General features: G+C 41.4%; 2 protein-coding genes and 1 pseudogene across 7 annotated transcripts in view; 1 reads left to right on the top strand and 2 right to left on the bottom strand.

Annotated features, from left to right (window-relative positions):
* STRA8 (stimulated by retinoic acid 8) overlaps positions 1-10,261 on the top strand; it is a 27,218-nt gene extending 16,957 nt beyond the window's left edge. Inside the window, exons 7-9 of the mRNA XM_010357993.2 lie at positions 3,408-3,481; positions 6,715-6,826; positions 10,016-10,261. Of these exons, the coding sequence (XP_010356295.1) occupies positions 3,408-3,481; positions 6,715-6,826; positions 10,016-10,090 (261 nt within the window). The 3' untranslated portion in view covers positions 10,091-10,261. The remainder of the gene's footprint in view (positions 1-3,407; positions 3,482-6,714; positions 6,827-10,015) is intronic.
* An 11,239-nt stretch (positions 10,262-21,500) lies between these two features.
* On the bottom strand, positions 21,501-63,362 carry LOC104658065 (annotated as a pseudogene).
* Positions 63,363-114,217: 50,855 nt separating this feature from the next.
* CNOT4 (CCR4-NOT transcription complex subunit 4) lies at positions 114,218-267,541 on the bottom strand. 6 transcript variants are annotated; one of them, XM_030932501.1, is made up of 12 exons: positions 267,269-267,541; positions 198,225-198,490; positions 181,722-181,919; positions 174,679-174,765; positions 173,852-173,953; positions 173,022-173,147; positions 170,057-170,190; positions 157,737-157,794; positions 155,222-155,471; positions 153,492-153,989; positions 116,289-116,501; positions 114,218-115,610 (listed from the first exon to the last, which is right to left on the bottom strand). In XM_030932501.1, exons 2-12 carry the CDS (start codon positions 198,396-198,398, stop codon positions 115,309-115,311), a joined length of 2,142 nt encoding a protein of 713 aa, XP_030788361.1. In that variant the 5' UTR covers positions 198,399-198,490; positions 267,269-267,541; the 3' UTR covers positions 114,218-115,308. The 6 variants fall into 6 exon arrangements, with proteins under 6 accessions (XP_030788361.1, XP_030788362.1, XP_030788363.1 ...); XM_030932502.1 differs by having other exon boundaries at positions 170,066-170,190; XM_030932503.1 differs by lacking the exon at positions 116,289-116,501 and having other exon boundaries at positions 115,304-115,610.
* Between the last annotated feature and the right edge of the window lie 20,817 nt (positions 267,542-288,358).

Here is a 288,358-nt window from a genome sequence, read left to right as displayed (position 1 = left end):
CCCGACCCCCAAGCATGGGTCCACCAGACTGTGGCTTCTGATCTGGTTTTCCTCTGAGGTTGGGTCCACCATGATGCGTTCTGTTCCGTGATGGCTCAAGAGAGCCAGATGACTAGGACCTGGTACCCAAGGCATGTATGAAAGGGCAGCCAAACAGATGTGTTTACACCCCCAAAGTGCCAAGCCCTGGTGTCTCACATGAAGAAGATGAAAGGAAAAGACAGTCATGGGCTACGTAAAGATGTTTTGGGCAACAACAGACCACATAGACAATGGTGGTCCCATAAGATGATCATGGAGCACATATGGAAACCTGATATACGGCACTTGATATTGGCGTTGCAGATCAAGTAGGGGAAATAATCGATCTTCAGTAATGGAACTTGGATTTTTGGTTTTCCATATAAATATATATATATATATATATATATATATATGGGCTGGGTGCGGTGACTCTAGTCTGTAATTCCAGCACTTTGGGAGGCCGAGGTGGGTGGATCATCTGAGGTCAGGAGTTCGAGACCAGCCTGGCCAACATGGTGAAACACCATCTTTACTAAAAATACAAAAATTAGCTGGACATGGTGGCGAGCACCTGTAATCCCAGCTACTTAGGAGGCTGAGGCAGGAGAATCACTTGAACCTGGGAGGTAGAGGTTGCAGTGAGCCGAGATCGCACCATTGCACTCCAGCCTGGGTGACAAGAGTAAAGCTCCATCTCAAAAAAAGAGATATATAAATGTTCACATGACAAAGTTGCCTAAGGACACATTTCTCAGAACTTATCCCCATCAGTAAGTGATGCGTGACAGTATCTACCAAATGCCTGAGCCATTCTGTCAAACTTGACTGTGCCAGCATGCCAACACATCCAAAGAGAAAACAATCAGAATCTAATGTCTCCAAATCATGGAAACAGCTTTTCTGGGTTTTTCAGGGAGGCCTATGGGCTGAGGTTTTTTGGGTATTAAGGGAAGCTGGCAGCAGATTCCCTCAGCTGTGGCCAGAAGCAGGGCTCTGCCTGCACTGCTGTGCCCAGGTTTAGGCCAGGCCAGGGCTGGGCGATAAGGTAGGCAGAACAGAGAACTCCCATGCCCGAGGCAGGGACAAAGCCACAATTACTCCTGCTGTGCAGTGACACCACTGCAGCCCCTAGTCCACCTGGAGAGGTTCTGCTGCACAACTGTTGTGTTAGAGGACAGCAGCAGGGTCAGATGGGCCCCGGAGGCCCTGGACTGCTCCATTTCAGTTCAGAGAGGAGCTGCCCTGTGAGTGTAGTGGCACTCTGGAAAGGCTGTGGAGGCTGGTGTGGGGTCCCCTCTCAGGCTGGCTTGTGAGGGAGATTTGCACAGGTGAGCACAATGTGTGGCCTGCAACTTTGGTGGGCTGATTGCTTAAGGACAGGAACTTCAGTTCTCGGTCCCTGTTTCAGGCCTGCCAGGGAGCAACATGGAGCTGATGGGCTTCAGAGCTGATGGACACTGGATCACAGGTCTTTCTGTGGCCCTTTTCCAGATCTTCTTCGAAATGACCACAGAGATATCACGTAGAAGGACTACAGAAAATGTTCGGAAAACTAAGAGAGGGGCCAGAGTCCCAAGGGATTCAGTTCCAGGAAGCAAATTGAAAGAAAGGGCAGACATCAATCCTCTTGAAAGAGCTGTGTGTTGCAGGGAGGGGAGAGGAGAGGAGAGACCCTGGTAGAACCCGCCAGTACCTGCCAGTGTAAAGGGGATGCCAGTTAAAGTAAAGCATGCCCAGTTAATTTTTTTTTTTTTTTTGAGACGGAGTCTTGCTCTGTCGCCCAGGCTGGAGTGCAGTGGCCAGATCTCGGCTCACTGCAAGCTCTGCCTCCCGGGTTTATGCCATTCTCCTGCCTCAGCCTCCTGAGTAGCTGGGACTACAGGCGCCCGCCACCGTGCCCGGCTAGTTTTTTGTTTTTTTGTTTTTTTTTTTTTTTTTTTTGAGACGGAGTCTCGCTCTGTCACCCAGGCTGGAGTGCTGTGGACAGATCTCAGCTCACTGCAAGCTCCGCCTCCCGGGTTCACGCCATTCTCCTGCCTCAGCCTCCCAAGTAGCTGGGACTACAGGTGCCGCCACCTCGCCCGGCTAGTTTTTTGTAGTTTTTTTAGTAGAGACGGGGTTTCACGGTGTTAGCCAGGATGGTCTCGATCTCCTGACCTCGTGATCTGCCCGTCTTGGCCTCCCAAAGTGCTGGGATTACAGGCTTGAGCCACCGCGCCCGGCCTGTATTTTTTTTAGTAGAGACGGGGTTTCACCGTGTTAGCCAGGATGGTCTCGATCTCCTGACCTCGTGATCCGCCCATCTTGGCCTCCCAAAGGTTCAGTTAAATTTTTAATACAAAAACGTCCCATGCATGATTTGGAGCATTCTTACACTAAAAATTATTCATTCTTTATCAGAAATTCAAAATGTAACTAGGCATCCCGTATTTGTATTTGCTAAATCTGACAGTCAAATAAGTGTAAATCATATTTCTGTAACATATTTAATATTCTCTAACACATTAGGGGGAAGCAGGATGAAAAACAGTCTAAATAGCAAGATTCCAAATTGGAAATATATATTATAGACCTGGGGGAAGTGACTGGAGAGAATTAGATCAATGTGTCAACAATGAACATCTGGGTGGGATTGTTTCTCAGTAATTCTTATTTTCTTGATCTGTTTCTATTTTCCAAAATTTCCACAATGAACATATGTGTCTCTTATTAAGCAGGTAATGTTCAATTATGTGTCAGGTATATCTGTTATAAAGTAGGTAATGTTCAAATGTAACCAGATACTTCACATACATTATCTTACTTAATTATTGGAATAGCCCTGTGAGTAGATATTGATGTGACTCCCATTTTATAGAGGAGGATTTGTGAGATGAAGTAACTTGTCCCAGGTCACACAGCACGCAAGGGGCAGGCCTGAGAGGTGGCCTGCCTGCAGCCTAACCCAGAGCCTTCCTGACCCTCTGGATTCAGCTGCCCTGGCATGAGACTGCTAGACTGAGGACCCTGGGCTCCAATAATCTGTCCACCTTGGAGGTTTTGATGAGCTTTTTCTCAGTGGTAAACTGAGGCTCTGGTAATTACATCTCACACCTGAGCTCCCACCTTCTTTGGCAAGAGGAGTCACAATCCCCATTTCTTCCTGTTCCTCACAGCCACCTCCAGGCTTGGCAGTTTGTCCCGGGCACTCTAGAGTCTAGCATTCACCCCCTAGGAAGAACACCAAGCAGAGTCCCTGGGTGTGGGCCCCCACTCTGGCATGCATGCCCTCTGGGATGTGGTGTAAAGACAGAGCCTTTCCACTCATCGCTCCCCGGCAGCCCAGAGCAAGCGTGAAATTGTCAAGTTATTTCCCACACATGAAGTGTTGTGCTTTCTTTCAGATCCTTTTTGAGGATGCCTTTGATGTGGCAAACTTCCTGGACAAAAGTGAGGTTCCAAGTACATCTAGCTCCAGGTGAGGAAGAGGGTATGAGATAGCATGTGCCCGTGTGTGGGCGGATGTGAGATTGTGTGTGTGCAGGTGTGTTTGTGTGAGTTTGCATGTGCATGAATGTGGTAAGTCAGAGAGAGAGGTGTGTGTGTGTGTGCATGCACACACCCCTGCTGGGGTGTTCAGGAGCCTCTCCTCTGCAGCCCCTAGATGGGTGTTGTATTAGTCCATTCTCACACTGCTACAAAGAACTACCCGAGACTGGGTAATTTATAAAGAAAAGAGGTTTAAGTGACTCACACTTCCACAGGCTATAAAAGAGGCATGCCTGGGGAGGCCTCAGAAAACTTACAATCATGGTGGAAGGCAAAGGGGAAACCTGTAAATCCTCACGTGGCAACAGGAGAGAGTGTGAAGGGGGAAGTGCTACACACTTTTCAAACAACCAGATCTTGTGAGACCTCTGTCATGAGAACAGCAAGGGGCACATCCACCCTCATGATTCAATCACCACCCCCACCAGGCCCCTCCTTCAACATGTGGGGATTATAATTCGACAGGAGATTTGGGTGGGGACACAGAGCCAAACCAGATCCGGAGCCTAATTCAGTGGGCATTCTTGGGGATCCACTTTTTTTCTGTGATTGGAAGTGAGCTGGTTCTAGGATTGTGTCATAAACCTGGGGATGACATTATCTGTGGTGTCTTTAGAGTAGAAAATTCTTCTATCCTGGTGCAGGGCTGGGACACACCAGGTTATCAGCTGTAGGTTGTGAAAAGTCATCTGTTCACTTTGCACCCTATTCCCAGTGTGTGTTAGTCCTGCTAACCTCTGCTGAGGGCTGCTATATCCCTGCCTTAAGTCCATTATATACTAAATGCCATAGACTGGATGGCTTATAAACAAAAGAAATGTATTTCTCACGGTTCTGGAGGCTGGGGAGTCTATGATCAAGGTGTAAGCAGAGTCAGAGCCTCGTTTTTTCACAGAGGGCACCTTCCGGATAAAACTTCACATGGTGAAGGGGCAAGAAATCTCTCTAGAACCTATTTCTTTTTATTATTATTATTTTTTTTAAGACAGAGTCTTACTCTGTCACCTAGGTTGGAGTGCAGTGGTGTGATCTTGGCTCACTGCAACCTCCACCTCCCAGGTTTAAGTGATTCTCCTGCCTCAGCCTCCCCAGCAGCTGGGATTACAGGTGCATGCCACTATGCTTGGCTAATTTTTGTATTTTTAGCAGAGACGGGGTTTTGCCGTGTTGACCAGGCTGGTCTCGAACCCCTGACCTCAGATGATCCACCCACCTCAGCTCCCAAAGTGCTAGGATTACAGGTGTGAGCCACAATGCCTGGCTCTGGGGCCTGTTTTATAAGGGCACTAATCCCATCATGAGGGGCCCACCTTCATGCCCTAATCTATGATCTCCCAGAGTCCCCCACCTCCTAACACCGTCACCTTGGGGGTTAGGCTTCAGCATATGAATTTTGGAAGAACAATCAGTCTGTAGCACCCAGGGCAGCTTGTGGGCAAGTTCTCCCAGCTGACCTGGAAGGAGAAGGTGGGAGGGGGCTCTGGGGCACAGAGAATAAGGGCCAACATGCAAACAGGCCTGGGCCCTGAGTTTAGGGGACTGTCTGAGTTCTGCAAAAGCCGGTTGCTGCTTTCCATGGTGCTGATGGAAATGGATATGGAAGGAGAGGAGAAAAGGATAGCTGACCCCATGAAGTGGGAAGACACAAAATAGGATGTGAAAAGATTTTAAAACAAGAAGCAGCTCGACTAACCATGTCCCGAAGGAGTGTTTTCTGAGCGAGAAATCATTTAGGACTGAAATTCCCTCGCTGCTTTGCTTGAAAAACCTGTGGTCTTAGGGCCTGAAGGCACAGGTTCTTCAGATACCTGTGCTGCTGTCATGGCTAAAAAGAATCCTGGATGCTTCATTTTTCTGCTTTGGGAGTGAGAGTGACATATCCTTGTGATCCCAATGAATATCTCCATTGTCCTCTCAAGGGGATCCTGGCCTATGGGTGCCTGTGAGGCCTTGGGGTCACAGCTGTCCCCTGTAACCCAGCTGGCCTTTCGGCAGAGCTTCGGGCAGGCCACACATCAGCATTTTCCCTCCATTCTCCCTGTCCCATCCAGGCCTAGATGGACTTGGGGAGAAGTGGGGTTGTCAGAGGAGGGCTTCGTCCTCTCCAAATCGACCTTACAGAGTGACTCAAGCACTTCTCAGCTGTGAGTTGAGTTTCATTTCGCTGCAATTGGCTGGAAGAGACATTCCTGTTTCTGTGCTGAGCTTGGGCTGCAAAGACAGCCATCAAGAAGCTGCCAGCCTGTCCTTGCCAAGCAATATTCAGAACTCCCTGCACTGCTGATGGAACAGAAAAACAATCTATTAAAAATATTCCACTTTCCCTAGAAAAGTCAGGGGTTGCTGCCAGAGGGTTCCTCAGCTGACTGTGGAGCCTCATCCTGGGAGGAAGTGAGGGCTGCCTACTGACTCACAATGAGTGAGTGCCAGCTGTCCTGCAGACACACAGCCTCTGTGCTCTAAGGAGCCCTTTGAAGCAGGGTCCACATTGCAGGGCCTGGCTCTTAGCGGGCATTCCTAAATGTTGCATGAGCCCCTGCCACCTTTCCTAAAGGCTGAGCTATCTCATCATCTTCTGAGGCCCCGCAATAACAGTTGCCGTTAGCTTTTGAAGGATTTTAATGTCTGCTTCCAAACTGTGCTGTTTATGGTGACATAAGCTTGAGTCACACAGGGCTTCTCCCCTTGTCCCAGACAGGCAGGAGGAAAAGAACCTGCACAACAGGACTCGTTTCTGCACCAGGGCTTGAGTTCCACGTTAGACCTGCTGAGCAGTGGCAACTCAGCGAACTGAACTCAAGACGTGCAGCGTGCTCTGGAGCTGCCTCAGCAGCCACGGTGGAACCAGAACCGTGGGGGCATTCTGCAGAAGATTGACTGAGGGATAGAGGAACTCTTGTTCCCTTGTTCCAGCAGCCACAGCTCAGAACACTAAATTAGGGCACAGGAGTCAGTCTCGCCACAGTCTCGATTTTCCAGGGGATTCCAGACATGATATGTGAGCAGAGGTAACACAGACCTTTCAAGGAGAGGTCTGGGCTGTCTGAGGATTTACAAGTGCTTGGTTCACACTGTAACCCAAATCTTTCAGGGGAGCGGGGAGCAGAGTTGAAAGATCAGAATCCTGAATATTTGTTGTCTCTTCTTCCTTTCTATTGTCAGTTCAATGCTTGCCAGCTGCAACCCAGAAAACCCAGAGGAGAAGTTTCAGCTCTATATGCAGATCATCGACTTTTTTAGAGGCCTCAGCTGTGCAAACACTCAAGTAAAGCAGGTAAGACAGAGTAGAGGGCCGTGGTACCTCCGCCCACCTCACTTAAATAGCAAAAAGGGCTCTTAAGGGCAGCCCTCACCAGACCTCACCCCAATCATACTATAAAGGGTCACTGGGCAGGGACACTCTTTCATTCTCTCTAGCTTGCTCCATGATGGTCACCTTCAGCCTGATGCATCCTGTAGAATGAATGGAAGATAGCCAGGGAAACAGGAAAGACAGAGAGGTGTCCTCTAAGGCAGGGGTCCCAAATCCCTAGACCACAGACCAGTACAGATCCATGGCCTGCTAGGAACAGAGATGCAGAGCAGAGGGTAAGCCTGACCACCTGAGCTCTGCCTCCTGTCAGATCAGCGGTGGCATTAGATTCTCATAGGAGCGCAGACCCTATTATGAACTGCTCATGCAAGGGGTCTAGGTTGCTCTCTCCTTATGAGAATCTAACTAATGCTTGATGATATGAGGTGGAACGGTTCCATCCTGAAACTACCCTTGCCTCCCAGGTCTGTGGAAGAATTGTCTTCCATGAAACTGGTCCCTGGTTCCATAGAGGTTGGGAACAACTGCTCTAAGGCAGACCTGGACTGGAGCCCTTTGAAGCAGGAACCCTATCCCAGGGGCCTGACTCTCAACAGGCATTCACAAATGTTGTGTGAACCCTTGACACCTTCCCAAAACACTGAGCTATTGCATCACCTTCTACAATTTTCATCATCTTCAGTAATATTTGCTGCCAGCTTTTGAAGGATAGTAATGTCTGCTTCCAAATTGTTCCACTTAGTGCTATGAGTAGCGGGACTCTTGATTAGGAGGGCCATTCCTGGAAACTTTTGTCAGGGAAGGGGGATTATGCCTGAGCCACCAAGGGGACAGGTCCTTTCAGATTCATAGCCATGGATTTTTCTTCACCAATTTAGCAATAATACAACTGCTTATTTAAAAGATAAGTTATAATAATAGCAAATGTTTGTTTAAAAATAGTCAGGACACCTGTTCAATAGGCTAAGGTATAACTTGTCCTTTTCCAACTCAGTCTTCATTTCCCTCTGCTGGGACCACGGCAAATCCTCACATGGAGCCCTCGCCTGCAGTCTGCTCTCCCCTTCCCACCAATCCTTGGGTGACTGTCCCCTGGACCAGTTGTCCCCTTTCTCTCTCAGATACAGTTAAATTAGCCCATTTTATCAAGACTGAGAATAGACAAAAGGACCATCTTTGCTTTCCCTCCTTCTCCACATGTGGCAGAAAAGATAACAAGCAGGGATTCTAGCGTCCATGCAAAGCAAAGGCGTGGACGGGCGTGGTGGCTCACACCTGGAATCCCAGCACTTTGGGAGGCTGAGGTGGGCAGATCACTTGAGCTCAGGATTTCAAGACCAGTCTGGACAATGTGACGAAACCTCATCACTACAAAAAATACAAAAATTAGCTTGGTGTGGTGGTGCATGCCTGTAGTCCCAGCTACTCAGGAGGCTGAGTTTGGAGGATCGTTTAGCCTACAAGGCAGAGGTTACAGTGAGCTGAGATCACGCCACTGTACTCCAGCCTGGGCAACAGAGTGAGACTCTCTCAAAACAACAACAACAACAAAACAAAGCAAAGATGCCAAACTTCAGCACTCCTAGATTCCCGATGCCTCGGTGTTGCAAGAGCAGGGCCCAGAAATCTGCATTTTGAATGAGCTGTCCAAGTGGCTCTGGGGCAGGAGGACTCAGGCTTTGATAGACTCTGGTGTAAACAGAAAAGTTTCATTCTCCTCTCAACCTCTGCCATTGTCTTCCCACTGAACAAGGGGCCCACATGATTTGCCTGGAGACTGTGGTCCCACCTCCCTGACACTGTGGATCCCTATTTCCCTGCCCCTATCAGGAGAGCACGGTGAATGGGAACTGCTTCTCCAGGGCAGGAGAGGCTCAGTTTGTGGAGGTTGTCCCCACTATCAGAATGTCACCCTTGGGACCAGGTCCCACATTCATTAGATGGTTGACTGGAGTCAGAGATGCCACCTGGGTCCATGGGGATCAACCCCGAACTGCAGGGCCGACAAGTTACAGGCGTCATTTTCTGCTGGGTTGGAGAGAGACAGAAGGAGCAAAACCTCAGGAACGTATTTTTAGGGGAAGAAGTCATGGAGAGTCCTGAGGGGTTGGCTGGGATCACTGTTTACAGTGTCCCTTTAGGGACTGAGAAACCCTTGCTAAGCAAACACTGCTGCTGCTTTTTTTTACTCAGGCTGGCATGCAATCATGGTGTGATCTTGGCTCACTGCAACCTCTGCCTCCCAGGTTCAAGAGATTCTTGTGCCATGGCCTCCCGAGTAGCTGGGATTACAGGTGCACACCACCACGCCCAGCTAATTATTTTGTATTTTTAGCAGAGACAGGGTTTCGCCACGTTGGCCAGGCTGGTCTCAAACTCTTAACCTCAGGTGATCTGCCTGCCATGGCCTCCCAAAGTGCTGGGATTACAGGGATTGAGCCACCATGACCAGCCACAGTACTGCTGCTTAAAAAAAAAAAAAAAATCCTAATAGGTAACTCATGTACATGGCATAAAATTTACAAGTTACCAAAAGGTATACAATGGACACTTACTTAGTCTCTCTCTCTCTCTTCCTTGCTTCCTACCCCATACCCTCCCCTAGAGGCAACTGCAGTGACCAGTTTCTTGTACACTCATCCAAAGATATTCTACAGATATTATATATTCTTTCAAACACAAATAGTAGTAGCCTACGCTACACATTGCTTTGCACTTTGCCCTTTGTAAATAGCGTATCCCACAGATAGAGCACTATCTCATTATTGTTGGAAATGAGCTGCATGGTGTTCCATTGGTGGGAGAACTGTGGTACAGTGTACCATCTTCTATTGGTGAGCATTTGGATAAAGCCTTATGAGGTCCTCTGTCTCTCTTGTGGGACCCTGGAAATCCCCAGGATAAAAAAGAAGCCAGTTCTGCTCTGTCCTTTCTGGAGGTCATAGAGTGCTGAGTTGAGTGAAATTGAAATGGGACCTTCCCCCTTAGAGCCCTTGCTTCCTGGCCCAAGCTGGAGGTGAAAATGCAGCTGAAGAGACATAGGATAGAGTCTGGGGACTGGGCACACCAGAGATGCAGGAGCCTTCCTATCTGCCTGGGGCCTGAGACCCACAGATAAAAAGTGAACCTCTTCCACTATGTGTCTTGCAGGAAGAATCCTTTCCTGTTGACGAAGAGATGATCATGTTGCAGTGCACAGAGACCTTTGATGATGAAGATCTGTAATGCAGAAGAGGGGCTGGGAGGGGAGGAACTCAATGAGGTGGGCAGTTCCCAAAGTTGAATGCTGGCAGCTAAGGTTGCACCTGCCTTGGCCTCCAGGACTCTTTGGAGTGGGTTGTTCCAGAAGAATTTTGATGATTTTAGTTTCTGATTATTATAAAGTATAAGAGAAGCATCGCCTCATGTTGGTCTTTTAGGGCTATTTGGCACAAAGGGCTGGCCTGCTGCTATTGTGCTCCTATTAAGGAGGTACAAAGTACAGCTGGGGCCCAGGCCACGGGCCTTTCAAGGAGGACAGGCAGGATCTGTCCTTGGAGGTGACATAACCCCAGGTACTTTCAGCATGTCCTGGGCACAGGGCATTGCCCTGATGTGTTCTACAGCGTTCCAGAGCCCATCTGCTCATCCTGCACACTCTGAGAGCCAGGGGAAGTGCTGACCTCAACCCTGTGCTACAGGACAGCTGGGTGGAACCAGATTCATCTGCTGCTACTGGTAATAAAGTCAGCTGAACAGGAGCTAGAGTGAGGTCCTGGGGTTCTGAGGGCTTTCTGGTGAGGCTTCTGGGCAAAGGATACATACATTTCCCTGGTCTTGGACGCTGGGGGTGAGGGTGAATTTTATGTGTCAACCTAGCTAGTCTGTGGTACCCAGGAATTTGGTCAAACGTTATTTTAGATGTTTCTGTGAAGGTATTGTTAATGAAATTAACATTTAAGTCAGGAGACTTCCAGTAAAGCAGATGATCCTCAGAATGCTTCCTATTGGTTGAAGGCCCGAATCAAAAGAGACTGACATCCCGGGAAAAAAAGGGAATCCTGCCAGCAGTCCGACTTTGGACTTGAACTGCAGCTCTTCCCAGCCTGCTGGCTCGCCTTGCAGATTTTAGACTTGCACCTCCACAACTGCATGGGCCCCTTTCTTAAAATAACTATTTCACCTCTCTCTTTCTCTGTATCTACATACATACACATCTTTTGGTTCTATTCCTCTGGAGAATCCAGACTAATTCAGGGTGTGCCGGGAGAATGGGCTTGCATGGCTCTTTACAGTTTTCAAGGCATCATAACAGCCCCTCCCCTCCATTGAAACCCTCCCAAAGGCTTGGACTGTGTTATCTTCTAGCAAGAGCCTGAAAAGCAGACTAAGACTTAGGACCCAGACCCAGTCCTGTGTGACTCCAAAGCGGTCCTGAGATGCATGAGCCCACACTCAAAGACCTCCCCCGGGGGTGCGCAGGCATAGGAGCTTCGCCAGCCCTTTACAACTTACAAATCACCGCACTGAGTGGGCAGATGGAGGCTCTCCAGGAGTTGGGCAGGAAGGGCCTTTGTGCTCAGGGGCAGCCTGAAATCCTGCTGGAAAGAGAGGATTACAGGAGCCGGGGCTGGCCACCCCCAGTGGCTCACCAAGCCAGCTGTGTGGGAAAGAAGAAATGCAGCTTTACAGAGGGGCCTGCACATAGTAGGTCCTCAAGCAATGTGTGCCAGTGCTAGCCAACCCCTCCCTCTTTGTACCAAGCTCCACCCTGATCCTATTTAGTCCAAGGCTGCAACTTCATTCCTTGATTCATACCTGCCAGAAGCCCCTAGTCAGAGAGGACCTCAGCAGGATGTGGAGGTGTCCCTTCCCCCCAAAACCGTGTGCTGGGTTGTGAGCCCAACAGCCCTCTGCTTCTCTCCTGCAGCCTTGGGTATTGACATAGCCTGGGATGGATTTATTGCATAAAACTACCTTAATGTGGTTCTCAATCTCCCTTCCTCCCTACCAAGGACTGTATCAGGAAGGTATCTTCCTACATCTATCAGTCAGTACTGTAGCAGTCAGAGTTCTGCAGAAAAACAGCACCAATAGGATATAGAGACACCGAGGTTTATTTTAAGAAATTGGTTTATCTGTTTGTGGGGACTATACATCTGCTTCCAAGGAGGCTGGAAACTGAGGCTGGGGTTGGCACTGCGGTCTTGAAACAATTTCTCCTCCCAGAAACCTCAGCTCTGTTCTCACGACCTTCAGCTAATTGATGGTGAGTCCCAATCACATCACCAAGGGCAGTCTTCTTAATTTAAAGTGAACTGGTTGTTGATGTTAAGCCACATCTATAAAATGCCTTCACAACACCCCCTAAAGAAGTGCCTGATTAGATAACTGGATACTATAGCTTGGCCAGCTTGACACATGAAACCAACAGCACAGGTACCCCTTGGGGATTTTTACGTTGTTGTTATAACAGCTCCCTATGGAGGTTGGGCTCTGTTATTACTGCCATTTGCCAGATGAAGAAATAATGATTTAACTGAAGCCCCCAAACCATTTAATAGAAGAATTGCAGATCACCTCACCTCTAACTCTGTCTTTTTATCCCCAGTAAGTTAATGAATGCAGAGCAATTTTGTTGTTTTAAGGATAAGGTCACAAAAAAGCTCTGCCGCTAAAGAATTAGGATGTAGGAATGTAGTTCACTCTGCTGGCCACGTGCATCACCTCTAGGTGGTGGCTGGGAGGGGGACCACGGAGGTCAAGTGGAGGCGGGAAGAAGCAAGATTGGCGGTGAAGGAGGGAAGCTGCGAGGCCCTGGCTCTAGGCACTGCATCTTCAGAACGGGAGATTCAGATTCTGACAGCGACCTTGGAATGTGCAGAAAAAGCTCCAACAGCTAAATGCTTATTGAGCGCAGATGGTGTGGGCGGGTGGTGGCTGGGCTGAGCTGACATCTAGTTTGGGTAACTCAGTTCCACCTCATGCTAATTGAATCAAGCTAATTACCCCATGCCCATCTCGTCAATTACTTCTTACCCACCAGCTACTTCTCCAACCTTGATTCTGAACAAAACAAGCCTTTGTGCTTTTATGGAAATGTCAGAAATCTGTATGCTTGAATCTTGCATATGCTTCTCTCAAAGTTGCTTTGTCCCTGAAGCTCTGAAACCACGTGTTCCGACAAAAAAAAAAAAAAAAAAGGACAGCTGAGGGAAGACCGGGAAGCTGTTCCAGGAGAGGGCCTGGTGCTCTTCTCCTGCTGTTCATCCTGCTTTGGCTGCCTGGGGACAGCATGATATGAAAATAAAGTACAGGAAAGCCCACTTGGAAAACCGAGCCTGGCTGCCTGGCAGCTGTTTGGTGAGAACATAGGGAACATTCTGAAGTCCTGGAGCTGTCAACTGAAGGAAAAGGAACAAACGGCAGAATCAGACAGGATTTGAAGGACTTTGGTGGGTAGAGAAGCAGCAGGAAGGAGGATGGGCCTGCTCTTGACTGGTGTGAGAGGCATCCAGGACTCCTGGAGCAGCTAAGCGCAGGTCCTCAACTCCTAGCACATTTATTATAGCATGTTAGATGGGCAGGACCCTGTTACTTTAAGCCTACCATGCAACACACTCACAAAAATCTTTTTTTTTTTAAGAAAAAAGTCTTTTTTTAAGATAGCAGAAATAACAGCAGGCATATATGCTGACATGCGTTACTGAAAGAAAGAGAAAACTTGATGCCAGACAGGAGAGTTGCCGCAGTGAAACCCTTGAGTAGGAATCAGGGAATGAGCTCTGGAGTACAAGGGGGAGGAACCAGCTTCAGGGAGGAGCCAGGCAGCTCATTCACCCAACAGGAGGGAGAGCCAAGGGCAGGGGCACCAGAGCTGGGAGTGGAGACATGCAGGTGTTTGCACAGTTTCTCATCTGATTACTTCTTTACAGATTTCTCTGAAATAAGAAGCTGAGGCTGGGTATGGTGGCTCATGTCTGTAATCCTAGCACTTTGGGAAGCCAAGGCCGGACGATTGCTTGAGCCCAGCAGTTCAAGACCAGCCTGGGCAACATGATGAGACTCTGTCTCCACAAAGTATTTTAAAAAATTAGCCGAGTATGGTGGCACGTGCCTGTAGCCCCAGCTACATAGGAGGCTGAGGCAGGAGGATCCCTTGAGCCCAGAGGTCAAGGCTGCAGTGATCTGTAATCGCACTACTACACTCCAACCTGAGTGACAGTGAGGCTCAGTCTCAAAAAAAAAAAAAAAAAAAAATTAAAAATTAAAAAAAATAAAAGCAGAGGTGGAAAGAGTTTTAGAAGAGCAGTGTGCTTGGGGAAGGTTTCTTGCCTGCCAGGCAGCACTGAGGGCCACGTAAAGTTCAGGGTCTGAATCTACAACCACAGAGTTCAAGTGTATGTTTTCCCCAGAGATGTTCAGTTGCACGAGTGCAGGTGCAGAGTGAAGAATTATTTCTCCTCCGTGTTAAGATTTTGCCAGGAGAGTGTAAAGAGAGCAGAACAAGGGCATTACAAATGTGAGAAGATGGTTATTATGACTGACTGTGGCATTGAGGCTGCTCAAGGAGGGAAGAGAGGACTAGAGGAAGGTGGAAGGATGGTAGATTTAGATCCTGGCTGATTAAAGAGTTATTGGACTTGGGGGATTAGAAGTAGTGAGCTAGAAAAATAGGAGACGGTGGTCAGAAAACTGCTTGAAACTGAGGATTGCAGGCACAGCTGCTGGAAACCCCAAAGGTTGGTCTGAGATGTGGCCACAGAATGAATAACTGAGATGAGCAAAGTCACATAGGATTCTTTCAGTGCCACTTCACCAGCCAGAAAATTCTGTGACCAGTGGTGCCTCTGACCAAGTTTTGCTGGCAACTGCTGGGCTGGCTCTGCCTACTCAGCCCGGCAGGCTGTCCTCAGCTTGCACTACTGGCCTAGATCCTGTGCCCGCCATGAGTGAGCCAGGCGCGGAGTAGTGGGAGGTGTGTGAGCAAGCATGGGGTCCAGCCACACCACAGAGCCAGGTGTGCCAGCTGCTGCGGAGGGGTGGGCAGCTCCAGGTGCCGGAACCATGTGAGGCTGTGGCTGGACCAGGCACGCCGCAAATGGCTTCCACCTTGGGCACCCGGTGAGGGGAACACCATGGTGCCTGAAAACTCAAAGACGCCAGCAACGGTGGAGCCCCAAGAGGGTGTTATAGCATGTCACAGCTCTGGCTTGGGGACCCCCAAGGTATGGGCCCCCAGAAGGGTCACAGCTCTTCTTTTGTAGTCTGACAGATGAGAGCATGTCACTGCCCACAGCTCGGCAGGCCGGCCAGGAACGTGTTTCAGCTTGTTCATGTTACAGCTCACTCAGTCCCAGTGTCCCATTCCAGCCCATGGCTCCTGGGCTGCTGGCCTGGCCGCACCACCACTTCCTGTCATGTGGGGCAGCCGCCCAGTACCAGTGGAGGGTGGGATGGATACAGTGCTACAGCTCCTTTCACACCAGTCCTTTGGTGGGCTCTGGGTTCTTGTTCCGTGTCCAAGAAAAATAAGTTTATGTGGACAGCCAGAGAGTGAGCAAGGCAGAGAAGAGTTTTATTGAGTGATAGTACAGCTCTTGCAGGAGAGAGGACCAAAAGTGGTAGCCCCTACCTAAAAGCAGGTAGTCCCAATGCACGGCTGAATCTGGGCTCAGAATGCGCTCAGAATGGGGGAATGTGTGCTGATTGGTGTATAGATGGGCGTGGAAAAAGCACCATTTGATTGACTAAAAGGTAAGGAGGGGCTAGGCATGGTGGCTTATGCCTGTAATCCCAGCACTTTGGGAGGCCGAGGCAGGCGGATCACCTGAGGTCAGGAGTTTGAGACCAACCTGGTCAACATAGTGAAACCCTGTCTCTACTAAAAATACAAAAATTAGCCGGGCATGGTGGCATGCACCTGTAGTCCCAGCTACTTGGGAGGCTGAGGGGAGAATCACTTGAATCCAGGAGGTGGAGATTGCAGTGAGCCGAGATCATGCCACTGCACTCCAGCCTGGACGACAGAGCAAGACTCTGTCTCAAAAAAAAAAAAAAAGTAACAAGGAAGTTCTCACTCCAGGTTGTGGACTTTACCTAGAACTGGCAGCCCAGTTTTCAGCCTTAAACAAGGAAGTTCTCACTCTGGCTCATAGACTCTACCTGGAACTGGAGGCCCAGTTTTCAGGCTTTAAGCTGTCTTTGGTTTGAAGGTCGGGCTTCCCCAGGGACCTGCCCTTGTCTGTCTAGGAATTTGCCTCCTGCTGCTATCAAAAGGGCCAGATCATGGAGCTCAAGGAACTAGAGGCCAAGGTGTGGGAAGGATGAGCTCTGTGGAGATGAAGCCCTCAATTATGAAGACAGTAATTTTGGAGACAGGAACCGTGACCAACACACTAACATCCTCAGAGAAGGAGGGTCGTCTGTAGATGCCAACAACAAACAGGTGCATAGGTAGAAAATCCAGTGGTGTGAGGTTCAAAGGAAAAGCACAGTAGAGATGTCCCGTAGGATCTGGAATTAAAGTTCTTCCCCATTCCTCACTATCCTGAAGTAAAGTACTAGCTTGGTTAGTCAGCTTCCAGTCGAGTTTTGCAAAGGTTACATTTCACATAAGTATGTTATCTAACTATATAACAAAAAGAAAAAATGTGTAGAGGAATGGCTGATCACAGATTACGTACAAATAATTGTCAATATTTCCATGGGATAAGACTGCAAAATGTCTCCTAGGAACAAATTGGATACATTATATAATCAACATAAAATATATTAGGGAAGAAAAACTGCTTCAAAAGAGCAGAGTTTGTTTAGAAACTTCACTAGCAAGCAGTGAAAAAAAAACACATGACTTTTCATCAACTAAGGGTATGCATAAGGAAGATATCTTCCATAAAAGCAAGAATACTGTGGACTCTGGGCAGTGTGTTTAAAAGTATGAAGTTAAAATTAAAAATAAAATTTTTTTTGAAGGCTGGGCACAGTGGTTCATGCCTGTAATCCCAACACTTTAGGAGGGGAAGGAGGGCAGCTTGAACCCAGGAGTTGGAGACCAGCCTGGGCAACATAGCAAGACCCCATCTCTCTATTAAAAAAATAAATTAATGAATAAAAGTTGAAAGTGACCATGTAACCAGGCTTCGATCTCTGTGCCCATCAATTTCCCAAAAAGCAGAAAATCTTCAGCCTTGTTTTCTTAAGGAAGAGCTGCCATACTATAAAGGAAATGCTATGATCTGAATATTTGTATCCACCCAAAATTTGTATGTTAAAATCCTAACTGTGATGGTATTAGGAGGTGGGGGTCTTTGAGAGGTGATTAGGTCATGGGCAGAGTCCATATGAATGGAATTACTGGCCTTACAATCAAGGCCCCAGAGAGATCCCCCTCTCCCTCACCTTGTGAGATTACAATGAGAAGGTGCCAATCTGTGAGGAAGCAGACTCTCACCAGATCTCTCAGTGCCTTCCTTGATCTTGGACTTCACAGCCTCAGAACCATAAGAAATACATTTCTGTTGTTTATAAGCCACTCAGTTTTTACTGTATTTTGTTATAGCAGCCCAAACAGACTAAGGCTGTAACCAATACAGTAGTTCCCCCTTATCCTTGGGAACTACATTCCAAGACCCCTAGCAGATGCCGGAGATCAAGGATAGTACCAAACCCCTATATGGACTATGTTTTTTCCTGTACATACATACCTATGACAAAGTTTATGAATTAGGCATCCCTAATAACAAAATACCTAATAATAAAATGCAACAATTATAACAATATCATAATATTTTCAAGTAAGGGTTACCTGAGGACAAGCACTGCAATGCCTCGATAGTCAATCTGATCACCAAGACAGCTACTAAGGGGGGCGGGTATCCTCCACAATGTAGAGAAGCTAGACCAAGGAATGATTCAAGCCTTGGGTGGGAAAGAGCAGGGTAGTGAGAGATTTCATCAGGCTACTCAATTTAAAACTTACGTATTATTTATTTCTGGCATTTTCTATTTAATATTTTTGGATCTCAGTTGACTGCAGGTAACTTAAACCAGGGAATGAGAAACCAAGGATAAGGGGAGGCTACTGTATAGGATTTTTTTTTTTTTTTTTTTTTTTTTTTTTGAGGAAGGTCTTGCTCTGTCACCCAGGCTGGAGTGCAGTGGTGTGACCATGACTCACTGCAGCCTGGACCTCCTGGGCTCAAGCAATCCTCCCACCTCAGTGTCCTGAGTAGCTGGGAGTACAAGTACACACCACTATGCCCGGCCAATTTTTGTATTCTTTGTAGAGATGACGTCTTGGTAGGTTGGCAGGACTGCTCTCCAACTTGTGAGCTCAAGCAATTCTCCTGCCATGGCCTCCCAAAGTCCTGAGATTACAGGTGTGAGCCACAGCGGCTGGCCCTGTATAAGATTTTTAATTAAGGACTGTAGTAGGCTGAATAATGGCCCCCCAGAGATATTTATGTCCTAAACACCAAAACCTGTGAACATCACCTTCTATGGCAAAAGTCCCTTCTATGGCAAAGGGACTTTTGCAGATATATTAATAACTACATTAAGGATCTCAATTGAGATGGGATGATTATCCTAAATTAACTGGGTAGGTTCTAAATGTAATCAAAGTATCCTTATAAAAGGGAGGGACACTGGTTAAAGGAAACAGAAGATGGGACAAAGGAAGCAGAGGTGGGAGTATTGTGCTTTTAAGATGGGGAAGGGACCACAAGCCAAGGAATGCAGGCCCCTTCTAGACGCTAGACACTGGAAAAGGCTGGAAAATGGATTGTCCCCTGGAACCTCCAGGAGGAAGCAGCCCTGCCCACACCTTGGTGTTGTCCCTGTAAGACTCACTTTAGACCTCTGAGCTGCATTTCTTCCAGGAATGTATACATTTGTATTCTTTCAAGACACGCAGTTTGTGGTCATTTGTTACAGCAGCCATAGGAAATGATGACAGGGGCAGGAAAGATAAAGTCTTCAAGCCCGGCACTTACAAAACTTCTTCACATAGGATACTCTGACCTACCATTGTCCTCCCTGGGATGTTTCTGGTAGACCCAGTGAAAGGCTGTGATTTTCTTCTGCCTTTGCAATGACAGTGGAAGGCTAGGAGGGCATCATCCTCAGCTGCAGCAGGAGAGGGATGAGGTCAGCAGGCAAGGAGAAGCAGCAAAGGGAGGTGGAGAGAGACAGGGAGGAGAGAAGCCTGGGTTCTCATCCTTTAGGCCCTGGTTCTTCTAGCTCTCCCAGTTTCCTTCCCTCCCCACTGCAAGAACCAATAAATCCCACCCACTTCCCATTTTTTTAGTTAAACTTTTCTCATTTGCAGCCAAAAGGACCCTGACTAATTACACAGAGATCTCATGTGTGGCTCAGCAGAGAATTTAGAGGCTGTGACCATCTCCTGATGGGGCAGAGTTGGGGGGTGCCACAGGCACAGCACTCTACAAGAGCCTGCCAGGTCACAGGGATGCCAGGCTTCAAAGACCTGCAAGATCCTCCCTTCCCTTTAGGATTCATCTGTGAGTCAGAAGCTTTTAAAGGTATTGTTGGCCTGGATCAACTTTGGGGATATTATCTGTCATGCTCCTGTTTCCTTTTATTTACTTCTCACTCAACTCCCAAGCACGTAGGCACGACTACTCCTGTAATATTCCAGGATCTAGGACTGGCTGGGCAAATTCACTCACTGGGCATCATTCAGGATTGTTCTTAGAAGTATTATATCACTCTGGTCCATTGGATTCTAGAATTCAGCTGTATTACACTCCTTCCCCTACTTCACTTCCCCGCCCCCTTAAAGACTGAAATTCTGCATGCTCAGTGACACTCCTCCTTCCTCCTGGGTCCACTGTCTCTGGAGGGATGGCAACTAGAATTGTCCCAGGAGACAGGGAACGTCTTCCCTTCTCACTGAGGTGCCTGACAGTCAGTGGTGGGGACATCAGGGCATTGGTCCAGTGCACCCCAGGACTGGTCTTCAGGGTTGGCCACTCTGAACCCATCACCCAACACAGAGGGTCGGAATAAACATCCCTGCATGTGTGTGCTTGAAACTGCACACGCTGAAGTCATCTCCCTCTTCCCTGTCAATTCCTCCCCATTGGCTCCTGTTACCACCACACTGCAGAACTGAAGGGAATCTGGGGTCAGGTGGATCTCACTGCACATTCCCAGTTCTGGCTCACAGTCTCAGGACGCCTCCCTTAAGAAATCCCACCAATTTACTTTCCCACCTGGAGAAATGCTTCCATAGCTATATCCCAAAGCCAGGTCGTAAGTCCCTCCTCCCCACCTGGTGACCCCTCCCATTTCCAAGGTCACTCGGAGATTAAAAGAAACCTGTGGCATGAAAGGCTGCTTGAAGGTTTTATTGAAGGAGCTCTGGGAGGGAAAGGAAGAAGTCTGAGACCATGGTGAGAGCATCTGTGCCCTTCACAGCCCTGCCTCCCCATACACACCCATCTCCACGGGGTCACCGCTCCTGATTGTTCCCTCCCTGAGAACAGGGATGCGTAGCTTTTAGACCCACTTAGGGCCCCCACTGCTAACACACAAGAATACACACACTTGCCCCTCTCCGAGCACACAAACCCTTCCCGCCCATTCTGATGGGAGACGGAAAATCACCAAGCCCTGGAAAGTAGGTTACAGGGACTGACTCCCCCCACCCAGTGCCAAGCAGTGATGGGTGGCCAGTACAGAGGGCAGAGGAGCCCGTGCTAAAAGGGGCTCCTGGAACAATCACAGATGTTCCCCCTTCCCCCATCCCTACAGCAACGTGTCTCCCCATCTTTCCCCCCGAGGAGAGGGTTTGGCCAAGCAAGGAGAGAGTTCTTGGTGGGAGAGGAGGTGTTGAAGGAGGGCATGGCTATTTTTTCTTGCTAGTAGGACCCAGAGTCCATCAAAAATTAGTCAGTGAGCCCAGGAGGCTGAGGCTGCAGTGAGCTGTGGTCATATCACTGCACTCCAGCCTGGGTGATAGAGTGAGACCCTGTCTCAAAAAAAAAAAAAAAAAAAAAAAAGAAAGAAAGAAAGAAAGAAAAAAGAAAAGAAAAAGAAAGCCAGATTAAGTCCCCTAGAGAAACAATGGAAGATTCCGGAGAAGCCCAAAGCAGCGGTGAGCTCAACTTCCCAGCAGCCTGCAGTCTACTCTGGTAGACAAGTAGTCTGGGGTCTGAGCAGGCCAGGTCCGGTCCTGCCACACCTGGACTTAGGTCCTTGGCCCGGTACCCCCTTCCCTACCTGGAAGGGCTCTTCAGTCCCCACCCCACAACTGCTGAAGGGGAGGCTGAAGAGCAGTGGGAAGGTGGGGCTATGGGGCATGTGTGCACAGAGCAGGGGACAGCAGTGTGTGGTAACACCACAGAGGACTGCTGGCTATGTATTCAGCTTTCCTCCTGCTTGGGTAGACAACACTGGGCCACGGTTCCCTGAGCTGGATGAGGCTGGAGTGGCAGGGATATAGAGGAGGGGCAGGAGGAGGGGGGTGCCCCTCATTGCTCCCAAACACCAGCCTGGTGGGGTGGGCCCAGAGAGGGAGGGGATGGAGAGGCCAGCAGGACCCTCTGCCTCTTTACAGAAGAAGAGAACCGATCCCGTCGCCTTAGAGCCAGCGGCCCCATGTGTACCCCTGCCCTACCTCAGGCCTGCCCTACTCTGCCCCGACCTCAGGAGCGAGGTGAGTTCTACCGGGGATGGTGTTGTCCAGAAGAAAACCCAGAAATCCACTGACGAACATGCTCATGGTCAGCAGCACCTGAGCGACCTGGTGCAGCTGGAGAATCCCTGGAGTGGAGACAAAGCAACACATCCATGGGGCCCGGGGGCCACGCTGGCTCTGCCCCTGGAGCAGTGACAGTCCAGAGGGCACGAAACAGTCACCTGTCTGGAGCATCTCGGGGTTCTTGCTCACCCAGTTGGGAATAGTGAGCCCACAGTAGATGGAGAAGCCAAAGGCACAGAGGCTCCTGGATGAGTTCATGTCCATGTACTGCGGGAGACAGGACCCAGAGGCAGGCAGGGTGGTCAGCACCTTTGCCGCTGGTTTGCAGAGGTCTGGATGCTTCTGGCTGTTTCTTTGCTCCATTTAGGGGCCAATGTGGTTTCTGGGACCCAGGACTCCCTTCTCCTCCTCCTCTGCCCCAGCCTCGTCCCATCCATCTCAATCCCACCGGCTCCTCTCAGGAGAGGCGCTGCTGCTGGCGTCCCAAGAGCACCTCGCTCACTTCACCTGCAGATTGGAGATCCCCATTGGTGATGACCCCAAACACGACCAGGGACATGCCTCCGATCACGGGGGTGGGATGGTGGCAAATGCAGCCCCGATCTTCCCAAACGCGCCCATCAGGTGCAGCACACAGCCCACGGTGACAATCACTGCCCGGCTCCCCACCTGCAGCAGCCAGGGACAGAACGTGAGGAGCACCAGCCAGGTCAGGTGCCCCCGAGGCCGCTGCCCACTGCAGGAGCAGCATCACCTCATCCCACACCACTCCCTCTGCTCCCAAATGGGGCTTGGGAAAGGATGAAGGTGTGAGCTGGGCACCCAGCCTGTGCTCTCGCCTCGCCACTCTGCTGCTCTCATGTCTTCAAGTCCTGGCTCTGATGCTTCTCCCCTAGGAAGCCTGGACAGCAAGGCGAGGGATCGCTCACCAAGGGAGAGTGGCCCAGCGCTTCAGAATGGAGGTTTGAAAGCGGATCCCAGCTCCGCCTCTAACTAGCTCTGCGACTTTGGGCACGTTACCTAATCTCTCGGAATGTCAGCCTCCATGTGAGCCACAGGGATTAGTAACACCTACTTCACAAAGCTAAGTCACCTCCTGTAGGTGAAGTGCTTACAGTAATAATAAGCATTGAGTATAGTCGGCGCTCAATAAAGGGCAGAGGTTTTTCGCAAGGGACAGAGGTGTAAAGTTCTCTTGTATGATGCTACATCTCTGCGGGTGGCTCATGCTGTTGTCCACTCAGACCATGTGTTTCTATTTCCCCACCAGATCTACTCCCCAAAGATAGGAATCTCGCTCATTTTACCTCCTACAGCCGCACCTTGACCACAACACTCCTGTGGCCATACAGCACCTGATATGCACACCTTTAATATATCCTAGAGGGCCAGGGCAGGAAGGAAACCTGGAGGGTGCCTTGTTCAAACCTCTCATTTTACAGAAGAGAAAATCAAAGCCCAAAGAGAGGGAGCAAGGGGCCCAAGGCCACAGGGTAGTCACATTTGCATAGCACCAGGTCTCCCGTGTCCAGCCTGGTAATTAGTACCCTGAGTTTATTTATTTATTTATTTGTTTGTTTTATTTTATTTTCCGTAGATAGAGTCTCGATCTGTCATCCAGGCTGGAGTGCAGTGGTGCCATCTTGGCTCACTGCAACCTCCACTTCCCAGGTTCAAGGGATACTCATGCCTCAGCCTTCCAGTTACCTGGGATTACAGTCACATGCCACTATGCCTGGCTAATTTTTGTATTTTTAGTAGAGATGCGGTTTCACCATGTTGGCCAGGTTGGTCTTGAACTCCTGGTCTCACGTGATCAGCCCACCTTAGCCTCCCAAAGTGCTGCGATTACAGGCATGAGCCACTGCACCCAGCCCCCTGGGTTTTGTAAACAGCATTATGAGTTCACCGACAGGGTGCTTGATTTACACCACATATATTCCATATCCATGTTGCCTGTGACTTTGTCAATGGAGCTACTATTATCTTCGGAAGAGACAGCGAACAGGCAGGCTAATAAAGAAGGAAGACAATTTCTGATAGCAATTGGTCTTCCACAATGAAGTCACAGGGCAGAGGGTGGCTGAGATGGGAGGCTCTTTGGAGGGCAGTCAGAAAAGGTCTGCCCAGGAGGTGAGAGCTTGGTTGAGACCCAAAGGAAGAGAAGGAGTCATGGACATGAAGATTAGTTAGAAGAGAATTCTAGAGAGGAAACAGCAAATGCAGACGCTGTGGTAGGAGGAGCTTGGGTGGGTTGAGAGCAAAAGGAAAATCATTGTGCCTGGGGCTCAGTGACACAGGGAGAGAGGGAGGAGATGGGATGTCCTGCAGGGCCTTGGGGGCCATGGAAAGGAGTCAGACTAAAACCCAAAGGTAAGGCATAAGCAAAACGTGGCATATTCCTACCATGGAATATTACTCAGCCTAGAAAAAAGAAGGAAATTCTGGTACACATTACAGCATGGATGAACCTTGAACACATTATGCTAAGTGAAATGAACCCATCACAAAAAGACAAATCCTTTATGGTTCTACTCATACGAGGTACCCAGAGTAGTCAAATTCACCAAAAGGAGAATGGTGGTTGCTAGAAGCCAGGGGAGGGAGAAATGGGAAGTTGTTGTTTAATGGGGACAGAGTCTTAATTTTTCAAGATGAAAAGAGGTTACAAGATATATGGTGATGATGGTTGCATAACAATGTACATGTACTTAACACTTCCCAACCGTACACTCAGACATGGTTAAGATGGTAAATTTCATGTTATGTGTATTAAAAATAAAAAATCCAAAGATGAGAGAAACCCTCGGTAGAGGGGTTTTAAGTAAGGTAGTGACATAATGAGATTTACATTTCTAAAGCTCCCTCTGTAAAATGTTTCATTATTATTATTTATTTATTTATTTTGAGACGGAGTCCCACTCTGTTGCCCAGGCTGGAGTGCAGTGGCTCTAAAAAATTTAAGTCTTAAAAAAAAGACTCCTGACTTTGAGGCACTTGGTATCATTCTCCAAAGTTAGGGCTGTTTGTAAATGTTCTTGTTTGAATATCTTATCATGACTCTATTGTTAATGGATGATTTTTTTTTTTTTTTAAGGCAAGGTCTCACTCTGTCATCCAGGCTGGAGTGCAGAGGCATGATCATGGCTCACTGTAGTCTCCACCTCCAGTGCTCAAGTGATCCTCCTGCCTAAGCCTCCTGAGTAGCTGGGACTACAGGCATGTGCCACCATGCCTAGCTAATTAAAAAAAAATTGTAGAGATAAGGTCCCATGCTGGTCTTGAACTGAGCTCAGCCTCAAGCAATCCTCCTGCCTCAGCCTCCCAAAGTGCTGGGATTACAGGTGTAAGTCACAGTGCCCAGCCACAGTAGATGATTTAGATAGTTCTTGAATCTATTTCTCATTCATTTGTGTCTACTCCCAGCATTTAAAACAGTGGTCCCCAACCTTTTTGGAGGGAAGACAATTTTTCCACAGACTGGTTGGGGTGGGGGATGGTTTCAGGATAAAACTGTTCCACCTCAGGATCATCAGACATTAGATTCTCATAAGGAGCGCATGACCTAGACCCCTTGCATGTGCAGTTCACAAAAGGGTTCATGCTCCTATGAGAATCAAATGCTGCTGCTGATCCGACAGGAGGTGGAGCTCAGGCGGTCATGCTCACTTACCCACAGCTCACCTTCTGCTGTGCAGCCCAGTTTCTAACAGGCCACAGACCAGTACTGCTCTGCAGTGTAGGAGTTGGGGAGCCCTGCAAAGACATTCTAATACAGTTCCAATTTTGTAAGATGAAAAAGTTCTGTTGTACAACAATGTGAACATACTTGACAGTACTGAGCTGTACATTTTAAAATGGTTATGATGGTAAATTTTATATTATATGTCTTTTATGGCAATTAAATTTAAAAAAAAAAGAACTCCAAGCCGGGCAAGGTGACTCATGCCTGTAATCCCAGCACTTTGGGAGGCCAAGGCAGGCAGATTGCCTGAGCTCAGGAGTTCAAGACCAGCCTGGCCAACACAGTGAAACCCCATCTCTACCAAAAATACAAAAATTACTTGGAGGCTGAGGCAGGAGAATTGCGTCAACCCGGGAGGCAGAGGTTGCAGTGAGCCGAGAGAGCGCCGCTGCACTCCCTCCTGGATGACAAAAGTGAGACTCCATCTCAAATTAAAAAAAAAAAAAGAAAAAAATTCTTACCACATCAAAAGAACATTTTGTTTTGTTTATAATCTTAACAATTAACTATGGGAACAATTTGTGAGGATCAACCACCGCCCTTTGGATCTGCTGATGGTCTCATAAAGATTGCAGTCACCCACCAATTCCACTTATCATGCAGTCCACTTATCGTGGCCTCAGAACTGATTGTTGGGCAGGGAGCTGTGCTACCCCAGAGAAGTAGCAGGAGATCTCTGGCCTTGGGCCTCAAGTCCCCCGACTCACGTGGAGAACCAAGCGGCCAGAGCTCATCATTGCAAAGATGCAACACAAAGCAATACCTTAAAAGGCCACGAGGGGGAGGTGTGAGTCCATAAATAAAGTGGTCTTTGCACGGGTGCCTCTTTCAGGGTTAATCTAAGCCTTCTAATTGATTTGTAGCCTGCTGTGTCCATGTATCTTTCTTTCCTCTCTTTTAAGGGCCTTATTTTAGAGATAATATATCAAATAAATGTTTGTTCTGTATATTGAATATAGTTTTATGTTCTGCATGAAATGCACTCCCTTTAGCAGAAAAGAAAATATTTGCTGCTTTATACTTACTTGTTCCTCTCCAGCTATGTTTTGGCATGGCTCAGTGGTCCTCCTGTGGAAAAATGTTCCCCTCGCCTGTGCCAAAGGCTTTGAAATCTTGGACAAATATCAAAGAGTCCATAGTGTCAAGAATATAGAATCTGCTTTTCGGGTAGATGCTGGCTCAGCTATTTGCTCACAGATACCACCTATAGCTGTGTGCCAGAGCCATGCAGGAGGACAGAGGTGGGCAGATCTGATGCTAGAAAGACACGATGCCACCAGGCTGCATGTCAGAACCACTGATGGAGCTATAAGAAAATGCAAGGGGGGGCATGGTGGCCTGTAATCCCAGCACTTTGGGAGGCCGAGGTGGGTGGATCACCTGAGGTCAGGAGTTCAAGACCAGCCTGGACAACAAGGTGAAACCCGGTCTCTACTAAAAACACAAAAATTATCCAGGCTTGGTGGCAGACGCCTGTAATCCCAGCTACTCAGGAGGCTGAGGCAGGAGAATCACTTGAATCTGGGAGGTGGAGGTTGCAGTAAGCCAGGATTGCGCCACTGCACTCCAGTCTGGGCGACATCTCAAAAAAAAGGAAAAAAAAAAAAAAAAAGAAGAAGAAGAAAAGAAAAAAGAAAATGCAAGGTGGAGTGTGGGCAGCAGGGAGGGTCTCTATTGTTCCAAAGCTCACAAGACTTGTGCTGGGAACTGCAGAGGTCCACTGAGATATGTGGAAAGCAATGTGATTAGACACTATCATTTCTGTGTCACCTTAGAAAGTTTCATCCTGAAGAATTCCTACTGATCTTATGGAGCTTTCCTGTGAAAAATGGAGAGCCATGAAGAGATTTTAAGCAGAGACTAATCTCATCAGAATTAGGTTCTAGAAAGATCTTTGGGTAGCCATGTGGTAGAATAACATGGGCAAGATCCTGGAAACAGAGAATGTAAGAGGTCATTGTGCATCCAAGTGTCATGATTAAGCCATGGGCCTGGAAATGGAGAAAAGAGGAGAGGAAGGAAGTGGGAGTGTTGAGAAAATAGAACCCGCTGGTGAGGGTGTGGGACAGCAAGAAGCTACGGATAACATGGGTGACTGGGTGGGCCCAGTAAGACAAGGATCACAGGAGAACTCAGGATGGGGGCACGGACTGAGCTTCACAGAGGCCACTGAGGGTGAGGTGCCTTTGGGACATCAGACAGGGCTGGTCAGGACACATGTGAATATTCAGGGTTGGAGCTCAGATGCGGGGCTGGGTCAGAGGTAATGAAACTCCCCACTACACTTCAGAAAGCCACCAAAGAGCTCTGCCAGGGCCAGTGTCGAATTTCTGCCTGTGGAATCGCCACAGGCAAAGAAGGCCAGATGTGGAAGACAAAATCATAGCCCCTTACAGAAGCCCATGGCCTTCTCCCCAAACCTGTTGTTGGGGTGATCAGACCCAACACCAAGTCGTGGGGGCAACAAAGTCTAGTGGAGTCAAAGGATTGAGAAAAGACAGTTTGAGAGAGACAAGTGGGACCAGGGGGCCATCGTGATTGTGGAAGCTGCGAAGGCCCCAAGCTCTGGAAGCCCATGCTATTTATTGGTAATCCAACAGAGAAATGGGTGGTGAGAATGTGGAGGTCAAAAGGGCACATTGCATTAAGCACATGATTTACAGCTGTGATCATTTAGCATTTGCTCTACTACTTGAGATAATGGAAAGCAGGTTCTTTTAACTCAAGATACAATTGATCCTGGGAGAGCAAGGAACCAGGGAGTCTAGACACGTTCCAGAGCCACAAGCCCTGGATTCTATCCAAGCCATGAGGGATTTTATGCCCTGGGCTTAGATTATGGTGCCTCAGGGTAGCCTTCCACCCTTTAGCACAGAGCTTGGTGTTCCAAAGGCCACAAGGGGTTTTAGACCCTGGACATGTTCCAAGACTCTTTTACATTATGTCAGACATGCAAGCCCTGCCTCAGCTTCTCCCAACCCTCAGCTTTTCCAACACCCGTGAATCTGTTTTCCTTTCTTTTCTTTTTCTTTTTTTTCTTCCTTTCTTTTCTTTTTTTTTTTTTTTTGTAACGGAGTTTTGTTCTTGTTGCCCAGGCTGGAGTGCAGTGGTGCAATCTTGGCTCACTGAAACCTCCACCTCATTGTGAATACAAATAGGATAATAATAATGAGCAGTGATGATGAATTATAGGTAACAACTTTGATGCTTTTTAAGGTTTGACAACATTCATGAAAGTCTTTGTAAACCACAAGAGTTTACCAATATCCAGGACCTCCATTATTCTTTCTGGGTGATTCTCCAACAAAGAGAACGTACATGGCACTTCCTCCCCAGGGAGCACTTACATGGCAGAAATCCCCCAATGGATCCTGGCATTATTGCCTGCAGAATCGAAGAGGGGCAGGGCCACCCAGGAGATAGTTGGAGCAATGGCCAAGGGGCCGATGAAACCCACGAGAAAGCCAATGAGGCCTGAGAAGCCCACCAGCATCTGGACACAGGAAGTGACCATGACGGCACCCTGCAACGTAAGGGGAGAAGTGTTCAGGACTGTGGGCTTCAGTGCAACCCAGACCACTGTAACAGTCCGGGATGTGCAGCCCCTCAGCGTGGCCCAGGTCACCATAACAGTCCGGGATGCTGCAGCCCATGGTGAAATATTGTGACCCCTAGGTGGTTCCTAGACAGTGCACGGGCAAAGCTGGACCCCAAAAGAACTGAGAGGACAGCTCTGATTTCACTCCTGTCTCCAGTCTGTATTTCCAACTGTGTGTTGGACTTTTTCGCTTAACAAAGCTTTTCAGGAAATAGGCTTCAAAATTAATTCTTGATTGTAGTCACAATGATGATGATGTTGATGACTCCCAACACTAGCACACTTGGTCGTGATTGAACATCTTGCTGCAGCATTTTTCTGTTTTCCTAGTTTCCATTGCAGAGGTAGGCAAACTTTATGTTTTTGGTTTTTGGGTGTTTTGTTTTGTTTTGTTTTGATGGAATCTCACTCTATCACCCATGCTGAAGTGCAGTGACACGATCTCAGCTCACTGCAACCTCCGCCTCCCTGGGTTCAAGAGATTCTCCTGCCTCAGCCCCCTGAGTAGCTGGAATTACAGGTGCGTGCCACCACGCCTGGCTAATTTTTTTGTATTTTTAGTACAGACAGGGTTTCACTATGTTGGTCAGAGTGGTCTTGAGCTCCTGGCCTCATGATCTGCCTGCCTCAGCCTCCCAAAGTGTTGGGATTACAGGCCTAAGCCACCATACCCGACTATGCAAACTTTTTCTGTAAAGGACCAAAAAAGTGAATATTTTCGGCTTTATGCTCATACGGGCGCTGTCACTTTTCCAGACAAGATGTGAAGAAATGAGTGTAGCTGTGTTCCAATAAAACTTCGCTTATAGACACTGACATTTGAATTTCAGATAATGCTGATGTGTCATGAAATGTTCTTCTTTTGATTTTTTTAACCACTTAAAATGTAAAACCATGCTTAGTCGTGGGCTGTCTGCTCTAAAGGAGGTGATGGGCCAGATCTGGCTCCTGGGCTGCAATTTGCCAACTTATCTGTGGATTAAGTTTGCTTTATTTCCCCTTTTTATTTTACTTGTTTGGATGTTCGATGTGTTATTTTATTCTTTTAGAAGTCGCTCACAACTTTTTAATGTGAATTCTTCACGTAATAATGTCCACAGGTAAATAAAATGTCAGTCTTCCATCAAATAGTACAATGACCTTAGAAAACTTGAACTTCTACCACCATTCTGCTGTTGTTGTCAAATATTTGTTTTGTTTCTACTGCCATTGCTCATTATTGTTTTTATTCCATTTTCCTACAATTAGTGCTTATTTAGATTTACCTAGTACTGTGAAGTAAACGTTTATGTTCCCTCAAAATTCATATGATGGTGTTTGAAGATGGAGGCTTTGGGAAGAAACTAGGTTTACATGAGGTCGTAAGGTGATATGGTTTGACTGTGTCCCCACCCAAATCTCATCTTGAATTTTAGCTCCTATAATTCTCACATGTTGTGGGGGACCCGATGGGAGAACTGAATCATGGGGTGGTTTCCCCCATACTGTTCTCATGGTAGTAAATAAGTCTCACAAGATCTGATGATTTTATAAGCGGTTTCCCCTTTCACTTAGCTCTTATTCTGTCTTGTCTGCCGCCATGTAAGATGTGCCTTTCACCTTCTGCCATGATTCTGAGGCTTCCCCAGCCACCTGGAACTGTGTGAGTCCCTTAAACTTCTTTTTCTTTATAAATTACCCAGTCTTGTGTATGTCTTTATTGGCAGCATGAAAACAGACTAATACATAAGGGAAAAGCCCCTTTGATGGGCTTAGTACCCTTATAAAGAGAAGAGATTTTTCTGTCTCTTCTCTCCTCTCTCTCTCTGCACGCACCAAGGAAAGTCTTTGTGAGGACACAGCTAGAAGGTGGCCAGCTGCAAGCCAGGAAAGGAGCATCCCTCAGAAGCTGACCATGCTGGCATCCAGATCTCAGACTTCCAGCCTCCAGTACTATGAAAAAATAAATTTCAGTTGTTCAAATCACCCAGTCTATGGTTGGTTTTTGTTTTTGTTTTGTAAAGGCAGGGTCTCACTATGTTGCCCAGGCTGGTCTTGAACTCCTGGACTCAAGCAGTCTTCCGGTTTTAGCCTACGAAGTAGCTGCGACTATAGACATATACAGGCACTGTACTCAGCTATAGTGTTTTGTTGTGGCACCCCAAGCTGACTAATCCACCTACATTTTCTACCCGTATGCTCCTCTGCTCACTTATAGCTTCTTTTCCACCACTCTTTCATTCAAGATTCCATTTCCTTTTTCCTGAAGTTTAGCTTTTAATAATTATTTCAATAAGGGTCTGTGACTGATAAATTCTTAGTCTTTGTTTACCTGAAAATGTCTTTATTTTGCTATCAGTGTTGCCTGATGTGGGATTCTACAGTGGGATAGAATTCTAGGATGATAATATTTTCTTTTAGCATTTTGAAAATATTCCATTTTCTTCCAGCCTTTACTGTTGGTAGTGAGAAGGCTGCTAAATGTCCAACTGCTATTCTTTTGTAGGTATTTTTTCTTTCTTACTTTTAAAATTTTTCTCTTTGTATTTGTATTGCAGTTTCATTTTGATACATCTAATTGTAGATTTAATTGTTTATTACACTTGAGACTACATGTGCTTTTTAAATCTGAATATTCATATTTTTCATCTGTTCTAAAATATTATTAGTCATTATATCTCTTCTAATACTATCACTTTTCCATTTTCTCATTATCACCTTCAGGAATTCCTACTAGAAACAAGCTGGACTTCTCAGTCTAGCTTCACATTTCTTAACTTCTGTTTCATATTTCCCATCCTCTTTTTCACATTTCCCATCTTTTTACCTCTCAGGGCTGCATTCTGGATTATTTCCTTAGATGATCCTTCAGTTCATGAATATATCTTTAGCTGTGTCTACATGCTATTTAAATCATTAAATGCATTTTTAAATTGCAGTGACTTTATTTGATTTTATTACTAAACTTCTGTTTGGCACTCTGCTCAAATTTCCTTGTTCTTGTTTCATTTTATCTTCTAGATTATGGTTTCTATTGCTTCTTTACTCTCTTTAATTATTTTAAACATATTGATTTAATATCATCTTTTAAATTGTTCTATTAGCTCTTGATTCTGCTGATTCTCTCTCATAATACATTATTACCTTGTGTGAAATGACAAAATTTATGTCTGTGAACTCATCTTCAGGGGAATTGTTTCTTCCCCCGTGTCTTATGTGCTTTAGAATGTCAAAATATCCCTAAAGAATAATTGCACATTTTCTTCTGTGAGAACCACAGGTATTTTATTGACAGGACCAGTTTTAGCTTTAATTTCTGAGCTGGCACATCTTTCCACCACACCCATATGTGTTCACACGTTGTAGAGTTGGAGTCCTTATTTTTCATACAACTCCATATTCTAACACTTCCCACAGATCCCTAGGAAGAATAAAACTTTCCTTGTTTATTTCCTGGGATGGTGGGATTATTATTTCACCCATTCACTGAAGCGGGTGCTCTTCCAGATCCCAGATGATCATTACAACCCAAGCTCCTAGCCTTTGGTGGTATATCTGGGTCTGATTCTTTACCCAACCATCATAAGCCCCATGATCCTGGCTATAATTGCCATCTTTGTTTCTAGAAAGTAATGTTTTCCCTTTGGTTTTGAACTTGATTCTGGATTTAATAACAGTTCATCCAGCATTTTCAGGTGTTGGTAATGTTTGTGGGTTCTACGTTAGCTCAAACTACCATGATACTGGAGAATGATGTTTAAATAGGTCTAAGGTGTTGAAAACTGAATTTGCCGTTTCTGCCCACGGTTTTCCACTTTTACTACAACCACCGTTCCCGCAAAACAGAATCATCATTCACTTTTCCCTCTCCACTACTTCTTGCATCCCAAATGAGTAATGATGTTCCTATTGGTTCCATATTGCTGACACTTTCATCTGTGGCTAGTATCGTGTTGTACAATTGGTTGGCTGACCGTCAGTGGTTTCAAGTCTTGAGATGTGTGTGGATCAGTATAACTTAGTGAAACATGGGAATCTGTCTTCCCTTCCAATAGGATGACTCGGTGAATGAAACCAATCAATCATCAATTAATAAGATGAAGTTGAAATTAGCAAGAACTTTCTCGCATTTACAGCACTGGTGAAAAACATTGGCCCAGCAGAGGGAGCTAAAATACCACAGATAAGACCCTAGGTTTGTGGCTCACTGTGTCAGACACTTGGGGGCAGTGTGGGTGAAGATGGCTCCCTTACACCTGGGCCCTGTGTTTCAGAGCAACAATTGGCAAACTTTTTCCATAAAAGGCCAGATAGTAAATATTTTAGAATTTATAGGCCACATATAGTTTCTGATGCGTGATCTTTTTGTAAAACAACCTTTAAAAACATTCTTAGTTCATGGGCCATAAAAATAAAAAAACAGGTCACAGGCTGGATTTGGTCCAAGAGCCATATTTTGCAAATTCCTGCTTTAGAGGACTCTACATATCACAAGCACAAAAGTAAACAACAAATGTATTAAAGAAAATAAGAATGCCTCTGTCACTTGGAATCTAGTCCTCAGTGCTGGCAGGGCATGACCCAAATCCCTAAACATCCACTCTCACTACTGATACTGTTCAGGCCCCAGGAACATTCTTTTCCATAACTATTGTCCACTATCCTCAAAACACAAGGCAACTGCTTCTAAATGCACTGTTTTTTGTTTTTGCATTTTTGGACAGTCTTGCTCTGTTGCCCAGGCTGGAGTGCAATGGCACAATCTCAGCTCACTGAAAACTTCGCCTCTCGGGTTCAAGTGATTCTTGTATCTCAGCCTCCCGAGTAGCTGGGACTCCCAAGTAGCTATGTGCCACCACACCTGGCTAATTTTTGTATTTTAGTATAGATGGGTTTCATCATGTTGGCCAGGCTGATCTCAAACTCCTGACCTCTGGTGATCTGCCCGCCTCAGCCTCCCAAAGTGCTGGGATTACAGGCATGAGCCACCACACCCAGCCATACTGAAGTTTTTTTAGTTGTTCCATTGCAGTGATAGAGGCAGACATTGCATTAAAACACAGGAAGGATTTGAGCAGCAGAAGGGCTTAACCAGGAGTAAAGATGAATTCACTTGTCAGATCTCATTTCTTGGGAAGTAGGGAGGCAACAGATTCTTACATAAGGAATCGTAGTTCTCAGCAGGGCTGAGTGTAGGGAAACCCTGCCCTGGAATCTAGCAGAGCAGATGCTCAGTTTTAATTTGAATTTACCAAAGCCAAGTATAGGCTCCCCAGGCGATAGCAAAAAGCAACAAAAACAAGAAACCCCACAAACTCACAAGCCGCATGTGTGCTGTGATTCATTCTATTGATGATACGATATGAATAGACTTCACTGAAGAACTTCCTGCTTTGGAAAAGGTAGTGCAGCACATACCACTCTGAGACTGGACAACTGGCCTGGCAAAACTCTAGGTCCCACCAGCTTGACAAGTGAAGGCCTTAAGTATATCTTGGTCTGGAGCTACATGGAGCAGTTCTTTAAAGCTTGAAATGCCTTGTTAACGCCAGGTCCACCCTGAGATAAAAAAGAAGGACAGGAATTTGATGAGGTGATTGAGTCTGCTTACATCTGGGTGTACTTTTGGACTATATGTCAGAGTACAGGCATATGCAAAAAGGCTGTTGCTGAAAGTAGCGAAGAGTAACAGAAGGTTCTAGCTGAAATTCACAAGTTAGGGCTCAGATTAGTCTATTGCATTCTCACAGGCACAGTGCTCCTGAGCTACGGGAAGTGTTGGTGATGGAGTCTACGCTGAGTGAGGACTGACCCTGCAAAAGACAGGTGTCCAGCACTGCCATGGGGCTTTTGGTGCAGATGTAGCCCAAAGCAGCTACTCAACCACTCTCCCTTTGAAAGACCATTACCAAGCAGTCCACCACTGGGCACTGTTTGGGATTAGACCACTAATGAATAAGCAAATAAGTCTGAGATCAGAGATGTCAGTTGTGTCTTGAGGGATGTCAGAAAGACATTCAAATAAGGACTAGCCTGATAAACAAAATGTATTGATTGCAGGGAAATAGTTATATTCAGGAAAAGAAAAGACAATTACCCAGGAAGGATACATAAGATCCACAAGCAAGTGATTTAGTCCCCATCTCCTAAGGCAGCCATAACCTCACAGTATAATCTAAATCCAGCAACAGAGACTTGGACCCCATTGTATAAATCTTTGAATTCAAAAGCATTAGTTGGCATCTTTTTGAAGGTGGAACTCAATTAACTGGGAAAGATTGGAACTAGAAGAATGCAACATTCTGTCCAGCCAACAGAAGACCCCTGATAGAAGTACAGGCAAGTCTAAGTCAGGCCAATGGACCAAGGTATGTGTGACGTGGTAACTGTGCACATGTAAATCCTACCAACAATTATACCATACGTAATTACATAGATTCCTGAGCCACAGTCAATAAACTAACTGATCTGGCAAGTGAATCACAGAAAACGCTATTTATATTTCTTCCCTTTCATGGGACAGGACTTCATGTTTAAATTTTAGAGACTGATTGTTCATGTTGATGCCCCTTAGTCTTAAAAAGAGGAGGGAAGTAGCTGGGTGTGGTGGCTCATGCCTGTAATCCCAGCACTTTGGGAGGCCGAGGCAGGCGGATCACGCAGTCAGGAGATCAAGACCATCCTGGCTAACAAGGTGAAACCCGGTCTCTACTAAAAAATACAAAAAATTAGGCAGGTGTGGTGGTGAGTGCCTATAGTCCCAGCTACTCAGGAGGCTGAGGCAGAAGAATGGCGTGAACCCAGGAGGTGGAGATTGCAGTGAGCTGAGATCGGGCCACTGTACTCCAGCCTGGGTGACAGAACAAGACTCTGTCTCAAACAAAAAAATAAGAGAAGGGAAGTATATCTTTGAAAGTAGTCACTAGAGTCCACAAGATGACACCTTGGGCCACAAGCCATGCACACACATGCTCACAAACAACATAATCCCCACCTCCATCTGTTGCCACTTGTGTCACCCAGGATGGTCCAGATTGTTAACAGCAATGGGCTCCTGTGCCTTTGGTGGGGAAATACACTTTGAGGGTTTATGGCCCATCACAGAGCTGGCAGGCTGCCTATCCTGGACATATCACAGAGCAAGGGAAATTTAAAGACTTTTTAAAAACTGGTATTGACAATGTTTCTGGTTTGAGCTTTGCCTATTCTGCAACTAAAGATCTGACCCAGAGTACTATAAAAAGACTGGCAGCCCAGATCATCCACCAACATGATATCAACTTACACATCAACAGCTCAAGGATCACTTTTCACAGCATGAACAGGGCAAGAGTAGACCAAGAAATACAATATCAAATGACCTCTTCATATTTCACATTACTTCTACAAAGCAGCACAATTTTGAAAAAATTGGAATGTGTGCTTGAAGCAACAAAATGTTGGTGACAAAGGCACAGAGGCCTGGCTTTCCAGGGTAGGAGGAGCACGAGAGCAAGTCAACAGTGGACCATTGTCTAAGGCATAGGTTAAGAAATGGAGAGATAAGGAAACCTTTCCAGGACTAGGGATTTGATTGTGTTCCCTAAAGTAGGAATAATATAAATTAATTTAATTTCACCTGTTGGAACCCTGAAGGCATTTATCAGCTGTATTGAAAAATCTGGTATTTTCAAGAGGCACCCTACCCAGTGGAGAGGACCCAGTTACAATATACTTATTAAGTCATTTGAAAGTATCTTGGGAAGGACACATGAAGTAGGTTTAACAGTGTTACTTTTGCTGCTCACTATTTGAAGGATAACAGAGAAGGAATCCAATACTCCTCCTTTAATAGGAGCAAGGGAATGGACTCAGGGATCCCAGTGGGGGGAAAAAAGATGGTAGCAGAAGGAACTGGAGTCACCAGAAATACTGCTGTACCAAATGATGCTACTTTTGCCCTTTATCTTTAAAATAAGTTGCTAGTAAAATTATTTCTTAGCAATATTTTTAGATATGTCTTCAGTCTTAGATGAGAGATGATGGCATCAGAGTTGATTCTACCAAACTGGAACACATTTAATGTTATTGTCTTGATGAAACTGGGCCCAGAGTACACTTGGCTGAGCTGGATAGGCAAGGAGGAGGGACCGTTGTGAATGAAGCCAATTCCTAACGTGATGCTGGCACATTAGGACATGGTCTGTTGCTTGAACTTTTATCTTAGATGAAGATTTGCATGATACTCAGTGAAATGAAAATCATGGAAGTGGTGATATCTGACAAAGTCTATATCAGGATATTTAACTCCAGTCACCAGTTAATGTGGTAAGCACAGGGAAAAAATGACCCAAGGAAGTCAAGCAGAACTACAAGTTGAAGAGGGACAATTATAGTTAACTCTAAAACATCCCAACAGCATCATAAAAAAGCTACAAATGTACCACCAGGATGGCTACAATAAAAAAGATAGAAAATGTTTGTGAGAATGTAAAGTAACTGGAGCTCACACACTGCTGGCAGGGAGTGGAAGTTGGAAGATCCGCTTTGGAGAGGTATCTAGTAGTGCTTACTAAAGGTGAACACATACGCATTCTATGACCCAAGCAATGCTAAGTACACGTTCAGGGGATGTACATATATATGTTCACTTAAGCACAAGTACACAAATGTTCATAGCAACACAATTTACAACAGCAAATAACTGGAAACCACCCTTAAACACATAATTTGGATAACACAGAATTGATAAACTGCTGTCTTTTTACATAATGGAACATTATATAATGAAACATTATTCGGCAATGAGTATGAATAATCTATCACCACACATAACAATATGGAAGAATCTTGCAAACATAATATTGAATGAATGAAGTCACACACAAATGAATATGTACTATGTGGTTCCACAACGTTCATAAACAAACAAAAATAATCTGTGGTATTAGAAGTTGGGATAGTGGTAACTGTCATGGGAGGGGTGACTGGAAGGAGGCATGATGGGGCTTAAGGGGTGTTGTTAATGCCTATTTCTTGAGCTAGGTTACATAGATCAGCTCAGCTTTGAAAATTTATTGTGTTCTTTGCTTTATGCTTGTAAGACTTAAATTAAAAGTTTATTTTATGGCTGGGTGCAATGGCTCACACCTGTAATCCTAGCACTTTGGGAGGCCGAGGCGGGCGGATCACCTGAGATCAGGAATTTGAGACCAGCCTGGCCAACATGGCGAAACCTCGTCTCTACTAAAGACAAAAAAAATTAGCTGGGCTTGGTGGCACATGCCTACAGTCCCAGCTACTTGGGAGGCTGAGGCAAGAAAATCGCTTGAACCTGGGAGGCAGAGGTTACAGTGAGCCGAGATGGTACCACTGCACTCTAGCCTGGGTGACAGAGCAAGACTCTGTGTCAAAAAAAAGAAAAAGTTTATTTTAAAGGGTACTAGTTCAAACTTTGGAAGGAAGGAGGGAAAAACCAAACTAGAGCAATATTATCAAGCACAGAGTAGCACTGTTAGGCACTGAGATGTTTTGTGGATTCTGTTCCTTCTTACTGGTCAAATACGGGTAGGAATAGGAATCTTACTATTGTTTCCCGTCTTCCATGTTTGTCCTTTGTATTTCCCATATGGGAGACTGGCAATTGTTGAAGCAATGAGGCTATGAGGACACTCAACATGGATCAAGGTGGGCTGTAGGATGGGCCCTGCCTGGTCTAAGGCTTCTTAGCTTGGCTCCCAGATATATCTAGGGAACCCACCCTGCTGTAGGTCCATAGCCCTAAGTTCTGGAACATCCTTGGTCCAGTCCCAGTGATACCGGGGAGTTGGTACAGAAGGTCATAAATGGGGGCCGTATTCATGCCTGAGCAAACTACATCGAACTGGGCCCCACCTTCATGCTGTGCTGTATAATGCTACCCTGGCTGCAGAGCAGGGGGTGCCGGGCACAGCTCCAGGCCAGCCCATGCACAGATGCCATGGCCCTAGGGGTTTCAGGTTGAGCTGGGAAGTAGATGGTTAAGGTTCCCTAAAGATCTCAAGTGACCTTCACTCTCTCACAGTGTACCACCTACAACTCCACCCCACCCACAGGCCACCCCTCCACCTGCCCACTTTGGGTGAGGTTGCTGGGGTCTGTCCCTAAGCCTGTGGTGATCTCTCTGCCAAGAATCCTGAGTGTGCTAACTTTCTTCTCGACCCTTTAGATAAGCCAACCTGGAACACTGCTGACTTTCAGAGCCCGCTCCAGGCCACCAGTTCCTCTCCCCAGATGATACAATTGAGTTTAGCAAGGGTCATGCTTCACGGTGGGATAAACACAGGGGCACAACTCTCCAAAATGGGCAAGCTAAGCTGTCAGTGCCCACTAACCAAGTGGTGCTGAGCCCTAGTCCGGCATGTTGGACCTCCCATTAATCTGAGCCCACTGCGGACATTTATCAATATGGCACTTGTGCATCTGTGAAAAACTTGTAGTAGAGTGCCTGGAAAACTCTAAGAGCTGAGTAACCACGATCTGTTGCTACCACCACTACCACCACCACCATCATCACCACTACCACCATGATGTGTCTCTCTCCTTATAGTCCCAACACAACGCTTGGAACCTGCCAGATGTTCAACTAATGATATTCAGTGAATAGCAACCTGCCAGATGTTCAACTAATGATGTTTAGTGAATTAATATAAAGCGGGAGTACTACTTGCTGCCCTCTCTACTTCCTGGGACTGGCTGGAGCAATGTTTGAGCTCTTCCTCCTTGATATATTCAGGAGTGTTTCCAAGAACACCTATTTTCACTCTCCATCCTTTCCATTGGGCAGCCCAGTGCCTCTCTTGCTCATCATTCTGTTTCATTTTCTTCATTGCACTTATAATTCGCTGAAATTTGCCTTTTCCATTTGCTTATTAGCGTCTTTCTCTCTCCACCCTACCTCACCACACATGTCCACTGGAACGTTAGTTCTGTGAGGGCAGAATCCTTCTCTGTCTCATCTACCGCAGTATCTTAAAGTCCAGGATCCTGCCTGGCAGAAAGTTGGATAAGGAATGTTGAACAAATGCATGCACTCAGGAGTCCCTGTTGCAGACACCTCTCCTGCTCCCAGCCATCCCCCTTGCTCTGCTGCCTCTCGGATCCTCTTCTGCCATTTCTCAGTGAATTTTGGAGAGTTGGTGTTCACCTGGCTGGCATTGAGTGTCCACTCAGGGCAATTCCAGGTGGGAAGGGAGAGCACAGCCAGAGAAGTCACCACAAAAGCAAATGCACCTCCCTGGAGCACGGGCAGCCTAGAGGGAGGGAAAGGATGCAGTTACCCATGAGGTCCTCTAGCACTGGCCTGTCACTGGCCCCAAGGAGGGCCTTCAATCCGAAGTCCTAGCCCAATTTATTTATTTGTTTTTTATGTATTTATTTTTTTTGAGATGGAGTTTTTCTCTTGCTGCCCAGGCTGGAGTCCAACGGCACAGTCTCGGCTCACTGCAACCTCCGCCTCCTGGGTTCAAGCAATTCTCGTGCCTCAACCTCCCAAGTACCTGGGATTACAAGTGCCCACCACCAGGCTCGGCTAATTTTTGTATTTATAGTAGAGACGGGGTTTCACCATGTTGGCCAGGCTGGTCTCGAACTCCTGACCTCAGGTGATCCACCCGCTTTGGCCTCCCAACGTGCTGGGATTACAGGCGTGAGCCACTATGCCCAGCCTAGCCCAGTTTAGAAGCAAACCATGACCCCTCTGTTCTCAGTTGCAGAGAGATCCTACCAAGCTTCAAGGCAGACCCATGAGCCCTGTCAAACTTTGGACAGGGAGGAGAGGGAGGCAGGGAGGCACCCAGACCCACACCTGGGCCTGGAGATGCAAACCCAGGAGGAAGGAGTCAGGCCCCGAGAAAGAATCTGGGGATGGCATGAAGCTCAGTGAACACACCTAGTGGGTGCCATTCTCTACCTCAGCCCCAGAGAACCCTCCCCAGGCCCCAGGCCCACAGCAGAGCTCCCATACCTGCAGTGCCCAGCAGTCGATTCTCCCACCATCAAGAGTTGCACAGCTTAAAATCTGGGTTGCCAGTTTTTTGTGTGTGTTTTCAGAAACCAAGAGCAAGCCAAGACCTTCAGGCTCCTTCTTTTCGCAGGGCAATAAGATATGTCCTTTGTCAGGGCATGTCCCCAGCCCAGCCCTCCTCACTCCTGCTGGGCTTCTTACTTTGGCCTCTGTGAGAACTTCTAGCAGTGCCTGCCCCACCTGCTTTCCTACTGAGGTGAAGGCAACCTGGTAAGTCAACCTCCAGCCACCCCTCTTACTAGAGGGTCAGAGGCTATCAAGGCTTCCCGAGCCTGCCAGCTTTGGATATTAGAATTTGAGGGTAGGAAGGTGGGACAGAGGGACCATGGCATCTTGACTGCATTTGTCACTTTGGTCCACCTAGTCCAGGTCCTTTTTCTGAATACTAGAAGGGTATTTTTGAATCAGTGTTTCATGAAGAAAGCATAAAGGATGATTCTTGAGAAGGAACACATCTTATGTGAAGAAAATATAGTTTATGAAAGAGTTTTGCTGCTGAAATGGACTTTGTGACCTGGTGAACATTAGGATGCGTGATTCCTGGGCATTGCCCAGGCAAGTCTGTGGGCTTGTCTGGGAATGGGCCCAGCATGGGGATTGCCTAAAGCTCCTCAGGTACATCTAACGTGTAGCCATCTGTGAGAACAGCTGGTCTGGAGTCACAAATCTAGACCCACAAAGCTCCACAAGAGAATGGAGCACAGTACATTGTGTACACGGGGTTGGAACACAATGGTGCCGCTACGTATATGTGTGTAAATATGTATATATGTGTGTATATTTTTTATTTTGAAATTATGAATCTATCTGCTGTCTGGGAGGTGTGCCCTACATTTCAGGTATAGGAGCAAAGTCAGACACAATCCCTGTGACAGAGCTTTCCTCTCTAGTGAGGAAGGACAAGTATGTCATAGCAAACGCTGATTAAGTGCTGTAAAAGGAAATTATACAGTGCTTTGCAAGCATGTAACAGAGAAGACTGTCCCAGTTTAGGATGATGGAGATAAGGAACTGATGGGGACAGGAGGCAGAGAAATTCTAGGCAGAAAAGGGCAGGTCCCTGGTAAAAATCCCACCCTCAAGCCCAAAAGCCTGAAACTGCTGTCCAAAGTGAGAACTTCTATCCCTGTTTTCCCACTTGAATGTTGCTTTTTCCTAAACTACCCATGGTCCCACCCTGCCCCATCCTGTGCCTATAAAAACCCCAGACTCAGTTGGAGAGGAGCAGAGACTGTAGCTGGATGTTGGAGAGAAACGGCTTGACTTCAGAGGGACAGCTTGATGGCATCACTTCAGGAAAGAATCCAGCCAGAGACAGCTGGACTTCAGAGGAGGATTACCTACCCCCACCCCCAGTCCCCTTTTCAGCTCCCCTTCCTGCTGAGAGCCATTTTCATCAGCAATAAAATCCCCCACATTTACCATCCTGAAACTCGTTCATGCGACCTCATTTTTCCTGGAAGCTGGACAAGAGCTCAGGAATCACAAGTGTGAATACAAAAGGCTGTCACACCAGTCCTTTGTCCTCACTGGTGGAGGGCAGCTGCCTCACACGAAAAGGCAGAGGATCCACTGAGCTGTTAACATTTAAGCTGTCTGTGAATGGCACAGCTAAAAGAGCACTGTACCACACTCTCTGGGACTTTGGGGGTCACAGGCACCCCCACCTGGATGCTGCTGCAGGGCCCACATGGAGTTTGTTCCTGCCGGTGCTGAAGCAGCCAGCTGGTTCCAACACTCATTACTCCAGTTCCCACCTCATTTGCTTGCATGCTGCCTCCCATGAGGAGTTGAAAGTGGTGGGCTGAGTAACTGAGGCACCCCTGCTGTGAGTCCTGCAAAGGGGTCAGGGAAATACCCTGCTTTAGAATATCCTGCTTCAGGCCTGAGAGGTCAAAGGGACCATGTCTGACTTTGCCCCTCAGTATCCATCGTGCCAGAAACATAGCAGGCATTCCGTAAATGTGAGCGTGACTGCCTCTGCTCTCAGTGGCTCTCCCCAACCCTGACCTCCACCTCCAGCTGGTTATCATTTGTCAAGTGCCACAGCCTTGCTGGCTTCCTAAGAAAGTTAAGTACTCCTTTCTCCTGCTACCACATCACTTAGAATGTAACAATATGACCACACTGGTTTTAATTATTTATTCACATCTCTAATTCCCTTTTTAAGACTCTCATCTCCTTGAAGGCAAGAACTATGGGGGAATCCCAGTGTCCACATGTGGCAGGCAATCTTGCGGCATGAGAGTAGAGGCTGCTAGTACCTCGATTTCAGGACTTACTAATGCTACAGCATTGAGGGTGGAGGTCGTGCCTACAGGAAACTGAAAGCATTCAAAGCCTTCCAGTTACAAAGATCCAGGGATTCGCAACCTACAAGGAGTCTTCTCCAAGGAGACAGATGCCCTGGGTTGCTCCCAGAATACGATACTAACATCCCCTCCATTTTCCAATACAGCAAAACTGCTCACCTCTGGGGGAGGTATAAGTCACTTAATGCTATGGACCAAATGTGTGTATCCCCCAAAATTCTTACATTGAAGCCTTAACCCCCAATATGATGCTATTTGGAAGTGGGGCCTTTGGGAACTATTTAGGTTTACATGAGGTCAGGATGGTGACGCCCTCGTGATGGGATCAGTGCTCTTATAAGAAGAGACTCTTTTCCCCTCCCTACCCCTGCCATGTAAGGACACAGCACAGAAGGTGGCTGTCTGCAAGCCAGTAGAGGGCCCTCACCAGAGCCCGACCATGCTAGCACCCTGATCTCAGACTTCCACCCACCAGAACTGTAATCACATTTCTGTTGTTTCAGCTACCCAGTCTACTGGCTTTTGAGCAGACTAAGACACTTAGCAAACAAGATGGAATGGGAAACAGGTGAGTCACTTAATCTGTCTATGCCTGAGTTTCTTCCTCTGTACAATAAGCCTAATAATCATACCTGCCTCAAATAGTGTAGTGAGCATTACATGTTTTGTAAGTCATACGGTGCTCATTCATGCATCACCCGTACTGTTATTATCTTACAGGAAGGGGGAACAGATGAGGTATTGGGCTGGGCCCCTGTGTTCAGGCTGCTGCCCCACCTCACTTAAAGTGAATCACGGAGTCGACCTGAGCTTTTCCTCATCACCGCTTTATCAGCAACAGTTTCCCCTTGTTTCTCCCCACTCTACAGGGATGAGATATGAGGAAATCAGCTGCAAATAAGCCCACTTAGATCTGGAGGGCCTCTGGGAGGACACAGAGCGAAGCCTATTCAACTGCCCTGTTTGGATCTGCAGGTCTCAAGGAGGTCACCAAGGCCTGATAAAGGACAGCAGGGATTGCAGTAACTGAAGGAGATGGGGTGCTCTCAGGGTAACTTGGAGAGTAACTAATCATGTCAGATATGCTTCTTCCAGATTTCATTAGAACACGTGGGGAATGCACAAAAATTTACAGCTGCACTCTTAGGCAAAAACCAAGGTTCAGGCATAATTGCTATTAATTACCTAATTGATGAGATTGATTGAGGAAAATATTCTTGATTACCTGCCACACACTTTACCCTCTAAACCAGAACTTGCCAGGTGACCTTATCAATTATTCATCCAAGTCCATGGCTACATTGCTGTGAAAATCAGTAGGCCATCATCCGACTCCCCACCTTCCCACTCTATTTTTGCCTCTCTTGATTCCCTAATATGAATGTGCATAAGAATTATCCAGGGATTCTGTTAAAATGTCCAGAACCCTGAGAGGTTCTGACTTTTTAGTAGACCTGGAAGAGGGCCCAGGAAAAATGCATTTTTGGCTTGGTTTTTGTTTTTGTTTTGGAGATAGGATTACATTCTGTCGCCCAAGCTGAAGTACAGTGGTATGATCATAGCTCACTACATCCTCGACTTCCTGAGCTCAAGCAATCCTCCTGCCTCAGCCTCCCGAGTAGCTGGGACTACAGGTGCAAACCACTATGCCCAGCTATTTTTTTTTTTTACTTTTATTTTTGTAGAGGTGGGATCTCACTATGTTGCTCAGGCTGGTCTTGAACTCCTGGGCTCAAGTGATCCTCCCACCTTGGCCTCCCAAAGTTCTAGAATTACAGGCGTGAGCCACCACAACTAGCCAAAAGCTATGTTTTTGTTTTTTGCTTTTATTTTGTAGTCAAGTGAAGCAGTGGGAGTAGAGAAGGAACAAAGAAATGTGTAACTGGTTGTGATTAGTTGTAAAGGTGTGTTTTTAACAAGCACTTCAGATGATGTTAATGCAGGTGGTCCAGGGTCCATACCAGGATACATTCTTTCAGAGATGACATTCTTGGCTTATAAGACAAGAAAAGGGGAGAATTCCAGAATTCTGAATTTTTTAGTCACTTAACAAGAAATATAAATGAGTGGAGAGCATAAAAGTGGTCAAAATTGTTCATGATGAAGGAAGTGAGTGGTCTTTACAAAATCAGACTGCCCAAAAAGGAACTGCAAATGACTCTTTTTTTTTTTTTTTTTTTTTAATGATTCTTAAGCATAGACTGAGATACCAGCAGTTGGAATAGGACATCAGCCAGCCTCAGGTCTGGCAACTAGAAGCATGGAAGCTAAGTATCCCAAACTAAGCTAGAGGTTGTATCCACAACCTTAGGTTGGTTTGAAAAAAAAGAAAAAGGCTGCCAGGACCCAAGTGTTCAGATGACTGGGGGACAAAGGACATTCGAGTCACCTTGTATGTTAGGCACCGTGACTAGATAGATCCCTCCTGGTTCTATGATAAATAAATGGAAAACCCTGAAGGACTGAGGCCTGTACAAAATCCTCCAACAAGAAGGCAAAGGTTTCCCTGCTCTGAAGACTTAGGGGAGGAATTTTCTGTAAGAAGCACATGAAAACTATTGAGTATGCTTATAAAACATTAATGAGGATACAGCTGCATTATAGATTAACTTAGGATAATTTTTTTTTACAAATTTGAATAGAAGACAAAATGGTAACTTGAATGAGACATATACCATGTTCTATGAAAGAGAAATTCAGTATTGTGAAGATGCCAATTATCCCAAGTTAATTTATAATTGTAATACAATTTCAATCAAAATCCCAATGAGATTATCTCATTTAATAAAATTCACTTCAAATTAATGTAGAAGAATAGAAAGTGAAAATAATTTAGAAAAATGTTAAAGGAAAAGATGAGGAAAATCATACCCAACCAGATGAAGTCCACTACAAAGTTATTAATTTTAAAACAGTGCAGTATTAATTGAAGACACAACAAACAGATTAATGGAAAAAATAGCAGCCCAGAAACAGATAAATCCCAGAGTATAAAAGAACTTAATACATGATGAATAAAGTCATGATTCTCAATGAGGAATGGATTTAGTCAACAAATGATGTTGAGGAAATTGGCTGTTAGGGAGAAAAAAATAAATTTAAAACCTAACTTTACAACATATACCCAAATAAATTCTAGGTGAATTCAATGCTTAAATTTTAAAAATCTAAATAACACAATATTTTTTAATAAGATGATTTTATCTTATTTATTAGCTACACAGTACTTTTTAATAAGGCAATATTCATCTTATTTATTAGATATAGGAAGAATTTCTAAGTCTAAAATTAGATTAAGTTTGAAAGAGCAGAAGTGATAAATTTACCATAGAAACATAAAACCTTTGGCATAGAAAAATACCTTAATTAAAATGAAAGACACACTAAAAATGTTTATGACAATAAAGACAAAGCTTTAATGTTATTTACACGCATTGAATTCCTTGTAAACTAAGAAAAACATTGACTTCTGGATAAAAATGTCAGATTGCAGTCTCCCTCCCTCTTAAAAATCCACTAAACTGACATTAAAATGTATTTTAGACGCATAAATCACAAGGATTAAGAGAATGGAGCAGGACACAATCACAGCAAAATTTTGTAAGTTGAAAAGCAGATATAGATTGGTAACTGATTAAACAGCCCTGGAGAAGCAGAATCTTATGCTAGCAATAGGTAGATGGCAATATTCTGAAAAACACACATTCCAAGGAATTGATTCTTAAAGTGGGATATATGTGAAGCTAAAACAAGTTCAAAGTCCTCTTTAAGCACCAGCCAGGTGACAGTCCTCCCATCTTGGCAGAAGACTAGGTGTTTATCCTCTAGAAAAGGCAAAATACAGGGTCTCTGGGCCACAAGAAAACAGGTAGATTTGGTTCATGTTAAAAACTCTCGATAAACTAGTTAGTGATGGAACATACCTCAAAATAATAAGAGCTATTAAATCCACAGCCAATATCATATTGAATGGGCAAAAGCTGGAAGCATTCCCTTTGAAAAGTGGCACAGGACAAGGATGCCCTCTCTCATCACTCCTATTTGATGTAGCATTGGAAGTTCTGGCCAGGGCAATCAGGCAAGAGAAAGAAATAAAGGATATTCATATAGGAAGAGAGGAAGTCAAATTGTCTCTGTTTGCAGATGACATGATTGTATATTTAGAAAACCCCATTGTCTCAGCCCCAAAACTCCTTAAGCTGACAAGCAACTTCAGTAAAGTCTCAGAATACAAAATCAATGTGTGAAAATCACAGACATTCCATACACCAACAATAGACAAGCAGAGAGCCAAATCATGAATGAACTTCCATTCACAATTGCTACAAAGAGAATAAAATACCTAAGAATACAACTTACAAAGGACGTGAAGGACCACTTCAAGGAGAACTACAAACCACTGCTCAAGGAAATAAAAGAGGACACAAACAAATGGAAAAGAATTCCATGTTCATGGATAGAAAAAAGTAATATCGTGAAAATGGCCACACTGCCCAAAATAATTTATAGATTCAATGCTATTCCCATTCAGCTACCATTGACTTTCTTTGCAGAATTAAAAAACGAAACAAAAAAAAAAAAACCAGTTTAAATTTCACATGGAACCAAAAAAGAACCCATATAGCCAAGACAATCCTAAGCAAAAAGAACAAACCTGGAAGCATCATACTACCTGACTTCAAACTATACTACAAGGCTACAGTAACCAAAACAGCATGTACCAAAATAGACATATAGACCAACGGAACAGAATAGAGACCTCAGAAATAACACCACACATATACAACCATCTGATCTTCGACAAACCTGACAAAAACAAGCAATGGGGAAAGGAATCCCTATTATAAATGGTGCTGGGAAAACTGGCTAGCCATATGCAGAAAACTGAAACTGGACCCCTTCCTTATGCCTTATACAAAAAGTAACTCAAGATGGATTTAAGACTTAAATGTAAAACCAAACACCATAAAACCCTAGAAGAAAGCCTAGGCAATACCATTTAGGACATAGGCATGGGCAAAGACTTCATGACTAAAACACCAAAAGCAATTACAACAAAAGCCAAAATTGACAAATAGGATCTAATTAAACTAAAGAGCTTCTGCACAGCAAAAGAAACTAGCATCAGAGTGAACAGGCAACCTACAGAATGGGAGAAACTTTTTGCAATCTACCCATCTAGCAAAGGTCTAATATCCAGAATCTACAAGGAACTTAAACAAATTTACAAGAAAAAAACAACCCTATCAAAAAGTAGTCAGAGGATATAAACAGACACTTTTCAGAAGAAGACATTTATGCAGCCAAGAAACACATGAAAAAAAGTTTATTATCACTGATCATTAGAGAAATGCAAATCAAAACCACGATGAGAAATCATCTCACGTGAGTCAGAATGGTGATTATTAAAAAGTCAGGAAACAATAGATGCTGATGAGGCAGTAGAGAAATGGGAACGCTTTTACACTGTTGGTGGGAGTGCAAATTAGTTCAACCGTTGTGGAAGATAGTGTGGCAATTCCTAATCAATCAATCAATCAATCAATCAGGTAGATTTGGAAGCAGGGATACCATACTGAATACTGGGGTATAATTTAATGTGTGCATTCTGAACACTAAAACCTCCAGCTCACTTTCTCACTCAGCTTCCAGAATATTTCCAACCAGGCCTTCACCCTCTAGGCAAGGGACTGGAAGATCCTTTTAGGGAGAATGTGACAAGATGTCAGGAAGAGCATAAAGATGGCTAAATTTAGGCCTCTCGAGCTAGATCATGGTGCCATTTAAAGATTACACTGTGAAATGTGTTTTCTGCAATTGGGTTTTGGGGCATTCCTGCATATCATATTACGGTGAGCCTAAAGAGAACAAGACCCACTCTCAGGCTCAGAACCTTCCAGTCAACATTTTAGGACTCCGCTCTTAAATATGTGCAGATATACGAGGATCCCCAACAACAAAGGGAATATGAGTAACAGAAACAGATGAAAGTAACTTCTTCTGCAAGGAGATGGTAACTTTAAAAAATCAATCTCATTTATGTCTTTGAGAGAGAAGAGAAGATTGTGTATTTCTAAAACATGAACAGGATGCATCAAGAGGAATATTCAGAAAACAAAAAGAGCTCTTAATTCAGAAGAAGAGTTAGAAGATAAAATTGATGTGATTTTCTCCCACCACAAAAACAAAAACCCAAAGAGATGTAAATAGGAAAGAAACAAAAAGAAAATTAGAGAACTAGTCCAGGAAGTTCAACATGTGAATAACAGGAGTTTCAGGCCAGGCACAGTGGCTCATGCCTATAATCCTAGCACTGTAGGAGGCTGAGATGGGAAGATTGCTTGAGCCCAGGAGTTCAAGACTTCACCCTATCTCTACAAGAAATGCAAAAATTAGCCAGGCATATTGGCGCATGCCTGTAATCCCAGCTACTTGAGAGGCTAAGGTGGGAGGATGGCTTGGGCCTAGGAGGTTGAGGCTGCAGTGAGCTGTGATTTTCAATCTTCTGAAAGAAAATTATTTTTAGCCTAAAATTCTATACCCAGCCAAGCTATCAATCAAATTTGAGAGGAGAATCAAGACATTTTCACACATGCTAAGTCTCACAAAATTTACCTCTCATGCATTCTCTCTCAGGGAGTTAATGGATTATGTGTTTCACCAAAAAAAAATTTTTTTAGAGAAAGACATGGGAACAAAAGATTCAGCAGAGAAAGGGAACTCCCAGGATAAGGGTGAAGGGGCATCTCTGGATGACAGCTGAGCACCAGAAGTAGACAGCAACTGTTCTAGATTGTAGTAAGTCAGAGAGCCCCAGGAGATCGTTCATCAAGAAGATGAAGTTCATTCTTCTAATATGAATAAAAATTTTAAGAAGATATTTAGACAACAGGCAGAGCATTTAGAATTGAATTAGAAATAAGTAGACAGAAAATTAAGTATCTCAAAAACAAGAAACATATTAACTCCAGGAAAAACAAAAAGTTGGGCAGGAAAAGAACTTCATGATTCAGCTCTGAAGAACATCATCATCATTCTAATATAAACACTGAATGTTGACCTGTACCGGGTGGGTGGGAAGATAGGAGGATGGGAAGTATGCTTGCATGTGGTGGGAGTGGGATAGTGAAAGAAAATGAAATTGTCATCATTTGTATTAGCACATCAATCAGTAATGGAAGTGTGTTATTTAGAGATACAGAAGAAAATATCTATATCACTGGCTAAGAAAGGTGCAAGTGCTTGCCTCTGCCTAGAAGAAAAGAAAAGGAAGATTCTGGTGGGGAGGGGAAGCCTTTCTTATCTGCTACCCGTAGTGTGCCCTGACACCCCAAACTGGCAACAGACTGGGGTCTTTGCTCCAGCCCTCTGTTCTGTTATGCTCCCAAACCAAGCATACCTGCCCCTTTTGTTGTTATGGCTTTAATGCTGATCATCACAGAGAAACAGACTGGCGAGACAAAGATTAAAAGCAGGTGAAACCACAAAGGTTGCAGAATCTCAGCACTTGTCTCGAGGCTGAGGCCTTGATCCACAGCTCCAGGCCCCCCTTCCAAGATAGTCACGAGCAGCCTCCTGGATTTTCACTCTTAGGCACAGATTCAAAGGGTACAGCTCGCAAAATATGCCCTGATACTATTCTAAAAAACACTTTGAATAGTTTTTATTTTCCCCAGTTATAAAACACATGCACTTTGAAGAAAAGCAAATAGCAAATCAAGAAAAAATTAAGAATAAATTTAAATTACTATAATTCTACAACTCAGAAATAACCATTAACAGTTTGTTCCAATATTCTTTTGATCTGTAACTAGATAAACTTTATAAGCACACGTAAACTATAATGCCTTTTAATATATGTACCACCCAGAAAAAAAAAATTAACATTTCTTCCAGTCTTTTTTTGATTTTTCACTAGATAAGTGTACATGAGCACATCCATAATGTATGTCTCTCATAATCAAGAGTTGCATTGGTCACAGTAATAATAGTGAAAACTTGAAGCAACTTAAATGTTCTTTAATAGGAAATGCTTAAATAAACCAAAACATATTTATTCTATGGAATACTAAATGACCAGTGTTTTACAAAGTGCTATTGCAGGAATGTGTTAATTGAAGTCGAAAGATATTTACAGTGTATTATATACGCTTTTAAAAAGATGGAGCTGTTTTTTTCTCCACAATTAAGAAAATTAAAAATTATTTTAAAGAGGGAGAAGATATAAAATTGTATATATAGTACAATCCTTTTTTTTAATGTGAAAAATAAATTTTCTGTGCCAGGAACTGAGTGAAGTACTTTATGTGCATTATCTAATTTAATTTTCAAGGTTTGGAAAAATACAAAGTAGCTTCTCCTAATGGGAACAGGAGGTCTCTGAGAGAATATAAATGGAGATGTTGCCAGGGGTAGGGAGGACAAGGAGCAAGATGAAGTCCCCACTAGGTGGGGCACTATGCCCTCTGTACCTAGGGACTTGGAGAGGATGAAGCCCCAACTAGGTTTAGGGTTGGGACGTTGACAGCAAGAGCACCGTCATCTCGGACAAACACCGCCACTTTCAGTTCCAGCTCCCTTTCTAGCCTCAAGCATTTCAAGCAAATCACTTCTCTTCTAACTACAAGGAGACAGTAAAATATAGATAAGACAGCTCAGACACAGAGGGAGGTGGGGGGAAAGTCTCTTGGGTAACTGTCAAACCTCACCCTCATACAATGTGCCCCAGTAAAACAGTGGGCCTTAATAAGCACATTCCTTTTCCTTCAGGTGCACTAAGATAGGAAAGTTAAAAGCAGACTTGGGGAATATGCCTGCAGCTGCAGAAAGATGTATGGGAACAGACATACAACTCTCCCTCCCAAATAAGCACAACAAAAAGACACAGAAGAAGTCCAAACCTCTGATAAACTCTCCCACCGTGAATCCTTAAAAATTCTTAGTCTGTAAAAGAGTGGGGCTCTAACCTAACTCAGCCAGCAGCCCCTCTCAGGTTTGTTTAAAATAAATCTGACTCTGTTAACTGTAAAGCCACCCTTTGTGTTTCTCTCCTCTTTCTTTAATTCTTACAGATAATGTGAAGTTTGACCAACTTGTGAGTAAATGAAAGAGATGTCACCAGCTGGGGATGGATGCCTCTGGAGCTCCAGTTGCTGGAATCCAACCTCTCCTGTCATCACCTCTGTGTTCCCTTCTTGGAGCCCATCCAGTGAGTGGGTAAAAAATGATGTCACAAGGACTTTTATTTGAAATAGGTCAGGGAGGCTGGGCACGGTGGCTCAAGCCTGTAATCCCAGCACTTTGGGAGGCCGAGATGGGCGGATCACGAGGTCAGGAGATCGAGACCATCCTGGCTAACACGGTGAAACCCCATCTCTACTAAAAAAAAATACAAAAAAACTAGCCGGGCGAGGTGGTGGGCGCCTGTAGTCCCAGCTACTCCGGAGGCTGAGGCGGGAGAATGGCGTAAACCCGGGAGGCGGAGCTTGCAGTGAGCTGAGATCGGACCACTGCACTCCAGCCCAGGCGACAGAGCAAGACTCCGTCTCAAAAAAAAAAAAAAAAAAAAAAAAAAAAAAAAAAAAGAAATAGGTCAGGGAGGGGAGGAGAGCCTCCAGAATGTGGAATGGGACTGATTATTTCTTCTTGAATTTAAAAGGGTCACTATGTTTTGAGAAATTCTGGGCACCTCACAGGACCCAACTTTGTTACTTTTTTCCCTGAGCTCCCTACATCAAGCAGGGAAGGACCTGCTAAATTGTGGAAGGGCTCCTCCCATGCCTTCCTTGTGATGACTACTCAACAGAAACCCAGGTTACTCCTCCAAACACATTAGTACCTCCAGCTTCTCTGACATGGCTGATCACCAGCTCACTCTCCTACCCCTCTGGCCAGAGCCCCAGGGTTGCATCTGGTAACCTACCTTTCAACAGGGGCAGGGGCAACATGGCTGCAGACCCCTGGTGGTTAGCATGATCTTTCTGCAGAACTGGAGGCAGGTACAGAGCTAGGGCAAGGTAGGGCTCAGCCAGCAGGGAAGATGGTAGATGAAAAGGACCCAGGCCAGGGCTGGCTCCAGCCAAACTGTATGCAAGTAAGCATGAGACTTTGGAATTGCTTTGTGGCAAGAGTTCTTGCTCCACATTTGAGATATTCCAAGGATAATAGAAAGGGAGACATATCGCCTGGGATCACTCCAGAAAACGAAATTACCAGAATTATGCAAAAATCATGAATAATTCCAGAGATTAGTTAAAATCTGGAGTTTCACACAGTCAATATTTTCTTCCTCTAGCGATTGCCTTTTAAACTTGATGTCTTCTTTTGAAATGAATGGTGATGCATTTCTTTACGTGAATTTCAGAAGTGAGCACTAAGTAAGGAAGACCTTTAGGGGATACACCCAAGACCTCTAAAGTCATACGAAGGAGGCAGCCATCCACACTGTTGAGAATTACAGCTGCTGCCAACCCTGGGTGAAATAACTGTTAGCTCTTATGCCCAAAGCAGTGGCTATTACCTTTTCCCTTCTGAGTGTTTAACTTAGGAAGTGCTAAGATCTTCTGAAGTCTTATTGCGACATCGGCATTCTTGTTTCTAACCTAGAAAAGCCCATCATTAAATACTGCTTAACCAACAATCAAATCTACTTGGCCTTTAGTTCATAAGCTATTAGTTAGGTTTTACAGCCTATCTGTCTCAGGTAGTTACTCATTAGGATCTGAGAGGGAAGCCCATTTGCAGGGGTGAAACAAAACTCAAGTTTATTTCTGCCCTCACCTTAGTCTAAAGACATGAGCATGATTTTATTTCTGAATTGTATTTCCCTCTTTTCTTTGCATGTTTAATTAGGGTATAAATTCCTTGAACCCTAACTTCTGATTAGTTTGTGCTTTTCACAGAACTTACCAGAAGGCTAGCCCCATAGGCCTTTTCAGTCCTGATTATTCAGTTGAAATAGGACACTTGGCCAGGCGGGGTGGCTCACGCCTGTAATCCCAGCACTTTGGGAGGCCAAGGTGGGCGGATTCTCTAAGGTCAGGAGTGTGAGACAAGCCTGGCCAAAAATGACAAAACCCTGTCTCTACTAAAAATACAAAAATTAGCTGGGCATGGTGGCACATACCTGTAATCCCAGCTACTAGGGAGGCTGAGGCAGGAGAATTGCTTGAACCCAGGGGGCAGAGGTTGCAGTGAGCTGAGATGGTGCCATTGCACTACAGCCTGGGTGACAGAGCAAGACTCTGTCTCAAAAAAAATGAAAAAGAAGGAAAGAAATAGGACACTTGGTCAATTATTTCTCTGTCAACATCAGAGGTGTCCACAATATTAGAGATGGAAGGGACTTTTTGATATTACCTAGTTCATCTTGTTTAATTTGCAGATGAGGAACTGGAAACTTAGAGAGGGTTTATGACTCATCCAAGTTCCCACAGCACAGAGCTGGAATTCAGCCCTCTAGTTTCCAAACGTGAAGCTTTTCCACAATCAAAATTAACATCACCTCAGGTTTGGGTGAGGGGCTGCCCCATTCATAATAGCTTTGTGTTTGTAATTCTTCATGGGGCGGGGGCTGGCGTGGGAGCTCCTGGGTATCTCCGCAGGGAGTTACAAGGCCTCTCTACTGCTACTGCAACATCTTACATTGTGGGGCTAATCCTGGAAGGGAGGGGTCTGGATTTTAGGGGCCTGAGAGAGAGACTAGAGTGAACCCTTGGAAGGCATCTTGGCTCACAGAGATAGAGACAAAGAAGGAAGAGGGGGAAGGGAAGTCACCTGTGCAAGAGGGAGGCACTGGCCTCCCATCCTCTACAGAACAAAGGGACAGCTTAAGCACTGTTAGGTCTCCTGGAAATGACTTGCAAAGGAAGTACTTTGGGAAGTACTTTTGATTTGATTTAGACAAAAAGACCATCCTAGGAATGAATATTTTCCTCCAGATGCTGCCTAGATTCCATCTACTTTGGAAATAACTAGCCAACCTCAGTCTACACTTGTGTAGCTTGGATTCAGATAATTAAGACTAATTGCGTATTCATTGTTCCTGCCGAGTCATTTTCTCTTAAGATAGGCAGAAGCACATTGTGGGGAATGTTTTCCATTTTCCTTTGCAACCCCAGAGCGGAGCACAGACTTGGAGCAGATCAGATAGAAAGTGGAATTACAGTGACGGGCCCCTCCCGTCACTGTGTAAAGTGGAATTACACCCGCTGGGCTAGTTCACCGGATGACATAACATGATGGTGCAGGACCAGAGGCCACTTCAGGATGTGAATATGTCCTCTAGCACCTGGCACTTGATGTATGTGGATAGTGGATGACAAACAAGGTTTGAAATGTGTGGAGCCAGAAGCTATCTGTAGAAAACTTGACAATCATCAGTTCCTTCCAAAGCCCAGATAGGAGTCTAGCAATGTGTTCACTAACCATATGCCTTTGTAAAACCTGTATAAGCAAAAGGTTATAGCCGCCATTGACTTCAACAGCTGTCCCTGTCCACTTTGATCTCCCTAACTCTAAACCATGGCTCAGATGGCATTTGAAAGGCCATGGGACTTGGCTAAGGGGGAGTCGAGTCAGGATAAATTTAGTTAGAATGTAGTGGGATATATTAATGCAGCTGCAGACCACTGACCCACCTATGTATAAGGAATTTATTGCTAGCCTTCTTGGTATAATCAGTTTCCAGCAATTCTCCTAACACCTGCTGGGCCAGTTCACCCAATGTCATGACATGATAGTGCAGGACCAGAGGCCACATTAGGATGTGAATATGTCCTCTAGCAACTGGCACTTGATGTATGCGGATAGTGGATGACCAACAAGGTTTGAAATGTATGGAGCCAGAAGCTATCTGTGGAAAACTTGACAATCATCAGATATGCAAAACTGCTAGAGAATTGGTTGTTATTGATGTCTAGGCAAAAGTGGACATTTTCTCCTATCAGGAATATACTTAGGAATGCAGAATATAAACTTATGAATTCACTATGCATTTAAACACTTTTTGATAGGAATCAGGTCCAATAAAGTTTATCAGAACTCCTGTGTTTGTAAGGCACAAATCTATAGCAGTACCACAGTCTGCATGGAAAGTCATAACGAGGCATCCCAGCTAGCAGTAATAACAAATAAACTTAGACTAACCCATCCTAGAGGAATGACTGAGTTATCTTTCCTTTTTTTCTGCAAAATGAGGTCATTGAAGAGATGAAACCATAAAATGTAGAGGGAGAAAGTATCATAGGTGACTGTCAGATGGTTAAATAATATGTCATGCTATTTTCTGAAATGTGTGACATTTGTAGTATTTATATGTTTTTTGACACCTGTAATTTATTGTAATTACTTTCTTAAATCTAAATAAATATTTTCTTTTGTGCACGCTTTTATATTTGTAATTTTCTGTTCTTTTTCTTAAAGGGGACACCAAAAACCATCTAAGCTTCAGGTTGCACAAAACTCACTCTCTCTTTGGACTGGATGCTAAATAACCATAAGGGAAGGAACACCGGACTAACAGGTTTGCAAGGAGGGAGGAGAATGAGAAAGATCTAGAGGACCTACAAAGAAATTTCCCAAGAAGGTGGTAACCCAAAAAAGCCATTGTGTGAGGTTCCAGGGAATCACAATGACGTAGGGAATGGTAATGGAGAGCGCGAAAAAAGAGGATGCGTGGAAATGAGGAAGGAATGGTCTCCAAAGACACATTTCCTGGCTTCACAATTTTGTCCAGGCCAGAGGAATAGAGCTCCATTTTACTCGGGCTAATTTTAGCAGCCCACATATGAACACGGGACTTGATTTTTTTATTTTAAAAAAGGGATTCCACTGATTATACCAAATGAGCATCTCAATGATACTGTAAGGGAGCAGAGGCACATATACTCATTAGCTGCATTGCACAGGTCCCAAACCACAGTGAATGTCTGCTGTCTTGTCTACCCAGAACAGAATTCCTCTACTCTGCTTTATTGGGAAATCTTCCCGAATGAGAGTTGCCATATTTGTTGCTCAGGCAGCTCCAGAGCCGGGCAACAGAGCTCTCCTGGAATTTTACAATGTGAGACTAGCCAGAGCAGCCCTCACTTGCTTTTGGGTGGTAAGTAGGAGGATGTCTAGGAGTGCTGCCTGCAGTCACGTTGTGATGGTTGAATTTATGGGTCAACTTCACCAGGCTAAGGGCTGCCCAGATGGCTGGTAACATATTGCAGGGTGTGTCTGTGAGGGTGTCTCTGGAAGAGATTATCATTTGAATTGGTGAAGTGAGTAAAGAAGATCACCAATGCGGTGGGAATCATCCAATCCACTGAGGACCCAAATAGAACAAAAGGCAGAGAAAGACTGGATTCTCTTGCTCCCTTCTTGAGCTGGGACAGCCATCTCCTCCTGCCCTCAGATACTAGTACTCCTGGTTCTCAGGCCTTCAGACTCAGACTGAAACTTATAATACTGGCCTACCCTACCCTGACCTCAACATTCAGTCCTTTGGACTCAGCCTGAACCACCAGCTTTCCTGGTTCTCCAGCTCGCAAGTAGCAGATCGCAAGTAGCAGGACTTTGGCCTCCATAACTGTGTGAGCCAATTCCTGTAATAAATCTCCTCTTCATATATCTCTATATATCCTATTGGCTCTGCTTCTCTGAGAACCCTAATGCACACGTGCAGGAAGGCTGTCTGCAAGTAAGAAGACCAGGCACCGGCAGAGTAATGAAGAGACGGTCCTGCCCTCCAGCCAGAAGAGAGCCTCCTGCACTTAGCCCAATGCCTTAAAGGGTCCACTCTAGCTTCTCAGGGAGGAGTCTGCAGGGCCAAGGGGATGTGCTAACCTGAGGTCTGTGTCCCTCTCCCCTTTGAGTCCCCGAAATTCTGTGCCCAAATGGCCCTGAGCCTCTTCCAGAGGCTGCTTGTGTGTCTTCTGTAGACACTGCTGAGGGCAGGCAATGATACAGGTGCACACACCCCAAAGATGGCCGTGGGCCAGCTGTTTGGGGGCAGCTATTTGGGGAGTCTGCTGTCATGGAGGCGAGAAAAGAAGTTGGATGTGCAGGTTGGGGTGTCCACATCCATACACAGGAGACCATTTGTGATTTGGAGTAAAGCTTGAAGTGGAGAGAGAACTGGGAGGCTGCAGGCTGAGGACTGGTCCCTGCCATGTTGCCAGGTTCCAAAGCAGAGATCCAACTGGGCAGAAGATTCTATGTTCAAACCTGGCCTTCCAGGCAGAATGATGAGAACATGTTTTATTTCAGAGTTTGTCAGCTTGGTTTATAACTTTCCAATATTTAGACACGGAGTATCTGGGTCTCCATCTGTACTCCTGCTGGGGGTCTTGTAAATATTAAGTGCAGACCTGAGCAGAGTCAAGAGACAGAGGATCCCAGCAGCATTTTAGTCCCTGCTTCATCGTGTTCCTGAGGCTTGGATGCACCTCTGCGTTTCTCTTGTTTCCACCTTATCCATTAATAAAGCATACATTTATGCCCAAGCTGATCTGGATTTGTGTTACTTCCCATCAAGGATCCTAGCCAATGTGGAGAGTAAGTGATGGAGCTGAAACTTGAACCCAGGCTCTGTCTCCTAACCCTGTGCACCCTCCCTTATGCCACACCAGCTTCCCAACCATCTCTCCAGCCATGAGCCAAGAAAGCCTTGCTGGCACCCTGGCAGGTAAAAGTCAGAACCTGTGGGGAACCATTTTACCTACCTGACCCCTAAAAACACTTGCAGGAGCATGCAGATGCTGGAGATGAAGAAAATGGTGCTGATGAGGTAGCCCTGTGTCAGGACATCGTGCTGTAGGCACACGACCTTGGCCAGGATGAGTGGCACTGCCACGAGGCCCCCCAGGGCTGTGAGGAAGTGCTGTGGGCAGAGAATGAGAGGAGCGGGCATGTGATGCTATGGCCTCCAGCTCCATTCTCATAATCCAAACCAGACAGTGCCCAACATTAACAGGGGTGCCTTTCCCACTGCTCTGAGAGTCACCTGGCCATGAGTGACAGGCAAAGACAAGGCAAGCAGGGGGAACGAGGAAGGCCTGGTGGTGAGAAGCAGGGACCCAGCCATAGGAACTGGCCTCGGGATCAGGGCCCTGGCTCCAGGAACTCATATCCTGGGGAGGAAACCAAGGCAGGGAGGCAAACATAGGAGGGCATAACAGGAACCAAGACAGGGCCTTAAGAGCAAGGCAAGAGGCTCATTATTAAACAAGGCCCACTGTGGCCATTATTTGGCCATTTTTAAACAAGGCCATTATTAAACAAGGCCCAAATCCCAGCACTTTGGGAGGCCGAGGCAGGCAGATCACCTGAGGTCAGGAGTTCAAGACCAGCCTGGCCAACATGGTGAAACCCCATCTATACTAAAAATGCAAAAATTAGCCAGGCGTGGTGGCAGGTGCCTGTAATCCCAGCTACTCAGGAGGCTGAGGCAGGAGAATTGCTTGAACCTGGGAGGCAGAGGTTGCAGTGAGCCAAGATTAAGCCACTACACTCCAGCCTGGGCCACAGAGTGAGACTTAATCAATCAATCAATGGCAGTCTCCCCTGGGCTTTTTACTCTCTGTTTTGCCTGCCACCATGTAAGACATGCCTGCCTTCTGCCATGATCGTAAGTTTCCCAAGGCCTCCCTAGCCATGAAGAACTATAAGTCAATTAAATTTCTTTGTTGTATAAATTACCCAGCCCCAGGTAGTATCTTTATAGCAGTGTGAAAATAGACTAATGCAGCCTCTATCTCACACACTGTAGCCCCAGAGCTGAAAGGTTGGCCGGGTCTAGGGGGGCATTTGTGGGCTGTTGTCAGTTTTGTTCTTAGCCATGCTAACTGGCCAATATATGGCTCCAGTCCCCACACTTTATCTGGCCACTGAGCCAAACATTCTGAGAACAGACATGTGAAGCCACCTGCTTCTCTCCACTTCGATGCAACTGGCTCTCTGATACCTGAGGCCAGCATTTCCACAGGGTCTTATTGTTCCTGGTGCTGGTAGAATCACTCTGATTTGGTATCTGCAGGAGCGGCCAATGTCCCACTGCATGTTTACCCAAGAGTATTGGCTCTCCACCTCATCCCCTAAGAATACAGCATAAATCAAGCCAGCAGATGTAGGCTTGGTTTATAAAAGTTAGGTGCTGGGTTAGTCAAGATAAAAAATGAAAGAAGAGAAGGAAGGACAGAAAGAAGGAAGAAAAGGAAGGAAGGAAGAAAAGGAGGGAGGGATAAAAAGAGAAAAGGAGAAGAAACAGGGAGAGAGGGAAAAATGGGAAAGAAAACAAAAGAAGTAAAGAGAGAGGAAGGGAGAGAAGGGAAGGAGGGAGGGAAGGAGATGGATGGAAGGAAGGAAGGAAGGAAGGAGATGGACAGAAGGAAGGAAGGAGATGGACAGAAGGAAGGAAGGAGAAGAAGGAGGAAGAAGGGAAGGGGAGGGAGGGAGGGAGGGAGGGTGGGAGGAAGGAAGGAAGAAGGAAGGAAGGAAGGAAGGAAGGAAGGAAGGAAGGAAGGAAGGAAGGAAGGAAGGAAGGAAGGAAGGAAGGAAGGAAGGGCTGGCTGTAAGGCATTGCTCTACACAGAGTTCCCATCCAGTGCTGTTAGGAGGAATTAGGCCCAGAACACCTGATCCTTGTCCCAACCACTCCTGTTCCACACAACACAGAGCAAAATATGCACACAAAGAAGGCAAAGCAAGGCAAATCAGGATGTTCTTATTTAGTTGGGGCTCTGATCCAAACCTCAGTGTGAGCTAAATTAGACCACAGGAAGGTTGATTTGTCTTTAAAAAATTAAACCTAAAAAATATCCATACATGGCACAGGCCTGCTTTTGCAATCCCCACTCACCCCCAAGCAAAGCTGAATCTCAAAATGTGGGATCCCAACAGGACCAAGGACCACACCCTCTCCTCCAAGCCAGAGGGAGAGAGCACATGAGTGTCTTGCCCACCGTCTATAGTGAGACAGGCCTGGGACCCCAGAAGAAACCTGGGCCAGTCCACATGGGAAGCACAAGCCCCATGTCTCTCCAGCCACATGGCTGGAAGGTGCCATAAAAGAAAAGCAAAAGAGGAATGGCCAGGCCTTCTTTAAGGGAGCAGTTCCAGCTCCTGTTACCACTTCAACTATCTCAGAGGCCATTTAACCAGTCATGGTTAATCCCCTGAAATAATCTGCCCGATGTGATCAGTGCTGCTCTTTGGCAGTAGAATAAGGGGATAGGATGCAATGTGTGTAGGAGGAAGGGGAGACCTTGAACTCACTAAAAGACCAAGTCCCCCACTTGCATTCTTTCTCTGGTTAACCCAGCAGATTCAGCAGACAAATTGTGGTCATCTAAAAATTGGCTGCCCCCTTGGGGAAGACGATAAGGGGGTGGGGGAGCTCAGAGAATAGGTGCCTACATGTTGTAGGGGCACTTTGACAATCCTTGCCATTGTTCCTACAGTCCTTCATAGTCTCTCATAGATGTTCTTGGACCTGCTACCCACTAATTCAATGCGGACCATAATATTCTCCAGGCCAAGAATCCACCAGTGTTAGATTGCCCATCTCATAGCCTGCCCAGAAGCACTAGCTATAACCACCCTTACAGACAGGGTCAACTACCCCTCATTAGCAAATAAATCTCTTGATCATACCGGCAATATTTTTCTTTTTTTTTTTTTTTTGAGACAGAGTCTCATTCTGTCACCCAGGCTGTAGTGCAATGGCAAGATCTTGGCTCACTGCAACCCCCACCTCCTAGGTTCAAGCAATTCCCCTGCCTTAACCTCCTGAGTAGCTGGGATTACAGGCACCCACCACCACACCTGGCTAATTTTTGTATTTTTAGTAGAGACGGGGTTTCACCATGTTGGTCAGGCTGGTCTCGAACTCCTGACCTCAAGTGATCCACCCACCTCAACCCCACAAAGTGCTGGGATTACAGGTATGAGCCACTGCGCCTGGCCTTTTATTTATTTATTATTTATTTATTGAGACAGTCTTACTCTGTTGCCCAGGCTGCAGTGCAGTAGCACAATTTTGGCTCACTGCAACCTCTGCCTCCCAGGTTCAAGCAATTCTCCTACTTTAGCCTCCTGAGTAGCTGGGATTACAGGCACAAGCCACCGCACCCAACTAATTTTTGTATTTTCACCATGTTGGCCAGGTTGGTCTCAAACTCCTGATCTCAAGTGATCTTCCTGCCTTGGCCTCCCAAAGTGCTAGGATTAAGGCATGAGCCACCTTGTCTGGCCACCAGGCATTTTCATGGAAGCTGAACTTGGAAGAGAAGTTATCATCCGCAGGGCTTTCTCTGAAGAAGGAGAACTGGCCTGGTACCTCTCACCTCCTCCAAGAGAACTGGGCCTTTAACCAGCCCAGTGAACCCACCTATGGAGAACAATGGCCCAGTCAGTCTTGGATATGGCCAGTCAATGCAGTAGGAGGGAAAATCCTCCTCTAATCCTCCACACCCCTCCCGACACCCATGGAGAGAGAGGCTGGAGGAGCTTTGAGTTCCTGCGAGAGGTCAACAACTTCATTTGACCTGACTATGTGTTGATGTGGTTTTTGAGGCAGAGCCTCTTCAGGAGGAATTTCCTGGATCCCCAAGAAGATACAGAGATAACATGGCAGGATGTCCAAGATGCCATAGACCAGGCGGCTGCTGCGGGACTCCTGGGCTGCCTATCTGTCCTCCTGCCTTGGCCACAGGTTGGGAGCTGAGCACAGCATCACCCCTCTGCTAGGAACAAGAAAAGGACACCTCTGGGCATTTCAAGAGTGATCAAGTGGACTTCCTGATCTCAACCGGACAGACGGCCTTCAAAACGCAAGAGGCAGTCGGATGGGGACAGCTGTGGGCCAGCTCGGGATTTTAGGTGCAGACTCAAAAGAGCAGTGGCTTCCTATGCTAGGATCTGCAGCAGGGCCTCTGTGTGACGTCCGGGGCCACACAAGGTGAGTGGGCGCCTCACCCGATGCTTTGGCAGAGAAGCAGCTTTGTGGGAGAGGAGATGGGGCCAACTCCAAGATCAGAAAATGGGTAGTTTTCCCACATGGACCAGTGTTTCCATCTGCCAAAGCCCTCCTCACAACATGTTTATCGTAATGGGTGGTTTCCTTACCCATCCCTTCTGCTGAAATGTCAGTTTCCAGCATGCATGGATTGTTTCTCTCTTCTCACTCACCCAGCTTCTAGTGAAGTCCCTGTGCTCAGTGTAGATGAAATGAATGAATGTAACACTGTAAATGAGTGCCACGCATACAGAATGATAGCCAACTTGCATTCCTCTTGGCTTAACCAAAATTAACTTTGAGTTATAGACCTTCCCTCCAACTTATTGGTGGGATAAATTACTAATCGGGCCCGTTCCTTATATTTCTGTCTCAGTTTTCTGATCTATATAAAAGAAATGTCAATAGCACCTACCTCATAGATGGACGAGAAAATCAAATTGGAGCATGAGCGCATAGCCTAGCGCCTGGCACAGTATAATCACCTCGTCAATATTATCTGGTCTAATTACTCTGAGCTTCCATATTTCCACATGTTCAAAGGGCCTTGCACATGCACTTAGGGCCACCATTTGAGCATCTGGTCATGAGTGAGAAGAACATGACAGCATTGTCTCTGGTGTGGCCAGAAGGTGGTAAGGCTGCCAATATGAAGATCAGGTCACTCTATGTGATGTGTTTCCACAGGGTGCTAGTCCCCAGCCAGATCACAGAGGGCAGGTCTCTACAACGACACAGCCTGAGGATAGTGCAGGCTTCTCATGGAGACAGTTCCAAAGAGAATGTCGAGGTCATCCACTCCAATGCCCAGCTCCCTGCCCACATACCCTTTACATCAGCCCAGCCTCAGAGAATCACTTCCGGGGCAGGGCCATGTTATGATGCTCACAGGCACTGAGCACTTGGACTCTGTGGGCCCCTTCCTCCATATAAAACATATTTAAAATTGTATTTGGAAGCTGGGCATGATGGCTCACTCCTGTAATCCCAGCACTTTGGGAGGCTGAGAAGGGCAGATCACTTGAGCTCAGGTGTTCGAGACCAGCCTGGGCAACACGGCAAGACCCCATCTCTACAAAATATATGAAAATTAGCCAGGTGTGGTGGTGCACACCAGTAGTCTCAGCTACTACTATTCTTAGAGGTAGGAGGATCACTTGAGCCCACGAGTTGAGGTTGCAGTATGCCATGACTGTGCCACTGTACTCTACTCCAACCTGGGCAACAGACCAAGACCTTGTCTCAAAAATACAATAAAATAAATTATATTTGGGGACTACATTGGTGTAAAGATGAATATGTGTGTGTGTGTGTGTGTGTGTGTGTGTGTGTAGTATTTTTAGTAGAGACGGGGGTTTCATCATGTTGGCCAGGCTGGTCTCGAACTCCTGACCTCAGGTGATCTGCCCACCTTGGCCTCCCAAAGTGGTGGGATTACAGGCATGAGCCACTGCGCCTGGCCTATATTAATATATTAAAACCTTTTCTTTGACCTTAAAGTGCATATTTTTCTTTCAGTTTTAAAAGAAATGAGGGCATTTTCATGGGTCCTGAGCACCGTGCTTCCTGCACCTAAATGGATCTGCAGCTCCGCTCTGCAGAAGCAGGAGCAGAAGATGAGATGGGGGTGGGGGTTACCACTAACTTTGATGTGGAAAGAGGCAAGCAAGCCACCAGAAGAACTGGGCAGTCATCCCCTACCATCTCCAGGAGAGCACTCTGCTAAGGAAACATTATATTCTAAGACAGAGTTTCTCAGCCTCTCGGCACTACTGACGTTTTGGACTGGACGATTCTTTGTTGTGTTGTGTGTGGTGGCATGGGCGCTGTCCTGTGGATGATATTATGCTAAGCAGCATCCTGGCCTTACCCATGAGATGCCAGTAGCACTCCCTCCCCCAACATCTGACAACCAAAAATGCCTCCAGACACTGCCAAATATCCCCTGCGGGTCAAACTGCCCCCACTTAAGAACCACTATTGTAAGAGTATTGGTCCCCCCAAGGAAGCCCTAACTTTGGGATGGTGCTGGGTGGAAAGGATGGGGAGGTGGGTGGAGTGGGCGGCACCCTGTCCTGTGTGGAGATAAAGGAAGCCAGTCCCTCTCCATGGGGGCCTAGCGCTGGCAAATGCTCATCCTAATTCCTTCCCAGTGTACTCCTGCGAAGTCCTATGGCAGGAATGGAGGAAGCCTGGCATTGCACACCAAGGAGAACCCAGGGCTAAGGTCCAGGATCCTGATACGGGGGTCTACTGACCTGGTTCTGGTTCAGCTCTGCAGGATCATTTGGTTCTCAGCACAAATCAGCATTTGCTCATTTATTTCCTAACTCTAGGTCCTAAAACATCTATGTAAGAGTTTTGCTTCAGCTCATCTGTTTAGTGACTGCTCACCTACTCCAGGAAGCCCTCCCTGACTCCACCGCAGCCAGCCTCAGACTAGAGAAGGTCTGCCCTTCCTCAGGGACTCCTACGGAATCATGAGCATGTTTACCACAGCCCCAAACACTCATATCATAATCCTATGATCCCTTACTCAAAAGACTGTGTAGTCCCATAACTTCTCTATCTCCATCCCTAGCACATAGTGCTCTTGGCACTGATGAAACGAATGAATAAATGTACAAACCAATGACTATGGAGAATTTTTCTAACTGATTTTTTAAAATAAATCTCTAACTTTAGCTGGTTGGAAATCTTTCAAAACATCATGCCTACTCTCTTTAGACTTCTAGGGAAAAAGGGATGTATTGAGGCTGCTTGGAACACAGGTTTTCCTAAAGTGGTCAAAGCTGAGCCAAAGGTAGACTGGAGAGAGCTCTGGGTCCTGAGTGCTTATGCTGAGGTTTCAGTGAATGTGTGGAGGGATCCACGAGGAACGGCGAGAAAATTCACTATTGAGGAAAGAGGAGGGGGAGAGGGAGATGGAGTGATTGACGGATGGATTCTGAACAGGCAAGTCACAGAAGAGCAGCAGCAGTTGGGCCAATGTGATTCTGTCACCCCCCGGCTCAGCAACCACAAGCACCTGACATCGCCTCTCCCAGCCTCTGTCTCCCCCTCTAGAATCTGGAGGGGTCATAACGATGCCCGCAGGCTAGCATGCGTGCAACATGTGTGCCATCCACTTGTGTGTACCCGTGAATGAGCTCACAGGGCCGTCGCCACTCCAGCTGTGTGTGTCCTGCCAGCAAGCTCACATCGCACCCTCTCCCAGGACCTCTGGGAATTCTCGGAAAGGTGAAGGCGAGGGAGACAGCGTAATGGGGAAAAAATGTGGGCTCTAACCTACTTGTCTTTTTTTTCCCAGCGGAGCAGGAGCCAGTGTCAAAGACTGTTCACAGTCTGATGATCTCTGAATCATCTAAGGTCTGTCTATATCAATGTGGACAATTGGAAGGTTGTGGAAGCCACTTCTGCATCTGCTTTAAAACAGTTTTCTTGGAAATGGATCCTGAGGGTCCACATGAAAAAAAAAAAAATTAGAACATAGAACCGGGAGAAACCTTGCCTTCCCTGAGAACAACTTGTCCTTCCCTTGTGAAGACAGTGTGACCAAGAAGCCCACTAGCCAGAACTGGTAGAAAGCTCAGAGCCTGGGAGAATACTTTGAGCTCAATAATCCCAGCTCTTCTCTGAACATACTCATTTTCTTCTTCTTTCTGTATGCTTGGTTGTTGATCTCTATGTTATTCACCTAATTGTTTATAAATACGCCTTTTGTTGTAAACTTCCTCAAGTCATCTAGGCAAAGAGGGGGACATAGAAATGAACAGCAGGGATACAGGATGCTAAGAGTCCTGTGTGTCGGTGAGGAAGGGCTTAAAGACATTCACAGAAACAAGGAACAGCCCAGAGATAGCTTAGAGGAGGAGATGCCTTACCTCAGAGCATATCAGAATATAGGTAGGTCAGGCACAGTGGCTCATACCTGTAATTTCAGTGCTTGGAAAGGCCAGGGTGGGAGATTCTCTTGAGCCCAGGAGTTGGAGGCCAGTCTGACATCATAGGGAAAATCTGTCTCTACCAGAAAAAAAAAAAAATCAAAATATACATATAAACACACATATATGTGTGTGTGTGTGTGTGTGTGTGTGTGTGTGTATATATATATATATATATATGAAGTACTTTTTAATCCCAGAGAATCCCTTGCTGGGAGAAGTCTGTGCCTGTGACTCATTCAGTGGCAGAAGCAAGCTTGAAAGCCCCTTTTTGGAGGAAGAATGAATTCTTCACAGAGCGCTCCCTGACATTGAGAATGGTATGAGAATATGAGCCACAACTTCCTCTTCTGGTTGGAGGAGTCTGTCAACTCAATGCATGGATTGTAAATTTCACCATAAGACTTGATCAAAAGAGGCATCCTGATTGAGGTTTGGCATTTTATAGTATTTTGCAGTTTACAAAGATTTTCCAACACATCTCGCTTAGGCTGGGCACAGTGGCTCACGCCTGTAATCCCAGCACTTTGGGAGGCCAAGGCAGGTGGATCATTTACGGTCAGGAGCTCGAGACCAGCCTGGCCAACATGGTGAAACCCCACCTCTACTAAAAATACAAAAATTAGCCTGGTGTGGTGGTGCGGGCCTGTAATCTCAGCTACTTGGGAGGCTGAGGCAGGAGAATCGCTTGAACCCTGGAGGCGGAGGTTGCAGTGAGCCAAGATTGCACCACTGCACTCCAGCCTGGGAGACAGAGCAAGACTCTGTCTCAGGGGAAAAAAAAAATCTCATTTAAGTCTCACCACCATCTCATTGCTTTCCTCTGACAGATGAGGAGATTGAGGCTCACTGAGGTTACAAGGCTTGTCTGAGGTCCACCAGAGGGGGAAGGTTCCACACAGAGACAAGTGGAGTCCAGGGCAGTCACCTGCAGGTGTGGCCCTGGGCATACAAGGACAGTCCTCCAGCTCCCAGGGACAGACTAGCAGAGCAGGAGGCAGCAGAGATGTGCGGAGAGCAGTAATAACAAGGTGGGGGAGGCCGGACGCGGTGGCTCAAGCCTGTAATCCCAGCACTTTGGGAGGCCGAGACGGGCGGATCACGAGGTCAGGAGATAGAGACCATCCTGGCTAACACAGTGAAACCCCGTCTCTACTAAAAAATACAAAAACAAAAAACAAAAACAAAAACAAAAAACAAAAAAAAACTAGCCGGGCGAGGTGGCGGGCGCCTGTAGTCCCAGCTACTCGGGAGGCTGAGGCAGGAGAATGGTGTAAACCCGGGAGGCGGAGCTTGTCGTGAGCTGGTATCTGGCCACTGCACTCCAGCCTGGGCCACAGAGCGAGACTCCGTCTCAAAAAAAATAAATAAATAAATAACAAGGCGGGGGATTCCTTGGGGGCAGGTGAATGCCTTTTCCCCTCTGACACCATCTATACCCCATACAGCCTTTCCTTCTTTCCAGATTCCAAGGCTCACCTGACCTGGGCTCGTTTCCTCATTTCCTAACACTCCCATTCACCTGGCTCTCGCCAGTGGGTTTGTTTGGGTTTCTCCGGGTGTGGCCTCCATGGTCCTGCCTCAGTGCCTTTGCTCACCCCGGGCCCCCTCCATCTCCATCACCTGCTTCTTGTACTCGCGGCCTCCTTGGAGGAGCTCAAATTCCTGCCCCATCACCTTTCCTGATTCCCCAACTGCCTGTGGCCTTTATCTCTGGTGCATCATGTGCCATTTTCTCCCTTGTATCAGAGATATGTTTTAGATGCTGCCTCTTCCTGCTTTTGCCTAGCTGGGTCATAAGCTTTCAGGGTCGGGAAGCTGCCTTCCCCCAGTTTGTAACTCTAGGAGGTTCCAGCAGAGCCATGTGCTCCCAAAAACCAGCAGCATCTCAGAACGGTGACTTTGTCATCTGGGTGCTGATCTGAGACTGTGAGAAAAACAGCAGGAAGAAAGGCCGCTGAGAAGGAGAGGGATAGGTGCCCAGAACCCCCACTCTCAAGTTTGCCTCAGGGAAGCCAAAAATGTGGGAACACACAACAGTCTCCAGAAAATGGAATCAACTCATTTCCCAAGTTTTCATGTCGTTGTTTAGGGGTTGTTTTTGGCTCCCGAGAGCTAGTGGCACCTCCGCTGAGTGACGTGAGTTCTTTGGTGCCTCCTACACTTTCTCAGAAGAGAATGTGTGTGGCTCTTTGCTGGAAGGCTGACCAGCAGCAGGCGGGGGCCGGCAGCCAGGCTTCAGGGAAGCCTGAGAGCCCAGCCCGGATGGTGGGTGGTCCCTGTCCCCAGACATCTGGACGGGGCCTGATTAGGGCTGCAGAACTGGCCCGTGCAGCAGGTATTGGCAAGAACAGAGGGTCTCCCCCTAGTCCACCCTGTTATGTTCAGGTGGCCAAAATAAGTTGGAGGGGGTGGTGGGCTCAGGGCCCAGCTAGAGAGACCATCAGATGTGTCACTGTGACTTGACTTCTCTGGGCCTCAGGTCTCTCATCTGTAAAACGGGAACAGAAGTGCCTGTTTCCATTGACTTGTTTGGAATAAAATAAAGTTCAGAAAGTGCTTAGGGCATACTGGCTGCTTGATAAAAGTGACTTCTTTCTCTCTCTCTCTTTGCTTCCGTTCAGAAAAAGCTTCCGAAAAGAGAAACTGAAATGCAACCTGGAAAACAGGCCTTCAGATTCAACAGATCCACCCCTTGCATTAGGATGTCGCAAACAGGATCAGCTGCCGGGATTGCCAGGAAATCCAATCTTCCAAATCTTCCCCCCTCCTTTGTAATTTACTGTTTATTTGGGGCAGATTCTGTGTCTGTTGTGATGGTAACCACAGGTGACACTAAGGGGCACTAAGGCTGGAGGTGGGGAGGGAGTGCTGCTCAGGTCTCATCTGATCTAAAGCATGAGGCTGGACCTCCCGCAGCCCTTCTTCCTGCTCCCCTGTTCAGGGCAGTAGGACCTCCCCGCAGCCCTTCTTCCTGTTCCCCTGTTCAAGGCAGTAGGACCTCCCCCCAGCCCTTCTTGCTGCTCCCCATCTTTCTCTCCCTCTATCTCCCACCGGGCCTCACCGAGGAAGTGGAGTGCTCAAGGCTGGTGACGGCAGAGTTCATGGCAACTGGGGTCTTCTCCTTCTGGCTTCCTCTGCGGAAGCAGGGCAGGAAACACACACAGACACACACACACAAGGTGAAGCTGCCGCAGGAGACGGAGATTAACTTCTCTAGGCACAACTCTGCACCGAGTGCGGGTCCTGGTACTGCCCAGGCAGCCCCCAGGAGGGAGGGGCCTTCAGCTCCTACCTGCCTGCTCATCTATAACAGGCTGCCGCTCCAGCCTGTCCTGCAGGGTACCAAGGTGCATTCGGTTGCAGGAAATGTTTCATAAGTTTTGGTAGCTGCAGAGGAGTTAATGATCCCCCACAGCACTCAGGAAACCAAGCGGAGGACAGCCCATCAGGGTGCGGCAGAAGAGCACTTTCTGGAAACCAGGTTCGAGGGGGCAGAAAAAGAGGGGCATGAGGGTGAGGCTCTGGCTGGAACATAGAGGCTTTTCCATTTTCTAAGCTGATTCCTTGTGACTGGTTGAGCTGAATGGAAATCATTGCAAAATAGCTGGAACAGCCTGACCCCTGCGATGCCTAATGAGATGATTAACAGGGAAGAAGATTACTCCTTGTCGGCCACAGCCGCTAAGGCTCATGGGTACGGCAAAGGCCTCACAAGGCTCAGGTGAGAGCCTGAGAGACAAATGCTTCCAACCCTTTGTGCTGATTTCCCAAAGACCCAGAAACACCTGATAATCTGCCTTCTAAAGAGAGAAGTCCAGGAAGGTGTAGTTTCGCTGATTCTGCACAGAACACTTAAAAGCCCCTCCTCAAAAGCTCTTGATCAAACCCCACTTCATGAAGTCCAAAGCAAGCAAATACCAGCTCCTCATGGTGGCAGAATGTTCTGGAAAGGGTGGCACTGGCTCCCAAGGCTCAGGAAGCACATGGCAGGATCCACATAAAAGTCAATGGGAGTTGGTCCAAAAGGAAGCCCCGAAGAACATGACGATGAGATTGTGGAAGGAAAAGAAATCTTGGGACCCCCAAATCACTAAGCCAAGGACAAAGTCAAGCTGGGCACTGCCTCGGGCAAACCTGCCTCCCATGTGTTTCCTAAATAAGATAGCTGCAAAGATAAAAACGCTGCATACCTCACTCACAATTTGCCTACAAGGAAACTCCTAGTGGACCTCCAGATCTTTACCCTAAAACAGCTCTGTGGAATTTCACCCTAGCAGTGTGAACTGATGGCTCATCTTCATAGATGTGGGACAGAAAGTCATCTCTCTGCTCACTGGAGACAAATGCATGTCTGATTGCTTCCTCTGCCCTATTGTTTATGTAAAAATGCAGATTCTGGCTGGGTTCACACCTGTAATCCCAACACTTTAGGAGGCCCAGTCTGGTGGATCACTTGAGGTCAGAAGTTCGAGACCAGCCTGGCCAACATAGCAAAACTCCATCTATACTAAAAATAAAAAATTAGTTGGATGTGGTAGCACACACCTGTAGTCCCAGCTACTTGGGAGGCTGAGGCAGGAGAATTGCTGGAACCCTGGAGGCGGAGACTGCAGTGAGCCGAGATTGTTCCACTGCACTCCAGCCTGGGCAACAGAGCAAAACTCTGTCTCAAAAAAGAAAAAAAATGCGGACTCACTGAGCCAAACCAAATTATGTATTCAGTGAAAGGCTGATCAAGGACTCAGAACAAAGCAACCTTTTGTCTCTTATCTACCCCCTTTGACCTGGAACCCCCCGCACCCCCCACCACATCTCCCTAAAATGTGTAAAACCACCTTGGGTACATGTCCTCAGGACCTCCTGAGGCTGCGTCACAGGCACATTCTTAACCTTGGCAAAATACACTTTTCAAGTTGATTGAGGATACCTGTCTTAGATGTTTTGAATTCAAAAGATGTTTGAAGAAGGAGAAGACAGATGAGGCTTGGGCTGTGACAGAAAAACCAAGATTGAAGAGACAGTCAAAAGCCGCTAAGCCACTGACTGTTACTGGACACTTGGCTTTGTACACTGTGCTCTGCCTTTATATGGACTGTCTTATTTCATCTTCGTGACACACCTGGCATTCACATCTTTATTTATAGATAAGAAATTCAGACAACCAGGCACAGTGGCTCACGTCTGTAATCCCAGCACTTTGGGAGGCCGAGGCAGATTGATCATTCGAGGCCAGGAGTTCAAGACCAGCCTGGCCAACATGGTGAAACCCTGTCTCTACTAAAAATACAAAAATTAGTCAGGCGTGGAGGTGCACGCCTGTAGTCCCAACTACTCAGGAGGCTGAGGCAGGAGAATCGCTTGAATCCAGGAGGTGGAGGTTGCAGTGAGCCGAGATCGTGCCACTGCACTCCAGCCTGGGTGACAGAGTGAGACTCTGTCTCAAAAGAAAAAAAAAAAAGAAAGAAAATTCAGATGTTGTTGAGTTACGTTTTTGTTCAAGGTTCATAATAAATGTGAGAGCTGAGATTCAAACCCAGGCTGTTCCACAGCCCATGACATACAGAGGATGGTGAGTGAAGACACCACCCTCTAGGCCTGGGCAGGAGCTCCGGAGGAGATGGCCCATGGCCCAGAGAGGTTCTGATTGAGGTTCAGCAAGTGTGGCCATGGAGGAAGTGTGGATCCTCCACCATCATGCTTAGGGCCCCACATTCACCCCAGAAGTAAGATGGGAACTGCTGGGTGTCAGGAAGTCAGGAGCTCCTGCCGCTATGCAGTTCCCCTGAAAACAATAAGACTACAATCCCCTGGGCCGGGCGAGTTGCCGGGCCAGGACTAGGAGTAGGGCCAACATCCACTGGTTGCTGTGGGAAGGCCTGGCCAGCCTGGATCAGGGTAATGAGCCACCCCACTGCCCACCACAGTCCCCCACCCTGGCAGGCCAGCCAGCAACGTCTGTCCCAACTGCTGCACATGCTGTTTCTCTGGCCTTACTGACCACATCCAAAGGTGGAGTTTCTGGCAAAGGGGTCTGGAAAGGCCTCTCCTATATCATTTTAAAGGGACTTAACCCAAGCCTGCTTCGGGGTGCCACCCTGACCAGGAGCAAGGTGACAGGTAAAACCCTATCCCAACTCAGGTTAGTTTTATGCCAGAGTTTGGCTACTGTCTTTATTAAAGAGTGATTTATCTTGTCTGTCATGCTCATTGACTGTGGTCTCTATGATGAATGTAGTTTTCATTTGCTCTGTAATCCTTGACTTACCTTTTGGGTAACTTCTGAAATGAAAGAAGGACTGCTGTCACTCTGTGTAGTGCATGGGAGTCTGAACTTGGGAATGATTTTCTGGAATAATGTCTTAGCTGCTTCTGTGGTTCTTTTGGACTTGGTGGGGTATGTTTTTACCCAACCTGAAAAGGTGTCTATAAATACCAGCAGCGCCAGGCACAGTGGCTCACACCTGTAATCCCAGCACTTTGGGAGGCCGAGGCAGACAGATCACTTGAGGTCAGCAGTTCAAGACCAGCCTGGCCAACATGGCGAAAACCCGTCTCTACTAAAAGTACAAAAGTTAGCTGGGCATGGTGGCACGCACCTGTAGTCCCAGCTACTTGGGAAGTTGAGGCACAAGAATCGCTTGAACCTGTGGGGCAGAGGTTGTAGTGGGCCAAGATCGAGCCACTGCACTTCAGCCTGGGCAACAGCGAGATACCATCTCAAAAAAAATACCAGGAGGAATTTATGTCACTGGCTGTAGGCATCTGAATGAATTCCACCTGCCACTCTTTAAAAGGGCACAGTCCTTTGTGTTGCATTCCTCTGTTGGCAGGATTATGTTCAGTCTTGGGGTTCTTTTTGGTGCACAAAACATACCCATGTGTAATTTTCTGAATAGCTTTCCAAAGGTGGGGCCCCTGAGATATGGCCACACAAGGTCTGCAAGGGTGCCTCTCTCATTGTGTGTTCTTTCCTGCAAATGTTTTAAAGCTAGATAGACCAGGGCCTCGGGGAGTAAGACTGTTCCCTAAGCATCAGTTTTCCAGAATGAATCTGAGTCTGTTTTATCAAATCCCTAGTCCCTAGGCACGCTTCTTGTCTTGCTCAGTGTAACAGGGTTTGAAATCTGACAAGTCCAAATGGGGAATTAAAGCTCCCGGCAGCTGCCTAATTTCCTTTAGTTGTCAATGAGTCATCTTTTCGGTGCCTGGGGCAATGCATAATGGAGGTCTGGGTGAGCAGAGCAGCCGCCTCTCATAGAGCTAAAATTTTCACTGGGTGTTTACTGTCTTTATTTTCTAATGTCAGGAGGCCTCTCTCTTTCCAGATAGCCCCATGAGCATGCACTACCATGAAGGCATACTTAGAATCAGTGTAACCACTTTCCCTGGGATAGCTCCATGGGCCTGGTGAGGGCAATTAGCTCAGCCTTTTGTGCAGAGGTACCAGCAGGAAGGGCAAGGGCTTCTTTTGCCCGGTTGATAGTTACCACTGCATACCTGGCTTGGTGCTGTCCATCCTCCATGAAACTGCTCCCACTGGTGTAGAGTTCTCGATCTCTGGCTGGTCTGCCAGGTCTGGTCTGCTGGAATAGACTGCATAAAGATTTTTTGTTTTGTTTCGTTTTTGAGACTGAGTCTCGCTCTGTCCCCCAGGCAGGTGTGCAGTAGTGCAATCTCGGCTCACTGCAACCTGGGCGCAAGCAATCCTCATGCCTCAACCTCTCGAGGAGCTGGAATTACAGGCATGCACCACCACACCTGGCTAATTTTTGTATTTTTAGTAGAGACAGGGTTTCACCATGTTGCCCAGGCTGGTCTCAAACTCCTGGGCTCAAGCAATCCACCCTCCTCGGCCTCCCAAAGTGCTGGGATTACAGAGGTGAGCCACCTTGCTTGGCCTGCATTAAGGATTTTTAAACAGCCATGCTGTAAATCAGAATTGGGTCCTGTAGCTGGGAGCAGTGTGGTGGGGTTTAGAGGTGTAGTAGTTTGCAAGGTAACCTGTGGGTCATCCAAGGGAATGGCCTGGTGTTTGCCCATTTGCTCTGCAGTGAGCCATAATCTCCCTTTTGTTTTAGTAAAGTCAATACCTGGTGGGGCACAAACACTGTAACTGACTGTCCCGGGGAAAATTTTCCTACCTCTTGCAAAACTATACAGGTAGCTACCACAGTCTGAAGGCAGGTTGGCCATGCCTTGGTTGTCTGATTCAATTGCCTAGAGAAATAGGCTATGGATTGCAGTGTGCCTCCTGCATTTGAATTAACCTGCCCAAATTGACTCCTTGTTTTTTATGGATATAAGGTTTGAATGGCTTCTGGGGACCTGGTATCCCCAGGGCTGGGGTTGTTACTAATTTATCCTTAAAGGGGCTCTGAGTCTAGTCCCTTTAAGGCTTTCTAAAGCGGTTTGGCCGTCAGCCCAAAATTAGAATCCAGATCCCACAGAAACGGGTCATTTCCAGGAATCCATGCAATTGCCTCCTCTTCCCCAGGGTTTTGATGGCTGCTATTGCCTGTTTTCAATCAGTCATTTGGCTTCTCTTGTCTAGCTTTAAGTTGGAGCCATGATAAATGACCTTTTGTTTGCAAATGTGAGCTTTCTGCTAGGATATCTTATATCCACAGGGGATACCTTTTACCTACACTGAGCCAGTTGATTTAGGACTAGAATAGCGATAGGTACTTCTCATAATCAGGGTTATCCACATATTGTAACAAAATTCCTTCATCTAGTTGCAAGTCTCTAATCTCTTGCCAGTATTTCCCCCAAAACAGTGGGAGAGTTTTTGAACCGCTGAAGCAGTACTATTCAACAATATTGGAAAGTCACTTTGGTCTCCAGGTCTTAACATTTAAAAGTGAATAACTGGTGAGCTGGTTCCTCAACTGGAAAACAGAAAAGATCATCTTTAAGGTCCAACACAGAAAACCATCTGTAGTTTCCAAGTATGGCAGTTAGTAAAGTAGAAAGGTTACACGCAGTTGGGTGAACTTCCTGGTCTATCTCATTAGTTGCTCTTAAGTTCTGGACAAATCAGTATGCATCACAGTGTGACCTTTTTACAGGCAGAATGAGGGTATTATATGGGAATCTGCAAGGATGAATTAGCCCATTCCTTTAAAAGTTTTGGAAAATTGATTGTGTTTCTTTTAAGGCCTTCTTTTTTAGTGGGTTTTGTTTTTCTGGGTCACCTTAGCTCTTTATGTAATTATATATGCACTGGCCACACATTTTTAGTTTTTCCCAAAGTTCTATCTGCCACAACTACTCACCTTTTTTGTAGATTTCTGGAGGGAAAAGTTTCTCCTCCTTTGTTTAGAGGGTAAGCAACATCTGTAACCAAAGTTCTTACTGTGGGGGAACCTGCAAGCATCACTGCTGTTCCTCAGGGAAGAAGGCTACTTGAGCATTTAATTTACATTGTAGGCATCATCCAAGCAGAGAGCTGGGGCATTCTGACATACATATAAACCATGCCTTAGTTCCAGATCCCCCAACTTATATTTCAAAGGTTGAAAAGAGGCTTTTTGCTTGATACCCCCTGCTATTTCCATCACAGGTGCTGTTATTCTTATGCTCTGTGCTTCTGGGGTGTTAAGAATGGAGTATGAAGCCTCTGTATCAACCAGGAAATTAATAAGTTTGCTTTCCACTGTCAATAATATCCAGGGCTCTTCTGGGGAAGTGTTAATTGGTTTTGAAAGACCTAAGGGAGCCCATGGGCATCCCCATTAATTATCACAGCTCTGTCCCAGCATCCGTTTATGACCTCACTCCTGGATGGATCCTGATTTTCTTTGGCCCCCTGTCTCTTTTAGTTTTGAACAGTTGGCCTTCCAATGGCCTTCCTCCATGCAGTAAGCACATTTTTTGTGGCCTAGGGGGCTTGCCCCAGTTCCTAGGGCATTGAGGAACCCTGCTTGTGCCATATATGCAGTGCCAGGTTGTTGTTCCTTTTCTCCCTTGTTGTCTCTGTGGTTATACAGCTGCAAAGCAACATCCACCAAGTGATCTGGGATCATTTCCAGCAACTCATCATATTTTTCTAATTTTTTTCATTATGTTGGAGGTACTTCTCTAAATAAAAGTCACATTTAATAGCCTTGAATTCTCAGACTTCTCAGGGTTTATGCCTGTATTTCTACAAAAACTCTGGTAGATTTGTTCTCAGAATTCAGAAGGATCTTCATTTGCCTTCTGGATGACTGTTTGGACTTTGTTCAGGCAATTTTGCTTGGGTATTCCCTTTCTGAGTCCAACTACGACACACTTACATTAGTGTTCTAGGCAAGCCATATCATTTGCTTGGTTGGGGTCCCAGTGAGGGTTTGTACCTAGAATGTCCATGGCAGGATTGGGAGTATTTTATGGGTTGGTTTTATGGAGGTGCTACACTTCCTCATTTGCCTCTTTAATTGCTAATATCTTTTTATTTGCCACTAAAAGCATATTCAGGAAGGCCTGTACATCTGCTCAAGTGTATTGATGGGTGGCAAAATGGATTTTAAAAGGTCTGCCATCCTCTTGGGGTCCTCCCAGTAGGGTGGATTGGAACTTTTCTAATTCAATAAGTCATATGTTAAAAATGAGCTGTATATCTATCAATGATGTCCTGCGGGTTGTCTATTTTTATTTAAACCTTCTACTGGTAATTGCCTAAATGGGAATTGCCCTGCCCCAATCCTACTTTTGCCCTGTCCAAACTGGGTGCCCTGCCAGATCTTTGAGGGAGAGACCATTCCAGCTCCTTCATACTCAGAAGGGGCTGTGGCTCCCTCTTTTAAATCTACTTCTTCATAAGGTGGGGTGGAAGCAGTTGGCATGGCAGCTAAGAAAGCAGCTGCTGGCCCCGTGGGAATGTCTGTGTTATGGGTCTGCCTTGACCAGGGGGAAGGGTGGCTGCTGGTTGAGCCACAGCTGCCTCAATGAGACCCATAGTGGCTGCCAGGTTCAAGGCCTATAAAAGGGTTAAATCTTTCTTGTCCTTTTTTCCTGAGTTTGACTATCTAGGAGTACTTTCTTCGCATCTCCCTGCATGGCTAATATCCTATGGCCCCTTTCCTGTCCTGAGTCCTGATTCTGCAATAGCATAAAAGAGTGGGTGTATGGTATTTTGTCCCATTTCCTTACTCTCTGACAAAGGTCCTCTAATTTTATCAAAGTCCAATATTGAGTACTTCCATTCTGGGGCCAAAATCTATTGTCACCCAGCAGGTACTGAGTCTAGACAGTAATATTACAGTAATAAATAATCTTTTTTCTAGTCAAAGGTTCATAACTATATTCCTTCCCATTAGCCAGATTATTCCCTAGGGGAATTTCAGAGGAAATAGAGACTTTGTTGCCCATCCTAACTCAGTATCTGCACATAGGCCATTCAGCTTCACAAAAGCAGTGATGGTGGTCACCTTTTAATTTCTTGATTTTATTCCACAAGCTGTCTCCTGCCATCAAGCCTCTAGTAGTCAGATAAATTAAACCAGTTTCACACAGCCAGTGTACATAAAGCCACACATGAACATTGTCTTACCATTATCGCCCAAAGTCTATAGTTAATATAGTGTTGGTTTTTTTCAAAAAAAAAAAGACACAAAGAAACAACAAAAGAAAGAAGAAAGAAAAGGAAGGAAGGAAAAAGAAGAGAGAGAGAGAGAGAGAGAAGGAAAAGAAAGACTCAATTTTAAGTCTTCAGCATATAATTTTTAATCTTTATTATTAACTAATATACAATGTAGATAGGTTTAAATAAGCAGAAGCAATCAGTATAACTAAGTACTTTTTAAAAACTATATTTTCTTCTCTTCAACTGATAATAGCTTTGCTTTTCTCTTCAGGGATTAAGCACACTGCAAGCTTTTATTTGAGTTCAGTCTTGCAGAACACAGACATTACTCTAGGGCTGCTTAACAGGAACAGTCATAATGGGCAATTTGCCATTTATAATCTTCCATCTCTGCTCTTGTATAACTAACTGCTTCTGCTAACCCTTCAGCTTGTCTCTGTCTCTCCATTTCCAAGGTCTTTTACTGGACAAGCAGGGCCCAGGGAAGAATATCCAGGTAGGGTCCCTGGAGCCAGGAACAAATACCTGGAGGGGATGGAGCTGGCACATGTGGAACTAAGGTGCAAAATCAGCTTATGGTGTCAGGTCACCCACGCTTCCTTAGCATCATTTAGAAAAGGCAGCAGGCCGGGCGCGGTGGCTCAAGCCTGTAATCCCAGCACTTTGGGAGGCCGAGACGGGCGGATCACAAGGTCAGGAGATCGAAACCATCCTGGCTAACACAGTGAAACCCCATCTCTACTAAAAATACAAAAAAAAAAAACTAGCCGGGCAAGGTGGCGGCGCCTGTAGTCCCAGCTACTCGGGAGGCTGAGGCAGGAGAATGGCGTGAACCTGGGAGGCGGAGCTTGCAGTGAGCTGAGATCTGGCCACTGCACTCCAGCCTGGGTGACAGAGTGAGACTCCGTCTCAAAAAAAAAAAAAAGAAAAAAAAAGAAAAGGCAGCAACCAGGTGCAAAGGCTTTGGCCAGGGGCAGAAGGCACTAATTGAGAGCAAACAGGCTCAGAAGAGAGGTTCAGAGATGGGAGCCAGCAACTTTCCTTGAGGGGCCAGGACACAGGGCCAAGGGCCCAGCCTAAACTTTTCCCATAAATGCAGCAGGATCAGGGCTTACAGAGGTTCACTTGGTCGGAAGCAGTTCCCAGTCCTGGGTGCATATTGCTTCACCTCTCAGAGATTCCTACTTAATTGACTCCCCACCACCCCATTCACACAGCAATGGCTTTTGATTTTGTTTTAAACCCAGATGATTTGACTTAGTATCTATGGTTGAAAATCACTACTCTAATATCATGCTGATTCCAAACTGGAAAACAGGTTGCCAAAATGTAACTACTGCTCTAAGCTGCTCCTGATCTGTAGCAGCAGGTCTTGCAGCCAACTTTGGCATCTTCCTGATTCCAGCTCTTCCTATATACTGTACTTGGGTTTCCCCACACTGGTTCACCAAGGCTCAGAGTGGAAGGTTGGGCTCCCATAAGCTGGACAGAGCAGAGTCCTGTGAAAGTCAGAACGGATTCTCAGAAAGAGATGTGTCTGGAGGGAGAGGTCCTGGACCAATAAACTGCCTCACCCTGAAAGTGTCCAGTAGTGTGCCTCCTTGACTGTTCACCCTGGCCAGAGGACCAGCCTGCAGCCTTGCTGTGGCTGCTTGCTACCCACATGCCCAGAGGACAGTATTCTAAAGCCCTTCCTGGCAACTCATGATTCATCCTGCTACTGCCTGGCCATCAGAGAAATTAGAAACCAGAGGGCACCTGAGAGGTGTAAACCAGAGGATAGAGTTAGGGTTCTTCTTGCAAGTCATAGAAATGGACTCGACCAACTTAAGCAAGAAACAAATATGTGTTTAAAGAATACTGGGTGCTCATCGAATGAGTTCAACAACCTGGCACTGGGAAGGATAGAAATGGTTGCTCTAGAGATCACAGCAGCAGAAATCTGTGGACTTTCTCTTATAGGGTATTACTTTCAGGTGACATAGCTCCACCCACCCTCTCTTCCTTGTGCCATCACTCAACAGTCAAATTCCCAGGAGACAAGAGCTGATTGGCCCAGGCTGGTAATGTGCCCACCCATTCAGGCAGCCAATGGGGGTGGAAGTGGGTTCCTATGAGTGGCAGTTCTCCAGGACGCACATAGAAGGAGCAAGGGGGCAGTTCTTCCAAAGGAAAGGAAAGAATGGCAGGAGGAAGACGTAAGAAAGAGGCGGATACTCCCTGGTTACCATAGTGGGAATATCCTGGGTGGAGGAGTCAGAAAATTTCCCTTACTGTGCTATCAAACAGTATGAACTATGAACGCACATTTTCTGTGTGGGTATTTCCCTGTTTCCGCCCCATCTGTCCTAGAGGACCACTCCAAGGGAAGCTGGCAGGAATCCTCACTTCACCAAGTTTTAGAGCAATAGAGTAATTTCTTGCACCCCTGATTTTGCAGACTCAGAGTCCTACCCTTCAGTGTGGAGACTCAACCTGGTTGGCAAAGACCCCTCAGGCAGATCATGTCTGTATCGGGGACTGGTCACAAACCAAGACAGAGCCATGCCTTCGAGGCAGTGGGGAGCCCAGGCAGACTCGTGTGCCTCTAGGAGGCCCGGGTTCAGAGGGCGCTCCCTAAGCTGCATGAGAGAGGGTCCAACAGACCACTGTAAATGCCTTCAGCAGATTCAGGGCGGTCACCAGGATGAAGAAAGGGGGTGATGAAGACGACTAGAGGCTGTGGACCAGATTAATTCCTGATTCCCAGGAAAATATCTAGAAAGAGAAGGGCATGGAGGATGATTTTTAAGGCCCTTTATGCCAGACTGAGAATTTCTAAAAGAACTGACCTTCCTCCTGGAGAGAAAGAATTTTCCCTCCAGGGGAAGTTCTGAAGCACCTGTCAGGGTCTGCCCTCTGGGGCAAGAGGCTTTCTACCAGAGCCAGCAGCCCTGGCTGGCACTTGACAGGTGTCACCGGCCATCAGGTGGGGACACCTCTAACTGAGCAGCCAAGACCAAAGGGCCCCAGTATTCAGCAAGCGGTTGGGGGGCCCAGTGCAGAGACTGAGCTAGGGGAGAAATCTGAACCCATAGCAAGGCTAGAGAAAGCAAGGGAGAGAATGGGGACAGGCCCCCAGCCAGGAGGAGGGAGGAGAGAATTCTGCCCAGTGTGCAGCCTCCTCAGCTGTCCTGAGAGATCCTGGGAAAGTCTCACCCACAGAGCAGGCAGTTTGAGTGGAGCAGCCACTGACCAGGGATATTCAGTTTGGGCAGAGCCTAGTTCCCCTCTTCTTGGTGGGGACACAGACTTATTGGGAAGAAAACTGTGGAAGAACAATGTTTGGAGAAGAATAATCGATTTTTTTCTTCAAGTATTTTCCTCTTTCATTCCTTCCCTTCATTGTGAGAGGACAGAAAGCAAAATACCTGTATACCTGTCACTTGCTTTTTTTTTTTTTTTTTCTTATTTGCATCTGAAGGTCTTACCCATGCAGGAGTTAATGCTGGATACCTCAGAGAAAACAGCACTATTTATAGAGAAAGGCTTTCTCCCTGCAAGTAGTTGGTTGGAGGGTTGGGAGGTGAATAGTGAGATAAGGAACATAAAGACAGCTGGGTGTTGGTGTGTTCCCAAGAGGTAACTGTGCCCCATTCCTGGGTGAGAGTCCAGAGGGTACAGCAAGAACCCAGAGAGGGTACATCTGTGTGATGGGTCCAGAGAATCAGTGCCACAAACAGCACCCCCACAGGACACAGAAGCAGTCAAATAATTCCTGGGTCCTCAAGCCTGACTCAGAGTTGGTCACGATGGCTGATGGGGCCTTCTCAGTGGGAACATATGTGAACTGAAGAATGTGGACCACACAGATGATAGACACTTCAGGGACACCTGAGGACTGGGACACAGGGCCAGATGGGACCTTCTTTAATGCCTTGGCACTACAACTGGAGCTTAGCTGCAAACCCCAGAGACGGGGAGAACCCCAAGCTGGAAGGTTGAACTTGCAAAGCCCCAGCAGAATGGAGGTTCACAATAAAAGTTAATGTTTTTTACTTGTGGCCCATCTGCAGTTTTGACTCAATGTATATTTGTTATGGGCACCTTAACGAGAAAGGAGGGCTAGCCCCCAGATCCCAGAACATTTCTGCAGGAGTGTGACTGTGGTCATACAGGCCATGGATGGGACAGAATCAGAGCGGTTGTCCTTTCTGCATGCCACCTGCAGGAAAATGCTCACACTGAGGATCAGCCCTCAAGGAGGAGGCCCAAGATCGTGCCCTTCATCGTACCATCCCTGGTGCTGTCCTTACAGCGGTGGTGTCCTGGCACCCAAGCTCCATCACTAGACAGGGTTGACTGCAGCTGAGGGATGTGGGAGCCCAGGGCTGAGGAGCGCCTGGCTCCTGCATGATTGATATGGTTTGGGTGTGTCCCCACCCAAATCTCATCTTGAATTCTAACTCCCACAATTCCCATGTGTCATGGGAGGAACCCGTTGGAAGGTGATTGAATTATGTGGGTGGGTCTTTCCTGTACTGTTCTTGTGATAGTGAATGAGATCTGATGGTTTTAAAAAGGGGAGTTTCCCTGCACAAGCTCTCTTCTCTTTGCCACGTAAGATGTGACTTGCTTCTCCTTGCCTTCTGCCATGATTGTGAGGCCTCGCCAGCCACACTGAACTGTAAGTCCACTAAACCTGCTTTTCTTCCCCAGTCTTAGGTATGTCCTTATTAGCAGGTGAAAATGAACTGATACAATGTCCTTCCACTGTAGCGTGCAGCACTGGCTCCTCTACGTGAATCAACTGCAACTGGGAAGTGTGGGGCCCAGGGCCAGAGACCTCTAAGATCTGACATGTGGAATTCCTATGGTTGGCTTTATAAGAAGAGAATGGTGCTTTTGGCTTCAGGCCTTTTTTCCCCTCAATTCTTCTCGATAGGAGTTTGACCTAAATATATCTTGCTCACAGTTAAATCTTCATCTTCTCTTTTATCGCTTCTAAGGGAACTGAGTAGCACTGGCTTGGGCTATGAATTGAAGAGTGGGCCGCTGCTTCTCCTGGGAAGCACTCAGACCCACCTTTCCTCAGTCCTCTGCTGAAGGCCAGCCTGGCAACATGTTCAGAGACTAACAGGGCCTATTCATGTCAACATCCCTTCCCACATTTGGCCTCCACCTTCTTGCAGAGAAATTTTCTGAGAAGTAGAAATCTAGACTATGAAAGGAGGAAGGAACTGTAGAAGAAAGTAAAGCCCAGAGGAGGGAATCTACTTGGTCAGTCTCCTTGTCTCAGTTAATCCAACATCCAACAAACCACCCAAGCCACAGCCTGAGCGTCAGCCTTGTAAACTGGTCCACCATATGCAACTCTTCCCAAATTCCACCGAATTCCCTTTCTAGATATATCTCATGTGTGTTCCATTCTGTCTGATGGTAGCAAATATATTAACCTCATTTAAGCCCCTTCATTAATTCTCATTCAGTTCTACACTGGCTTCCTTACGTGTCACATCACAGCCTATTTTCTTCCACTAATTGATTTTATGCACAGAAGTCCAGGTAAACTCTTGAAACATAAATCCGGTCATGTCCTTCCCTTTTAAAACTCTTGACTGGGCATGATAGCTCACACCTGTAATCCCAGCACTTTGGAAGGCCCAGACGAGAGGATTGCTTGAGGCCAAGAGTTTGAGACCTAGCCTGGGCAACATAGCGAGACCCCATCTCTACAAAAAAAATTACTAAAACTAGCTGGGCATGGTGGCACACTCCTCTGTTAGCTACCCAGGAGGCTAATGTGGGAGGACTGCTTGAGCCCAGGAGTTGAAGGCTGCAGTGAGACATGATTGCACCACTGCACTCCAACCTGGGTGACAAATCCAGACCCTGTCTCTGAAAATATAATTGTAGTAGGCCAAGCACAGTGGTTCACGCTTGTAATCCTAGCACTTTTGGGAGGCTGAGGCAGGCAGAACACCTGAGGTCAAGAGTTTGAGACCAGCCTGGCCAACATGGTGAAAGCTTGTCTCTACTAAAAATACAAAAAATTAGCCAGGCGTGGTGGCACGTGCCTGTAATCCAAGCTACCCAGGAGGCTGAGGCAGGAGAATAGCTGGAACCCGGGAAGTGGAGGCTGCAGTGAGCCAAGATCACACCACTGCGCTCCAGCCTGGGCAACACAGCGAGACCCCATCTCAAAAAAAAAAAAGATTATAGTAGTCTGTTTTCACGCTGCTGATAAAGACATACCCAAGACTGAGTAATTTATAAGGAATAAGAGGTTTAATGGACTCACAGTTCCACGTGGCTGGGGAGACCTCATGATCATGGCAGAAGGTGAAAGGCACATCTTACGTGGCAGCAGGCAAGAGAGACAATGAGAGCCAAGCGAAAGGGGAAACCCTTATAAAACCATCAGATCTCATGAGACTGACTTACTACCACGAGAACAGTATGGGGGAACCACCCCCATGATTCAATGATCTCCCACCAGGTCTGTCCCAAAACACTTGGGAACTATGGCAACTACAATTCAAGATGAGATTTGCATGGGGACACAGCCAAACCATATCAATAATAAATAAATACATAAATACATAAATAGAACAAAGGAAAAAAATTTTTTTAACTCTTCCTAACTCCCCCATACCCTGAGAATAAAGTAAATCTAATCCTTAGCACATCCTATGACGTCTTCCATGACCTGATTTGGCTCCTCCAAGCCTCACTGTTCACCACTACCCTCCCACACAGCACCTCATACACAAGTACGTACACAGCCAATAGCAACTGGATTGGCTCAGATTATCCAAGTTGACTCAGCATGTGTCAGTCATTGAGTAGTGCCTATGCTCTCTTGGGCCAGTTCTTTGTCCATAAAGAGGTAGGCCTCAGGGCCCTCCTTCCACTGTCCCAGGCTCTGACTATAAAACAATAGGGGATCTCTGAAAGCACAGGCTGTGTTCTGCTCCTCTGTGCTTGTGCTCAGGATGGACAATGTGAGGCTGGCCACTCAGTGGGTGGACCCCCAAAGCAGAAGCTGCTGCTGTCATTGCCACAGGGGAAGTCACAGGATGGGATTTTCTCTAAAACTTTAGAAATCTGATTTCCATTTCAGAGGGTGAAATGGTCCCTCAGAAAGGGGCATGGCTTTACCAAGGTCCTTCATCTCCTTTGCTAATTTTAAAACGTACCTGGGATTTTGTTTTTGTTGGGTTATGGTGAGACTGGCAGATCAGGACATGACAGCCATTGAAAAGATAGTTTATTACTCACAGTTCCCAAGAGGAGGGGGCACACCACGCCATGCAGAGCCATACGGGGAAGCACCAAAGTCATCAGAAGGCAGAAGGATTGGGGAGAAAGTGTAGGCAAAAACCTTGATTGTGATTTTCATGGGGAAGTATGGGTGACCCAGGCTAAGCAGCTAAGCAGGCTTAGGATTGGCTGGTTTGAATAATTCTGGCAGGCTCTAAGGTATAGGGCTGTCCCTAGTTGTCTGCCACCTGGCCCTAGGGTGCTTATGGCATGAAGACAGTGGTTTGGCCTGATAAAGGAGGTGGTTGAGAGTATGGGCTCTGGATTGGTTAGTTTGCAAATGACGGGCAGGCTTGCAGGGAAGTTATTTGCTACCTCTAAAAACACTCTAAGAATTGCTCTAGAAAGGCAGACGGTCTCTAGTCAGAGAACCCCAAATGCCAGAAGATAGATAATACAATGCTAGATGGGTAGACCTTGGGTTTCTCACCAGTACCTGCTCACCACAGCAGTCAACCAGTAGTCTCACCTTTGCCACCATCCCCTTTGTTTTTGTTTTCCTTGTTGGGTTTTTTGTTTTGTTTTGTTTTGTTTTTTGTTTTTTGTTTTTTTGAGACAGTGTCTCACTCTGTCACCCAGGCTGGAGTGCAGTGGTGCAAACCTGGCTCACTGCAGCCTCAACCTCTTGGGCTCAAGTGATCCTCCTGCCTTGGCCTCCTGAGTAGCTGAGACCACAGGTGTGCTACCACCATGTCCAGCTAATTTTTAAATTTTTTTGTAGAGATGAGGCCTCTTTTTGTTACCCAGGCTGGTCTTGAATGCCTGGGCTCAAGTGATCCTTCTACCTCGGCCTCCCAAAATGCTGGGATTACAGGCATAACCCACTGCGCACCAGCCCATCTCCTTTGTAATGACCTCAACAGTCCCTTCCTCCATAAAAAGGTCCATGGAAAAGGGCAAAGGAAGACTTCTAGGAGAGAGAATGGAGAGCGTTAAATAAAACCCTCCCATGCATACTTCCTGAACAATCTCTGCCGCTTGACAGGAAAAATAAACTGACCTCAGAGCTGAGAAGGAAGAGAGAGGGTGCCAAAGGTCTCAGAGGGAAGTGGGTGCAAAGTAGCTTAGCGCTGAGGAAAGCTGCTGCAGTTTGAGTCACCTGCTTCGTGAAGTTCCTTTGGGGGCCAACAGGCAGCACAGCACTGGCCTGTCCTGAGGGGGAGAGTGCTGCTCTTCAGAGTTCCGGAGGGTGAGCCCACACCACCCTGACACATGGTGAGGCTCTCCCTGGAGGCAGGAACCACGACAAAAGCTGCCCCTTCACTTTCTCAAGCCATTTTTGTCCCTGTAACCCCTGAGCCCTCCAAGGATGGCTTCTACAGAGCAGTGAGCACCTCTCTCTCATCTTTCCAGCTGACTCCATCTTCTTCGCCCTGTGCTTCCTCCGGGAGCAGGTACCACAGGGCAGCTTTGCAGCTGCTCATTCTGTGTACCTGTCCTGGCCCGTGGAAATTCCCAAGGGCCAGGCACACTGAGCACACACGGGCCTGTGCTGACCCTATGAGTGGACAGGCCCACAGGGAGGCAGGGACACCAAGCCCCCCGTACCCCTCCACCTTCTCAGGAGTGTTCATGCCACCACCCTGCTGAGATGTTTGCAGGAGATGACATGGACATGATAGGAAGTCCTGGCTGCAGGAAACAGCCTCACGTTGTTCCATCAGAGAGTTTTCCCAAACTCTATTACCACTGGGGTCAAATGGGGCCACTGTGTGGTAAGTAGCATGTGAAAACTAAAACCTATAACTGGGCCCCAAGCCAGCATTCTCTAAATTGATCCAGGTAATTCCTTCCCCATCCCTTGTTGGAGGAGGGGGAGGGGCGCCCTTTGATTCATCACCTTGCAGCCTGCCAGAGCCTCAGGTGACAGAAAACAAGGGCAGCAGTGACACCCAGTAGAGATATGTACACCAGCTCCCTTCCACCTAGAGATGGGCACGGGACTGCCCTCCGCTTCACCAGAATTCCTCACAGACCCCACCTTCCGGGGCTGGGCTTGGGTCCTGTCCATGGTGCTGACATCCTAGATGGGAGAAAGGGTGGGCCAGACGGGATGTCGATGGCAGGGCCTGACTTAGCATGTCTGCTGTCTCAGGGACTTTAAGGCCACAGCTCACACAGCCACCAACCACAGGTGACCTCCCAAGCCTCTAATGCTGTTTTCCTGAGGCAAGGCTCAAGTCCTGGCCTTTACCAAATGGTCGATTCCTCTTCTCTTCTACAAAAAGAAGGCAAGGAGATAAAAGATATTATTCAGCAATCTACAAAGCCTTTGCAATTAATAACAGAAACCTAACAGAGAATGTTAGCTGTGGGGTTTTGCTAGAGCATGCCTAGGAAACAGGCATCCCTTCCTTCATTGCATGCTTTCTTCCTTCCAGCCACCCACCCATTCATCCACTCAACACATTCTAGAGCACTTACTACCACTTGGTATGTTTTGAGCATCGTGCTGGGTGATGGGTATATCACAGCGAGCAAAAACAGACCCACAGGTCCCTGCCCTCATGAAACTTATTGTCTGGGAGAAGATACAGGCATTCATCAAATACTACCACAGATCAATCCATAATTCCAGATGTGATAAGTGCTATGAAGAACAGGCAAGTGGTGCTGTGAGACTATTACAAGATTTTTTACCTAGTCAAGGAAGCCAGAAAGAGCTTTTCTGAGAAATAATGACTGTGCTTTGATATAGGTAGATGAGTTGAGAGGGTTTGAGGCAGAGGAAGCAGCTTGTGCAAAGGCACAAAAACACTCAAGGAACTAAAAGAAGCCTGGAGTTCAGGGAGTGAGGAGGAGTGGGCTGTAAATTGAGGCTGGAGGAGTGGGCAGGGGTCAGACATGCAAGGCCTTGTTGGCCATGTTAAGAGTTTTGTCTTTTATCTAAAGAGCAATGGAAAGTCATGGATATGCTTTAATTAGGGAGGTGACATGAGCAGGTTTATGTTCCAAAAAGATTGCTCTGGCTGCTATGTAGAGAACAGACTAGAAAGGGGAAGAATGAATGCAGAAAGGCCAGGGAGGAGGCCTTTGCAGGAGTCTAGATGATAAAAGGTGGTGGCTCAGACCAAAGTGATGGTGAAGGTGAAGGTGAAAATGGGCAAAACTGAATGGGAAGAGGAGATGTTTAGACGCAAAGTCAACAGAACTTGGTGATGAATTGGCCATTGGGTGGAATAAGGGAGAAGGAAGTATTAGGGATGACATGGGGTTTGGGGTTTTTTTGACGTGATGGAAGGTGGGGATTTGTATTGAGTTAGAGAAAACTGGAAGAGGCCCAGGTTTGGAGTGGATGAACATAAATGCAGTTGTTGAGTTCAGGGTGACTTGAGACATGCAAGTGAGAATGTGAAGGAGGCATATGTACATGCAGAGGGTCTCCCAGGAGAGACGTGGAGATGTCAACTTTGAGAGTAAACTCTGCATGCATGGTCACCGCCATCATAGGCATGGATGAGAAGGCCCAGAGGAAGAGGACGGCATGAGGAGTGGACACGAGGCCACTTGCCCTGACAATAACGTCTTAAGAATAGCCTCAAGGTAGCTGCCTCAAGGGCACACAGGTCAGTCCAGGAACAGCAGCTGGAAGAAGGGGAGACCCACATTGTTAGGGTTCCTGGGCTAAGGTTCCAGTCACTGCGGTCCGACCTGATTCAAGAACTGTTGAGTGAGATCCTTGAGCAGAAAGAGGAAGCCAGGACCAGGCAAAAGGGCACTAAGCAGTGGGGATGGGGCCCTTGGGGGCCAGGACCAGCCTTCCTTCTATGCCTTGCTTTGGCAGCACAGCCCCTGGCTGGGCTCCCTCCAGACAGGACCACAGAAGCCACATGAGCCAGACCAGTGCATCAAGACTGGCAGGGCGGATCTGTGTCACGCAGGGCCCTGATCTGACCCTGGGGAGAATAGACACAGGAGAGGTGTGTAAACTAAAAATAAAATCCTAAGCCCCCCAACTGGCTGAATGGATCCCCTCTTGGCCAAGGGGGGCCCAGAGAATCCTGAAAAACTAAATTCCTGGCTATCATGGAATTGAAATCAGACACACCTTACACCCGCCTCCCTTTTGCAGTTTAGACACAATGACTGACCAGCATTAATGCTACAACAGAAGTCATAAGCCTGACAGAACAGACTCTTTGTGGCAATAAGATACCAAATTATCAACAGGACCTAGGACCATGCCAGAGGAGAGTTAAGTTGTGCACCCCTACACTAAAAGAATAAACTATGTCCAACTGCCACAAGGGTCTTCCTTTTCTCCAGCCACTAAACAAGCAGTGGTCTCAAGATAAGCAATACGGAAACTATTACAACACTTGCAGCTCACAGGCATGGACTAACCTTCTGTTCTACCAGCCATAACCACAGCTTTCATTGGACAAGAGGCTGATTGCAGTAACTCTCCTGAATAAGAAGGCCACTGACCATGGACTGGTTCTGGCCAGTTTACAGAGGCTGCACACTTGAGTGCCTTTGTGTCTCTGCTTACCTTTTGACGTTTAGAGCCTAACTGTAGCGCATTTAAATGTTAAGTCTCCACCCCAAGGTGAACATGGGTCGCATGTTACATGCATGTTTAATCCATGTGCGTCAGGACCACCTTCATGAATATTCATATTTCCTCCTGTAACCTGTTGAATACGTACATTTAGCCGACCCATTCGGCATAAAGCCCTGCCCCAACTCCTCCTCCTCCTAAGGGCCTGTCTCTGGCCTCCGCTAGGGGCTACGCTTCCCAGCTGTGGGATGGGCACTTTGCAGGCTGTAAGCCTTTACAAAAAATAAAGTCTCCTCTTCTAAATGTATAGATCTTGTGATTTTTCAAGTAAATAGGTGGGAGCTGGGCAACCTCTTCATTGCTGTCCCCACATCTGCCAGCTGGTGGTGAAGGAGAGGTGCCCTCACACACTGAAGTTCACTCTCAGAGGCTCAGGGGCCCCGAAGCACAGGCTGTGTAGTGGGAAGCCCACGCAGCCATCGTGGCTATCAAAGTGCCCCTTCCAGGACCAGGCCTGACCCTCTGGCCCCCAGGTACCACCCAGGGAAGCAGCCCCACCTAGAGGAAGAGCCTGGCACCTAGAGGCACTTAGGACCCAGGGAGAAGGATGTGCAGGGGTCCTAGAGTCATCTCCCTGCCCCCACAGTGCCATTTATTTCGTCACCCTCACCGGCTGACAGCCAGGCTTTCAGCCTGACTCCCAGGGCCCCAGAAGCATGAGCAGGCGAGGTGGCAGTATGGGTCGTGCAGAAACTGAGCCCCTACTTTTGAATGGTGGCTTCAGACCAGAAGCACACTGAGCTGAGGGTGCTGGGTGTGGCCCAGACACTGGGTTCAGGACCACGCTCAAGTTTCTTCTGGCCACACTCTTGCCAGCTCCCTCCAGGTCTCCATGAAGCGTCTCCCTTCCAGGTGCCGGAGCCCTAACACACACCCAGCCTTCCCTGCAGGGAGGGCTTTGCTCCCTGGAGCATCTCCCTGCCTTCCCATCAGGCCCTGCCTGGGTGTCCTCGCTGGCTCCCCTCTCCAGCCAAGTTCATGGTGCCGGGGGGAGGGTGGACACATCTGGGCCTTGAGCATGTGTCACCAGAAGCAGGTACCACCTCCCCTTCTTTTTCTCTCCTTTTTTGCCCAGGAACTGGTTACCTGGACTTCATTTGCCTTGAACACAGCAAGACAATGCAGACCTCATTCCAATGGCTGGTCAAGGCCTGCAGTTAGATAGGCAGCTTCCTGGTGATGGTGATTGGAGGCAGGAGAAATGTGGCTGGAAAATGGCTCCAGCAGGGAGCAGGACTCTGCCCTTGTTGGCACTTGTCATCTATACATTAGGGGAAGCAGGAAGAAAACAGTGGAGGGGCTTGTCACAAGATAAAATGCCCATCCCCTCAGCCACAGAATACTAGAAAAAGAGACCCACGCTCTCCTAGGAGTCAGGAGGAGCATCCATGTCTAAAGAGCAAGACAGCAGGTTCGGTGCAAACCGGGACAACCCCATCCAGCCCAGCCACAGCTCTAACCTGTTCACATCCAGGCTCCCTCTCGTTTCCTTCCTTCTTCTCTCCTTTTTTGCAGCAGTCTGGGGTAGCCTCCTCGAGCCAATGGGCAGACCAGGGTCATCTCCAAAAGTGCCTGCACCAGGGGCCCTATCAGTAGCTTCGACATGCGTCCACCTTCTCCAGAAGCCAAGGATCTGCTCCGGCGCACTAGCCTCCCCCAGCAGCCGCCTGCCACCCACCGAGCTTCCCTGGCATGGCTGGAATCCCTGGAGCTGGGGCAAGATGCTCACATGCCTGGACTCCTGCTATGGGCCTCCGAGTACAGCAGAGGTGACTTGGGGCACACTGCCCTCCGCAGGAGGCATCCCCTCCAGATTCTGTGGCAAGAGAGGAGAACTGTCACTCATGGCCATCCGTTCTGTCTTCTTCCTCCAAGGGGCCCAATCCTTGCCTTTTCTTGTTCGAGCTAGAAAGTACAAGCCACCTGACTGGGATTCTGATCACAAGCTCGGTCCCCATAATGGCCTTCACTTCACTGTCAGAAAGTCTTCCTAAGTCACCATATCTGTTTCCTAATGGAGCTGGACTTAAGGAAGAGAACCTCATAAGAAGGCTGAGTTCGCTGCAAGGGTTAATGAGGAAATCTTTTAGAAAGGGGCCAGGCTGCCTGCCATAGAACAGGAGCAATCAGGACTCCTCTGAAGACCCCCACCCATGCTGTTTGCAGGCCTGAGGCACAGATCCAAATGAAGGCTTACATACTACACACTGTGTCTACGGACTGAAAAGTTACAAGGCCAGCTCACTGTGAAATGAATATGCTGCATCGCCCAACCTTGATGAATACACCTTCATAACAACCTGGTAGCTGACTTGTATTTGAAATGCATACTCCTCGAATTCTGTGTTCAAATGGGGTGGCACAGGGAGAACAGACCTCAGCTTACAGCCCACCCCCTGCTCCATCCCACACCACAACAGTCCTTGGGTGTGTGCAAATGAACACCCCTGTCCTAACATCTGAGCTCTTCCATGTCTCCACTCCCCAACACCTTCGCTTGGTTACTCTTCGGTGGGGCCTAGGAATGCACACCTGGGAAAGAGGCCTGCACAGGGTCTGCAAGTGGCAGAATCTTAGAATGAGAGTGTGGTCTGTACAGGGTGGTCCAGGTTGGCATGTTCCTTTGGCCCCAGATTCCTTGCCCCATGGAGAGGGCATACCCAGAGAAGGGCCAGAGTGGGCCCCTCTTGCAAGGCCTAAGGATGATCCTGGTAGGGCAGCACAGCTACTCACTCCGCTACTAACAGGTGGTTAGCAGGCAGGACTACAAGCCTCGGAAACAGTACCTCCAAGTCCCCTCCCAAGTTCTCCTCTTGCCCCTATTGTGCAACGCTCCACCACTCAGACTCCCAACAACCAAATCAGATCATTTACAAAGGTGGAGGTAGAATATGGGAGAACTATATTGGATATCCAGTACCCCAGGGCTAGTAACAGTGAAGGCACTGTTACCACCCTTAGATCCAAGGGCAAAGGAGAGAAGAAGGACTGGCCCCTAAGAAGAGAGAGTCACATTGAGGAAGATAACTTGAGAATGTGTGACCTTTGGCTGAGGGGGATCCGGTTGTCTCCCAGGTAGGGATCCAAGAGACTAAAGATCATGGCCTCACTCTCCTTCCTTCCTCTAATATTTGACTTGTGTTCCCCATTGGCCAAACTCAACCAAAGCCAGACAGCATAGGAACCTGTTGGTGCAGCCCAGATAGGTTGGCCTCCCAGGGCAGAGCATAGGATGGAGAAGGGTGGAAGATGGGTCCAGAGGAGCAATAGGAAAATATTGGAAGAGCCAGATACAGTGGCTCATGCCTGTAATCCCAACAACTTGAGAGGCAGAAGTGGAAGGACTGCTTGAGCCCAGGAGTCTGAGGCTTCAGTGAGCTACGATCGTGCGGCTGCACTCCAGCCTGGAGTGAGACCCTATCTCTAATATATATGGATAATGTGCACAGCTACTAAATTATAATAACCCAGATAAAAGTAACCAGTAGCAACGATAGAAGAAAGTTTGTATTTGTCAGCTCATGGAGGCAGGAGGTACAGAGTGTTTGGCTACAGTGGGCATGTGCTGAAAAAAATTAAAAATTTTTTAAAACTTTTAAGGTGGGCATTTGTGAACAGAGTTTTCTGTCATGACCAATCCAAATGGAAGTCTTGATAACTTTGCATGTGTCCGATATCATGCTCTCAGGTGCGCAGGCAGAACTGCCAGGCAGCTCACACAGGTAATGGTAATGCTCCACTTTTGTTTCCCAACCCGAAAAGGTCTGGAGTCTTCCCAGAGAGGCCCAGCTCAGTGTAAGATGGACACTAGAGCCCAGGGTCACTCCCCGGCCATGGCTTGCCCGCACCACCCTTCCACACCTTGCCAGTACTGACCAAGGCAGCCTAGAAACAGGGCAGAGAGGCAGAGTGTGTTGGGGGAAATGGAAGGTTTCATGCATATTGGGTGTGAAAGGATGGTGGACATTGAGTGGAAATAGCCAGCCAGCAGCTGGACATGCAGGACTGCAGCCCATAGGGAAAAAGTGGCTGGATTTGGGGGAGAACTACACCTCCTCCGACAGCCCCTGGCCCAGAGACCAGCATTCACACGCAGGCCAGGGATCTACATCCCATGAAGGAGCAGGCCCACTTCCCCCCCATTTCTTTTTCCTCCTCACTTTTCACCTTTTCCCAACCACTTGCTCAACTCCCTGACCCCTGCCCTACACGTCCTTCCCTTTCTTCTACCGTCAGTGCACTGAGAAGGCAACTGCACTTTCCTTACTTCATCTAAAGCCTAACGATGGGCAGTATCCTCCTACAAGGACCAGTTTCCAAATGAAACATCATGAAATTTAGATAGGCTACATTAAAAGAAAATCAAAAGGCATGATGCAAACCGGCTGTGATATTGGATACTTAAATGGAAATCCTACACAGTTTTCCATCAAAATGTCATCTGATCTGAGAGCATATGTACCGGCGAGAAGTGAAGTTTTCTGAATATCTGACATGAAACCTTCTCCGGGGAGCTGTTCTCTCAGCCTGACTTAGCTCAGCCTGACAAACAAACACCCGCTCAGTTCATCTTGAGCAGTGCTGATCTGAATGGGCCACATGCCAGATTTCGCATCGTCCCTGGCAGATCTCTTAATTAACTTGCTGATACTGTCACTGTTTTGGAGTGGAGCCCTACCTCTGCTATTTTAAGGGGCTTGTACTAGGAGCCCACTGTCATTCAGCCAGCCTGTCCTCATGCGTGACTTGAATGTGGGCACCATCGTGGAACAGGAAAAGGGACGCTGTCTGTGTGAGGCAGCCAGGAGAATCTCATGTCACTTTTTTAGGGCTCTTTGGCCCCATACCTTTCTCCCACCTCCTCCCTCCCAGGGTTTCCAGATCAGCTTCTGCCCTTAACTAATCCATCAACCAACACCATGGCCCTAAGAAGCCAGCCTGGGAGAAGGGCTTCATTGATTGGGATAAGCCTTGAGGCCTTGGAGCCCTCCACCCGCACCCCAGCGAAAAGGACTGAGTAGCGCTCTCCATGAGTGAATTGTAAGCCAAGTTTCAGTATGGACCAGCTAGTTTTGCCACATTCCCAGTCATACACGACAGCCGTGGCCCTGGCCAATCATCTGGCAAATGGATGCCACAGTTGCAAGGTACTGAAGTAAGAATGAACAGGGAAGAATTTTCAAAATTACTTACTCCAAATGCTTCGTTTTATAGATGAGGAAACTGGCCCAGAAAGCAAAGTGACATAGGTATTCAGTGTTCACACAGGTGGTTAGAGATCCCACAGAAGTGGGCTCCAGGTTTCCTAACATCAAGTGTGTCACATGTCAACCGTGCGTATCCCAACCACTGGTAATGTGTAAGTCCTGATGGCTGGTCAAGAAAACCATCCTCATCTACAAAGAGGAGGGTATCATGGACATCACTGAGGGGATTCTCTAAGGACACGAAGGGAGCTGTCCACTGAAGAGTGAGCTATCTTTACAGGACCATTTGGAATTATAAGAGAATATTTGATCGAGTGGTTTCCTATCTCTTTAGTTGAAGAGCCTCACATTTAGACCGGAGAAGAGGGGTGGAGGGTGTAACAGAGAGAGGAGGTTTTGCTGAAGATAGTAACAACTAATAGTCAAACAAGTAAGAGTGTACTTTAAAGGAAATTAAGAGTGAACACATAAAGAGATGAAGGATGAGGGTTAATAATAAAACTTTTAGTGTTATTTGCAAAGGAGATGAAGAATCACATATTTTTTAAAATGTTAGTCTCCACCGACTACCTCCATTTCTTCACTTCCCATTCATTTAAAAAAAAAAAAAACATGCAAGGATGTTTATTGCAGCATTATTCGTGGTAGCAAAAACAACACAAAAATCATAAAACTAGAAAAAATTAAATGCCTACCAGTTGGAAAATGGCTGAATAAACTCTGGTACGCCAACACCACTGAATAAAAGCCAAAAAAAAAAAAAAAAAAAAAAATACCCCAACAAATTGAATGAGGAAGCAGGTAGGAGAATTTAGCTATCCTTCACCAAGCCAGACATTAAAGAAACTCGCAAAAATGCAAAATAGTGCCACCCTCTACAATGATCCTTGTTTCTGAAAATATAGGTATTTCTCATAAAATACATTAACTGTGCTAACATGTATGGGTTTATTATTGTCACCCTAAATGAATTGATACATAAATATCCCAACAACAGTTCTTGAATGAGGATGACCAGAAAAGCACAAATTCAATTTGAAAAAAAAATTAGACAACCCAAGAGAAAAATTGGCCAAGAATCCAAGCAGACCTCATGAAAAGAAAATCCAAATGACTGCCAACTACATTAAAAGGTTCTCAGTAATTTTATTACTAAATGTGTGTGTGTGTGTGTGTGTGTGTGTGTGTGTACTGCACTATTGGTAATTTCCTGGTTTTGGTCACTGTCCTGTAGTTCCATAAGATGTTAGCATTAGGAGAAGTTGAGTGAAGGGTATGTGGGAATTCTCTGTACTGCTTTTGAAACTTTCCAAAATACTAAAACTAGTTCAACATGAAGAGTTAAGAATGTACAGTATTCAAATTTTAACATTAGAGTGTGGAAACTGATTTCTCAGCACTTTTAGATGCTATTTTTTTTCTCTGCTCACCATACTACACAGTTCCAATAGGAAATTGATGCTCACCTTGCCAGTAAAGTGTGCTAGCAAGAGTGATGTTGCCACAAAGTTATTAAGCTTGCCTTCCTCATTAACAGAAACTGACTAAAGAAAAGGATGTCTTCTTCTTCAGGAAGATTTGGTCAAAGGCGATGATGTAATTACATTAAAGCAGCACCCCAAACTAAAGCTTTGTTTGCTGCTTGAAAATTTGCTCTCTGAAATTTTTTCTGAAAATTTGCTTTCAGAAGCAGATATAAGATTGTTGACTTGGTTATATTTTTTGTGAAGTATAATCTACATAGAGAAAGATGCACACATCAAATTTGTTCATACACATATCATGGATAATTTTAAAGTAAGCACTCTTGTAGTCATATAGGTCAAGAAGTATCAACATACACAATATTTTGGAATCCCTGCCCCATGGCTTCCCTGATCATAACCCCCACCTTCTTCTAGAAGTAAGCAACTTTCTCACTTTTTAATAATACTGCGCTCACTCTTCTCTTTCTTAATATCACTTATGTAGTTTTCTTTTACAGGTTTTTAAAATTAAATATTTACAGGTATGGAATAAGATTCTGTATGTTCTTTTGCATCTTGCTTCTTTTTTTCCCCAGCAGTATGCTGTGAGACTAGTCCATATTGTTGCATAGCCATCGCTCATTTCTTTTCATTGTTGTATCCCATTCTCTTTTTTTAAAAAAAAATCAGTTTTAATTTTTATTTAGCAAATAATAATTGTATATATTTATGGAGTACATATTTATACACTGTGAAATCATTAAATCAAGCTAATTAAATATCTATCACCTTACATACTTCTCATTTCTTGGTGTAAGAATGTTTAGAATAGTCTGCTATAGCAATTTTGAAATATACAATACATTATTATTAACAATAGTCACTGTGCTGTGCAATAGACCACTAAAACATTCCTCCTGTCTAACTGAAACTTTGTCCCCTTTGATCAACGTCTCTCCTATTCCCATCCACTCCACCTGGCCAGCCTCTGATAACTACCACTCTACTCTCTACCCTTAAAAGCACAACATTTTAAGATTCCACAAAGAAGTGAGATCATCCATTCATTTTTTAATCCACTATAATCACTCTTCTACCTTCCCTCTGGAAAAAGTGATCAGTGACCTCCAAATTTCCAAATCTATGAATTGCTTCCAGTCTTTGTCCCATTTGGCCTCCAGTGCATTTGACACAGTTAACCATGACATTTCTCTCATAGCTTCCATGCAACCATTTTTTTCCCGGTCCCTCCTTTTCCTCTGTTCCTTCTCAGTCTCACCAGTTGATGTTTTCCAAGATCCCACTTATGGCTCCTTTTTTCCTCCCTAAGTGATCTCAGTTCCATACTAGCCACATGTTGACAACTCCTAAATTTTTATCTCTCTGTCCTTTTTCCTGAGCTCTAGTTGTGTGTGTGTGTGTGCGCGCACACGCTTGTGTATACATACATGTATATTTTCACTGCATATTAGACCACACAAACTCAAACTCATCATTCTCTCTCTTAAACCAACATGCAGGTAGTTGTCCAAGTCAAAGACCTCAGTCATCTCCATCACTTTCTCTTCCTCTACCTTCTCATACAGATGTAAGTCCTGTTAATTATGGATCAGAAATGTCTCTTAAAATTTAAGTTACTCCTCTTGGGGAAAAAAAGAAAAAAATTAAATTACTCTTTTCCTCTCTGTCCTCATGGTCATAATTCAGATTCAGGTACACTTTCTTACCAGGACTACTGCAGTAGCTTTGTTGTTTTATTGTGGTAAAATAGATACAACATAAAATTTACTATCTGGACCCTTTTTGAGTGTACAATTCAGTGACGTTGAGTATATTCACATTGTTGCCTGAATATCAGGACTATCCACTTCCAGAACTTTTCTATCACCCCAAACTGGAACTCTGTACCCACGAAATAGTAACTCCCCTTTCCCCTCCCTCCAGCTCCTGGTAACCACTATTCTTCCTCTAGGAGTTTGACTACTCTTGGTACCTCATATTAGTGGAATCACACAATATTCGTCCTTTTGTGTCTGGCTTTTTCTCAATAGCTTTTAAACTGGTTTCATTACTTCGTGTGTGTGTGTGCGTGTTAATATTACACTAATCCAAACTCACACACACATACACACACACTATTGTTTAGTGTTTACTGTTTTTTTTTTCTCCGCCAGTCATTTTTGCTGTCTTCCCTCTTCCTGTCCACTCCACCTCACCAGCCTTTGGTAACAACGATTCTACTCTCTACTCCTAGAAGCTCAACATTTTTAGATGCCACATAAAAGTGAGACCATCCATTCATTTCTTGATCTGCTATAATCATATTTCTGCCTTCCCCCTGGAAAAGGTGATCAGTGACCTCCAAATTTCCAACTCTATGAACTGTTTACAGTCTTTGTCCTACTTGGCCTCCATGGCATTTGACATAATTGACCATAACACTCCTCTCTTAGCTCCCCTGAAACCACGGTACAATCCAAGGTAACTTTCTAAGATACCAGAAGGCCTAGTCTTCCATGTCAACCACAATATGAAACATACTTTCCTTAGCATGACAGTCAAGACCTTTAAAAGTCTGGCTTAAATCTATCTTTTCAGTATCTCTTGCTACTCCTCCAACAATAGCCCAATCACACCACTACCTGGTAAGCACTTTCATGCCTTTCTCACTGTCTTTGCACCTGTCACTTCCGGCTGGGAATGCCATATCCTCTCCATCCCCTCTGCCAACCCCACCCCAAATCTCTGGGCTTCACCTTGTAAACCCTGCTCATCCTTTATATTCCAGCTTCCATGTTCCTTCCCCTGTGAAGTTGGCCCCGACTCTTCACACCGAACTAATCCCTCCCTCCACATGTTACTACAACACTCTGCACATCTTGGCTTTATGTAGTTTTTATTATGTCTTATATTTCACAATTGAAAGCTTTAAGAAATATTCATGTCAGTCTCCCCTTCGAGTTTGTGATTTCCTAAGTAGTCAGGAACATGTCTTTTCATTCTTGGCACTCTGGCTGTTGTGTACTCAATAACTGTATGTTTAATAAATAAATCAATAAAATATTCATCCATCTATACTGGGTTAAAATGCTGCCTTCTCTGGGGGCGTAAGGGCATATTAGGTGTCCCTAAAAGGCTTCTTGAGCACAGGATGTCATAATATTAGGTTGGTGCAAAAGTAATCATGGTACTTGCCATTGAAAGTAATGGCAAAAATTGCAATTACTTTTGCACCAACCTAATACATTTGGAAACTCTGCCAGATACCACAAAGGAGCATCTTCTTCCAAAATGAAAACTGGGGATAACAATTGTATCACAACATCTGGTTACGATTAGTAGCTCTTGGCCGGGCGCGGTGGCTCAAGCCTGTAATCCCAGCACTTTGGGAGGCCAAGACGGGCGGATCAAGAGGTCAGGAGATCCAGACCATCCTGGCTAACACGGTGAAATCCCGTCTCTACTAAAAACTACAAAAAACTAGCCGGGCGAGGTGGCGGGCGCCTGTAGTCCCAGCTACTCGGGAGGCTGAGGCGGGAGAATGGCGTGAACCCGGGAGGCGGAGCTTGCAGTGAGCTGAGATCCGGCCACTGCACTCCAGCCTGGGCGGCAGAGCGAGACTCCGTCTCAAAAAAAAAAAAAAAAAAAAAAAAAAAAAAAAAAAAAAAAAAAAAAAGATTAGTAGTTCTTTAAGTGTCAAAGATAATCAGGGTAATTACTCAAAGTTGTCATCTTGATAGTATGAGGCAATCAAACCCAAAGCATTGCCTTTCCCCAGGAGGGCTGTTCAGCATAATTCAAACCTGGAAGCCACTTGAACTGAAGGTCTTCTTGATGGGAAATTGTGGGTACTGCTCCCAGGAGGAGGGAAGTCCAGAGTGCAATGTGGCCTGGCGGGGTGGGGGCTGTCCAGATGCACCTCCATTGACACCAAAGAAATCCATGTGGCTAACAGCTTATGCCCAAATCCCCAGCCACCAGTGTAAAGTATGGCAGCACTTTTTCATGAGAAGAAAACATTTTGCAGCAAATTATTACAGCAATCATTCTTTGCATTTGTATTGCACTTCAGTTTTCAGAGCACTTTCATTTGCAATATTTCATTTAAGCCTTGCAGCCACATGAGTATAACGATGTCGGTGCACAGATGAAGAAACAGAGGCCAGAAGTGGTATTGTGGCCTTCCCAAGGTGGTAAGGTAAGTGGTCATACTTTTTGCAGTTTCACATTAGGGGTTTCTCAGCTAATGCCTGAGAATCCTGAGGTTATTTAGAGGTCTTCATTGTAAATTGATTACAGCAGGACTTGACATGACTTTATACTCACTTCCAAGATTATCTGGTGCCATTACTGACCAGTGAATTTGGAAGGACTTTTGGAGATCACCTAGTCCAACCTCTCAATAAAAGCAAGGAATTCCCTTTATCGATGCTTGGCTGTGTTAGGTCTTCCTTACATTGGGTTGTCCTTGCCCTTGAATTTCTCCTCATAACTCTTCATTGTCCTCAATAGGACATGCAAATAACGTATAATTCCTCTTCTCAGCAAAACTTTCAAATATTTGTGAGTGGTTTCCTCTCTTTTCTGGCCTAAATGTTCCAGATCCCTCAAGCCATTGGACAGGCAAAATGCTAAGTCCTGAACATGGATAATTTTATTTAAACATCACCATAACTCTAAGATAATAGTACACACTTTATTAACCTGATTTGACATACAGGGAAAGGAGATTGAAGTTTAGCGATTTGTGTAACCTATCCGTTGTCACCCAGATGGCACATGGTAATGCTGGCAATTAAATGCAGGCAGTCTGAGTTTGTAACTCTAAACCATTATACTATAAACCCTTTTCTATTCTTTCTCTACAGTCTCCCCCTACCTCCAGTTCAAGAAAAAAAAAAAAAAAAAAAAAAAAAAAAGCTTCATGTGCTAGATGGACAGAATGTGGGCTGGTATTTCTAAGAACCAAGTCTTTTTTTTTTTTTTTCTAATGTTTTGTAGAGGTGAGGTCTCACTGTGTTGCCCAGGCTACTCTCAAAATCCTGGCCTCAAGCTGGGATTATAGGCATGAGCCACTGCACTGGCTGCTAAGAACCAAGTCTTAATCCTCATCACCCACTCACTGTGACTGGCAGCAAGTCAAATCACACTATGCTACTTATTTTTCTCAGCGAGTACACTCATTCCATAGAGACACCTCAGTCATTGTCAGGGTATACTCATCACTTTTTGGACTAAATAGAACTCCTCATGACTAGCTACTAAAGCCATGAGCCCTGAGGCCCCTGATCAACTCACGCACTTCATCTTACACCATTCTCCTCCTCTTTCATTGTGCACCAGGCAACAAGGGCTGCCTCCAGCTGGATATGCCCAGGTTCCCGCAGTGGGGTCTCTTCACATGCTCACAAACACTGCTCTCCTGCTGGTGAAGTTGGCAGCGCTGGTTCCTTGTTCTTCTTTTGATTGGCAAGTCACTTTCTTAGTGAGGCTTTCTCATCCATCCATCTGCCCACCCATCCATCTGATGTCTTTGCTGGGTAGACAGGAGTAAACAAGTCAAATGCAGCCAGGCACAATTCCTCATGCCTATAATCTCAGCATTTTGAGAGGGCAAGGCAGGTGGATCCCTTGAGCCAGGAGTTCGAGACCAGCCTGAGCAACATGGTGAGAGACCCCGTCTATACAAAAAACACAAAAATTTGCTGGGGGTGGTGGTGTGCCAGGAGGCTGAGGTAGGAGAATCACTGAGCCTGGGGAGGTTGAAGCTGCAGTAAGCCATGGTCATTCCACTGCACTCCAGCCTGGGTGACAGAGACACCATCTCAAAAACAAAAATAAAACAAAAACAAAGTCAAACATGCTGTTTGCTCTCCAAGTGCGTTTACATTCTGATGCCCTGATGAAAAGCAGTTTCTTCATTGCACACTTATTGTATGTTATACTTTCCTTTCAAAGCATAATTTTTAATTCTATCAGTATTTTCATATTATAATATATTAATACATTTGTATGGCTTAAAGAGATCAAACAGTATCAGTCATGCAAGAAATTCTCCTTAATGTCTCCTGGCCAGCCCCAGCCCCACATCACTCCTCTTCATAGGGGTAATTGCTATCATCATTTTGGCATGCACTCTTCCGGGTCTTGTCCATTGCCATTTACATAGGCACATACAAATATGTAGTTTTAGTTCCTGTGTGCTTAATGTAGAAAATATTGCAGATATACTTTAAAAGTATATTTAGGCTGGGTGCAGTAGCTCATGCCTGTAATCCTAGCACTTTGGGAGGCCAAGGGGGGCGGATTGCCTGAGCTCAGACCAACCTGGGCAACATGGCGAAACCCTGTCTCTACTTAAAATACAAAAAAATTAGCCGGGTGGGGTGGCGCATGCCTGTAATCGCAGCTACTCAGGAGGCTGAGGCACGAGAATTGCTTGAACCCAGGAGGCGGAGGTCGCAGTGAGCCGAGATCGCGCCACTGCACTCTAGTCTGGATGACAGAGCAAGACTCTGTCTCAAAAACAAATAAACAAACAAACAAAAACCCATATATTTACATATAGTTTTTTCATTGTGTGACTTGTAGATTTTGCACACGGAAATACATGTAATTATTCTTCTCATGGTGTTCCGTAGTATTGCCTACCAATGAACTGCTGAACATTCAGGCTATTTTGTATTTTTCTTCTTATAAACAATGCTATAATTAATGCTTTTATATATTCCTCTCTGTGTATGAGTTCAAGAAGGGAAATTATTCGGTTGAAGTGAACGGGCAATTTCATATTGTCAGTTCATACCCCATAAAAGTATGTACCAATATATAATCATAGCAAAAGTACATAAGATACCCATTTTCTTATACCCTTAGGAATATTTTTTGTTTTTCTTAATCATAAGAACAAAACATTCTCAGTAATCATTGTTTATTAGTTGTCTTTGGCTTTTTGTATTTTTAAGAAAGATTGATTTGTAGGCATTCTTTATATATTTGGGATACTAATCCTCAGTCTATTACATGGGTTACAAATATTTTCTCCCAGTCCACTGTTGATCTAATTTTGCTTATGGCATTTTGTCTTACAGAAGTCTTAAATTTAGGGTGTTAGTCAATATTTTTTGGGGGGGTCTAGTATTTTGGATATTGCTTACACATACTTCTAAATATATTCTTCTGCATTTTCATATGACTAGGTATATTCACTGGATTGTTTAATGATCATCTTCACCACCTAAGTCTGAGCTCTAAGAAAGACAGAGTCATGACTGGTCTATTCCCAAATGCGTCCCTAACGCATATCACAGTCTAGTACCTCCATGCTCAAAAAATGGTTATTGAGCAGATGGGGAAAAGAAGAATGATGTGGATATTATTAACAAGAAAATACAGGTATCGCTGGAAGAAACTCAATATGTGAATTAGGCAATTGTGAGTTTTATAAAATAATGCATTCTGTACACATTGTTAAATTTTACACTTAATTTTGAATTCTGGCTATTGGTAATTTATGCAGTAATCCCAAAATTATCATAAAATCTGAAATGTTGAAAGAAACTTTAGGGATCATAGAGGGGTCCAACTGTATGGCTGTGTGCTCTGACAATAGGTTGTGTACTTTCTCCGTGCCCAGCTGTGGGCACCAATCCAGTTCCAGGAGATTGATAGCATGACTGAAGAGCGTCCCCTACTGCTGGCCTTCTACGGGCCATGGTAAGCCCTTACCTTCATACTATGGGCCATGGTGAGCACTTTGATACCTTCGCCCCCTCCCAAAGCCTCAACCCCATGATTTTCCACCATTTCTATCGGTCAGAAGCTCCTGGTAATCTCCATGCCTCCTTTGTGTCTCTCTAAGATTGATGAACAGTCAAGGCCACATCGAATTATTCTGATTGGATCTGTACATTGTAACCTCAACTGGGCCCTTGCTGCTTGTTTACTACTCATTTAATGCATTCTTTTACCTTCCTGTTACATTCACCAAAGTATTGCACATTTTCTATGTTCTCAAGCTCCAAATTCCTATTCCACCTTCTGCTACCTCATTATGCTGAGCCAAAGGGTTCCCTTAATATTCCTTTCTTTACCTTAAAACTTATTTTCTTTGCTGTTACCTTGGAGGGAAACATCCATGCATGTTCCTGATTCCCTTCAACTCAGCTTTCTTGTTCAAATTTACTTTTTCAAATAATTTTGTCTCCTCTAAAAGGCTTATGATTTACTTTGAGGAAAAAAAAACCTTCCTTTACTTGAAACTGTGTTATCATTATCCCTTTATCAAACTTCTTCAGAGTATACTATCTCCAGTTCTTTAACTCCTAGTCATTCTCCATTCTTCAACATACTGCAATTGGGTTCCAGTACCTCCACTGGATTAAAACCATTGCCTTAAAGTTCATGACTGATCTCCTGCCAATAAAACTTAATTGCACCCCGCCACCCAAAACTGCTTTCCTTCTGTCATTCATTCGAACTGAATGTTGGGAACTGTGCTAAATCCTGTGTATAAACAGATGAAAAGAAGCATCCCTTCTTCAAGGAGGTTGCAGCATAATGAAGGCATATATAAGACACAAAGGCAGGGAGGGCCACCTAAATCTGCCTAGAGGTGTGAGAAAAAGCTGCAAGAAGCAGATTGCCAGGGTGAGGATAGAAATAATATATACATTCCAGGCTGAGAAAACAGATATGCACAGAACAGAGACAGAGTGGCATGAAATAAAGAATATCCTCCTGTTAGGGGAGAGGTCCCACACCAGCCAAACTTCAATTTCATTATGAAAGTATTGGGAGAGAGATGTTTTTGGAGATTTCTGACAAGGAGGTGACATGGCCCTGTGAGATGCTCTAAAGCACAGGGGCTAGCTTGTCTGTTGACATCAGCCCCATCCCTGCTACTCTCTCCTGCATCACAGTTCCGATTCCTTCCAATAGGATCCCAGGTTAGGCCCTACTAATTGGAGGTACTTAGGGCAATTTGAAAGATGTAAGAGAAAAAGCCATCATTCTACAGGTGTTCTCTGGGCAGGCAGGTGGCCCCTGGCAAATGGGGCATTGGGTAGCCACTTCCCAGAGTCTTCCTGGGAATTACCGACTTGCTGCTGCAGGCAGCTGAGGGCTTTTTGGTAGAGCCTTTTTCTATGACTCCTGTACTTCTGGAGCTCCTGAAAGCCAACAGAGGTCTTCCTGACCTTTCTTCTCCAAGCCCTCCCAGTGGTTGTGAAATCCCTGGCTTCCTGATGAAACCCTGACATAGCATGAAATTTCCAGTAATTCTTGCCTAGAAACTGTTCTACACTGACACCATACACTCAGATCTCCTTCATTTTAGACTTCTAGCATCTGTTTTTCCCAAGGCTCCCATCTCACCTCTCTCCCTATAAAGATGACTTCAACACTGTATTTCTCCTCTGTATCCCCACAAATTTCCAAGTATTTCTTGGACACCACTAGCTGGATGACCTGCTGGAACCTCAAGTCAACAAATTCATCTTTTTGCACTTGTTCCTTTTCATGAGTCCACATTTGTTTTCAGCATGACACAATTATTCCAGTCATCTGGCTCAAAACTTGCAATATTTCAATATGCAATATTGAAATACGCAACTATTTCAGTAATTCCAGTCAAGAATTACTGAAATATTTATTGAGAGCCTACTATGTGCCAGCTAGGTTCTGAGAATGTAATGTTTAACAAGCTGGCTGTACTATCTGCTCTCAAAAAGCTTACAGTCTAGTGGAGGATCTAAGAAATCTAAGATGGCTGTGAAATTGTTTTTCTTTCATCCTTTAACTGTGGCCAGTAACTTGCAAAAATCTCTAGCACTTCTGAAATCTCTCTTGAATTCTTTCTCCTTGTTTCCATTCCCAATCCCTTTATCAGCCCAAAACCTTCACCTGAACTATTCTTCTAGCTTACCAGACTTTATTGCATCATGCACATTTTAAAAATAATTTGATAAAACACTAATGCACATACCATTTTTGCATACAGTTTCTAGGGTCACTGGTAGTCCCTTTGTGGCCAAACTTTAGATTTCTTTGGGTCCTTTAATTGACCCAAAGAACCCTACCCCAGTGGCTCTCTCATCTTCATCATTCCCACTTAGGACTTAAAGCAAAATCCTATCATACCTTTCTCCTACTTAGAACTTGTCATGTGAAACAAAAGCAGTGCCCAACTCACCCTTCCAGCCTTATTTCTCACAAGTCCCCTAGAGCCCCCTAAACATGCCCCCGACAGGCTCATGTCGATGTCTTTGTTTGCTCAGTGTTCCCTCTAACCCAAGTCTCAAGTTGGTCCAAAGCTCTTTCTTTGAGCGACCTTGGCACTTCCCACTTCTCACACTCACGTTCAGTTTTAGAGCTGACTATCCACACTTTTTCAGTTAGAGAGCAGGGATCATTTTACTTTTGTACCCCCGGAAGCACCTGGCATCATGCTAAGCCTAAAGGTGTTTTCAAAAATTATTAAAACTAAATTGAACCCAAATCTCTCTTCCATGTCTTAGTCCAAGCTGCATCCTTCATCCTATTTCCTCTTCTACATAACTGTCTTTCAAACATTGGAAGACAAGTACCTCATCCCTGTTCCTTATCTGCATAAAATCCAGAAGACACTGGCTAACTTGGTAGTTCAACTGAATGTAAATACAACTCAATATGAGCACAAAATAATCAAGACGTCCCTAAGGGACTTCCCAACTAAACTTTGACTCATACCTTATGATCTGGGATGAACAAATACAGAAACTCTCCACACCCTTTCACCCACCACTACCTAGCTAATATAAGGGAGGGACAAATAACACCTCATCTTGGTAATTCCATAAACAAGAAAGCTAGAAAAGCACTTGCAACTTTGAAACAGAAAGGAAGGACAACCAAAGTCATGCAAATGTAGGTGAGGATGGGTAACAAGTAGTTCTAGCTCTGCTATAAAACCTGTGACCCAGGACAAAACCTCAACGTCTCTGAGCCTATTTCCCTACTTTTCCCGCATGATGGGATCTGATAAGAGCACTGGAATTCATTATATGAAACAAACAACATTAAAAAGTGCCTCTGGACTCGATGTCATATGCCAGGCATTTTATTAACAGTTACTTTAGCTTTGCAAATACTAAAGCTGAAAATAAGAAAGCCACAGATGATTGTTTCCCTTTAAATGCTCTTGAGTTACTTATTAGAGTTTTTAAATCATTCAGACCACCAAAAATATCTATTTGGCCTATTCATTTTTATTGATCTTGTACACTTACTTCCTTCACCCATGAAAGGAAGCCATGGAAGGAGGTCCAATGACTACACCTACTAACACCTGCCATACCCTCAGTTTCCCTCAGAGATGGACCAAATGCAGAATATATTCTTGAGAATGGCCAAGGTGTACCACGAACATTTGGGCCAATATGCATGTTCTTTCCCAAATCATCTGGGTTATCACCAATACAAATAATTATTTTATCCTTAAAGGAATTTATTAAATAATTTACTGATTTTCCTTAAATCAATATGTTCAGAAACAACTTTTAAAATGTATTTTCAGGCCAGGCATGATGGCTCACACCTAGCACTTTGGGAGGCTGAGAAGGGCAGATCACCTGAGGTCAGGAGTTCGAGACCAGCCTGGCCAACATGGTGAAACCCTGTATCTACTAAAAATACAAAAACCAGCCAGGACTGGTGGTGCACACCTGTAATCCCAGCTACTTGGGAGGCTGAGGCAGGAGAATTGCTTGAACCCAGGAAGCAGAGGTTGCAGTGAGCCAAAACTGCGCCACTGCACTCCAGCCTGGGTGACAGAGTGAGACTCTGTCTCAAAAAAAAAAAGCATTTTCAAAGGCACATCTTCCTGCTGGAAAACTGCCTATGACTGTCTGAAGTCTAAGTCTGAACTAAATTAACAATTACTGAACAAGCACAAAAAATAGAGTACTGATTTTGGGGACAAGATAAATATTTGATTTCTTCAAATAGTTCATGCTAATGACCTCCAGTCACCTTTCACTTGGATAGGCCACTTGGGCAGAAGTAAATACATCTGACAAAGGGCATATCTCAAAATTATGTTTAAGATATATAAGCTTTCTAACTTTTAGGAGTTTACATACTGTAATAATAAGGATATAAAATTAAATGATGGTTAATATTTAATAGAAAACTCGAAAGCCATGTGCAGTATACCTTATGTTTTCAAATTTAAGCAAACCTTGTTGGAGAGTGCTAACTGAATTTAACTCTGTATTTTAATACTATAGCATAATCTCTGTAGATATACATTGTTGACAGTTATTACTACCCATCCTTAAAACACAATTCTTACACAGCATACATAGGTAAGAGTAGGTTATTTTTTCCCGCTCTGCAATTTCTAGACTTGTTCTAATTCAGCTAAGCCTAAAAAATGACCCACATCCATCTGACTTGCAAACGACCCTGAAACAGCAGTAAAATTTGCCTTTAACATCCAGCCTAAAATTTAACCATTGAAATTATCCCCTGTGTGATTACCTCTTGAAAAACAAACTATTGACTGTAAACCAAGAGTTTCTTTGGAAAAGGGGATGTTAAAAAGAGAAACCACTTCAAGGTAAATGAAACAAACAGGTACTACTCAAACCAAGGGATATACAACATGGTGACTAGCACTCATTGGCCAATAGCAAAAAGATAGTCCTTCCTCTACTTCACTGGCAGACAAACTATGCCTACTAGTTTATCAAATCAGAGCACAGATCTGAGCTAAGATGGTAGACTGAACTTACATATCTAATTTTATTTCTTCCTAAAGGTCCATTAAAATTCGAGTAACAGAAAAAAGAAAAACAGGGATAACAAGAGGAAATAACAGCAATAAAAATCTAAGGACCTAGAAAGTAGACGGTTGGGTGGACTCAACTAGCTCATTTGAGAAAGGCCAACCTTAAGCTAACAGCGGGGAGAACTGAGCTCCAATCCAATTTACATCACAAAATCCTCAAGGGCACAGAAACTGACAGGACTAGATACCGCTAAAACCAGAGATAAAGTGTGTGGAGTGGGGCTAAATAAAGGTTACTAAGAAAGTTGTTTTAAGAAGTTAACTCCCTAGATTCATTCCCCAACTCCATGCTATTCTTCTCATAAATGGGCAGATATTTGGAGAGTTAATCTCTGGCGAGGTAAAGACTGCATCGGGGAGATGATATGTAGTATAATATTAAATACATAAAGAGACCCAACACAGCTCTGAAGCCCTGGCAGTCAGACCCTTACCAGCTAGGCCAGCCATTGTAAGACTCTTCTCTATGGAATCTGACCAGCCAAGGCCAAGAGACAGGTGCTAAAGACAATGACAACAGAGGTTACCCATTAGAAGAGACCTCCCAGATCTTCCAATAGGGGAATTCAAAGTTGGCAAGCCCTACTCATGTTTTCAAAACTCCCCATCAATTTTCCAGTCTCATTCATGAGCAGATAACCAAGGATTACCAAGCATCTAAAGAGTCTCTAATATAATCACTTCTTGGCCTTTTGGCTAAGATCAAATGTAGAAAACTCTAATACGGAAGATAGAAATCAAAGCAAACAGATTAAAGCAACTTGGAGAAACAGCACAAGGAGAAGAAAACTATAAAGTTGAAAGAAAACTTCCTAGAAAGAAGAGCCAAAGTGAAGATACAGATAGAAAATTGGAGAAAATATTTTAAAAAGCAGAAGTCCAGAAAGTCTAGTATTTAAACAATGGAATTTTTGGAAAGGGAGAACAGAAAAAGAAAGTGCAAGAAATTCACTAATAAGTGAAGAAAATCTCCGAGAACTGAAGAAAATGAGTCATAAGATTTTAAAAACATACTGTATGTCCACTGTGTCCAGCAAAATGAATTAAAATAGACCCACACCTGGCTGGGTGTGGTGGCTCATGCCTGTAATCCCAGCACTTTGGGAGGCTAAAGCAGGCAGATCACCTGAGGTCAGGAATTTGAGACCAGCCTGGCCAACATGGTGAAACCCCATCTCTACTAAAAATACAAAAATTAGCCAGGCATGATGGTGGGCACCTGTAATCCCAGCTATTTGGGAGGCTGAGGCAGGAGAATTACTTGAACCTGAGAGGCGGAGATTGCAGTGAACCAAGATTGCACCACTGCACTCCAGCCTGGGCGACAGAGCGAGACTCTGTCTCAATAAATAAATAAATAAATAAATAAATAAATAAATAAATAAATAAAAAATAAAATAGACCCACACCAAGGCAGATCACTGTGGAGTTCCAGAACATGGAAGACAAACTTGCTACAAGCTTCCAGAGAGGGAGAAAGATTACATATAGAGGATAAGAGCATCTTTGGATTGGTCAACAACAAAACTGGTAGCAAGAAGGTAATAAGCTTTCAAATTTCTGCAGGAAAATATATAGAATCCTGTATCTACCAAATTATCAACTGAGAAGTAGAATTAAATATTTCAGACAAGCAAATTACTAAAATATTTATCTCTCACATACCTTTCCTTAAGAAATACTGGAGGGTGTCATTCCAGCAAAATAAGATTTAGGAAAAAAAAAAACTAGGGTATGGGATTTAGGAATATAGGAAGAAGGTCCAAGAAAGGAGAGAGAATAAAGGGAAATATTAGAAATGACTGCTGTGTACCAGATCTGAGTATTGTGATCCATGACAGCTGTCAGTACCAAGATTCCCACTGCTATTATACCAACAGGCCGCCTAAGTCAGTCTGGTTCAGGCTGCTTTCTGTACTTTCTGATTTTGACCAAGCCTAAGGAACTTTCTATTCTCCCTGCCAAGCCCTGATGAATTAATCAGCTGACACTTGTTTTAAGCCCCACCCCTCACCCCAAAGGGTTAAGACACTTAATTCACGAAGTGTCTGTGATCTACTCCAGAGGACTGGCGAAAAGCCATGGTGAGCTTTGACACAGGAAACGGATAGCAGACTGATCCTGCAGACCATATTTCTGCCAGGCAACCGGGACTGTACTTACATGACAAGATCTACCCCAACTGGCAAGCCCTGTTTTCCAGGACTCACGCATAACCTTGGCCACTGCACTTCTCAGAAGAGGCTTTCATAAATGATCAGAGACGCTAAAGCCAAACTATGCCCCAGAAGTTGTTTAGTTTACTTTCTCCTAAAAGCCTTAATCTAATAGTGACAACATTGCCCTTTCCTTCCACAGCTAGGCTTGGGTTTATTACTCAGCTTTTTAAAACTAAACAATATATTATTCAAGGATAGATACACAGCTGACAAAACTCTTGAAGATTAACACAGAAATTAAAATAAAATTTGTAGATGAGGAGGAAAGAAAATGGTCTAATTGGAGACGGCAAATAGTGGGCTTTTAAGATATCGAGGTTTTTTTTTTTTTTTTTTTTTTTTTTTTTTTTTTTTTTTTTTTTGAGACAGTCACGCTCTTGTTGCCCAAGCTGGAGTGCAATGGCACGATCTCGGCTCACTGCAACCTCTGCCTCTCGGGTTCAAGTGATTCTCCTGCCGCAGCCTCCAGAGTAGCTGGAATTACAGGTGAGAGCCACCAGGCCAGGCTAATTTTTTTTTTTCCTAGTAGAAACGGGGTTTCACCATGTTAGCCAGGCTGGTCTCGAACTCCTGACCTAAGGTGATCTGCCTGCCTCGGCCTCCCAAAGTGCTGAGATTACAGGCGTGAGCCACCGCACCCGGCCTCTATTTTTAACCTCGGTGGTAGGCACACAGATCATTATTATTTTTATTCTTCATACTTTTTGTAAAGTCATGCTTTCTATAAACTCTTCTGTATGACCGATTAAACATACACACAATTACAGCACAGCCTTATAAGGTGGAAGTTCCCTCCTGTTACAGAAAAAGCAACATTTTTATTGATATGCCCATCTCAGGACTCCCTCCCCATCCCGCAAAAAGCCTTGATTACAAGTTTACTGGCATCTGAATATTATTTGTGCATTGGTCCATCATTTTGCAGTACAATGTGAAGGTTCAGGAGACTGAAGCGAAGTTCAAGGGCAAAGAGAGCTTGTCATTTCTAGTCCTCTCCACTTAAACCCAGGGTAATTTTGTTAATTTTACAAAACAATTTACTATCCACTTGGTCACCATCTATTTGTGGTGACATTTATTTGAGAATATCATGTTTAAGTTTCTAAAAATTGTGTTGAAACTTTTTTTTTAACAAAGTACAGCAAAAAGGTAAGGATGAAAAAAACCCACCTGAAAACACAGAACGTATGATCTCTATTTAGTTGATCCGACAAAGCTTCCCTTAATGGACATGGCTGAAAATATGCCAGTTCCTGCTTTGGGTTTCTGAATGCAGCCCAACTCAAGACATACAAACCACACAGATCCTGGTGTCCTGTTGGGGAACAGGTAACTTTTATCCCCTACCCTCTTTTGGTCAGTGGTGCGATCATCGCCCCATCATCAGGTACTTCCTAAAATGGTCAGTCATAAAAGATGTGTCTGTGGATCATCTACATCAGTGTTTCCCGATCTCCTTCCCATCATGGCACTCACAAAGTGGTGCCACTTGTGTGACACAGTGGCTGCTGCTCCCGCCAGGTCTCCCTAAAGAGAATCAACATCTCAGCATGTCAATAACCTCTCCATTACTGGCACATGAGGCTTCTCAGTTGGGAAGGCTTGGCCTGCATAATACAATAGCAGAAAGAGGAATCTTCTACTGAAAGCCACTGGAAGAGGGATTCTTGAGGACAAGATGGGCTGAACTTCAAGGATGACACTGGCTGACAATAAAATGGTTGTTTATCCTCCACTTTCTTCTTCTAAGCCATCTTCCCTCCCTATTGTTGAAGATGTAAAATCAAATGGAAAATCTGATGGCTACTTGTCACAAAATCTTTCAAACTCACATGCAACAAAACGGAAAAACAAAAACAAGAACAACCCAAGTGTCATCATCAAGTTTTCTGTTTTATTTAAGATTTTAGTTTTAATTCTGAAGAAAGAGGTACATTTCCTTGTTTTTAGTTTTAGCGTCAGGTTATAACCAGGTTTCTGTTTTCTTTTCTCCTGTCTTTTCAATACTGCACAAACGTCCAGAAACTACAGGGTTAAGTAAAAGCTGCAGGCAAGGAGGTCAGAGATTTGCTCCTGATGGTGATCAGATGGCCCCAGAGCAGTGCTATCTCAGAGTGCCCTCGTCAGGTGAATTTACGGTAAAAGAAAAACGATTCCGACAGAGGAGAAGGACTGAAGAAGTCACTTACATTTCAGCTCTTATATTATTAATAGGTATTAAATCTGTGAATACTTTTTTTCTTTAAAACATTTCAATTTACTTTAAATCTAAAGCCAAAAAAATTTTCTCCTTTAAAAAAATTACTTCTCACCTCCTTAGAAACTCTTTAGCAATCAGCCAGTTACTACTACAGATGAATTTGTCTTTCCATCAACTTCCAATACATTCTTTTGCTTAACGACACAATCAAGTCCTTGCCATCAGCTTGCCAAAATAATTAAAAATTAATTTAAATTAAAAGCATTTTCCCTGCAATAATGATAAGCTGAATACAAGATGGATGCTAGGACCACTGTTTTCCCCCATGCATTTAGCAATCTCACGTAAATGAACCTGGTTTTCAAACTTCTGCAGTTGATAATGCGTTTACTTGACCTTTCCTATAGATTAATCGCCATTTTCTGCTAAGCAGATTATGTCATTATTATGCGCAACAGACAAACAATAATTTTCTAAGTATTGAGACTGCCCTTTGATTTTTTTTTCTCTCCTTAAAAAGGCATTTTTAGAAACATTCAACAGTGTCACTCAAATGCTGGATCAACAAAAACTTTTACAATTAATAAAGAGATGGTAATGACCCTGTGATCGCATTGCATCTGGGGGTAGGGAGAAAAAAAATTGATCAGGTACTGGATTCTTCAGAACATAAGAAATGAGAAGGGAGCTGTGGGTGGTGGGCTGAGAGGGAGAAAACAAAGTGGGACAAATCCTGCATTTTCTAATAGTTGCTCCTCTTTGCCTAATGGCGGTCCAGTGTTGAACTCTGTAGTAAATCTGTGGGGGTTTTGCTGGGGGGTCTGAAGGCTGTCTGAAAGCCTGGGGGTGGGGAGTGGAAGCTGGAAGGGTTTGAAGGAGGAGGGTAGGGATTCCAACTGGCTCTGTGCAGCGGGATCTGTGTGCTGAAGGGGGCGCTGTGGTGGGTCTGTGATGGAGCAGCGCTGGGGCCGTCCATCTCTGTGAGGGCCTGAAGGGATTTTAGCCAGTGTGGAGGATTGTCATCTTGAAGAGAGTCTAAACTGTTTCCTGAAGATGCTGGAATACCTAAGGAAAGAAAAGAAAAAAGAGGGAAAATGGTGAGTTTGTGTGGAAAGAATAAGGTCATCAAACAAATTTAGAAAACAAAACCAAAAGGAAACACAGAAGAGATTACAATTTTAAACTCCTTCCACATGAGACCTTCTAAACCTTCTGTTCCTTTGATCCTCCCCCAACAACCAAGACTTATTGTCACACAAACCCATGCCTCCTCTTGAACTAGACTTAGTCCCCCACTGTCACAGAGGCACAGCTGCAAAACACCATTCCCCAGAACTGCATGACGGCATTTCCCAATTGTGCTTTTCTTCCTCTGACAGGGATGCATAACAAGACAGCCTTATAATAGAGAGCTTTATAACAAAAAGTGGAGTATGTTCCTTATAAGAAGAGTAAGTCAGATCCTTTTGTACTTTGAGGACTACAAAATACACATGTTGCTAGACGTTAACACCTACTTAAACCAGAAGAAGCAACCTAGGCACCAAATGCCTTCTTATTAATACACAACTAGGCCGACAGGTTAAATGAGACTTGCATGACCCCTGAGAACCAAACAAGCCACTCCACACTTGCAGCTTTGTGAAAAGAAGCTTATGTTGAAGAGATCTCGGTTTTTATTTTATCTGTGCTAAAAACCAAACTGTTGGCAGTCAGTGGAGCTGAAGGGAGTGAGAAAGTTACCTGTGATGATGGCTGGGTCTGTCCAGCTGCCAGGGCTGTCCCAACTCAGGCTGTCGGTGGTGGCAGTGTTGGAGGTTGGTGCACTGTGGTTGGCGTTGGAGGGGGAAGAAGAATTGGGCAGTCCACCAAAGTTGATGTTAATGTTGGGTAGAAGTGCCCTTAGCCCGTCCTGCCATTCCTTCATATTTAAACTCTCTACAGAACTGCTGTTGTCTGGGAGATTTACCAACAAAAAAATGAAAGATAAAAAAAAATAAAAAGCTACGTTAGAAACATATGTTGTTCTTTAGTGGTTAAGCGGGAGAAGAATTATTCTTTCTTTATTGAGCATTTAAAATGGGTTGTCCTAGCAAGATAAACTTCATTAGGATTTTGCTCGTGAGCTCAGAGCCCCTGAAGTAAGTGAGGAAAAACCTGCTCAAGGATCAGGAGAGGGAGCTTCTTGTCTCTCTATAGCCTCTTCACCATTATGGGTTTGTAAATCAATAATCCAGTTTAAAGACTCAATGCTCCAGAGCACAATTTAGTTCCAGCTACATTATGAAGTTTCAGTTAGTGAGGCATTTAGCCAGCTGAGCTGATTTACGCTATAAAAAAGCCAAGTCTGCAAAGTCCAATATAGGAGCTTATTTCTCAGCCCATCAAATGGAAGAAAAGTCATTTTATGAAGAATAAACATAAGCAATAGAAAAAGAAAAATAATTAAGTCCTTCTTGATTATAAAACTGGCAATGTGTTTCAGAAGAGAAAAGCAGTAATGAACAGGCTTTTGAATTTGAAAAGAATGTATTTCCATTTAGTCACTAAGGCCAAGGAAGCAGGAGCTGACACCTTTTAGATGGAATAATGTCCAACAGTCTGTCCTGCCCTACTCCAACAGTTCGACCGATCGTTCACAGCCTGAGTCCTGGGGCACTACAGTTTTCTGGGTCTATTTATGAATAGCATCAAACATGAGAAGACACTAGCAACATAAAAAAGGCTTTTTATAAATTGTGACTAAACTAACCTGATCTACTACCATCCAGAATCCACATACTATAACTAACTGGCTGGGGGGAAAAGGGTGAAGTATAACAACTACTTAGATAATTGTTTTATTTAACAAATACTTAGATAGCTGTTTTATTGAAAATATGAATGCAAGTCAAATTACAAACTAGAGTTTTTGAAAAAAGCATAGAAAAGTATTTCTGATTCTACAGAACTGATTAGCAATCAACGCTGAGGAGGAGGAGGAAGAGAAGGAGGAGGAGGAGGTTCTATCAGGCACGATCTATGCTGTTTAGCAAAATCAGGATTTTCTTTTTGTAATTTTGCTTTCCACCAACCACTGATCTATGCCAAATTATATCATGTTTCAACAAGTGAAGCATTTAACTCCATTGACCTTATTTAGAAAAACACAAAAAACAACTAAACTGAACAAAGGTCATCTCTGAACTTACTAAGATGAAGAAAAAGCTCTCTAGGCTACACAAAACAAGACAACAGAAGGGAAAATAAATTCTCCAAGCCTACTTTCATTTCATAATTGATGTAATTTACTAAACCTCACATTTCTTATATTTGCATATTATTTTACATTTGTATTGAGTTGTATGGTTTACAAGGCACTCTAATAGTCAATTATTTCATTTGATCTTCACAACAGCCCTGAGAGGTAGGCAAAGGAGGATAAATAATCTGCATTTACTAGATAAAGAAACAGACTCAGGAATAATTTGCTCAAGTTCACAAAACTCGTTATTGAGAACTTGAACCTGAACCCTATCTGTCAAAAAAAAAAAAAAAAAAGCAAGTAAGCTTACTCTCTCTCTCTACGCTGTACAGACTATTAATTTTTTAAAGGGTCAAATATTAAATGGAAAGTCCAGGGGAAGATCCATGATTGAAAGGAGGCAAGAGAGAAACACAGAAGCATTATAGTATGCCCACTGGTCATGATTTGAAGAGAGATATTGTGACTCAAGGAAGAAACTGGACTTTGTGGCCAGGAGAAAAAAATTCTAATCAAGAATACAATCATTAGGTTCCCCCTGGCTCCCTAACTACATGAGACACAAACAAGATCACAAATTTAAGTCCTAGAACACTCTCAATTACAGGAAGGTTTACGGCTATGCAACATTCTAACTTTTAAAGCAGTCAAACTGTCAGGCTGAATAACTTAAAATAGCTTCCAATTAGGCAAAAACAAAACAGGGAAAACTTCCTGGAAAAAAAATAAAATCCCCCAGAAATAGAAAGATGATGTATAACTACATGGGACAATGTTCAGGAGGATAAATGCTCTTACACTGAGTGGCTAACGTCCCTAAGAAGTCCAGGCAAATGATGATCCTCCCTCTTCTACTGACTAGGGAGAGAGAGAATATCCCGTAAGTGAAACCAATCTGCTCCTAACTTTTGCTTTACCATTTAGTGAGCAATGAAATTGAGGAACATTTAATTTTGCATTAACAGAATAACACTTGCATTTACATAAATCTTATTTGAAATTCAGTAATAGTCAAAAGACAATAAAGGCAGAGGGGTTATATGAGAACTCTCTGTACTTCCTACTCCGTTTTGCTGAGAACCTAAAACTACTCTTAAAAAAGTTTGTTTTAAGGGACATTTGTTCCTGTAATTGTAGACTAATCAAATCAAGCAAGAGTATGTTAGCCAAAGAAATTCACATATGGCACATGATGCAGAAACAGTGAGAAATTTAGATCCTCCCAGGTGCACTATGATTACAGGATACCTTGGGAAATAAATCAGCTAGTTTATAATGCAACAATCTTTACACCCCTCCCCCCAAAACATCATGTGCCTTGACATTTTGGGAGCCTGACAGCATGGGTGTGTGGCTTACAGTAAAGCTGCAAGTGTTACAGGGAAGTAGAATGATGCTTTTAGCTCTTGGAATAGGACCATATTCCATCTAGCTTAGAAGAAAAGAAGTTTATTTCACTGTTTTTTTCCACTATTGCTATGCCAAGTGTTGGCACAAAGAAAAGGTGAGAGAAAGGAAATCAGCTTAATCCTAACCCCATCAAAATAGCTCATCTCAGTCCAGCCGTACCTGAAGTCACCTCCTTGACTCCCCATTCCCTCCCAATGACCCAAATTTGTCTTGGCTGCAAGGGCTTCTGACAATTCCATTCTTTGAAATACATACAGCAGGGTTTATCAACTTCATCACTACTGACAGTTTGAACTACATAATTCTCTGTTGTGGAGTGCTGTCCTAAGCACTGTGGGAGGTTTAGCAGCATTGCCGGCCTCTACCCACTAGAGGCTAGGGGTACCAACTCCCCAGTTGTGATAGCCAAAATTGTCTTTAGACATTGCAAATGTCTTCTAGGGAAGTAAAATTGCATCTAGTTGAGAACCAGAACCACTGACACAAAGGAAGTTGATTCCTTTGCTTCTAGGGCTCTTAAATGATCTCACTGGAATGCACATTTTCCTTTTGAATAGTACCAGGACTTTGACCACTGACTCAACTTGATGCAAGTTCATTTTCTTTTATTTACACAGGACTTCACACTGGAGTACAATTCAACGTGTATAAGTCAGTGGGTTTCATAGAGAAAACATTGTAGATAGGTTGTATAAGGCATCTCTACAACTGGCTGTCAATATAATTTAGCCATGTATATCCCAGGACCCCTAATTCATAAGTAAAAATAACACCTGTCTTACTCTCTCATAAGGATAAAAATAAGAGAAGGAAATGCAATTTGGAGCACATTTATTACTTGCTAAATGCCTAACAACAAATGCTCCACTGGTGGTCAATACTGAATGGATATAAACTTTCCAAGAAGCTAAGTATTTCTTACTGCCAGGAACTAGCCCTGTGGACAACTCTCCTTTTAGGAACTTAGGAATAACGCCCATCATTCTCAGCAGTAGTGTGAAGTCAATCTAATAATGAGCCTTCTCATCGCTAAAACATTACAAAGATACCAGAAAGTACTTTAAACTTACCATAAGATGTGAAAAGAGCAAGCAAAGTATAATAAAAATCAAGTTACCAAACATTTTATATTAAAAACAATATTAATTTTATTTTTAAAGTAATTAGTAATAGTATAATACATCAGGGGAGGAGTGTTTATTCTTAAAGAATTGATAATATATTTAGATGTTTTCTGATGTTAAAAAATTTTACTTTATGGCATATAAGTATGTACAAAAGAACACTATTTTCAGTTCTAAACAATTTGAGGGCAGGAAAGGGGGTCAAGTTGTTGGTAGTAGTTCTATTTTTCAGTGCAGAACTCAAAGGAACACAATTTAAAGTACTTTCAAGATGCCATGTGCCACACTTTCATATTCTACTATGTAAGAAGTATCAGTATACTTTGTTTGCCTGCCTCAGAAAACCTCTTATTAAAGAAGAAATTAGAGTTAAAATTCTGCTACTTTGCTGGTCAAGGTAGCAGAATCCATAGTAAGCCGATCATGATGCACCAAACAAGTTGACAAATCTAGTTTTTAGCAACAACAACAAGTTTAAAAAATCAGTATAAAATGCATAGATTAAGACCGCCAAGCTAAAAATCAAAGCAACTTTTTACTGAGTGCCTACAGTGTGCATGGAACATAAAAGCACTTAAATCATGACCTCTGTTTTTAAGGGGCTAAAAGTCTAGACAGTGGGACGATGAAAATACATGAAAAGTTCAACAACTACATCTGAAAAAGCAACAGAAGAAATGCCCAGGGTGGTATATGATTAAAATATGCTACATAAGTTCAGTAAAAAGACAGGCCAGTTGGGACACGTATGGGAACATGTTGGTGGGTGAAGAACAGTAGCATTCGTGGAGTTGCCATTTTAGTTACTACACAGCTCTCCCCCTCCTCCCACGCCAAACCTGAAAATCTCACAACAGGTTGAAACTATCTTTAGTATTTCTACATAACACTGTACTAGTCCAACTGTTTACTAGGAAGTACACAGAAAGGCATTTTAAACAATGACTATCTTATAGACTATACTTCAGAATGAATTCTGACATCAGACCTTTCACAGAACACTGCTTGGGTAAGCACACACCGTTAGCATTAACAGCATACAGAGTGGGTATCCCCCCTTTCTGTTCTCCAGGTTAACTGTAATATGTTAATTATTATGAAATGTAAAACTATAAATAGCAAAACGTGGGCAAATCTGCTCATAACAGTAACCTGTCACTGGCAATAAGCCAATGAGTTTTTCCAGCTGGCATAAAAGCTTCACCTGAAAGAATGGAAGTTGAGGGGGCAGGGTACCAGGACAAGGCATCCTTCCTTCCCACCTTGATTTCATGTAGTTTACGTATTAGGGCACTATGTAAAATTTAATTTGAAAAATAAGATCTGCTGCTAAAAGGGTAAAGACATAGAAGACCTCTGCATAATGACAACATATTGAGATAAAACACATGTAAAACAAGCCCCCAAACAAGACAATTCCAGTAGATATGTTTCCACGAATATATTTTTGTGCCACCAAATCAGGATATTGTGCCTTCTTGGAATTCTTGCCTCTATTTTAATTTTGGTACCACCTCCTCAAGGTCTTCTCATTGAACAATAAATATACCCCTACTGGGTGTATTTATCCTCAATGAGGATGTCTCTCACTGAGAGACCCAGTCACAAAATACACCTAAAAGTGTTTATTCTGCACTTCAGTTTGTGAGCCATATTTAATGGTCATTACCAAAAGGCTCAATACAACCTGATTTTTTCTAAAAAGCTTTTGTCTTCCATCTTCACTCTTGTCCTTTACAGATCAAAACCACATGCTCCAATGGTTAGGTTACTTAAACAAATCTTTCTTGGTGCAAGTGGCTACACAACAGAAACCTGGTTCCTACTATGATTAACTCTTTGCCAGTTAGACTTTCAAATCTTTGTGCATTTTTAGAAAGACATAGGGAACAACCTGTCCTAGCTCCTGCCCCCACACCCCTCCCTCTTACAGATGATCTCCTCCCAGTTTTGGGATGGAGTGCATCTTCATTAGTATTTGACTTGAACAAAGTCTAAATTTCCTCAAACCTCAACAATGAATCTCTAAGTGACTCAAATACAAATGATTTATGCTGAACTAAACTTCAAAGAGCAGACAAAATTTGTCATGTTGAAATTTAAAAGAAAGCCTTCATAATATAAGCATACTGTACATCAGGGCAGTCACAAAAATCTTTCCAATTTATTAACTAAAATACGCAGAGAAAATGACTTCTCAGTAAATGAATTGTTATAGACAGACATTATAAAATCAGTTTATGAAAAATGTTATTCTAGTTAAATAGTTTACACTCAAATTTCTAGAACTACGTTTATTATAAAGCAAGACAGACCAATACTGCACTAGGTCACAGACAAAATCTTAACGGTTTAATAGATCTGAAAGTAGAGTTTGCATTAAGTGGAAAATCTTAAGAACCCAAATGAAAAAAAGAGTTCTGAGCAGAAACAAAGAACCTGAACAAAGTAACAGCCAAAACAACAACAAAAAAGGCAAAATTTGTTTATACTAGTAGAAAGAAGCAAAAATGACATAAACAGAAAAATCCACATCCGCTACACATGACCTGTGCTTTCTAAACTTTATTCCCTCCATTCTCCTTGCCTAGAATGCTTTCTTGTTCTCTTCAAGTCGTTTTTATTCAATCTTCCAAAAGTCAAAGTCTCTTCTCTTCCACCGGATAGCACTTAGGGTCTGAACTACTCATCTGGCAGCACACTGTGCCGTGCCATCAGCTGCAGTTACTGTCCACCCTTCCATGTACTCATACTTCACCCTCTCACAACTCCACTGAAAAGCCTGATGGGGACATCCTGTACATTCTTCAGCAGGTAGCTCAGTGTTTCAGAAATGTTACCTGCATCAAGATATCCACAGACTTGAGGGTCTGACTTGAGAAGAGCTGGAAAGTGACTTTTCCCCAACAAAATCTGTTTAATTCATATCTATATAATGCTGTGAACAGATGGTTCTCTCCAAAAAGATGCAAAGCTTTCTGAATGCAGGAGGAGTAAGTTAAGTTTTGGGGTCCAAGAGGCTTCTCTGCATGTAAACTGAAGAAAATGAGCCACTAAGATGATATGTTTTTAATAGCATTTCAGATGCCAAAACACAAGCAAATACACTTTTGTAGCATCAAAACTGTTTAAAGAAGGAATGTTTTATTAAAAACAAATATTCTAGTATTATATGTACAAGATGTTAAACAAAAGTCTCTAAGATATATTCTACCCATTTTTCTACTCCAGCCACTATTCCTTCACTCACTATGCACTTTATGTACTCAATTACTTTAGTATCAACAATCCAATAAGGTTTAGTAGTAGGTTCATTTTACAAATGAGGAGACTGAGTAGGTGCTGTAGTTCCAAGAATTTGTCCCAGGTTATAGAGTTAGTGTTGCAGTCAGCAATTAAAATCAGTCTGACTCCAAAGCATTTGTTCTTGCCATCAAACATACTACCAACAAGTCTGTGTCCTGGGCAGGACTCATGGGCTAATTAGAAGGGAAGCGCAAATGTGTTTAAATAACTACAACATGGGATAATAAATGCTATTCTAGTATGAGCAAAGACCTGTGGGGCATAAAGAAGGAAGTGAATAATTCTTCCATTCTACATATAGGATAAATGACGAATAAGAAAATATCAGAGGAAAAGCAGCTGATGTGGAAGAGGGAAAGGACATCCCATAGAGAACACAGGGACACACAGGCCACAGGCAGCAAATAAGAAAATATAGATGAACTGGGGGCGGAGCAAGATGGCCGACTAGGAACAGCTCCAGTCTCCAACTCCCAACGCGAGCAACACAGAAGACCAGTGATTTCTGCATTTTCAACTGAGGTACTGGGGTCATCTCACTAAGGAGTGCCGGACAATCAGTGCTGGTCAGTTGCTGCAGCCCAACCAGCGAGAGCTGAAGCAGGGCGAGGCATTGCCTCACCTGGGAAGCGCAAGGGGGAAGGGAATACCTTTTCCTAGCCAGGGGAACTGAGACACACAACACCTGGAAAATCGGGTAACTCCCACCCCAATACTGCACTTTAAGCAAACGGGCACACCAGGAGAATATATCCCACACCTGGCCGGGAGGGTCCCACACCCACGGAGCCTCCCTCATTGCTAACACAGCAGTCTGCGATCTAACCGCAAGGCAGCAGTGAGGCTGGGGGAGGGGCGCCCACCATTGCTGAGGCTTAAGTAGGTAAACAAAGCCGCTGGGAAGCTCGAACTGGGTGGAGCTCACAGCAGCTCAAGGAAACCTGCCTGTCTCTGTAGACTCCACTTCTGGGGACAGGGCACAGCTAAACAACAACAACAACAAAAGCAGCAGAAACCTTTGCAGACGCAAACGACTCTGTCTGACAGCTTTGAAGAGAGCAGTGGATCTCCCAACACGGAGGCTGAGATCTCAGAAGGGACAGACTGCCTGCTCAAGTGGGTCCCTGACCCCTGAGTAGCCTAACTGGGAGACATCCCCCACTAGGGGCAGTCTGACACCCCACACCTCACAGGGTGGAGTACACCCCTGAGAGGAAGCTTCCAAAGTAAGAATCAGACAGGTACACTCGCTGTTCAGCAATATTCTATCTTCTGCAACCTCTGCTGCTGATACCCAGGCAAACAGGGTCTGGAGTGGACCTCAAGCAATCTCCAACAGACCTACAGCTGAGGGTCCTGAATGTCAGAAGGAAAACTATCAAACAGGAAGGACACCTATACCAAATCCCCATCAGTACGTCACCATCATCAAAGACCAGAGGCAGATAAAACCACAAAGATGGGGAAAAATCAGGGCAGAAAAGCTGGAAATTCAAAAAATTAGAGCGCATCTCCCCTGGCAAAGGGGCGCAGGCCATCGCCAGCAACAGATCAAAGTTGGTCGGAGAATGACTTTGACGAGATGAGAGAAGAAGGCTTCAGTCCATCAAACTTCTCAGAGCTAAAGGAGGAGTTACGTACCCAGCGCAAAGAAACTAAAAATCTTGAAAAAAGAGTGGAAGAATTGACAGCTAGACTAATTAATGCAGAGAAGGTCATAAACGAAATGACAGAGATGAAAACCATGACACAAGAAATACGTGACAAATCCACAAGCTTCAGTAACCAACTCGATCAACTGGAAGAAAGAGTATCAGCGATTGAGGATCAAATGAATGAAATGAAGTGAGAAGAGAAACCAAAAGAAAAAAGAAGAAAAAGAAATGAACAAAGCCTGCAAGAAGTATGGGATTATGTAAAAGGACCAAATCTACGTCTGATTGGGGTGCCTGAAAGTGAGGGGGAAAATGGAACCAAGTTGGAAAACACTCTTCAGGATATCATCCAGGAGAACTTCCCCAACCTAGTAGGGCAGGCCAACATTCAAATTCAGGAAATACAGAGAACGCCAAAAAGATACTCCTCCAGAAGAGCAACTCCAAGACACATAATTGCCAGATTCACCAAAGTTGAAATGAAGGAAAAAATCTTAAGGGCAGCTAGAGAGAAAGGTCGGGTTACCCACAAAGGGAAGCCCATCAGACTAACAGCAGACCTCTCGGCAGAAACTCTACAAGCCAGAAGAGAGTGGGGGCCAATATTCAACATTCTTAAAGAAAAGACTTTTAAACCTAGAATTTCATATCCAGCCAAATTCAGTTTCATAAGTGAAGGAGAAATAAAATCCTTTACAGATAAGCAAATGCTTAGAGATTTTGTCACCACCAGGCCTGCCTTACAAGAGACCCTGAAGGAAGCCCTAAACATGGAAAGGAACAACCGCTACCAGCCATTGCAAAAACATGCCAAAATGTAAAGACCATCGAGGCTAGGAAGAAACTGCATCAACTAACGAGCAAAATAACCAGTTAATATCATAATGGCAGGATCAAGTTCACACATAACAATATTAACCTTAAATGTAAATGGACTAAATGCTCCAATTAAAAGACACAGACTGGCAAACTGGATAAAGAGTCAAGACCCATCAGTTTGCGGTATTCAGGAGACCCATCTCACATGCAGAGACATACATAGGCTCAAAATAAAGGGATGGAGGAAGACCTACCAAGCAAATGGAGAACAAAAAAAAGCAGGGGTTGCAATCCTAGTCTCTGATAAAACAGACTTTAAACCATCAAAGATCAAAAGAGACAAAGAAGGCCATTACATAATGGTAAAGGGATCAATTCAACAGGAAAAGCTAACTATCCTAAATATATATGCACCCAATACAGGAGCACCCAGATTCATAAAGCAAGTCCTTAGAGACTTACAAAGAGACTTAGACTCCCATACAATAATAATGGGAGACTTCAACACTCCACTGTCAACATTAGACAGATCAACGAAACAGAAAGTTAACAAGGATATCCAGGAATTGAACTCATCTCTGCACCAAGCGGACCTAATAGACATCTACAGAACTCTCCACCCCAAATCAACAGAATATACATTCTTCTCAGCACTACATCGCACTTATTCCAAAACTGACCACATAATTGGAAGTAAAGCAGTCCTCAGCAAATGTAAAAGAACAGAAATTATAACAAACTGTCTCTCAGACCACACTGCAATCAAACTAGAACTCAGGAGTAAGAAACTCAATCAAAACCGCTCAACTACATGGAAACTGAACAACCTGCTCCTGAATGACTACTGGGTACATAACGAAATGAAGGCAGAAATAAAGATGTTCTTTGAAACCAATGAGAACAAAGATACAACATACCAGAATCTCTGGGACACATTTAAAGCAGTGTGTAGAGGGAAATTTATAGCACTAAATGCCCAGAAGAGAAAGCTGGAAAGATCTAAAATTGACACTCTAACATCACAATTAAAAGAACTAGAGAGGCAAGAGCAAACACATTCAAAAGCTAGCAGAAGGCAAGAAATAACTAAGATCAGAGCAGAACTGAAGGAGACAGAGACAAAAAAACCCTCCAAAAAATCAATGAATCCAGGAGTTGGTTTTTTGAAAAGATCAACAAAATTGACAGACCACTAGCAAGACTAATAAAGAGGAAAAGAGACAGGAATCAAATAGACGCAATAAAAAATGATAAACGGGATATCACTACCGACCCCACAGAAATACAAACTACCATCAGAGAATACTATAAACACCTCTACGCAAATCAACTAGAAAATCTAGAAGAAATGGATAATTTCCTGGACACTTACACTCTTCCAAGACTAAACCAGGAAGAAGTTGAATCCCTGAATAGACCAATAGCAGGCTCTGAAATTGAGGCAATAATTAATAGCCTACCAACCAAAAAAAAGTCCAGGACCAGATGGATTCACAGCTGAATTCTACCAGAGGTACAAGGAGGAGCTGGTACCATTCCTTCTGAAACTATTCCAATCAATAGAAAAAGAGGGAATCCTCCCTAACTCATTTTATGAGGCCAACATCATCCTGATACCAAAGCCTGGCAGAGACACAACAAAAAAAGAGAATTTTAGACCAATATCCCTAATGAACATCGATGCAAAAATCCTCAATAAAATACTGGCAAACCGGATTCAGTAGCACATCAAAAAGCTTATCCACCATGATCAAGTGGGCTTCACCCCTGGGATGCAAGGCTGGTTCAACATTCGCAAATCAATAAACGTAATCCAGCATATAAACAGAACCAAAGACAAGAACCACATGATTATCTCAATAGATGCAGAAAAGGCTTTTGACAAAATTCAACAGCCCTTCATGCTAAAAATGCTCAATAAATTCGGTATTGATGGAACATACCTCAAAATAATAAGAGCTATTTATGACAAACCCACAGCTAATACCATACTGAATGGGCAAAAACTGGAAAAATTCCCTTTGAAAACTGGCACAAGACAGGGATGCCCTCTCTCACCACTCCTATTCAACATAGTGTTGGAAGTTCTGGCTAGGGCAATCAGGCAAGAGAAAGAAATCAAGGGTATTCAGTTAGGAAAAGAAGAAGTCAAATTGTCCCTGTTTGCAGATGACATGATTGTATATTTAGAAAACCCCATTGTCTCAGCCCAAAATCTCCTTAAGCTGATAAGCAACTTCGGCAAAGTCTCAGGATACAAAATTAATGTGCAAAAATCACAAGCATTCTTATACACCAGTAACAGACAAGCAGAGAGCCAAATCAGGAATGAACTTCCCTTCACAATTGCTTCAAAGAGAATAAAATACCTAGGAATCCAACTTACAAGGGATGTCAAGGACCTCTTCAAGGAGAACTACAAACCACTGCTCAGTGAAATAAAAGAAGACACAAACAAATGGAAGAACATACCATGCTCATGGATAGGAAGAATCAACATCGTGACAACGGCCATAATGCCCAAGGTTATTTATAGATTCAGTGCCATCCCCATCAAGCTACCAATGAGTTTCTTCACAGAATTGGAAAAAACTGCTTTAAAGTTCATATGGAACCAAAAAAGAGCCCGCATTGCCAAGACAATCCTAAGTCAAAAGGACAAAGCTGGAGGCGTCATGCTACCTGACTTCAAACTATACTACAAGGCTACAGTAACCAAAACAGCAGGGTACTGGTACTAAAACAGAGATACAGACCAATGGAACAGAACAGAGTCCTCAGAAATAATACCACACATCTACAGCCATCTGATCTTTGACAAAACTGAGAGAAACAAGAAATGGGGAAAGGATTCCCTATTTAATAAATGGTGCTGGGAAAATTGGCTAGCCATAAGTAGAAAGCTGAAACTGGATCCTTTCCTTACTCCTTATACGAAGATTAATTCAAGATGGATTAGAGACTTAAATGTTAGACCTAATACCATAAAAACCCTAGAAGAAAATCTAGGTAGTACCATTCAGGACATAGGCATGGGCAACGACTTCATGTCTAAAACACCAAAAGCAACGGCAGCAAAAGCCAAAATTGACAAATGGGATAGGATTAAACTAAAGAGCTTCTGCACAGCAAAAGAAACTACCATCAGAGTGAACAGGCAACCTACAGAATGGGAGAAAATTTTTGCAATCTACTCATCTGACAAAGGGCTAATATCCAGAATCTACAAAGAACTCAAACAAATATACAAGAAAAAAACAACCCCATCAAAAAGTGGGCAAAGGATATGAACAGACATTTCTCAAAAGATGACATTCATACAGCCAACAGACACATGAAAAAATGCTCATCATCACTCGCCTTCAGAGAAATGCAAATCAAAACCACAATGAGATACCATCTCATACCAGTTAGAATGGCAATCATTAAAAAGTCAGGAAACAACAGGTGTTGGAGAGGATGTGGAGAAATAGGAACACTTTTATACTGTTGGTGGGATTGTAAACTAGTTCAACCATTATGGAAAACAGTATGGCAATTCCTCAAGGATCTAGAACTAGATGTACCATATGACCCAGCCATCCCACTACTGGGTATATACCCAAAGGATTATAAATCATGCTGCTATAAAGACACATGCACACGTATGTTTATTGCGGCACTATTCACAATAGCAAAGACTTGGAATCAACCCAAATGTCCATCTGTGACAGACTGGATTAAGAAAACGTGGCACATATACACCATGGAATACTATGCAACCATAAAAAAGGATGAGTTTGTGTCCTTTGTAGGGACATGGATGCAGCTGGAAACCATCATTCTTAGCAAACTATCACAAGAACAGAAAATCAAACACCGCATGTTCTCACTCATAGGTGGGAACTGAACAATGAGATCAATTGGACTCGGGAAGGGGAACATCACACACCGGGGCCTATCATGGGGAGGGGGGAGGGGGGAGGGATTGCATTGGGAGTTATACCTGATATAAATGATGAATTGATGGGTGCTGTCGAGTTGATGGGTGCAGCACACCAACATGGCACAAGTATACATATGTAACAAACCTGCATGTTATGCACATGTACCCTAGAACTTAAAGTATAATAATAAAAAAAAAAAAAAAGAAAATACAGTGGGAACATTTCAAAATATAAATAGATGTGTTTTGCATAATGTGTATTATTCTCTTCTAAAATGTTCCTATAAAGATCTATAAATCTGTCTTGAAGGAGAATCAGATTAATGAGAACAAGAAGAATCTAGATGGCTGCTTTTTGAAGGATCTAAGGAATCAGAATCTAAGAAACAAAACAAAAATATTTATATGCAAAGTTATATAAAAAAAGAGGAAAAAGTAAACAAATTTTAATACAAAAGATACATACACCCTTAGAAGCATCACAGACTGGATCAGATGAGACCTGAACCAGAATATGTAAGCAAGGCTAAATGAAGGCAAGGGACAAAAAGATTCATTTAAAAGATCTGTAAAATATCAAAGCAGCAGCCTGGAGGGAAGCATTTAAGTGAGCACAAAACTGAGCAGTGACCATGAACAAAGCCCTGTGAGGAGTTCCAAAGATGGTCAAGGGAACGTAAAATAAGGAGACGATACACAGATCACCAGAATATTCACCCAACACCACTTCCCCAAAACAAATGACAAAATTGCAGAGACATGGAGGGTGTCAACCACCCTAACATCTTTGAAGTCTAAATCGGCTAGAGGAAAATAAACCTGAGAAAACATTCCTTGCTGACGATCTCTCTTTTCCAAGGTGAAAATAAGGAAGACAACTTTTATTTTGGAGTTAATTCTGACCGACGAAGAACTGGTTGGCTACTGCAAAAACAACAGAAACCCTAGGAGGATGTGACAGAATTTTAGGATTTACAAAAGCAGCGAATGAGAATAATTATACTTGAGTTCTTAGATGGCAAGCATCCTCGCTATTTTGCAAGTACCACAGTGTATTACAATCATCTGTCTACATGTTCACTTTTTACGACTAGACTTTGAGCTCCTCTAGGAAAAAGACCTTGATTTAATCATTTCTATGTAGTAAACAATGCCTGAACCTCAACTTCAGCAGGTACTTTATGTTTCCTAAACATATAACCCTGAACATTGGCTTCCAGGGTTTTTTTTTGGAGACGGAGTCTTGCTCCGTCGCCCAGGCTGGAGGGCAATGGTGCAACCTCAGCTCACTACAACCTCCGCCTCCCAAGTTCAAGTGATTCTCCTACCTCAGCCTCCCAAGTAGCTGGGATTACAGGCATGCACCACTACGCCTGGCTAATTTTTGTATTTTTAGTAGAGACAGGGTTTTGCCATGTTGGTCAGGCTGGTCTCGAACGCTGACCTCGTGATCCACCCGCCTCAGCCTCCCAAAGTACTGGGATTACAGGCGTGAGCCACCGTACCTGGCTTGCTTCCAGGTTTTTTAAGAAAACAACTATCCAAAAAAGATAGGGAAAAGGATGGGTGGGAGTGGTCCCATGGTTATAGAGAGCAGTGATTCACAGGCCACAGAAGATGCTAAAACATGACATTTTGACTATGCAGTAGTAAATAAATCTATAAGGAAAAGAAAATTAGAGGAAATCTAAAGAAGTTGTTACACAGGGAGAATCTGATGGGATTAGATTTGAAAAGAAAGAAAAGATGGGTAGAGGTATATAACCTACTTGTATATAAAAGTATAATTCTTATGGATTAAAGTCAGAATACATAATGATCTGGGGAAAGTGAAAAATGCTGAAAGCAAGACAAAGCTATGTTTGGAATAAGGGGAATATCAAGAAAGGCCACTGCTCAGCCTGATGCCATATTAAGACAGGAGAAAAGGTAGGGCAATGTAGTTCCATGTTCATTTTGCTTCTTTCTATCTTTAGATAAGAGCATGATCTTCTAACCAAAAGGACAGATTTAGTAATGTGAAGAAGGGAACTGTTAAGTCAGGAGAGATGCAAAGACATCACAAAAGCATCTACTCAATTCAAATGAGTTTAAATCTTTAGACTGAAAATGAGTTTTATCCCAGGCTCTTAATCTTCACAGGTGAGAGCACAAAACCACTGTTAAACAAGTACCAGAAACGGAGGAAATGGCGGACTCTAGAAGCAACATGCTTAGAATTATTATTTTTTTATTTTTATTTTTTGAAACCAAGCCTTGCTCTGTCACTCAGGCTGGAGTACAATGGTTCGATCTCGGCTCACTGCAACCTCCGCCTCCCAGGTTCCAGCGATTCTCCTGCCTCAGCCTCCTGAGTAGCTGGGATTACAGGCGCCTGCCACCACACCCAGCTAATTTTATTTTTTGTATTTTTAGTAGAGACGGGGTTTCACCTTGGTTGACCAGACTGGTCTCAAACTCCTGACCTTGGGTGATCTGCCTGCCTTGCCTCCCAAAGTGCTAGGATTACAGGCCTGAGCCACCATGCCCAGTCTAGAATTAGTTCTTCAGAAAATTCTAAAACATTTGGGCTTGATGATTTCTTTAGAAATGAATATGATGGGTTTATCAATCACTGTTCTCTCTGCTTGTGTTTGGGGGTATTTTTCATGGGAAATAATGTGTAGCATTTCGACTAGAACTCAGCTCGATTCCACCTAAAATATACAGGAAGTTTAATTCTGAAACTGAACAAGTAGTCATAGAGGTTCCACTAACAATTGTTTTCCATTGGAAAAGTCCTTATATATCCCACGGCCCACTTCCTTTCCCCTTCTGTTGCCCATCAAAACTGAAAGACTTTGTAGTTAGCTCTGTTCCCATCCCACTGATTGCTCAATCCTCCCCAAAAATGGAATAAAGTTATCAATGAGAGTCAAAATGAATTTTCATAAAGAACAAATTCTATCAAAGTAATTTATTCTTTGGATAGGCTTCCTAGGATGTCAGAAGTATAATATATCTGGAATATGTCTTGAATTCAGCAGTTTCTGGTAAAATTTGCTGATGGTTCCCTTTTGGGATAACATGGTAAAGTATAGCATGGATAACAGCAGTGTTTAGATGAATCTACACAGAATATGAGATACTGAGTCAGCCTAAAAGTCTCTGTAATACTCTTGGGTTATATTTGACCCCATGCTTTTTATTATACTTAACAAAACCCACAAAGTTCATTTAAATATGCAAGCAGAAAGCCAGTTCTACAGATGACAGAATAGCGGAAACTGCAACTATTCTCAAAACTCTTACATTCTTTGACAAATGCTATTAATAGTGTTATTAATAACATGCATCTATCATTTTATAATCACATAGTTCTTTCATAACACAAACTAGTAAGATGGGGATATATAAACAGGATACATTCTAACAATACCAAATCCAAACACATACAATTTAACAGATAATTAGATTTTTAAAAATGCATTCAGAAAGGGCAGAATGGAAAAGATCTAATCATTAGCGTGTATGGGAAAAGGTGGAGTGGTTTTGCTTAATAGGCTTATGATACTTGGTATGGCAACTGGGTAATGGAATGCCTAAAAAAGTAACATTAAGACCATATAAATAGATGTACAATGTCTAAATTAGCAACTGTATGACCTTAGGCAAATCACAAATTATAACCACCCTGCTTCTCATTTATCAAATGGAGATAACTACCCTACAAGATACTTTTATAAAAGAACTCTGTAAACATAAGGGAAAATACAACTATCAGTAACAAATTTTAATAAGAGATCTATTATCTGATCATATGTGGATTATATTCAAGTGTGAGCTTCATATTTTATGAAAGGAAACATCAAGTCAAAATGTGTGTAACGGAGAATTAGACTCAGAGAATTCAAAATCATGTTGAGCATGGAATGGTTCAAAGAAGTGAGGCTGTTTGATCTACATCCAAAAGTTAACAGACAAGTGGTCTTCATGTGTTTAACAAAATGCACCTAAGAAGTACAATTGGAAAAGACTTTGGCTTAACCAAGACGAAAAATTTCTAACAATTTTGCCCTAAAGAACTCCCTACCTAGCAAAGTGTGAAGCTCCTAAAACACCTCAGGAGTACACACGAAGCATTCTGAAAAAGCAGGTATTAGAGAGACTTTCTGAACTGCGTATATGTGTTTCACGGAAGATTTACCAATATTTATATATAGATTTATGGGTATCACAAATGAGGAATCACTTGATAGAAAAATGTTAGTTTTTTTTTTTAAGGTGTGTGTTAGGGCTGGGAGCAGGGGCTCATGCCTGTAATCCCAGCACTTTGGGAGGCCGAGGTGGGTGGATCACGAGGTCAGGCGTTCAAGACCAGCCTGGCCAATATAGTGAAACCCTGTCTCTATTAAAAAATAGAAAAAATTAGCCGGGCATGGTGGTGGGCACCTGTAATTCCAGCTAGTTGGGAGGCTGAGGCAGGAGAATCGCTTGAACCTGGGAGGCGGAGGTTGCAGTGAGCCAAGATCGTGCCACTGCACTCCAACCTGGATGACAGTGTTAGATTCTGTCTCAAAAAATAAATAAACAAAAGGGGTGTGTGTGTGTGTGTGTGTGTGTGTGTGTGTGTGTGTGTATGTGTGTACAGGGGATGTTGGAAAAATAAGGAAAAGTCAAGAGCTGAGGTTTCCCAAATTTAGAGGTTAAAAAAAAAGGAAGAAGAAAAATTAATCACATAGTGAGTGGGTGATGTGTAGGGGGCAAAATCTTAACAATGAACACCACAATGCCAGAATAGAACCAAAAAATGAATTATAACTCATATGCAAATGAATCTGACTGAATGCTTCCAAAAGTCCAGATTAACACAAAATAGATCCATGCTTTGCAGGCCTCCAGAACTGACACCACTTTCAACCATCAATTTTCCTTCCACAAACATTTATTGCATGTCTACTCTGTACCATTTTCTCTGGAGCTTGCTGCTATGACATTCTCTAACAGCCTCCTAAAAGCCATGCTGTTCTTCATTTTTTATTTTTTAAGGCTAGTCAAGTGAAGTTCTGCTTATTTCTTAGCAGATCACTCGGGACTGGCCATTCCAAATGAAGTCAGTAATAGCTTTTGATTGTTTAGTGGCAATAAAATATTTTTACTGGGGCAGAAGTTTCTCTTCAGGCTTACATTCAGATGAAAGTATTTTGCTTCCTATACAGCAAATCTCTTTATGGTTATATATCTATTGAAATTCCTGAGATTGCTGATGTTCATAATTTTCCAAATGAAAAGACTCTCAAGTTATCTAAAAGTTATTTAAAACATCAAACCCAGTTCTTTACTGCATTTGATTACACAGCACACTTTTATTTCAATAGTGAAGATCAGTCAGTCTTATCTTTTTCTAAAAGATGGCTCCTATCAGCATCAAATTGTCTTAAGCATTTAAATCAACATAACAAAAATCCCAAATAAGAATAAAATTTTCACTTTTCTGAAACATCGTTTTAATTGACAGATTCTTCGTAATCTAGTTATAAGCTTCATTTTTAGAGAGTACTTTTTAGGCATTAAACGATGATTTACTTTAATTTCAGAAGAAAAATTATTTCAGAAAATGATATAACTTCATTATTTTATAAAACTAAATGAAAAGGAGATGGATATAGTCATGGTGATAAACATTTCCAATACAACAGACCAAACATACATCTTTAAGAGTTCTTTCCCATTGTGCTAGTTACCCAAAACAAGAGACATTTATTAAGGTTTTCAGATTTGTTTAAAACAAATGTCTGTTTTTTAAAATAAGCATTTATATTCTGAAATTCAACTATTTTAGCTATGTAAAATGTGTGATTAAAAAATAAGGCTGGGGAAACTAAAACGCACATTACTAAGTAGAAGACGACAATCTGAAAAAGCTACATTAGTTTTAAAACTAATCTGTACTTTCTAAAAACGACCCTGAAACGCCTCTGTGTGCCACCTGTTCATCACCCAGATCATCAACTGGGTTCATCCACTGTAACATATCTGCTCTGGTGGGGGGGTGCTTATAATGGAGAACACTGTGCATGTGACAGGGGCAGGGAATGTAATGAGAAGTCTCTGTACCTTCCACTCAATTTTGCTGTGAACCTAAAATAGCTCTAAACAATAGTCTGTTTTTTAAAAAGACGATTTTGCTTTTTTTTCCTCCTTACAGTATATTCACATACTAGGGGAAATACAAACATTTTGTTTTCAATTTGCAAATGGTGTCTCAATCTAAAAGGAATTAAGTCTTAATAACACATCTTTTCCAGACCTATATGATGATACTCCTGTGGAAGACAGAGTTTCAGAAGACCCTGCATTCAAAAATTCATATGCTCATCACATCACTCGGGGGCCTTAGTTTAAAAATCATTTAATATATAATTATTTAAGTGTTCATCCTTAGCTATAATTTATAGTTGAATTAGGGACAGATTGCCAGAGACAATCTTGACAGAACCAATTCTCAGTCAATGTTGAATTCTATTTCAAAAGAAGAAAGGCAAAAAAGAATAGATGAAAATATTTTCAAATACAAATCAGAAACAGCAATATTCTTACTTCAGATATGCTAGAGCTATAAACTGAATTAGAACTGCTTTACTGAAAAAAAATTTATTAAAAACCACATTTGTAAAACTTTGAATTTTAGTCATATTGTTGAGCAGTGTTGACTTTTTATAAGAGCTAGAATTATCTTAGAAGTTGGGGGAACTGAAAAATGCCCAAGTTTTACAATGTCAAAAATCTTTATTGATTCAGAATTTTACAGTGCTGTGGTCATTCCCCAATCTGCTCCAAAATCCAGACTATCATTTCTGTTTAAATGTGTTGTTTTGATTTAAAAGAGAGAGGGCTAGGCGCAGTGGGTCACGCTTATAATCCCAGCACTTTGGGAGGCCGAAGCAGGCGGATCATCTGAGGTTGGGAGTTTGAGACCAGCCTGGTCAACAAGGTGAAACCCTGTCTCTACTAAAAATACAAAACTTAGCCAAGCGTGTTGGCCTGCACCTGTAATCCCAGCTACTTGGGAGGTTGAGGCAGGAGACTCACTTGAACCTGGGAGACGGAGGTTGCAGTGAGCCAACATTGCGCCACTACCCTCCAGCCTGGGTGACGGAGTGTCTCAAACAAAATAAAAATAAGAGAGGCAGAAGGAGGAAAAAAAATATATATATATACTCATTTAGGATCAAAGGCAGTTTGGAATAAGCTGAAAGGTGAGTAAGAGTAGTTACTGGGGAGACAGAGGGTCTGCTGACTCTGGTAATTGAGTAAAAAGACTGAGAAAACACTTAGTAGACTGATGGGGAGAGACCTCTCTCCTTTGAAGAATAAGGCTAGGGGAAACTAAAACGCACATTGAAGAGGGAAAACTGGCTAGGCACCGTGGCTCATGCCTGTAATCACAGCACTTTGGGAGGCCAAGGCGCATGGATCACTTGAGATCAGGAGTTTCAGACCAGCCTCGGTAACAAGGCAAAACCTGTCTAGAATACAAAAACTAGCCAGGCGTGGTGGTGTGTGAACGTAGCCCCAGCTACCTGGGGGGCTGAGGTGGGAGGATCACTTGAGCCAGGAAGGTCGAGGTTGCAGTAAGCCGTGTTTGCACCACTGCACTCCAACCTGGGCAACATGGGGAAACCCTGTCTCAAAAAAAAAAAAAAAAAAGAAGAAGAAGAAGAAAAGGGAAAATTCAGGCCTGTCAGGGATCCAGTAGGAAAATCATACAGGTAGTGTACATTAAGATTTAGTCATGATCTCCTTGCTAATTGTGGTAAATTACATGGAGAAAGAAATTTCTTTGACCAAAGAAAAAGAAACTGGACAGAGAGGTGAACGCAAGCTATCAGAAGGAGACTCATAATAGTCAATAGTTAAAACCTGAAAGCAAGTTACAAAACAAAGGTTGCAGGGCTTTGTGTGTTTATTTGGAGATTATATAAAATCCTTGCTTATTTTAATAATATGCTTCATTTCAATTAGTCACTACCATTTAAAATGCAGGTGAGGTCTTACGAGTTTACATCTATCAACAATGGGCAGACTAGAAACCAAGATATGTTACAATTGTCTGGAACCAGGGGAAGACTACGGGTAGATTAATTAGTAAATGTTAAGTTTAGAAGGAAAAGGAAACCTATCTGGTAGCAAATCTTACTCTAAACGGGTCTGGGGGAAGTAGGGTATGTGTGTGCATATATGTGTGTGTGTGTGTGTGTATATATATGTATATCAGCCATCCATAATCATGAATTTTACTAGAAACTAACATTTTTAACAAAGAAAACCCAAGTGGAACTATGGCTGTAACCAAACATTCAGTTTAAGGCCAATGACAAAACTTCCTACTTGGCTGATGAAGTCATAACCCAGGGAATCTTTTACCTTTAGCTGGATACTAAACATACAGATGTAATAAAGGAAAAAATAAAAATAAATAAATAGTTGTCAGACTTCTTACAAATGCCAACATATAACATGACAATGTTTTAGAACAACCCACTAAAGTTCTAGATCACTACTTTCAGTTACATCGATACATTATTTCTGTATGCAAGCGTGATAAGAGTGTAGACGCTAGTGCAGTCCTTAGGCCAAGATCTCACTATATTAAGAAACAGTGCTAGGCTACAAAAGTTGATTGCAGATTTCTTGCATTTCTTCTTGGAGATGGTGACAGCATTATCATCTTTAAATCCTTGTGGAGCTCTGCCTGTTTTCCTTATGCTGAAAACAACTTCCTTGATTGGAAAAAAAAAAAAAAAAATCAAAAGATATGCTATCATTCTACATGGTGTAGCACAGGATAGCTCTTCTTCAAAGATGAATCTGAGATCACACCTTTAGTGTGTATGTAATACATCTTAGTGCCATTACTACAATTTTTTTCCATTTTGTAATATTAGAGATGTCACCAGTCTAGAGGTTATGTGTGTTGGCCCCTAAATTCTCTTTGGTACTGCAGAAAAATCCTGCGTAAATTAAACTTCACCTGTTTTACTCTTTTAGTTCTAACACTGGTAATTATGTAGTTACCGTAAGTTTATTTTAAGAGTACCTGCAAGGTTACAATTTTTTCCCCTGCTAAAGTTACTCTAAGATCACTGGGCCACATTTAACACAGGGCAGCTTTGAAAACCTACAGGATCTGTGACAACAGCTGCCAGCTGGTGGTCATTTTGAAAGCCTTCAAATTCATTGTTTGCAATGATATTCACAGTTGTAAGCCCTTGACTTGAGAGAACTACTATAATTAAACTGTAAGACACAACAATGTTTACAGAAGAGACAGATTCTGAATCTTAAAAGTTTTTTCCTCCACTGAGTTACAAGCATGAAAGCACATTTACATGGTGAGGGCTAAAGAAATTGTTAGAATGTGACTATAGACAAATCTCAATCCTTTGAAGCCTTGTTTATTATCATCGTTATTACTTGGTCTTTAGAAGGATTGTTAGACTATATTTATTTATTCATAGCTCTGAAGTGTCATGATTCCAAAACAAATCATTTTTAAATTATCCTTTCCTTGGGTTTTCCCAAAGACTGTGTCATAGATGGGTATCTCAGTGGTGGGATTGGAATTTGATGAGGAAAAGCTATGAAATATCTGTTCAGAAAAAACATGACCAGGGTGAAGTGGGCACCAGTATTACAACCTTATTGCATTTAAATAGGGTCTTTGGTTCCTTCAAAAAATAATTGGAGAAAGACAATAAAAATATGGCATTTATCCTGAAGATACGAATTAATTGGGACACAGCAAGAATAAATACATGAATAGACATAGGTCATAGGTCACCGAAATGACCTGAGACATCTTCCTCTGCTACATTCATTAAGTGGAGGATTTAACTGAAAATTGCTTTATACAAAAACACACACACGGCCGGGCGCGGTGGCTCAAGCCTGTAATCCCAGCACTTTGGGAGGCCGAGACGGGCGGATCACGAGGTCAGGAGATCGAGACCATCCTGGCTAACACGGTGAAACCCCCGTCTCTACTAAAAAAAAAATACAAAAAACTAGCCGGGCGAGGTGGCGAGCGCCTGTAGTCCCAGTTACTCGGAAGGCTGAGGCAGGAGAATGGCATAAACCCAGGAGGCGGAGCTTGCAGTGAGCTGAGATCCGGCCACTGCACTCCAGCCTGGGCGACAGAGCGAGACTCCGTCTCAAAAAAAAAAAACAAACAAAAAAAACACACACACACATTCAACTGCACATGCATACAGAGAGCTAGGCTTATGGTTTACCTTTGCTAAACAAACGCTTTCTTACATAATGCTAATTAAATGTCATGAAGACAGTAAGACTGTTACTAGCATTTCAAAGCTATTTAGAGTTGCTTCAAACATTTTTACCACTCAGAAAAGCAAATCTCCTAAGTGTCTCTTGCCTTGAGCTCCTTGCATTGCCCCCCACCACCTTTTTAAAAGGGTGTATAAAAGTTGCTTGATTCGGCCGGGCGCGATGGCTCAAGCCTGTAATCCCAGCACTTTGGGAGGCCGAGACGGGCGGATCATGAGGTCAGGAGATCGAGACCATCCTGGCTAACACGGTGAAACCCCGTCTCTACTAAAAATACAAAAAATTAGCTGGGCGAGGTGGCGGGCGCCTGTAGTCCCAGCTACTCGGGAGGCTGAGGCAGGAGAACGGCGTGAACCCGGGAGGCGGAGGTTGCAGTGAGCTGAGATCCGGCCACTGCACTCCAGCCTGGGCGACAGAGCAAGACTCCGTCTCAAAAAAAGTTGCTTGATTCACAAGCTTAGGTTGCAGTAGTACTGCTGTGCAGAAATACGGAATATTTTAAGGTTTAATATTTGCCTTTTAGCCTACTGGGTAAAACACAGAGTCTAGAAGCAGCTATTACCACACAGCCCCAACAAGGAACAGACTAAAATTCTTTCAGCAGAGTAGGTTACTTATTCTGCTCTTTTACCATTGAGATAATTAAAGAATGGTACTGGGTCACTGCATCATACACTTTAAAATAATTAATTGAATGTTACGTGAATTTCACCCACTATAAAAAAGAAAGAAAGGTAATGGGTGCATTAAAGGTTTTATAAATTATGTAAGAGGAAAAAGCATTTTGGGATGTTGCTTTGTAACAGCACAATAGTGGGTCTAAGCACCCAACAGGAGCTGGAATAACAAAATTGTTATGAGCACAGTATGTTCCAGGGTCAGCTTGGAGCTTCCAGGAACCTTTAGAATAAAGGTAAAGTGGGCTAAGACAGTGAAGTCAATAGCTGCCTTAGGAAGTGTGGTCAAGAGGAACCTGGAGAAAAGGAACTGGTTCTCAAGGTCAACAACTTCAAGCTGTTTCATGGAACATCTGGGTACTTCAGTCCATTTCTCAAGTGGCTTAGGTTACTTAGGCTTGTTCTCAGTTCTAGGTACCTAAACTCGATCTCTGTATAAGTCAAACCCAGAGAAGACTCTCTAAAAGACCAAAAAACAGAGTACAATCTTCTTAATGCTTCTTGAATTATCAAGAGTGATTCTATGGCAATAGCCCCTGACTGAGAAGTGGAAGGCTAGTATGACCAGCAACGTTAGGTGGCTCGATTACAACTCACAGAAGCAAATCACAGGGTGGTAAGGAGGTCCAAGGAGCAGTGGCTTCTCAATCCATCAGCAAGGTTTCACAAACAGTATTCTTGAGCACTGATTTGTACTTTGAAGCATTATCCTTTTTAAATGTCACAGTTGGTATTGCAGCTGACATATATGGAGTGAGTTTTAAAATACTTTATTAGAAAACTAAGGTTGCTTCCAAACTGGGAATATTTGCTATTAACAGACTAGGAGAAACAAAAACAAAAACAAAAAAAAAAAAAAACACAGCTGACCCCAGGTATCTGGGCTGGGGTTTTCACATCTGTGGATTCAACCAACCTCGAATAGATAATATTTTTTTAAAAACTGTGTAATTTATTAAGCACGCAGATTTTTTTGTCATTAGTCTCTTAAACAATATAGTATCACAACTATTTACATAGCACTTACATTGTAATAGGTATTAGAAGTAATCTAGAGATTATTTAAAATATACAGCCTCCCATATATGTGCAGGTCATATGCAAATACTACACTATCTTATATTGAGGACTTGAGAATCCGAGAATTTTGCTATCTGTGCAACCAATCCCCTACAGATACCTAGGGATAACAGTATACAGTATCTTCACCCTGCTCTACCACCTCTTCAGCAATTTTTTCCTAGAGGTCACCTCCTAAGTACACAAAACATAAGAAACAAGGTAAATTAGCCCAATATTTTGTAGATTTTATTTATTCATATAGTACATTCTCTTTGGGGGAAATTATCAAAATATTTTTATAACCTGTTACAATAAAATTATTATCTCTACTGTTCACCAATACTTTATTTTTAATTCTTATTTGATATATAAATAAAGCAGAATGACCTACCTAAACCAACTATGTAAGAAGAGATACTTTCCCTTCATAGGTGGAAGCCCATTTTTAAGAAAGCTTTCCAGTTTGTCTTTGAGTTTGGGAGAAGCTATATTACCTGTAATAAGGGCTCCACAACTACCAAACTCATCATACACCATACCTAAACCCTCTGTCTAAATCTTTCACATCATAAGTAACATTTCTACCAATCCTTCACACTCACTGGGGCTTGATTACTTACACCTGTCTCATCTCATCCCTGGCTTTTCCTGGTCCTCCACAGCACTCTGCTTCCATGTCCTCCTACCATGCTTTGAGGAAGGAAGTTTTCCTTTCATCATTTTCAACTCACTGGAAACCTGATCCAGGATTCCCCAGGTGCCCAACTGCGGATGCACGGAATTGCTTCCAGGCTTTCTACAACTCTGTCTCTCACATAATTTGACTTCCTACACTCATGAAAAGACTGGAGGAGAGAGTACAAACGGTTACAAAAGACAAGCTTCTTTCCAACCTCCAGCCCTCTCCTTTCTCTGGTTCTCAATCATCCATTTAGCACTGAGTGGTTATCACAGTGGCCACAGTCTCCCAGTTATCATTCCCTTAGCAACACTAACATGTTCTTTGTCATTGTCAAAATCTAAAATCATTCAACTCCCTTCCACATCACTCACACCATTTCTTCACAGGAAACTGCCTTAATAGACTCTTCTTGGCACAAGATCATGCATTTCATTGTGGTCTTCTTGAATGTCTCTACGTCTTTGTCTTTTTCCCCTTTTAACCAAACTCTCAATATTCGCTTTTTCCACTCATGCTTTGTGCTAAACCAGAGGAACATACAAAACCATATATGTTTGAACTTGAGAGATCTTTAAGCTGACTCTTATCTTGCTTTATATAAAAACATACAGCAAGTATTTACAATGCATTTCTGGGCTTATTCTCACAGAAGACTTTTTTTTTTTTTTTTTACATCTCCTTCTTTAACAAGCTCCCAATTCCACTTTCACCCCCATTTTCAAACAATAATGCCTTTTAGTAATTACTCATATGAGCCCTTTCCTCAATTCTCATCTTTCTCTTTCTCCAGGTTCTTCTTGCTCTTACAAGTCACAGAGGAAGATACAGCCCACCTCTCTTTTTTCTTTTCTTTTTTTTTTTTGAGATGGAGTCTCGCTCTGTCACCCAGGCTGGAGTGCAGTGGCGTGATCTCTGCTCACTGCAAGCTCCGCCTCCTGGGTTCACGCCGTTCTCCCGCCTCAGCCTCCTGAGTAGCTGGGACTACAGACGCCCGCCACCACGCCCGGCTAATTTTTTTTGTATTTTTAGTAGAAATGGGGTTTCACCGTGTTAGCCAGGATGGTCTCGATCTCCTGACCTCGTGATCCGCCTGCCTCGGCCTCCCAAAGTGCTGGGATTACAGGCGTGAGCCACCGTGCCTGGCTGCCCACCTCTCTTAAGCTAACCCACATGCTCCTCTCAGGAGCTTATCTCTTCCCACCAAAGACATCTGTTATCCTACTGAATGAGCTATCTTCTCTTCAGCACTGCCAATCTCTTCCTCTCAGTTGGCTCTGTATGGTCTGCCTTTAAATATTTAGGTTCTTCTTCTCTCTTATATTAAAGCAATGCCTTCTAAGATCTACCACCCACCTAGTTAGCATCTTATTTTTCTCTTCAACTTTGTTGTCAAATGTCTTAACACTAAGTAGTCACTGATTGCTGCATACATATTCTTGGCATTTCCTCATTCATCCTAAAACGATGGGCTTCCATTCTGTACCTTTCTCTGAAAGTTATAGTTTTAAAGATCATCAGAGATCTAACCATATCTGAAGGCCTTTTCTCAGCTCTTATGCTTTCCAATTTCTAATTCATAGTTCTTCTCCATTCCAACCACTACTGTGCTAGTCTAGGCCAACTTATTTGCACTGGCCAGCAATGGCATATTACTGGAATTACTTTCTAACTGGTCCTAATTGCAATCAAATCTATTACCCAATTACTCTTCTTAAAATGCTATGATCAAGCTACATTTTTGCCAAGAACTTATAGTTCTCTACCACTGACCACATTCGCATCAAGACTAAACTCTTCTGGTTTTCAAGGCTTTAAGCATACTTATCCAAGCTTACCTGTACCTGAATACCCCAACTGATCTCCTTACTGCCCTATCCCAACCCCTACAGGCCACTGTAAGATTTCAAAGCAACGGCAATTTGTTCCTCTCTTGTCTTTCTGAGGCAATGCCTCTGTGGGAGCACCTATGGACCTGTGTCACAGCAGACCAGAGCTCTGGCAGTCTTGACAGTGCCTAGAACACCGTACAAATAGGAGCCATGTCAGTGGAAACGTGTAGAGGTAAAATGCATTAAAGTTGTTTTCTTTAAAGGAACACCTACACAGAAGGCTCTACTTAATTCCCAGGATGCTAAGAGAAAGAGACATGAGCTCACACACACGTGGAATAATGAACGTATGTCTTTCCTAGCGAGGTTTTTTCACCTCCCTCCAAATTATCACAAATTTTAAAATCTGAAATATAAGTATTCAATACCCTTTGTTGCCACTATCAGAGCAGTTACTGAGAGATGATAAATAATAAAATGAGTTTGGACTGCTATGGTGGTTCCTGTGATTAAAATATTATCAAGACCTGATAGAAATAATGTGAAATATAATTGTCACTAGAATTATCCTTGATGATAGGGTCTGTATTTTATTCAACCTTATATCTCTCAAGATCTAGTTCAAGTCACTATACAGAATAGGTACTCAAATATTTAATTAATGCTTTGTCAAAATAAGCGGAGAGTACACAAAAGTGGCATGTGGAAAACGAAAACTCAATAATAGGATGAAAAGGCAAGCATTATTAGTCAAAAAATATTTTCTAATGGAATCTTAGAGAAAATAAAGAGGCACTTATAATTCATCATACAACGAAAATCATTCAGTACAGGACTCTAATCCCTAAAGTGGCACTAAAAACATTTCAAGGCAGCTGTTCTTTTTTTTTTTTTTTTTTTTTTTTGATAGGAGAAGCGTGTCACCAAATCCTTCACAAATCTAACAACTATGGATCTTCTCCCCAGAAAAAAATGGACATACGTACATGCACACAAACCCACAATTTTGTATGTACTCTCAAAAGTCTGTGCTCCAGGTTAAAAATTCCTGTGTTAAGGGAAAAGCTAGTCACTTTATAAAGGTTAAGGGTATAAAAGTGTATTAAGTTTGCCTTGCACATGATGCATCATGCAGGAATTTAACAACAACAACAAAACCTGAAGCTTTTAAAGAATTTGTCATTCTTCTGTCATTTTGGTTTCAATTTGCTTGCTATGTGAAGTGCTGGCTTCTTTTATGTGTTGTACAATTTCTTCTGTCCTTTAGTGTAAAATTAATTATGACTATGATTTTAAGACTTCAGTTTTTAGAAAATAACCATATTTAAATAAAATATTAGGTAAGCAAAAAGGTGAAGTTTACAAGGAAGGTCTAGGGATTACAAAGTGAGTCAAAAGATCATGTTTAGCCATTCTATGCAAAAATTTAGAAGTCAAAGTCTAATTGCCCAAAAAGCATTTTCCTGATTTATGGTGTGCATGTAAGTGGGAGTGGGGAGGGGAAGCAGGCGGGGAGATCATTTTGGGATTTTATTTAGGGCTCTGGCAAATCTGGGCAAACTACCTGATGATTTTTCCACACTGGCTATGAATGAGAAAGGAAAGAAGCCTCATTTAACAGGTATATCTCTCAACACCAAGCAGCAAATGGAACTAACCACTTGCTATCGCTTTGTAAGAAGATCCAGGCAATGAAAGGGTAACACTGAAGGCTGGAGGAAGCTTTGAGCTAGTAAGCATCATTATAAGGAGCCAGAGTTTGTTATAATAACAAGGCCCAGGAGCCTCAGCCCCACAGGAGACATAAATGAAGTCCTGGCCTCTTACAGTAAAAAATGAAAACCATAATTAAATTAAGCTATAGTAAAAGGCTGATGTTTAATAAGTCTACAGTATTTTATTGGTATTTTCCAAATTGGCAATGTTCTTGTAATCACTTCTAGATAGAAATTAGCGATTGAGCCGGGCGCGGTGGCTCAAGCCTGTAATCCCAGCACTTTGGGAGGCCGAGACGGGCGGATCACGAGGTCAGGAGATCGAGACCATCCTGGCTAATACGCTGAAACCCCGTCTCTACTAAAAAATACAAAAAAACTAGCCGGGCGACGAGGCGGGCGCCTGTAGTCCCAGCTACTCGGGAGGCTGAGACAGGAGAATGGCGTGAACCCGGGAGGCGGAGCTTGCAGTGAGCTGAGAGCTGGCCACAGCACTCCAGCCTGGGCCGCAGAGCAAAACTCCGTCTCAAAAAAAAAAAAAAAAAAAAAAGAAATTAGCGATTGATATTTACGCTGAATTTTTCAAAAATAACTTAAATGGCTAGACAATTCGCTGCTTCTACAGCCTCAGTTAACCAAATCTAAGGATATCTAAGAATAGATTTTTGTTTACCTCACTGTACCTTGGGATAAAGTCATTTAATTTGTCACATTATATCTAGTAGAAAGTAATCCAATTTTATACAGAGGTAACCTTGAAAACTCCAACATGACATTAAGTACCATCTCCTAATAACATGTTCTATTATTATTTTCAATCTCCAGGCTTCTTTTTTTGTATTCACATTATCCCCTTTCATATTTTTTTTTTAAACAAATTAAAGCATACCTTTTATCACAACGGTTAAAATATCAAGAGGAGGTATGACTTTCCCTTTCTTCCCAGATGCTTCATTTAGGCAGAATATGGCCATGTTTTCTGAATCAGCTTTTGTCCATTGTTCCGAACTAAGTACAGTTTCTTTTATTATCAGTTTTAAAACTATTTCAAGAAATGTGTTTTCAGAAATATCACTTCACATTATGTCCTAATAAAGTACTCCACTATTCTCTTGATTAAAATTATCTGTTACAATTTAGGTGGCCTAATTTTAGAGGACATCCAATCTCTTTTCTTCTGCCTTAGTCTCATTCTGGTCAGGTACTTATAATATTATCTTATTATCACATTTTAATTATTAAACAATGAAATTTCCAAAACGATAACCCACAGAATTACTGTTTGTTCAGTAACAATGTTACACTACTATGGTTGCTTTTCACATACAATGTTTACTCGGTATTCAAGTTTCAGATAAGTCAACTATAAACTGAAGTTCTGTTTTTGAGGCATTTCCTGGTATACTAGGCAGTGCATTAGAAAAGAGATTATATTGCATTTAGGCTATAATTATCTTTTAACCATCTACGCATAATTAACAACCATTCAAAAAGAAAGTGCAAAAGTGCAAAAGAGAGAGAACAAAACAGTTTCTACACATGTAATGCATATTATAGGATATAAATCTAGACAACTAAAAACAATCGCCAACAATATCCTTCTAAGCATTAAATGACACCACCGATTTTGTTTTATATGTATTCTTTCTTCTCAAGTATTCAAAGAATGCAACAGACATTATCTTGTTAATTTTCAAATTTTTCAGGAGATTAGGATATTATTTTTTCACAAACCAGAAAACAAGGTACTACCATTACCTTTGTATAATTTTTTAATAATAGAGCCAAAATAAGAACAATTCTAGCTAATCTCACCTGGGATCTTAGTACTACAAGTTTTGTTTTTATGAGTTAGAAATAGTATCACTCATGAGAAACAATGCCAAAATTATTACACTAATAAATTATGTTAAAGGCCTAATGAAGAAATACTTCAGCAACTATGAGGTAACACGCTAGCTGTAGGCATCAGGAACGTTTATATTGGCTCTTTTGGGTGTATACATTAAATGCAAAATCATAAAGGAATCATGCAAAAATCCAGTTGCCCATGCAAGCACCCCAGAGTCTAATCCTCTCCTCTCAGTTCTGTTGTCAGGCCACAGTAGTGTGGAGACTTGTAGGCTGCTGTCCTTGTTGTAATGAATGGGAAGAGGCTGACAGTGGCATGGTCGAAACCTTCACCTCTTCTTCCCCTGTGGAAAAGTCAGTCATGGTCTAGTTATGGGTGACTAGATTTGTTAACAGTCCCTTTAAAAATGATTTCAATATTTGGAATGCTGATACATATATAAAATACATGCTTAATGTTTGGAATCCAGGTGTGAAACAAGACATGAATTTTAAAATATAAACTTATCAAGTACCTGGAAAGTAGTTATATTCTAAATATATCCTGAGTAATATTGTGTCAGAGATAAGAACAAATATAATAGATTTAGTATAAATATACTACCAAAAAAAAAAAAAAGACCAGGAAAGCCATTCTTTTCCAAGCCAATTGGACCTCTTATAGATACTCCTAATAAATGGTAAATATTAATAGTATTTTGTGAAAAAATTAAACCTTGCTTTACAGAAGTGAAAACTGATTTTTAAAAGAGAAAAATTATAAATCCATGTTTTAAAAGCATAAATTATGTACTAGAAAAAAAATGAAATAATACCTATAAATATTAACTTAGTAAATTAACATACAGCATCTGAAAATTCAAGTTTACCTTTGAAGTAACTGAAAAATAGTAAAATGCATCCAATTGGCTGAAATAGTACAATGATCCAATTGACTGAAAATGAGATGACTACTTCTAGGTCAGAGAATTACAGATGAATGAGATCAGTTATCCTGATTATAACTGATAATTATTTGACTACAAGTGACTTGTTTCACACATGACTCAAAATTCAATCAAGTCACTGTTAAAACAGTTCATAAACAAAGAAAATTTAAAGAAAAATGTCCTCTCAAAAGTAAAGTTTAAATTAACAAAAACATGAAAAAAAAAATCCAATCCTAAACAGTTATCAAATATTTTTTGAGGTATATCTTGAAACAACAATGCTTACTGACTTATGTTTTCCAAATAATTTTTAACATCATGGAATAAAAACAACTTGGCAGAGTTTTTTTTTTTTTTTTAAACAAATCTGCAAAATTACATTTGGAAAGATAACTGACAAAGCAGAAAAAGAGTCTGTCAATCCATATAACAGGTGATTTTGTAGTTTTTCAGTAAATTGGCAAAGATTCTTATAAACCCCAAGTACATAGCAATGAGGTTGTGTAAAGCAAATTTCAGACTAGAGTTCTTAGTGAGAAAATGATATTAATAAGGACTAAGAAAGAGACTGATTTCCATCAAGTCGATAAACTTTATTTTGTAACAATAGGCCATACACCCCTGAGCTGGGCCAATTTGTCTCATGAGTTGATACTGTTGATAAAACGGGACTTGCAAGTGTGTGAGAGCAAAAATCAATTACCACGGGAAGAAAGCCAAGTTAAAGCACATGCCAGTGATCTTCATTTATGAAGGAGGGCATCATTGTAGTGCAAAAACATTTCCATTGTTGAATTTGAGATCTAAGTTCTTATCCTAATTCCACTAGTAATTGAGTATGTGACCATTAACAAATTATTTAAGCTTTCTGAAACACAGCTTTGCTATTCCTAAAATGAAGGAACTGGACAAAATAAAGTCACTTTTTAGGACAAGGTAAATAACTTTTTAGAAAGAAAGCACATGGTTCCAATAATAAAGAAAAGATCTGAATGAATTTACTATACCTGCCCATGAATCAAAATTTCCCCCAAGAATATTTATTTTAAAAATCTTTCTAAACTTAGTAAACCAAATGCTGCTAAAAAAGGTTTCACCTAATTAAGGAAATAACTACTAATTTTAAACACAAAAAAAGTTTTCCATTAGACCAAAAAAAAGGGAAGCTGCATTTCTGTCAAACCTCTGGCAACTGTTTTTCCCATGATAGGTTTCAGATATATCAATCTTTAATAATTCACTGAACAAACCAAAAATAAAAATTTAAGTACAAATATATAGTAAGTAGACATTGTATTTGTATGACATGTAGGTGACTGCCATCTCTGATTTGCTCATATAGGTCAGAGACCATATTTTGCTCTACATATTTAGAGAATAAATATACATATGCCTTTCCAGAGTGTAGAATTAGTTTAAAATATTGTCTAAGTATATCTTAAAGTAGCAGGTCCCACTGAAACAAGTATGTACTCTCTCCATTACTGAAGCATTTAGTGACAGCTGCCCTGTGTAAGGTATCATGATAACTGCTAGAAGATACAAAGTTGAATCCGTTTCAATAGTTCAACTCAGGTGCAAGTGAGTTACAACTGGTGCAAGTGAGTTACCTAGGTATTAAATTGCTTCAAATTAGACATAGTTAAGATGTATATAGTTTTCCAGGTTTTCACTTTCTGTTATTTATAACAGTTACTGAAAATCCTAAATCTTCTGGCTACAATTACATAGCTATTCTGCTCTGAGGCTTAGCACATTCCTGAGGCATCTACCAAATATTTATAATCCATGAGAGGATTCTGGTGTGTGAGACTCTTGATAAAAAATTTTAAAATGTCGGTATATTAAAACTAAAATTTCTCTAGTCATCAGAGCCTTAAAAATAACCTTATAATAAGCTTAACCATAAGTCACCATTTAAATACCAAGAAAGTCTGCATAGCCTAAAATTGAAAATCTAAAATAAACTCTCCCACCCCCTACCAAATAGAACAATGATTCAGAACCTAAAGATGGTAACTACATTTTTAGCATCTCTGGAAAAAAAAAAAGTTTTTAATGCTCTATGGTTGAGTATATGGTAAAAATTTTAAAAATCAAAACAAAATCCACAAAGATAGGACCATAATTTAATGCCACATTTTTCCCATAAAGCATCTACTTTAGATGAAGATTTTAAATGACCAACACAAGGACAACTAAACTTACTAATCAGCGATTTCTCATTACCAGTGTGGCATTCCGAGAATATTGGTTTGAAATATAAGGGTTAAAACTACTCTTCAGTGCTAAGGAATAATATGATGACTATGAAATTGGAAGAAAATCAAAGATCATCATGTAATAAGTCAAATAAAAGCACAAAAAGAAGACAGCTAATAACTAGAATCCCATAAAGGCATCCTACTTCCTATCATTCCAAGTCCATGCCATTTTGTCTCATTGTCAAGAGTTTCTCGTCTTCTCATCCATTATATCTATACAGTTTAAGAAGCACCTAGTGTTATAGGAGGTAGCTGTATTACTTCTCAATGTAATGGCATACTAATTCCTGCCTCTATGCCTTTACTCAGGAGGTTTCCATCAACATAAAAGGCCTTTCCTCTTCCCCTGCTCCTAACCCAAATCTAAGATACGATAGTAGGGATCAATTCCTACTTATTCAGTGAAGCCTCATGAAGAATTACAGGGTACATTGATGTCTCTCAGATTCCAGTATCATACATATAGTTACCACTTTCATACATTATTTTAGTCTCTCCAACTATATTTTAAGTATGTGGAAATTGTATCCATATCTTAAACATCTTTAATATTTCCCACATGGCCTAATTCATTGATGGGCAAATACGAACCCTCATATTCACTGTAATTGGTCTAATTTTTAAATGTTTTGATGATTTGGGGGAAACTTTTAATTAATGTTATAATTGATTATGAGAAACACTACTAGTAATTAAAATGCCACATTTCTAAATGATTAAAGCAAAATGAAAGAAAATTACATTCTAGTATGCTATCTTGAATGGAAGGAAATAAAAGGAGAATTTGGAACTGAACACATTGTTTCACAAGTATCATGTAGAAGAAAAGGACTGAAAAATGTCACTCTGGGTTACCTACTACCATTAATTAAATGAACAAATAAGAGTCCCATCACTGTGCAAGTCACTGCATTAGGTGCTACCAGGCTTATGTAAATTAACTTCACTGTATCAATGGTTAATTTCACTATGTCAACAGCCACAGACTATACTCTCTTAACCTAGCTACTTGTCTAGAACATGAAATATTGTCAGTCCCAAAGGGAATAGGGATAAAGAACTTTGATAGACCTCTGTAAATTCATCTATCAGCTTTGCTAAAAACAAGAGAGTAAACGCCTTGCTGCTGATGAAAGCATCCTATTACTATAATACTGTGCCATGCCATACCTGACAAGGGATAACAATAAATTGTATGAATTATGTGAAGAACTATTCTAACAGAGTGAGAAACTATTGTATTCTACTTGAGAGAATCATGATTCTATTTCACTTGAGAGAATCAGGAGAGGAACAAACTTTTTTTAATATCGTCTCTAAAACCAAAGTTAAATGAGAACACTATTAACAAGAATGACTCCCTTGGATAAAGAAGATACTTCATCTAAAAAAATGTTATATAGAATCTTAAAACCCAAAAGTTCTGAAACCTTCAAGGGTAGCAGTACAAAACCAGAAGTATTTTGGCATCAAACTTACATTACCTTATATATACTTCATATTTTTCCCTAGAAATAAAAACATGGCAGATCAAACGGGAAAGTGTCTTTCCTTGAACAATTTCTCTTTCACAAAAGGTGTATGTCTGAGACATATGACATGCTGGTAAAACACTAATAATCAGAGTTCTCAAGTACTTTATTTATAGCTCAGTTTTGATGTGTGTGTATGTGTGTATCAGTCAAAACAAGTAACTGCCAAAAGTGGATAGAGAGTGGCTTTATCCCTCATGCTCTCATTAATTATCATTAAAAAAATGTTTTTAACCATTTTACTTTAGAATATAAAATCTTAATTTTCACCACGGTGTTGGACTTTATAGTACCATAACTTCAGAGACCATTTTCTTCTTTTTCATTTAAATACCACATGAAAGTTTGGTAATTATCCTATCAAGTAAAATGCTTCCAAACAATAAGTATAATACTCCACCATCCTTATAAAGCTCAATATTACAAGGCATCCATCTAATGAAAAATATACTTTAGATTATGATACAGACTAATCTTTCATAGAAATTTCCAAGATATTAATACTCTGTTATTCAACAGTTCCTTCCCTATCCACCCAACAACCTGAAAATATGAGTTATTCAAAAATTCTCAAAGGCTTTAAATGAACCTACCTGCTACAGGGATCCCTCCCAGACCTGTGTTGTGCTGTGGCGGGAGATTCAAGTCCAAGAAATTACTATTTGAGGTGGGGTTTGCTGTGTGGTTCAAGTGCATGATGCTATTGCGTGGAAAGGCCATCCAAGGATAGCGGGCTGCCTGGCCTGGAAAACTGAATGAATTATAAACCGCTCGGTGCTGCTGAAATTGAGGGAACCTCTGGGGCAAGACTGAAAAGGTACTATTGAGAGAATTGGCATTTGTAGCTGCAGCAGGATGCAGGAATCCAGAGCCTGGACCTTTGGCGGTTGTAGTGTGTGAAGAGGAGTTCTGAAGAGATGTGGGTGAAAGGGAAGGTTGGTCTTGAACGGACAGTTCCTTCTCAATCAGGTCTGCTAAGGCTTTTCGAGTGACATCGAAGGGATCAAAACCCAAGTCATCCTCTGGTTGTTTAGAAGAACCAAAGCCAAAAGCTGCTTGCCAGTCTGTAGAGGATGATACTGGGATTGTTTCTGTTGGGAAGAAAAATAGTGATGAATATCAGATACACAGCTCACTTTCGTACTTAATAAGTACCCACGCTACTAAAAGTTAAACATGTCATATTACAAATTAAGTATGTGCAAAATCTATGTGACTTCTTAGCACATTAAGATCATAGAATTACAAAAGGCCTTATATACTTCTAGCAGTTACTTAACTCTTAAGCTACTAGCTTCAAAAACTGAATGATATAGACTGATTTTGCTAATCAAAGGAAAAAATGTACTTGACACTCCAATTATACTCTCAACCATTCATAATCAAAACCAACCTAAGTCACTTTCATGAAATAAAATAATAAATATAATTTAACAGATTTTAATTAGTAAAGTTTATTTTTTAAATGTATTTATCAAAGTACAAATAATTTTGAATATATGCTTTCTATACTAAGAAAAAATACAATTTAATTAAAAATTATTTATATTAATCCTTATAGATTTTTGGAATTTTCTGCTCTGTAGGTGCTGCTGTCAATATTACTTTTATGCCACTTTTCATAGTAATAAGAGAATTTAGAATGGATAAAAATGGAAATGGTTCAAAAATACCATTTAGTAGTAACATAACTGTTACTACTAAATAACTTACATCTTTGTCATCTGGGGGGAAATCTTAAACACAAATCTAATTAAATAAAAATACCTATCTAATTAAAAATCTAAGTCCTTGCCAGGTGCAGTGCTTCATGCCTGTAATCCCAGCACTTTGGAAGGCTTGGTTGGGAGGATCACTTGAGGCCAGGAGTTCAAGACCAGCCTGGGCAATATAGCAAGACCCTGTCTCTACAAAAAATTAAAAAATTAAACAGGAGGCTGAAGTGGGAGGATCACTTGAACCCAGGGTGTGAGGCCACGGTGAGCTAAGATCGCGCTACTACACTCCAGCTTGGGTGAGACAGCAAGACCCCCACCTCCAAAAAGTAAAAATAAAAATAAAAATTCCCAAAGGAATAAGCTTTTTACTATTGGTAAAATAATATAACCCTTTACTTCTGGAGAAATCTTTTAATAGAGTAATTTCTAGGTCACACAACTATGTATCTAACCACCTAATTCCATGTAGTTTAAATATTTACATTTTTATTAAAAGAGAACAGAGAGGCAAAAGATAAAAATATATCCACTAATGAGTTTCATGTTAGTCTGTCAACAATATGTTAAGAGCATAATTACTAATACTAGGTACTATTGTTATATACCTGATGTGAAGAGGCTCTGTGGTTCTGGTGCTGTAGGCCAGTCACTGGATGTCTGTGGGGAGCTGGGGAAAGGAGGAAGCCCACTTGGGATAGGGTTGGGATGGCGAAAATTGTCTGAGAATAACGACTGTGACTCTGTTACTGCCCCTTCAAAAGGGGACCGTGCACTGTGATTGGATGAACTGATGGGGATGACTGGATTGGATTTTGACAAACCAGGTGGTGGTGAAGGCGTATCACTGTTAGATATCTGAATAAAAAAGGAAAACAAATAATAACTACATGTTTATACATTTTAGTAAGCCACAATTAAAAAGTTTGCAACTAAATGTATTAGAATAGTGCTTTGCAAACTGTGGTACTTGAAGATGTTTTAATGAAAGCATGAAGTTTCAGAAAAATCAATTAAATCATTAACTTACATATATACTCTTTAAAAAAATTAGTCTGCCTGAAAAGATTAAACTAGTCTCTCTTTTTTTTTTATTTTGAGATGGAGTCTCGCTCTGTTGCCCAGGCTGGAGTGCAGTGGTGCACTCTCGGCTCACTGTAACCTCAGCCTCCCGGGTTCAAGCAATTCTCCTGCCTCAGCCTCCCAAGTAGCTGGGACTACAGGCGCGTGCCACCACGCCCGGCTAATTTTTTGTAATTTTAGTAGAGACGGGGTTTCACTGCGTTATCCAGGATGGTCTCGATCTCCTGACCTCATGATCCACCCGCCTCGGCCTCCCAAAGTGCTGGGATTACAGGCATGAGCCACCGGGCCCGGCCGTCTCCTCTCTTTATACAACCTTACTTCTCTCACTACCAAGAAGATAATACTTCTCATTCGGGATTTTACTATAGTATTTTGCTCGAGTGAAAACTTTCCAGAAACCAAACACAAATTATTAGAAATACATGGATCGGTGATAAGAGAGTGACTGACTGTAATGACTAGATCATTTTACATGCTAGGTGATTCTCAATATTTTAGTTTTCAAGAAAATTAAAGAAAGATCTAAGTTGTTTCCAAACACATCATTAAAAATAATTTTACATAATAAATCTTTCTATGATTTTTAGGTATTTAATTCAGAAGAAATTGAAAGACTTGAGTGATACTGATATAATACTCCTCCTTCCATCTACCTATTTATATGAACAAAATATCTCAACACATCTTAGAAAAATAAAAAACACGACCAGATTGCTGCTGCAACTTGGCTCTTTTACCAATAGGTAAAATTCATCTAGAGATACACAAAAACCAATTTTAAAATGGCCCTATTCTTCATTAAGAGATGAATTTTCAATATAATTTTACTATTTATTACTACTTGTTTCATGGTTTTTAAAATTAAAATCTACATTTATGTATAGTGTCATCTCAATACTACTAATAAAATTCAGAAGACAAAAACTGGCATTTGAAGTCTGTGACCGCAAAAACATCTTTATTTCAATTCAAAAATGTATATGCCTATTTTTAAGAGAAGTATATGCTTTTCAAGCAAAAACTATACTGCATTAAGATAAAACTCTATAACAGAGAAAAATTAGTTCACAGAGAAAAAAATGTAAAACGTCTGATTGTTAAAGGAGAGTATGTGTATTTTTTTAAATGGATAACAGGATAATAAAACATGATTATGATCAAAACATTATGATGGGATATCAAAACATTAAACTTCTCAGATACCAGTATTTCTAATATGCTGGAAATTACATCCTTTGCAACTACTTTTAAGCTGTAAAAAAATTTAATGTGCAACTAAAATATACAAGGGGATATACAGATTTCCACATTCTTTTACAAAATGTGTCAGGAAAACATTTGGAAAAGCATTGTATTTTAGATCTCTAAGTTTTTCACAAATACTGTGGAGGACTGGCTCTTCTTTATGGAAGGGACTAAATTACATTTATTTTACCAATGTAAGAAGATGTATAGAAACTCAAGGAGTGAAAAACTAGCAAAAAAAAGGTCCCTGAGCAATAAGAAAAGATGACATAAAGCATGCTCTAATGGTCAGCACTCCACTCAGTTTCACAGTAGATTCAACTTTGAACAGCTTATCTGGCTTATCATTTCAAAGCTGAAAGTCATTTGGGGGAAATAAGAAGGGAAAAACTGTTAGGAACAAATACACTTGACTGAAACAGAAAATTAAAGTAGACAGCAAGGGGCAAGGGGACTATGTAGTGTAGGAATACAATTCTTAAAAGCAAGAACTCAGAAGGCATGCTAGCCTGGGACCATTTGGCACAGGGTCAAGAAGACCAATAACATTAGTAGACTCTAAAGATAATAGTATCTGGTCATAATGATAATTCTGAGTCATTAAAAAAGTGTTAAACTGTGCTCTATATATTCTGGGGGGAAAAGGCTAATTATAATATGATTAATAAAGATGAGCATCAAAAGTGTTTTTAAATTGTGTCAGTAAAGTATTTTTAGAAAATTCACCTGCATGGAATACCTCGCTTTCGGAGTATGACAAATAAATCAAGTGATACTGTATTCAGATCTTACCTGCTGGGAATTATCACCATTCCCTATACTGAGAGAATCTGAAGGTTTGTCAATGGGGCTGTAAAAAGAAAACAAATAGAATAAAATCAGAATAAAGTCCTTCTCCTACAATAAAAACAAACTCCTCAAAAGCCAAAAAAAAAAAAAAAAAAAAAAAAAACCAGACACTTTACCATCTTAACAAATGTTTACTGAGGTACTGGGAAGCAAAACATTGATTAAATGTTGAGGACACAAAGAAGTACAGGTTGAGCATCCCAAATCTGAAAATCCAAAATGTGAACTGCTTCAAAATTTGAAGCTTATTGCACGCTGACGTGACACTCAAAGAAAATTGGTCACTACAGCATTTCAGATTTCAGATTCTCAGATTTGGAGTGTCCACCCAATAAGTATAATGCAAGTATCCCAAAATTCAAAAGAAAAAAAATCTGAAATCCAAAACACTTCTGTTCCCAAGAATTTTGAACTAGGGATACTCAACCTGTATAAAATCTCTACCCTTAAGGAACTTACATTCTAATTAGAGTCTCCAACAACAATGGGTAAAACAATAGCTTATAGGGGAAAAAAGGCACTGCTTACAATTAATAGATCAAAAGTCTAATCTACCATTTATTTTTGTGCATGTGATAAACATATTCCCCATTTCAGCTTTTGAAATAATACTGACATTTTTCTAGGTGTTTGACAGAGGGCATAAAAGTTATTTAAATATTCTCTATAGGTTTTTAAGAGCAATGTTTTATTTTAATATTTCTATACACTAATCAACCCTAGAGAAGGCATGTCAAATGAGACAAAAGAAACATTTTTGGGCAAACTACTGATTCAAACAAAAACATTAACATTTTATTTTCATATAGAGAAAATGTAGCACCATGGTAAAGTAAGAGAATCACTGACTTCAAATCCATTTTATCTTGTCTGACTTAAAGACAAAATAAAATCTCTATAACTTTGTGCTGCAACAGTGTACTGATATCATTCCTATAACTAACTTTGACTCAGCACATGAACAAAAATAGTTGTGTGTTGCTTAATGATGGGATACATTTTGAGACATGCATTGACAGGTGATTTTGTCATTGTGGAAACATTAAAGTGTGCACTCACATAAACCTAGATGGCATGGTCTATTATACACCGAGGCTATATAGTGCCTACTGCTCCTACACTGCCAACCTGTACAGCATGTTACTGTTTTGAACACTGTAGGCAATGTAACATAAGGGTAAGCATTTGTGTATCTAAATAGAAAAGGTACAGTGAAAAAGTTATTTATAATTATATAGAACCACCATTGTATATGTGGTCCATCCACTGTTGACCAAAACAAAACATTGTTATGCAGTACATGACTATCGTTACTCAAATGTGTTGTTCTGATACTGTGTTATGGGAAAAAAATTAAGATTCCAAATTTCTTAAAATTATTTTATTCCCTGAAAATATATACGGAGTCCCCTTTCAAATAGATAACTTACTGGTACCATATTTAATTGCTCTAAAAAAAAAATCTAACAAGGGCTAGTACCCAATCTGAGTTCCAGGTGCATCTTCTGCAGACAATGCCAGATGTTCTTGATCATAAGCAAACAGATTTGAAATTTACTTGAAGAGCATTTTTACTTACTATTCATAAACAGCAATAAATCAATGAATATTAAGTAATGTGGGTAATGCAAACAGTTTAAAGATATAGCCCTGAGCCCACTAAGTTTAGAAGTATTGGAGGGAAAGAAGATAAGTGCACAAAGAAGGTTAAGTACAAACATCAGCCAGTGCTTGCTATCAAATGAACTGTTTAAACAAACAAACAAACAAACAAACAAAAATGCCATAAATCTTTAGAAGAAAGCAAAGCTACTACAAGTGGGGCAACTAGGGAAAGTTTCCTAGGGGAGTTCAAATTTAAGTAGGTCCTTAAAAAGATTCACCCAGCAGGAGAAGAACGGGGGAAAGGGGAAAGAACAGCATTAAAGGCAGGAATACCTCCTGTGTCAAGGGTCAAAATGTCGGAGACAGTGTTGCGAGAGCTAAATATTTAGTCTAGCTGACAAATGGGATAGCTGGAATAATAATGAAAGGTAAGGACAGAAAGGTAAACACAGGTTAGGCTCCAGAGGCCACAGAAATGACCTAAATAAGCAGTGTTTTAGAAAGATTAATTCGGTGGCTGAACATAATAGCGATAATCTGAGATAAACTTGCACTATACTTACACTATGGTAATAAGGGCTTCAAGTTGAGAGAAAAGAGGTAATAATAGAAACAAAAGGCTAAAAGAAAGATATTACAAAGGACAATTTCTAGTGTTTGGATCTTGCTTCATCTTCCCAGCCACCACCCAATTTAGTGTTTCCATAACAGCACTAAATAATAATTTTCAATATAAATGAGGTCAGTCTTCCTAACGGCCAGGACAACATATGAAAATATTACATAAAAAATAAATCTTAAGGATGTTTCTGGATTACGACTAATTAGAGTAACTTATATCACCTTGTCCACCATCCCAACTGCAATTTCCTAAGCACTGATTCGTAATACTTTATGCTCTATCTGGGAAAGTTTTATGAAAGATGTTTTAAAATTTGTAGATTGTGTTATCTATCCGATAATAGCTGCTGAAAAATCAGGATTATGGCAAGAAACCAGTAAAGGTATGTTCTACTTAGTTTTACTATATTCTTCTCAATTTATTTTAACAATAACAAATTAAGGGAATAATAAATGAAAAGCTTAAAGAATAAAGCTATAACTAGTAATTATTTTATTTTCTATGTGGGCTATAACAAGTCAATTATAGTTACTCCTGGTATTATATTAATAATTGGAACTATCAGTGGAAAAGAATAAAAGAAAGATAGAAGAATCCCTGAAAATACATGGGTAACCCCAATAGAAAGAAAAACTATATTTACAAATTTCAAAAAATGTGAACTCCTTGTTTCTCTAATGGTTGGAGAGAAAATAGTTATCTCGAGACTACGACCAACAGGTCAGAGTCCTCACAACTCCACTGGCATCAGATGTAGAACTTCCTTCCTCATTAAGCACTGAGTCTCCTTAAGCTGTGGTCATATGAATAAATTTCTTTTACTTTCAGCATCCACCTACCCATTATCATGCCAAGAGGGTAACTGCTAAGAAAATAAAAACTTTAATAAATACCAGATTTACTTATGAAGAGAGTATTCCATGAAATGGACTATTCCCTGGTCAAAAATTGCCAGGTCCCAGTGTTATCAGATATAAGAATTTGGATGCACTAAGATAAATTGCACAGGGCTTTTTAAATTTAAAAACAAACAAAAAAACAATCAACCTCTTTCTACTGCACTAAACAAAATTACTTGCCATTTTGAAGCTAACGTTTTGTTGTTCATTCCATTTTCAATGGGAGACATTTTTTTAAAAAAACATTTGTACAGAACAAAGCAGTGGGGCAGAAGTTGCCTAGTGAGGGAAAAAGCTAGAAAGGTGTTTGAAAAATTGAAGATACCAATTCTATCCTCAAGGATAGAAGCAAAGAAAAGCAGATAATATAAACTGAACTAAAACAAAGAATGAGAGAGGCAAAAACAGAGGTTGACAACCATCTCTGAAAAGGCTAGGAGTTAAGAAGACTGACTACACCTGTACTTCACTCATACACTGAAACTGTCATGATCTGAGAAAGAGAAATCAAGTCCATAAATACCATGCAGCTCATTGAAAAGTACAGGATTCAAGTGGGACTAAGAAGTACTAAAAGGTAATCCAGTCTTATAACACGATCAAGATATTCCCAGAAGCCAATGTTGTATGTATAAATCCCTGTATATAAAAATTCAAAAACATGTATTTTCATACAAACGATATCACTAATTTTTTTTTTTAAGTTTCAGTCCTAAATTGTTTTAAAAATCCATAGTAAGACTGACTCCATCTTTTTTTTTTTTTTTTTTTTTTTGAGACAGAGTCTCGCTCTGTTGCCCAGGCTGGAGTGCAGTAGCACTATCTTGGCTCATTGCAACCTCCACATCCCAGATGCAAGTGATTCTTGCGCCTCAGCCTCCCAAATAGCTGAGATTACAGGTGTATGCTGCCATACCTGGCTAATTTTTGTATTTTTAGTAGAGGCGGGGTTTCACCATGTTGACCAGGATGGTCTCAACCTCCTGGCCTCAAGTGATCTACCAGGCTTGGCCTCCCAAAGTGCTGGGATTCAGGTGTGAGCCACAGCACCTGGCTGAGATTACATATTTCTCAGGAGCAAATATTTGTAAATTAACCCATAAGTGCAACAGAGCTTTTTAAAATATGTATATGCACAAAATATATACATATTTATTCATTTAAAGTAAAAAGTATATATCCGGACTCCATCACGGGAATTCTATTCAATTAGTCTAAATTGAGGCATCTGGTATTTGATGATCACTGCAACAAAGGAAGAGAAGAGGAACACAATGAAAAAGCATCAGGACTCCTGAAAGTCTCTCAAATTATTAGATTTCACAAGTAGAAGGAAATCATTAAAATCAAATTTAAATACTTTGTTTTACAGATAAAGAAATCAAATTCAGAACTGTCTGCAAACAGGTAGTCACTGACACAGCTGGGTCTCAGTTTGGATTTGTAAATGTTCAGCCAAGTTTTGATTTCTTCTAACTTGCTCCAAAGGCAATGCTTGAATTTTACTTTCTTTTACTACTTCCTTAATAGTGATGATTGCTTTTAAACATTTGCAACATAAACCAATTACAGAGTAGAAGAATCAAAGAAAAAACATTTTCAAGGAGGAGGGTGGACTAAAAATAAGAAGGTTTAGTTATTCTGCTTACCAAATTCAAAAGCAAAACAGTCAAAGTGACTTACTGATTTTTAGTTACATTTTAAACAAAAGATAAAATTTACTTACACTTTAAACATAAAATTTACATAAGGATAAAAGTCAATATAACAGACATCTCCAAATTTCACTGTCATGTTACTGTATACACAAATACATATTCATTTTGCTTCTAAATTAAATACTCCCACAGATAATCATTTCAAAGAATCTATCTTAATTTTACTGTTTACCAGAGTCCCTAAGTAATTCTGAGATATATTTAAACACTTGCTAACACAAAGGATATATTTAAGTTATCAACAGGTAAAACTTGCCTTTACAGAATATACTTTGACACAGGCTTCAAATACACATTAACATTTAAAGTATTACTTTGCTACTAAAACATGGCCACATCTAAGTGGTATAATTAGCTATTAACAGAATAAGAAGCTGGGTGCAGCACCACGTGCCTATAGTCCCAGTTACTCAGGAGGCTGAGGCAGGAGGATCACTTGAGCTCAGGAATTAGAAGCCAGCCTGGGCAACACAGCAAGATCCTGTCTCTTTAGAATAAATAAAAAAATAATAATAATAAAATAAAATGGCACGAAAAATACGCCTCATTAAACCTAGAATGATTGTAGTTGTGTAAATATGATTTTAATTAGAATTTTCTCATAATCCCATGATCTACTTAACACGAATGAAAATAAATGTTTTGGTAACTATTAAGTACAAAGAACTTGTTTTTAATAGTAAGGTCAAAATATGGACATCTACTATCCTAAACATATCACAAAATGTGGTAACCTTTCAAAAACAGCAAGTCTCCACTTATTCATAAATTCTGTATTTCAGTAATACACTTAATCTTTTTAAAAGATTTACATTTAAGTTAAACCTAGACACACTTCTTATTTGCTTTACTTTTATTCTAGTAAATAAGGACACATACAACCCTATCTTTAACTGCCCTTTAACCCCACACTCATTCCACTCCACCCTCTGGAACAAATGCTTTAGACAAGTGGTTCTAACTTCTTTTTTGGCCATATTCTAGTTAGGTGGGGCAAGATATCCCAGTTCACTTACTAGTTTTTCACTGTATATGCACATGTGCACTAACTCTGTATATAGCCAAATACAACATAGGAAGAAAACTTTTTAAGAGAAATAGGAAGATTCTGAGATATAAACTCAGAAAAATCTAGTAATCCACTGATTTTAATGTAAATATAAAATCTTAGCAAACTTTAATTCACCTACTTAATTTACTAGTCCATTTCTCATGGCACCTGACCATATTTTGAGAATCACTGCTTTATTCCACTCCTGAATTCACCTCTAATCTATCTAGAGGTATCAGCAGACCAGTGCCCTCTACACCAATATTTAATTGATAACTATTTTTAGGTCAGTCCTCTCGCTCAAAAAATGTGCACAGGTACAAAATTTTACATAAAATTTCAGTGTTTACAAATATCCTGAGGCCTATTCATAATCTAACAATCTCTGCTTGAGACTTTTTTCTACAAATATATGAACTATGCCTTTTCTAAATCTCAAGAGTTTTACCAAATAATGTCAGGGTATGAGAACAGAATTCATGCAGTGACCACTCCCATTCTGCTGAATTAATAAGGTACTCTGACTATACCTTCAGTCTATCAGAGATTATACTTGATTTTCAGTAAGGATATAGCTGTAATTTTATTTTAAAAGATGTATACTCCTCAAATGTAATAAAAATTGATAAATTCCTACAGAAGCTTCACTTTCACCATTTCTCTAGCTAATCCATTACTGCCACCAATCTGTGGCTCAGAGAAAGTTTTGCTAAAAATAACATCGATTCCTTGGAATTTACAATCCATCCACTACATCTGTCTTCAGGTAATAAGCCTCAAGCACCAGAGATTTTCAAAATCAAACTACATAGTTATGGCATAGTTTCATTTAAGTGAATTTGATTTATGTTTTAAAAACTTTTTCCTAAGAGTTGCTCTTAAGAATTTTACCTCTTCTAGACTGAAGAGTGGGAGAATGAGGGATGAGCTTGGACTTCAAAGTCACAGAGACTTTGATCAGAATCTTGTCTACTGCTTATTTGTGTGGGATACTGGTAAACTGTTTAAACTCTTTGAGACTTAGTTTTTTTACCTGTAGTAAGAAAACAATATATACCACACAGGCCTACTGAGGATATTAAATGAACACAGAAGACTCAAAACCTTTATTCCACCCTCGTTCCACCTAAGTCTAAAGCTGAACATCTCCATTTCCTCAATGATGGCTTGTTTCAGCCACAATAGCAAGTCATAACCATTTACACTGACTGATCCGCGTACCCCACAATTCTTGTAACTAGGCCTGCTCACTGTCTTGGGCACAGCAGCCTACCTAGTTACTATTCCTTTCACAGCTGGTACTTAAATAGCATCTCAATCTAAATGAAGATATTTCAAAGCGCCAAACTTAAAAATAATAAAATAGCCAGTCCTTAAGCATCATTACTGCAAGGCTTCATCACTTCCCACTCTCATTACTTGTATTCATCATTTCAAAGCAACTTATTCATAGCACATACATAGTTCAAAACTCATTATGACTGATACACTCTCGAATTCAAAATAATGAAGGGGAGCAGATGACAAATTCCTTTTTTAGAATTTTCTGCTCACTAGGTGAAACAGGAGCAAAATATATTATAGAAAAATTCACTTACTAACATATGTGTGTATACAGGGACCATGTCAGGACCATGTCAGGGTTCAGTGAGGATTAATAGCTATGGTACTCTTAAGATTTGTACTCTGGCTTAATTGAAAATAAGAGAAAATCACATTTTAAGCTTAGTGTCTCAATCTATAAGGTTCCAGGCTTTGCTTTCTTGCAATTCTTTCTGTAAAACTGCTACCCACTATCTAGGAATGCCAAGAAATGTGAAAATGAAACCTTTCTTTGAGTTTTTTTCCTAGAAAGTTTAAGTTTTAACTTACCTTGAAGAAGAAGAAACCTATCTCTTGGGTAGGACCTTGGAAGGAAAGAGTTACATTGCTCATCACTCTAATTTGCCAAGTCTTTCCTGTGAGAAGAAATCTTATCTAAAAATTCATCCCTACTACCTACTGCCTCTGTATCCCTACCCTGGGTGATAGCAGTGTGGAAGTGGAGACCAAAGCAGACAAAAAACTTCGCTATGACTGACAGCCAGCCAAAGGCTTACTCTCTGTAACTTGGGCCATTAATTGTCACTTAATAAATTTGAGTGACTGCATTAAAACAGAAAACACCCCCCACCTCACCCCGCAAAAAAAAAAAAAAAAGTTTCTATATCATGTACTTATGCAAAGCATGTACATCTATGTCAAAATTTGCTCTGGCCAGGCACAGTGGCTCATACCTGTAATCCCAGCACTTTGGGAGGCCAAGGCGAGCGAATCGCTCGAGCCCAGGAGTTTGAGACCAGCCTGGGCAACATGGTGAAACGCCATCTCTACAAAAAAGAAAAAAATTAACTGAGTGTGGTGGTGTGTACCTGTAGTCCCAGCTATTCAGAAGGCTGAGGTGGGATAATCATTTGAGCCTGGGAGGTCAAGGCTGCAGTGAGCTATGATCACATCACTGTGCTCCAGCCTAGGTGATAGCAAGACTCTCAAAAAATTTTGTTTATTCTGATCCCAGCTGAGGTTCTGCAGCACTGGCTTTGGGCAAAACTAGTAAATGAGTTTACTTGTTTTATATTTCCTCTTTTCCTCCTGTTTCCCCCTTTATAACTTGTGGCTTCTAGACATTCTCCTGCTACCAACACAGTTATGAATGTGCTCTATAGACTACCTGACTATACTTTATAATAAAAGGCAAAGTCAATAAAATATTAGCAGATCTATTAATAACTGATTACGAAAATAAGTAAATAATGTAGTTTGAATGTATGTCCCTACCAAATCTCGTGTTGAATTATAATCCCCAATGTTGGAGGTGGGGCCTGGTGGGAGGCATTTCAATCGTAGGGGTGGACCTCTCATGAATGGCTTGGGCCATCCCCTTGGTGATGATTAAGCTCTTGCTCTGAGTTCACAGGAGATCTGGTCATTTAAAAGTGTGTGGTACCTTCCCCCACAACCCCCTCCCTCTTGCTTTCGCTGTATATGATGTGCCTGCCTCCTGCTTTGCCCAGAAGCCAAGTGATGTCAGCACCATGCTTGTACAGCCTGCAGAACTGTGAGCCAATTGAATCTCTCTTCTTTATAAATTATCCAGTCTCAAGTACTTCTTTATAGCAATGCAAGAACAGACTAAACACAGTAAAAGCTAACTACTTGTTATAAATGCCAAAGATACTTTTGGTAAATTGCAATATTCATTTCTAATCTAAAGGAAAAGTCTCAATAAATTAGGAATAACAAGGTATTTCATATTGTGATTAAAAATACCTATCTCAAGTAAATGATCAAAATCATCCTTAAAGAGTAAATAAAACACTAGAGACATCCCCATAAAAGTAAAGTATGAGGCAAGAACACCTGCTAGTGCTACCAGTCTAACACTGTTTTTGCATTGTTTAGCCTAAGGATTTTTCAAATAGAAAGAGGTGGTAGGAGATCCAATACAATAAAACAGGAAAAAGAAAATCTTTCCTGAAAGGCACAAGAGAGATATGCTATGCTAATGGTTGGGAGAAGTCAATGTTTTGTTTTTGTTTTTTTGTAGAGACAGGCTTTGTTGTCCAGGCTGCTCTCGAACTCCTGGCCTGAAGTGATCCTCCTGTCTCAGCCTCACAAAGTTCTGGGATTACAAGCATGTGCCACCAGGCCCAGCCTCAGTGTCATAGAATATAAATTCTTCCAAAACCGATTTATAAATTCAACGTATTTTGAAACACAAATAATTGATCAACTGATTGGGGAAGTTCATCTCTATAACTCATATAAAACTTTTAAACACACAAATAAAACATGGGAAACATATAAACTCACAGTGCATAAAAAGTCCACTCTGTTAATCAAATACAAGTTAAAATGAGACTGCTTTTTTTGTTTATCAAATTGGCAAGTATGCAGAAGGAAAAAAAAATACCCAATTCAAGGAAATAGGTACTCTCATATTCTGACTCAGCAGTTCTATTTGCAGGAATAATCAAAGCTATAACCATTTATATGTTACAACCATATAACATTTATATGTAAAGATGTTCATGACAGGGTTATAAATAATAACAAAGTCAACACAACATACAACAGCAGAAGACTCGCTTAATAAATTTAAAATATGAACATATAGTGAAATACTATGTAGCCACAAAAAATTATGTTTTAGTGACATGGGGAAATTATTCATAATAATATATATTAGGTTTTCAAATGTAACAAACCAAGGTACTCTGTGTATAATGGTATACACACATTCACAAGAAGAAAAAAGACTAAGAAAATACACAATGCAAGGAATTAGTGTATAAGAAAATACATTAACACTTTACACATTTATATTTTACAATAATTTGTATTTATTCACGCATTCATCTTTCAACCTACTTATTGGGGTTCAGGATTGCAGGTGGCCAGAGCCCATCCTAGCAAATCAGAGGGCAAAGCAGGAATCAACCTTGGCAGGGTCCCCTCACACACATAAACACTCACACTTACTCACAATGGGATAATTTGGACATGTCAATTCACTTAACATGCACAGCTTTGGGATGTGGGAGGAAACCAGAGTGCCTAGAGAAAATCCACGCAGACATGGGGAGAACAGGCAAAGTCCACAGAGGCAGTGGCCCCAGCTGGGAATCCATTTTTTTCTCATCAACATTGTAACAAAACAACACTGAATGAAATGGCATTATTGGAGGGCATGCTATACACAAACCACTTTCAGTGAAAAGTTCTGGGTATTAAGATCATATGCAACATTTATTTTATTCTGTATGCTTTCATAAATTTTTCATATTTCCTTCAATAAAAACATATTAGTTTTATATTCAGAAGACAACAAATGTTATTTCAAAGAGATCATCTAAATTTTAAATTTTTGCTCTGAAATCACCAGGGGCTATAAAACCCAGAATATGACTTAAATTAGAATGACAACATTTTCAATGCAAACAATGATGTGCATAAATGTTAAAAGCATCTGAAATAAACCACTGTTTACTACAATAACTTCATTCTTATACCAAGCACTACAGAGATGGCAACCAGTAAGGTAAATAATAGCACATGGTTTGTCATAAAATAACCATACAAGGTTAGAAAAGGGTGGGTACAAAAGATTAAAGGAAAAGATCAAAGCTTGTCAAACCAGAAAGATCTGTTTTGACTTAGCTTTTATTCTTAGCTTTGATATAAACAAATTTTACATAGTTTGCTATACAGTAACTTTATATTTTGCTTTGTGGTCTATTTTATATTTATTTATATTTACTTATATTTACATACACATGTGCATATATGTTTATGTGTATAATTTGGCTTTTAATAATTTAAATAATCTTTACTATCAAAATGAATAAACACAGACTTCAAAATTTAAAGACAAGAATGTGTTTTTGAAGAAATGGACTCAGACAATAATCCATTTAGTTATTATTAGCTATATTTGAAAATAGTTCTTACATTATTTTAGCACCCAATAGACACTGGGCTATAATATTTAACACCTAGACATTAAAACAACATTCAAACAAATTTAACTTTGGAATTTAAAAAAAAAGAGCATCAACATAAATTAATTACATTTACTTTTAAAATTCATTTGATAAAAGTTAAACTTATCAAATAAAAAATAACAAAAATCCTAACACATCAAATTTAATGAAAGTTCAGAATAGAATAAAATCCCCAAATTATTATACTTATTAATATGATTTTCTGACAGGCCATAACAAAATATAATCCAAGATATGAAGATCACTATATCAGAATGAGACTCTCTAACTGAAGATTATAAATTTATTTAAGCATTGACACAATATAGTTTACCCAAAACCATGATGAGTAAGATTCTTAATATGGGATACTCCCTTCATTTATGGGATTTAAATAACTTTAGTGATTCCTGGAACTAGATATTCTTGAATATTTGTGTCACCAACACACAAGGCTTCCTTCAGATAACACCCACTTTCCCTTTTATAGTATTCTCCCCTTAATTATATCAAGAGAGACCTCAATTAGGTAATCAGAGCCTTTTAATCCTAAAATCTCTTAATTTTCTCTTTAACAAGGAAAGTATTCCCTGGGCTCAGAGTAGTCTGCAAATCACTGCGAAAGGTGAACCCATCAAAAAGCTAGTCTGAAGTGTTACCAGGGAAGAGTAGGCAGCAAACATTCAAACCCAGAAACTGTGACTCAACATTTCCCATAAAGCTAAACAATTCTGCATAAATGATAGACCTTGTCAACAAGGCTTTTGCCTGAAAAAGATCTAAAATGAAAAGAGAAGATCAACTGATAAGAAGGTAAGATGTCTGACTATGAGTATCAATACTTACGTATCGTACCTCTGCAGTGGTGTCACTTTGTTCTTATTTTTATCAACTGAACCCGTAGATAGCTGAAGAAAATTGGGATTTAATTTATATAATTCTTGAAGTAGCTTCTGTTCATATTCTTGGTGTTTACCCGCCTAATGAAAGAATAAATTAAAACTGCAGTGGGATTCACAAAATGGCTGGTATAAAATACTGAATAATCTTCTGAATTATTAAATATATTCTAAATAAAACAAGATTTTTAAAAAATAAAACATTAAATAAATAAAATTTAAATAAATTTTTAAATAAAACAACTAAGAGAAACCTGTGAGGATATCACAAAACTTCTAGATCAATGAAGTCATTCCAACAAAATTACATGATATATATCTGATAAATTAAGGCATTTCATCAACCCATTTATTGTACAGAAAAGCATATTAAGGGGAGAACATTTTTGCTAGCTCAAAAAGTGTAAGGTCCACTTTAAACCTACTTCCAAGTCTTTAATGTAAGAATTAAGTCTTGTAACAGGTCATTACTGAGTTTTCCGAAAATCAGCCAAAATTTATGAATCTCCTTTTTAATCTGGAGATTAGCACTTGAAGTAACACATAGATGAACAGTTTTACTATATTCTTCATTATCTTGACACTAAGTAAAACTTCCATGAATTAGTTTTTACTTTGTCTTTTCTTCTACGGTTGTCAAAAGTAAAATAAAAATTAATGTATTTTAAACTCTAGACCAAGGGTCAGCAATTTACAGCCAGTTGCCTGTTTTTGTAAATAAAGTTTTACTGGAACACAGTCATGCCCATTCATTTACATATCGTATTTGGCTGTCGTTCTGCTACCAAGGCAGAGTGTAGTAGTGCAACAGAGGCAGAGTAAAGTAGTTGTGACAGGAGACTAGGTACACAGCTCAAAAACCCTAAAATATTTACTAACTAGCCTTTACAGAAAAAGTTTGCCAACCTCTGCTCTATACACAAGAGAATGCTATGCTTACTCTAGCTGGGTAGGTGTACATCAAAAGGCAATGTCACAAATATTATGGGAAAAATTAGGCAAAGATTGCCTGTGGAAGCTAATTAGACACAAAAATAAATGATAATGAAATTACTTTGAGTATCGTTTTACTATTTGCATGTATATCTATCTAGACTGGAAGAATATTTTTACTTACCTTCAGGGATGTTAACTTTTTTAAAATTACGGTCTAAATAGATGTTATACAACAAAACCAAAACAGAACAAATCAAAACAATAACAAGTGAGAGCAATTGCATTTAATTGGGCGTAATTGTATCATATATACTGCACAATGCATCGTTCCCTGTTCTGAGAGGCAACTTGCTTGTTTCAGTTGGACCTATAAATATTTCCTATGACACTAAATTTTGAGTTATGCAGTAACAAGGAAAGATTTTCTGATTTTTGCCATAAAATTTATTCAAATTTCTTTCCTACATCAAGAAAGTGTTTTAACAACAACAACAAAAAATCCCCTTTTAAAGTAATTTTAAACTCAGCTACAGAAGAGCAAGATAAATTCAGGACAACATTATGAAATTAGTTTTAAATTATTTTTAAAAATACAATAGATTTGAAATTTACATTTTTAAAACACGAAAAGTCTTGAAAATTATTTCTGGAATCAATACTTTAGGAGATATGGCTTTCACTAATATCTGTGGATAGCCATAAAGAGCTCATCTTGATATTAAAATGACTCTACAGGGGCAGTTCATAAAGACAGGTTAAATCCCATTACAAACAAGTTCCAAAGGACTGCCCAAACATTTTAGTTTATTGTTTAATATTACTTTAAATGAGATCAACTGGGTGGGACTTGAAAATTCTGATAGAAATTGACAGGAAATGTGAATAAAGTATATCCTCTACTAATTAAAATTTAGTTTGAAATGGTTCTACCTTAGATTTCATTAAAGAAGGTTTCATCCAAAAAACAAAAGAAGCATTTTTTAAGAAATCAGTTAAGTCATCTGTCCTTATTAAATATCAGATAGATCTTATCTGAACATTGTTTTTGAATCATAAAGACCATATTGTCAAGAAAACTCTGATGTATTTATTATAATGGGATTTAATCTGTACTAGCTCCAAGTCAAAAAAGGTAATACTCCATTTAACAATCTTTTCTTAAAGGAGCCCCTACCAGACTTTCTCTAGTTTGACCTGGAGAACGAAAGGTAGCAATGAATGCCCCCCACCTTCTAAATGAGAAGTATTCCTGAAAAGTCCACAGCAACAATCTGAAGTCCTCATCTACAATAGGGAAGTGCAGCATTGTGCTTTGGTATAATCCTCATTTAATATGTCGTATGGTCAACATTTTTACTTGTTAAGGCATGTTTATACTACAAATTGAAAGGAGACAGGAGAAGAGGAAACGTAAAAAAGAACATAGGATATTAAGCCTTCAATTCACCTTTTACAGGATACTGATTTAGTGGACACTTCCATGGGGAGAATAATTTTGTAAAAATAATATTAGTTTATCAGCACTGTTTGACAGTACTATTTTCTAGCAAGCTCTGTAAAGAGTATAGATTGGTTTAACGAATAATTACAATATCCCACTTAGCTTTCATTTTGTTGACATTTCTCTTAAAATAGCATTTCCCAAAGTGTTTTCCTGGTCAACTAAGTTCTGGTTGTAAATTCCCTTCGTGGATATGTATTAGCATATTTTAAGGACTCTGAGCAGTCTTGAAGCAACCTGTTCATCTTCATTAATCTAGCATTTCAAACTTAGTTGACCACAGACACATTTTTATTGTAATAATATCCTGCAGAACTCACCTTCCATTAAACACTTTGTTTGGAAAATGCTACTTTAAAGTAATATCAGTTTTTACAACATCAAATCCTTAGTTTTTGCTTTTGCAATTTTAACTAATAAAAAAAAAAAAGTACTCCCTTTTCTGCAAAGTCGATAATTCACATGACTTTACTACCTGCATTTCCTCTTTTGTGAAGCTGGCCGCCTCATCCCCCAATTCATGAAGATACATGCAGTCAGGTTTTGGACACTGCATATTCTTTAAGAAGTAACTGCAGTATTTTGTTGTACCTAGAGATGCCTGCAAGAGGAAGAGGGGTAAAGGAAAAGAAGACTCAATGTGAACTGACAACACAATAAGAATCTCCATGTTTAATGTTTTCAGGTCACCTAAAATGAGGCACAAACATGACAAAACAAAAAATATGGCTGCAAATACTAGAGAACTAAACTGTTATTAGCAGGATTTATTATAGATGAGGCTCATTTGGAAGAACTAAAGGAAACATCTGTCTATGGTTTCCAAAACTTGAACACCCAAATCTTCCCCAAATATCAAGAGAGGAGATAGACCAAAAAAATCTGTTGCATGTTATGAGTGGTTAGACAAATTCCTTTTTCTAATTATGCCATCCTTCTTCCATTAACAATAAAGCTTTGCTTAGTAGGACTCCTCACTCAAACCTGAATCAATGTCCATATATTTAAGGACTACCTATTTCCGAAGAAAATAATGGTTATATTGTCACAAAATAAGATATATGTAAAAATGCGATATTTTTAAAGATTATCCCCTAATAATGAATGTGTTTATTCCTATCTGGTAAAAGAGGACCCTACAGAAATCAGCAGTAAACAAATTAGCTATAATAGACGGTATGGAACCCTAAGAGAAACTCTTCAAATATATAAATGCTCAGTTCTCCTCTACTTACTATATTTTATCTCATCTCCCTTTTAAAAAAAAAAAAAAAAAGGGGGGGGGGATCAAGAGGATTATATTACCTTAAGTGTTCTGCCATCTACTACCACATTGTTGACACACTGTATGGCTCTGAGAGCATCTTCTGACCGGATATAGGTTACATAAGCACTGGCACTTGGACCCTAAAGTGAAAAAATCCCATTCCACTGTTACTAGTTTCAAATTAAACAATACTAAAAAAATTGTACTGCAACCTAGGGAATTCTAAAGACCTTGACTGCTACTATTACTAATGACAATAATTAGTAGTAGCAGTGGCAGTTTTGATTAAACACTAAACTAGCTCATTTGAAAGTAATAATACTCAATGAATTTTATCTGATTTTAAGAATACTGTAATATATGTGAATAAAATATTACTTTGGCTTGGCATTTCTTTTTTTAAAGTCATTTGACAGGCTCGTCAAGGTTATTAAAAAATTAAAATTTAGATTAAAAAATAAGATTTAAAGACTATGTCAAATTATGTTCTCTCAAAAATAAATGCAATCTAGAAAACTATTCTGATAACACCAGCATAACAAAGATACTATTTTCAATACCTGAAAATATTACAGATTAGAAATCACTATCAAATCCTCATCTAATTATCACATTGCCTGATAGCAGACTCACCTCCCCCTCCCCTTTACTCCATCACTAAATGTTTGTTTTACTATTTCCCGGCTAAGTCCTAGAAGGGTCAAATGAGCACCAAAAAATCCCCCACCCCACCAACAGAGGTCACTACACTGCTTAAGTCCTTGTCCCTCAAGCTTTCTAATCAGAGAGCAAAGTTTCCTTTGGAACAGCTCAGGTCAAGCACAGATCTTAGGGAGGAAAGGCAAACATCCCTAAAATTAGTTACCTGTGAGCCTGCATATGATGTGCTATTATTGATGACAACTTTATGTATTTTACCAAACTTCCCAAAATATTCTGGTCGTTTTAAAACCTATAAAAGAAGAAGAAATAAGGTATAAACTGTCCCCACTTTCAACAACTTTATCTTTATAATGGAGACATTCATCATCCCTCTTCAGCAAAAGGAAAATAATAATTTTTAAAGTTTTCTAATAAATGTCACTACCTCCTAATTGCAGTTTGTATAGCTAACCTACAGGAAATCAAGAGTCTAAAAGCTATTCTTTTCTTGACCCACTGAACAGAAACTGAGACTCACTAATTGGTATCATCTACTACGTTCTACTAACTGCTCCAATATCTATGGGATCTTACCTGTACAGTATTCTTAAACACAAAACAGATCAAAGATCTTAAGTACACTGCCATTAAGAGATGATCTTATACGAAAGCAATTCTTCGAAAACAATGACCAGAATTATGTATTAAAGGTAAAGACAGAATTGAAAGAACAGACATAGAGACAGTCTTTACTCATAAATCTATTGTATATAACATTGTTTATAAATTACACATTTCAAATACAAGAGTGCCCACTCAACCCTCTATGCTTTATGATTTATCACTGTGCATACAGTTTCCTGTGTCAATCAATTTTACCAATCTCATCCGTCTCATGAGGTTTTTTTCCCTACTTTTCCTGGTACTTAACATTTGGGAAACAAATTTATGTGTTTCTTTCTTTATTACCTGGTTACTTCTTGGTGGTTATTTCCCCTACGTACCTCATCTCCTTTACTTTGTGAACACTACATGCATTCTTTCAGCTTCTCTTACAAACTTAACCTTGGCTAATCTGACCAGTATGTAACTTGATAAAAAGACATCTCCCATAATTTGCAACTACCTCAAAATTTTATTTTCCTAGAATGCACCTTTAGACCTACTGTTCCTACAATCTCTCCAAATAGCAAGCTCTCTCCAAATGAAAGCTTTCTGCATGTACCTATTCAAGTGTGTGTAAGGTATTTCTTTCCATTCATATTTGATAATATTCTTAGACTTATAATTTAGCTATTCTGTTCTGCATTTGATAGAATCAAAGCTTCATGAATAAATCTATGGCTGGTGTATCATTAATTCTTAGTCTTCTACCTAATTAATAGAAAGTAATTAATCTTACCATATTTTATTTTAGGTGCTTGGAAGTATAAGATAACTGTTACGTTTGCACGTTTGCTGTAGCCAATTCTAACAGATTAGAAGGTGAGGTAATTACACTGAGTTTCAATCTTTTTCCACCCAAAACCCTTGAGGGATATGATACTAATAGTGGCTAACACAATGACCCTTAGGTTATTTGTAGCAAAGTCTCAGGGTTGATAAAGAGAGAAGAGCAGAGTTTGAAAAAGCTTTCTGGCTAGTGGAGTTTGGAACTGTATTCAATCTTCCAGCTGGATGAATACCAACTCAGCAACCAGCCTCATAGCTAAGACAGCTACTCCAAAGGGTTCAGTGAGGCTGGTCACAGGTTGTACTGCATCAGCATCATAGGTTTATGGCAGTAGTTCTCAATGAGGGAAGCACTCAAGGGGCAGTCTGGAAATTTGTGAAAGCTTTTATTGGGAGAGACTGTTAAAGTGACTGGGAGAGACTACTGGTGTTCAGTGGATGGGGACCAGAGATGTCTTACAAGGCTCAGGCTAGCTCGGTACAACAAAGAATTGTCTGGCACAATTTCTGAATGTACTACAAGACATACCTGAAGCTGTTTATTGAGCCAGAAACAAATTCCATATTATACATAATTACAAAGTATTTTCCCAGTTTTGCCATACATTGAGTTTACAGGAAAGCAAATAATATGTAATTAGGGGATGACTACACATGTTTTGTTTAAAATTTTACTAAGAGTTATCTGAGAAAAATCACATTATTGATGTTTCATGGCACCCGAGTTGCCCAATACATACACCAGCAACAATCTGCGTTTGTAGCTGTCACAGTCCATGATTTTACAAATAGGTGCAAGTATCTTACTTCTTTATTACATAGGATAAAATAGTAGTTTAGAGCCTCAATATGTAAATAAATCCTCCGATGATCTAGTTAAAATGCAGATTCAGATCCAGTAGATCTGAGGCAAGGCTGAAGAGTTTGCTTAATAAGCTCTGCAGTGATATTAATGTTACTAGCCCAGAGGCCACACCTTGAATAGCAAGGTTCTAGAGAAGAAGTGTCCAAGCATTTAAATGTACAAATAGTCTTTTTATAATTACTTTCTTTTTATTCCTCATTTACATATACTTTTTCAAATTATGTGTGTAGACAAATTATATTATCAAGAAGTCATTTCATGAAAGTCAAGGGGTGTTACATTAGTTTTAAAAAGTGGACATTGAGTCTGAGAAGGTTGAAGGCCACTGGTTTATGGAAATGGTTTCTGGCCAACATTTGGGTGTAACACCTTTATAACAACATCAGATTGGTTTGTAATTATGATGACATGTTCACACTGCAGCCAGAATGGTACTGTCAAAGCACGAATCTAACCACATCACTCTGTTCTTAGGAACATTCAAAAGCTTTCCCCTGCCTTGAGGATAAAGTGCAAACTCCTTAGCATGGTTAGAAAGCCCTTCATGATCCATTACCTCTTACCTTGGCAACCTTATCTCTCACCACTGCAATGTAATCTTCCAGCCAAACAAATCACTTGCAGATTGAGGTCTTTCTCATCCAGAAGCATCTATATGGTTGCTGTGCCAGAAGCACTTTACCCCAAAGACAGGAGAGGGGTACATACCTCCCTCCTAAGGTGGAATGCTATCCTTTGTGCCTCGCACACAACACTTCTCATCCTGTTACTTTTGTAAAAAGGAAGGTACTTCTTATTTATCTACTACTACTTGTTTATCAGTGAATGCTCAGTGTCTTAAATAATGCCTGGCATATTGCAGGTACTCAATAAATACTTACTGAAAAAGTGAACTATCTTAGCATTAAACAAAAAGAATTACATGGATTTGTAACAATAGTGGGCCTCAAAGTATTAGCAAATGGCAAGTGGTTGATAAGAAATAGGCTGCCCAGGCAAGGGAAAAACAATGAATTTAAACTTTCCCTATTAACTGGAACACTCTAGATTCTGCCTAAACAACTAGTAAAATAGTATTCTAGTGAACAAATAAAGGGTATGGAGAGTAGACAGAGCACCCTGTACACAGGCACATTATCTACATACTCAATGTCACGATGTACTTCACAGTGGACCAGTTTTCCTACTAACAGTAAATAAACGGCCATGTGACAGAATCATAAATGTCCAAGAGCATGCCTAGTAACCAAAATGTCTTGTTATATATTCCTTGGGAAAACAGTCAAGTATTCATAGATACTACAGAGAAAAACAAAAGCTTGGTAATCAGATGGATGAATGAGTGAATAGATGAATGGATGGATGAACAACACAGTAATCATCAACAGAGAATACCCTGGAATAGGAACTGTAAGACCATGGGCAAGTCACTCAACTAACTTCCTTTTGCCTCAGTTTCTTATTTGTAAAATGAAATGTTGTGTCTTTAAAGTCATATAGTTCATCAAACAAGCTGCTCTCCTGGGTTATCACATATACCCAGGACATTCTTATTTATGTGCTACCTAGATAACACCCATTAATTTCTTCAAGCTGACCCTAATTATCCTTTCCTCAGAGAAGCTTTTTGTCAATCTCCACACTAGCTAACTGTTCTAATATATGTTCCCAAAAAGCTGTGTACTTTCCTTTTATAACACTCAGCACACATGTAAGCACTTAAATTCTGTCTTCCCTACCAGTCTGTAAGCTTGTGTCTGGCTTGCTAACTACTTTTCCCACTACCCCCGACATCAAAATATCTAGCAAATGGTAGGTATTCAAGAATTAATTTGCAGAATAAATCAATTACGTCCTCACAAACCTAAAATTTTAGGACTTAGAAGGTGATCATCATTACCTCTGATCTAATCGTTGGCTCTAATTACCTTGTCTTCTAAGATCTTTTTTTTTCTATCAACCAACAAATGAATACATTTGACAATCAATATTGGTATGAAGATTTTTGGTATGCAAAAATTATTTTCAAAATAAGCTTTAATTGTTCCTAAACTCTCCTATTCTGTCAATCAGAATTAGGCCAAATATCAAATTGTTCATCATCCAAAGATAAATAAATTACAAGGATCCTTCTCTGACTTGAAAATGACACTAAAAATGTGAACCTTTTGAGTTTTCTAGTGAAGTTAACTTCACTAGAAGATTTCCAAATACTAAAAAGGTTATAAAAACAAATTAAGAGAACTGTAAAAGATATTATTTAGAAGTGGTATTATTTAAAAAAAACAAAACACTTGTCTCTGATCTTTCTGAATTTTCAAGAGAAATAAAGGAAAGTGCCCATTTATTTTATTTAAGAAAGTCCAATGTCCTCTCACCAAGAAAGAATTATATCAAACATATAAAACTAGTAGAGTATATTTTTAAGCATAGACTCATGATAAAGTACTCTCTCTTTCAGTAGTCACCACTTAGATTCATCTCCTTCAGTATAATAGTTCAGATTAATCTTACTAGAGTTACTTGAAATGGAAATAAGAAATCTCTGTAAGTAAATCAAAAACACAGTGGCTCACACCTGTACTTCCAGCACTTTGGGAGGCCAAGGCAGGTGGATCACTTGAGGTCAGGAGTTTAAGACCAGCCTGGTCAACATGGTGAAACCCCATCTCTACTAAAAATACAAAAAAAAAAAATAGCTGGGCATGGTGGCGCATGCCTGTAATCCCAGCTCCTCAGGTGGTGGAGGCAGGAGAATCACTTGAACCCGGGGGGTGGAGGCTGTAGTGAGCCAAGATCATGCACTGCACTCCACCTGGGCAAAAAACAAACAAACAAACAACCCTCTTATAAATCACACAGCCAAAAGAAGAGGTAGGAAACTTATATTCCAAATATCATATTCAGTCTATGCCTTAATTTCATCTAAATTTTGGATGCTATTTCATGTGCCTCCAGTACTACAGTTGAGCAGATCCAAGATGTATTAATAAAAACAGGAACATCCATATCCAAGAGCTCTCAAATCAAGATAAAAGTCCCATTCATTTACTGGAACTGCACTTTTAGAAAGGCAAAAGTAGATTATAGGTTGGGCGCAGTGGCTCATACCTGTAATCCCAGCACTTTGGAAGGCCAAGGCGGGCGGATTGCTTGAGCTCAGGAGTTCAAGACCAGCCTGGGCAACATGGCAAAACCCCATCTCTATAAAAAAAATACAAAAATTAGCCAGGTGTGGTGATATGCACCTGTAGACCCAGTTACCTGGGGTGCTGAGGCACAAGAATCACTTGAGCCCAGAAGGTTGAGGCTGCAGTGAGCCATGATCATACCACTATACTCCAGCCTGGGTGACAAAGTGAAACCGTGTCTCAAAAAAAAAAAAAAAAAAAAAAAAGTAGATTCTAAATCAGTAAGATTAGTACGAGTAAATACTGGCATAAGTGCCCACTGGTTAGAGGAGTATGTAGAAGTGCCCTGTGGTTAGAAAAAAAGTGGCTCACACCTTTTTAACTCTATTTTAGAGTTAAAAGACGGAGATAAAAGGATTAGTGCAAAGTTGAGGTGTTGTTCAAGGAAATGATCAAAGGTGAGGTAGGATTCTGTCTGCCTGAGGAATAATTACTAGCTTAAAAAAAAAAAAGAGGGAGAACTGGCTACAGAACTTGAGTCATACACCTAAAATGAGCTCTTTGCTGAACATTTCTTACTGAAGAAGTTTTTTTCTGTATCAACTCTAGACCACTCCTTTGGATTTGGAAAGAACTTGGTCTCCTGAGTATCATGTAACTAATGACTGCCAGCATCCCTGGACCTAGGTCCTAGTAATTCTTGAGTTGCCTCCATGTTTACCATCCATGACAGATCCTTCTTAGTAATGTCCCCAACTTTCACAGGGTCAAAATCATTTCGTATTGATTTTGAAGACCTGTATAGTTGCAACACATATAAACACATCATCAATAAAAACTATTTTTTAAATTAATTTTTACAAAAACAGACATTATACTCCTTAAAGATCCTCCTTCTGGGGCCTTTAACATGCTCAGCTAAGTCCAAAGGTTCCTACCTCCTTAAGCATGTTCACTACAATCTTTCTTCTGATGGGTACCATGCCGAACATTACTTTAAACTCTTCTCAAGGATCTTTTGGAAGATCCCTCAAAACCAGCTCTCTCCTACCAAGTAAACACTTTGCCTGTCTATCAGCTTATATTTGCCTTATCAACAATCTAGTCAGTATCCCATGGTATATCAGAAACTAAAAATTACCAGATGCATATCTAAGGGCCTCAAGGAAAGTATGAGTTCGACATTACTCTAGTAAGGCTTGCGGCAGAAGAGAAAAAAGAGGTACTAAGAAATAAGGTTAAGCTCTCTCCTCCCCCTGAATGAATAACAAAGAAACTGGTCCTTTATTTCACATTACCAAATTCTCCCTCTTCCTACAAACTGGTTTAAAATGAGTAAGTAAAGAATGATGATACAGTATAGCAACAGGTCTGAAAAACCAACAATTACTACTTGGGCATACTTTTTTACATCTAGGTTACTAAAATCTCTAGTGGGTTCAAGAAACTGCATCTCCACTGCTGGTCCTTATATAGATACAGAAAAGAGGAAAGAAACAGAGTATTCATGTCACATGTTAGCCTTAACAGCAAAATCGAATCATTATCCAGTTTTAACAGACTGTCAGCACGTTAGAAATCTAGTTCAACTCCTTAGTTTTACAACTGAAGAAACTGAAGCCAAGACAGATTAAGACACTTGCCTAAGATCACGACTGGTCATTGGTTTCTTAGCAACTATTCAAAAGTAATTCCTTATTTTCTCCTTTAAGATATAATGTGAGGAATCACACAATTGAGCAGGTTAAACTATTATTTCCAAGTAAGACAAGGAAACAGAAAAAATATCAAGATGACAAAGAAAACAAGAGGACTTACCTCTGGGTCTGCTAGGCGCTGAGATAAACCTACAACAAAGACGAGGTTTTTTTGTACGACACGTACACTAGCCAAATGTTTGCGATTTTCTGATATTTTTTGTTTTCTCTCATTTTGTTTCTGTTTTTTCTCATTCTTTATCCTTTGCAGTTCTTCCTGGGAGAGTGGTTTATAAACTGCTGGGTCTTCTGGATATGGCTTTAAGCATGAAACAAACACAGAAGTTAGCATTAAATTAAAAAATAAAAAAACTGCATAAGTAATTATCCGATTCTCGGTGGTGGGTATGTGGGTTATTTGTTACGTTCTCCATTTATGAGAATGTTTTAATTGCTTAAATTTTTTTTATTTAATAAAAGACAAATGTTAAATAAAATAGTTCTAATAAAAAAAATTTTTGGAGTTTAGCACAGACCACTTTTAGTGCTAAAACATCTACGGTTTAAAGGCAAAACAACAACAAATCAATCTTGATATTCCCTGCAGTGTCCAACAGAGTTTATGGGAAGATTAAGCTTCTAAGGTGCTACGTAAGAGGCAAGGAGTGTAAGTTCTTGCATCTAAATGTGGATTTTACATATTATAATTAACAAATATTTAGTGAAAAGCTACTACTATGTGCTAGGAGATTAATGAAGTTACACATTTGTTCTTAAAGCAATTATTACTGTGTCCGGAACATAGTAATCTCTCAGTAAATACTAGCAATCACACTATTGTGTGATCGTTTCTTTCTTAGCATTTTGATACCATTTTCATTCCTACTATTAAAGCCAGGGCTACTAAATGAGGGCTCTGGAGACGGAATGCTGGCACTGAATCCTAGCTCAGCCATTACTATCTGAGTGACTTTGGTAGTCATATGACCTTTCTACCTCAGTCTTCTCATCTGTAAAATGGAAACTACAGTACTTTATTTATTCACCTATAAAGTGATTAACACCATGTCCTGCATGTAAGTATTCAAAAGCCAATTATTACTACAAATAACAAATAGTTAATGATAAATGGAAGATGCAGCACATTATTTTTTCTTTTCTTCCCCCCCGCCACAGACCCCTGCACACACAACACCAACATAGGGGCACATTAAATGCCATAATATGTTAAACTGGATAGGAAGAGATTCCAGGGATGGAGACTCAACTGGTTGGGAAATTGGCACCTATCAGAATATAAGAGTGGGGAACAACAGAAATAATGCCAAACCAAAAAAAAAAAAAAAAAAAAAAAAAAGGTGGAAACAAGGAAGGGTGGAAGAAATAGCCACAAGCCTGAAATTTTGCTACGATTTTAATGTAAAGTTAACTTCCATCTCTTCATACGTAAGTGTAAAAAAAAAACAACTCTCAAATTTGTGAACATACCCAGGCTAATGTGGATGGCAACTAAGAAAGTGAGGTTTTACCTTATATTCCTCAACTTTTACTAGTATATACCCTGAGGTCTCCAAAAAACCCTATTCTTTCCCTTCTATTCCCACTTTCGATTTTAACTTACTGCTTTTTAAGAAAACTTAATACTCTTCATAGTTTATCTTATCATCAATGAATTAGAGCTGGTGACCCAAAAAAGAGTCAGGCTTAATCCTTAGCAGTTTGGTAGGATATAAACACCCATACCATTTGATTCCCACGTTAAGAATCTGGATCTTTGAGTTAGTTGATCCCGTTTGGTGTACTCCAACTTATTTGTGAGTGGAAGGCACACAAAGCATCTTGCTTAGTAATTTACCTGATTTTGGTATGATTTTAGGACTTTCTCCAGGATCATATATAAATTTAGTATGATTTCAGAAGCTCAATAAATATGTGCCAAGCGAACATCAAAAGCTACTCTCCAGAGTTGAAAACTTAGCATTTCTTTTAAAAGCCACCAAAACACACACACACACACACACACACACACACACACACACACACACACACACACTTTTAAAAATTAAAACATAAATTATTTCTTGCATTTTATACTTAAGGAACCAAACTGTTAAAGATCTATTAAGTTCAGTTCAGTTCCTCAATCAATTACGTAGTCTTCCACATTTAAGTTTTTTCTTTTTCTTTTTTTTTTTTTTTGAGACGGAGTCTCGCTCTATCGCTGGGGCTGGAGTGCAGTGGCCGGATCTCAGCTCACTGCAAGCTCCGCCTCCCGGGTTCCCGCCATTCTCCTGCCTCAGCCTCCGCAGTAGCTGGGACTACAGGCGCCCGCCACCTCGCCCGGCTAGATTTTTGTATTTTTTTAGTAGAGACGGGGTTTCACCGTGTTAGCCAGGATGGTCTCGATCTCCTGACCTCGTGATCCGCCCGCCTCGGCCTCCCAAAGTGCTGGGATTACAGGCTTGAGCCACAGCGCCCGGCTAAGTTTTTTCTTAATGCTTCCTGTCAAAACTTTCTTCTCCACTTACTCTTCTGTACCTACATTAATTATCTCTTTCAAGTCTTAATCTATCTGCCTGGATGATTTTAATCCCTTGAAGCAATTTGGAGCTCTAAAGGCACAAATGTAAAAAGATATAAAAGCAAACTACATATTAACTAATTAAAATACTTTTCTATAAGATAACTTAAATTTTTCATTTGCACCTAGAAAAGATGTTTTCTACCCCAGAATTCCTGGGGTAGCTCCTTTTGAAGTGTTTACAATTAAGTTCATTTGAGGCTCACGCCTGTAATTCCAGCCCTTTGGGAGGCTGAGGTGGGCGAATCACTTGAGATCAGGAGTTCAAGACCAGCCTGGCCAATATGGTGAAACCATGTCTCCACCAAAAATATTTTTAAAAATTAGCCGGGTATGGTGGCATGAGCCTGTAATCCCGGCTACTTGGAAGGCTAAGGCAGGAGAACTGCTTGAACCCAGAGGCAGAGGCTGCAGTGAGCTGAGATCATGCCACTGCACTCCAGCCTGGGTGACAGAGCCAGACTCCTTCTCAAAAACAAACAAACAAACAAACAAACAATTAAGTTCATTTCAAAGCTGTTGCTCTTCACTAACATCTAAAATAGTGATGCTCCACTGCCTGAATGGATCAAACATACGGATTGCTCCTAGTTTTGTTTCAAAGTATAGTTGATGCACTGCATTTTACCAGTCCATAACAAGGGAAGTACAAAAACTGAGATAAGCATTCAGAAACTCTCAGAGCAACTGACACTACCACAACATTCAGGTACATCAGCAGTGGACTCTGCAGAATAAGATATGTTTCAATGTAGTCAAAATATTAGCCATGTATAATAGCAACCTTTATCAGTCTTCAACCCACAGGGGAAAAGAAAGAAAAGAAAAATCTGATTCTTCATCACAGACAGTGTAAGAAGCAATGATGTAACTTTTCTGGGACTTAGATTTTTCTGAGAACTGGCAGAATGTGACAAACACCCTCAAGCTTTTTCCTTTGTTAGCACTATATGAAGTTGTATAAAATACTGATTAAACATCAGGCAAAGTCATGTAATATTTGAAAATGCACAAACACAAAAAAATTGATGGAGAGTGACATAAGAAAAATCAGGTTGCAATATCAACTCTTATCAAGTATATTACTGATGCACCATCATGCTGAGCATATAACAATGAGTTATACTGTTGTCTGAGTCTTTTTGCTATGTTATTCCAAGTTTTGTTCCTATGGAAATATATTTCCATCAGGCTTCAAAGTCAATGCTGTTGGAACATAACTGCTACACAATACAAAAGATACAAACACAGGAGAACATGAGACAGAGTATTCTACTACAATTTACCCTCCAAATATATCTTATTCCAGTACCTTAAAAGAAGTTATAAATACTAGTTGTTTAATCTTAACACCTGAAAAATATAAAATATGCTTACCACAAATAGCAAATGCATAATCAAAAGGTTTATTAGCTTCAACTTGTCCAAAACTTTTATTAAAACATTGGAAAAGCATGTATTCCAAAATAGTTCCTCCTCCATTATAATTCCTTCTCTACACACATCACCATATATACCTACTGTACAAACCCAAGGTCAGAAAATCAATAAACTAACACAACAAAATAAGGATGAGAGGTAGACTATAAAGATGGGAGGGCTGGCTGTGGTGACTCACACCTGTAATTCCAGCACTTAGGGAGGCTGAGGTAGGAGGATTGCAAGACCAGCCTGAGCAACACAGTGAGACCCCCATCTCTACAAAAAATAAAAAAACATTAGCCAGGCATGGTGGTGTGCACCTATACTAGCAGCTGCTTGGGAGGCTGAAGCAGAAGGGATGCTTGAGCACAGGAGTTCGAGGCTGCAATGAACTATGATGGCATCACTGTGCTCCAGTTTGGGTGACAAGGCAAGACCCTACTTCAAAAAAAGTGGGGGGGGAAATGAAGAAATCAAACATGAATAAATGCAGACAGTAAGACTCACAAAGCTAATACTACTAGTACTAAAAATGAATATAAAGAAAAATACAAAGGCCAGGCGGGGTGGCTCACGCCTGTAATCCCAGCACTTTGGGAGGTCGAGGTGGGCGGATCATGAGGTCAGATCGAGATCATCCTGGCTAACATGGTGAAACTCCGTCTCTACTAAAAACACACAAAAAAATTAGCCAGGCATGGTGGCGGGTGCCTGTAGTCCCAGCTACTCAGGAGGCTGGAGCAGGAGAATGGCGTGAACCTGGGAGGCAGAGCTTGCAGTGAGCCGAGATCGCGCCACTGCACTCCAGCCTGGGTGAGAAAGGAAAGAAAGGAAGGAAGGAAGGAAAGGAAGGAAAGAAAGGAAAGAAAGGAAAGAAAGGAAAGAAAGGAAAGAAAGGAAAGGAAAGGAAAGGAAAGGAAAGGAAAGGAAAGGAAAGGAAAGGAAAGGAAAGGAAAGGAAAGGAAAGGAAAGGAAAGGAAAGGAAAGGAAGAAAGAAAAATACAGGCTATTGTATTTTTGGCTGGGTGCGGTGGCTCATGCCTGTAATCCTAATATTTGGGAGGCCAAGACATGCAGATCACCTGAGGTCAGGAGTTCGAGACCAGCCTGGCCAACATGGCGGAAACCCTGTGTCTACTAAAAATACAAAAATTAGCCAGGCGTGATGGCAGGTGCCTGTAATCCCAACTACTCAGGAGGCTGAGGTAGGAGAATCACTTGAACCTGGGAGGTGGAGGTTGCAGTGAGCTGAGATCACGCCATTGCACTCCAGCCTGGGGGACAAGAGTGAAATTCCATATCAAAAAAAAGGGGGGGCAGGGAATACATCCGATCAACTTTTTGACCACAGCACATGTTAAATTTCTAGGAATAACTTATATATAGGAATAACAAATGAAAAGTTACAAGCAGAAAATTTCTCTTTAAAGGTACTATTGTGTATTATACATCAAACTAACGCAAAATAGGTTGCCTATGGAGAATTATTTAGATATAACATTATCTTTAATAGTGATAAACTTCCAAGTTACTAGTTAACATGGTTTGCAGTTTCTAGTGTAATTAATTTCTTCCATATGTGTAGTTATGTTTCCACTTTTATTCCAAATGCAATTATTTACATGTCTTCTCTTTACTTTTTATTAAACTTGCTAAGACTTTAATTATTTTATTGGTCTTTTCAGAGAACCAGCTCTAATCTTTATTGAAAAACTTTTTATTTTTTTCCTATTTCACAAAATTCTGCTTACTCCCTTCCACTGTCATTGGGCTTATTCTTTTTCTAATTTTTTCGATCCCTTCTACTGTCACATTACTTATTCTTTTCTGATTTTTGTTGTTTTCCAATAAATGTATTCACAGCTTAACTTTTCTGCTACATACCACTTCTGGTCTATCTGGTCTCATGCCAGATACCACTATCTGGTCTCATGCCAGATATTCAGAAGTCATGTTCCAAATTATTGATTTAGAATAATTTGTAATTTTCATTTTGATCTCTTTAAACCAAGAGTTATGGAGGACCATAATTTATGTATTATAGGTAAATTAACTTTTAAGAAATCCTTTTGCTGTTAACATCTAATTTGATTATACTATTATACTATTTTTTTAGGGTTCTGGTTTCCAGTAATACAGAGCTAATTAACCCTCTTACTAAAAACTATGAAAAATACAACATAAAAGTTTTTTTTTTTTTTTAACTAAAATCCTAAAAATCTAACTAGGAAAATCCTAAGCCAATTTTTGGTTGAAAGTAAAAATTCAGAGGCTAAACAGAAAATCTGATTAACAATAAATGGGGTAGGGAGAGAAAGAGCTGAGGAGAAAGAACATTCAAAGCCCAACACCAGCCCATGGTAGTCTTTGGCAAGACAGGTCCCATGATAAGGTGAGATACAGTCCACTTTCAAACGGTGGGCTCAGGATAAGAACAAATTACAAACCGGAGGATAGTCTCAGGGTAAGAACAAACTACAGAAAGGTCAGAATAAGGTAAGAAAAAAGGGAAAGTACATAGGGGAAAATCATCCTGGAGAAATTGTTGAAGTCAACCCTTAGGGAAGAGTTGCAGCATGGAGATATATAGCTTGGCCAGACCAAAAACCTTTAAGCACATGGCAGCTGTAATGCCAATGCTTAGCGGACCCAGCAGAAGCCAAATTGAAGCCTCTCTAGAGAGGAGTAAATCCACGCTAGTCCTTGGGGAACCTTACAAATAATTTTCTCAATGACAACAACAAAGAAGCAGCCACATTAACCAAGCACAAAGAAATACAACAACATGAGCAACAATAAGCAGAAACATAGCCCACAGACTTCAGCTACTGGAATTATTGGGCAAAGATTTTTTTTTTAAATAATGCTTATCTGTTTAAAAAGCATATAACCTTGAAAATACTTATAGGGTATAATAATCTATTTTAAAATAACAGCAAGAGAAAAAAAAAAGAGCAAACATTACTTTCTAGGAATGGAAAACACAAAACCAATAGTTAAAACTCAATGGACATATTTAGGGGCAGATTGGACCCAAAAGAAACTATTCACATATGAGGACAGATCAGAATAAATCATTTACTAAGGCATTAAGGAGAAAGAACATACAGAAAACAGATTAAGAGACATAGAAGACAGTGAAAAAAAAATCTGAAAAATATTTAATCAGAGTCACAGAGGAGAAGAAAGAGAATAAAGGTAATATATGAAGAAATAATAGCTTAATTTTTATCTTGAACTAAGGAAATTCAACAGCCCACAGATTTAAAAAGTCTCCCAAGGAGGATAAATTTTTAAAATACACAAGGGAGTTTTACTTTTTGGAACTGGCTAATTTATCCATTGTGGCCTGTTTTTTGACCACAGCTCTTGTATTTAAAATTGTGACAAATTTATCTGTACAAAGCTATACACACACATGTGCACACACACACACACACATCTTGCTAATTCTGTTATTCAAATTCTCCATTTTCTTTTTATTGTCTACTTCATCTATTTCTAAAATACAGAAGGTGAAGTCTCTCCATTATAAATACAGATGTCAGTTTCTCCTGGTGTTTATAACGGCTCAATATACTTCAAAGCTGTACTGTTAAGTAAATAAAGATTCATGACTTTGTGGACCTTTTGCCCTTTTAAAATGTGTTGGATCTTGAATTTCATTATGACTAATATCAGTACTATTATATCTTCTTTCCTATGATTTCCATTTGCCCACTGTATCATTTTCCCCTCCTTTCATTGATATTTTTCTTGAATATGCTTCTAGTCAATCGGTTCTACAAGTTTTGTTAGGAAAAAGAGCAGTCCCCCATTTTCCCTCCTCCTCTGCAACCAGTTGCCTCTCCCTAGAAATAATCATGTTGACTCTTTTAGATGATTCTTTGTCATTTTCTACCATATCTCTAAATAGTACATTCATATGGTTACTTCTTGATTTCTCAGTTTTAAATATCATCACATTATGCAACTTGAAAACTTAGCTCTGCCAGTTTCCCTCATCAAACATCCCGAGTCCACTTTCTAATTTCTACCGTAACTTTGGTTAGGGCAATATTCAGGATTACATTATTATAAAATGCAAATGTTATTTACACACTTCCACTTCCAGCCATGGAAGTAACAGACTAGTCCTATCATCATAAACAACTAGAGAACTAGACAAAATACAGGAAATAACTATTTTCAGACACTGAAGAAACAGGCAATGAACAGCAGGACTGTGATCTCTGAGAAAAAAGAAATAAAACAGACGAATACCATAACTATCCCAGCTTTCTGCTCTTCCAGCACTTACCAGATCCTGGTACTAGGTCCAAAAGTCATAATGAATGGAGGGGAGAGACAGTGATAAAAATTAGAAGAAGCTGAGACAGAAATTTATGGGGGCAAAATACCACAAAAATGGAGTTAGCCCAGAAAGAATTCCAGAGGTCTACATAGAGGAGTACTGTGATAGCTAGTTTTCACAGGTGTCTTTCCAACAGAGATACCTAGTAGAGTCCACACCAATAATGAATTTAGAAAAGAAATAAAAAAAGAATACAAATGACATGCAAAGTCTTTCAGAAGGCAGAAGATGAGGGAACATTTCCCAACTCATTTTATGTGGACAGTATTCCTTTGACACCAAAACTGAAAACAATACTAAACTACAAAGAAACACCCTTCATGACAGAGACACAAAAATCTTCTGAAAATATTAGCAAACTGAATATAAAAAGGGTAATACTTCATTATCAAGTAGGGTTTATCTTTGAGAGGAAAAGCTGATGCAAAAATTAACATAGGCCAGACATAGTGGTTCATGCCTATAATCCCAACACTTTAGGAGGCTGAGGCAGGAGGAATGCTTGAGGGCGGCAGTTCAAGACCAGCCTGGGCAACATAGTGAGCCCGTCTCTGCAAAGATAAAAAAATTTTTTTTAATTATCCAGGTGTGCTGGTGCACACACACCTGTAGTCCCAGCTACTTGGTAGGCTGAAGCAAGAGAATTGCTTGAGCCCAGGAGGTTGAAGCTGCAGTGAGCTACAATCAGGCCACTGTACTCCACCCTGGTCAATAGACCAAGACCCTGTAGCTTTAAAAAAAACAAAAAACGTAAGTTACCATTTCAACAGAATAAAGGGAGAAAAAAGTATAACCATCTCAAAAGTATCAACAAAGGTATTGGGCAAAATTCAACACCATTCATGATAAAATCACTCAGCAAATTAGGAATAAAGGAAAACTTCCTCGACCTGATAAAGACCATACCAAAAAATGCACAGACAGCAACTACTTAATGGTGTAATACTTAACGCTTTCCTGCTAAGATTGAGAACAAAGATATCTTTCTTGTCACTTCTTTTCAACATTAAACACTAGAGGAGTTACCCAGTAGAATTAAGGCAAGAAAAAGAATTTAAAAACACAGAGCCAGGAGCAGTGACTCATGCCTATAATCCCAGCATTTTGGAGGGGGCTGAGGTGGAAGGATGCTTGAGGCCAGGAGTTCAAGACCAGCCTGGGAAACACAGCAAGACCTCTACAAAAAATTTTTTTAAACAATTAGCTGGGCATGGTGGCACATGCCTATAGTCCCTCCTACTGGGGAGGCTGAGACAGAAGCACTGCTTGAGCCCAGGAGTTCTAAACTGCAGTGAGCCGTATTTGTGCCACTGCACTTCATAGCCTGGGTGACAGAGCAAGACCTTGTCACTAAATAAAATTTTTAAAAGCAGAGATTGGAAAGGAAAGAGTAAAACTGTCCTTTTGCACAGAACACATAATCACCTATGTAGAAAATCCTAAGGAACCTATTTAATTAACAAGGTTTCTTGATACAGATGGTCAACATTCAAAAGTGGTACATTAGCAATAAACAACTGGAAAATGAAATTTTAGAAACAATATTGGGCTTGGCACGGTGGCTCACGCCTGTAATCCCAACACTTTGGCAGGCCGAGGTGGGTGGATCACAAGGTCACAAGATCAAGACCATCCTGGCTAACATGGTGAAACCCCGTCTCTACTAAAAATACAAAAAATTAGCCAGGTGTGGTGGCATGCGCTTGTAGTCCCAGCTACTCGGGAGGCTGAGGCAGAAGAATCGCTTGAACCCGGGAGGTAGAGGTTGCAGTAAGCCGAGATCACGCCACTGCACTCCAGCCTGGGCGACACGAGTGAAATTCCATCTCAAAAAGAAAGAAACAATATCATGTGCCATAACTCAAAAAACATAAAATATGGATAAATATAACAAAACATGCTGTACTATTACGTATACTGAAAACTAAAACACTGCTAAAGAAATTTTAAAACCTAGAAAAATGTAAAGATATACCTTATTCATGAACTAAAGGAGTCAACATTTTTAAGATGTCATTTTTCCTCAAAATGATCTATCTATACAATTAATGTAATCTCCATCAAAACCCCAGTAGGCTTTTTGTAGAAACTCACAAACTGATTCAAAAATTTATGTGCAAATGCTAAGTACTTAGAATACCCAAAATAAATTATAAAAAGAATAACAAAGTTGAAAACCTTGTCACGCCAGGTTTCAAAACTGACAGTAAAAAGACAGTTTGGTATGAGCATATGGATAGATATAATCATCAATGGACAAAAACAGATGCTAGTATTGGATTTATACATTTATGGGCAATTGACTTTCAAGAAATATTTCAAAACCAATCAAGAGTAAAAGGATGGTCTTTTCTGCAAACGATGCTGCAACAACAGAATATCAGCATAGGAAAAAATATATATATCTTGACCCCTACCTCACATGTGAGCCACTGTAGCATAGTATGATTGCTTTTTCATTTCTGTACAACTTTTTGTTTCCCCTAGAGTTAATCTGTTTTGTCTGGTTATATTTTTAGGTGTTTATTACTAATTCAACCATCAAATCTCTTCCAACTGGCAAAATGGCCTCACAAGACATTTCTCTTTTGGAACACCAAGTATTCTTTTAATTTTATCTTTTTCTACAAATCCCTCTTGGAGTTTTCTGATGTGTTGCATTTTGGACTGGTTGCCCTCTTTACCTTGGGCACAGCTGTCATCCTTCCCCATCATTTCGGGAATCCAGGTGCTTCTCTCCTGCGTTGGATCTCCTGTTTCCTTTATCCCATGATTCTCTGTTCTTTATTCCTTCATGTTGGTGGGGCACATCCTCCAATAGATTCCTGAGAGAGAATGCATGGAAGGTAAAAAAAATTTTGAGGCCTCTCACGTCTGAAAATGTCTTTTCTTGTACCTTCACACTTAACAGTTGAGTAGATACGAATCCGAAGATGAAAATTAATCTCCTTCAGAAGTGTCTTCTAGCTTGAAGTCTTGCTATTGAGAAGTCTGAAACAATCTGAATTCTTTGTCTTTTACGTGCGATCTACTTTTTTCCTCTGTGGAAGCTTGTAGAACTTCTTTGTCTTTGGTATTCTGGTATTTCAAAATAAAAAAGTTTGTGCTGGACACCTGATAGGCCCTTTCAATCTGAAAATATGTTCTTTGGTTCTGGGAAATATTCTTCAATCATATTCTTGGATGATTACTTCCCCTCTGTATCCCTGTGATCTCTTCCTAGAGCACTTAATTGTTTGGTATTTGACCTCCTTGATTGATTCTCAAATGAACTTAATCTCTTCTCCCAAATATTTCATCTCTTTTGCTTTTTGTTTCTCAACTTCATCTTCCAATGCTTTCCTTCAGTTATTTTTATTATATTTTTATTTTCAATAACAATGGTTACTGTTCACTGAATATTCTTCTTTATATCATCCTGTTCTTTTTTTTTTTTTTATCTTGAGGTAGTATCTTGCTCTGTCACCCAGGCTGGAGTGCACAGGCATGAACATGGCTCACTGTAGCTTCAACCTCCTGGGTTCAAACGATCCTCCCACTTGAGCCTCCCAAATAGCTGGGACTACAAGCATGTGCCACCACATTCAGCTAATCTTTCTTATTGTTATTCGAGACGAGACTGCGCCATGTTACCCAGGCTGGTCTCAAACTCCTAACCTCAAGCAACCCTCCCACCTTGGCCTCCCAAAATGTTGGAATTATAGGCATAAGCCACCATGTCCAAACCACCATCCTGTTTTTGTTTCATAGATACATTATCTTCTATTATTTCTGAAACAAAAATAATAATACTTCTGTTGAAGTTCTCATTTCCTTGTATAGTCTCTGGTTTCCATGGGAATCAATACATAATGCCACATCAGTGTACCACGTATGTTCCCATATCTGCTGTTTCTACCAGTAGCTTTCTCAGAAATGCTGCAATGAAAGGACACATAAAAGCAGTCTAAGAAAAAAACCAAGTAGCCTGTGCCTGTGTTTAGCAGCCACAACCAAACAGGAACACTAACCTCTCTTGGTTTTTAAAACCTGGCTGTCCTTGCTTTTCAAAGCTATTAAAGCTAAGATAAACTTTCTGCAAAACAGGCACGTTTCATATTGTAGACCAAAAACAGGAGCTTGATTCAACTAGCTCCCTACTTGCATCTCCCAAGTTTCTTCAGATCATTTCAATATGCCACCTCACAGCATGGCCTCTGTAGACCCTCTCTCTGCAGGGTTGGGTTACATGTAAATGGTAGTTTCATGACCCTCTCTAGGCCTCTAGCAACACCGTGGTTTTCCTCTGTGTTAACACAACCACTGTAGATGGCCTCCAGAGACCAAAGACCTGCCCGACTCTGACCGACACAGGCAACTTCATAATATTTATCTTGCGCTATGCTGAGCATATTCTCTGGCAAGACTAGGCCAGGTCTCAGACTCCAAGACTCTCTGCTGCCTGCAATACAAAGTCTGGTGACCAGGAGACCAAGGAGAGGTTCTAGGATATGTGATTAAGTCAACAAGAAACCAAAAAATTATTCCTGGCCTAATAACAATAACCACCTCAGCTAAAGATTTAACTTGGAGACCCTAAAAGGAGGTTGTCTTAGACCTCTGTAATCTGGATTTCTTTTTTCTGTAACTGGTGGAAAGTTTTAGTGCTTATCCTTAGATAATCTTTTATCTTTTCAACTCATGATCTTATCCAGTCTCATGATATTATAAATAACATACTATATGCTAACTGACCCCCAAATCTTTATCCCCATACCAGAATCTTACCTGAAATCCAGAAATGTACATTGATTCACCTGTCTACGCAATATCTCCACTTAGATTTCTAAGAGGAATCTCATACTTAACATGTCTAAAACTGAGTTTCTGATCTTCTCAAATATCTATTCCTGGTGAAGTCCTCCCCATTTCAGTTCATGGCCATTCTTTACTTCCAGGTGTTCAGTCAAAACCTTGCAGTCGCCGGGCGCGGTGGCTCAAGCCTGTAATCCCAGCACTTTGGGAGGCCGAGACGGGCGGATCACAAGGTCAGGAGATCGAGACCATCCTGGCGAACACAGTGAAACCCCGTCTCTACTAAAAATACAAAAAACTAGCCGGGTGACGAGGCGGGCGCCTGTAGTCCCAGCTACTTGGGAGGCTGAGGCAGGAGAATGGCGGGAACCCGGGAGGCGGAGCTTGCAGTGAGCTGAGATCCGGCCACTGCACTCCAGCCTGGGCGACAGAGCAAGACTCCGCCTCAAAAAAAAAAAAAAAAAAAAAAAAAAAAAAAAAAAAAAACCTTGCAGTCATCCTCAACTCTCCATTTGTTTCTATAGTGGTTCATGAATAATAAAGTTCATGAATCTTGGCATGTGTGAAAATGTTTTATTATGCCTTTACACATTAATAAAATTGAGAGCTCTCCTTTCAAAGTTACATTCCCTCAAAATTTGGGAAAATAAATGTATCAATTAGTTTATTTTCTATAATTGTAAAATGAAAATACTGATATTAATTTTAGCCTTGTTCTTTTGTATTCTAAATATTTATCTCTCACAAGCTTTTAGAGTTTTCCCTTTATTCTAGATGTTCTAAAATTTCACAATTATATAAACAGATACTGATCTTTTTCAGTCATCTTGCTTCACACTCACAGGGTCTTTCTAATCTAAGAGGAATTTTCGTCTATTAGTTCTTTGATTATTTCTTCCTATTCATTTTTAGTTCACTCCTCTGAGACTGCTCTCAGCAGAGATTAGAACCTGTGGATCTATGTTGCTTTTCTTTCATGCTTTCAATTTTTTCTCTTGTTATATTATATTCTTCAATAAAAACCCACTCAGCACAAGCTTCCAATTTACCAATCTGCTCTTGAAATGTGTCCATTTTGCTTTTCAGGCCATCTATAAGATTTTTCCAGATCTCTCTAATTGGTTCTTTTCATAAGGAAAAATAGTCTTTCTACATGAATATGCCATTCTCTCTTTCCTTTCTGAAAGGTACCAATGATAGTTTTAAATGTCTTTCTGTTTTGTTTCCTGTGTTAGGATCGTCTATTTACTGATTTTTGTGCTTCTCTTTCATGATGTTGGTTTTCCTCAAATCTGTGTTCTTTGCTTTTGCACATCTTTACATGTGAGAATCCTGGTAATCTGCCTATAAATGCTATTTCTGTCTACTGCAAGATTCTCCTTTGTGACTATAGCAAAGACATATTGCTTGACAGGTAATCTACTAGGCACAGAAGCTCCTAGTTCCTCCAGAATGCTTCCATTAACCTTAAGGCTCTGATTCAAATTTATAATCACTGTTTTAATTAGAGGGCATCTGTCTCTGCTACAAGGTACAAAAAAGGGGGTAGGCCCATAAGGCTGCTCTGAGACCCTACTCAACCAACTACACTGATATGTTTCCTAGGATCGTGAGGCAGTGCCATTCCTTTTTTTTTTTTTTTTTTTTTTTAAAGCAGTTTTCTCTTGAGCTGATCTAATGCTTCCTCCTTGAAATTGTTTCCAACGTCCTTCTTGTCTTTCAGAGATTCCTCACACTTTCTGGTATTTCCAGGACACCCTTTTATTCATATCAAGCGTTGCTAAAGTTATACTGGTAACTTTAAGTAAAGGTAAAAGTTATACTTTTACCTTTAAAATCTTCTTTTTTTTTTTTTTTAACTTTCTAAAGACTTGAAGTAATTTTAGGTAATCTCTTAAGACTGAAATGATTTTCTTTGTAATTTCCCCAAATAACTTATTTTTCTCTAATGACAATTTAATAACTGGTCCTTTTAAGGTGACTTCGTAACATCCCAAAGGGGGAAAAAAAGAAAAGAAAAAGATAAACATCATGAAGCCAACAAATTTACAATCCTTAGAGTCTTGGGCAATCCTGAACGTCATTACTTCTGATGAAATAGTTCAATATGATTGTCTTCTTATGGAATGACTGGGAACCAATTTCTAAAATATAACTTTAAAATTCATAAACAAAAATTTATATAGATTTTGCCCAAAGCTAATGTTAGGGTTTTCATTTACCTTTCCATTCACATTTCTTAAACTATATTAACTATGTGAAATATTATATATACAAATTATATACACACATTATATATGTTATATATATAATATATATGTAACTATATACATGTATAAACTACATTAACATTGAAATAGACCTAACTTTTTATTCATATAATACATATACATACCCACTGGATTTTAAAAATCTAATGATAAATAAACAATGCACCGCCTTCTGAGATTTACTACAAATTCTCAGATAAGAAAACTGAGAGGTAGATTACTTTTTAAATTTTAGATATGCTAAAGCACATTTCAGCTTTCTCAAAATTTGACAGAACACAAGAGGTCTTTGAAATGGGTAACCAGAAAATAAAGTTTAAATTACACAAACATTAAAGAAAAGGCAAATTCCATAATAAAGTGGCAGATATTTGCATTAATCCCTAAGGTCACAAATAAAGTCCTTCAAAATACAAATGCAGCAGTCCTCCCTATCCTGGTAGTTAATTCACTATACTGTAATTGTGTTGCTGGGGCTTATCAAAACAATAAAACTCACAGAATATTAAAAATAATAGATTTTTAGAGTTAGGAGGGGCTTTTCAATAATACAATAGTTCAGAACAGACTATATAGACTCAAAAGACATATTTGAATTCTAAACCTCCTACCTACTGCTCACAAGCTGATGACTCTGGACAAGTTCTCTAAGCTCCTGTTTCCTTGAGTGTAAAATGGGAATATCAATACCAGCCTAAAATTGCTGTAAGGGCTCAAGAAATGAGCAATTATTATCTTCTGAACCAGGATTTCTCTGTCATTTTAACCCTCTTTAGTAAACATCTTCTCTCCTATTTTGTACTAGAAAATTGAAGTGAATTTCCTCCCACATGTAATATAACATGTTTTTCTAATTTCATGCAACCCTATCCAAATCCATTACCTCTCTATTCTTAATTTTCTTAAGCAGTAAGCATCCCTGACCATGTCTTTCTCCTCAGATAAAAACAACAAACTAAAGGCCAATCAGAGAGGTTACATGACTTTACAAAGATCATACAGCTAGTAAACAAAGCCAAGACATGGCCCTGACTCACAGTGCAGTGTTCTTTCCACCTTATTATGTCTTAAAATAATATACATGATAAAATAAGATAATCAGGTGAAGTTTGCAAAGTCTTTTAAATTCACTTGCTCATATACATGGCAGGAAAAACTATACAATTAAAACAAATCACTGTGAAGTTATTTTGAAGTATTTACCTTTCTACATGCAGGACAAAGCCCATTTTCATCAGTGCGAATTCGATGCCAACAAAATCGGCAAATCTGGTAGCCACAGGTGCAAGGGAAAAAGTTGATATCATCTATCTCCAAGGGCTCCATGCAAAGAGGGCACTCCACAGGGTCTTCCTTCGCATCAGGACTGCGAGACATCTTCACGTTTATTAAACAGCAGCAAAAGTTTATAATAATTTAAGGGAGAAGGAAGTTCAGCACTGAAAGCTAAAATGTAGGACTCTGACGACCTGCATGAGAAGAAACAAAATACATTGTTTACTACTGGAAAAATGGCACAGTCAACAATTAAGAGTCACACTGTCAAAAAAGTTGAAAAAACTGAGCAACTACTGTTATCAACCTGAAATGGCTTTCAGAATGGATTTCTGAAAATTTTTGAAGACCAAAACAAAAGGCCTGGCATCATTAATATTTTGGATTCAACGTAAATATAAAAGAACTTCCTTTTTTTCTCGATAAAACATTTAGTACTAGCCTACAGCACTAATCGTAACACATTTTAGGGAAATAAATAAGGTAAAATTGCACTTTTAACTGTCTCATCTTTGACCTAAAACCTAGTAATATTGCGACGTAACTAGAAGACTCTTACACTATTCTGAAGTTTGTCACAATTTATAAAACGAATCAAATGAAAACAAGAGACTTCAATCATCTACAGTTACATGTTAACATCAAACTCTTGACACAGAAAACATAGGTTAAAACTCAGAAAAACTAGGATGCCATAGAACCATAGACCATAACTATACAACTAATTACGTAATAATATGCCAATGAAAACTTCTGAAAAACGTGTTAAACAAAAGTATTCCTATGGTAATACTACAAAAAGCCTACAAGAAACAGGAAGAAAGAAGGGAACAAATAGACCTTCATATCACAAACACTTTTTGAAAAGTTAAAAAACATAACTTTTTAGATTATGGGGAGTTTTAAATTTTCAGGTAACAGTTTAGGCTAAAGTCACTGTTAGATTAAAAGGTTAGGTTGAAATCACTATTTTAAGTTAAAATCTGATAGCCTGCAAACTAATCTATAATTCTATAGTAATCCCACCAAAATCATGGTGGTAATCTTTCACATAATTGGACAAACTGATCCTAAAGGTTACATACAAGAGTAAATGCATGAGAATCATTTTGAAGCTTCTGGGGGAAAACGTGGGAATTTGCCCTATCACATACTAAATTATACTATAAAGCTACAGTAATTTAAATAATTTCCTATTAGTATAAAAATAGACAAAAGAGCAAAGAAACCAAACAATCTAGATATAGCTGGGTACAGTGGCTCATGACTGTAATCCCAGCACTTGGAGAGCCCAAGGCAGGACGATCACTTGAGCCCAGGAGTTCAACTCCAGCTAGGAGTTCAAGACCAGCACAACATAGCAAAGCACCCATGTCTATAACAAATTTTAAAATTAGCTGGGCATGGTGGTGCACACCTGTAATCCTAGCTACTTGGGAGGCTTGGGGCAGGAGGATCGCTTGAGCCCAAGAGTTCAAGGTTGCAGTGAGCTATAATTGTGCCACCGCACTCCAGCATGGGTGACAGAGTGAGACCCTGTCTCAAAATTAGAAAAATCTAGAAACAGACTCATGAATTTATGAGATATTAATATTTGATAAAATGTATAACTCAAGATGGGAAGGCTGGACCATTTCATAAACAGTGATGGGACTCTGGGCTATCCATTTGAAGAAAAAATAGTATATAACTTAATACTGCAATTTTAAAAAATCTCAAATGATCTAGTGATCAATAAATTATTGAAGTGTTAAAGAAAAAAACAGAATTTTTTTTTTTTTTAATCTTGGAATACAGAAGGCCTTCGTAAGCAAAACAAAAATTCACAAGTCATAAAAGGAGACAATCAATTAATCAACTTGGCAACATGAAAAGAAGAAAACATAAATAAAATTGAAGACAAGCATCAGAGTAAAAGATACGTTTGCTACATATAAAGAAAAGCTAAATCAGAATGTATAAAGAAATCCTACAAAGCAGTAAGACAAAGACAAGTTAAAAAAAAAAAGAGAGACAAGAAAACGGTAAGTAGTTCACAGAAGAATTACAAGTGATTAATTAAAATACATGAAAAAAATGATCAGTCTCTTTAGTTAACAGCCAGGTAACTTTTTTTTTTTTTTTTTTTTTTTAACCCCATTAGCCTGTCAAAGAAGTTAGTTTTTACCCAAAGTAGAGAAGTAGAGAGGATCAATGATCTAGTCCCTCTTTCAAAAGAGGAAATGGGAACACATTACTTTGCCTTAAGTTACACACTTATTAGTACAGCCTGGATTCCTTCTACGAAGTTTTAGCCCTAGATAATCTGTGCTCTTAACCACTCCCTTATACCACCTCCTAACTAAGAATCAATCCTACATAAATAGTGTAGAAAACTGCAGGCCAGGTGCGGTGCCTCACACCTGTAATCCCAGCACTTTGGGAGGCCGATGCAGGTGAATCACAAGGTCAAGAGAACGAGACCATCCTGGCCAACATGGTGAAACCCCGCCTGTACTAAAAATACAAAAATTAGCTGGGCATGGTGGCACACGCCTGTATTCCCCGCCACTTGGGAGGCTGAAGCAAGAGAACTGCTTGAACCCAGGAGGCGGAGGTGGCAGTAAGCCGAGATTGTGCCACTGCATTCCAGCCTGGTGACAGAGCCAAGACTCTGTCTCAAAAAAAAAAACAAAGGAGGGGGGTAGAAAGCTGCAAACAGTATACTGTCCATTAATGGGAAAATCATTAAGTAATTATGATATAAGGTATGTTGATCAGAATATCTATTCCAGTTATACTTTTTAAAGAACAGCAAGTATGAATATACAATTACTTTCATATAAATATACAAACCCTGTATGTGCATATATTTAATTTATTTCACTAAGAAAATAAACATATGGAGGTTTAGACATCAAAATGTTGTTATTTCACAAAAGACAAAATGGAGTTAGGAGACTACTAATTTTTTAAAGAAAAATCCATATTATCTAAATTGCTGCAAAAAATGTATTTTTTTCACAATTCAAATGGCCCTTTAAAAAAAGAGGAAAATTGTTTTCATTTCCTTTAGAAAAATTAAATTACTTCTCACTTTTGCTAATAATTAGAAGAAAAATAGAATGAAATAGTGTCTTCTTGTGAATCTATATTTCAAAACAAAATTAAAAAAAAAAAAAAAAAGAAATGCCCAGATTTGCCACTATCACTTTTCAGCATATATATAGTTAGGAGTTTAAAGCTGACTTCTAATAGGTCCTCCAACTTTAAACATCCCAAAACTGTACCTGTAGAAAACACAGACTCAAATATAGGTTCCAATAACAGAAAAGTAAACGGAAATAATCAAAGGGTGCTATCTACACTTCTTTTTTTATTTTTATTTTTTTGAGACGGAGTCCTGCTCTGTCGCCCAGGCTGGAGTGCAGTGGCCGGATCTCAGCTCACTGCAAGCTCCGCCTCCCGGGTTCACGCTATTCTCCTGCCTCAGCCTCCGGAGTAGCTGGGACTACAGGTGCCCGCCACCTCGCCCGGCTAGTTTTTTTGTATTTTTTAGTAGAGACGGAGTTTCACCGTGTTAGCCAGGATGGTCTCGATCTCCTGACCTCGTGATCCGCCCGCCTCGGCCTCCCAAAGTGCTGGGATTACAGGCTTGAGCCACCGCACCCGGCCGCTATCTACACTTCTAATACCTTTGATTCTAAGATATCATTTATTTAACTACAGGTTATTAGAGTTTTGGTGAAGTAATTTATGGAATGTTGGGAAGGAAACAATACATTGGGGCTTATGAACAGAAAAGCTTTCTAGAAGGTAAATTACTATAAATAAAAAATGATATACTGAGGTTTTGCTTTTTGATTGTTTCTATCTGCTTTTTTTTTTTTTTTTTTTTTTGAGACGGAGTCTCGCTCTGTCGCCCAGGCTGGAGTGCAGTGGCGCGATCTCGGCTCACTGTAAGCTCCGCCTCCTGGGTTCCCGCCATTCTCCCGCCTCAGCCTCCGAGTAGCTGGGACTACAGGCGCCCGCCACCGCGCCCGGCTAGTTTTTTGTATTTTTAGTAGAGACGGGGTTTCACCGTGTTAGCCAGGAGGGTCTCGATCTCCTGACCTCGTGATCCACCCGCCTCGGCCTCCCAAAGTGCTGGGATTACAGGCTTGAGCCACCGCGCCCGGCCTAATTTTTTTTTTTTTTTTTTTTTGGTCTTTTTTTTTTTTTTCTCGCTGTGTTACCCAGGCAGGTCTCGAACTCCTGGGCTCAAGCTATCCTCCCGCCTCTGCCTCCCTGAGAGCTGGGATTACAGGCGTGAGCCACCGCGCCCGGCTTCTATCTGCTTTTTAATTTTAAAAAAGTTTACAAGAGTATGTATCTTTCGGTTTAGGGGGAGGTTTAGAGGAAAAAAGGGTCAAAGGAGCAAGAAATCCTTTAGATAGTTAAGCACAAAAGTAAGTACATTTGTGCACTTCTAGCACCATGGAGAGAAGCCACAGAAGCCGGCTACCAAAAGTAATCTCATAAATGGTAAAAGGTAGGAGGAGGGTAGTCTGATGTGGTAAAACACTGCAATACAAGGTCATCTCTTTCACAAAGTAACTATATGATCTTGGATAAGAAATTCAAAAGCTCTAGAATTTGATGTACTCATCTGAACAATGAAGAAACACAAACTTTTAGGGAATTTAAAGTATAGAGCAATTTCCTAAATGTATTATAGTACCCTTGTGAACTAAGTTTTTAAAATAAGCTTTGAAATTGACTCTCCAAAATACCCTTGCCCAAATTTTCATTTAGAGAATAATTTTCCTTCATAAGCCAGACAACTAATACTAAAATTAAAACTAAAAAGGCCGGCGCAGTGGCTCATGCCTGTAATCCCAGCACTTTGGGAGGCCAAGGTGGGCACATCACCTGAGGTCAGGAGTTCGAGACTAGCCTGGTCAACATGGTGAAACCCTGTCTCTACTAAAAATACAAAAAAATTACCCGAGCATGGTGGTGCATGCCTGTAATCCCAGCTACTTGGGAGGCTGAAAAAGGAGAATTGCTTGAACACAGGAGGCAGAGGTTGCAGTGAGCCGAGATCATGCCACTGCACTCCAGCCTAGGCAACAGGGCAAGACCCTGTCGCAAAATAAACAAACAAAAAAAGAACCCTTTTCATATACATGATCCAATCCTCACAAGAACACACTAAACCCTTTATAAAATATGAAACTGAAGCTAGAGTGTTAAAGGTACAATTCAAAAATAGGACCCAACTTTAAAACTCATGCCCTTTCCAACATGGTAAGACAGAAGTCATGATTACTGATGTTGGAGCTATGTACACATGGGAGTAGAGTGCAAATGCCCAAAGAATAAAACGACATTACTTTTTAAAAAGTTAAATTCTATGGCAAATTTTTACCCTGTTACTTGAGTTCTTCTTCTCTACATCAACTGTAACTAGTAACTCTGACATGTGTAATAATGCTCCTGCATCACCAAAAATCTCACATACCATGCAGTAAGTACACAAAATAAAATCACACACTCAAAATTATGTTTGAAAGTGTCTTATCACTTATAAAGTGTCGCTGTATACATGGTTTTGTGTTTAGGGTCCTGTTCAAAAGATATGTATAAGAATACACAAAAGGGCCGGGCGCGGTGGCTCAAGCCTGTAATCCCAGCGCTTTGGGAGGCCGAGACGGGCGGATCACGAGGTCAGAAGATCGAGACCATCCTGGCTAACATGGTGAAACCCCGTCTCTACTAAAAAATACAAAAAACTAGCCGGGTGAGGTGGCGGGCGCCTGTAGTCCCAGCTACTCGGGAGGCTGAGGCAGGAGAATGGCGTAAACCCGGGAGGCGGAGCTTGCAGTGAGCTGAGATCCGGCCATTGCACTCCAGCCCGGGCGACAGAGCGAGACTCCGTCTCAAAAAAAAAAAAAAAAAAAAAAAAAGAATACACAAAAGTAAGTACATTGGATGCAATGGCTCACACTCACAGTCTTAGCACTTTGGGAGGCTGAGGCAGGCAGATCAGTTGAGCCCAGGGGTTCGAGACCAGCCTGGGCAACATGATGAAACCCCATCTCTATAAAAATTCACCGGGCACGGTAGTGCACACCTGTAGTCTTAGCTACTCAGGAGGCTGAGGTGGGAGGATCACCTGAGCCAGGAGGGAGAGGCTGCAGTGAGCCGTGATGTGGCACTGCTGTGCTCCTGCCTAGGCGACACAGTGAAACCCTGTTTCAAAAAACAACAATAATACACGAGAATGTAAGGTAGTACAGCCAATACAGAAAATAGTTTGCTGGTTGCTAAACTTAGAATTAGCATATGACCCAGCAATTTCACTCCTAGGTGTATACTAAAAGAACTGAAAGGACTTGAACAGATACTTGTGCACCAGTGTTCCTAACAGTATTCTTGACAACAGCCAAAAAATGGGAAGTAATTCAAGTGTCCATCAATGGAGGGATGCACAAAATGTGGTATCTCCATACCATGGAATATTAGAATATATTCAGTCATAAAAGGAATCAAATTCTGATACATGCTACAACATAAATGAACCCTGAAAACACTATGCTTTAAGTGAAGTAAGCCAGTAACAAGAAGACAAATATTTTATGTTTTCACTTTTGGTTTCTAGTTTTTGAGACAGGGTCTCACTCTGTCACCCAAGTTACAGTGCGGTGAGTGGATCATAGCTCACTGCAGCCTCGCCTCAAAATTCTGGGCTTTATAAAGCAAATCCTCCCACCCCAGCCACCTGAGTAGCTGGAACCACAGGCGTGTGCCACCACACCCGGCTAATTTTTTAAATATCTATATAGATGGGGTCTCCCTGTGTTGTAAAGGCTGGTCTTGCACTCTGGGCTCAAGTGATCCTCCCACCTTGGGCTCCCGAAGTGCTGGGATTACAGCCATGAGCCACCATGACCAGCCTGATCTCACTTTTATGAGGTATCTAGAATAGACAAATTCAAAGATACAGAAAGTGGAATCAAGGTTACTAGGGGGCTGGGGGAGAAGAATGGGGAGTTATTACTTAATTGTACAGAGTTTCCGTTTGAGATGCTGAAAAAATTTCTGGAAACAGTGGTGATGGTTATACAGCAAAGTGAATGTACTTAATGCCACTGAACTGCACATTTGAAAATGGTTAAAATGGTAAATGTTTATGTTCCATATATTTTGCCACAGTAAAAAAGTCAAAAAAAAAAAAATATGGCTGGGTGCGGTGGCTAATGCCTGTAATCCCAGCACTTTGGGAGGCTGAGGTGGGTAGATCATGAGGTCAGGAGATCGAGACCATCCTGGCCAACATAGTGAAACTCCGTCTCTACTAAAAAATACAAAACAAAACAAAAAAATTAGCCAAGCATGGTGGCAGGCGCCTGTAGTCCCAGCTACACAGGAGGCTGAGGCAGGAGAATGGCGTGAACCCGGGAGGCAGAGGTTGCAGTGAGCCAAGATTGCACCGCTGCACTCCAGCCTGGGCGACAGAGCGAGACTCTGTCTCAAAGAAAAAAAAAACATACATGCAATATATACATAAAATTATAAACTATATATTTTTCTAATTAGTCTGTTCCCACTAAAATGGAAACTTTAGGAGGGCAGAAATTACCTGGTACATCACATTTATGACAGCATACCACACAGCTACAACATGGCTTCCAGTAAATACTAAGCATTCACACATTTGATGAACACGTAAAAGAATAAATTATTTGTTATATGTCTGTTGTAAAGGACAACCTTTGAAAATAAGAAACAGCACTTTAAGTTGTCCATTGTTTCTGTTGGATACATTTCACAAAGCATGTTATTTGCGTAAACTACACAAAGACAAAAAACAGACTAAACAGTAGCTATGAACAGTGTGCTAAGTGAAAAAGTTTAAATATCAGCACTAATACTTAATTTCCCCTTTTAAATTAGGTGCCAAAGTACCAACATATATCTACCATCAATATTCATATACTATAGAACTCAGGACTGTATTACCTTCAGGAAGCAAGAAAAACTTACTTATGTTTTAGAAATCTATCTACCTAACTAACAACTTTTTTTTTTTTTTTTTTTTGAGACGGAGTCTCGCTCTGTCGCCCAGGCTGGAGTGCAGTGGCACGATCTCGGCTCACTGCAAGCTCCGCCTCCCGGGTTTACACCATTCTCCTGCCTTAGCCTCCCGAGTAGCTGGGACTACAGGCGCCCGCCATCTCGCCCGGCTAATTTTTTGTATTTTTTTTTTTTTTTAGTAGAGACGGGGTTTCACCGTGTTAGCCAGGATGGTCTCGATCTCCTGACCTCGTGATCCACCTGTCTCGGCCTCCCAAAGTGCTGGGATTACAGGCTTGAGCCACCGCGCCCGGCCCTAACTAACAACTTTTAAAAGCCTCTCTCATTAAAGGTTAAACTGCCGTTATACAGAAAAATCAACTATGTAGGACTGTTTTCTACCTCTCTATCGCTTTGCTATTTATGTAGTAAAATATTTGTATTTTACTTTTCTAAGATTTAAATTAAAAGCAGCATACAAAGCATCTCATATAATTTAACATGTTCCCAGAGACAGCTGGGAATCTTTTCCCAAAGGAAGTGACTTCGTGTGCAAGAGTGTGATGTTCAAGCCTAAAGGCAATATCAAACCCAAGGTTGAGTGAAAGGCATTTTGGAAGAGATTCAAAATACAGGCTAAACTGTAGGCCAGATAGTTTGCAGGTGAGAACCAGGGAATAAGACAGCTGGGATGCACCCCCCTGGGTCTGAACAAATCGTATGTGCAGTGACCTCGAGAGTTGTTTGGATCTGGCTAAGAAGCAATTTATGTCCTAGGGTATTGTTAAAGACAGCAGAGCAGCCAGAAATCAGTGGAGATAAAAAGCTGGGTGTGGTCAGAAAAAGAAACAGAAGAAAGCTCTGCCAAACACTGTCAGCCCAACACTGCCAGGTGCCATGAGGGCATACACAAGTCTGTGCCCCTAAGGAGCAACACCACAGGCTTAAACACTGCAAGGGGGAAACAGAAGTCACTAAAATAGGGAAAGAGAAGTCACTAAACAAATAAGCAAATAATTGTAACAAGCCCTGGAAACGAGCAGGGGGTTGAAAGATCAGTACCAAGAGTTGCTGCAATGTTATACAAGATGTTCAGTTTCCAACATAACATTACAAGCCATGTAAAGAAATAGGAAAGTGCTGAGCACAGTGGCACTTTGGGAGGCTGAGGTGAGCAGATGGTCACGAGGTCAGGAGTTCGAGACCAGCCTGGTAAACATGGTCAAACTCCATCTCTACTAAAAATACAAAAATCAGCCAGGAGTGGTGGCATGCGCCTGTAATCCCAGCTACTACGGAGGCTGAGGCAGGAGAACTCCTTGAACCCAGGAGACAGAGCAATTCCGTCTCAAAAAAAAAAAAAAAGAAAGAAACAAAGAAACAGGAAAGTATAACCCATATACCAGAGAAAAATAAAGACAAAAGACACTACCTGCATGGATTTAACCGACTTCAAAAAGCCATTATAAATATGTCAAAAGAACTAAAGGATACCATAACTGCAGAAGGAAGGTATAATGACAGTATCACAACAAATAGACAATATCGATAAAAAAAATTATTAAAAAGAACCTAACGGAAATTCTGGAGTTGAACACTGACTAGAAAAAATCACTAAAGGAGCTCAAAAGTACATCTGAACTGGCACAAAAAAGAACTGGCAAACTTGAAGACAGACTGATAGAGATGATGCAATCCAAAGAACAGAGAGGAAAAAAAAAAGAGTGAAAAAAATACAAAGCCTCAGAGAAACATGAAACATCATTAAGCACATGAATGGGAGTAGTAAACAGACGGGAGAGAGAGGGAAAGGGAAAGAAAAACTATCTTAAGTAATAACGACTATTTAAAAATGAAGAACTACAGGTAACAACACAGATGAATCTCACAAACACAATTTGAGCAAAAACAGCAAGACAAAGTATACGATGCTGGTCATGTAAATTTCAGCAAAGGAATCTATATTTTAGGGATGCACATAAAGGTAATAGAAGTCATGATAGTGAGTGCCTCTAAGGAAAGGGAGAGGATTTCAAATGGCAAGGGGTATATGGGAGGAGGAGGATTCTGAGGTACGTGAAATATTCTGCTTTTGACCTCAGAAGAGTCTACAAAGATATCCACTTTATAATGAAACTGTACACGTTTTACATGTTTCTGAATATATGTATATTTCCTTTTTCAAAGTTTTAAAAGAAAGAGATACTAGTTGCAAATTTCCAAGAATTGGTTAAAAGTAATCCCTAGACCCAGAAAGTACAACATACCCAAGTGGGATCAATAAGCCCACATCCAGACACAAAGTGGTAAAATTGCAGAACACTAGACAACAAGAACCATAAAAGAAGCCATAAAGAAAGAACCCTTCACCCAATGGAATGATCATTAGAGTAACAGCAAGTAACAGCAAGGAAGCCAGAAGGCAATGATGTATCTTCAAGATATGAAGAGAAAATTACTGTCAACCTACAACTGAGTGCACCTAGGAAATAACAACCCTGAAAAATGAGAGTAAAATTATAAAAAGACATTTTAAAGACAACTGAAAAGACTTTGATGTGGACTGGGTGTTAGACAATGTTAAGGAATTACTGCTAATTTCATTAGGAATGAGAATATTGTGGGTTTTTTCTTTTTAACCTCCTCTCTAGGAGACACACTCTGAAGTATTTACAGACTCCATGATAGGATATTCCAGCAGGAAAGAAGCCACAGAGAAGTAAAGAGACCCCTCTTTAAACATCAAATGATAAAATATCAATAACAGGAAACTGAGGAATGGAAATACTGGATTTCATCATAAGATTTGTTCTACTTTCATGTATGCTTAAAAACTTTCATGATAAACAGCTAAAAATAGTCAGGCACAGTGGCCAACACGTGCAATCTCAGCTACTTGGGAAACTGAGGCAGAAGAATCACTTAAGCCCAGAAGTTCAAGGCCAGCCTGGGCAACATAGTAAGACCCTGACTCAAAAAGAGAAATGAGGCTAAATTAAAAATTAAATAAAAACAGGCAATTTACCAGTAAAAGGCTTCCACTAATGAAACTTCTGAAGATGTTTTTTAAGAAGGAGGAAAATGATCCAGGAGGACAGTCAGAAATTGTTTTTTTCTGTTTGTTTGTTTGTGGAAGGGTCTCACTCTTTTTGCCCAGGCTGGAGTGCAGTGGCATGATCTCGGCTCACTGCAACCTCCGCCTCCTGGGTTCAAGGGATTCTCCTGCCTCAGCCTCCCAAGTAGCTGGGATTACAGGTACACACCACCACACCCGGCTAATTTTTGTATTTTTGGTAGAGACGGGGTTTCACCATGTTGAACAGGCTGTTCTCAAACTCCTGGCCTCAAGTGATCCGCCTGACTCAGCCTCCTCAAGTGCTGTGATTACAGGCGTGAGCCGCTGTGCCCAGCCACAGTCAGAAATTGAAGGGATGGTAAAGAAAGATGTGGTAAAAATGTGGGTAAACTGAATCACACATTTCTCTATAAAATAACAACAATGTCTAATTTGATAGATTTAAAAAGGATAAAATGTCTGTTAGGAGGGGAGTGACGTAAGATAAACTGCTCTAAGGTCCAACTTTAAGAGTAACATGAGGCCGGGCGCAGTGGCTCACGCCTGTAATCCCAGCACTTGGGGAGGTCGAGGTGGGCAGATCACGAGGTCAGGAGACCGAGACCATCCTGGCTAACTTGGTGAAACCCCGTCTCTACTAAAAGTACAAAAAATTAGCCGGGCGTGGTGGTGGGCGCCTGTAGTCCCAGCTACTCGGGAGGCTGAGGCAGGAGAATGGCGGGAACCCGGGAGGCGGAGCTTGTAGTGAGCGGAGATCGGGCCACTGCACTCCAGCCTGGGCAACAGAGCGAGACTCCCTCTCAAAAAAAAAAAAAAAAAAAAAAAAAAAAAAGAGTAACATGAATGGTCGGGAAGTAGAGGCATAAGAATAACTTGAATCCAGGAGGCAGAGGTTGCAGTGAGCTAAGATCACGCCACTGCACTCCAGCCTGGGTGACAAAGTGAGACTGACTCAAAAAGAAAAATAAGACCCTCCAAAAAAAGAAGGTAAAAAAAGAGTAACATGAATGGTAAAATTTCAAGGGTAATCACATAATCCTCTATGATCTACTAACCCCACCTCTGTATGACTGCCTTAGAGAAATAGTTGCACATCTGTATGAGTACAAGCAATTGCAGGAATGTTTTGCAATAGCAAAAAATTGGGACTCCCAATGTCTATCAATAGGAAAGGCTAAGTTACTGTATACCAATAAAATGAAATAAAGCAGTTTAAAGAACTAAATCTGGACATACTAACATACTGAATGAAAAGAAAACTAATTGTAGGTACTGTGTAACAGTTGTGTTTTGTTTTGTCTTGTTCGTTTGTTTGAGACAATCTCATTCTGTACCCCAGGCTGCAATGCATGGTGTGATCTTGGCTCATTGCAACCTCCACCTCCCAGATTCAAGCGATTTTCATCCCTCAGATTCCCTAGTAGCTGGGATTACAGGCATGCACCACCATACCTGGCTAATTTTTGTATTTTTAGTAGAAACAGGGTTTCGTCATGACGGACAGGCTGGTCTCGAACTCCTGGACTCAAGTGATCTGCCTGCCTTGACACCCCCAAAGTGCTGGAATTACAGGCATGAGCTACCACACCCAGCCAACTGTTTTTACACTAAAAAAGAAGTCATACATGTTCTCTACATACGTATAGGATAAGCAAAACCTTAGGGGGAAAAATGACATATAAACTGATAATAGTGATTACCTTTAGGAAAATAAAGAAGGGAATGGGAGCAATCAGAAACCTGAACCTTATGTATGTGTTTTCACAAAAAGACTATGTATTTCTTCTATAATAGCAATTAATTTTTAAAAGATAACTTTTTAAAAAGTATTAGACTTTTAATCCTTTGAGTGCAAAGACTGTGCCTATTTTATTCAACACTGTACCATAGACATATGCAAGTATTATATGCTCCCAAAACTGTACATAGGGTATGGCAGAGAGATGGATAAAAGAGTGGTTCAGGCTGGGTGCAGTGGCTTGCAGCTGTAATCCCAGCACTTTGGGAGGCTGAGGACGGAGGATCACCTGAGGCTAGGAGTTCAAGACCAGCCTGGGCAACATAGCAAGACCCTATTAGTACAAAAAATAGCTGGGCATGGTGGAGCACACCTGCAGTGCCAGCTACTGTGGAGGCTGAGGCAGAAGGATCGCTTGAGCCCAGGAGTTCAAGGCAGCAGTGAGCTATGATCACGTCACTACACCCTAGCCTGGGTGACAGAGTGAGAACCTGTCTCTAAAAGAAGAATAGTAATAAAAGAGTGTATCAAAGGACATACAAGAAAATAGGGACAGGCATGGTGGCTCATGCCTGTCCCAGCACTTTGGGAGGCCAAGGCAGGTGGATCACCTGAGGTCAGGATATCGAGACCAGCCTGGCCAACATGGCAAAACCCTGTTTCTACTAAAAATACAAAAATTAGCCGGGTGTAGTGGCATGCACTTGTAATCCCAGCTACTCAGGAGGCTGAGGCAGGAGAACTGCTTGAACCTGGGAGGCAGAGGTTGCAGTGAGCTGAGATCGTACCACTGCACTCCAGCCTGGGCAACAAGAGCGAAACTCCATCTCAAAAAAAGAAAAAGAAAAGAAAATAGGGTGTCTGTCACTGAGTAGAGGGCTAGAGGTAGTTTGTTTTCTTTCTTTTATTTTCCAATCTTTAGAAATGAACATTTATAATGAGAAAAACTGTATTAAATTAGTTGAAATTTTAAGTATAACGGACAACAAAAAGGGACAATAGATTGATGAGATGAAAAACTTCTGAATGTATAAGTAGAGATTAGCATCAGTATGTTTCCTATTAATTTAATGCTCTCTCAGGAGGAGGCTAGGAGTTTATGAAATTAAAGGCTACGCCTAATGAAAGTATTATTAATAGGTAAAATCAAATCTGCACAAAAATCAAAGCTGAGACTAATTAGTGTCCTAAATAATTCTCTACCACACTTGTGAAGGTTGTCAAGAAAAGGAATTGCCTATATCAATTTTATTTTCAACTGAAAAAAAAAAAACAGTTTTATTTGGGGGAAAAAGTATCTGATAGGGTATAATACCTTTAAAGTTTGTAAGGACTTATCCAGAAACCTAATTAAAACAAACGGATCCAGGTATTATAAGCTTAAAACCCTTCTAGTCTGTCTGGACTCATAAATTAGTCTTTTTAGAGATACTTCTGTACATCAATTTACAGTACACCACTAGTAACGGATAAAACAGAAAAAATTAATCCAAGGAGAAACACTAACCTGAAAATGAACTGCAAGACTCAGTCTTAGTCAGTCAATTTTTTTCTTTTAAGCTCACGTTTATTAGCCTGGTTAAATGCAACCACTTCTTTAGCCAAACTGTTATCTAGTCACTTAGATTCTACCACCTCCTAAATTCTAACCCCAGGTGGCATGCTGCTAATCTTATGCTCCTTGCCCACCAAGAGCTCTCTCTCTCAGTGTACCTGTCTCAAACTTCATTCAGGAACATCCTGTCACCACTTCTGTACTTCCACTTCATGGAAAGCAGTGATTCATATGGAAGTCCACCCTTTCGGTGTTTGGGTCTAGGTAGGGCATAAGGGGACATGGGGGAAGGGTACAGTAAGACAGAATTCATAAAGGAGTGCAGATAACAGGTATCTGGGTAAATAATGATTTTTAAATGAAAGAAAACGATTTTTGAAAATTTAAACAAAAGTAAAACAATCAACCTTACGTATGAGTATTTTCCTGGAATTGTTTTATATATATATTATATATAATATATAACATACATAAATATATAACATATATAGATACAAATATATATATGATATATATATATATATATATATGCTGATACAGCAGCTCATGCCTGTAATCCCAGCACTTTGCGAGGCCAAGGCAGGTGCATCGCTTGAGCTCAGGAGTTCAAGACCAGCCTGGGCAATATGGCAAAACTCTATCTCTATAAAAAAATACATATATATATTTAATTTCTAGATATGCTACCATGCAGTCATCCGGGATAAAACTAAATAACAAATACTTTTAAGGGGCCTAAAATACAGAAATATAGCTATTAATTCTTCTTTAAAAGGAAGAAAAAATTTAATGTTTTAATGCTTGTTCCTCCCTAATCTCCATGTGTGCCTCACTTCTGTTATGACTCAGTAAAGCCTAGAATGGTAACCGTTTTACACCATAAAACTAAAATAGTACAGTCAAGTGTCCTCTGGTCCACATACAACTAGTTCATTCCTGTTTCCAATAGAAAATGTTAACCAAATTACTATTACCATAGAAAGTCTCACAGAGAATGTATGTGTCAGAATGTTTTCAAGAATAAAACAAGGCCAGGTACAGCAACTCATGCCTGTAATCCCAGCATTTTGGGAGGCCAAGGCAGGTGGATCGCTTGAGCTCAGGATTTCAAGACCAGCCTGGGCAATATGGCGAAACCCTGTCTCTATAAAAATAAAAAACAAATAAACAAATTAAAAAAAAATTAGCCAGGCACGGTGGTGTGCACCTGTGGTCCCAGCTACTCAGGAGGCTGAGGCAGGAGAATCACTTGAGCCTGGGAAGTGGAGGTTGCAATGAGCCAAGATCATGCACTCCAGCCTGGGTGACAGGAGTAAAAGCCTGTCTCAAAGAAAAATAAAAAAAAATAAGTAAAAATAAAAAGGAACTTGAGACCAGCCTGGGCAACGTGGTGAAACTCCAATCTCTACAAAAAGTCCAATAATGAGCTGGGTGTGGTGGCATGTGCCTGTAGTCCCAGGGTGCTGAGGCACAAGAATCACTTGACCCGGGGAAGAGGAGGTTGTAGTGAGCCGAGATCATGCCACTTTACTCCAGCCTGTGTGACAGAGTGACAATGTCTCAAAATAAAATAAAATAAAATAAAATAAAATAAAATAAAATAAAATAAAACAAAACATTCTATAAACATAAAGGACCACTGATACACAACACTAGGTCCATTACAATTGTGGAAAACAAACTGGTCAGCCACAGTGGCTCACACTCGTAATCCCAGCACTTTGGGAGGCTGAGGCAGGAGGATTACATGAAGCCAGGAGACCAGCCTGGACTACAAAGCAAGGCCCCATGTGAAAAAAAGGACAGTACAGGACAGGAAGAGAAAGAAATAATAGCCAGGTGAGTGGTGTGTGTCTGTAGTCCCAGCTACCTGGGAGGCTGAGGTGGGATGATCACTTGAGCCAAGGATTTCAAGGCTGGAGTGACCTAGGATCATACCACTGCACTCCAGCCTGGGAAAGAGAGCAAAATCCTGTTCTCCTAAAAAAAGCTATGTGGGGGGAAAAAAGCTTTAAATTCACATAGCAATGCCAACCAATTCAACCAACTGAAAGGCTGTGCTTTGAATATAGAAAATAATGGTCAATACATATATGGGTGCTAATTTTACTCATCTTGAAAGTGCACATAAATATATTCTATACACATTTTAAAAACAATTTCAAAATAAAAGTCTAGCATCCAACTATGGACAAAGGAATTTATTTATTTTGCAACCAAAATGGTCTACTTAAATAAATACATACTTTAAATGACTTCAGGAAATTTAAGCCCATAGGTTTAAAAAAAAAGACTAAGGCCAGGCACTGTGGCTCAGGCCTATAATCCTAGCACTTTGGGAGGCTGAGGCGGGCAGATCACTTGAGGCCAGGAGCTCAAGACCAGCCTGGCCAACATGGTAAAACCCCATCTCTACTAAAAATAAAAAATCAGCTGGGCGTGGTGGTGCATGCCTGTAGTCCCAACTATTTGGGACGCTGAGGCACAAGGTGAACCTGTGAGGTGGAAGTTGCAGTGAGCCAAGATTGTGCCACTGCACTCCAGCCTGGACAACAGAGCAAGACTGTCTCAAAAAAACAAACAAAAAAAAGACTAAAACATATAAGTGTGTAATATCTGAGAACAGGATATTCTGTTTACTGAACTGTGGGATGGAAACTCACTTACACCACTGCCATCTTAGAAAGTAAAACCCCCATTTAAAAATGTAACATTGATGAAAACAGAAGAGAATCTAGAGATTAGGAAACATTTTTGTTGAAGGGTGAAACAGTAAATATCTTATGCTTTACTGGCCATTCAAACTGTTAAAATTACTCAACTCTACTGCTTCAATGCAAAGGCAGTCACAGGCTATACACAAATGAGTAAGCATGGCTGTATTTCGATGAAACTATCTATGGACATTGAAAACTGAATTTCACTTAATTTTCTCATATTACAAAATACTGATTTTTTAAAATTATTTTTTCTACCATTCTCTCATGCCTCAAAAAAACAAGCAACAGGAAGGATTTCTGCAGTGGGACGCAGTTTACCAACCTCTGCTCTGGACTAAACCAACAAGGAAACCTCATAATTGACCGTAAGTCTAAATCCTAGACCTCTTTCCAATCTTTTTCTCTTATATTTCTCCCTGAAGAAATCTTTTGACTACATATTAGGCAAATGATTTCTCTCTATTCTAAGGATGTACTTTTACAAGCTGTGGTATATAACATGAAATATAATCACCCGTCAGTATCCTTGGAGGACTTGTTCCAGGACCTCCCCACCTTCTATGGATACAAAAATCAGAGGAAGCTCAAGTCCCTTATATAAAATGATTTACTATTTGCACCTAACACATGCAATCCTCCCATTTATTTTAAATCATCTCTAGATTACTTATAATACTCAGTAAATGCTATATAAACAGTTACTGTAACATAGTTTTTTATTTGTTTTTTTTTATTGTCTCCGCTCCAGCCCCGAAAATTGTCCATCCATGGCTAGATGAATCCACAGATACAGAAGGCCAACTGTATACACAGGGTTCAGTACTATCTGCGGTTTCAGGCGATCGCTGGGGGTCTTGGAACGTATCACCCATAGATAAGGGAGGACTACCATGTAAGATGGGAAAAGAAGTAAAACTAGTCTTTATTTGCAGATTACATGATTTTGTACATAGAAACCCCAAAATAACAGAAAACTACTATAACTACTAATTTAGCAGGATCACTGGCTATAAAACCAATATACAAAAATCCACTGTATTTCGAAATACTGACAACATGCAATGGAAACAAAGTAAAATCGTAATAACACTTAAACAGCATCAAATAAAACATCAAATATCAAGGAATAAATTTAATGAGATGTGAAACACATTTACATTAAACCACAAAATACTAGACAGAGAAGAGAAAGAAGACTGGATGTTGGAGACAACAGGGAGCATACATTTGTAAAAAGTCAGTATTATCTAACTGTACTTCAGTAATACACAGTGAAAGGAAAGGAAGGGAAGGGAAGGGAAGACAAAGGTAAAGAGAAATGGAAGGAAGAAATGTTATTTGAGGCTTAATTTTATGATCTGGCTAAGTCAAAATCTGTATCTGAAAGTAACACCAATGCATGCTTTTGTGGAAAGAAGTGTTCTCTACGATACACAGTGTCTCACATTGTAAGGGATATACCTTAAAATAGTACTATTTCCTTTGGACGACTAACAGAAATGTCATTATTACATGCTCAGCCTGTTTAAACTTTAATAATAATAAATTACTAGGATTTTGAGATAAGTTCTATTTTAATTTTTCCAAAAATGTGTAAGTTTCAATAGCATTTCCACGCTTCTAATACTATTTTACATAAAATATCTGTTCTCTTTGTGACTTAAAACTCTACTCAGATTTAACTTTTCCATACCCAAAAGTAAATTATTTAACTTCATTGTAAAATAATTAGCAATGAAATAAAAGCAACAATTAGAAAAAATATCTAAGTCGCCCAGGACTCCATACTCTAGTATATAAAGCTTTCTCTAATACAGATATCAAGAGCATATGTATGTGTGTGTGTGTGTGTTCTGTAAAGGATCTTACTGCATACAGTTCTGGAATTTGGTCTCCCCCACTCTTAATGCAATCAACATTTTTCCTTTGTGTAAATCATAGGTTATGACTTTCAGTGAATATTATATTCTACTACACAGATGTCCTATAATTTATTTAACCAGTCTCCTGTTACTAAACATTTGTTTCAAAGTTTTTACTACTGTAAACAACATTGTAACAAACAATCCATGTGTGTTGATTTTCTTCATTTGTATTATTTTACCTATACAGGCATACCTCGAAGATATTGTAGATTCAGTTCCAGGCACCTGCAATTACCACAATAAAGCAAGTCACACAAATTTTTTGGTTTCACGGTGCATATTAAAGGTATGTTTATACTGTAGTATATCGCATATGCAACAGCATTATGTCTAGAAAACAATGTATGCACCCTAATTTAAAAATACTGCTAAAAAAAATGCTAAGATCATCTGAGCCCTCAGACAGTCACAGTCTTTTTCCTGGTGGAGGGTCTTGCCTTGATGTTGATGGCTGCTGACTGATCAGGGTGGTGGCTGCCAAAAGACGGAGTAGCCGTAGCAATTTCTTAAAATAAGACAACAATAAAGTTTGCCAAACTTTCACGAAAGATTTCTCTGTAGCATGTAATACTGTTTGACAGCATTTTACCCACAGTAGAATCTCTTTCAAAATCGGAGGCAATCCTCTCGAACCCTGGCACTGCTTTGTCAAATAAGTTTATGAAATATTCTAAATCGTTTGTTGTCATTTCAACAATATTCACAGCATCTTCAGGAGAAGGTTCCATCTCCAAAAACCACTTTCTTTGCTCATTGTTAAGAGCCAACTCTTTATCTGTTCAAATTTTATCACAAGATTGCGGCAATTCAGTCACATCTTCAGACTCCACTTCTAATTCCAGTTATCTTGCTATTTCTACCATATCTGCAGTTACTTCCCACATTGAAGTCTTAAACCTCTCAAAGTCATCCATGAGAGATGAAATCACTTCTTCCAAACCCCTGCTAATGTTGATATCTTGACCTCCTCCCATCAATCAGGGATGTTACTAACGGCTTCTAGAATGAATCCTTTCCAGAAGGTTTTCAATTTATTTTGCCCAGATCCACTGGAGGAATCACCATCTACAGTAACTATAGCCTTATGAACATTGTATTTCTTACATTATGTGAGACTCAAAATTACTCCTGGATCCATGGACTGCAGAATAGATGTTGTGTTAACAGGCATGAAAACAACATTAATCTCCTTGTACATCTCCGTCAAAGCTCTCAGGTCACCAGGGCAATGCACAGTGATAGCCTGAAAGGAATCTTTTTTTCTGAGCACTAGGTCTCAACAGTGGGCTTAACATTCCCTAAACCACGCTGTAAACAGATATGCTGTCAGTCAGGCTTTCTACCATTCTCTCATGCCTCACAAAAAACAAGCAGCAGGAAGGATTTCGTCAGTGGGACGCAGTTTACCAACCTCTGCTCTGATCTAAACCAACAAGGAAACCTCACAATTGACCATAAGTCTAAATCCTAGACCGCTTTCAAATCTTTTTCTCTTATACTTCTCCCTGAAGAAATCTTTTGACTATTAGGCAAATGGTTTCTCTCTATTCTAAGGATGTATTTTTACAAGCTGTGGTATATAACATGAAATATAATCATCCCTCGGTATCCTTGGAGGACTTGTTCCAGGACCTCCCCACCTTCTATGGATAAAAAAATCAGAGGAAGCTCAAGTCCCTTATATAAAATGGTTGTTCCATTTACAGAGCATAGGCAGGGTAGATTTAGCATAATTCCTAAAGGCCCTGTGGTTTTCAGAATAATCCATGAACACTGACTTCAACTTGAAGTCTCCAGCTGCATTAACCCCTAATAAGAGTCAGCCTACCCTTTGAAGCTTTGAAGCCAGGCACTGACTTCTCCTTTCTAATAATCAAAGTCCTAGAAGGCTGTTTCATCTACAGTGAAAAATCTGTTTAGTGTAGCCATCTTCATCCATGATCTTAGCTAGATCTTCTGGACAAATGACTACAGTTTCTACATCAGCACTTGCTGTTTCACCTAGCACTTTTATGTTATGGAAATGACTTTCTTCCTTAAACATCATGAGCCAATCTCAGTTAGCTTCAAACTTTTCTTCTGTAGCTTTCTCACTTCTCTCAGCTTTCATACAATGGAAGAGAGTTAGAGCCTCGCTCTGGATGTGAGTTAGAGCTTTGCTCTGGATTAGGCTGTGGTATTAAGAAAATTATGTGGCTGGTTTCATCTTCTAGGTAGACGACTCAGACTTTCTCCATGTCCACAACAAGGCTGTCTCGCTTTCTTATCATTCATGTGTTCACTGGAGCAGCACTTTCAATTTCCCTCAAGTTTTCCTTTGCATTCAGAACTTGGCTAATTGTTTGGTGCAAAAGCCCTACTTTTTGGCCTATCTCATGAGGCTTTTGACATGCCTTCTTCACTGAACTTAATCATTTCTAGCTTTTGATTTAAAGTGAGAGATGTGTGATTCTTTCCTTCATTTGAACACTTAGAAAATTAACTAATTTCGGCCGGGCGCGGTGGCTCAAGCCTGTAATCCCAGCACTTTGGGAGGCCGAGACGGGTGGATCGCGAAGTCAGGAGATCGAGACCAACCTAGCTAACACGGCGAAACCCCGTCTCTACTAAAAAATACAAAAAACTAGCCGGGCGAGTTGGCGGGCGCCTGTAGTCCCAGCTACTTGGGAGGCTGAGGCAGGAGAATGGCGTAAACCCGAGAGGCGGAGCTTGCAGTGAGCTGAGATCCGGCCACTGCACTCCAGCCTGGGCGACAGAGCGAGACTCCGTCTCAAAAAAAAAAAAAAGAAAATTAACTAATTTCAATATTGTTGTGTTTCGGGGAGTAGGGAGGACCCAGAGGGAGAGAAACAGCAATAGCCAGTCACCAGAGCAGTCAGAACACACACAACATGTATCAATTAAGTTTGTCATTTTACACAGGTGCAGTTCCTGGCATCTCAAAACAGCTATAATAGTAACATCAAATATCACTGACCAGAGATCACCATGACAGATATAACAATCACTAAAAAGTTTTAAATATTGTGAGATTACCCAAATGTGACACCAAAACATGAAGTGAGTGTATGCTGCTGAAAAATGCCACTGACAGACTTGCTTGACACAGGGTTGCCACAAACCTTCAATTTGAAAAAAACGCAGTATCTATGAAGCACTTATTAAAGCAGTACACAATAAGGCAACTTATGCCTGTAATTCTGAATTGCCTGAAATGGTTCTATGTGACCATGTAGAGCTTCCTTCAGGATTCAACACATTTTTTTCTGCAAGGGCCAGATTGTAGGTATTTCAGGCTATGTAGGCACATACGATCTCTGTTCTATATTCTTTGTTTTGTTTTTACAAACCTGTAAAAATGTAAAAACCATTTTTAGCTCATGGACTTCACAAAAAACAGTCCATGAATAGGATGGGGCCTGTAGGGCATAGTTTGCCCATAGTTTGCCAACACCTGGTTTAGATCACATTCTACAAAGATCTGTGAAAGCAGAAAACTACCCCACAATTTTAGGTGGTGTGTGCCAGTCACTATATTTTTTTGAAAAGTCTAGTGTAATGATTCTTAGCTACATTTAAGAAACAAATTTCACGTATCTTCTTTTAATTCTCACCCCCACACAAACTAATCAAAATTTATAATTTAAATTTTTATGAAGCCTAGTGTGCAAAAAAGAAATGAGCAATTTTAAAGATGCTTATTACAATAAGTGGTTTTGCTAATGTTCATAACTTATCAACTACTTTTATCAAATATTCAGAAGATACTCCCTGAAAGGCTGCTCCTAACAAGCCCTGTACACCCAACTATGGCTACATAATGACTCACAGCTACAGGAATAAATATCATCATCTAATTGTCCTTATTTCAGTTCACAGCCTGTCCCTGCTTTACCTATTAAACTTTGGAAATAACAAGCAGAGACCGGGCGCAGTGGCTCACACCTATAATCCCAACACTTTGGGAGGCCGAGGCAGGTGGATTACCTGAGGTCAGGAGTTCAACACCAGCCTGGCCAACATGGCAAAATCCCATCTCTATTAAAAACGCAAAAATTAGCCAGGCATGGTGGCGCACCCCTGTAATTAATTCCAGCTACTCAGGGGGCTAAGGTGGGAGACTTGCTTGAACCTGGGAGGAGGAGGCTGCAGTGAGCTAAAATTGCACCACTGCACTCCAGCCTGGGCGACAGAGCAAGATCCGGTCCCAAAAAAATAAAATTAAATTAAAAAAGGAAATAAGCAGAGCAAATATAATAAAAATAATATTAAAAATTAACTTTGGGCTGGGCGCGGTGGCTCAAGCCTGTAATCCCAGCACTTTGGGAGGCCGAGACGGGCGGATCACGAGGTCAGGAGATCGAGACTATCCTGGCTAACATGGTGAAACCCCGTCTCTACTAAAAAATACAAAAAACTAGCCAGGTGAGGTGGCGGGCGCCTGTAGTTCCAGCTACTTGGGAGGCTGAGGCAGGAGAATGGCGTGAATCCGGGAGGCGGAGCTTGCAATGAGCTGAGATCTGGCCACTGCACTCCAGCCCGGGCGACAGAGCGAGACTCCGTCTCAAAAAAAAAAATTAAAAAAATAAAAATTAACTTTGTCTTTTTTTACCAGTAAAATATTTTTAACCACTTCAGCAAACTTTTCTCTTTAAACAAGGATAAGAACCACGACAATCCAGAGATTTATCAAAAGAAAGAATATCCATCTTAAGAGTATATTCACTTTATATTTTCTATTCCCTTGTAAAAAAAAAAAAATCACTTGAAGCAAAGTTTGAACAGAAGGATAAAGAAAAGGCAAAAAAAAAAAAAGGAAAATTTTTAGAAGAGAAAACATAAAAGTAGACTTCACAGGTGTAGGTTGGAAGACTAACAGAGAATTCTACAACTTTTATAACATTACCAACTTCAGCGGAGTGTGGAATGCTTCTAAAAAAAAAATCTATGTTTTTAGTTCCTTTGGTTTCTAGTAACTGTACTGGAACATTAGAACCAGCTTGGGAAGTTACAAAATGTAATTAACCCACCAGTTCTGCCCCCATCTCCCTTGATCCAATCTCCTTATTCTGGTCTACTCTAAAAGGTTCACTTTTCAGTCATCCCATCTGCACTCTAAGAGAGAAGGGGGTAGGGAGGTCCAAGAGAAAAAAGAGATGAAAGGAATGAAATAATAAAAGACTGGAGGAGAGTTATCAACCGCATGTCACAAAGACCCTTCCTCTCATAGGAAACTCGATTCCTTCCTAATACTTCCTTACACTTTTGTCCATTGCTTCTGAAGATTTTCTTACTAATGAAGACCTCTAAACATGCAAATATTAAGCATATTCTGTATTTCAATTAGATTCAAATTAGAAAGCATTAGAAAATAAGGTGTGTATAGCAGATCTAGGTTACAGTCTTGGATTCTTAAAATAACTAGTTTTGAGAAGTTGGTCAAGTCATAGGTTTCTATAGACCTGAGCTTCAGTCAGTAAAATGAAGAGATTGTATTAGATAAACCTCTAAGATCCCTTCCCATTCTAAAACTCTAAAAATGTGACATATTTTAAAGGGATTGAATAATGTGATAACTCTTAATCTTCTGCATGTGGCTAGTCAGTTATCCCAGCACCATTTATTGGTTAGGCAATCTTTTCCCCATTACTTGTTTTTGTCAGCTTTGTCAAAGAACAAACGGCTGGAGATGTGCAGCCTTATTTCTGGGCCCTCTATTCTGTTCCATTGGTCTATGTGCCTGTTTTTGTAAGAGTGTCATGCTGTTTTTGTTACTGTAGTCTTGTAGTATAGTTTGAAGTTGGGTAAAACAATGCTGGACCGCTTCCTTACACCATACACAAAAACTAACTCAAGATGGATTAAAGACTTAAATGCAAAACCCAAAACTATAAAACCCTGGAAGAGAACCCAGGCAAATACCATCCTGGATGTAGGAACTGGCAAAGATTTCATGACAAAGACACCAAAAGCAATTGCAACAAAAGCAAAAATTGACAAGCGGGATCTAATTAGACTTCAGAGCTTCTGCACAGCAAAAGAAACTATCAACAGAACAAACAGACAACCTACAGAATGGGAGAAAATATTTGTAAACTATGCATCTGACAAAGGTCTAATATCCAGCATCTATAAGGAACAAAAAAAATTACAAGAGAAAAACAATCTCATTAAAAAGTGGGCAAAGGATACGAACAGACACTTCTCAAAGAAGACATACATGCCACCAACAAGCACATGAAAAAAAAAACCTCAGTATCATTGATCATTAGAGAAATGCAAATCAAAACCACAATGAGCTATCATCTCACACCAATCAGAATGGCTATTATTAAAAAGTCAACACAGATGCTGGCAAGGTTATGAAGAAAAGGGAACACTTACATTGCTGGTGGAAATGTAAATTAGTTCAACCATTGTGGAAAGCAGTATGGCAATTCCTCAGAGCTGAAAGCAGAACTACCATTCAAACCAGCAATCCCATTACTGAGTACATACCCAGAGGAATATAAATCATTCTACCATAAAGTCACATGCACACGAATGTTCACTGCAGCACCATTCACAATAGCAAACACATGGAATCAACCTAAATGCCCATCAATGACAGATTAAAGAAAATGTGGTACATATACATCATGGAATACTATGTAGCCATAAAAAAGAACAAGATCATGTTCTTTGCGGGAACATGGATGAAGTGGGAGGCTATTATTCTTAGCAAACTAACGCAGGAACAGAGAGCCAAATACTGAACATTCTCACTTATAAATGGGATCTACGTGATAAAAACTTATGAACACAAAAAAGGAAACAACAGACATGGCTCCACTTGAGGGGGAAGTGGGGAGGGTGGAAGGAGGGAGAGGAGCAGACAAGATAACTGTTGGGTCCCGGGCTTAATATCTGGGTGATATGACATGTGTTGACCTATGCAGCAAACCTTATCATGTACCCCCAAACCTAAAAGTTTAAAAAAAACTGTGAAAATCTACAATAGGAATAAAATAAAATGCTAATCAACATTCTATAATACTATGAAATTTAAAAAATAAAATTTAAAAATAAAAAATTTTATTATTCTAAAATTTAAGTTTGTCGCCATTCTCAAGAAAACTGTTATTTAATAAAGCCCAATGTTTTGATATTTACTGTTAATAAATCACTTTTAATGTTTAGTAATGACTAGAAAAATCTAAAGATACTGCACAAAGAAGTTTTTCATAAGGTACAAGAAACACAGACTAAAGCTACTAGTTTGAATTGGAAGAGACTCTGAATTAGAGTACTTCTTTGTATACACACTATTATTTATACATCAGATTGCTATTGATACACTAAATTATCACAGATAATTTGAAAGACAGCTGGGCTATTAAAGTAGATTTTTAATAAATCTGGTGTATTTCCTAAGCTGCTGCTATCTGGTTTTAATAAATTAATTTTAAATAAAAGGACAGTGTTCACTGTTTTATTCACTACATGTTTATATCTATATAAATGTATAAAAATCTAATCATATACACATTTTAATGGAGTATTTTTTTCCATTCCTGTTAGATTGGATCTCCCCTTGGGATCTTCACCCACACCAGATATGAACATATACACGCTGACTGCCACTCCCACAGCACACACCCACATTTTTGTATTTATGGCAGAGATCAGTAATTTATAATTATTCAGTACAAGTCCCCTCTTATCCAACGGGAATACATTCCAAGATCCCCAATGGATGCCTGAAGTATGTAATACTTGATAATACACAACTATGTTAGTGGTTTATGTATTTACTATACTACACTTTTTATCATTATTTTAGAGTTTACTCCTTTCTACTAATGAAAAAAAGTTAACTGTAAAACAGCCTCAGGCGGGTCCTTAAGAAAATATTACAGAAGAAGGCACTGTTATCACAAATGACAGCTCCATGTTCAGTGGGACAAGACATGGAGGTGGAAAACAATGGTGATGATCCTGACCCTGTGTAGGTGTGAGCTAATGTAAGCATGTGTGTATATGTGTGTGTATTTAGCAAAAAAGTTTATTTTTTGTTTTTTAGTTAAATTAAAATAAGGCCAGGTGTGGTGACTCACACCTGTAATCCCAGCACTTTGGGAGGCTGAGGCAGGTGCATCACTTGAATCAGGAGTTCAAGACCAGCCTGACCAACACGGTGAAACCCCAGCTCTACTAAAACTACAAAAATTAGCTGGGCGTGGTGGCAAGTGCCTGTAATCCTAGCTACTCAGGAGGCTGAGGCAGGAGAATCGCTTGAACCTGGGAGGCAGTTGTTGCAGTGAGCTGAGACTGTGCCACTACTCCAGCCTGGGTGACAAAGCGAGACTCCATCTCAAATAATAAATTAATAAATAAAAAATTAAAATAGACATAGCTTACAGAGTAACACTATAAAGAAAATTTTTTGAGGATATGTACAATGTGTGTTTTAAGTGAAGTGTTATTATAAAAGTTAAAACGTTTTAAAAATTGAAAAGTTTATAATGTAGACCATGTATGGTGGCTCATGCCTGTAATCCCAGCACTTTGGGAGACTAAGGTGGGCAGATAATGTGAGATCAGGAGTTTGAGAACAACCTGGCCAACATGTCTCTACTAAAAATACAAAAATTAGCTAGGCGTTGTGGCATGCACCTGTAATCCCTGCTACTCAGGAGGCTGAAGCATGAGAATCGCTTGAACCCAAAACGCAGAGGTTGCAGTGAGCCAAGATGACACTACTGCACTCCATCCAGCCTGGGCAATGCAGCAAGACTCTGTCTCAAAAAAAAAAATCTTTATAATATAAAAATGTTAAAGCAAGCTAAGGTTAATTATTGAAGAAAATTTTTAATATAAATTTAGTGTAGCCTAAGTGTACAGTGTTTACAATGTCTACAGTAGTGTACAGTAATGTCCTAGGCCTTCATATTCCCTCAACACTCATTGACTTATCCACAGCAACTTCCAGTCCTACAAGCTCATTCATGGTAAATGCCCTAAACAGGTGTAGCATTTCTTAATCTTTTATACCATATTTTTACTATACCTTTTTCATGTTTAGATATGTATAATACACAAATACCATTGTGTTACGAATGCTTACAGTATTCACTCCAGCAATATACTGTACAACAGGTTTGCAGCCTATGAGCATAGGCTATACCATATAGCCTAGGTGTACAGTAGGCTGCACCATCTAGGGTTGTACACTCCATGACATTCACACAACAACAAAATAATCTAACGATGCATTTTTCAGAACTAGCCATATTGTTAAGCAATGCCTAACTGTACATTTCCATTTCTAGGACAGAGCATTTCAGTTTTTAGTAATGTTTACTTTTATCTTTCACCATCTGTGTATTTTCCAGGAAACTGAAGTTTAACTCCTTTTAAAACGAAAGATCCTATTAGGCACATACTATGTATCAGATATAATACTAGGCATTTATGATGACGATGATGATGATGATGTTGCTCAAGGAAGAAATATTAATGATTAATAAATCTACTATGCACTCTGTCACCTTCACTCTATTTACGAAGGCAAATTTCAGGTTCTTCAAGGTTTCAAAATTTATCAACTATGGTCTAAACATAGGCATGCAAACTACTGTGCAAATCTGTCTATTCCATGCTGCCACTACTTTCCCCACCACCACTGTGAGTCAGCCTTCTTTAGTCAACAGTCTATGATGTAAAATCATGAAATTTCTGGGGCCTGGCACAGTGGCTCATGCCTGTAATCCCGGTACTTTGGGGGGCTGAGATGAAAAAATCACTTGAGGTCAGGAGTTCAAAACCAGCCTGGGCAATATAGCAGGACCCCCATCTCCACAAAAATAAAAAATAAACTAGCTGAGCATGGTGATGCGCATGTGTAGTTTCAGCTAGTTAAGAGATTGGAGCAAAAGGCTCCCAGCCCAGGGGTTTGAGGCTGCAGTGAGCTATGATCATGCTACTGTACTCCAGCCTGGGTGACAGTACAAGACCCTGTCTCTAAAAAATTTTTTAATTAAAAAGAGACAGTTTAATTTAAGCACCAACTTCCTTGTTTGGTGATTTAAGCACACATTTTCATTTTTTACAAATTTTAAAGTCATTTGTTGGCTTACAAAAATAAAATATTATTATAGATCGACTAGGCACAGTGGCTCACATCTGTAATCCCAGCACTTTGGGAGGCTGAGATGGGCATGGATCACGAGGTCAGGAGATAGAGACCATTCTGGATAACACGGTGAAATCCCGTCTCTACTAAAAATACAAAAAAACTAACCGGGCGTGGTGGCGGGTGGCTGTTGTCCCAGCTACTCGGGAGGCTGAGGCAGGAGAATGGCATGAACCCAGGAGGTGGAGCTTGCAGTGAACAGAGATCACGCCACGGCACTCCAGCCTGGGCAGCAGAGCAAGACTCCGTCTCAAAATAAATAAATAAATAATAAGTATTTTTAAAAATAAATATTATTACAGATAACTTGATGTGTGCCTAAGGTCATATTTTGCATAGTTAATTTGTACATTCCAGAAGCAAAGGAACAATACATTTCCCCACTCTCAGATAAGCCATGAAGAACTCTACCAAAAATTTCACACATCTTGGCCAGGCACAGTGGCTCACACCTGTAGTCCCAGCACTTTGGGAGGCTAAGGCAGCAGGGAGACCTGAGGTCAGGAGTTCAAGACCAGCCTGGCCAACATGGCAAAACCCTGTCTCTACTAAAAATACAAAAGTTAGCCAGGAGTGGTGGTGGGCACATGTAGTCCCAGTTACTCAGAAGCCTGAGACATGAGAATTGCTTGAACTCAGGAGGCAGAACTTGCAATGAACCAAGTTCATTCCACTGCACTCCACTCTAGCCTGGGTGACAAGCAAGACTCTGTCTCAAAAAATAAAATAAAATAAAATAAAATAAAATAAAATAAAATAAAAATAATATTTTTACACATCTATTCCTTCCCTGGACTTTTGCTTAGAGTACCTATTGGTATATTTTCCACTTTCCCTTTATAGTAAATTAGCATGTAGTTCACTATATGTCAGAATCACTTCAAAACCGTATGCCTTACTCTTAATATTATACTTACTATCTTCCTTTTTAAATATTTACCTTCCATCCAAGGAAGGGTACAAAGAAAGAGAAGAGGATATGGGACCAAGGCCTGAGTAACTCCAATCTTTAGAGACTGTATTGGAGAAAGATGCAGCATACGAAGACCACAGAAGGTTCTCAAGAAGGGTAGGAAAGAAGTCAGGGGTGTAATGGCAGTGAAGACTGAGAAAACTGAGCAAGTTTGACAAATAATCTGTCAGGAGGATAGATAATTATTGATGATGATAAAAGAGCAGGAGGTTTCAAGTATGACTCCCAGTGTAACTCTGAGGGATGCCCAAGAACATCTGTTTATTCATCAAATTATTTATTGAGTATCTAGTATATAAATCAGGCACTTTTCTTTTTTTTTTTTTTGAGATGGAGTCTCGCTCTATCGCCCAGGCTGGAGTGCAGTGGTTCGATCTGGGTTCACTGCAAGCTCCGCCTCCCAGGTTCACCCCACTCTCCTGCCTCAGCCTCCTGAATAGCTGGGACTACAGGCGCCTGCCACCACGCCTGGCTAATTTTTTTGTATTTTTTAGTAGAGACGGGGTTTCACCGTCTTAGCCAGGATGGTCTCAATCTCCTGACCTCATGATCCGCCCACCTCAGTCTCCCACAGTGCTGGGATTACAGGGGTAAGCCAAAGCGCCCGGCCTACGTCAGGCACTTTTCTAAGCATAAGGATGTCTTTAGTGAACATATCTAGAGTTCAGAAGAGAGGTAAGAGCTGATGAAATACAAATTTTGGAATCAGACATATTTAGGATTTAAATATTTGAGAATGAATGATGCTTCCTGGACCTTCTCATTTATGTAAAACAAAAATTGTCCTTTTGTTTAAGCTAGTTTAGTCAAGTTTTATGTTCTTTGCAACAGAGTCCTAACTGACATATCCTCTTCACTGGATCTTCCTCCTTAAGCTTCACCTTCAACTCAGTCTTCAAAAAGCAGTCAGGCATAAAAATGTAATTTGATGATTTTATTCTCCGACATCACTTCCATGGCTTTTTTAATACTTGGGATAAAACCCTCCTTCATATGAACTATAAGGTCATTTATGGTATAGCCTTGACTTACCTCTCACCTCCATTCCCCTCTATCACTATGGTCCGGGGCAAAATAGTTTTCAACATATATTTTCCATATGGCCTAGCAAATCCAATTCTATATATTAACCCAAGAAAAATGAAAACATACATCCACAAAAGGGCTTATACATAAATGTTCATGAGCAGTTTTTTGTTGTTGGTAGTGGTGTGTGGGTTTGTTTTGTTTGTTTGTTTTCTGTTTGCTTGTTTTGTTTTGTTTTGAGATGGAGTCTTGATCTGTCGCCCAGGCTGGAGTACAGTGGCACGATCTCAGCCCACTGCAACCTCCGCCTCCTAGGTTCAAGCAATTCTCCTGCCTGAACCTCCCGAGTAGCTGGGTCTACAGGCGTGCACCACCATGCCTGGCTAATTTTTTATATTTTTAGTAGAGCTGGGGTATTGCCATACCCCAAGGTTGGTCAGGCTGGTCTCGAACTCCTGGCCTCAAGTGATCCACTCGCCTCAGCCTCCCAAAGTGCTGGGATTACAGGCGTGAGACACCGTGCCCGGCCTGGTGTTTTATTTATTTTTATTTTTTGAAGGGGGGGGTCTCACTTTGTCACCCAGGCTGGAGAGCAGTGGTGCAATCATGGCTCACTGCAATCTTGACCCCTCCAGGTTCAAGCAATTCTCCCACCTCAGCCTCCTGAGTAGCTAGGACCACACAGGCACATGACCCCATGCCCCACAAGTTTCTTAATTTTTTTGTAGAGATGAAGTCTCACTGTGTTGCACAGGCTGGTCTCAAACTCCTGGGCCCAAGCTATGCTCCTCCTCAGCCTCCCAAAGTGCTGGGATTTACGTAAGCTACCATGCTTGGCCTGTTCATAAGTTCATAAGCAGTTTTATTCATAATAGCCAAAATAGAAAGAACCTCAATGTCTACCTGGCCAGGCACAGTGAGCTGGTTGCAGTGAGCTGAGATTGTGCCACTGCACTCCAGCGTGGGCAACAGAACTAGACTCTGTCTCAAAAAAAAAACCTCGATGTCCAATCAACATGTAAATGAATAAACCAACCGTGGTATACTCATTCAACAGAAATACTAAATACTACTCATCAATAAAAAAGAAGTGCTGGTGAAACATGAACAAATCTGGAAAGCATTATGCTCAGTAAAAGAAGCCAGTCACAAAATTATTCCATTTATGTAAAAATCCATAACAGCCACAACTAAGCTCTGGTGACAGAATCAGAACAAAGGTTGAATCTGGGAGACAGGTACTGAGTAGGAAGGAGTAAGAGAGAAGATTCTGGGTGATGGAAATGTTCTATATCTTGATAAAGATGTGGGTTACACAGGTGCACGCATTTGTCAAAACTCATTTAACACTCAAGATTATGTATTTCATTGTATATAATTGACCTCAAACTTAAAACAAATTTTTAAGCCATGAACAAAATCTCGACTTAACTCCATATCTGCAGAACCCTTACAGTTAAGCCTACTATATGAAATGTGATTCCACTATTCAGCTGGTGGTGAAGACTTGGAGGGAAGCACCCAATAGTGGGGTGGAGGAAGGGAGAAAAGGTAGTTTTTAGAACATACCTTGCAACTCTAAACTCTGGTATGCTCAGAATAGTTATGCTAAATTACATAGTAAACCTTCAGTGAGAAGACTGATAGACAGTATGGAAACAGAGATAAGAGATTCTGATTAAAAGAAAGTCACTTAGCATGCCAATTCATTCAGATACCACTCAAACAACTGAAAACAGTTGATACTTTTAAGAAACTTAAGACACTCTATTATCTTATAAAATCTGAGGGTCCTCAAAAAAACCATTATTAAACTGCAGAACATTTTGCAATTATTATGAGCGTTGTGAAACATGCCTAAAAGTAGTATCTTCATAACTAAAATGGTAACAAGTATGCATAAAAGAATCAAGTTAAAGACTAAGTTTAAAGGAATCTGATAAAATTATGTTTGGGGAAGCAAGATTATCAAGAGATAAAGTTATAGGCAGAATAGTAGTCTTAAAAGTAAATTATCTATTTTATGTATGCATGTATTTATTTAATTATTGTATTTTATCCACTGGTCGGAGGCAATGAAAAGTAAACTATTGACCCATACACTCTTCCGTTCTCTGAACTCTACAGCTCCTGTATATATAATGACTTGTATTATTCCATAAGTGTCTTACTTTATACACGTAAAGCCTGGCACTCCACTAGCCAATATATTGGCACCTTGAGCAGTGTTCCTACACCTAGCAGAGAGCTGGAAGGCATGCTGACTAGCTGAATGAGACCCTGCTATATAAAATATACTGGCCAGGCACAGTGGCTCACACCTGTAGTCCCAGCAGTTTGTGAGGCCAAGGTGGGCGGATCACTTGAGTTCAGGAATTCCAGACCTGCCTGGGCAACATGGTGAAACCCTGCCTTGAATTAAAATACAAAAATTAGCCAAGCATGGTGGCAAGTGCCTGTAGCCCCAGCTACTTGGGGGGCTAAGGCAAGAGTAGCACTCGAGCCTGGGAGGTGGAGGTTGCAGTGAGCTGAGAACATACCACTGTACTCCAGCATGGGCCACAGAGTAAGACCCTATCTCAAAAAATATATATATATAAATATAAAGGCCGGGTGTGGTGGCTCACGCCTGTCATCCCAGCACTTTGGGAGGCCGAGGCGGGTGGATCATGAGGTCAGGAGATCGAGACCATCCTGGGTAACATGGCAAAACCCCATCTCTACTAAAAATACAAAGAAAATTAGCCGGCCGTGGTGGTGGGTACCTGTAGTACCAGCTACTCAGGAAGTTGAGGCAGGAGAATGGTGTGAACCCGGGAGGCGGAGCTTGCAGTGAGCAGAGATCGTGCCACTGCACTCCAGCCTTGGTGACAGAGCGAGACTCTGTCTCAAAAAATATATATATAAATATATAAATGTATATAAATATATATACACATATATAACTATATATAAATATATATTAAGTGATCCTCACCATAAGTAGGTCATAGCATCTCACAGCATTTAACTCTTTTGAATTATCTCTAAGAGATAATGATTGGCTCCAAAGGAAATTAAAGAGAGTGAACAAAGAAGCTTAAATATGCAACACACAAATTATACAAAATTCTAAACAAAGGTTAAAAGTAAAAACTAAATCTTTTAAAAGATGCAAATATAGGCTGGTCACAGTAGCTCATACCTACAATCCTAGCACTTTGGGAGGTCAAAGTGGGTGGATCACTTGAGCCCAGTAGTTCAAGGCCAGCCTGGGCAACACAGGGAGACCCTGTCTCTATAAAAAATCAAGATTAGTCAGGCATGGTGGCACATGCCTATGGTCCCAGCTACATGGGAGGCTGAGGTGGGAGGATTGTTTGAATCTGGGAGGTCGAGGATGCAGTGAGTTATGATAGCACCACTATACTCCAGCTTGGGTGACAGAGCAAGACTCTGTCTCAAAAAAAAAAAAAAAAAAAAAAATTGCAATGCAAATATAATTATAAAATTTATAGTCTTACTGATATTAAGAAAAGATTAATGTACCTTAGAATCTAGTTTTAATAAAATTGTTGGCTTGAAGGTTTGAAAAAGAGTCCTAAAAGTGCCTATAAATGGGAAAGTAAATAAAAATATTAACTCAACCTCTTATATAAGTATCCCTTATTTTCTAATAAATGAACTAGTAACATGCCTTATTTTAAATCATTTCCAAGCACCTCTTAAGTTATTTATAATTTAAAAAACAAATTCAAAAGCAATAAGGAAAAAGTGGAGCTACCCTAATACTTTTTGGCTAAGTTAAAAAAAAAATAAGAAAAACTAATAAACATAACAGATAGCTTTCCATTTATTTCTCTGAAAAATTTATTAAAGCATTACTAATTTGGCAAAGGATTAAAAAATAGTCCAGGCTTGGTGGCTCACAGCTGTAACCCCAACATTTTGAAGGCGAGGAAGGTGGATCCCTTGAGCCAAGTTTGAGACAAGCCTGGGCAACATGGCATAATCCTATCTCTACAAAAAATATAAAAATTAGCCAGGCGTGGTGGTGCATGCCTGTAGTCCCAGCCACTTGGGAGGTTAGGGTGAGAAGATGGCTTGAGGCCAAGAGAAGGAGGCTGCAGTGAGCCGAGATCATGTCACTGCACTCCAGCCTGGGTAATCAAGCAAAAGAGTCTAAGAGGGAGAAAGAAAGTGAGGCAGAGTGAGAGCGCACATGTGACAAAGAGACATTTACGCATGGTGACTGTCAAATTGCAGGATAAAAGTAGATTCTAGAAGGACATAAGACAAAGGAACAAACTCCCCCATTCCAAGAGTAGAATAGTACTCTTTATGGCTTTCTTTCCAGGAATACTCTATTTCGTCATGCTAATAATTAATCTTAATTTTTCAAATGGTTTTTGTTTTTTTGTGTGTGTGTGTGTGTGTTTACCTTTTTTTTTTTTTTGAGATGGAGTCTCACTCTGTTGCCCAGGCTGGAGTGCGGTGGTGCGATCTCAGCTCACTGCAACCTCTGCTGCCTTGGTTCAAGTGATTCTCTAGTCTCAGCCTCCCGAGTAGCTGGGATTACAGGCACCTACCACTGCACTCGCCTGATTTTTGTAGTTTTAGTAGAGATACGGTTTCACTATCTTGGCCAGGCTGGTCTTGAACTCTTGACCTCATGATCCACCCGCCTCAGCCTCCCAAAGTGCTGGGATTACAGGCATGAGCCACCATGGCTGAACTTTTTTTTTTTTTAGACAGAATTGCGCTCTGTCGCCCAGGCTGGAGTGCAGAGGCGTGATCTTAGCTCACTGCAACCTCCATCTCCCGAGTTCGAGCAATTCTCCTGCCTCAGCCTCCCAAGTAGCTGGAACTACAAGTGGGTGCCACCACATCCAGCTTATTTTTAGTAGAGATGGGGTTTCATCACGTTGGCCAAGCTGGTCTTGAACCTCTGACCTTAAGTGATCTGCCCGCAGTGGCCTTGCAAAGTGCTATGATTACAGGCATGAGCCACGGCGCCTGGCCTAAACTGGTTTAGATTCAAAACACTAATGCAGTGCATAGTAGTCTGCATCGCCAAATGCTCTGGTTAGGAGTTTAAATTTAGCATCTCTAATCTGCTGCTTCTTGTTCCTATTAAATTTCTACACAAAATAACTGAAAATGTAAATGAAAGAAAATTCATAAGACCATTTTACCCTTAGTTCATGAGGTAAAACATTTTAAAATAGTGATACCTAATTTTAAAGAAAATATATTAAAATTGAAACGCTTATACACTGCTGATGACATTACAAATTGTCTCCATCTTTTTGAAAATTAATGCAAAAATCATAATGATGGTAATATCCTCTGATATAGTAATTTCATGTCTAGAAATTTTAGTTAAGCAAAAAATTTAAAGAAATGTGTGCTGTTTCAACCTTGCCTAGCACTTCAGAGTCAGTAATACAATTTAACAGTCAATTTAAATGAGCTAGAGCCTGGTTTAAGGCAGTGTAAAGATCTATATTTGAGGCATCCAAATTGCCATCCTGTACTCCAAAGGTGTTATCTGTGTGATAGAACAATAAATGAAATCTACAAAATAAAAGTTTATCAAAGCTAAGGATAAGTCACAAACAAGCCAAATTCTACATTTTAGAATATCATCACTGGAACAGGAAGGCTCCAAAACAAGAGGCCAACATTATGACCAGACTTTCAGGGTGAATAAACAAATAAAACACAAAAGAACTTAAGAAATTCTGAGACTCAAGGAAAGAGTCAGTCAACAAAATTAAGCATACCATGACTAAAATTGTACTTGGTAAACTACAGTGCTGCCTAAAAACTGATGATTACAGAATTTGAGTGTGCAATACTTGACACAGGAAAACTCTGTGTGCGGTGAAGTGGTTAAAAAAAATTTTTAATTAAAAAAACTGAATTTGGTAGAAGTACAAAAAAAACCTAACAAATACAAAGCTATAATTCACAAAACTAATTAAGAAGAAAAATCAGTTCAATGAAGTAAATGTTCACTCTAAAATGTAAAAGAAAAATAACCCCAGTAAAAATAATCTGAGTGGCCAGGTGCGGTGGCTCAAGCCTGTAATCCCAGCACTTTGGGAGGCCGAGACGGGTGGATCACGAGGTCAGGAGATCGAGACCATCCTGGTCTACACGGTGAAACCCCGTCTCTACTAAAAAATACAAAAAACTAGCCGGGCGAGATGGCGGACGCCTGTAGTCCCAGCTACTCGGGAGGCTGAGGCAGGAGAATGGCGTAAACCCAGGAGGCGGAGCTTGCAGTGAGCCGAGATCGCGCCACGGCACTCCAGCCTGGGCGACAGAGCTAGACTCCGTCTCAAAAAAAAAAAAAAAAAAAAAATCTGAGTAAAATTAAAATGGGTCGGGTAAGGTGGCTCACGCCTGTAATTCCAGCACTCTGGGAGGCCAAGACAGAAGGATGGTTTGAGTCTAGGAATTTGAGACCAGTCAGGCCAACATGGCAAGACCCTGTCATTACAAAAAAAAAATAAAAAATCAGCCACACATGGTGGTGCACACCTGTAGTCCCAGCTTCCCAGGAGTCTCAAGTGGGAGGATAGCTTGAGCCCAGGAAGCCAGGGCTGCAGTGAGCTGTGTTCACGCCACTGCACTCCAGTCTGGGTGACAGAGTAAGACCCTGTCTCAATAATAACAATGGAAAAATAAAAATGAGGGGAAAAAGTCTAAAAATGTTTAATGTTGCTATGTAGAAAATTGACCAATAAAACAGTGTAATTTTTCATATAAAATACTCTGATGAAAATTCAAAAATTTTGGTAAAACCGACTAAACTGGACTGACAGTGTCCTTGGAGGATCAGTCTACTGGGTCAAAAAATGTAGTAAAAAGATACATCACTACAATATCTATGACATCAAAAAAACCTGAGAAAAATCTAAGTGTCCAACGGGGGAAGATTTTCCTAACCAGTAAGGGCTATCATCTTCAATGAAACAGAGACAGAGAGATACACAACTATGAGAAAGGAAGAGGCCACCCACCCAACCCACAGATCAGCGGTCAGCCCAGACAACTGACATGGTTAATACACACAATCACATTGCCTTCCCATCGTTATAATGAAATTATTAACTGACTGCTAAAAATGAGGCTTGGAAGTTCATTTTACGTCCCCATTTCAGGAAGTATGTTATGGAATATACGAAAACTCTAAAATACTAATTTTATGGCAAGTTATTTAAATAAACTAATATTTAAAAAGTGAAAGTATAATACAAAATAAAAAGATTAAAAGGAGCTGGACACAGTGGTACGCACCTGCAGTCCTAGCTACTGGGTAGGCTAAAGCCAGAGGGTCACTTGAGCCCAGGAGATTGAGGCTGCAGTAAGCTATGATTGTGCCACTGCACTCCAGCCTGAGCAACAGAGCAAGATTCTGTCTCTTAAACAAAGAAAAGGCTGGGTACAATGGCTCACGCCTGTAATACCAGCACTTTGGGAGGTCAAGGTGGGCAGATCACTTGAGCTCTGGAGTTCCAGACCAGCCTGGGCAATACAGCAAAATCCCATCTCTACAAAAAATACAAAATAATTAGATGAGTGAGGTGGTACATGTCTGTAGTCCCAGCTACTCAGGAGGCTGAGGTGGGAGGATAGCTTAAGCCGGGGAGACAGAGGTTGTAAAAACAAACAAACAAAAAGACTGAAAGGAAACACATTAAAGCAAACTTTTATCAATAGTTATCTTGGCCGGGTGTGGTGGCTCACGCCTGTAATCCCAGCACTTTGGGAGGCCAAGGCGGGTGGATCACGAGGTCAGGAGATCGAGACCATCCTGGCTAACACAGTGAAACCCCGTCTCTACTAAAAAAAAAAAAAAAAAAAAAAAAAACTAGCCAGGTGAGGTGGCAAGCGCCTGTAGTCCCAGCTACTCCGGAGGCTGAGGTAGGAGAATGGCATGAACCCGGGAGGCGGAGCTTGTAGCGAGCTGAGATCCTGCCACTGTACTCCAGCCTGGGCGACAGAGCAAGACTCCGTCTCAAAAAAAAAAAAAATAGTTATCTTGGGTGACTTTTCTATTTTGCCATTTTTCACATATTCTGTAATGAATATATACACTATAAACATTTAATTTTAGGCCAGGTGCCGTGGCTAAAGCCTGCTTTCCAGGCACTTTGAGAGGCTGAGGTGGGCAAATCACTCAAGGTCAGGAGTTTGAGACCAGCCTGGCCAACAACGGTGAAACCCTGTCTCTGTTAAAAATACGAAAATTAGCCAGGCATGGTGGCACATGCCTGAAGTCCCAGCTACTCGGGAGGCTGAGGCAAGAGAATCACCTGAACCTGAGAGGCACAGGGTGCAGTGAGCCAAGATTGCGCCATTGCGCTCCAGCCTGAGTGACAGAGCGAGACTGTCTCAACCCAAAAAAAAAAAAAAAAAAAAAAAAATTATTTTTACTTTTACTCACTGGATGATCAGAATCAAAATCAATAAAAGGACACCCATTAACTTTTGTTTCCATCTTTTAAAGTCCTAATAATCACTGTAAACAATTCTTGTATATTCTTATAGATACATCCTATACATACATAAACATAAACTCACGAATATATCTTGTAGTACCCTCTTTTAACTGAAAAGGAAAAGAATGCATACATTATCCTGAACCCTTTTTCACTTAACATGCACTGCACATTCTTCCATCTTTATAGATGCATCTCTACTTCACTATTTTTCATGGCTGCAACACATTTCATCATATAGATGGACAAATAATTTAACAAACACACAACTGACCCTCCTGTTTCCATCTGGTAATGCACACACTTGAACATATAATCCTGTATGTTAGTACAACAGAAACAAACTCATTCTACAAAACTTGATTCACTGAACAATAAATTCACAGAAATTACCAAATTTACATATTTATCTCAAAGAGTTGAACCACTCAGACACATGAACCTTATATTTTATGCTAATATATATTTTATGTTGATACATGTTAATACACTACATGTACTTATGTGTGTAAATGTTTATATTTAATATAGTAATAGATATATGCTTATTAATATGCACATATATTTATTAAATATCAATAAATGTGTTGTTTATAAATATTCATTTGTGAAAACATAGATATGTATTAATATACTAATTAACATATTTGCTAATTGTTTTTCTAGTCATTATAATTCTTAATTTGTCTTTCATGATGAGATTTCACATTCTTATTTGAATGAAATATTTTATTATTCCAGTTGTTAATTTTATTATCATTCCCCAATGTCTCAACTAAGGTATCACTCTTAATTTTTATAACAATTAAGAACCAAAATATTGGCATTTCTTACTGATGCAGCTGTCTACTTTTCAACACACATTTATGGTAGATGTATGTTAAGAGTTATAGTGAAATAATAATTACTGGTTGTGAAATGTTTTTCTGAATATTGAATATATTCTTAAAAACCAACCCAGGCCATGACCCTTAGCTTACAAGTTAAACAGTCCTTTAAATTATATTGTAAGAATAGAGCTGGGCACAGTAGCTCCGATCACTTGTGTTCAGGAGTTCAACACCAGCTTGGGCAACTGGGGAGACCCTGTCTTTACAAAAAATACAAATATTAGCCAGGCATGATGGCATGTGCCTGTGGTCCCTGCTACTCTGGAGGCTGAGGTGGGAGGATCGCTTGAGCCCCAGAGGTGGAGGTTGCAGCACGCAGAGATCGAACCACTGCATTCCAGCCTGGGTGACAGAGCGAAACTCTCTCTGAATCAATCAATCAATCAATCAAGTGAACCAAACTCATCAAAAATCTTCAAAATCTATTATGATCATCCCATCCAATATAAACAGCTATAAACTTTAGTCAAAAACACCAAAAAGTAGGCTGGTAGAGACACTCTGAAATTGATAAAATAATCCTAAAAATACTAAGATGCTGCAGGAAATACATAACTTTTAAAAGGATTGAAAAGAAATCAGAATAAACTGAAAAATTCTCCCATGAAGTGATGTAATTTTGACCATATCTATTAAAAAAAAATTTCCTGAATACACCAACACCACAACTGGTAAATTGATGAGTCGGCCTATGGATTAATTGACATAGAGCCAGTATATTTGTAGAACAAATTCTTAGAAATGAAATTGCTAGATGAAGCACGGTATGTGCATTTTTTTTAGCTTTGACAAACATTGCCAAATTGTTGTTTTAAAAGTTGCACCAATCACACAGTCTCACCAAAGCCTATTAGAACCAAACTTTTTTTTTTTTTTTTGAGACGGAGTCTTGCTCTGTCACCAGGATGGAGTGCGGTGGCGCGATCTCAGCTCACTGCAGCCTCCGCCTCCCAGGTTCAAGCGATTCTTCAGCGTCAGCCTCCTGAGTAGCTGGGACTACAGGAGCGCGCCACCATGCCCAGTTAATTTTTGTATTTTTTCAGTAGAGATAGGGTTTCATTATGTTGGCCAAGATGGTCTCGATCTCTTGACCTCATGATCCGCCCACCTCGGCCTCCCAAAGTGCTGGGCTTACAGGTGTGAGCCACTGTGCCCAGCCAGAACCAAGTATTTTAATCCTCACCAATCTAAAACATAAATATACTAGAGTTATTATTTATAATTTGCATTTTTTAAAGAATTTGACTCAAAAAATAAAGAAAGAAGACAGGCCAGGCAACGGTGGCTCACACCTGTAATCCCAGCACTTTGGGAGGCCGGGGCTAGCAGATCGCTTGAGTTCAGGAGTTTGAGATCAGCCTGGGCAACATGGAGAAACCTGGTCTCTATAAAAAACAAAAAAATTAGTCGGGCATGGCACCTGTGGTCCCAGCTAAGCAGGAGGCTGAGGTAGGAGGATTGCTTGAGCCTGGGAGGTAGAGGCTACAGTAAGACAAGATCGCACCACTGCACTCCAGGCTGGGTGACAGAGTGAGAACTTATATCAAAAAAACAAAACAAAACAAAAAGAATTTGAGAGTTTATGTATTTTATAATGAGAAAAGTTCCTTTAAAACTAATTAAATTCTGAAGAAACAAGTATAAGAAACATTAAAAGTATACAAATTGGCTTTAAACTACTAACAATCTAAAAAAAAGTTCACATATTAAGAAGATAACTTGCAAAAAAAAATGCTGCTTATTTTAGGATTTTGAAATTAAGAGTTTTTCTAAATTCCTTTCTCAAGATTTTCTCCAGTGTTATTATTATGCTGACTTTCTGTTAACAGTAATTTCTAGTAGTCTGGGAGTAAAGAATAACCACCACAGCTTTTTATGCCACCTAGGGTTTTGATTTCCCGTTAATGGTCCACCAAGTTTTCAGTTGTCCAGTGCCAAAACTTGATCATAATCATTGATATAGCACTCTCCTCCGTTCTCTAAATCCTAGTCATTAAATCCTACTTTTTTATTTAAGAATTCTCTTTTTACATACCCTTTGGAGGGCTCTTGTTCAAGTGGATTACTAATACAGGAAATAAAGGAATCTGAACTGACTCCTTACCATAATTTCTCTCATCTACAATTCAACTTAGATACAGTCCTATTTGATTAACTTCCCTTCAAACCAGAGTCTACCAAACTTAATCACACAATCTTGTCAAAAATGCAGATTCTGGAAACGTTGTTTGTTTTATTTTAAGAGATGAGGTCTTGCTCTGTTGCCTAGCCAGGAGTGCAGCGGCATGATCATAGCTCACTGCAGTTTCAAATTCCTATTAGAACCATTGCAGAGGCATTCATCTGTGTCCCATAAAATGTCTTTTAGGAATACAAATGTTCCCTCCATTGTATTCCTGGCTATAAGCTTAATATACAACTTCCTAAATCATATATAGCCACGTAATTCATGTAATTCCAAGTTGTCCATATTTAAAGACAACTAATTTTCAATGTATGTGCCAAGAACACACATTAAATAAAGGACAGGCTAACTGCTGCTGGGAAAACTGGATAGCTATATGCAAAAAAAAAATGAAACTGGATCTCTCTCTCTCACCGTCAAGATGGATTAAAGACTTAAACGTAAGACCCAAAAATATAAAACTGGAAGAAAAAAAAACACATCAGGACATTGGTCTAAGCAAAGATTTTTATGGCTAAGACCTCAAAAGCTCAGAAAATAAAAATAAAAGTAGACAAATGAGACTATATTAAACTGAAAAGCTTCTGTACAGCAAAGAGAATATCTACATAATAAAGAGATAATCTCTTGAATGAAAGAAAATATTCGCAAACTATTAATATGACAAGGGACTAATATCCAGAATATGCAAGAAACTCAAACAATTAAAAAAAACACAAATAATCCCATTAAAAAGTGGGCAAAGGACACGAATAGACATTTCTTAAAAGAAGACACACAAATGGCCAACAGGTATATGAAAAAAATGTTCAACATCACTAATCATCAGAGAAATACAATTCTAAACCACAATGAGATATACCTTACCCCAGTTAGAATGGGTATTTCTAAAAAAAACAAACACACACACACAAAATAACAGATGCTGGCAAGCATGCAGAGAAAAAGGGAACTCTTAAAACTGTTGGTAGGAATGTAAATCCATACAACTACTATGAAAAACAGTATGGAGAATTCTAAAAAAAACTAAAAATATCATTATCATATGATCTGGCAATCCCACCACTTGTATTTATACAAAAGAAAAGAATCAGTGTATCAAAGGGATACCTGCACTCATGTGTTTACTGCAGCACTATTCACAATAGCCAAGACAAAGGACCAACTTAAGTGTCCATCAACAGATGAAATAAAGAAAATGTAGTATATATACACAATGGATTTGGGATTCAAAGAATGAAATCATGTCATCTGCAACAACATAGGTGGAGTTGGAGGTTATTATATTAAGTGAAATAACCCAGGCACAGCAAGACAAATACTGCATGTTTTCACTCATATGTAGAAACTAAAAGAGTTAATCTTATAGAAGTAGCAAATTATAGATACTAGAGGCTGCAGAGGGAGGGTGGGTGGGTGAGAGGGGATAAAGAGAAGTTGGTTAATGAGTACAAAATATACAGTCAAATAGATGAAATAACTTCTAATGTTCAATAGCAGAGTACTGGTGACTATAGTCAGCAACAAAGTACTGTGTATTTCAAAGTAGCTACAACAAAGAATTTTAAATATTCCCAACACAAAGAATAAATATTAACGGCGATAGATACTTCAAATGCCCTGACTTAATCATTACACATTCTATGCATATAATACTCACATGTACTCCATAAATGTATGATATTATGCATCAATCTAAAAAATTAAAGAAACTGAATTCATAGTTTAAAAGCTCCCAGTAAAGAAATCCTAGGAGGGTGGTGGCTCATGCCTGTAATCCCAGCACTTTGGGAGGCCAAGGCAGGAGGATTGTTTGAGCCCAGTAGTTCGAAAACAGCCTGGGCAACATGCGGAGACCCTGTATACAAAAAAATTTAAAAATCAGTCAGGTGTGGTGGTACACAACTGTAATCCCAGCTACTCAGGACGCTAAAGTGAAAGGATTGCTTGGACCCAGCAATGAGCTGTGATCATATCACTGCACTCTACCCTGGGTGACAGAACAAGACCGTGTATCAAAAAAAAAGAAAGAAAGAAATCCTGTGGTTCAGAGAGCCAGGTATCAAAAACAGACAAAGGTATTTAAAAAAAAAAAAAAAAAAAAAAAAAAAAAAAAAAAAAAAGAAGAGAGAAGAAAGAAAGAAAAACTTCAGACCAATACCTCTCATAAAAGTAGATGAGGCCGGGCACGGTGGCTCAAGCCTGTAATCCCAGCACTTTGGGAGGCCGAGGCGGGCGGATCACGAGGTCAGGAGATCGAGACCATCCTGGCTAACACGGTGAAACCCCGTCTCTACTAAAAAATACAAAAAACTAGCCGGGCGAGGTGGCGGCGCCTGTAGTCCCAGCTACTCGGGAGGCTGAGGCAGGAGAATGGCGTGAACCCGGGAGGCGGAGCTTGCAGTGAGCTGAGATCTGGCCAGTGCACTCCAGCTTGGGTGACAGAGCGAGACTCCGTCTCAAAAAAAAAAAAAAAAAAAAAAAAAAAAAAAAAAAAAAAAAAAAAAAAAAAAAGTAGATGAAAGGCCAGGCACAGTGGCTAACGCCTGTAATCCCAGTACTTTGGGAGGTCAAGGCAAGCAGATCACCTCAGGTCAGGAGTTCAAGACCAGCCTGGTCAACGTGGTGAAACCCTGTCTCTACTAAAAATACAAAAATTAGCCAGGCATGGTAGTGGGTGCCTATAATCCCAGCTACTCGGGAGGCTGAGGCAGGAGAATCTCTTGAGCCGGGGAGGCAGAGGTTGCAGTGAGCCGAGACTATGCCAATGCACTTCAGCCTGGGCAACAGAGCGAGACTCTGTATCAAAAAAAAAAAAGAAAAAGAAAAATCCTGAACAAAATATTAGCAAGTAAAATCTAGGCTGTGAACAGTGGCTCATGCCTGTTTTCTCAGTACTTTGGGAGGCCAAGGCAGGAGGACTGCTTGAGCCCTAGTGTTTGAGGACTAGTGTTTGAGACCAACCTGGGTAACATAGAGGAACTCCATCTCTACAAAAAATTAAAAGAAAAAAAAAATTAGCTGGATGTGGTGTGTGGTGCCACATGCCTGTACTCCCAGCTACTCTGGAGGCTGAGGTGGGAAGATCGCCTGATCCCAGGAGGTCAAGGCTACAGTGAGCCATGATCGTGCCACTGCCTTCCAGCCTGGGTGACAGAATAAGACCTTGTCTCAAAAAAATAAAAATAAAATAAAATAAAGCAATACATTAAAAAATTACAAACCACAACCAAATGGGATCTATTCCAGGTATGCAAGGCTGGTTCCACATTTGAAAATAAATTAACGTAACCTGCCATATCAAAAGGTTAAAGAAGAAAAAACACATGATCATATCATTGACAGAAAAAGCATTTGATAAAACTCATGATATTAAAAAAAAACTCGAAGCAGGCCGGCTGCAGTGGTTCACACCTGTAATCCCAGCACTTTGGGAGAGCAAGGAGGGCAGATTGCTTCAGCCTAGAAGTTTGAGACCAGCCTGGGCAACATGAGGAAACCCCGTCTCTACAAAAAATACAAAAATTAGCTGGACATGGTGTCACATGCCTGTAGTCCCAACCACTCGGGGGGCTGAGGTGGGAGGATCACTGAAGGTTGAGGCTGCAGTATGCCAAAACTGCACCAATGCACAGCCTGGATGACAGAGTGAGACCTTGTCTCAAAAACAAAGCAAAACAAAACTCTAAGCAAACTGGGAATAGAGAAGAACTTCCTCAACTTGGCAAAGAACATCTACAAAAAAACCTATAGCTAGGCCAGGCGTGGTGGCCCACGCCTGCAATCCTAGCACCAATTTGGGAGGCCAAAGCGGGTGGATCACTTAAGGCCAGCCTGGCCAAAATGGTAAAATCTCGTCTCTACTAAAAATACAAAAAATTAGCCAGACATGGTGGCAGGTGCCTATAGTACCAGCTACTCAGGAGGCTGAGGCAGGAGAATCGCTTGACCCTGGGAGGCGAAGGTTGCAGTGAGCCGAGATCGCGCCACTGCACTCTAGCCTGGGCGACAGAGTGGGACCTCATCTCAAAATAAATAAATTAATTTAATTTAAAGAAGAAAAGTAGTATCTTTTCCCCTAACTTCAAGTATAAAACATGATTGGCTGTTCTCACCAATCTTATCCAGCATAATTGTGGAAATTCCAGTCAGCACAAGAAAACAAAAGGCAAACAGACTAGAACAGAAGAAAAAAACCTGTCCCTATTTGTAGATGACATGACTATTTAGAAAATCCCAAGAAATCTACCAAAAAAATCCCCCCAGAATCATTAAGTTCAGCAAGGTTATAAGACACAAGGTCAACATACAAAAATCAGTCTTATTTCGTGCCTGTAATCCCAGCACTTTGAGAGCTGAGTTGGGCAGATCACTTGAGGCCAGGAGTTTGCAACCAGCCTGGCAACATGGTGAAACCCCATCTACACTAAAAATACAAAAGTTAGCTGCATGTGGTGGCGCTCACCTGTAATTCCAACTACTTGGGAGGCTGAGACACAAGCATCACTTGAACCCGGGAAGCAGAGGTTGCAGTGAGCCGAGATTGTGCCACTGCACTCCAGCCTAGGCAACAGAGTGACTCTGTCTCAAAAAAAAAATCAAAATTCAAAAATCAAATCATATTTCCATATATTAATAAACATGAAAACTCAAATTTAAAATACAATGCTATTTAACAATTGCTCCAAAGAAAATGAAATACTTAGGTATAAATCTTAACAAAATATGCGCAAGATCTATATGCTGAAAATTATAAAATGCTAATGTAAAATCAAAGATCTAAATAACTGAAGAGACTATGTTCATTGGTCAGAAAATATAACATAATAAAGATATCAATACTCCCCAAATTGATGCATAGTATAATGCAATTCCTAGCAAAATCATAGGAAGGATTTTGTTTGTTTGTTTTTTGAGACGGAATCTTGCTCTGTAGCCAGGCTGGAGTGTACTGGCGCAATCTCAGCTCACTGCAACCTCTGCCTCCCAGATTCAAGTGATTCTCCTGCCTCAGCTTTCCAAGTAGCTGGGATTACAGGTGCATGCCACCACGCCCAACAAATGTTTGTATTTTTATAGAGATGGGCTTTCACCATGTTGGCCAGGATAGTCTTGATCTCTTGACCTCATGATCCACCTGCCTCGGCCTCCCAAAATGCTGGGATTACAAGCTTGAGCCACCGCAGCGGGCAGTTCTTTGTTTCTGCAGATATAGACAAACATATTCTAAAATTTACATGGAAAGGAGAAGTCCTAGGAGACCTAAAGCAGTTTTGCAAAAACAAAACAAAACAAAAAACAAGTAGAATTATGCCTCCCAATATTAAGGACAACTATACAGCTAAAGCAATTAAAACTGTGGTATTGATGAAGAAAGAGACATAAAGACTAATAGAACAGAACAGAAAATCCAGAAATGTGTCCACACAAATATGCCCAAATTATTTTTCGCAGCGATGCACAAGCAATTCAATAAAAGAAGGACAGCCTTTCCAATAAATGCTGCTAGAGCAATTGGGACTTCCATGGATGGGGAAGGGAAGGAAGAAGGGAAGCAGGAAGAGAAGGGGGAAGATATATCAACCTAAACCTCCTACTTTATACAAAAACTAGATCCAAATGTATCACACACTTAAACGTAAAACGTAAAAGTATAAAACCTTTAGGAAAAAACTTCGAGAAAATCTTCAGGAATTAGCACTAGGTAAAAAGTTCTTATACTTGACACAAAAAGCAAAATCCACAAAAGGAAGAACTGCTATACTGAACCTCATCAAAATTAAAAACTTTTTCGCTCTGTGAATAACCCAAACCAGGGAGAAAATACTAGCAAACCACGTATCTTACAAAGAACTAGTATCCAGAGTGTATAAAGGACTCACGAAAATCTCACGAATCACCACTAAAGAACTTACTCATGTAACTAAATACCACCTGTACCCCAGTAACTTAATAGAAAAATAAAATGAAAGAGAAAAAATAAGATATCTAGAAAAGTCTCAAGATATTAAAACAAAAAATCTAGCAGTAAAGATAACCAGTTCGAAAATGGACAAAAGACACAAACAGACATTTCACTGAAAAGGAATTACAAAAGGCCAATAAGCATATGAAAACAAGTTGAACATCTTTAGCCTTTAGGGAATGCAAGTAAACACCACAATAAAATATTACTACGGATCTCTCAGAACGACTACAATGAAAAAACTGGTAACACCCTATCTAGCTAGAGCACAGAGAAACTGGACCATTCATTTAATGCTTATGAGAATGCAAAATTGTACTGACATACTGGAAAATACTTTACCAGTGTCTTTTAAAACTAAACACCTACTTACCAGATGACCCAGCAATTTTGCTCTTGGGCATTTATCTGACAGAAATAAAAACTTACATTCATATAAAACATGTACACAAATGTTCATAACAGCTCTTTTAGTTGAGCCAGAAACTGAAAAGAATCAAAATGTCCTTCAGTGGGTAAATAGCTGAACTGTGGTATACACCACTGAATACTACTCAGCAATAAAAAGGAACAAAGAGTTAATATACACAACACAGATGAACTCAGAAATTGTTCTTTTGGGGCACATAATAAGAATAGTCTAATGAGGCTGTGTCACAGGCCAAAAAAACAAAACAAAACACTTTTTTTAAAGAAATGTTTATGAATCAATCCAAATCTAGTTCTAGACAGCCAACAGAAATCAGTCCTATCCTCAAAGCATAAAAGAAATAAAAAAGGTAAAGAGTACTAAGATCCAGAAAATTAACAAGTGGTAAAATTTTTGTTTCAGTCTGTCAAGATTATGCTTCCATTAAGCATCCAAAAATGTGAACTTTTATGACTTTGCTTATTTTCTTACTTCCCCAGATTCCTATTATAGTATCTCTATTTTTTCTACCCTAGATATCTTTTGCCCTCATTGTCCTTGTTTATAAAATCTATGTTTTCTCAATTACAATCATTTTTTTAAAAGTTTTAACTTGTTGGCCCAAACTTTTTTTTTTTAACTTCATGTATACTCTTCCTGTACATGTGCTTTTATATGATTTTCTTTTCTTATTTTTGGAAACAGGGTCTCCCCTCTCACCCAGGCTAGAGTGCACTGATGCCATCACAGCTTACTGCAGCCTTAATCTCCCAGACTCAAGCAATCCTCCCACCTCAGCCTCCCAAGTAGTGGTGGTAGTACACACCACCACACCCAGATAAATTTTTTTTGTAAATTTCTTTGTGGAGATGCAGTATCCCTATGTTTCCCAGGCTTGTCTGGAACTCCTGAGCTCAAGTGATCCTCCCACCTTGGCCCCAAAATGTGCTGGGATTACAGGTGTGAATCACCACACCAGGCCTAATTTTCCATACCTAAGCAGGTATTATGGACTCTTTTGAGTTGGCAAGAGCAATAAAAGTAATAGTTCTTCAGTAAATATATTATTTCCAAATGCCTAACAAAGCCACTTTTGTGAGTATATTGATAGTAGCAATATGGATTGCTACTATCTCATGGATTGTTTTCTTAAAAAAAAAAAAAATCAGAATTGATATTAGATTGTGGAATACTTTTGAAACATACTTTGGAGCACAGAGGCCAGGCACGCCTCTGTGCACAGACTCACGCCTGTGGTCCCAGCATTTTGGGAGGCCGAGGCAGGTAGATCATGAGGTCAGGAGATCGAAACCATCCTGGCTAACACGGTGAAATCCCGTCTCTACTAACAATACAAAAACAAAATTAGCTGGGCATGGTGGTGGGCACAGAGCAAGACTCCGAGACTCCGTCTCATAAAAAAAAACAAAAACAAAAAAACCATTCATTAAACTCCACATAAATCTTGTTTTCAAAAGATTTCTTGAAATTAATATAAATAAAACCATAAACTTAAGTCTTTTTTGAGCTCTGCTGCCCTAGCTGGAGTACAGTGGCATGATCTCAACTCACTGCAACCTCCACCTCTCAGGTTCAAGCGATTCCCTTGCCTCAGCCTCCTGAGGCAAGAGAATTGTACCATTACAGGCACGTGCCACCACACCCAACTAAATTCTGTATTTTTAGTAGAGAAGGGGTTTCACCATGTTCGCCAGGCTGGTCTTGAACTCCTGACCTCAAGTGATCCACCTGCCTCGGCCTCCCAAAGTGCTAGGATTATAGGTGTGAGCCACTGTGCACAGTCTAAACTGAAATCTTTGATGAAGAAAAGCCAATAGTGGCTGTTAGAGTCTAAGTTTATAAAAATGTACAATATACGTGCCAGCGGAATGAGTTAGTGCAGGTGTTTTGTTTATTTGCTGAGTTTTATGTTAAAGGAGACAAAAATCTCTTTCCTCACATATAACTTTTTCAATCCGCTTTTTTACCTGATAAAATTTGCCTTTATTTAAAATTTTAAAATTACGTTATAATGGAAGAATTATAAAATGTATTATTATTAACAGTCCTAATATTAAGAAGGAAAGTAAATAAAAGATAAACTCTGATACTCGTAATTTCAAATTCCCTTTTCAACAATTCTCCCAAGCAATATAGAGAAAGAATAAGCTATGCTTGTGTAGTACTACCATGGGTAAGGTATGGCAAAAGTTAAGGGTTTTTAAAAAAAGGAAAAAGAAAACTCAAGACTTGAGAAAGTTAGTACTAAGAAGGATAAAAATATAAAAGTTGTTCCTTCAGGAAAAAACAAATTATTTTATAATACATAATACCAAAATCATATTTTAGTGAATATGTAACAGATTATTAATTGAGTTAAAAACAACTTCAGAAGTTTTATGGCAAAAGAGAAAGTTTAAGACAGCACTATCCAAGAGAAATATAATATAAATCACATATATAAGTTTATGTTTTCCACTAGCCATATTCAGAAAAAAATAAGAAACAAGATTAACCTAACATATCAGCTCAACATGCAATCTATATTTAAAAAATTACTAATGAGAAATTTTATACATTTTATAAAATTTTGTTACTAAGGATTCTAACTCTAGTGTGTATTTTATACTTAGCACAATCTCAATTCAGACTAGTCACATTTCTTTTTTTTCTTTTTCTTTTCTTTTTTTTTTTTTTTTGAGACAGTCTCACTCTATCCCCCAGGCTGCAGTGCAAGGGTGTGATCTCAGCTCACTGTAATCTCCGCTTCCCAGGCTCAAGCAATTCTCCTGCCTCAGCCTCCCAAGTAGCTGGGATTACAAGTGCCTGCCACCACACCCGGCTAATTTCTGTATTTTCAGTAGAGATAAGGTTTCTCCATGTTGGCCAGGCTGGTCTTGAACTCCTGACCTCGTGTGATCTGCCCGCCTCACCCTCCAAAAGTGCTAGGATTACAGGCATGAGCCACCACACCTGGCCGACTAGCCACATTTCATGTGCTCAGTAGCCCCATATGGCTAATGGGTACCATACTGGACAACAAAGGTCCAAGAAACAGCTTGAGAAAACAGTCATATATCTACCTTTAGACCAAGAGATTATTATAATCTAAAAGAATGTAAAATCAATAACAACATATATACTATTGCCACAACAGTGATATGATTGTTGATCCCACTACATGAGCCTCTCTGAAAGAGAATCAAAGGAAAACTGATTAAAGTACATTTGCCTCTAGAGAAAAGAATGTAAACAGATAAAAGAAATGAACTGTGAAGTTCTTTTTATGCCAACCAATCTCCAAGGTTCTTTATATACAGTGTAATATATAACTCCTCTAGAAATCATTAGCATTGTTAGTTTATGACAAGCACCTTCAAAGTACTCAATAAAAATATCTTTCATTTTCTTCGAAATTTCACACATGATTTCTTCATTACATATTGGTATCAATTTCCCTTTTACTATCACGTTCAGTATCATTCTGTTGAAACAGTATCAACAAAAATAAAACCAACTCACATAGAGAGCGTAAGAATGGGTTTCAGGATTTCTGAAAAGTTTCAAGTATAAAATACTAATTCAAATAGAGCGAAAAGTCCTAAGAAATACAATATTTCCATCTGGGAGTATGGGAAACAGGGCAAATGTAGACACAGCACACTAATCTTGGCAGGGGCTGGAGGAAAACAAGCGTGTTGCTAAAGGAGGTAATAATGAAATAACAACAGACCTCTTCAAAAAGGATGATCCAGTATTCCATTCAAAGAAACTTTCAGGAATAGCAACCAATTCAGGCCCTCCCTTTCTAATTTCCTTAGGAATAAAGATGTATTTTTGTGCACATGGTGGAAAAGACAAGGGTTAGTGAGGAGAAAAGAGGTAAGCTATGAACCATTTCTGACAACTCCTTCCGCACGCATACAAACAAGCATCCTCAAAGCCTGCCTTAAGATGTGCCTTCAGGGCTGACATGATTTAGTAAAATATCATTGGCTAGAACAATCTCTAATCTTATCAACTCATGAAACTTCTTAAATGTAGTACAAAATCTCTTGCCATCTGACTTAAATTTTCAAAGGATCTTTTTGACTGCTATGTTAACAACAGACTACAGAAGGCAAGGGTAGAAGCAGGAAAATCTGTTAAAAGGCTGCTGCCATTACCCAGCAAGAGATGATGGTGGCTGTGGAGACAGTGAAAACTGGTTGAATTCTGGATATGTTTTAAAGTTAGAGCCAACAACTTCCTGAAGGAATGAACGTAGGATAAGAGGATAAGACAGCAAAAGAGTCAAGAATGACTCCAAGGTTTCTGGCCTGAGCAACTGGAAAGCTGCCAAGAACTGAGATAAGGAAGCCTATGTGGACAGAGTAGGTATGAGAGAGCAGGTTTGGGAGGGAAAAGCAAGAATTCCATTTTGGACATGTTGAGTGTGAGATGTTTAAGAGCCATTCGAGTGGAGATATTACATAGGCAACTGGATATAAAAATATGGAGTTATGGAGAGAGACCTGGGCTGAAAAAATTCATCTGAGAGAAAATATTCAAAGTCACCAAACCAAGGGAAGTTAGTAAGGGAGTGAGCATACATAGAGAAGATAACCAAGGAGTGTGCCTTGGGATATTCCAGTGTTCAGAGGTAGGCAAAAAGGAAAATCTAAGGAAGACTAAGGAGGAACACCCAATGAATTTTGAGGAAAACCAAGTAAACGTAGTAGCCTAAAAGGCAAGTTAAACAAGTACATCAAAGACAAGGAGAAAATAATTTTGTCAAACGTAGATCATCACCCAAGATAAAGACAGAACTGACTACTAAATTTAACAATGTCATTTGTTGGAAGACCTTAACAAAAGCAATCTTAGCACAGTGGTAGGGGCAAAGCCTGATTAGAACAGGCTTAAGAGAGAACACGAGAAAGAAATTAGAAAAAGTGCATTTAGACAATGCTTTAAGGGGTTCTACAGAAACAGAGCAAGAAAGAGCAACTGAGGGAAGATATTTTTATGATGAAAAAAGTAACAGCATGCTTGTATATTGATGGGAATTATCCAGAAGTGACGAATTAATGATATACAGAGAGAAGGGAGAATGACTAGGGCAATGTCCAGAGTAAATATAAAAGGATGGGACCTAATGCATTCATCAGAGGACCTGGGACTATATAGAAACATAGAGAGTAAATCTATAATAACACAAAGACAGCAGCAAAGTCTGTGAGTACAGATGTAGTCAATACATACATGCGTTGGCAGGAGTCTGTAAGTGTTCTTCTGACTGCTGGCATCTTACGATGAAGTAGAAATCAGGTCCATCAACTGAGGGTGAGTATGAGGAAGAGGGGTGGAAGTTTGAAGAGAAAAGCAAGGGAACAAACTAAGTCATCTACGAAAGCGGAGACTGAATGGACTAAGAAAATAGAGTACAATTGCCAGACAATATTCAGGACAAGAAACCTGAGGTTTCTTACCATGAATTTAAAGTGAAAGCAGTTACCATAGTTGTATTTTTCTTCAGTCACTTTCAGCTGCACAGATGTAGATATGAAGTACTCAGAGAGTTGATTTAACTAAGATTGAGGTTTTGCCAACTAATTATGAAGAGGCAAGAAAGGATCAAGTGAGTTGAGGGCATATGCAGTATGACTGGCAATTGAAGAAAGAAGAAAGGAAATCAAGGGGGCAAGGTACAGTGAAAAGGGAATACAATCAGTGTACTGACAGTTTCAATGATGGTAAAGCCCATTGTACCAGCTAGAATGGGCTGAAAAAGCAGCAGTCAGAAAGAGCGCCACTGCACTCCAGCCTGGAAAACAGAGGAAGATCCTGTCTCTAAAATAAAGAAAAAATGAAGAGGCTTCAAGTTATTGGTAATAACAAGGTATATGACACGACCATGAGGCCAGGTGTGGTGGCTCACACTTGTAATCCCAGCACTTTGGGAGGCCAAGAAAGGAGGACTGTTTGGGGCCAGGAGTTTCAGACCAGACTTGGCAACACAGCAAGACCCCATCTTTACAAAACATCTTTTTTAATGCATAAAAAAGATATGACCGTGAAGTGCCTTAAATGGGCTAGAGAGTAAGATCATTAAAGAAGACATTTAGAAATTAAGAGGTCACAGTATTAGAAGGACCATAGTGATATATATATTGAAATTACCAAGAATTAAAAGGGACTTAGTATTAGAAGAATGACAGTGAGCCAGGAGCTAAACTAGTCAAGAAAAGAGAAGGTGTAACCCAGGGTGCAGTAGGTGCCAGCAAACATGAGGGTTTACAGACAATATAACCTGTTAAAAGACAAGTTTTAAAGAGAACAAGAGAATGGTAGACAACTGCCCCATCTCCAGGCTCCTGGTTCTAGTCAGTGGAACCAGGCTCCCTCTTCACTCCTGTTCAATGGAGTAGGTCAGAGCAGGAAAATGGTTTGTTTGTTTGTTTTTAGAGACAGGGTCTCACTATGTTGCCTAGGCTGGCCCTGAACTGGGCTCAGGGATCCTCCTGCCTCCACCTCTCAAGTAGCTGAGACTGCAGGTGTACACTACCATCCCTGGCCAGGAAATGTAGTTTCAAGTCTCAGTGCATAGGACTCCCCACTGATCCTTGATGGCATCATCAGAAAAAAATGAAATATTTAATTGCCAATGTATAAGAGAGTCACAGGGGAAGCAGCATCCTCAGCAAAATACAAAGTAGACAAAATGTTCAGAGAAAGAACAAACAAGGATACAGGCAATTTTGCTGATGATAGACTGTGAATTCCACTGGGTTGCACAATGGCAAGATTTCAAGAGTTGAAGAGGATTGAGAAAAAATAGTAAATACACCACATCTTGTGGGGACATGAGTATCACCTGGGAGACTGATAGTAACTGACATAAAAAGGGAAAAGGGATAAAGAACATAATGAGATTAGTCCTGCTGGACTAATGCAAGTGGTGGTGTCAAAGCTATGAATATTGGAGGAAGGAATGTGGTATCTGAAGCTCCCTGCCAAAGGAAGACAACAGTTTGGGGAATCACGCTCTTGGTCTCAGTACAAAGGGCCTCCCCTTAAACCTTAATAATGGTTTGTAAGGAAACTGTAATGCACTTGTAAGGTGCTATAGAATTTTTTTAAACTATTAAATAGTTTTAGATTAGAATAATAATTTTAAATTAAATAGTTCTAGGTTAGAATAGTGCTTAGCATCTAATAAGCACTCACAAATAGGCTTTCATTAGCTAATCAAATGTAAAATACAAGTATTGTCCCCCCCAAAAAAAGAGATTCATTTATAGATTCATTTCCTCAGCTATTAATAAATGGATTTCCCAAGTGATTTCAGGAAAACCTGTACCAAGATAAAATTCAGAAAACTCATTTGAGAAAAAGGAGGAAGCCTTTGAGAAGGTAAAGTCCTATATAGTGTCCATCAATCTGATAACTGGCTCTTCTCTAAAAAAGTACCACTAGCGGCGGGGCACAGAGGCTCACACCTGTAATCCCAGCACTTTCGGAGGCCAAGGCGGGCAGATCACCTGAGGTCAGGAGTTCAAGACCAGCCTGGCCAACATGGTGAAACCCCGTCTCTACTAAAAATACAAAAATTAGCCAGGCGTGGTAGTGTGTGACTGTAATCCCAGCTATTCAGGAGGCTAAGACAGGTGAATAGCTTGAACCTGGGAGGCAGAGGTTTCAGTGAGCCAAGATTGCACTACAGCCTGGGCAACAAGAACGAAACTCTGTCTTTAAAAAAAAAAAAATTACAAAGGACCATTAGCACTTTGAATGCTTTTCTCCATCCACCCCACTTCAATGGTAGATTAACTTACTCATCCAACAAGCAAATATTAAGCACCTATTATGTGCCAAGTACTATTTCCAGAACCTGGAATACATCAGGAATCAAAACAAATATCCCTGCCCTAGTGGAAAGAGATCAACAACAAACAGTATATATATTAATTATATGATATGTCAGAACATAAAGTGTTATAGAAAAAAGTAAAACAGTGCAAATATTAGAGGAAAGGGGCCTGAAATCCAAGTGTAAATAAATAGGGTAAGTAGATATCCAAAGTGTTCTCCAATAACATCCAGAGAAAAGGCCCTAAGACCTTTCCATTTAGTTCTTGCCACTACTTTGCATTAATTTTATTAAATTCTTTTTTCAATTTTTTTCTCTTCAAGCTACCAATTCTACTCTATTTTACTTCAGCAGTAGATAATACCTAACATTTACCAAACTTTTACCACATAGCATTGTTCTAAGTGTTTTTAAAAGATTAAATAATTACATCCTCACAATAGATGTATGAAATAGGTGTTCCTTGGCTCACTGCAACCTCTGCCTCCTAGGTTCAAGTGATTCTCCTGCCTCAACCTCCTGAGTAGCTGGAATTACAGGTGCATGCCACCACGCCTGGCTAATTTTTCTATTTTTAGTAGAGACAGGGTTTCACCACGTTGCCCGGGCTGGTCTCAAACTCCTGACCTCGTGATCCACCCATCTCGGCCTCCCAAAGTGCTAGGATTAAAAGACTGCCAGCTTTACTTTTTGGAAGCAAAATTCACATATAGGACTGGGTCCTGTATGGCAGAAAAAAATTTAGTAGAAGCAAAAACAATCCCCAAAGCATTTAACTGATATAGGTACTCTTCAACCTCTCACCAACTTTATGGCTAACGGATCCTTTAAAAGGTTTCCAAGGACTCCTCGAGAATTCAATTTTTTTTATAACTGATTACATAAAATTAAAATCCAAAGGCAGAGGTTCTTTCATAAAACAATCCTGACATATTAAAAGATAGGGGGTGCCTAACCACAACATTATCATTTTCTTCTCTTTCCAGTTTTCCCTGCTCTTCAGGCAGAGAAAAGACATGAATTTGTCAGGTTTTGAGATGGAGAGATTAAAATTAAAAAACCAGGACAGGGACACTAGTTTGATTTGGAAAAGGCGAGACTAGACTGCATGTAGCCTTTCCAATTAGTAATGACAGCCTAACTAGAAAAGAAAAGGTATGTAGATAAAAGCAGCCAAGAAAAACAATGCCATTAATGCCTTAGGCAAAAATCCACAGCAGCTACTATTCCCCACTTTATTTTCTGCCTCTCCTCCCTTTTCCTGGGTAAGGAAAGCACCCAAAGCGCCCCCAAGGCCACTCATAGAAAACCAATTTCTTCCCAAGCATTGTATGAATTAAAAAAAAAAAAAAGTAAACTATTAATAATTTGAGATTAATTCAATTTAATCTCAAATTTTCGAACTTTTTGGAAAAGATTTTTCAAACAGGGAGTCGTTTTCTCCTCTCTTCACCTACAGCAACCCACTACGACACTCATAAAGTCATCCCATACTCCAAGGGATTAAATACAAATTTCCTGGGGAAAACACTGGATTCGGCAGCTATCACTGAAGCTATTCCCAAATACTAAGGTTCTCCTGTATACCCCATATTTGATATTTTCTTCTCTCCCACATGCACTGGTGACAAGAAGAAAGATACATAATCCTTCTCAAGATTCTCTACACAAAGGAGACCTCAACTCAAATCTCAAATCCAAAATTAAAACCCCTTGTTAAAACAAACCCCCCAAGCAGAAGGCAATGGCTTTCTAGTCTAGTGTTCATTTTCAACAGCACACACGACCAGCTAAATAAGGAAGTTTTAAAATGTCAAAAATTTTTCTGTCATATTACTAGAATGAAAGAGGTCTAAGGATAGAGGCGATGCCAATGAAAAACAGATTTCCCAATAACGTACTATACTGCATCATCTTAATCATTATAAGTATTTCCCAAGTCACTAAAAGGTACATGGCATTATGATAGGTCCAATATTTTATAGTAACAAGAAAGAAAATGGTAAAATTAAGTTTAATTTTAAAATTATAAGCATAGTTGAGATGTTTTCAGACTCAACTGTGGGAAACTTTGAGATCCACATGCTAAATACAGTAAAGGAGGAATACCTGAGACATTAAAGGAAGCATGAAGATAATAAGTGGCAATACAGTATTATTCATCTACCTCATTTACAAAGCAATAAACAAGAAACCTATTTTTTCTCCCAGCTTTAAAATAAAATGTAAAATTTTCCTTCACCAAACAAAGTATGCTATCCAGAAGTACACAACAGACCCAGAAAGTTGGCTTAATGCAGGGTCTACAAACCAAAACAAAGAATAAAAAAATAACTTCAAAGGTCGCAGAACTTAAAAAAAAAAAAAATCCAACCAAAACATATACAGCCGATGTTTAACCAGACCTATTTTTTGATAATACCTGTGCAAAACAAAGACATCAAAGTAAATGAAAGGGTAAGTTTTCATTTCACAATCTCCCTATATACTTCCTCAGCCTGTGGACCTAGCCTTATCCATCCTTAAAGGGAGCTGGTAGTCAGGAATATTTAATGCCCTACTTCATCAGAACTTTCTTTAGCTCTCATCAGGCCATTATTAAAGTCATTCAGTAATATTTACTAGTTATAGCTATTCAAATGTCAGTAATCTCCTAATGACCGTTCTGAACTAATACACACATAGGAAGCAGATAAGGCCTAAATTTCTCTTTTACAAATGAAGTATGTTCATTTCTCTTACTGTAATAAAGAATATTTATTTTCCAAGCTCCTATTCTTCAGTGAATATCTTTAAAATCATTTAAAAACACTGGTAGCTATTGTCTGCTGAAGTTTTTTTTTTTTTTTTTTTTGGGGGGGGGGGAAACGGAGTTTCACTCTGTAGCCCAGGCTGGAGTGCACTGGTGCCATCTCGGCTCACTGCAACTTCTGCCTCCCAGGTTCAAGCAATTATCCCGGCCTCAGCCTCCAGAGTAGCGCACACCACCACGCCCAGCTAATTTTTTTGTATTTTTAGTAGAGACGGGATTTCACTATGTTGGCCAGGCCTGACCTCAAGCAATCCTCCCAGCTCAGCCTCCCAAAGTGCTGGGATTACAGGTGTGAGCCACCACACCAAGCCTACTAAAACTTTTTGAGGCTGTTATTTGAGTAATCATCTATCACTGCCTTCACAAAAGCTGGGCTTGGATAACAAATTGCAGTTTACTATCAAAGACAAATAGACTACATTTCCTCAGTTCTCTAAAACCTTGGTGTCACTTTAGGGCATGAGGGACTAAAGAGAAGATGGAATCAATTATCTGACAAATCCTGTAGAATTTCCATCCTAACATCTCTCAGAATAGCTCCTTACCTCAGTGGTTTGGTCTCTAATTTTTCAAACAAAACTCAACTAACTATCAACCCCAAAATATGCTGCACACTACTGAAAGAGTAATCTTTCTGAAAACCACTTTCATCATGTTTTCTCCTGCTCCCTATCAACCTCTACTGGCTTCTTATTGCTTAGCACATTAAATTCAACTTGACACCAATACACCTTTCATAATCTAGTTCTACCCTACTTATATAAATTTATCTGCCACCATTCCCAGTAATTAACACTTTATTCCATTGAGATCAGACTCCTTACATCCCTCTCACATCATGCTGGCCTCTACCAAGTGCTTGCTCATTCTTTACTGTGGTCTAAATGTCTCCTCCACAACTCATATTGAAATTTAATTGCCAGTGTGATGGTATTAAGAGGTGAGGCCATTAAGAGGTGATTAGGCTATGAGGGCTCTAGCTCTACCCTCATCAATGATAATGCCATAGTAATGGAAGTAGGTTCCTGATAAAAAGCAAGTCCTGCCCTCTCTGTTCTTGTTCTCTTGCTCTTCTACCTTACACCATAGGATGACGTAGAATGAAGGCCCTTGCTAGATGCCAGCACCATGTTCTCGTTCTTCTCAGTCTCCAATACCAAGAGCCAAATACATTTCTGTTGATTATAAGTATCCAGTCTGTGGTATTCTGTTATAGCAGCATAAAATGGACAAAGACAAGCTTCTATCCCCTATATAGAACATACATAATGTTCTCCTTCTGGAGATGCTAGCCTATACAATCTTTATCCAAGTCTCATCTTCTTCAGGAAGCCTCACTCCTAGAACTTCAGTCTGAAGATATCCCTGTACTAACAGACTGGACTCATACTACATGTAGCACACATTATTTGTACACTGCTTTGGACAGTGCTAATTATATCATTATGAAAGTATTCCTGACAAGATAAATTCTATGAAGAGGTTGTGCCAAATTTTCCAAGAAGTGGTTCCATAAGCAAAGTCTATTTGAAAAATTGATTAAGGCCGGGTGCAGTGGCTCAGGCCTGTAATCCCAACACTTTGGGAGGCCAAAGCAGGTGGATCACCTGAGGTGAGGAGTTCGAGACCAGCCTGGCCAACATGGTGAAACCTTGTCTCTACTAAAAATACAAAATCTTAGCCAGGTGTGGTGGCGGGCACCTGTAATCCCAGCTACTCAGGAGGCTGAGGCAGGAGAGTCACTTGAACCCAGGAGGTGAAGGTTGCAGTGAGTCGAGATCATACCACTGTACTCCAGCCTGAACAACAAGAAAACTCCATCTCAAAAAAAGGAAAAAGAAAAGTTGATTAAATAATCCTGATTGTGGATCACACCTATGATCCCAGCACTTTGCGAGGCTGAGGCAGGCAGATGACCTGAGGTCAGGAGTTCAAGACCAGTCTGGCCAACATGGTGAAACCCTGTCTCTACAAAATATAAAAATTAGCTGGGCATGGTGGCACACGCCTGTAGCTCCAGCTACTCGGGAGGCTGAGGCAGGAGAACTGCTTGAACCCAGGAGGCAGAGGTTGCAGTGAGCTGGGATGGCACCACTGCCACTCCAGCCTGGGTGACAGAGTGAGACAACATCTCAAAATAAATAAATAAAGACATTTTATTATATCACGGCATAGTGGCTCGCACCTGCAATCCTAGCACTTTGGGAGGCTAAGAGGATCACTTAAGCCCAGAAGTTTGAGACTACCCTGGGCAACAGGGTGAGACCCCATTTCCACAAAAAATAAGAAAATTAGCTGGGTATGGTCCCATGCCTGTAGTCAGAGTAACCTGAGAGGCTGAGGTGGGAGAATTGCTTGAACCCAGGAGTTCAAGGCTACAATGAGCTAGGATCCTGCCACTGCACTCCAGCCTGGGCAACAAAGACCATTTCAAAAGAAAAAAGAAAAAAAAAGTTATAATATGAATGAAACAAAGTAATGACTAAGATTTGATACTCTTTGAAGCTGAGTAACAGCTACATGGTGGTTCATATCTACTTTTGTACTTGTTTAAAAATACCAAAAGTTCCTTTTTTAAAAAGCACTAATAACGTCTTTATATCATTTTAAATGACAAAACCAAAATATAACATTTTCTTTACCCAAGGAATATGTAGGTCCCTACTGGCAGTAAGAAAAATGTTTGCAGAAAGATTTAAAGCAGAATCCTAATTCTCATCTAAGAATTAATAAAAGTTGGAGGAAAAAATATAATCACACAGACGGGATTTCCATGAAAAGAAAAATTAATCCTAACGACTAAAAGCAACACTGTTTATATTATAAATCTTCATTCAATTAGAGCATTCACAAGAGGGTCCACCCAAATAACAGACGAAAATTTAAAACTTCAGAAAAAATCTTAAGCAAAACATGGGAGGCAGAAAATAAAGGGGAAAAAAAGGAGAAAAGTTGCTACAACCAATGTTCAATAACCCAAATCAGTCAACGTTATTTTAGAAAATTCACAATCTGAAAACACCTAATGCTCTAAGGGAATGGATTAAAAAGTTCTTAAATAATCAGAAAATTAGCACGTCCACTCTATTCCAAAGACTGAAAAACATGCTTAGAAAATTTCAGATATTTCGATTAATGACCATCTGTTTGTTGCTATCAAGAAATGCTCCACCCCTTTGAAATTTCAGTCTAACTGCTTTTCAAAATTCAATCACTATTTTGCCGACATCATTCACTAATTGCTTCCAAAAGCGGTAATATAATATCTACTAATTTTTTTTTTTTTTTTTTTTTAGACAAAGTCTCACTCTGTCTCCCAGGCTGGAATACAATGGCACAATCTCAGATCACTGCAACCTCTGACTCCCAAGTTCAAGTGATTCTCCTGCCTCAGCCGCCCGAGGAGCTGGGATTATAGGTACATGCCACCACACTCAGCTAATTTTTGTATTTTTAGTAGAGATGGGGTTTCACCATGTTGGCCAGGCTGGTCTCGAACTCCTGACCTCTGATCGGCCCACCTGGGCCTCCCAAAGTGCTGGGATTACAGGCGTGAGTCACCGTGCCCAGTCACATGTATTATTTTTAAGTGAAAGCATTTTATTCTACTAATTACACTGCTTTTTTGCCTTGACATTTTTTCCAAACTGGTTTTAGGCATATCCATCCACAAGCCAATTTTGATTATTTTGATTTCAAATTCTACTCCATAATTGCTTTAAAACTCAAGAGGTGAGATTTTAGTAGCCACACTTTTAAAAAGTTATTTTTGAACAGTTATCTGACATACACACCTATACAAATAGCAAGACTTATCCTAACAGCAATATACCATCTGTCCATCACCCAAAGCAATTAAAGCTTAAAACAGGACAACTCTCCCGTATGAACAGAGTTTAATAATAAAGAAACCATACTTGAGGCCGGGCACAGTGGCTCACACCTGTAATCTAGCACTTTGGGAGGCTGAGGCAGGCAGATCACGAGGTCAGGAGTTCGAAACCAGCCTGGCCAACATGGTGAAACCTCGTCTCTACTAAAAATACAAAAATTAGCTGGGTGTGGTGGTGGGCATCTGTAATCCCAGCTACTTGGGAGGTTGAGGCAGAATTGCTTGAACCCGGGGGGCAGAGGCTGCAGTAAGCCAAAATCACACAGCTACACTCCAGCCTGGGTGACAGAGCAAGAGTCCGTCTCGGGAGGGGGGGGAAAGAAAAAATGCCATACTCACAAACAAACCTGTTAAGAGGAAAAATAAACTTATACTCAAACTGTGTTATACCATCCTTAAAGTTAGGTTTTCCTACCAAATAAAAGTAATCATCTTATTTTTGGTAGCTTGTAATTTCTCTCTTCTGATAAAAGAAAAATATGCTACTAAAATCTAAGTACTAAAATCTAAGGGGCCAAAATAGTGGTGAAATTTTCTATAAACTTCATAATTAAATAATAAAAGAATCATATCATACAAAAGACATCTGATGGCCGGGTGCAGTGGCTCACGCCTGTAAATCCCAGCACTTTGGGAGGCTGAGGCAGGCGGATCACGAAGTCAGGATATCAAGACCATCCTGGCTAACACGGTGAAACCCCGTCTCTACTAAAAATACAAAAAAAAATTAACTGGGCGTGGTGGCGGGCGCCTGTACTCCCAGCTACTAGGGAGGCTGAGGCAGGAGAATGGTGTGAACGCGGGAGGTGGAGCTTGCAGTGAGCAGAGATTGTGCCACTGCACTCCAGCCTGGGCGACAAAGCAAAACCCTGTCTCAAAAAAAAAAAAAAAAGAAAAAAGAAATGTATCACAGAACCAGTTAGATTCTATCATAATAGAAAAGTTGACATTTACCACATAATCTTTTCTAATAAAGAAGTCCACATAACAAGATTAAAAACAATTGTGAAGATCTTTTAGAAAACCACGAAACGTGGCCGGGCACGGTGGCTCAAGCCTGTAATCCCAGCACTTTGGGAGGCCAAGACGGTTGGATCACGAGGTCAGGAGATCAAGACCATCCAGGCTAACATGGTGAAACCCCGTCTCTACTAAAAAAAAAAAATACAAAAAACAAGCCGGGCGAGGTGGCGGGCGCCTGTAGTCCCAGCTACTCGGGAGGCTGAGGCAGGAGAACGGCGTGAACCCGGGAGGCGGAGCTTGCAGTGAGCTGAGATCCGGCCACTGCACTCCAGCCTGGGCCACAGAGCGAGACTCTGTCTCAAAAAAAAAAAAAAAAAAGAAAACCACAAAACGCATGATTAAAAAGTCCCACATATCTTCTTTCCTTGCATTACAAAAATAACTGGGTAAATTATGCTAGCTTTTTAATTTGCGTACTCAACTTTTGAGAAAAATATGAATATACTATAATCTTTAAAATATTGAGGATATTGCCATCTTTTATTCAGGAATGGATATTTGCAGATTTTTCCTAATACCTTTGAGGTAACATAAAATATTACAAAATCTCAGAACGTGTTAAACAAGTTTTATTCAATACATGCTATTCCAGTGGGATGAAAACCATTTACAAGTTCCATTTAGATTAAGAAATCCTTTGAGAAAAGTATGTAGTACATTCTAGTTATACTGTTTCTAGAACAGCAAAAATCTCTATAACCTATTTCCCTACTGTTTTCTTCGGAATCAACTGAGCTGAATGTAACTTCCTTCACAAAGAGTCAAGACAGTATTATAGTTACTGTGAGAGAGCTAACTAACGGAATTTTCACCAGACGCTGAAGTTTTCACAAATTAAAACCATTTTACTTAAATGATCTATAAAAATAATAACACTAAGTTTAAATATATTTAATTGAGTACTATTTGCAGTCACATTAGAAAATTTAATTTTAGGCCCAGCATGGTGGCTCACGCCTGTAATCCCAACCCTTTGGGAGGCCAAGGTGGACGGATCACGAGGTCAGGAGTTTGAGACCAGACTGACCAACATGGTAAAACCCCATCTCTACTAAAAATACAAAACTTAGCCGAGCGAGCTGGTACGCGCCTGTAATCCCAGCTATTCAAGAGACTGAGGCAGGAGAATCGCTTGAACCCGGGAGGCGGAGGTTGCAGTGAGCCAAGATCGTACCACTGCACTCCAGTCTGGGTGACAGAGTGAGACTCTGTCTCAAAAAAAAAAAAGAGAAAGAAAAGAAAATTTAATATTTTTCTCACACAAAACAACAAAAAGATAAATTTATTAAACTGAAGAATATAGATTCCTTTTAAAGCCAAGAGTAGGGTGGGGAAAAAAGGGAAGATTTCTAAATCCAAACTGCTTAAACTGATGAGATTTTTTTTATTCCTTTAAAGCACACAAAATCATTTTTAAAATAAAACTCCCTTAAAGCTAGGAGTTCATCCTCTGGCAACACCCTCTTTCTTTAACAAAGTAATGAGTTGCAAGTTATTGCTAGTACTCCCTTTTAGACTCAAGTTGAAGGGCAATACAAAAACAATTTTATTTTTCCGTACTTTGTCATTTGAGTATAACTGTCTCATCCTAATTTTATAACAGGCCAACTTTAAGTGATTCATATTCAAAACCTTCTTACAGAAATAATCTATTGATCTCAAGAATTCAACTATTGAACCTGGCAGAAAGTATTCCAAATTATCCAAAGAAACCATGAAAGTATGAAGCTGCAGTGTTCATAACGTTAGATCAAAAAATTTAAACCACGCAAAAATATTTAAGAATCTCAGCTCCCTATTTCCTATCAAAATACTAACGAACTTTAGATGTCTTCTTTAAACGTACTAAAGATACAAAAGTAAATTCCTTTTGACTTCAGAGGGCCGAAATGAAGAATTCGGTAACTGCAAGCAAAAAGTATGAGGGAAGAAAATTACTTGAGAAAATATTTTGTGAGACAAACACCATTAAAAAAAAAAAAAGATGTATTAAAATCATTTACTCCCTTCTACCAGACAAACAGTCCTCTCCTAGAACTCAACTGCTTACAATTCAGCCAAGTATGACTGCCAAGAGTTTCTAAACCTGTGTTAGGATTGTTCAAAGTGGAAAGCTTCTCCACCAGTGTATTACAACAACAAAAAGTATATTTTTTAGAGTTAAAGATCAACTATTAAATACACTCCTCTGATAAACGAAATGTAAGTGATCTAAAAAAAAAAACTCAAGTTGTAACTTAGGACAAAGTTTGCTATATAAATTGCTTGCAGTTTTAAGAGTATTTATTTGGTCCCCCAAATTGGGGCTTAAGTGGCTGAAAGAAAAAAGTTTTATAAACAGGTTTTCTAACCTTAGTTTACATTTGGTAAAACAGACCATTTATCACAATCAAGTGAACATAATGCCAAATGTTAAGATTCCCAATTTTACAGGTAAAATTTGTAAAAATTACAATAACCCAGTAATGGACTGTCACTGATGTTAAACATTTTTACATATATCTTAAGAATGCAATGTCATGTATGTCATGTTTAAACTTGGGATGTATGTATTTGCACTATGTAATCCTGGTTGCTTTTCTGGTAATTCTTTATTTCACAGTGGTCTGATTATAGCCAGGGCTGCTTCTTCCCATTATACCATTAGTCAGTACATCTTAATTTTGCTTTCACCAAAACATGGACATCATAAGCCACCTCTTGCTTCCAGTTTTCTGCTTTTTACTGTAGATAACAATGACAGTGAGTTCCACCAAATGCATGTATGTGCACAGCTTTGTCATTCTTTTCCCAGCCCCCTTCTTTTCTATGAGAAAAATACGAGAAACTTAGGTTTATATAAAAACATCGATTTTTCTTTTGCATACATACCTAATGGATTTTCAAGAGAAGACAATTTATTCAGATAACTATCATCCTAGAAATGTCAAGAGAAATTCCCAAATCCAAAAATAAGAAGTAAATCTGATATTAACTGGAAAGGAAATTTCCACTCAAATCATAAATGTCATCAATTAAGCTGAACATCAATAAAACTCAAAAATCAAGTCTCAATACAGAACCCACATATAACCCACATGTAATCAAAATATCACTTATATTTGCTAGCGGAGTTCACAGATGAATTCTGTATGTGCGCCAAATTTATCTTATTTTGAAATGCTGGGGTTAATATTGGTATAAATCAGAGCCCACACTAAGTGTCCTGGGCAGAGACAATCCAAAGAACGCTTAGTAGCATGGTAAAAACCGGTTCAAAATGAAAAAAAAAAAAAAGAAAAAAGCCACGTCCTAACACAACAGAGCGAATAAGCGACCAATAGATCACTGAAAGCAAAACGAAAACGGTCCCCTCCGGAGTAGCCTGAATAAAAGATCTTTACTCATAACGTTTAATACTATCCTACCTCACTTCATTCACTTCCCAATTTCCTTTACTTTTCAAGGGCCACCACGGGGCATCCCTTTTTCTGGAAGTGTATATTGAAAGGATCTGTACAGGAAAGAGGGAAGGAACGGACAATTCTCAAGAAGGCTGAGAAACAGGTGGGTTAGCAGGAGCAGAAGCATAATCTAGGCACTTAAGGGGCAGCTTTAAGATGACAGATGTGGTGGAAGGAAAGACTGCAAATCGGAAGAAGCCCTAGTGTGGCAGATACACTGTGGGCTGATTGCAAGCACCAGAGGGGGGCAAAGGCTAACTCCAGAGTGGTAGCAGTGGAGCAAAAAACAAGCAGTAGGACGAGTGGGCAATGAGCAGTGGGATTAACGAGCAGCAGCAGCAGCAACACGGGTCAGAGTGGAAGTGATGGCTTTGGTCTTGGGAGACGGGGGCCAGTGGGAAAGGACGTCAGACAGGGAATAGGGGGTTGGGGAAACAAGGAGGACTGAGACCTAAGAATCCTGCCCCTATGAAAATGCAGGGGGAAAAGCTGGAGACCAAAAGCCGCCTCGGCTCCCCAATTAAAGAAATTCTCGAAGGAGAGTCGCTGCTTGCCGCCGCGCTGCCTTCTGACCCGCTCGCTTTTCCTGATGGTAACTGCTGTGGCGTAAAGAGGAGAGGGAAGAAGAGGAGGAGGAGGAGGAAGACCAAGGAGGAGGAGGGTGAAGATGAGGCGGGGGGTGGGGAGAAAGGGGGGTGCGGCCTGTACAGTCCCAGCGAAGCCTCCGCTCTCTCGTAGCCGGTCAGCCCCGGGTTTCCCCTAAGCCCAGCCCCGCATAGACTCACCCGCCTGCCTTGCCTCGCTTTTCCCTCAGCCGACTCCACGCGCTGCCGCGTCCTCACAAGAAACCACCGAACGAGCGTCGCGGAAAAAACTCTTCAGAACCGGGCCTGATTGCTTCAGCGAGTCCGACCTTTACGGCTGAGAGAGACACTCTCAGCTTTCGGTGGGTTCCACAGCCAGACGGGCCACCATCTTACATTAGGGTAAGACTCCTCCGGCCTCCCGTGCGCAGGCGCACGCCGATCCGGCCAGGAGGGGCGGGGGAGGGGCGGGAGGAGCGGCGGGCGGCTGAGTGGGAGGTTGCAGTGGCCGCTCCCGCAGCACCCTGGGAGTTGGAGTCCTCGGAGGGTAACCGCCCAGGGGCACGCCGGGAGTTGAAGTCCTCTCTCAGAGGACTGAGGAGATCGCTCACCTCACGTGGCTGCTGGACTGAGCCTTTCTTCGTGTTTTGCTTCCTTCTCTGCGCGCGGGTGCTTCTTCAATGTCATTTGGTCGGCGGTTTTCACTAGTCATTCCGTGTCCTCGGTGTTTTTGGAAATGTGCGACCCCAAGACTGGGGCGAGGCTAAACAATTTTACGGGGAGCCCGGAATGTTTCTTCTCTGCCCCGCCCACCAGGGATATCTAAAGGGGGCGGGGTGGAGGTGGAGGCAGGTTGGGGGTACGAAGAGCGCGGGATTTGATCTAGGGTAAGAATTTGATACAGACTTGGCGTCTGTTTGCGAAACAAGGAGGAAACAGACGCCCGTTTAATTCATTTCCCTGTCCTTGCGCATTTGGGGGCCACCACCCTTGATCCCTTCTTCACTGTAAAATCGCCAGTGAAGAAATATACTAAATTGTTCTGTGCAGATTACCCGAGAGAACGGAAGACCCGTGCACTTACAATAACGTGCTTCTGTTGATGTGAATTTGAGAATTTGCGGACCTCTGTGCGAATTAGTGTTAGTTCGCTGTCCTGCCAGCCCAGCTGTGTGCAAGTTGACAAACTACACACATCGGCACATCTCCAAGAACAATGAATGCAGCCACAATCCCTACGAGCACTTAGGAATCATCAGTCACAAGTCAGTCAATGTACGGGTCGCTCCCGTTTGCATCCCAGAACTCCGGTGAAAGTGGTGCTCGAAGCAGTAATTTTTGCTTATTGCATGTATTCTTCACCCACTCATACAGCAAATACTCAATGAGCTCCTGGCTGCCGGGTACTCTTCTATATATTGAGAACACAATGGTGAGCAAAATAGAAAAAATTCCCTGTCCCCATTCTAGTGATGTGTTGGGATGAGGAAGAGGAGACAGGAGGCATTTTTTTAAAAAGACGTGATTAAAATGCATAGTATGTCATAACCGATTTTAAAAACTTAAAACAGGGAAGGGGAGTAGGGAAAGAGGTTGCAGTTTTAAATTTATGAACTTAATGTCATAAGAAGAAGCCCTCATTTCTTTTTTCCCTTTTTTTGGGGGGGGGGGACGGAGTTTCTCTCTGTCTCCCAGGCTGGAGTGCAATCTAGGCTCACTGCAAGGTCCGCCTCCCGGGTTCACGCCATTCTCCTGCCTCAGCCTCCCAAGTAGTGGGACTACAGGCGCCCACCACCACGCCTGGCTAATTTTTTGTGTTTTTCAGTGGAGAAGGGGTTTCACCGGTCACCCAGGCTGGAGTGCAGTGGCGCGATCTCGGCTCACTGCAACCTCTGCCTCTTGGATTCAAGCGATTCTTCTGCCTCAGCCTCCCGAGTAGCTGAGATTACAGGCACGTGCCATCACGCCAGGCTAATTTTTATATTTTTAGTAGAGATGGGGTTTCACCATGTTGGTCAGGCTGGTCTCGAACTCCTGACCTCAGGTGATGCGCCTGCCTCGGCGTCCCAAAGTACTGGGATTACAGACGTGAGCCACCGCACCGGGCCTCATTCTTTCAATACATTAGTTTTCTGTGTTTCCGTTTCCTCACTATCAAACCTAGAGACAACAGTTATTTGGGTAAAAATTAAAATATGTAATGAAGTCACATTTTACCCAAAGTTTGAAATTATAGAATCATGAAATTATTACCTAGCAAGGAAACTTGGGAAATTATTTGGATTTCCCTTTAGGTAATTAAATGCCTAAACATTCAATATGGTTGACGATTTTATTTAAAATGTATGTTTATTTTCTTGTATATAGTACCAATTTTATAGTAGAATATAAACAAAGTAATGAAAAGAACAAAATAAAAAGAAGCCTTCCCATTATGAAAGATTAGAATCATCACAGTAAAAACTGGAAGGGATCTTAAGCATCACCTAATCCAGTGGCAACCTTATCTTACCCAACATTCCTTTTTTTAATAAATGTTTTTATAATATGCTCTTTGTTAGCCTAAAATGAAATTCATAGGTATATAAACTACCTATATACATGATTTCATCTTAAATCAAAATGATGTTCTATTTATAACATAAATGATATGAAGAAAGTACTTTATAATAAAATTATTTGTATTTCAATATATAAATGCTCAGCATGACTATTCTAGAAATACAAGTCATGGTTTGCTAGCACTTATAAATAAAATCTCCAACACTAGGGGGCAATGCCACCCCTGTACTGAGACTGACAGTAAGGTGGCAATTCCTAGGTCACCAATTGTGAGAGTCACTACCATCTCAGGCCAGTACTCCTTTTACTATACTACATTGCCAGTTTTCATATGTTTAGGTATGCATATGTGTGTTTATATACTTTCATATAGACTTATGTATGTAACACTTCATTCTCATATAATTTTAAAAGTTAACATTAAATCAGGCCAGGTGTGGTGACTCATGTCTGTAATCCTAGGACTTTGGGAGGCTGGGGCGGGCGAACTGTTTGAGCCCAGAAGTTCAAAGCTAGCCTAGGCAACCTAGGGAGACTCTGTCTCTACAAAGATAAAATTTAAAAAACAGCCGGGTATGGTGGTGTCTGCCTGTGGTTCCAGCTACTTGGGAAGCTCAGAGGGGAGGATCACTTGGGCTTGGAAGTCCAGGCTGCAGTAAGCCATGATCATGTCACTGTACTTCAGCCTGGGCAACAGAGTGAGACTCTGTCTCAAAACAAAACAAAACAAAAAACATTCAGTTGTATTACTTTGCTTACCTAATGATTCCTCAGTGTAGAACCTATCTATTCACTTAATAAATGTAGTTGATAAACCTTTAGGCATTGTGCTCAATGCTGGTGGTATAGCAAAACAGTGGTCAACAAAACATGGTCCCTGTCCTCATAGAGCATAATGCCTAGTAGAAAAAGCAGAGATTAAATAATCATATATATAAATAAATACAAGCATATAAACAGAAATTCATATATGTGATTACAACTGGTCATGAGTACTAAGAAGATGTTTAAAGGATGTTATGAGAAAGTTTAAGAGGGGAGCCTAATTTAGATTGGTGGGGAGAGGAGGGTAGTCTTTACCACATTAAGAGTGGAGAATATGAAGAGACAGGAGGTGGTTTAAAAAAAAACTCACCACAGGCTGGGCACAGTAGCTCACGCCTGTAATCCCAGCACTCTCGGAGGCCGAGGCAGGTGGATCACCTGAGGTTAGGGATTCAAGACCAACCTGGCCAACATAGTGAAACGCCGTCTCTACTAAAAATACCAAAAAAATTAGCCAAGCGTGGTGGCAGGTGCCTATAATCCCAGCTACTCAGGAGGCTGAGGCAGGAGAATTGCTTGAACCCGGGAGGTGGAGGTTGCAGTGAGCCAAGATCACGCCACTGTACTCTAGCCTGGACAACAAGACCAAAACTCCATCTCAAAATACAAACCTCACCACAGCCGGGCATGGTGACTCATGACTGTAATCCCAGCAGTTTGGGAGGCAGAGGCAGGCAGACTTGGGCCAAGGGGTTCGAGATCAGCCTAGGCAACCTGCCAAAACCCTGTCTCCACCAAAAATACAAAAAGTAAGCCGGGTGTGGTGGCACACATCCATTGTCCCAGCTACTCAGAGGGGCTGAGATGGGAGGATCGCTTGAGCCTGGGAGGTTGGGGCTGCAGTGAGCCAAGATTGTGCCACTGCACTCCAGCCTGGGTGACAGAGTGAGACCTCGTCTCAAAAAAAAAACAAAAACAAAACAAAAACGCTTTACCAGAAGGTGTGTATAGACTATGATGAGTAAGGGGAAGGGTGGCATAAGGTGAATTTAGAGAAAGGCAAGGGCCAGGCCGGGCATGGTGGCTCATGCCTGTAATCCCAACACTTTGTGAGGCCAAGGTGAGTGAATCATTTGAGGTCAGGAGTTCGAGACCAGCCTGGCCAACGTGGTGAAACCCCATCTCTACTAAAAATACAAAAATTAGCCAGACATGGTGGTGCACACCTGTAGTCCCCGCTACTTGGAAGGCTGAGGCACAAGAATTGCTTAAGCCCAGAAGGTGGACGTTACAGTGAGTCGACATCATGCCACTGCACTCCAGCCTGGGCAACAGAATGAGACTCTGTCTCAAAAATAAATAAATAAATAAATAAAAAGAAAGGCAAGGGCCAGATTATCCAGGCCCTTGTAGATAGGAGACACAGCTCTTATTCCACAGGAAAAGGAAAGCCTGTGGAGGAAACAGTCATGCTCTGACTGACATCTTGAAAAGACAATGCCACCCAATGTCCATCAATGTGAAAGTTATAAATTTAATTTCAATACTTCCATTTTCTGGAATATTACATGGCTATATGAAAAAAAGAAAGGAAAGAATGACATATTGACCTGGAGGAATGCCCATGATATGTTTATCAGGTAAAGAATAAATAAATACATTATAACATAATATATTGTGTAATATAATACATTTTTTAGAAACAAAAAGAACCAGTGCAGATTAATACAAATATATTTCTGTATAATCACAGAAAAAAGAATAGAAGGATTCATTACACATCAAACATTCAGTGTGTGTTGGATACCTGGGAGGATTGTAATTAGATAGGCATAGAGGGAAAGCATATTTGCTTTATAAATTAACCAGGCTTGATGGCCTATGCCTGTAGTCCCAGCTACTTGGGAGGCTGAGGTGAGAGGCTCACTTGAGCCTAGGAAGTCGAGTCGGCAAAGTCTGCAGTGAGCTGTGATGGTGGGCAACAGAGACCCAGTCTCAAAACAAAATAGAAAAAACAAAAACAAAAACTTGTCTTCAACCTGAGGAAGTTGATTTTAAAAAAGAAAAAAAAAAACTTTTCTTTATAAATTGCTTCATTGATTTTTTTGTATATGAATTAGTTTTATACATTTTTTAAAAATAGATCACTCAGCTTTGTGGAGAATGGATTGGATAAAGGCAAAAATGAAAATAGAACAACTAATTAAGAGAATATTTCAATCATCCTGACAGTACCTGATTGTGGTGGTAGCAGTAAAGATAGGGGAAGAAAAGGTGATGAATTCAAGATATATTTTTTTGGAGTTGAAATAATAGGACTTGGTGATGCACTACATATGAAGTTCTCATGAATGACTCTGAGATTTTCTGGCTTCAATGGCCTTGTAGATAGTGGCTCCTTTAGTAAAGGGAGAATGGCGAACATTGAGATAGCATCTGTAGAAAGCAGAACAACTTCATCAGAAAAAGAGCAGGATTTCAGGGAAATAATGGCTTCTCATTTGAGACTCGTGAATTTAAAAATCATGGTGAATATGTTTTCCCCAACTTAGTGATTTTTCTTAATAATGCTTATTTGCTTGGTTTCTGCCAAAGAAACTATGTACAGTTGGGTTTATCTAGGCTAGAGGAGGACAATAAAAACAAGAGAGGGCGACCAGAATTATGGATTGTTTCCCATTTTTAAGCCTTTTAAAATTATTAATATATAGATTTTAATTTTAATTTTTTTTGAGACAGGGTCTCACTGTGTCACACAGGCTGGAATGCAATATAGCGCAATCTCAGCTCACTGCAACCTCTACCTCCTGGGCTCAAGCAATCCACCTGCCTCAGCCTCCTGAGTAGGTGGGACTACAGGGGCACACCACCACATCTGGCTAATTTTTGTATTTTTTTGGTAGAGACAGGGTTTCCCCATGATACCTAGGCTGTTCTCAAACTCCTGGCCCAAGTGATGCACTCACCTCTGCCTCCCAAAATGCTGTGATTACAGGCATGAGCCATTGCACCTGACCTAGATTCGTATGTCTTGGAGATGGGGGTCTCACTATACTATCCAGGCTGTTCTCAAACTCCTGGCCTTAAGTGATCCTCCTGCCTCAGCCTTCAGAGTCGCTGGAACTACAGGCATGAACCACCACACTCAGCTAGATATTTTAAATAAATAATATCATTTTCAAGTTACATTCTTGGGATATAGTTTCAAATGTAGACCTACTAGGCCAAGCTTGTCCAGCCTGCAGCCCACAGGCCACAGTGGGCTCCAGGATAGCTTTGAATGTGGCCCAACACAAATTCATAAACTTTCTTAAAACATTATGAGTTTTTTTTGTGATGTTTTTTGTTTTAGGTCATCAGCTATCCTTAGTGTTAGTATATGTCATGTGTGTCCCAAGACAATTATTCTTCTTCCAGTGTGGCCCAGGGACGCCAAAAGATTGGACACCCCTGTACTAGGCCAAAGGAAATGATCAATTTTATGACCCTTGTTATGGCTAGATTGCTTTAATATTAATGCATACTAAAGTCACTTTATTGGTGGGACTTTTTTCCCCCCAAAACCCATTAATTTTGTGGGATTTTTCCTGTTATTTAGTTAGTTTTAGTCGTTTACTTAGTATTTGAGTGTTAAATATTGGCTATGTGGTAGTAAGCAGAACACTAAACTCAGAGATCTTAGGGTTGAAAAGGAGAGACAGACAACGAGTAAAATAATAAGCAAATTACTTATATTGTCAAAGTATTAGGAAGGACAAAGAACAGAATGATAAAAGAAATATCAGGAAGGGATTTACTTTAGATTGGAAAGCCTCTCTGAAGAGATGACTTAATCTGAGATTAAAAGGATTTGAAGAGATTATCCATTTACTGAATGGTCTGTGCCAAGACCCTGATGCAGGAGCAAGTTGAGCGTATTCCAGGAATGGAAAGTTAGCCTGTGAAGTTGGGGCAGAGAACGCAAAGGCAGAGTGGTAAGGGATGAGGTTAAGGAAGAAAGTAAAATCCAGATTATGCAGGGCTTTACGTGAAGTTTGGATAAGAGAGAGTTGAATGATTTGAAACTGGAGAGTGACACGACTCAATTTATCTTTTCAAAAGACCACTGTGGCTGTCAGGTGGGGAGTAGACCAGAGAGAGGTGGTGAATGGAGAAGTGGAGAGACCAGTAAGGACGCTACTACAGAAGTGCAGCCTGGAGATAATGCATGGCTTGGACCAGGGCAAGGCTGGGACTAGGTGAGGGGAGAAAGGAAGCATTTGCCTTGGGCACGATATTTTTTAAATTTTTATTTATATATTATTATTATTATTTAGAGACAGGGTCTTGCCTAGGCTGGAGTGCAGTGGCATGATGATAGCATGCTGTAACTAAGATCTTGAACTCCTGGGCTCGAGGGATCCTCCCACCACAGCCTCCTAACTGCAGGCATGCAGCACCACCATGTCCAACTAAGTCTTTTATTTTTTATAGAGATGAGGTCTCACTCTGTTGCCCAGGCTGGTCTCAGACTCCTGGCCTCAAGCAGTCCTCCCTCCTCAGCCTCCCAAAGTTCTAGGATTACAGGCATGAGCTACCATGCCTGGTCCTAGGGCACAGAATTTAAGCAAACATTTAAAAACTCAGTAATTAAGGTCAATAATGTTTAGATAAAACATTTTAAAAAGTCAAAATTAATGCAAAAAATCCATGATGAACAAAATATTAAAATATAAGATAAAGACAAAATCCTAGACTGGGCATGAAGGATCACGCCTAGAATCCCAGCACTTTGGGAGGCCGAGGCAGGTGGATCACTTGAGCTCAGGAGTTTAAGACCAGCCTGAGCAACATGATGAAACCCCAGCTCTACAAAAAATATAAAAAATTAGCCAGGCGTGGGCATGGTGGCGGGTGCCCGTAGTTCCAGCTACTTGGGAGGCTGAGGCAGGAGAATGGCATGAACCCGGGAGGCAGAGGTGGCAATGAGCCTAGACTGCGCCACTGCACTCCAGCCTGGGTAACAGAGCGAGACTCTGTCTCAAAAAAAAAAAAAAAATTAGCCAGACATAACAATAGAATTGTTTTATTTATTTATTTATTCATTTATTTATTTATTTAAAGACACGGTCTCACTCTGTCACCCAGGCTGGAGTGCAGTGGTGCAATCTCAGCTCACTGCAGCCTCTGCTCTACCTCCTACATTCAAGCGATTCTTGTGCCTCAGCCTCCCGATAGCTGGAACTACAGGCGCATGTCACCACACCCAGCTAATTTTAGTATTTTTAGTAGAGAAAGGGTTTCACCATGTTGGCCAGGCTGCTCTCAAAGTCCTGACCTCAAGTGATCCGCCTGCCTCGGCCTAAGTGCTGGAATTAGAGATGTGAGCCACCACACCCAGCCACTTCATAGCAGAATTTTAAGTGTTTGCTTTAAAACATGACAAGGATACTCACTACTATCGTGATTACTATTTAACACCATACTAGAGGGGCTAGCCAATGCAAAAAGACATAAGAAAGAAATAAGACATTTATAAACTAGAAAGAAAGAAAAAACTCACTATTTTCAGATATAATGATTGTCAGTATGGAAAATATATGAATACGTAACAAAAACTAAAAGCAATTCAGTTCACAATATAAACATAAGAAAACCAGCAGTATTCCTATATATCAGCCACAAGAATACAAAACCATATGAAAAATACACATGACTAAATAGTAAGACTTGTTAAATCTTGGTAAGGAGTGTTTACAGAGTCATCGGGATTTGTGGCTTCCAGTAGTAAAGAGCATGCAAGGTGATTCTGACCAAACTTCTCTCTTATTATGCGAAGGGGGCAGAAGAACACACACCACAAATGCTGCATAGTGTAAATGTAAAATAAGATTTAGTGGGGAAAAGATACTGGCAGAGATGCAGCAAAGCATTATTCCCTATTATCCCACAGATACACATCTGAAGGCTTCCATAAATAGGCTACGTATACTCCCCTCCCCAAAAAGGGGCAATTCCAGGTGACAGATGGCACTCTGATGTTTTACCTACCTACTGAGAATGGGAAATAGGGAGTAGGCAATTATACAACAATGAGAACTTCCTGGTTGGGAATAACCTTGTTAGAAAGGAGCAGCTCCTGGAGTTCAGATTCTGAGAATACTCTTTTTCCTCGGACCTGCTGAAGCAGGTTCTTGCTAGGCTACTTGTCTGATTAGCTATTGCCACAAAAGTGCTGTGTAATAACTACCCCCAAGATATAATAGCTTAAAACATAGTCAGTTATTCTCTCCAACTGCAGGTCAGCTGAGGGTCAGTGGATCTAAGCTGGGTTCATCTCAGCGACTCTGCTTCAAGCTGTAAGTCCAGCTGGGATTGGCTCCTCTCTGTGGGTTAGGTTCAGGATTGCTTTCATCTGTGTTCATTCTGGGGTCCAAGGTCAAGAGGCAGCAGCTTCCTGAGGAAAGCTCTTCACATGGCAATGGCAGAGGTGCAGAAAGGCAAGCCCAAGTATGCAAACTTTTTTTTTTTTTTTGAGATGGAGTTTCGCTCTGCCGCCCAGGCTGGAGTGCAGTGGCATGATCTCAGCTCACTACAACCTCCGCCTCCCGGGTTCAAGCGATTCTCCTGCCTCAGCCTCCCAAGTAGCTGGGACTACAGGCACCTGCCACTATGTCTGGCTAATTTTTGTATTTTTAGTAGAGATGGTGTTTCACCATACTGGCCAGGCTGGTCTTGAACTCCTGAGCTCAAGCCATCCACCTGCCTTGGTCTCCCAAAAGTGCTGAAATTACAGGCATGAACCACCGTGCCAGGCCTTGTAAACATATTTTAAGCCTCTCTTTACACCACATTTGGTAACATCTCAGTAGTCAAGGCATGTTACATGGCCAAGTTCAACATTATAATGCTTGGGAAATAGAGTCCTCTCCCGGAGGGTGAGGGAAATGAGTGAATACTTACTGAACACTACCACAATAATGAAAGAGAAATGAATGAATTTCCAGTACCATCTAGATTTGTCTTCACTTTCTGGCTCTTGAAGGTCATTAAATATAAGTCCTTTATCCTTTCATTAAAGATAACTAACAAGAGGTTGGATAAATACCAAAAGCATTTACTAAAAAGCATAAAAGACATAAAAATAGCCGGGCGCCGTGGCTCACGCCTGTAATCCCGGCACATTGGGAGGCCGAGGACGGCAGATCACCAGGTCAGGAGATCGAGATCATCCTGGCTAACACAGTGAAATCCTGTCTCTACTAAAAGTACAAAAAATTAGCCTGGCATGGCGGCAGGCACCTATAGTCCCAGCTACTCGGGAAGCTGAGGCCAGAGAAGGGCGTGAACCCAGGAGGCGGAGCTTGCAGTGAGCCGAGATCACACCACTGCAGACCAGCCTGGGTGCCAGTGCAAGACTCCATCTCAAAAAAAAAAAAAAAAAAGAAACAAAAAAAGACATAAAAGTATAGTCAGCCTTGAAATGAGAGAAAAGTTGGAGCTTAAATAAGTGAATTGAAGCGATTTCCATTCAAGGGGCATTTGGTCATCCAAAAAAGGCATCTGAGAGACAAGGCTACCTTCTACCAATTGCCAAAGGTAAAGAATCCTCTGGCAGCCAAAGATAAAGATCTCCCTCCTTGTTAAATATTCTCTTTAAATATACTACTGCTTTTACCCAGGAGTCATTTGCTAGTCTAGGGGGAGCAGCTTTATGGAAACTGAGGCTAGAGGAACAGGAGTTGGAGGTCAACACATGCTGAAGGTGGGGACTCTCTGCCCTGGACTGGGATCCTGAAATGCCCTACTTAAGAAAGTAAGGGGGCTGGGCGCAGTGGCTCATGCCTATAATCCCAGCACTTTGGGAGGCCAAGGCAGGTGGATCGCTGGAGCTTAGGAGTTCCAGGCCAGCCTGGGCAACATAGAGAAGCCCCATTCTCAAAACAAACAAACAACAACAACAACAACAAAAATAGATTTTAGCTGAGCACCCTGGCACACCTATAGTCCCAGCTACTCAGAAGGCTGAGGCAGGAGGATCATTGATTGCCCAGAAGTTCACAGCTGCAGTGAGCTATGATCATGCCACTGCACTCCAGCCTGGGTGACAGAATGAGACCCTGTCTCTATAAAAAGAAAAAAGAAAGTAAGGGTAGGTCCTCAGGCAATGCAGAAAATTCAAAAACAAAAAGAAATATAAAGGAAGGATAGTAACTCAACTTTAGAGAGTAATCTTGGCAACTGGCATTGTAGCATTGCCTTGGACTACTAGCACCATCGGGTTCTTGTAGAAGGAAACAAAAATTCCCTGGAGGAAGCCTATATTATCCTAGTTTTTAAAGTATACCTGAAAGAATTTTTAAAATAAAATGTCAGCTGGGCGCCGTGGCTCATGCTTTTAATCACAGCACTTTAGGAGGCCAAGGCAGGAAAGTCACTTGAGCCCAGGAGTTCAAGACCAGTCTAGGAAACGTCGTGAAACCCTGTCTCTCTAAGAAAAGTACAAAAATTAGCCAGGCGTAGTGGCATGCACCTGTAGTCCTAGTTACCTGGGAGGCTAGGGTGGGAGGATCACCTGAGCTCAGGAGGTTAAGGCTACAGTGAACTGTAATTGTTCTACTGTACCCCACCCCGTCTCAAAATAAAATAAAATAAGTCCAAGAATCAATAAATTATGGAATATATATGAAGTCAAGACAGTGCAAATCAGGGCCCAAAAAAACAAACAAAAACACAACAGAAAACAAAATCCACAGAGACACTAAGTATTAGAATTACTAGAGAAAAGTTGTGAAACAATTATATTTTCTCTTTTAGTGTAGACAAAAGATAAACTTTAAAATCTCTGCAAGGAACTAGAAACTATTAAAAGTGACTTTATGGAGTTGAAAGAGATCCAACTAGAAGTTTAAAACTGATAAAGGTAATCGCCAAAATTAAGAACTCAGGCTGGGCGTGGTGGCTCAAGTCTGTAATCCCAGCACTTTGGGAGGCCAAGTAGGCAGATCACTTGAGGTCAGGAGTTTGAGACTAGTCTGGCCAACACGGTAAAACTCCAGCTCTTACTAAAAATACAAAAATTAGCTGGGCGTAGTAGCAGGAACCTGTAATCCCAGCTACTCAGGAGGCTGAGGCAGTGGAATCGCGTGAACCGGGAGGCGGAGGTTGTAGTGAGCCGAGATCGCACCACTGCACTCCAGCCTGGGTGACAGAGCAAGACTCCATCTAAAAAAATATAAAAAAAGGAACTCAGTGTATGACTTTAACAGATGATTAGGCAGAACTGAAAAGAAAATTAGTGAACTAGATGGTAGAAGGTTTATTCATAGTAAAACTCATAGAGATAAAATGAAGTCAAATACAAAATAGAGAGCAAGAGATAGATACGATACAGAGAAATGGTCTAGTATAGTTAGTATCCCATAAGATAAGAGAGAGAAAATGGAGTTGAGGCAGTATTTGGAGATAATGGCTTTGAGTTTCCCAGAACTGATGAGGGACCTCAATTCATTGATTCAAGATGCCCAGTGATTCCCAAAAAGGTAAAAGAAAGGAAAGAAAGCCATATGTGTTCATTCTAGGGCCCAGGCTGAAGGGGCAGCAGTGTTTACTATAGTCAGTAGATATTGAGTCTAACTTCTTAATTCAATCTGATGGTGACTGTCTTTTATTTTGTTATTTTCTAATTTTTAAAAAATGTGTGTAGGGACAAGGTCCTACTATGTTTTCCAGGCTGTTTTCCAGGCTGGTCTCAAACTCCTGAGCTCAAGTGATCCTCCTGCCTTAGCTTCCTAATATACCAGGATTACAGGTTCAAGACACCACACTCAGCCTGATCACTACTTTTAATTGAGCTGTTTAAACTATTTACACTTAATATAATTATTGATATGGTTGGATTTAAACCTACCATATTGCTAGTTGTTTTCTATTTGTCTCATCCTTTTTTTGTCCTTTTTTCCTACATTCTTTTGTATTGGGTGTATTTTATTCTATTTTATCTCCACTATTGGCTTATTAGTTATAGCTCTTTTAAAATTATTTTAGGTCAGGCATATTGGCTCACACCTGTAATCCCAGCACTTTTGGAGGCCAAGGTGGGATGATCACTTGAGCCCAGGAATTCGAGATCAGCCTGGGCAATGTGGTGAGACCCTAGCTCTACAAAAAATAAAAACCATAGCCAAGCTTGGTGGCACACATTTGCAGTCCCAGCCACTCAAGAGACTGAGAGGCTGAGGCAGGAGAATCACTTGAGCCCAGAAGATAGAGTCTGCAGTGAGCCATGTTCCTACCACTGCACTCTAGCCTGGGTGATAGAGCAAGACCCTATCTCAAAAAAAAAAAAAAATATATATATATATATATATATATATTTTAGTGGGTGCCCTAGAGTTTACATCTTTAATACATTCTTAATACAACACAGCCTACCTTCAAATAATATTGTACCATTTCACATATAGTATAAGAATCTTACGACAATGCATTTTAAATTCCTTCTTCCCCATCTTCATAGTATTTTTGTCATATATTTTACTTTTACACAAGTTATAAAGCTCCAATATATTGTTACTATTTTGCTTTAGACATCAATTATCTCTCTCTCTCTTTTTTTTTTTAAGGCAGTCTCACACTATTGACCGGGCTGGAGTGCAATGCCACAATCTTGGCTCACTGCAACCTCCACCTCCCAGGTTTAAGCGATCCTCCTGCCTCAGCCTCCCGAGTCGCTGGGATTACAGGCGCCTGCCACCATGCCTGGCTTATTTTTTGTATTTTTTTAGCAGAGACGAGATTTCACTTGTTGGCCAGGCTGGTCTTGAACCTCTGACCTTGTGATCCACCCACTTCAGCCTCCCAAGGTGCTGGGATTACAGGCGTGAGCCACCACACCCAGCCCAATTATCTCTTTAAAATAAGAAAAAACATGTATTTTACAGTTACCTTCGTGTTACCTTCATATGTTGAGCTCTTACTTGTTTATATGGATATATAAATGTCTGTTAGGTATCATACTCCAGCTCAAATAACTTTCATATTTCTTGTAATTTGTCAGGTGCAGATTACAAATTAGCCAGGTATGGTGGCTCACACCTGTAATCCCTACTCAAGAGACTGAGGCAGGAGAATTGCTTGAGGTCAGGAGTTTGAGCTATGATTGCACCACTGCACTCCAGCCAGGGAGACAGAATGAGACTCCATCTCTTAAAAAGCTCACATGTGGCCAGGCATGGTGGCTTACGCCTGTAATCCCAGCACTTTGGGAGGCAGAGGCAGGTGGATCACGAGGTCAGGAGATCGAGACCATTCCAGCTGACATGGTGAAACCCCTATCTCTACTAAAAATACAAAAAAATTAGCCAGGTGTGGTGGCTGGCACCTGTAGTCCCGGCTACTTGGGAGGCTAAGGCAGGAGAATGAACCTGGGAGGCGGAGCTTGCAGTGAGCTGAGATCCTACCACTGCACTCCAGCCTGGGGCGACAGAGTGAGACTGCGTCTCAAAAAAAAAAAAAGCTCAAATGTCTCAAATGTAAATTAAAAAAAAAAAATTTCTTGTAATGCAGGTATTCTGTCAATTAATTCTCTCAGCTTTTGTTAGCTTGAAAAGGGCTTTACTTTGACAAAAATTTTGAAAGATGTTTTCCCTGTGTATGAATTCAGAGTTAACAGTTTGAATATCATGTTAGCCATGGAGGTGCACCACTCATATGTCCCTTGGAAAGAACCTGCTGCAGAGAGCATAGAGGACGGATAATCCCAGATGCTTCACCTTTGAATCTACCACAGCATTCAGCTACATAAAGCACTGGAAAAGCACCAACTTAGAGACAGTACACTGTAAGAGTAGGATGCCATCCTTCCAGATGCAGTACAAACATTAAATCAGAGTCCATGTGGCATAGTGTCCTCACTAAAAATATGTGGGTCCAGGAAATGAGGGTGAAAGCAGGAGTGGCCCCATTTTCCCTCACTCCCAATGAGCTACTGGGGATTGTGTGCTTCGGTGATGCTGGGCTCTAGAGGGTTATAGGTCCTAGTATCCAAAAAGGTCACCTGCTTGCCAGAGGAAATAGCAAGGGTACCATTGAACTATAAGCTACTGCTGCCACCAGTGCACTTTGAACCCCTTATGACCGGGGACCAACAGTTAAGAAGAGTTACCATCTCAGGAGGGCCACAGTGGTTTGCGCCTGTAATCCCAGCACTTTGGGAGGCCGAGGCGGGCAGATCACTTGAGGTCAGCAGTTCAAGACTAGATCAGCCTGGCCAAAATTGTGAAACCCTATCTCTCTATAATACAAAAATTAGCCAGGCATTGTGGTGGATGTCTGTAATCCCAGCTACTTAGGAGGTTGAGGCAGGAGAATCATTTGAACCCAGGAGGCGGACATTGCAGTGAGCCAAGATAGCGCCACTGCACTCCAGCCTGGGCTACAAGAACAAAACTCCATCTCAAAAAAAAAAAAAAAAGCCAGACTCGGTGGCTCATGCCTATAATCCCAGCACTTTGGGAGATGGGGGCGGGTGGATCATGAAGTCAATAGTTTGAAACCAGCCTGACCAATATGGTGAAACCCCTCCTCTACTAAAAAATAATAGTAATAAAAAAAAAAATTAGCTGGGTGTGGTGGTGTGCGCCTGTAGTCCCAGCTACTCAGGAAGCTGAGGCAGGAGAATCGCTGGAACCTGGGAGGCAGAGGTTGCAGTGAGCCAAGATCGCACCACTGCACTCCAACCTGGGCGACAGAGCGAGACTCTGTCTCAAAAAAAAAAAAAAAAAAAAGAAGAGTTACCATCTCGGCGGGGATAATTGACCTGATCAGCAGGGGGATGTGGACTACTTTTACACAAGCGGCATGGGAGTATACATGTGGGACACTTGGGCATCATCTTGATGTTTCCTTGCCCAATTTTAATTGAGAGTGGGCACATACAGCAGTCCTGGCCTGAAGAGGTGATAGTTATAAAGCACTCAAATGCCTCTGTAATTAAGATTTTAATTACACCTTCTGGAGAGCCTCTAAGACCAGCCAAGATGAGGGCTGTGGATAAGAGAAGTTTAGGGCCAGGCGCGGTGGCTCAAGCCTGTAATCCCAGCACTTTGGGAGGCCGAGACGGGCGGATCACGAGGTCAGGAGATCGAGACCATCCTGGCTAACATGGTGAAACCCCGTCTCTACTAAAAAAATACAAAAATCTAGCCGGGCGAGGTGGCGGGCGCCTGTAGTCCCAGCTACTGCGGAGGCTGAGGCAGGAGAATGGCGGGAACCCGGGAGGCGGAGCTCGCAGTGAGCTGAGATCCAGCCACTGCACTCCAGCCCCGGCGACAGAGCGAGACTCTGTCTCAAAAAAAAAAAAAAAAAAAAAAAAGAAGTTTAGAATGGATAGTGAAGGAAAGAGAGAAAATCTGTTGCAGCTCCATGACCATAGGCAACCCCTAATAGTTTCTGTATTTCTTTCCACTAACCCCCAACTTCTAAGTTTACCTTCAGGAAGAGAGACCCACAGGAAATTGGGAGGAGTTGTTCCCTAAACACATGGGAAAGTGGATCTGTGCAGTATAAGAGGTGGACAGTGACAGTCATGAAGTTTTGCTACACAGATGTTCCTTCAAGAAAACCTGCTGGCCAGGTATGATCAGCAAGGGGCGAGGCCAGCTCATGTCTGTAATCTCAGCACTTTGAGAGGCCAAGTTGGGAGGATCTCTTGAGCCCAGGAATTCAAGACCAGCCTGGACAACATAGCAAGACCCTCTCTCTAAAAATAAAATTTAAAAATTAGCCAGGTGTGTTAGTGCCAGCTACATGGGAGGCTGAGGTTGGAGGATCCCTTGAGCCCAGAAAATGGAGGCTATAGGGAGCTGTGATTGCACCACTGTGCTCCAGCATGAGTGACCTAGCAAGACCCCATCCCCCCCCCCCAAAAAAAAACTTGCCTTAGGGTTGGGGACCACAGTTAACTCACACACCCTTAGGGTTGGGGACCGCAGTTAGCTCACACACCTTTGGGTCCACAGCAGTTTCTAGTCATAACCAGGTGTGACTTTGGGAGGAGTGGCTCAGGTGGAATGAAGAAAATGACCATTGAGGTGAGGAGGTCAAGGAACTGAGAAGTCATGTGACAGGAGCTGACTTGGATAGCAAAACAACAGTATGGGCAAGTGGATGAAGGAGAAAGACCAGGAATGTAGATGACATTAAAGAGTAGGGAGAGGTGCCATGCACGGTGGCTTAGGCCTATAATCCTAGCACTTTGGGAGGCCAAGATGGGAGGATTGCTTGAGGACTGCAGGAGTTCAAGACCAGCCTAGGCAATAAAGCAAGACCCAGCCTCTACAAAAAATTTTAAAAATCACTTGGGTGTGGTGGCATGTGCTTGTAGTCCCAGCAGCTCCTCGGGAGGCTGAGATAGGAGGATGGCTTGAGCCCAGGAATTTGAGGTTGCTGTGATTGGTGATCGTACCACTCACTGTACTTCAGAAAGAAACAAAAAGAGTAGAAGGAGAGGATAATATAGCCAAATGTCATGAATTCTGAAGAAACAGGTTTACAAGAGGAAGAAACAGTATTTTTTACTATTTTACTTTAAACATTTTATTTACTTTTTGAAACAGGATCTCACTCTGTCACCCAGGCTGGAGTGCAGTGGCACAATCACGCCTCACTGCAGCCTCAACTTCCCAGGCTCAAGCAATCCTCCTACCTCAGCGTCCCTAGCAGCTGGGACTACAGGCATGCACCACTATGCCCAGCTATTTTTTAATTTTGTGTGTGTGTGTTTAGCAGAAACGGGGATTCACCGTGTTGGCCAGGCTGGTCTCGAACTCCTGAGCTCAGGTGATCCACCCACCTCAGTCTCCGTAAGTGCTGGGATTACAGGCGTGAGCTACCATGCCCAGCCCATTTTTAAATTTTTTTGTGGAGATGGGGTCTCACCATGTTGCCCAAGCTGGTCTCTAACTCCTGAACTCAAGTGTTCTTCCTGCCTCAGCCTCCCAAAGTGCTGGGATTACAGGTGTGAACCACTGTGCTTGTGGAAGAATTGATAAAAGCCTGAAAGCAAAAATAAGATCAAGAAGAACACCATGCTATCTCTGTTTCCTAAACTATGTGGGGTATAAGAAAATAAGCACCTTCGGCCAGGCGCAGTGGCTCATACCTGTAATCCCAGGACTTTGGGAGGCCGAGGTGGGTGAATCACCTGAGGTCAGGAGTTTGAGACCAGCCTGGCCAACATGGTGAAACCCCGTTTCTACTAAAAATCCAAAAACTAGCCAGGTATGGTGGCATGCGCCTGTAATCTCAGCTACTTGGGAGGCTGAGGCAGGAGAATTGCTTGAACTCAGGAGGTGGAAGTTGCGGTGAGCCGAGATTGCGCCATTGCGGTCCAGCCTGGGTGACAAGAGCAAAACTCCATCTCAAAAAAAAGAAAGAAAAGAAAAGAAAAGAAAAGAAAGAAGCACCTTCTGTTAATGGTGACGTGGTGTTCTTGGAATACATGTATATATTAGTTAAGGGCAGTAAAGAAAGAGAATGATCTGGAAAGATGTTGAGAGTATGTGTTGATCACGGAGTAGAAATACGAAAGGACTCCATGGAAGAGTTTGGGAGGAAGGAGAAGAAGTGAGAACTGAATCGGATTGGCACAAAGAACTAAGCACCATGAGAGTCAAAGGGAAACAATGGATAATAGATTTTTTAGCTGTGTGGGTATAGTCTTGCAACTCAAAGTGTATTCCATGAACCAGCATCATTGGCACTACCTGGGAGCTTGTTAGACACGCAGAATCTCAGGCCCTATTGAAAAAGTTTTCATCTTGTTGCTTTTATTGCATGGGAATTAAAAAGAATTTATTATATATGAGTCAGTGGCAATGGCTCATTCCTGTAATCCTAGCACTTTGGGAGGCCGAGGTGAGAGGATCGCTTGAGGCCAGGAGTTCAATACCAGCCTGGCAACATAGCACAACCCCACCTCTACAAAATAAATACATAAATATAAAAGGCCAGGCGCGGTGGCTCACGCCTGTAATCCCAGCACTTTGGGAGGCCAAGGCAGGTGGATCACGAGGTCAGGAGATCGAGACCATCCTGGCTAACACAGTGAAACCCCATCTCCACTAAAAAAAATACAAAAAATTAACCGGGCATGGTGGTGGGTGCCTGTAGTCCCAGCTACTCAGGAGGCTGAGGCAGGAGAATGGCATGAACCCTGGAGGTGGAGCTTGCAGTGAGCCGAGATGGCGCCACTGCACTCCAGCCTGGGCGACAGAGCAAGACTCTGTCTCACAAAAAAAAAAAAGCCAGGCATGGTGTAATATGCCTGTGTGTCCTAGCACAGGAGGCTGAGGCTGGAGGATCACTTGAGACCAGGATTTTGGGGCTGCAGTGAGCTATGATTATGCCACTTCACTCCAGCCTGGATGACAGTGAGACCCTATCTCAAAAAAAAAAAAAAAATGTATTACATATGTTTGAAACTGCGAACTTGATCCAAAAGGATACCAAGGAGAATCTCATTTGCATTTTACTCCTGGGATTTGGACAAGTCGGAGCACCCCTAAGAGACTGAGGAGTAACCAACAGAAGTCTACTTGTAGACGATCCCAAGAAATCTCCTGAGAGATCAATCTCTAGGCAAGGACCTGACATACAAGATTGTAACAAAGCCTTAGTCATTGGAGAGGCAGGAGATGACACTGAGTCAGTTTATTACTCAGATTTATGTCCCCATTCAGCCCCCTCCATAAACCCATGTGAACTATGAGTCAACATTGAAAGGCCAATTTTCCTGAGATCTGTGTATGACATTGGTATACAAGCTTCAGGTCTTTAATACTCATTCATAAAGCATGACATCTAAAGCACAGTGACCCAGAATTCAGAAGAACTTTGGCACCTTGAAAAATGCATCATGTCCACCATCATGATGCCCAGAGAGGGAGGAGGTGGCAACCAGGGCCAAGTGACAGTGTGGTGAGCACCAGAAGTTGCGATGGGTGCTTTTACACAGCTTGAATTCTGAAAAATTCCTGCTGCTGAAGTCTAGGAAATAGACTATATAACATAGAATGTGGGCTTCAGAGTTAGATATGGATTCAAACCCCAAATGTCATTCCATCCTGTCTACATGGAGGTCCCTGATAGAAGGCATGTGCTGGTTGATAATGGGTACCCAATCACAGTTCTTTCATTCATTCAACAAATACTGATTGAAGACCCACAGTGTATCAGGCATCATGGAGGATATGGTAGTGGGCAAACAAAATGAGCTCCTTTTGCTAATGGGTGAAGTGCAAAAGGTTTGACTCACACTGTGCTATTGTCACAAAGAATTACTCCTCTGCCTGCTCATGGTATTCTACCATTTCCAAGTTATAGACCTTTTGTCGCCTCTCCACCAAGCTCCCTTTGGAGAGCTGGATTCAAACTCAGTAGCTTTATCCTGGATACCGTCATTAGTTTCCGCTTAACTCTCTGCCCTTCCCCTCTTCTGCACCCAACCAGCTCCCATTTGCTGGAGAGAAGAGCATTCAGATAGGTCTCTTTGGACAGCCCTGATAACCTCATCAGAAGGAAAGAAACTTATATAATCTGCAGAGAAGAGTGCAGCCCTTATTTACCTTTGCCTTGCTTTTTGCTTCTCTGGCCTTCCATGAAGAGACCGAGTCTACGGCCTAGTGTTAGAGGTTAACCCATTTAGGACCCTAGTTCTGGGGATCTCTGCCTCTGTGCTTAATTCTCTCAGAGGCTGGGTCCATTTGAAGTTGCTTGCTTACCTTCCTGTTCACTGTACCAGCCAGCGTTCTTGAATGCAAAGAACAACCATAGACCCTGGCTAACATAAGTAGAAAATAAATTTATTAGAAGGATATTGGATGACTCACAAAATTGGTTGGGAAATGGAGAATTAGGCTTGGAAAACAGGCAGGAACCATAGGGCTGGCAGCTGGAGAAGTCTGGATATCAGGATAAATGTCC

Source organism: Rhinopithecus roxellana, chromosome 6, assembly GCF_007565055.1.
Source record: "Rhinopithecus roxellana isolate Shanxi Qingling chromosome 6, ASM756505v1, whole genome shotgun sequence".
Classification (NCBI taxonomy): domain Eukaryota; kingdom Metazoa; phylum Chordata; class Mammalia; order Primates; family Cercopithecidae; genus Rhinopithecus; species Rhinopithecus roxellana.
The sequence above is the reverse complement of the archived record's forward strand: the minus strand, read 5'-3'. Positions and strand labels throughout refer to the sequence as shown.

What these genes read in the sequence shown, in the direction of transcription:
- CNOT4 (XM_030932501.1), bottom strand. Translation starts at nt 198,398, where the DNA reads ATGTCTCGCAGTCCTGATGCGAAGGAAGACCCTGTGGAGTGCCCTCTT. An exon ending in TTTGTCCTGCATGTAGAAAG is followed by an intron (nt 181,920 to 198,224) that starts GTAAATACTTCA and finishes TCATGCTTAAAG; the next exon opens with CCATATCCAGAAGACCCAGC. An exon ending in GGGAGGGATCCCTGTAGCAG is followed by an intron (nt 116,502 to 153,491) that starts GTAGGTTCATTT and finishes TAAATCTCCCAG; the next exon opens with ACAACAGCAGTTCTGTAGAG.